The 206,677-nt window shown below is 37.4% G+C and overlaps 16 protein-coding genes, 2 long non-coding RNA genes and 3 pseudogenes across 29 annotated transcripts in view; 12 read left to right on the top strand and 9 right to left on the bottom strand.

Annotated features, from left to right (window-relative positions):
* The window catches only part of LOC126600070 (uncharacterized), a 22,086-nt gene extending 12,074 nt beyond the window's left edge, over positions 1-10,012 (top strand). Inside the window, exon 4 of the mRNA XM_050266591.1 lies at positions 9,553-10,012. Coding sequence (XP_050122548.1) covers positions 9,553-9,685 — 133 coding nt within the window. The 3' untranslated portion in view covers positions 9,686-10,012. The remainder of the gene's footprint in view (positions 1-9,552) is intronic.
* LOC126600072 (uncharacterized) lies at positions 2,685-3,959 on the top strand (annotated as a pseudogene).
* Positions 10,013-23,672: 13,660 nt separating the features above from the next.
* Positions 23,673-24,470, top strand: LOC126600074 (inactive protein RESTRICTED TEV MOVEMENT 2-like; annotated as a pseudogene).
* Positions 24,471-33,532: 9,062 nt separating this feature from the next.
* LOC126600076 (blue copper protein 1a-like) lies at positions 33,533-34,194 on the bottom strand. Its single transcript, XM_050266595.1, has 2 exons — positions 34,029-34,194; positions 33,533-33,849 (listed from the first exon to the last, which is right to left on the bottom strand). The coding sequence occupies exons 1-2, from the start codon at positions 34,192-34,194 to the stop codon at positions 33,533-33,535; spliced, it is 483 nt and encodes a 160-aa protein (XP_050122552.1).
* Positions 34,195-47,642: 13,448 nt separating this feature from the next.
* On the bottom strand, positions 47,643-52,644 carry LOC126600067 (5-methyltetrahydropteroyltriglutamate--homocysteine methyltransferase-like). Of its 2 annotated transcripts, none has more exons than XM_050266582.1 (11): positions 52,477-52,644; positions 51,110-51,463; positions 50,922-51,009; positions 50,385-50,512; positions 49,884-50,275; positions 49,639-49,802; positions 49,354-49,434; positions 49,099-49,265; positions 48,891-48,996; positions 48,361-48,813; positions 47,643-48,266 (listed from the first exon to the last, which is right to left on the bottom strand). In XM_050266582.1, the coding sequence occupies exons 2-11, from the start codon at positions 51,457-51,459 to the stop codon at positions 47,898-47,900; spliced, it is 2,298 nt and encodes a 765-aa protein (XP_050122539.1). In that variant the 5' UTR covers positions 51,460-51,463; positions 52,477-52,644; the 3' UTR covers positions 47,643-47,897. The 2 variants fall into 2 exon arrangements, with proteins under 2 accessions (XP_050122539.1, XP_050122540.1); XM_050266583.1 differs by lacking the exon at positions 52,477-52,644 and adding an exon at positions 52,256-52,415.
* A 20,094-nt stretch (positions 52,645-72,738) lies between these two features.
* Positions 72,739-74,459, bottom strand: LOC126600077 (protein VAPYRIN-like). Its single transcript, XM_050266596.1, has one exon. The coding sequence runs from the start codon at positions 74,457-74,459 to the stop codon at positions 72,834-72,836; it is 1,626 nt and encodes a 541-aa protein (XP_050122553.1). The 3' UTR covers positions 72,739-72,833.
* A 10,641-nt stretch (positions 74,460-85,100) lies between these two features.
* On the bottom strand, positions 85,101-95,544 carry LOC126600078 (uncharacterized). Of its 2 annotated transcripts, XR_007615344.1 has the most exons (3): positions 94,908-95,286; positions 93,578-94,727; positions 85,101-86,780 (listed from the first exon to the last, which is right to left on the bottom strand). It is a non-coding gene; the product is annotated as an uncharacterized LOC126600078 (long non-coding RNA). The 2 variants fall into 2 exon arrangements; XR_007615343.1 differs by lacking the exon at positions 85,101-86,780 and having other exon boundaries at positions 94,496-94,744; positions 94,908-95,544.
* Positions 95,545-100,414: 4,870 nt separating this feature from the next.
* On the bottom strand, positions 100,415-106,511 carry LOC126600081 (FH protein interacting protein FIP2-like). The gene is made up of 11 exons (XM_050266601.1): positions 106,344-106,511; positions 105,683-105,792; positions 105,094-105,228; positions 103,945-104,100; positions 103,438-103,521; positions 103,224-103,270; positions 103,061-103,134; positions 102,783-102,841; positions 102,531-102,590; positions 101,183-101,263; positions 100,415-100,599 (listed from the first exon to the last, which is right to left on the bottom strand). Exons 1-11 carry the CDS (start codon positions 106,387-106,389, stop codon positions 100,546-100,548), a joined length of 906 nt encoding a protein of 301 aa, XP_050122558.1. The 5' UTR covers positions 106,390-106,511; the 3' UTR covers positions 100,415-100,545.
* Positions 106,512-109,524: 3,013 nt separating this feature from the next.
* Positions 109,525-113,853, top strand: LOC126600079 (uncharacterized). Of its 2 annotated transcripts, none has more exons than XM_050266597.1 (10): positions 109,525-109,755; positions 110,165-110,429; positions 110,702-110,803; positions 110,995-111,164; positions 111,329-111,462; positions 111,570-111,747; positions 111,991-112,564; positions 112,718-112,830; positions 112,933-113,176; positions 113,366-113,853. In XM_050266597.1, exons 1-10 carry the CDS (start codon positions 109,529-109,531, stop codon positions 113,597-113,599), a joined length of 2,241 nt encoding a protein of 746 aa, XP_050122554.1. In that variant the 5' UTR covers positions 109,525-109,528; the 3' UTR covers positions 113,600-113,853. The 2 variants fall into 2 exon arrangements, with proteins under 2 accessions (XP_050122554.1, XP_050122555.1); XM_050266598.1 differs by having other exon boundaries at positions 113,355-113,512.
* Positions 113,854-118,740: 4,887 nt separating this feature from the next.
* LOC126600080 (protein XAP5 CIRCADIAN TIMEKEEPER) lies at positions 118,741-122,984 on the bottom strand. The gene is made up of 13 exons (XM_050266600.1): positions 122,849-122,984; positions 122,184-122,409; positions 121,895-121,960; positions 121,720-121,784; positions 121,495-121,607; positions 121,016-121,094; positions 120,830-120,906; positions 120,684-120,745; positions 120,444-120,575; positions 120,290-120,343; positions 120,086-120,151; positions 119,830-119,904; positions 118,741-119,123 (listed from the first exon to the last, which is right to left on the bottom strand). The coding sequence occupies exons 2-13, from the start codon at positions 122,352-122,354 to the stop codon at positions 119,073-119,075; spliced, it is 1,011 nt and encodes a 336-aa protein (XP_050122557.1). The 5' UTR covers positions 122,355-122,409; positions 122,849-122,984; the 3' UTR covers positions 118,741-119,072.
* Positions 122,985-131,066: 8,082 nt separating this feature from the next.
* On the bottom strand, positions 131,067-135,451 carry LOC126600082 (argininosuccinate lyase, chloroplastic-like). 4 transcript variants are annotated; one of them, XM_050266604.1, is made up of 8 exons: positions 135,245-135,375; positions 134,784-134,939; positions 134,263-134,587; positions 133,787-134,167; positions 133,360-133,508; positions 132,299-132,590; positions 131,857-132,021; positions 131,067-131,615 (listed from the first exon to the last, which is right to left on the bottom strand). In XM_050266604.1, the coding sequence occupies exons 3-8, from the start codon at positions 134,578-134,580 to the stop codon at positions 131,358-131,360; spliced, it is 1,563 nt and encodes a 520-aa protein (XP_050122561.1). In that variant the 5' UTR covers positions 134,581-134,587; positions 134,784-134,939; positions 135,245-135,375; the 3' UTR covers positions 131,067-131,357. The 4 variants fall into 4 exon arrangements, with proteins under 4 accessions (XP_050122561.1, XP_050122560.1, XP_050122562.1 ...); XM_050266603.1 differs by lacking the exon at positions 134,784-134,939 and having other exon boundaries at positions 135,245-135,451; XM_050266605.1 differs by lacking the exon at positions 134,784-134,939 and having other exon boundaries at positions 134,263-134,502; positions 135,245-135,405.
* An 891-nt stretch (positions 135,452-136,342) lies between these two features.
* Positions 136,343-143,420, top strand: LOC126600083 (protein RRP6-like 2). The gene is made up of 14 exons (XM_050266606.1): positions 136,343-137,143; positions 137,348-137,503; positions 138,078-138,236; positions 138,312-138,395; positions 138,596-138,675; positions 138,798-138,848; positions 139,277-139,385; positions 140,072-140,154; positions 140,754-140,799; positions 141,121-141,208; positions 141,317-141,486; positions 141,778-142,062; positions 142,158-142,259; positions 142,599-143,420. Exons 1-14 carry the CDS (start codon positions 136,448-136,450, stop codon positions 143,232-143,234), a joined length of 2,745 nt encoding a protein of 914 aa, XP_050122563.1. The 5' UTR covers positions 136,343-136,447; the 3' UTR covers positions 143,235-143,420.
* A 3,301-nt stretch (positions 143,421-146,721) lies between these two features.
* Positions 146,722-149,880, top strand: LOC126600084 (plant cysteine oxidase 2-like). Its single transcript, XM_050266607.1, has 5 exons — positions 146,722-147,227; positions 147,894-148,015; positions 148,200-148,356; positions 148,456-148,659; positions 149,209-149,880. The coding sequence occupies exons 1-5, from the start codon at positions 147,068-147,070 to the stop codon at positions 149,337-149,339; spliced, it is 774 nt and encodes a 257-aa protein (XP_050122564.1). The 5' UTR covers positions 146,722-147,067; the 3' UTR covers positions 149,340-149,880.
* A 3,465-nt stretch (positions 149,881-153,345) lies between these two features.
* LOC126600085 (probable inactive leucine-rich repeat receptor-like protein kinase At3g03770) lies at positions 153,346-158,034 on the top strand. 3 transcript variants are annotated; one of them, XM_050266610.1, is made up of 9 exons: positions 153,346-153,561; positions 153,903-154,016; positions 154,177-155,536; positions 155,696-155,829; positions 155,983-156,223; positions 156,329-156,534; positions 156,617-156,687; positions 156,883-156,994; positions 157,395-158,034. In XM_050266610.1, exons 3-9 carry the CDS (start codon positions 154,201-154,203, stop codon positions 157,665-157,667), a joined length of 2,373 nt encoding a protein of 790 aa, XP_050122567.1. In that variant the 5' UTR covers positions 153,346-153,561; positions 153,903-154,016; positions 154,177-154,200; the 3' UTR covers positions 157,668-158,034. The 3 variants fall into 3 exon arrangements, with proteins under 3 accessions (XP_050122567.1, XP_050122568.1, XP_050122566.1); XM_050266611.1 differs by having other exon boundaries at positions 154,187-155,536; XM_050266609.1 differs by having other exon boundaries at positions 153,903-155,536.
* Positions 158,035-159,108: 1,074 nt separating this feature from the next.
* Positions 159,109-161,121, top strand: LOC126600086 (LOB domain-containing protein 20-like). Its single transcript, XM_050266612.1, has 2 exons — positions 159,109-159,784; positions 160,665-161,121. The coding sequence occupies exons 1-2, from the start codon at positions 159,368-159,370 to the stop codon at positions 161,010-161,012; spliced, it is 765 nt and encodes a 254-aa protein (XP_050122569.1). The 5' UTR covers positions 159,109-159,367; the 3' UTR covers positions 161,013-161,121.
* A 1,130-nt stretch (positions 161,122-162,251) lies between these two features.
* LOC126600087 (probable zinc metalloprotease EGY1, chloroplastic) lies at positions 162,252-166,895 on the bottom strand. Of its 2 annotated transcripts, none has more exons than XM_050266615.1 (10): positions 166,377-166,895; positions 165,058-165,477; positions 164,795-164,935; positions 164,194-164,295; positions 163,565-163,776; positions 163,367-163,417; positions 163,220-163,289; positions 162,973-163,041; positions 162,744-162,794; positions 162,252-162,623 (listed from the first exon to the last, which is right to left on the bottom strand). In XM_050266615.1, exons 1-10 carry the CDS (start codon positions 166,752-166,754, stop codon positions 162,465-162,467), a joined length of 1,653 nt encoding a protein of 550 aa, XP_050122572.1. In that variant the 5' UTR covers positions 166,755-166,895; the 3' UTR covers positions 162,252-162,464. The 2 variants fall into 2 exon arrangements, with proteins under 2 accessions (XP_050122572.1, XP_050122571.1); XM_050266614.1 differs by having other exon boundaries at positions 165,058-165,522; positions 166,377-166,894.
* Positions 166,896-168,146: 1,251 nt separating this feature from the next.
* Positions 168,147-172,128, top strand: LOC126600088 (uncharacterized). The gene is made up of 10 exons (XM_050266616.1): positions 168,147-168,316; positions 168,932-169,154; positions 169,359-169,516; positions 169,609-169,754; positions 169,952-170,014; positions 170,115-170,207; positions 170,341-170,502; positions 170,683-170,774; positions 171,024-171,184; positions 171,442-172,128. The coding sequence occupies exons 1-10, from the start codon at positions 168,226-168,228 to the stop codon at positions 171,720-171,722; spliced, it is 1,470 nt and encodes a 489-aa protein (XP_050122573.1). The 5' UTR covers positions 168,147-168,225; the 3' UTR covers positions 171,723-172,128.
* Positions 172,129-174,892: 2,764 nt separating this feature from the next.
* Positions 174,893-182,250, top strand: LOC126600089 (uncharacterized). 3 transcript variants are annotated; one of them, XM_050266620.1, is made up of 4 exons: positions 174,893-175,382; positions 175,498-175,627; positions 181,542-181,648; positions 181,679-182,250. In XM_050266620.1, the coding sequence occupies exons 1-4, from the start codon at positions 174,954-174,956 to the stop codon at positions 181,805-181,807; spliced, it is 795 nt and encodes a 264-aa protein (XP_050122577.1). In that variant the 5' UTR covers positions 174,893-174,953; the 3' UTR covers positions 181,808-182,250. The 3 variants fall into 3 exon arrangements, with proteins under 3 accessions (XP_050122577.1, XP_050122575.1, XP_050122576.1); XM_050266618.1 differs by having other exon boundaries at positions 181,542-182,250; XM_050266619.1 differs by lacking the exons at positions 181,542-181,648; positions 181,679-182,250 and adding an exon at positions 176,544-177,188 and having other exon boundaries at positions 174,898-175,382.
* A 502-nt stretch (positions 182,251-182,752) lies between these two features.
* LOC126600090 (uncharacterized) lies at positions 182,753-185,276 on the top strand. The gene is made up of 5 exons (XR_007615345.1): positions 182,753-182,824; positions 182,906-183,086; positions 183,222-183,343; positions 184,104-184,162; positions 184,990-185,276. It is a non-coding gene; the product is annotated as an uncharacterized LOC126600090 (long non-coding RNA).
* Positions 185,277-194,033: 8,757 nt separating this feature from the next.
* LOC126600091 (BTB/POZ and MATH domain-containing protein 4-like) lies at positions 194,034-198,172 on the top strand. Its single transcript, XM_050266621.1, has 4 exons — positions 194,034-194,700; positions 195,191-195,536; positions 195,673-195,952; positions 197,494-198,172. The coding sequence occupies exons 1-4, from the start codon at positions 194,306-194,308 to the stop codon at positions 197,778-197,780; spliced, it is 1,308 nt and encodes a 435-aa protein (XP_050122578.1). The 5' UTR covers positions 194,034-194,305; the 3' UTR covers positions 197,781-198,172.
* Positions 198,173-201,386: 3,214 nt separating this feature from the next.
* On the bottom strand, positions 201,387-203,398 carry LOC126600339 (BAG family molecular chaperone regulator 5, mitochondrial-like; annotated as a pseudogene).
* Positions 203,399-206,677: the final 3,279 nt, after the last annotated feature.

A 206,677-nucleotide genomic window follows, 5' to 3' on the forward strand; every position in this document is an offset into this window, starting at 1 on the left:
CGACTATCTTTTCATCTATGTATTACTAAGGAGAGCAAGGGGTTTGTAGCGAGCATTTGAGAGCATATACCTTTGCAGCCAGAGTCCTGTATATACCAAAAAAGTCTTAAGGAGGAAGTTTAGAAACAGAGCCTGTATTTAACGAACATACATGCTTAGGATTGCAAATACGTACACATTGGAAATAATGAACGATCCAATCGTCAGCTCCCTTGAAGCTGAATACACTTTTATTGAACTCCAAAAAAGTTAGAAAGGCATCAGCTAGCTAAGATTCTGTGCATGCCTTGTTTTAAAGAAATGCGAAGACAGAAATTAAGCAAGATATAGAGGTTAAGATGTTAGACAAACTAAAGAACATTCTCAATTTTTGCAGATCGACCAAGCCTACAAGAAACCTGTAAATGATGAACACTTCAAGGAATAAGGAAAGGTCATGAAATTTTGGAAAACTACTCTGTACCATAAAATGCCCGCGCTATATATATTTTGTTAGAATAAGGTTGAGAATTTGACAGAAAAATGACTTTGAGGCACGTTAATATGTTTTCCTTAAAGTGATATTTGCCCCCACTCTAATCTGAGTTTGCTAATGGGTCTAAAGCAAATCACTTCCAGGATACAACAAAGTTTGAAATTTTAGTTTAGCAAAAACTGAAATTCCCTTAAAATTTTCTAAAAGGAAACTGTATGATTTTGATGGAGAGAAAGAAGATAAGAAAATATTGTTGGAAGAATTGTATATAGGAATATGCAGCCAACATGGACTATATATAGATTATATGGTGTCCGTTGAACTTAGTTCAAAGTGTACATAGAAAGGTCACTTCCTTTAACTAAAGTGTGTGAAGATCAAATAGATCTTTCCAGCACCCTTTCATTCCTACCGAATGGATGAAAGCCTGCTGCCTTTTCATATAAGTGTCTTTCACCAAAAAAGGCCTAACATTCTGATTGAATAATCCAAGGGACATATCCCTTGTTGTGCTACGGAACTGGTGCCGTGCTTCTTCAATCCAAGGGACACAACATGGCACTGCAGCCATGCTTCTTTAATTTTCAGACACGCCAATTCAAAGGCACGGCCTGCTGCTAAAAGGCATATCACTGCCAGCCTTTCTCCCTTTATCCCACTGTCAACACCATATATATATATATATAATATTCAATTCCAAGAGACATGGCATTGCAGCCAGTCTCTCACGCAACATCATATATATATATATATATATATATATATATATATATATATATATATATATATATATATATATATATATTAATGAAATATACCAACATATTTCCTTTGTAACATGTTTTCGTAATAATAAACTAGCAAAAAGCATACACTTCGTGTGTGTGAACAACCACCCACCTCCTCTCACGTTCTCTTCAAGCGTAACTGCTTCAGTTCATTCAAACTATCCAATAAAACATCATGATTTCACTTACCTATATGAAAAAATGATGATGGGAAAATTTCTCTTAATAAGTGCATATTTTTATCTTATGTAAATATTTCGATATAAAATTACTATTTTGCCCTCCTTATGTAAATATTGTGTATAAAAAATGAAGGCAAAATAGGAAAAAAAGGGAAAAAGTTCAAAAGATACAAAATTACTATTTTTCCCTCCTCATGTCAACATTGTGTATTCAAAAGTGAGGACAAAATTGAAAGAAAAGGGGGCAAAAAGTTGACAAACCATTTTCTCTTAATAGAATACTAGCCTCTTGCCACACGCATACGCGTGTGGCAATTGACATTTTTATATATCTTTTATTTAAATAATTAATTTACATATTTTTTTAAAAAATATTTAAAAAAAAAAGAAATGAATTAAAAACGTGAAACCACCCACTAATGTGGGAGGTTTTGTTTTGTTTTTTTTTGTTTTTCTATAATTTTAAATATTAAATTCATTCAAAATAAAAATATGGTTAAATACTTTAGCTTCTTTTGGTTCAATTGTAATTTATGAAATTTTTAAAGGACAATTTAGGGTATTTTGAATGTTTCACCATTTTAGGATGCTCACTTTATATATATATATAAGAATATTGATATTATAATTATATAGCTATTAATATATATTAAAAATTAGGTAACTTAATTGTTCAAAACAAAACGGAAGGATAAATTTCTTATCATAAATCAAGAGTAAGAGCATATAAAGGCAGCAATAATAAGATTGATATGGTAACCAACCAAAACTGAAAATAAAGCAAATTAAACCCATTTAACGGTTTGTACATATCCAATTTAATAATCGTAATATTGTGGGATAAAAATATTTTAATTTGCAAAACATATTTCCTACAATCCCCCACATATATTGCAAATTAAAAGCAAACCAAAGACAGACAAATACAAGAAACGGCTATATAGCTATTAACAACCATAATTTTTAGGAAGTAAAATGATTTGTAATTTGAAATACTTAAAAAATCTAACACAAAAAAGTTAGAAAGGCATCAGCTAGCTAAGATTCTGTGCATGCCTTGTTTTAAAGAAATGCAAAGACATAAATTAAGCAAGATATAAAGCTTAGGATGTTAGACAAAGTAAAGAACATTCTCAATTTTTGTAGATCGATCAAGCCTACAAGAAACTTGTAAATGATCAAGCTATATATTCTATATGCCCATGACAGATCCAAAAACCTAAAAAAGCAGATAGCTGACTGATTTTCACATGGATTCCAACGGTGAATATGAGACAGAAGTAGAGACCATGGCTCTTCGTCGGGCAAGATCTTCTATTGTAGAATCATCTGATTCTGAGCCCGAGGGGAGGCCCCAAGCTAGACCAGCTACAGCAACAAATCCTCCTCCCAAAGCACAATGCCTTTCTCAGGTACAAACATACTCGCAATCTTGTCTTTTCCTAATTTGGGTCAAGATTTTTCCATTAATTTGTCTTCTCTGCGTTTTAATAGGCCACTAGTGAGGGCTTAGGCACGTCTCCAATCCCTTGGCCTCAAAAGGTTGCAGCTGCTTAATCCTTTCCTCCTGTCCATGTTGAAGTTAACCCTGATGCCCATGCTGCTCCTGCTTTTGATGGCGTTGGCATGATGCCTTTTGATGGCATTGGCATGATGCCTCCTTTGGCTTCTCTTCCAGCCACGACTTATTTGCCTGAACTAGTTAGAGAGTTCAGGCAAATTATGACGAAGTTGAGATCCACAAGGCGCCCTTCTGAGCCTCAACATCTTCAAGATCAGCGCAGGATTTTCAAAGAATGGATGCAGAGGGACTTTTCTGCCTTCTTTAGCCTTAAGGCTCTTCAAGATGCTGAGATAGCTCTCACTAAATTATACCAAGCCCAACATATGACTAAGGTGCAATATGAGTCTTTTGTTTCCTTCTTTGAAAATCTAAAGGCTTTGAGGGATCAACATCTTAAGGCCGAGAGGCAAGCCAACAGGGTGAGGTGCTACAAGGAGAAGCACACTCGGACCTCCACTACTCTGCAGCAGCTGGTGGAGGAGGATTCGTCCATGGAGGATCGAATAATAGTGGTAGCTGTGAGATCCAGAAACTGGAGGAACAACTTTCTGCTCTGAAGGCTGAGCAGATGACTTTCTCAAGCAAGCTATACAAAAAGTTCGAGAAAGTGAAGAAAGTAAACCACAAAGTGGAGGAGTCTGAAGCCCAGCTAGCCAACAACAATATAGCTTTAGAAGAGTCGGGTCGCATTTTTACCATCAAGCAGACTTATCATTCTATGATAGTTGCCTTGGCTAAAGATGTAAACTTGTTAATTTAAGACTTATATGTTGATGAGTCAATATGTTACTATATATTTTAACCTAAGCATTAACTAGGGATTTAGCCCGCGCGTTGCAGCGAAATGTCAAACGAAATATAAGTATTGTATATAAGTCTTCAAATATAGGACTAAATGTGTTATAAAAATGGTGTATAAAAAGTGTTTACATAACGTTATTACAAATCAATAGTTGGACAGAATAACCTGATAAACTTTATTTTGATCAGGTAAGTGAAAATCTATCTAGCAACACAATCTGTCAAGAGATGTAAGTTCTCTATATACATACATATACATATATATATATATGTATATCAAATTGTCGTACTTCATAAAACTAAAAGGATGGGCAAGTTAGGGAACCTTGGCTGCCCTTTGCCATATCCGGTAGCTGCTTCAACACACTCGGACCTCCACTACTCTGCAATAACTGGTGGATGAAGGCTCGTTCATGGAGGATCGGTTAATAGTGGTAGCTGTCGAGATCCAAAAACTAGAGGAACAACTTTCTACTCTGAAGGCTGAGCAGATGACTCTCTCGAGCAAGCTATACAAGAAGCTCGAGAAAGTGAAGAAAGTAAACCATGAAGTGGAGGAATCTGAAGCCTAGCTAGCCAACAGCAATATGGCTTTAGAAGAGCCTGGTCGCATTTTTACCATTATGCAGACTTATCATTCTATGATAGCTGCCTTGGCTAAAGATGTAAACTTGTTAATTTAGGGCTCATGTACTAATGAGTCAATATGTTAACACATATTTTACTCTAATCTTAGTATTAACTAGGGATTTAGCCCGCGCGTTGCCGCGGAATGTCAAACGAAATAAAAGTATTGTATATAAGTCTTCAAATACAAGACTAAATGTGTTATAAAAAGTATTTACATAATGTTGTTACAAATCAATAATTGGACAGAATAACATGATAAACTTTATTTTGATCAGGTAAGTGAAAAACCATCTAGCAACACAATCTGTCAAAAGATGTAAGTTCTCTATATACATATATATTTATATTAAATTGTCATACTTCATAAAACTTAAAAATCGATAGCCCATTTCAAAATAAACATGAATAGACTGGCAAAATCGTAAATATTTCGAAATCTGGTCAAAGACAAAGTTACCTTTCTAACTTTTAATATTTACCCTCCAACACAGTCTCAGATTTGTTGGCAGTGGTGTAAATGAAGCAAAATCGAGTGGCAAAGATTTGAATGTAGCTAAGCTACAGTCAAATCCCTCCTCAACTTTTGAATAGATAATTTATTGGTTATTTTGTGTGAATTTTGATACTTTAAATTATATTTCTAATGTAGGACATTCGAATTTCTCTTGGGCATAAAGTAATTAAATGGATGAATTTTGGAGTGATTCAAATTGGAGGAGGTTCGTGAGTCTTTCAAGAGGTTTTTATCAAAGTTTCAGATTTTTCTACCAAGCCATTCGGCTATGGCAATGAAATAAAGGCCCAACACGTAGCTTTCCCAGATTGACGTTTTTGGACATTTTGAGTATTTTAGAGGTCGAGATGGCATATTTTGAGGAATACTCATTCTGAGGATTTGTAGGGGACATCTTCAGCTTTCAAAAGAGGCCTTTTGAGACCAAACCAGAGTTGATTTGGTTGGTTAAAAGTTTGATTTTATGAGAAGTTTGAATTTCAGTTCAAATAGGAAACCTTTTATTTGATGTTTTATTAATTTATGTTTCCTAGTTTTATTCTAAGACCTTTTAGGGTTTTATTTTGTTGTAGTATAAATAAGGATATTTAACCATTAGACAGAGGGGAGGAGACGCAGCCTTTGACAATTTAAGTTTATTTTCAAGGTATTTTCTTTCCATATTTTTAATAATATTTTGTTTTATGGTTGTTCATAGCTAGTTTCTTTTGCTAGGGTGAGGCTACGAGCCTTAGTAAGAATATGTGGTTTCTTATGCATGCATGTTTTGAATTATTAATCACCGTGATTAAACTATCTAAGTATCTTAGTGATTCGCGACTATTCGGATATTTACAAAAGTAATTTGATGCAATTTTGGTCAGAAAGTTCCCTGAAATTGATGCTGGCTTCTTGTGGTTAATAATTGTAATTTCACTTGAGATGAACACCACGTCTTAAGGGTTGCATAGTTTTCCAAAGGGTTTTCATAAAACTTAATGAGTCTTTCATGGTCATATTTGATAACGTCTGGACATGTTGCATGTTAGATATACGTTATATGTTGTCACATCTCGGCCCCGCCTCCGCCGTAGTACGATATTGTTCGCTTTGGGCCCCAACCACGCCCTCACGGTTTTGTTTCTAGGAACTCACATGAGAACTTCCCAGTGGGTCACCCATCCTAAGATTGCTCTCGTGCTATCTCGCTTAACTTCAGAGTTCCTATGGAATCCGAAGCCAGTAAGCTCCTAAAATGCCTCATGCTAAAGGAGGTGAGCATGTACATATAAGGCATGGGCGATGTGGGATCTAACATATGTTGGAGGTTCCAAGTAGGATATATATTAGGAAAACCTAACCTTCAAAATATGCATGGGTAGTTCATAAGTAATTGGAAGAATTCCATAGGATTGTTAAAGTGACAGCGGAACCTAGTATTTTTACAAATAGTATCCCTTTGAATTGACTTTATTTAAATTGATTTCTTAATTTTTTTTTTATTAAATTCATTTTTATTATTTTAAATTCTAAAATCAACATTTCCAAACTTTGTTTTAAATAATTAATTAAGAGTTGGTTTAAATACAAATTATTCATTCAATCCTTGTGGAAAACGACCTTACTTGAGTTGTTTATACTATAACTACATTTTTCTCTTGCAAGTATTTTTGTGTGATTTTTAACCTTCCTTTTGTAGGTAGTAAAAATTCTATCAAGAAATTGGCGCCATCGCCGGAGATTGTTTTAAATAATTTGTGTTTATCATATTCTTAGTTAATTATTTGTGTGTGTGTGTGTGTGTGTGTGTATCTGTTTATTTACTTGTTGATTTTATTTTTATCTTTGTTGGCTTGTTAATTTAGAGAGCAATTCAATGATGGAGCTACCACCAGGAGGGTTGCCGTTATGGGTTTCAAGCAGTAAAAGGTTTTTATGGATTTAAACCTATAGTTGAGCCCTTTGCTGTTTGAAGACCCATTATCTTTTGGAGTGCCCCGAAAGAGAATATTTTCCTGAGTTTGTCCAAAAGCATATCAATATGAGAATTGACTCAAAAAGGCATTGGAACAATTCCTATTCAAAGTTCTACACTTCAAGTTTGAAAAAACATCTTGAGCAATATTTTGGGCAACCTAATATGCCATAAGAGCTCTCGGTGGAGGACAAACTTTCAATATTGATGGAATCAACTGAGTTGTACATTGAAAGAACTAATCAAGGATTCAAGCTTTAAACTGTGAGAAAAGCTATGATGATCAAGAGGAAATTGGTGCAGAAACAAAAGAGCCACCTGCAAGCTATTCACGCCTAAGGGAGGAAACAACATATACTGATCCTGAAATTCTCCCAGAATCTACGGCAACCCAGGTTCATGTGCTGTCAGAATTTTTCCCACAAAGACTGTAGGAAAGCACTGGAATAGATGTGTTGAAGAGGGATGTTCACACAAATTCAAAATCTGGAAAATTAAATTGTCAGCTTTTGGACACACTCAAGAATTTGGATACAAGGCTGATGACTACTAATACAATTTTTGTTGCTGAATTGGACATTCCAGCAGTACAGCCCATCAAAATTTAAAGAATATCAAGGTCAATCCTACAAGAAGGCTAAGGCATACGAGAAGAAGAAGACGGAATGTGGCATCCAAATTCCTCATAGACAAATTCAACCAGTGCCCAAATTATGGGTATTAAATACAAGATTGAAGTCAATTCAACGGAGACCAAAACATCGCTGGAAGGAACCTTATTTCATTACAAAGATTCATTAGCATAGAATGGAGTATATTAAGGACTCAACCACATCATTTAAACACGCAGTCAATACACATCAAGTCACTAATTACCTAATTGACAATATGGGGAGTAATTTAACTATTTATAAGAACATGTGAGGTTTATTCTTTTTCTGATATGTGATTCATACTCACAATTGAGTGACGTGGAGTACGTGTGTCTGTTACGCCACACACGCAGGATAACCTGCTCTTATACCATGAAGAAAATTGATGTTCTATAAAAAACCAATTAGTAATGTGGGAAGTAGCATAACTACTTATAAACACATGCAAGATATGTTTCTTTCCTGATGTGAGATTCTCATTACTCTCAAGTCTCAACAGTAGGAACGGTATGAATAAAAAGACATTGAAACCACGAAGGGGGGGGGCATGATCGGGGCGAAATAGTGAAGCCTAAGACCATCTTTAACCCTTGGAGTAAAACTCAAATTTTAGGTTCTAAACTTACCCCAACTTGCTCCAACCCCGGCAAATATGAGTTTTAACCCAAAACTCTTTTATGGGGCAAATTTAGCCAAGAATTCCCCCGGATTAGTGGGGCTAGCCCACCATTATATGTGTATTTTTTTTAGTTTTATATTTATAAATTCATTGAATTCAACAGTTAAAATCTAATATGATCAAATCCAACGGTAAAAAAGGAAAGATATAACGGTCCAAATTTAAATCCAATGGCTAAACTAATTATTTTTTTTATGTGTGTTTCATATTCTTTCATAGTGTTTCACGAGTTTCATGGTATCGGTTTAGTGATTTTTCAATATTTATCGGAATCTAAATATTTTTAGGTTAAAATATTCATAAAATTTAATTAGTGTAGTCTACATATCTTTAAAAAAATTTACTTAAGAAAAAAATTATCCTAATTAAATTTAAAAAAAAACTATCCTAATTTAAATTATCTTTTCATCTATGTATTACTAAGGAGAACAATGGGCTTGTAGCTAGCGTTTGAGAGCATATATCTTTGCAGCCAGAGTCTTGTATATACCAAAAAAGTCTTAAAGGAAGAAGTTTAGAAACAAAGCCTGTATTTAACGGACATACATGCTTAGGATTGCAAATACGTAAACATTGAAAATGATGATTGATCAAATCGCCAACTCCCTTGAAGCTGAATACGCTTCTATTGAACTACAAAAAAGTTAGAAAGGCATTAGCTAGCTCAGTTTTAAAGGAATGCAAAAACAGAAATTAAGCAAGATATAAATGTTAGGATGTTGGACAAAGTAAAGAACATTCTCGATTTTTGTAGATCGACCAAGCCAACAAGAAACCTATACATGATATATTTATATGCCTATGACAGAGCCAAAAACCTAGAAAAGCAGCTAGCTAACTAATTTTCACATGGATACCAATGGTCAATATGAGACAGAAGCAGAGACCATGGCTCTTCGTTGGGCAAGATCTTCTCTTCGTCAGTCAAGATCTTCTGATTATGTTCCTGCTGAAATTGCCACTGTTGCTGCTGCTTCTTGTGGCGTTGGCATGATGCCTCCTCCTTTGGCTTCTCTTCCAACCGTCTATTTGCTTGAACTAGTTACAGAGTTCGGGCAAATTATGACAAAGATGAGATCCACAAGGCGCCATTCTGAGCTTCAACATCTTCAAGATCAGTGCAAGATCTTCAGAGAATGGATGCAAAGGAACTTTTCTGCCTTTTTTAGCCTTAAGGCTCTTCAAGATGTTGAGATAGCTCTCACTGAATTATACCAAGCCCAGCAGATGACAAAGGTGCAATATAAGTCCTTCATTTAAGGGCCTTGAGGGATCAACATCTTAAGGCCGAGAGGCAAGCTAACAGGGTGAGGTGCTACAAGGAGAAGCACACTCGGACCTCTACTACTCTGCAGCAGCTGGTGGAGGAGGATTCGTCCATGGAGGATCGAATAATAGTGATAGCTGTGAGATCCAGAAACTGGAGGAACAACTTTCTGCTCTGAATGCTGAGCATATGACTTTCTCGAGCAAGCTATACAAAAAGTTCGAGAAAGTGAAGAAAGTAAACCACGAAGTGGAGGAGTCTGAAGCCCAGCTAGCCAACAACAATATAGCTTTAGAAGAGCCGGGTCGCATTTTTACCATCAAGCAGACTTATCATTCTATGATAGTTGCCTTGGCTAAAGATGTAAACTTGTTAATTTAGGGCTTATATGTTGATGAGTCAATATGTTACTATATATTTTAACCTAAGCATTAACTAGGGATTTAGCCCGCGCGTTGCAGCGAAATGTCAAACGAAATATAAGTATTGTATATAAGTCTTCAAATACAGGACTAAATGTGTTATAAAAATGGTGTATAAAAAGTGTTTACATAACGTTATTACAAATCAATAGTTGGACAGAATTACCTGATAAACTTTATTTTGATTAGGTAAGTGAAAAACTATCTAGCAACACAATCTGTCAAGAGATGTAAGTTTTTTTTTTCTCTCTCTCTCTCTCTATATATATATATAAATATGTGTAGACATCGAAATTTCGGTAAATAAATGTTGACCGATAACTCAAAGTTTCAACACTCATGTATTACATAAATTTTACACGTAGCGTGTGTCTAAACAAAAAATCAAAATAAGTTGGAAAAGTCATCAAACAAGACACGTGTCAACACCTGGCAGAAACGACTTATTTCATCTGGAATATTATATTCAAAATTAGGCCTTGGAAATTTCTATAAATAGAAGGCTAATTCATTAATTTGAAGGGAAAGAACCAAAATCATTAGGCAAAATTCTTGAAGCTCTGAAGCTCTGAAACTCCGAAGCTCTCAAGCATCCAGGTTCCCGAAGAATCAAGAAAGCCTTCTTCGTTCTTCGTTCTTCGTTCATCATTTATCCAAGATCAAGCCCCGATGGCCCTTGGATCAACTATCATCCACCTTCAAGATCAAGCCCTGACGGCCCTTGAAGAAAGTGTTCTTCGTTCTTCGTTCAACAGTTCATCCAAAATCAAGCCTTGACGGCCATTGGATCAACGAAACATCCACAAATCAACACCTTACGGAGATCGAATCAGATGATCAAAATAGAGAGAGATTGTAACCCAAAATCATCAAAATACAAATATTTGTTTGTGCACGTCGTTCTTGTCTCTTTCGTTTCAGGAAATTTTCGTGTTCACAAATTGGCACGCCCGATGGGATCATCTCTACCTCTCATCTCTTTCTCCGTTCAAGGAATCCAAACACACCTCAAAGTCAATGGCATCAAGCAAGGGACAAGCCGTTCTCGCAACCACTGAGGGAAGAATCCTAAGCACTTCTGCCGCAAACGGACAATCCATTGACGCCACAACCGCTCCTCAACATGCCACTTCAAAGTTGGTGCCGCTAAAAGATCATGGGGAGCATCAAAGGTGTGAGTTTGTCATCAACCTGACCTCGTTGGGGGCACTGAAGCATGCTGCTGAGGCACACAAGATGACATCCCAAAACAGCCAACGACGTTCTTCGTCAGCATCTTGGATGTCTAAAGAAAAGTCACGTCTATTGGTTGCACAAGTCATGACCATCGGCGTTACCTCCATCGAAGAACAACTGGCTCAAATGAATGAAGCGATCGCAAGGCTAACACGGGTTGTTGAAGAAAAAGACTTGCAAATCGCTGCACTCGTCAGCCGATTGGAACCACAGGACGACAAGAACCCCGACCCAGAGAATGATCCACTAAAGAGAATAGATGATGAAGAAGAGGAGCCTCAGGTGGAGAAAAACGATGTGAAGCCAGAGCCAGACCAAGCAGCGGCACTCATGAGATCTCTTTCTATCCAGCAGATGCAGGAGATGATCACCAACACCATCAAGGCACAGTACGAAGGGAGCTCACATACCTCATTGTTCTACTCGAAGCCCTATTCCAAGAAGATTGATGCCCTAAGGATGCCAAGGGGTTATCAACCACCAAAGTTCATGCAGTTTGATGGAAAAGGAAACCCAAAGCAGCACGTTGCACATTTCGTCGAAACTTGCAACAACGCGGGGACGGAGGGAGACTACCTCGCCAAGCAGTTTGTGTGCTCGCTGAAAGGAAATGCCTTTGAGTGGTACACGGACCTAGAGCCTGAGTCCATCAACAGCTGGGAGCAATTAGAGCGGGAATTCCTCAACCGCTTCTACAGCACCCGCCGCACTGTGAGCATGCTAGAGCTAACGAGCACAAAGCAGTGGAGGGACGAGCCAATTATTGACTACATCAACAGATGGCGCACTCTAAGCCTCGACTGTAAAGACAGGCTATCGGAAACCTCTTCAATCGAGATGTGCATCCAAGGTATGCAATGGGGTTTGCAATACATCCTTCAAGGTATTAAACCACGGACCTTCGAGGAATTGGCCACCCGCACCCATGACATGGAGTTAAGTATCGCCCATCATGGGAAGAAGGAACCGATCGCCGACTACAAGAACGACAAAGTTCTTGAGGCAAAGGTGGAGAAGGCTGCGTGGAAATCCACCAAGGAAGTAATGACGGTCAACATAGCTCCCGTCAAAATCCCTACACGAGGCAAGGCGATTCAAGCCGAAGCTTTTCGTGATCAAGATATGCGTAGACGCACTTTGAAAGAGCTTGAGGAGAAGACTTATCCATTTCCCGACTCTGATGTGGTTGCCATGCTGGATGACCTGTTGGACAAGAAGGTGATCGGTTTGCCTGAGTGCAGACGGCCGGAAGAGATGAATCGTACCGACAGTCCAAGATACTGTAAATTCCACCGCTTCATCAGTCATCTGACAAAAAAGTGCTTCGTGCTGAAAGATCTCATCGTGAAGCTGGCTTAGAAAGGAATCATCGAGCTAGATCTTGACGATGTGGTGAAGTCAAACTATACCACCATCACTTCTGGCTCTTCCGACTCAAGGTTTTTACCTCAACCGCTGGGGGCATCCTCCAAGACAAGCAAAGTTGAAGGATGGACTCAAGTCACTCCTAAGAAATTGCATAAGAAGTGTATGTCTCCTCCACAAGTCCGCCAATCGGAAAGGGGGCAAAGCAGCTCTTGTCAACCTTCAAAACAACGTGAACGTGTTGAAGATGATGAAATTTCGACACATAGATCGTCCATCCCCATCACGATGCGCGATTTCTTTCCTGAAGACTTCTTCAATCACTCGGTCAAGACTCCTTGCTATGAAAATTGCAAGGAATGCCTCTCCAGGATCGTTTGACAAATTCACAAAGCTCCTTATCCGCACGAGCCTAAACTGTAGGGCACGAAGCTCCTCGCCTGCACGAGCCTAAACTGCATGGCACAACACTTCTTGTCCACAAGAGCATAAACTGTGTACGGCAAAATCATCATCAAAATCACTGTTAAATTCATCACTCATTTGAACTACGTGATGACTTGATCTCTTCTTTGGAAGGGTACGTAGGCAACTCGAACGTTCAACTTCGAGTACAGTCACGTCAAAATAAAAAATAAGGTTTTATTAAAAAAAAAAAGAGTTTGATTAAAGTTTCAGGTCAATTTTATTGCAAGGTTCTTTGTACAAAATTAAAATACAGTTTATTCGAAAAGAAAAAAAAAAGAATACATATGTTATTATGTATTTAGCCAAAATAAAAAAATAAAAAAATAAAAAATATATATATAATCAGAAGATGGAAGCTCTTCTTCGCACCCGCTCTTTCATTCTCTTCTAAATCTAGGCCCAGGCCCAGCAGGAAGACCTCAAGGCCCGTGACAAAACATCCACTAGATCCAAATGGAATATACCACTGGCCGCACAAGGGCCCATTCTGCTTCTATCGTCACCGTCTTCATCGAGCTCCCTCTATACTGGCAGCCGCTTCTTCTCCTAAAAATGGAGGTTTGTGGCAGAACAAAGTTAGCCTCACCTAGCCTACCTTGCAGCTTCCCGGTAGCAGGCTAAAGAGCGCGTGTAGTGCCCGAGATTTAGAGATTGGAGATGGAATTGCTAGGACTAGATAGTCATTCAAGCCAACAACACCAGCAACACCAGCAACAGCAGTTGTGGGATGAGATATCTCGTCTCTCCTCCTCACCGCCCTACAGCAGGCTTGGAGAATTGAAGCCAACTAACCTTGAGGATACTCTCGGATCCTTCGATCCTTCTTTGTTGTCTCGATTGCAGGCACACACTCAAAAGCCTTCGACACCGTGCCCACCACCAAATTACACCGCCCATGTCTCCACAACGCATAAGATCCAGGCCCATTTCTCTCTCAACTCCGCTGCAACCAAAACTAAGAGCTACAAATCGAGAGAGAGAGAGAGAAAGAAGAGGTGGCAGGCCAGTTTCAGAAGACTAGCATGTACATAGAGCACAACCCTGCAATAATCGAAAACGGTGACTTTCGCAAGAACGTGGACGACGATGGCCGTCCCAAAAGAACCGGGACATGGATAACTGCTACGGCACATATCATAACGGCTGTGATAGGGTCCGGGGTGTTGTCTCTGGCATGGGCAATAGCTCAGTTGGGATGGGTTGCAGGGCCTGCTGTTCTCATGGCCTTCTCTTTCATCACCTACTTCACCTCGATAATGCATCTGGATTGATTCCGAAATGTCTCTCCGGTGACGAAATCAGCGAACTTTAATCCGTAACTATCGAAACTTTTGATGATGCATGTGGGTTGTTTCCGAAATCTCTCTCCGGTGAAGAAATCGGCGAACTTTGATCCGAAACGACCGAAACTTTCAGCGGTGCATCTGGGGTCTTCTCCAATCCTTTCTCCGGCGACGAAGATAACGAGGACATCGACGGAGACCCTCCGTTTCGGTCCGATGCAGATGGGTATTCGTCGGCAGCTCTCTCCGGCGAAGATAGCGGAGTCAACAACGGAGACCGTACATTGACGTCCCCAAACGGTGTCGTATAACGCGTGGCTGAGGGCTCTGGCAGTTTGGGCTCTTCTGGTCTTCTGTTGGGACTCAAAGTCACCGGAGGCGAGAGACTGATAGAGTGTGATCGAGGCGGTGAACCCAATTCGGAAGACGAGCAAGAACACGACGTGGTTTCGCTGCTTCTTCGGTCAAATACGCCACCCGCTACCGCCGCCAACATTCTCCTGGACCCGGATCCGTTTTTGTTGGAGCTCTCGCGATCGCCCGAAGACCCTCTGGGGGAATAGAACTCTTCTTCCTCTTCCTTTTCCTCATCGTCTCGGACAGCCATGCATGGTTTCGACGCGGTCCAACTCAGTTGCTTAGCATTCAGCAATGGCATCCACGCTTCTATTTCCGTTCGTCATGCCCTCCAAGACATCTCTAAATCCACCGGTATTTGTGCCGCTCTCTGCTGCCTCACTCCACCAAACCCCGCCTGTTGCACATGGTGTGCACACCCGGAGTAAGTGGACCTCCACGACAGCCCGCTCCTCCTCTGGTCAACGAATAGCAACTCCAGCTCTGCCATACCATCGCCAGAACTCTTCTCTCCGACAACACTAGAGAACACCATCTAAGCATGCCTGCTACTGCTCCACCGCAGCTGCCACGTCACTCTCTCTCCCGTAGCACCATGAGCAGCTTCGCCTCATGGAAACTTCTCACAAGCTTGCCGTCGCCGGAAAAGCAGGCTGACTTCCCCCACGACCAAACAGCCACAACCTTACTGATGCATGCTCCATCTCCGTCGTCTTCGTTCTTCCTGCAAAATCCTCAAACCTGTCCTCCAAATTTATATAAAAAAATATATGGTGCGGATTGCACCAGCTGAAAAGACAAAAATATATATATATATAGGAAAAATTAGTATCCGGTCCCTAGTTTTTACTGTTCATTGACTAACACCTTATTAGTTCTCAAATTTTGATTCAAGTCCCTAGCATTAATGTGATAATGAATTTACATGTTTATTATATAATTTTTTTAATATAAAAATTAGTAATTAATTTAGGGTTTAATACTCACACCTCTATTAAACTTCTAATTAATTTTCAATTCAAACATTTCCAAAATAATAAAAAATTAAATTAAATTAAGTTTGTACCTATTAGTTTTTTTTTTATATATAAAAAGATTCTCAATTTTTTAATCTTAAATGTACCCATTCATATAATTTTTCAATTTTTTTAATCTTAAATGTACCCATTCTCAAATATATCAATTTGTTATATGTAAAATGTACCATTTTTTAATATAAAATCCATTCAAATTTTTTAATCCATGTTTAAACTTATATGGGTACATTCTTTTTCGTTGATTTGAGAATGTATCCATGTTTTGGTACAATAACTTTTTTTGTTAATTTTGGTTAATGTACCCATACATATATGTACACACACACAATATATAGAGAGAATAATTTATATTTTATTATTTTTAATCCCATAATTATGGGTTTTATTTAAAATCTCATTAATATAAACAATTACAAATTTCAATTTTTAATTTTTAATTAAAAAAATATAGTAACTTACATTATTACATTAATATCAGGAACCTCAATAAAAAACTAAAAACTAATAAGGTTTCAATCAAAGGATATTGATAGCTAGGGACCGCATCCAAAGTGTCTCATATATATATATATATATAAATAAAATGAGTGGGATGGTGCGGATTGCACCATATAAAAAAATAATAAATAAAAAATGGGTGTAAGCATCAAAAAAAAAAAAAAAAAAAGGAAAAAGCAAAGGTGGTGCCAGCACCATGAAAGAAAAAATATATATATATAAGAAAAAAATAATGAAAAGATATGGAATGGTGCATGCAAAAGAAAGTGGTGGTGGCTAGCACCGAAAGAAGAAAAGAAAATATAATAAAAAAAAAGGGGGTCATGATGGTGCGGTGTGTGCATATATATATATATATATATATATAATGTAATATGTATAAAAATTATATATATAATAATTGTATTGAGAGAAATAAAGTTCATTTTATTTATTTCTCTGGAAAAATTACATAAAATTGCATTTTACATACAAAAAAAAAAAAAAAATTTACAAATGTGCAAACAAACGGGAGGGAGTCTTCATTGCTCAGGTGGTGTCTCAGTACTCAGCGGAGCTCTAGGAAAAAGAGACGTCGGAGGTTGACTGTTTGAAGTCACACCATTCGGCGGAACTCCAGGAAGAAGAGGAGCCGGAGGTTGATCATGAGGAGCTTCATTACGCGGTACAGCCCCAGAAGACAAAGGCAAATGCTGCTGGAATAAACCCACAAACCGCTGATGATCAAGTAAAATCTGACCATCAGATTCCTGCATCTGGTCAATCTTCCTCTTCATGTTTGTCGCATAGCTATGTGCGAGCTTATGCAACTGTTTGTTCTCATGCTTGAGCCCTCTAATCTCCTGCTTGAGACTCATCACTTCAGCCGCCAATGATTCAACTTGGCGGGTTCGAGCAAATAGGCGTTGGCCCATATTAGACACAGAACCTGCACACTGAGGGCCAGAGAATCCTTAACAGCCAACTCATCAGACCGTTTGGAAAGTAGTCTGTTATCTTTGAGAGTGACAAGGTTCTGGGCCACCACCGCAGCGGTCATATCATTCTTCATCATTGAATCCCCGACGGTAAGAGGACGAGTAGAGGATATGAAGGATGAGCGCCATATGTTGTCTGGAGAACGCGGGACTGCCTCTTCACCAAGGTTCAAGTCAAGACGACGGTCGGAGGGGCCAGACATTTTCAAAAATGTTGAAAGAAAGAAGAGATCGGACAAATCAAGATCTTAGAAGTGCAAGAAGGGAGTTTTTTTTTTTTTACAAGCGAAAATTCAAGTGTGCTTTGAAACGAACTGCGTGCCTCTATAAAAAATCAGCACTCGAAGAGGCCAATTCAAAAATCGAAGAGGTGCTAGCTTTCTCAAAAGCTGGGCTTGCTCGGAAACCACGGGCGATCTTCCTTTCCAGACTTGTCAGCACCCATCACACGCAAACTCAGCTTTGCGGAAATTACGGGTAATTTGTCGAAGCGCCGATCCTAGATATCGAAGAGGCGCCAGTCTTTTTCAGCCGCGTCAACACCTTTCATATGCACACTCAACTTTGCGCAAATCACGGGCAATTTGTCGAAGATTTTTGGTGAAGGAGAAAACATGTGAAGTTTACTGTTCAATCATCCAACGGTTGCCGACAAGAGTGAAAGAACAGTACTGGTTATTAATCCATATAAATGTCCACCTTCACCCTTCATAGCAAGGCAGACATACAGAACCTTTCTTCATCTCCGAGAATGCCTTCCCAACGAAGCCTCTCGGGTCATTCAGTGTTCCTTATTCCTTGGGGTACCTCTGCAAGCCAATGACTCCAAAGCAAAAGTATCTCATATCACCAGGGTAGAAAGCAAGAGTATCTCATATCATGCGTTCTCCCTGTCCTTTCCTTTGTCATTGTTCCTACCTACAAAGACAAGGATAAAGAAAACAATATGCCGGAACTTCCACTCAAACTCGGGTAAGGAACCGACTGCTTGGAACCCTTCCCTGATTGCCTACCTAGCACTGCTCTCGAGTACTCGTCTCCCACTGCTGCTGTACTTCCAAAGAAGCTGCCACATCTGCCTGAAGAACAGATAAGGTAAGTGAAAATGATACCTTGCAGCACGTGGAGACAACGTGTAGAAGAAACAAGCAGAGAAGAATGCATCATGCACAGTCAACTCAGCAGAAGGAGTCTGAGATGAAGAACTCGAGAAGATGCCACATCTGCCTGAGGAACAGATAAAGGAAATGAAAATGATACCTTGAAGCATGTGGAGACAAGTGCAACAAAGCACGTGCTCATTCATCCGCTACTTCTTCAAAATCAAAAGTATCTCATATCATCAGGGTTGCAATCATTTTGAACGGTGAACTCGTTTTGACCCTCAAATTCTTGGGTCGACTTACTAGGCGTTGTGGGCTGCACGTGCCGATTCACCACCCTTGAATCAAATCCTTAAAGATCAAGTCACTAACTGGAAGAAGAGCCCATCAATCTTGAAGATCATACCGCTGACCAAACTGCTCAGGTGTGAATTAGAAAGATTGAACAAAGCAACAAGACGTCACCTTCACCTCGTGCCTGCTTGCCATATGTTCGAGTCAACCTTCAAGAATCACGCCGCAACGGCCCTTGAAGAAGCTTCCAGCCAAATTCAAAATCAAGCCTCGACGGCCCTGGAAGAAATCACAAGTCCGATTCAAGATCAAGTGTCTACCACTCTTGAATCAAAACCTAGTTCAAGAATAAGCTATGGAAAATCAACAATTGGAGGAATCTAGAAAATCCTCCAACCCAGTTCAAGATCAAAGCTGTGGAAAGTCAACAAAGCGCAAAAAAACAAATACGTGCTGATTCATCCACTACCAAAGCCAAAGATCATCTACCATATGAAGCTCTTTGTGGTCCAATTTCAACTTTCAAGATCAAGCCTCGACGGCCCTTGAAGAAATTTCCAGCCCAATTCAAGATCAAGCCTCGATGGCCCTTGGATCGACATCTACAGTAAGGGACTTCAAAAACGCATCTCCTACACGTGACAAGCACATGTATACGACGCGCCTTGAAGTGGGGGCATTTGTAGACATCGAAATTTCGGTAAATAAATGTTGACCGATAACTCAAAGTTTCAACGCTCATGTATTACATAAATTTTACACGTAGCGTGTGTCTAAACAAAAAATCGAAATAAGTTGGAAAAGTCATCAAACAAGACACGTGTCAACACCTGGCAGAAACGACTTATTTCATCTGGAATATTATATTCAAAATTAGGCCTTGGAAATTTCTATAAATAGAAGGCTAATTCATTCATTTGAAGGGAAAGAACCAAAATCATTAGGCAAAATTCTTGAAGCTCTGAAGCTCTGAAACTCCGAAGCTCTCAAGCATCCAGGTTCCCGAAGAATCAAGAAAGCCTTATTCGTTCTTCATTCTTCGTTCATCATTTATCCAAGATCAAGCCCCGACGGCCCTTGGATCAACTATCATCCACCTTCAAGATCAAGCCCCGACGGCCCTTGAAGAAAGTGTTATTCGTTCTTCGTTCATCGTTCTTCCAAGATCAAGCCCTAACGGCCTTTTGGATCAACAATCATCCACCAATTCAAGATCAAGCCTCGACGGCCCTTGAAGAAAGTGTTCTTCGTTCTTCATTCATCGTTCTTCCAAGATCAAGCCCCGACAGCCCTTGGATCAACAAGCCATCGTTCTTCAAGATCAAGCCCAAAAGCCCTTGAAGATCCGTTCATTACTGTTCTTCAAGATCAAGCCCAAAAGCCCTTGAAGATCCGCTCATCACCGTTATTCAAGATCAAGCCTCAACGGCCCTTGAAGAAACACTCATCCTCAAGATCAAGCCCCAACGGCTCCTTGAAGATTCGCTCAAATCCACCTTCAAAGATCAAGCCCACGCCCCTTGAAGAAACTTCCAACAGTTCATCCAAAATCAAGCCTCGACGGCCCTTGGATCAACGAAAGATCCACAAATCAACACCTTATGAAGATCGAATCAGAGGATCAAAATAGAGAGAGATTGTAACCCAAAATCATCAAAATACAAATATTTGTTTGTGCACGTCGTTCTTGTCTCTTTCGTTTCAGGAAATTTTCGTGTTCACTATATACATATATATATATATATATATATATATATATGTATATCAAATTGTCATACTTCATAAAACTAAAAGGATGGGCAGGTTAGGGAACCTTGGCTGCCCTTTGCCATATCCGGTAGCTGCTTCAGCCACCCCTACTGGAATTCATGGTTGAGTGCATTTCATTCAAAAATCCATCACTCTAAAAAACAAAAACAAAAACTCAATTCAAACCCAACTTATCCAACAACCCAAATATTATAATAATCTAATTAGACAATAAACAATTAGAGACGAAGCTCTATTACTATAAAGAAATCAGGGGTTGTCTGGTAAAAGCTAGTTGAAGCTTCATCAAATATATAGAGGATTATCAAACAATCAGAGACTAATCTCAATTACCAGAAAGAATTTGGGTCTTGTTTGGTAGAACTAATTGAAGCTTCTTCAAATATATAAAGGATGACCAAATAAGTAAAAAAAAGTGGTAATGTGTTGTTCTAATTGAATCACAATTCAAGTCTTACTCCAAGATGGATGGCGTGGCAAGTTTAATTCATGAAATTAGGAATATATAGAAGTCAAATAAAATTGGATAAACTAAAATTCTTGATAGATCAACTATGAGGGCTATATATAGTCATGTCAAAGTTTGGATTTATATGTAGAGCAGTGAGAACCAAAATTTATGAATTCAATAGTTAAAATCTAATATGATCAAATCCAACAGTTAAAAAAGAAAGATATAACAGTCCAAATTTAAATCCAACGGCTAAAGTAATTAATTTTTTTTATGTGTGTTTCATATTCTTTCATAGTGTTTCACGAGTTTCATGGTATCGGTTTAGTGATTTTTCAATATTTATCGGAATCTATATATTTTTAGGTTAAAATGTTCATAAAATATGAGGAACGTTAACGACAGTACTGTTCACTTTAACGAAAAACCATATTTTTGCACTAAAGAGTCAATTATGGTACTATTCACTTTACCCTTTATTTTATCTTTGTCGTTAAAACTCAAAGTTTTCAAGTCATTTTCATTAGTTTTCCGTAAAATTTAATTAGGATAGTCTACATATTTTTAAAAAAAAATTTAATTTAAGAAAAAAATTATCCTAATTTGATTCTTTAATAATATCGGGCTAAATTTTAACCTATAAGGGTTGGAGAAGAAAAATTGTTTCTGGGTTAAAACCTAATTTTTTTGGGTTAAAAATTTTAAGTTTTAACTCAAGGGTTGGAGATGGTATAAGTGTGAAAAACAAATAATGAAGATTAAAATATGTAGAAATAAGTTTTGTTAAGTCGTAAAACGATAAACTTAGCAAATAGAGGCCAAGAACCGCTCCACCAAAATGTGAAAGTAAATGGGTAGTAATTGAATTTCTCTTCTCTCTAAAAAGTCTCCCCTTTTCTATATCTCTAAAATTCTCTATGTGGAAGAATCCCAGCAACTTCACCGTCGGCCCTAGCCTTTGGCTTAGGTGCCGGAGGCATCCTCCCTTCCTTCTTTTCTTATTTTCCTCCTTCTCATTTTCCTTTTAAGTTTTCTTAGGTTCTCTTTCCTTTGCACTTTCCCTCTTTTCCTTCCCCACATCTCCTCCGTCCTCCCCTCCCCTGCTTCCCTCCTCCTCTTCCTTCATCTTTTCCATTTTTCTCCATTCCTTTTTCATTGTAGGTTCTCCCTTGAGTTTAGTCTCAGTTTTCCTTGAGCCGAGTCTCAACTATCCGGGCTTCTTGCCTCTTATTCGGCATTTTATCGCCTGCTTTTACTGCTTTCTATCTTTTATTTCCCTTCCTCTATCCTCCCCAGCTATGATACTTCATCCCCATCCTACCATGTGCTTGGATCGGTGGGCTCTTATCAAAAATTGGATATTAGATCTACTTCCCTCTCTCTCACTTCCCTTTCCCCAACCAGCATGCTGGATCTCCATTGAGGCCAAGTGTTGGGTATTTTATGTACCCCTTAGTCTCACCTTCTTCCCATATGTTACTTTGTTTGTATATATTTGCAGGGGTTCGTGAAGGGAACTTGGATCTGGTGTCTACTTTCTTAGTTCGGAGTTTGCCTTTCTTCGAGGATGTGACAGTGGCAACAATATGGTCATTGCTGCTAGAGATTAGTATTTTTTATTGTTTGTTTTATGCTGCCTTCGGGCCTAAGCTTGTGTGGGCCTCCCATTGTATCTTCGGTTGTTGCTCTCATTTTGTTTGGGCCTTTTACTTTTCATGTAGTTGTTTGCCCGGTCCTTTTTGGGCCATGTACTAGTTTTTATTGTAATGAAAGTTGTCTTCGTGATCAAAAAATTAAAAAAAAAAAAATGAAACCATGAACCAGATATGGATATTGACCAAAACAAAAAGAACCAATAAAGACTAATTGGTCGATGTTGTCGGGATAATAATGTGTTACCAACGAGAAAAGGTGAGTCAGTGGTAAAAAAAGTATATTTTACTAGTCTTTTTTGGTGAGATTCTCTTTTTGCTTTTGTATTGCCATATTATCATCGCGATTATGTAAGGTTTCCATACTATCATTTTAGATAAATTATTTTTTGTTAGTCTTGTTATATCTTATATTAGTTATTGGAGGGTTTGTTTTGTTATAGCTGGTACCATGGCCAGGTTAGGCTTTATGTCCTCCTTGATTGATTGTAATTCTTTTTTTTTTAAAATAAAGCTACCTCATTGTCATTTCTCATAATAGCAATGCTAGAGTTTGATTGACTTTAAGATTTTACCGGAAAAAAATGCATGAGTCACTATTGTGCTGTGCTATTACGTACTTTTTAGCTTTTACCACATATCTTTCATTAATAACATCATTTTTACGCCACCAAAAACAATCAAACAACTACTAGTCTTGGTAACTGTTGCTCATTTTCCTTGTAGTGGTATTTGCTCATTTGTTGTGAAATAAAAACTATATTTTTATCTTGTTCAAATAATTGTATGAGAATTTAGAACCAAGGGGAAGTTTAAAAATAGAATTAGCTATGTCTTTGGCTCCGCTATGCTATGCATCACTTGGTGGTGCTGACTCCATTTGTACCGACACTGAGAATTTATTGTAACAAACCGCGACTATCTTTTCATCTATGTATTACTAAGGAGAGCAAGGGGCTTGTAGCTAGCGTTTGCGAGCATATACCTTTGCAGCCAGAGTCCTGTAAATACCCAAAAAGTCTTAAGGAGGAAGTTTAGAAATAGAGCCTGTATTTAACGGACATACATGCTTAGGATTGCAAATACGTACACATTGGAAATGATGATCGATCCAATTGTCAGCTTCCTTGAAGCTGAATACACTTCTATTGACCTGCACAAAAGTTAGAAAGGCATCAGCTAGCTAAGATTCTGTGCATGCCTTGTTTTAAAGAAATGCAAAGACAGAAATTAAGCAAGACATATAGGTTAGGATGTTAGACAAACTAAAGAACATTCTAGATTTTTGTAGATCGACCAAGCGTACAAGAAACCTGTAAATGATCAAGCTATATATTTTATATGCCTAAGACAGAGCCAAAAACCTAGAAAAGCAGCTAGCTGACTGATTATCACATGGATTCCAACGGTGAAGTGGTTAACATTATTCGTTCTTACGAGGATTTTATGCCTTATTGCAAGTTCCTAAAAGAGGAACGATTCGACATTTACCAGATTCCTCTCCATGGTATTCTTCTTTTTCATGTTCTTTGTTTTGTGATTTTTTTTTACATATTTTTTTTTTTTTTTTTGTTGGTAGGTTTCAAGATGGAACAATTCAAGCTATTTGTGAACGACAACAAAGGAACAATAAAGATTGAAGGCCAACGTCCTAAGGGTGGAAGCAGATGGAGCCGCTTCCGCCAAAAATTCAAACTTCCTTGCAATGTTTATAACACTAAGGATATTCATGCAAGTTTTGGCAATGGTGTCCTTTACCATAAGACTGCCAAAAAGGGAACCATTGATGATTTCGAATTCCGACGACAAGTCTGATCTGTTTGTCTACAACGGTAAGCTTTTCAGGCTGAAAATCAGCAAAAGAGGAATCCTCGGATCAATTGCACTTGTTGCTGTGGGCGTGGCCGTTGGAGGTTATGTAATCCTAAAACACTTGCCATCTACGCATGCTGCTGAGAAGCATTAATTAAAAGTCAATTGTAATTTGAATTTGTTCTAGGGTTTGTTAAGATTGAACTTACTCATGTGTATACAAATGCGCTCATTCCTATTCTTCTCTTTTATTTGTGCCCATATTCAATTAACCTATGGGACTGCTAATGTTATGAGAAATTCTGGAGTCCGACAACCAGATCACGTGTCCGTGCAGATCCAGACACAAAAAACACAACTTACTCTAGTCTCTCTGATTTGTCATGCTACACTGACCCATTTTTGGTCTCTCCCCCTTTCACAATCCTCTAACCCAGTTTTCTTGCCCAAGAACCTCTCCAATGTGAGGTATAAAGCAGAATAAGTCGGCTATATGTTTTTATACTCATCATTGCTACTTTCCGTAAAAAATAATCACAATGCACTTGCAAGTAAATACAATTTCATTCTTATTCATGAAGGCTGAAAATTTTGAGGTATAATTAACAAATATGAATAAGTTGTTTGTACATGAATATTCAACGTTGTAAAAAGAATGAAGTTTTTTAGGACCATCTGTTTTGGGAAATTCTATACGGTAATTTTAAGAAACAGAGTATTGGTACTTTTTTTTTTTTTTTTTTGGTGAACTGGAAAATATCATTAACCAGCCGAAGCCAATAGAGAATAGAAAGCCAAGATGGCCAACAACAATAGACAAGCAGTAGAAAAAGGGACAGAAAACAAGACACATTACATCACCATGTTACCCTTACTTCTACCGAATCAAGTGCTAATGCGGAGGGCATGGGAGCCCATCTTTGTTAAGAACACGGACAAACGAAGATGGGGGTCTTCTGACCAATCACATGAGGAGAACATCCTCCCCTCCTTACTGATCTCACACGAAACAGAAAAAACTTGCCATGAACCCTGCTCGATACATCCGTTCAACCAAGTGATAATCTCCTTTGAATCCGATTCAACCACAATACGGGAGTATCCTCGCCGCCGCACCATGATGCAACCGTCCAGCACTCCTCGCGCCTCCGCCATAAGAACCGAAGGGGCTCTGATCCTCCTCCAAGCACCGAGAACCAGAGTCCCTAATGACAACCTCAATGTGGCAGTACCCATCAATCCGCTTTCAGCTGGCATCCACATTTACCTTAATGACTCCGGGTGGGGGAGGGTTCCATGCCCGAGCACCATCCCCCACAGAAGCCCGCTGAGCCCTGTTAAAGTACTATATTATAGTTGAACTTTATCGCATTATAGTTTAGCATTCAAATTAAATGGCACTGATACTTTTTTCTATTAAATACCGGATCATTTATTTTTTTCATTATATAATTGTGAAATGAGGAATATTTTGTTTTATTTCCTTACTATTATTCGCCTTGGAGCATTCAGGCTTTGAGAAATGTAAGTTGTTGTAGGTGTTAGCAGTGGGCCAGTGGCAATCTTTAGATGATGAATATGATTTAGGAGTGGATTATCCCATCTCTTTTTTTTCCTCTATCCCATCTCTTTTTTTTCCTCACCTTCCCTCCCAATGTGTAGATCAAAACAAATAACGCCAAGACGTATTTAACTAGCGCAGATGCAAAAATGTTATTAAATTTTAATCAATAATAAATTTGGATTGATGATAGAAGAGCAGACTCTCTCTGATTGAGCAATTGCATCAACATGCTAGCGTCTAATACAGAATTAAATTCTAGTCTATGTTGCACAAAATTAAATTTATAAGAACAACACATATGTTATACATATTCTTGTCTTTTGGTGTATTTATGCATATTGTATGTGTCGATCGATATGTGCACCAGGCTGCAATAGCAAGGAAGACTCCAACGACGGCCGCGGCGAAGACTTGGTATCCAGAAAAGATGATCCCGCAAACGGCGGAGGATGGAGGAGATGCGGGTGCGGTGTCCATAACAGTAATAACAAGCTTCTGTCCCAAATCACAGTGGTTGTCAGCTGCACAAATGTACCATTTGTTTCCAGGAGTCTTTAGCTCTATTCTGTCGCTTCCAGAGGTAAGTGGTGGTTGATCATTTGCCGTTGGTTTAACACATGCCTTGAACCCAGTTCCTTTCACCTTGAACACAAAGCCTGTATTTAAAGGACATAGATGCTTAGGATTGCAAATACGCACACAAAGCCTGTATTTAAAGGACATAGATGCTTAGGGTTCCAAGGGGTGTTCTACCATTCTTTTTGGGATTATATTGCTAAGGATGTTTATGATCTTGTCTTATTATTGTCTAACAGTGAAATTTGTCCTCGGCAGCTCAACGCGACCCATATTGTTCTCATCCCTAAAATCCCAAACCCGGAGTCTGTTTCCCATTTCAGACCTATTAGTTTATGTAATTTTTCCTATAAAGTCTTATCTAAGATTTTAACTAATAGACTGAAACCTTTACTGCCGAGCCTTATTTCTCTCATGCAGAATGCGTTCGTTGGGGGCCGACAGATCCAGGACAATATTGGGATTGCTCATGAATTATTCCACTTCCTAAAACTCAGGAAAACTAAGAGCAAGTTTGAACTTGGTATCAAGCTCGATATGCACAAAGCTTACGACCGGGTGGAGTGGGATTTTTTAGATGCAGTTATGAAGAAGATGGGGTTTCACCCCATATGGCGTCGGCTCATCATGGGATGTGTGAGCTCTGTCAACTTTGCTGTTATTCTCAATGGGCAACCCGGTAACAAATTTGCTCCTTCAAGAGGTTTAAGGCAAGGAGACCATCTCTCCCCTTATCTGTTTCTTTTGATTAGTGACGTTTTTTCCAAAATGATTTGTATTGCCATTCAGTCTAATCAACTACAGGGGGTTCGAATGTCTACCCACGGCCCGCCTATTTCCCACATTTTTTTTGCTGACGACACTTTGATCTTCTTGAAGGCAGATAAAGCTAATTGCAACAACGTGAGCAGATTATTGGCATCGTATTGCTCGGCTTCAGGTCAGGCGGTGAACCTTCAGAAATCGTGTGTGTACTTCAGTGTTAATACTCCTATGGATGTGGCGGCTGATCTTGGGTGTGATCTTGGCATTCCGGTGGTTTCTCACCCAGGTTCTTATCTCGGTCTTCTTGCCATTTGGGGCCGCTCCAAGTCCCGTGGTCTCGCTTATTTGAAAGGTCGTTTGTTGGGGAAAATTCAGGGGTGGAAACAGTGTACGCTTTCTCAGGCTGGCAAAGAAGTGATGATAAAGGCTGTTGCCCAAGCCATTCTGGCATACCCGATGAATTTATTTAAGTTCCCGGACTCTATTTGCAATGAGTTAGACTCTTTGATTTTTGGGTTCTTGTGGGGTCAGAAAAATGGGGAGAGGAAAATTCACTGGGTTTCCAAAAAAGAGATGGGTATTCCAAAATCTGCAGGGGGTTTGGGTTTTAGAAATTTCAAATCCTTTAATGATGCCCTTCTTGCTAAGCAGTGTTGGAGGTTGATTATGGAGCCAAATTCTTTATGGGCGTCTGTTCTTAAAGCCAGGTATTTCCCTAACTGTTCCTTTCTTGATGCTCAAAAGGGCAGTCGTGCTTCATGGGTTTGGTCCAGCTTACTGGTGGGCAGAGATTTACTGTTGAAGGGGGCCCACTGGCAAATCATGGATGGGCAGCGAGTGGGAGTATGGGTTGACAGGTGGCTTCCATCCATCCCGTTGGGTCATCCCACCCCTGGTGGTGAGGTGTTGGTTACCTTGAATACTCAGGTGAGGTCTTTCATTTGCCCTGATTCTTGCACCTGGGACCTTAATTCGCTCCAACCTTTTCTTCCGGCAGAGGATCTCAATGCCATTAGGGATACTTTTATTGGTGATTTGAGGAGTGAGGATCGGTTCATTTGGCCGGGGACCAAGAATGGGCAGTATTCGGTGAAGACCGGGTATCACTAGGTGCATGCCCGTTTCAACCACCCGATGGCTTTGCATTCCCGTGCTCCCATTGTTATCCCAAGCCGGGTTTGGAAGCTTATCTGGAAACTTAGAGTACCGGCAAAGATCAAACATTTTATGTGGAAATCCCTCCATGGTGCTCTCCCTACGATGTCTGAGTTGTTTAAAAAGTGGTCTATGCCTTATCCAAATTGCCCCATTTGTCATAATCAGGAAGAATCTATCGAGCACTTATTGTTATTTTGCCCTTGGGTGGAACCCGTTTGGTTTGGTGGTGCTCTCAATCTCCGGATTGCGAGGACCGAGGTTTCGAACTGGGTGGAGTGGTTCATTTCTGCTTCAAATGTCCTTGGCGGTCCAAATGATGACAGGTTGTCCCTCCTTTCGTTTGTTGCCTTCTCGTGCTGGCACATTTGGAAAGCCAGGTGCAATTTTGTGTATAATAACAGCCTTATCAATCCCTCTCAGGTGCTGTGGGCTATTTCCAACTCGGCTAGTGCTTTTTTCGAAGCTGTCCGTAGGAACCCGGACCTCCCTGTCCGTCGAACTGTGGCTACTCCGGAGGCCAGATGGGCCACTCCTCCTCTGCAGTACACGAAAATTAACGTTGACGCCAGCTGGTCAGCGTTAACGCGAGCTGGTTTCGTTGGCATTGTTCTGCAGGATGCTGAGGGTTCCTTCGTGGCTGCAATCAGACATTCTATCACGGCTCCTTGCGTGAATGTTGCTGAAGCAAAGGCCATTTCTATGGGTTGTCAATTTGGGTTAGCTCTGGGAATTCAAAAGGTAATCGTTGAGTCTGACTCCCAAGATTCTATTAGCTCTCTTTCGGTTTCTCTTAGGATGGGCAGTTGGGAAGCCTTTCCTTCTTTAGTGAAAGCTAAGAGGTTAGGAGAGTCTTTCCAGGACTGTCGCTGGTCTTGGATTCCAAGATCAGCCAATACGGCGGCGGACTCTCTGGCGTCGCATCGGTGTGTGGAGATGTGCGATGTTTCATGGGTCAATAGACCCCCATCTTCTCTGGTTTTTGTGCTCCATTGTGATGGTTTACCCTGTCCTCCGTAAGGTTTTTTGGGGCGCAGTGGAGGGGGCGACATGCTAGCTTGGCTATTATGTCTTCCTTGTAACTCCCTCTTCTGTTCGCTGTTTCTGTTTTCTTTCCTGTTTGCTTGCCTTGTTGTGGGCTTTCTCTGTATTTGCTGGCATCTTTGCCCGGGTAATGAATCCCTGCTTCCAAAAATATATATATATATATATATATATATATATTTTTTTTTTTTTCAACAAATCTTTGTTATATTAGCTTTCAGTGGGGATACTGTGTTGGATTTAGTGGCAAATGCCCTTCGGCTAGAAAGAAATAATAAAAAAGAAAAAAAGAAAAATACAAACATAATGATGTTTGTTGAAAAGATAAAAAGGGTAATTATGATGTTTTCAGAAGAAAAAGGAAGGCTGGTTTTGTTGTTGGCAGAGAATTCGGTTTTGGCTCCCACACTAGTTGCCTTTGGTGAAAATAGATGCCGAGGGAGAGTCGAGAGAGCAGCAGAAAAGAGAGAGCATTTTCTGATTGCAGTTGCAGAGAGCAAAAGGGGTGCCGCATCCCCCATTTGAAAAAGAGCTCCTCTCTTTAGTTAGTAATCATCCACCAAAGTAGTTGTTGTTGTAATAGTTTTAAGCTATATGTATAGAGTAGAAATTATTCATTATATTTCTTTTTCTATTTGTTTCTGTGATGTGTGAAAGCTATTGGGTTTATTAGGTTTTTGGATTGTGAGCTTGTCAATATTTTGTAAACTCTCATTTGGTTGATAGTGGATTATTGGGTGAGCTCCTTTTGCTCCGAGGACGTACTTCAGTTACATTGACTATTGAGGAACTTTATTAAAATCGTAGCTTCTTTTATATTTTGTTCTTGCATTCTGTTTGATATATTTTCTATGAGTTAGCTTGAGTTGCTTCCAATAGATTTGGTGCTATCCTAGCACAACATAGTGATGATGCCATTGAGGTATGCTTAGGGTATATTTATAATATAGTTTTTGTTGTAAAGTTCATCCAAAGCCCCGAATTAGAGACAAATTTGAAGACCGACTACGGTCGGCTTACCATACTATGTTAACATTAGAAGTATTTTTGGTCGGCTTATTATAATTTATGCTTCACATGTATCGTCTTAGTGAAGGAAACGAATGAGCTTGGAAAATGATGTTTTGGTTTATTCTTGACGTGATCAACTTCTAACAACGACCGTTGGATATTAGATCATGTTTTTCTCAGTTGCTTCTTCTTCCAACCCATAATACTTTCTTGGTTAGAGGCGCTGAATTTAATTGTGGTTGCTTCAAGTGATATGTAAATGTATGGTTCTCATGATTAAGGTTTGTGGTTGCTTTACGCGTGGTAAGAACTTAGCCTCAACATAGTCTTGTCGGCATGAACATGGCCGGAATGTCTTGCATGAATTTTAAGATGCTTACAATGCGGGACAAAAATGTCAAAAAGCATAAGCTTCTTATGACGAAAATATTAGAGAGACCACATTAGTGTACCATTTGATGTGGCAAATGATGGGTATATGTCATGTTAATTGGTGAGTTTATCTCATTAAATGTTAGTTGTACACATCATTTGTTATATTACATAGTAGACCAATGTATATAAATAAATGGTAAGACCGCTTCTAAATGTCTTATCATATTTTTTAGCCGAGGATGCAAAACATTTTGTGTAAACTCCAAAATTGCATTTTTCACAAAAATTGTGTGCCATTGCCTACAATTTTTAATTCGATATGTTTATGCTGGCAGATAACTAGCAAGATACATAATTATAGTTACTTTAGTGGTATTTAGTATTAAGTTGGTTGATGGTAGTCATCTGTTCGATTCACGTAAATGTGAGGACAACTTCTTTATTTTTAGAGAGGTTGATATTAAGTTCTCCATTTGTAGTTTTGTTATGGGAGAGTTGATGGCTTAGTCAACTAAAGTTAAATATTTTTGGGCTTTTTTTATGAGCACCCCACAAAATGTTAAATGCACCTCACATTAAAATTTAATATTAAATTACTTATTTACCCTACTATGCAATGACAATTTTGACCTTATTAGGTTTTAAAAAAATAAAATAAAAATCTCTAAATACACCCCAAATCACTTTTAGCGTATTATTTATCTTCTCAATTATCAAAACCCTCCCACCCTCCATTGTCGAACAAAACCCTAACCAATGAAACTACAAACATGTTGATTGAGCAAAATTGATTTTGACGAATGGAACACAAAATCGATGTTTCGGAAGCTTCACATGATGTAAGACTTCATATTTTTCTTTCTTTTAGGGATCACAAGGAAAAATTAATATGTTCAATTGGATCCAAGTACTATTTAGATGCACAGTAATACAAAGTAGTTCTTGGAGATATATAGATCGTATACTCCGAGGATACTTTAAGCGCTTTCTTTATGTATATTCTTATGAAAGTTATAAGATATAGGGAAAGATATATTCATATTTATATATGAAGAAGGAAAAAAGATGTTACTACATAAAGAATTTAAGCTCAGTTATGGGATGGAGGACGTGTTCTTGGTCTCGAATAATCTGAGTAAATCTCGGGATTAGTTTTTCCATGGTTCTTGTCGCGATTAATCTTGCACGGTAAAGGTCAAGAAACTAAAACAAGAGGCTTAGTAGCTGGTACAACACCTTATTTTTGCAGTTGTTCATCAGTTTCTTTGCTACTAGGGTTTTGTTGATTTTTTGGCTTTGTTTTTCTCTTATAAAAGATGTGGGGTGTATAGAAGATGTGGGGTGTATGTACAAAATATAAGGTGTATATTGAGAATGTAGGGTGTGGGGGTATTAGGGGAAAGTATGTGGGGTGTATTAAGATAATTTTTAAGTGAAAAAGCAAATGTGGGATGTATTAAGTATGTTGGGTTTATTCAACAATTTATGGGATGTTAATATAATAAGCTATATTTTTGTTCTTGATAGAGTAATTTTTTTATTGGAAGATTCTATGGTACTTTATTCAAATATAAAGAATTGGTATTATTTAAGACAGACTATGATGATTTAAAATTACATTTAAAGATTACATAATAATGATACAGCTTAAGTTAACGACAAAAAATGACGAGATTATTACTATATTAACGTTTATTATTATATGTATGACGTATTATTACTGTATAAACTTATAATATTACTAGAGAACATTATGCACTTACACCAGATCGTTATCGTGTTGCAATATGACGTTAACCCATAAAGTCTAAGGTATGGTTATACCGTAATTGTTCAAATATGCATTCCAAAAAATTACATAATTATCTTAAAGTTATATTTAATCATGCAAAATGACGTTGGTATTACTATACCAAGGTCGCCCTTTACGGTGTGCACATTAAGTTACATCGTGTAATCGTTTAAATTTACCAGATTATTTATTTTTTTATTATATAATTGTGAAATGAGGAATATTTTGTTTTATTTCCTTACTATTATTCCCAACAGGATCCTCTTCGGATCCTTTTGACGAGAATCATGGGATCTGTGAATCGTATTTGTTCATCGTACGTTGTGTGGTTAGTTTTTATCAGGTGTTGTTTGTGTTTAATTTTAAATAAAAATATTTAAAAATAATTTCTGATCATAAGATGTAATATGAATAGACACAATTTACAAATTTTAATATTCTCACAAATAGAATCCGATCAGGATCTGGATTCCTATTATTCGCCTTGAAGCATTTAGGCTTTGAGAAAAGTAAGTCGTAGGTGTTAGCAGTGGGCCAATGGCAATCTTGAGATGATGAATACGATTTATCCACGAAGTTCAGTACGTTCCCATGTGTAGACCAAAACAAATAACACCAATACGAATTTAGAGTAGGATTCTCTTCTCTTTCTTTTTCTCTCTCCTTTCTTTCTCTTTTATTTGAACGATCATCTACGTCAACATCTTATATTAATTTTTTATAGAAAGAGAATGTGTGAGGAAGGGATGGAAAAAAGGGACAAGAGAATCCTAGTCCTACGAATCTAACCAGATGCAAAAATGTTATTAAATTTTAATCAATAATAAATTTGGATTGATGACAGAAGAGCAGACTCTCTGTGATTGAGCAATTGCATAACATGCTAGCTTCTAATACAGAATTAAATTCTCTTATTGTACGTCGCACACAATTAAAATGATAAGAACAACACATGTGTTATACTTATTCATGTCTTTTGGTGTATTTATGCATATTGTATGTGTCGATCGATATATCATCAGGCTGCAATAGCAAGGAAGAGTCCGACGACGGCGGCGGCGAAGACTTGGTATCCAGAAATGATGATCCCGCGAACGGCGGAGGATGGAGGAGATGCAGGTGCGGTGTCCATAACAGTAATAACAAGCTTCTGTCCCGATTTACAGTGATCGGCAGCTGCACAAATGTACCATTTGTTTCCGGGAGTCTTTAGCTCTATTCTGTCGTTTCCAGATGTAAGTGGTGGTTGATCATTTCCTGTTGGTTTAACACATGCATTGAACCCAGTTCCGTTCACCTTGAACACATTGTGGGGTGGGTTCGTGTACTTGAACACTGCATGCACGTACAAATTTGCATGATACGTTGTTATAAATTAATCATTTGTTTATGTGTACGGTAACAATAATGTTCTTTTGCCAGACTTATATATGATTTGTCAGATTGAGAATCTCGCATATATATATATATATATATATATATATATATATATATATATTGTGTGTGTGTATTACCTAGTGCATCACCAACATGAAACATTTTGTCCTTGGCCCACGCTGAATAATCAACACCAGTGTTCCAGCCGCTATCACCTCCGACGACATAGTCCGTTGCCATGGCGATTGTAGGAAGAAGGACTACAACAAGGGTAACTAGGGTGACAAATTTGTTGGAAGCCATTGGAGCTAATTGATTTGATAATGCAGATATTAATCTTTGTATTAGCTCTTACTTGGGTGTACTAATCTGTATTCTGGTGTGAGAATGCATGTTGTCTGGTCTATTTATAAGATGTTGAATGGTTGAATATACATCGAAACCCTCGACTTAAAAGATAAAAATATGGAAGACCTCCTTTGGTCGGCTCACCAGACTATGTGCTAATAAAATAGGTTATGGCATGGTCGGCTTTATTATGCTTTTTCCCTACTAAGGTTAAGGGACGGAAGGAAAAGGCGGGGAAGATAATGCGTGTAGTTTGTTTCTGTCTGTGGTGCAATTTGGATTGGGTCAACTAAATTCGGATATGCTTAATTTGATTTTAAATTCGATTAGGCATTTTAGAATGAAATAAAAATCTATTGTAGTCTATTTTTATCTGACAGAGAGACTAGGGCCGGCGGCAGAGAGAGAGATGAGAGAGATGTGTGTTTGTAGAATTGTAGGGGAATGTATGTGTTGTTATCCCTCCTACATTGTGCCTTTATTTATAGTAGTAAAGGGAGAGAAGATATTCCTTCTCCTCCAAGTAATACAAGTTGTAATAGGAAAGGATAACTAGAATCAAATCTAATCTAGGATTTACACAATCACACTTATTCTAGGAATGTTTACAACACTCCCCCTTGAGTGTGCAAATACTTAAGGTAGATTCAGCATCATGCAGAAGTTGAGGAAGTCGACTCGTCGGCATTGATTCCAAGGAACAACGCTTATTCTCAATAAGGTAGGAACTTGCATAAGTAGTAAGTCTTACTAAAAAAAACCCTAAGGCTATGGCAAAAACCCGAGTAGGGACAAAATCCATGGTCTAAGGAAAAATGCGTGAGAAATGCAAAGTCAAAAGAAACGTCTACAGGACGTCATCAGGGATATGACCAGCCCAAGGTGGGTGCCTCGTTAAAACCTAGTTAGGTAGCAAAAACCCAGTGGGAAAAATGCTCCTAATCGTAGGGAAAAAGAGTACATTAAGATCAAGCAAGTATCCAGAAGATACTCCCCCTGAGTTTGACATAATTCCAAAGAGAAATAGCAAAGTTACAACTCAGAAAGTTTACGCATACCAATTTCATGAACAAGCTTCTGAAACGTCGCCTTCGATAGTGATTTGGTGAAGAGGTCGGCCAGATTGTCTTGTGATCGGATTTGCGTGACTTCAATCTTCTGATGCTCTTGTTGTTGATGTGTAAAGAAGAACTTCGGCGCAATATGCTTGGTGTTGTCTCCTTTGATGTAACCCTTCTGAGCTATTCGATGCAAGCTGCGTTGTCTTCAAAAATCGTCGTCGGGGCATTAACGACGGGATGAAGATCACAGGAGCTTCGAATATGGCCCATTACTGCTCACAACCAAAAGCATTCCCGAGTTGCTTCATGTAAGGCGAAAATTTCAGCATGGTTAGACGAAGTGGCAACTAAGGTCTGTTTAGTTGACCTCTAAGATATTGCGGTGCCTCCAACGATAAAGACATAACCCGTTTGAAAACGCGCCTTGTGCGGATCAGATAAGTATCCAGCGTCGACATAACCAACAAGGCGAGAATCAACCCGATGAGCATAGGGTGCGGCATCACTCGAGGATTTGTAGGGATAGAATAAGCCCAAATCCGTAGTACCCTTAAGGTAACGGAAGATGTCTTTCACGTCAGTCTAATGTCTGCGTGTTGGTGTATTGTTGTATCTTGCCAAAAGATTAACAGCGAAGGAGATGTCGGGTCTAGTGCATTGAGTTAAGTACAATAAAGCGCCTATCGCACTTAGATAAGGAACTTCAGGTTCCAGAATCTCTTCATTATCCTCATTCGGACGGAAGGGATCTCGCTTTGCATCTAGCGTACGAACGACCATAGGAGTACTCGAAGACTTCGCTTTATCCTCATTAAAACGGCGTAGCACCTTCTGGGTGTAGTTCGATTGATGTACTAAGATTCCATCCGAACAATGCTCTATCTCAAGACCAAGACAGTATCGAGTCTTACCTAGATCTTTCATCTCAAATTCTGACTTCAGGTGCGAAGCAGTTCTCGCGAGCTCTTCAGAAGTTTCGATGAGATTCATGTCATCGACATATACTGCAACAATCGCAAATCCGGAATGTGACTTCTTAATGAACACACAAGGGCATAGTTCGTTGTTCACATATCCCTGACTAATCAAATACTCACTCAGATGGTTATACCACATTCTTCCGGATTGTTTCAAACCGTATAGTGAACGCCTCAGCCGAATTGAGAGCGTGTTCCGGGGTTTGGAAATATTTGAACCAGTCAATGTAAGTCCTTCGGGAACTTTCATATAAATTTTCGTATCAAGATCCCCATAGAGATACGCGGTTACTACGTCCATCAGCTGCATATCCAGTTTTTCGGAAACTACCAAACTGATAAGGTATCAAAAAGTAATCACATCCATAACGGGGTGAGTAAGTTTCGTCATAGTCAATCCCGGGGCGTTGTGAGAAACCTTATGCTACAAGACGAGCTTTGTAACGCACAATTTCGTTCTTCTCATTACGCTTCCGAACGAAAACCCACTTGTAGCCAACGGGCTTCACATGTGGAGGAGTAGGAACTACAAGTCCAAACACCTTACGTTTCGCAAGTGAATCAAGTTTGACTTGGATTGCTTGTTTCCAGTTTAACCAATCAGCTCTACGTCGACATTCATCAACGGAACGCTGTTCAATGTCATCGCTCAACATGATCTCAGTAGCTACTGCAAATGCTAATGCATCGTCGACAATCATCTCATTTCTACGCCACACATCATCTAAGCTAGCATAATAGACCGAAATCTCACGATTCTCGGGAGGAGGATTCGTCTTTTCAATGACTCTTCCATAATCTAGAATTTCTTCATAAGTTGGGTAAAATGAGTAAGCGATAGTCGGATTCACGGTAGGCTCTTCAGGACCTTGTGCCGTGGTTTTCCTCTTCCGAGGGTGTGAATCCTTTGCACCAAGGGGTCTGCCACTCTTTTGTGTAGGGGCAGAGGATTGGCTAGCCGCTAATGTACGTGGATCACCAGAATTGGCGTCCCGGGCTTCCAGGAGGGTAGTCCGTCGTACATTTGGTACATCTATCTTTGCAGGCGTATTCGCAGCTGGAATATGTGATCTTGTCACGCGCGCTAGATCGGTGAAAGCATCTGGCATGCTCTGAGCTATGCTTTGGAGATCTAATATGCGCTGCACTTCAGCTTCAGACTGAGTGGTGAGGGGATCTAAATGAGACAAAGTGGGAGTCGTCCTTGATAATTCGCTTCGTTCATTAGGAACGTTGACGTTCTTATCTCCCCCTAACGACGGGAAGACTGTCTCATAGAAGTGACGATCCGCGAAACGAGCGGTAAACAGATCGCCTGTCAAAGGTTCTAAGTAACGAATAATCGAAGGAGAATCATATCCGACATAGATTCCCATCCTTCACTGAGGCCCCATTTTTGTACGTAAAGGCGGCGAGATCGGCACATAGACCGCACAACCAAAAACGCGCATATGCGATATGTCGGGTTCGCATCCGGTAACCAACTGAAGGGCACTAAATGGTTGTGTCGCAACAGGCCTCAGGCGGACCAACTTTGCTGCGTGCAATATTGCATGGCCCCAAGCAGCGATCGGGAGCTTGGTACGTATGACCAACGATCGAGCAATCATTTGTAAACGCTTAATGAAAGCCTCTGCCAGGCCTTTCTGGGTGTGAACATGGGGTACAAGATGTTCAACTTCAACCCCAACCGACATGCAATAGTTATCAAAAGTTTTAGATGTGAATTCTCCAGCATTATCCAATCGAATAGATTTGATCGGATAATCAGGGTGGTGAGCCCTGAGCTTGATAACCTGAGCCAACAGTTTGGAGAATGCAGCGTTCCTTGTGGACAACAAGCACACGTGTGACCAACGTGTAGAAGTGTCAACCAAAACCATAAAATATCGAAATGGTCCGCAGGGAGGTTGAATCGGTCCACAAATGTCCCCCTGAATCCGTTGTAGAAAAATTGAAGGATTCGAACGAATCTTGTCATAAGAAGGCTTAGTAATAAGCTTTCCCATAGAATATGTTTGACATGCAATTTCATGGATCGAACCTAAGCTTCGGGTTAGTGGATGCCCGTGTGAAGTTTTGAGGATACGGCGCATCGCTATTCGTCCAGGATGTCCCAAACGATCATGCCAAAGTGTAATTTCGTGCGCGGTCCCTGTGGTAGGGCCGGCCACATAGTGGCATTCTATGGGGCGTATGGTCGTAGTATACAGACCACTCGGGTTACGCTTCATCTTCTCTAGAATACGCTTCTGGCCATATTCTGAGGAAGTGACGCACATAAATTCAACTCCGTTTTCTACGTGGGTTTCAGCGTGGTAATGGTTATCTCTAATGTCCTTGAAACTTAGTAACGTTCTTCTGGAACGTGGAGAATAGAGTGCCTCAACAATGGTCAAGATTGTACCATTGGACAACATTATACGTGCCTTACCGTATCCTTCGATCAGGTTGGATGGGCCTGAGAGGGTTGTCAAAGGTGCATTCTTAGGTACGAAGTTAGTGAAATAGATGCGTTCACGCAAAACAGTATGCGTGGTTGCACTATCTGCCAGACAACTAACTTTCCCACTAGTCATACCTAGAATGAAAAATTAATTTGAATCGGTCACATGCATAAAAGTTTATAAAAACAAGTATCAATTCAAAATAATTTCATTTATTCAAAAAAACTTAATATCCAAAATAAATCACCAACTAATAATCCAAAACATAAAGGAAAATTGTTCAAAATCAACCAAAAAACAAGGTGGGGTTCGGCCACTAGGTGGAATTCGGCCCCAATTGTCTTATTTTAACTGAAAAATAAGTCTATGTCTAAGATTCTAATCTTCCATAGGAGTGGTATCCTCCTGAAAGTCAGAAACCTCCATCTTTGTAGTCTCCGGTTCGTCCACTTGCATGAAGTTTGATTCAAACTTCGTACGACGAGAATGATATTCATCTACAACCTTCTTGGGAGCACGGCAAATACGGGACCAATGGTCCTTTGAACCACAACGATAGCACATATCGTCATTCATTGTGGCACGTGCTTTGCCCTTATTATTGAAGTTCGGGGCCTTGGGAGCGAGGTTTGGGCGTTTTGGGGCTTTGTTTCCTCCCTTGGATGGGCCTTGGCTCTGTTGACCTTGGTGGGATGGCTTCTGGCCGCCCTTACCACGCTTCTTTTGGCGTTTTGGGTGCTGATGAGTGCTATAATGTGTTTCAGGCACAGCAGTAGCCCCAGTAGGTCGAGCTTGATGATTCTTCATCAACAGCTGGTTCTGCTTTTCAGCAAGAAGTAAAACAGAGATCAAATCCGAGAACTTAGTGAACTTCTGAGCTCTATATTGTTGCTGCAGGACAATATTAGAAGCAGAGAATGTCGAGTAGGTCTTCTCCAGGAGATCATTTTCAGTCAAAGTTTCATTGCAAAACTTGAGAAGTGATCGGATTCGACAAACTTCATAATTATATTCATTCACAGACTTAAAGTCTTGGAAGCACAAGTGCTGCCAGTCGTGTCTTGCTTCAGGCAAGAATATGTCCTTTTGGTGATCGAAACGATCAGCCAAAGCGACCCATAATGCACGTGGATCCTCCTCAGCAAGGTACTCAGTTTGCAGAGCGTCATGAATATGTCTTCGGATGAAGATCATAGCAGTGGCTTTTTCAGCTTTGCCAACAGGTTTATCTGTTGCTTCTTCAATAGCAGGACGCAAGTTCTTTGCAGTGAGGTGGAGCTTCACATCTTGAACCCACTTGAGGTAGTTCCTCCCAGAGACCTCCAAAGGTGTGAAGTCGAGTTTGTTCAAATTCGACATGTTCCTATCACAAAATAGATGGACAAGATGTGGTTAGTGTAATGGAGAAAAATCAATCCATTCACATAGGAGTAGAACATACAGGTTCTAATAGACATGTATTGGTTTAATTTCGCATGAAAAACTTCGGGTTTCATGGGTGATATGTTTAAGTGAAAACTTCAGGTTTTCAAACAATGCATGTTTATAAGAAACTTCGGGTTTCAAAGTAATTATGAACTTCAAGTTCATATATTCCTGCAGGCAAACACAAATAAATATGCCAACAAATATGCAACAAATATTGTATGCAAAAATATTGTATAATGATAATTGAATTAATTTATGTAGTCTTCGGGGCCTAAAAACATAGGCAAAGCCCACAGGTGGCTCATGGAGCTCACGGGGAGACATGGGCAAGGGGAATGGGCTGCTGTGTGCAGCACCAAAAAAAAATTTTCCTTATCGGGCTGGGCCGCGGCAAGCGAGCCTAGAAAACAAAAAAAATTTGTTTTTTTTTTCTTTCGGCACGGGCTGGGCCGTGACATCGCAGAGCAGCAGCAAGCCCAAAAGGGCGCTGATGCAGGCCGAGGGACAGGAGCCCACTGGGGCTCGGGTTTTTGGGATCAAACACCCTAGCGAGTGCTGGGTGTGTGTCGCCGGAGGAGAACACCGGACCTGGCGCTTCTGGCGTCGGTCGGGGTTTTGTGGAAGACTCGATTTGAGTCATGGTGACCATGGGGGTGAACGGAGATTTAAAAAATCTCGATATTCATTGTCAAAACCCTAGAAATTCGATTGTAATTTAAAAAAAAAATCGAATTTGCAGACAAAAAATTTGTCGGGGACGACTGCAGGTCGTCGGGGGTAACTGGGCATGGCTGCAGGCCATGTTGGTTGACGATTTCAAGGGTGGCGACGCCTGCTGGGCGTCGGGTCTGGGTGTTGGGCCTGGAGCCGTGGCTCCAGGATTGGTTCTCGGTTTGGGAAAAGCACAGGTTCGAAGAACCCTAATTCCCCAATCGCAAAAAAAAAAAAAAAATTAATGCAATTATATTATATGCATGTATAATTCTAATGAATCACATATTTACGTTGATGCATATGCAAATAATAGTTTCAATACATGTACATATGTAAGATTCAGTTCATGACAAATATCAAATTCACATAATTGTAGCAATTTTGGTGATGAAGCATACACAATTTATGTAGAATCTAAAATACGTTAAACGTAAAGTTGGGTCATGCATCATGGTGAATGTTCATGCTATCAGGGCTTGCAAAATATCGAGTTAAAAACCGTTGTTTGGAAAGAACCTGATTGCGTGATGATATGGATGAACTGGTTTGATGCAGAAAAAAAATCTCCAAAGTCAGATTCCTAAGCACAGCGGTAGGAGCGTGCTGATAACGTGTTGTAGTCTATTTTTATCTGACAGTGAGACTAGGGCCGGCGGCAGAGAGAGAGATGAGAGAGATGTGTGTTTGTAGAATTGTAGGGGAATGTATGTGTTGTTATCCCTCCTACATTGTGCATTTATTTATAGTAGTAAAGGGAGAGAAGATATTCCTTCTCCTCCAAGTAATACAAATTGTAATAGGAAAGGATAACTAGAATCAAATCTAATCTAGGATTTACACAATCACACTTATTCTAGGAATGTTTACAACAAAATCCGCTTAAATCCAACATGATCTCAACTTGATTATTTGTTGGATCGTGTTGATGGCTTGCCCGTCGCTGTCAACTTAAGCCTAACCAAATTTCTAGTCCTAATTCTCTCATGCACATATGACCCATCCTGCTTCATATTATATAACTAGGTAAGTTTTGGATACAGTAATTGCACAATGAATGATAATGTTGCATTTACGTTTTATTTTGTCAGAACTTTGATATTTTCTTTTAATTTTATTTCACCTTCGTATGGTTCATGTATTAGAAATGATCTATACACTATTTGTTTTAACTACTTTATGGATGATTATGCGTAAAATTGAATTTTAACTAGTATTGATGTTGCTTGATTCAAAATTTTAAAAAGTCTTGCAACATAAAATGTTACGAGATTGAACTCAATAAAGTTGAGCAAACTTGAACCCAACCCAAGTAAACTTGACCTCATATAAACCTATATCAACCTGAACTCAAGCCAAATCCGAATTGTGAATGTTATAGATTAGGGTTGGGTTGATATTTAAAAAAAAAAGAAGATAATACTGTATTTTCCCTTTGGGGGACAAACTCATTCTCCCACTTGCAAATAATATATCTTTGTCGTGGAAATCATAATCGGAACCATCCAAATTCTTAATTTTCTTTTGTAGGAGAAAATAATTTTGTCATCCAATTGTACCAAATAAATCAAGGATGTAGTTGCCAAGTAGCATATTGATCATGAATTGTCCACTTATTTGATACATTGGATAACTAAACACTTCTAATGATTTTTTGTAGAGATGAACTTCAAATGGAGATTTAGGAGTTGGACTGTTCCGAGACGGCAAAGATACGTAATTTGCAATGGGGGAATGAGCTCAACCTGAAAGGAGAAAATGCAAATGTTATGCTTTTTTTAACTTTTGATTCTTTTGTCACCTAGAACTACAACGTAGTGTTATTTCTTCACTTATTTTTAATCAACTCAGTAACAGGTCTCTTACAAAATCTTCTTTATAAAAGTTAAATTAAATGAGAATACCGTCTCATTCAACAACCCAATACAAGGTCGAATATATAGTATTCATCTTATGCATACTAGCCTTCATGCACACACTCACACGCGTGCAGAATGCATTTTTGGAATCACAGCGTACTACACGCGATTTACACGTTTAAAATGTATTTATATGCGTAAATTGAAAAAAGGTAAGTCAAATATTTGAAGTAAATGAATAATCTTAGATCATGCTAGAAGAAACCCTTCTTAAACCAATTAAAACAGCTGAATTCACGTAATAAAATCGGTCTCTATAGAATTTACATTAAGAATAGAGAAAATAATTGTTTGGGTTAAAACTTGAACTTTAGGCTCAAAAGGAAGTTGGCCCAAAAGAAGGACTATAAGGAAAGGGGCCCGAAGCCCAGCCAAAGCCCAGAAGGCAGAAAAGGGCTTTTTCCCGACTAGGTGCAGATCATTTGAACCACTTGTTCACCTACCTAGAGACCAAGTGGTGTAGACCAGCCAGCTAATCAGCCCAAAAGTACTTTACAGTGGCAGTACAAGTAAAAAGCTAATGAGTCATTGCCCTTCAAGCTGCATTCGGGCAAGGTTAAAGCTACAGAAGACCAAGCCAAACTGTCTATAAAAGAAGAAAGAGAAATCAGAGATGAGGACACTTAAACAAACAAACAAATACAAGCACAAACTCTGCTCAAGCCAGATTTGCTTTCAACGAATCTGTAGTCAGCCCAAGCCTTCATCCTTTTCGGGATCAACCCTCACCCAAAGCCTTTGTAAAAGCTCTGCTACCTTGTATAAATCCTGCTGTAGTATCGATTTCCTTCTTTAAACTCATCTCCATATCCCTCTTTCTAAAGCTCTCAAGCCCCTCTATAAATCACAAAGATAGGAAGTTGCAAGACTACCAGTCTTGCCCGACAAGGTGAAACCTTGCCCAACCCTCTTTGTTTTTGTCTTTTCATTCATAAGTCTAGTAATATGTTGTATACTTCCATTTGTATCCAAGTTAGTTCTAGCAAGTTGATGATTAAAAGACTCCTCAGTGCTTGAATCCGATTGGAATATGTAGTCACAACTTAAATCAGATCTAAGTTCTAAACCCTCGGGCATGTAAGATTGATCATTCAAAAGTCCTTGGTCTCAAGGCATAAAAAAGAACCTTATGTGGACTTAACCCATCCACGACGGTCTTTGATAACAAGAAGTCTGAAGTTACTTGGGGTGCAAGTAATCGACCTATTTCCTAGTTTTATTTCTGTTATATTATGATTATCATAGAACGTTTGAGTATAGAAGTAATTCTGATGGGAAGCCTCAAGGCCTACACCTAAGGCCCTACAAAGGCACCTATTTGGATTCATTCTGCTATTCGGGCTCGAGTAATTAGAAGTATAATAGTCATAACACTTCTACAATCAATGAAATAAACATTATATGTTCGAGTACTGGGTTAGTTATTGATAGGAAGCCTTAAGGCCTACACCCAAGGCCCCACAAATGCACCTTTCATAACTAAAACAGCCACTCAGGTATATATACAATTAAAACTCAACATCTGTTTTACATCTGTCATGTTAAAGATGGCAGTGGCACGCCTGAACACCTAAAAGTTAATCTTTTTTGTGAGCCTCAAGGCCTACACCTAAGGCCCTACAAAGGCACCTTTCAAAGTTAACCCTATCCTTCTCTTTCAGCCTTGCCCGACAAGATTTGCCTGACAAGCCCGCCAGTGAGCAGAAGCCCGACAGAAAGCATCAGCCGGCGCCAACCTCTTGGGGAGCTGTGTGCTCCTCGTCTAGGAAACGTTCCCAACGGAAATTCTAGCCACGAACAATAATATTTAATAAACAATTGATTGAATCACTTTATTGCTAGTTCATTGTGAGGCTAAGTCCACCCCTTCCCCCTTAGTGTAGATAATATTGTTTGTTAAAAAAAAATCATTTGACAACTAATTTAATCACATTATTATCCGTGTGTGAAATACTTTTTTATTAACCGGCATTATATGCCTTTTAAGATGTTTGAATGTGTTTAAAAATAGAGAAAATAATACTTAAAAAACAACTAATTGAATCACATTATTGCTAGCCCATTGCGAGGCCAAGTCCACATTCTCCCCCTTAGTGTAGATAATATCGTTTGTTAAAAATAAAAAAATAATAAAACAATCATTTGACAACTAATTTAATCACATTATTATCCGCATGTGGAAGACCTTTTTTATAACCGGCATTACACGCCTCCTAAGATGTTTTGAACGTGTTTAAAAATAGAGAAATTGAATCATATTATTGCTAGCCTATTGTGAGGTACTAATTAAAAATAAATAAATAAATAAATAATAAAAACAAAAAAACAAACAAACAAACCACAAAAAAAAATTATTAAAAATAATATTGTTAAAATGACGAAAATGCCCTTGCCCTATTTGATGCATTATTTTGGGATGCCTTTGAAGTTTTTTGTCATGGGGACATTTTTGTCCAATTATTTTTGTTGAAGCTTGGTGACACCAAAATCACTATTCACTTTTCTATTCTCACACTTCTAATGATTTTTTTGTGGAGATGATCTTCAAATGGAGATTTAGGAGTCGGACTATTCCGATACAGCAAAGATAAGTAATTTGCAATGGGAGAATGAGTTCAACCTGAAAGGGGAAAATGCAAGTATTATTCTTTTTTTAACTTTTGATTCTTTTGTCACCTAGAACTACAACTTAGTGTTATTTCTCCACTTATTTCTAATCAACTCGGTTACAAGTCTCTTACAAATTTTTCTTTATAAAAGTTAAATTAAATGAGAACATCGTCTCATTCAACAACCCAATACAAGGTCGAATATATAGTATTCATCTTATGCATATCTCATGACAATCAACTAATTTTTCTAAAGTGTCACTTCGTAAAATAGTCGAGAGATATTTTTATATAAGACAACCATCAAGTTAAGTTACAACCATTGTAATTCTCTATTTTATTATATGCTTCCCTAGGTCCCAAAACGGCCACCGCCACAGGGAGAAACAACCTGTGAAACAGTCCTAATCATAAAGTCTCACGCAGAGAACAAGAAGATCAATGCTTTTATTTGCAAATTCAAAGACAACGCCGGCTTTATTAATTATGTTTTGTTTTTTATTTTAAATTTTTGAGGTAATTATGTTTTGTTTTTGTTCCAAATGCATTTGTCTGGCGGCGCAGTGAGAAAATGTGTATTACTGATGGCATTTAGAAATTAGATGAGAGTTAACAAATTATTAACCTCTGCCAGGTTCATGGACATGAGCCATGCATGCCCGAAAACTTTTTAGCCCAAAACAAAGCCATAACAACAACCGATCACGACAACTATCTGTTGGAATTTATTAGTTTATTTAAGAAATTAATTCGAGAGTTGATTTTGTATTAGATTATTTTTGGTATTTACGTATTAGGGTGTTTTAGGTTTATGTCGCTATAAATATAGCTTATATTTTACTATGAGAATTAAGTCAATCACAATGTAGTCTTTACAAGTTATGTAGTTGTTTAGATAAATTTGTACTGATCTCTTCCGTTTAGTTAACTGAGTAATCTATTCGTTTTGTAATTCATTTGTTCACTCATTCTTTATGCGTACTTTGATTCTCAAGCCTATCGAGTCGAGCTACATGCCCGTAGGTTGTTATTCGCATTACGTGATTGGTTGTCCAAAGATCATGGCTAATTAATCATTCAAACCATATAACTACCACAAGTCAAACAGTTGATACAAATAAGCGCGCACAACGATCAGCAGATTTGGAAAAAGATGTTGTGCAGAGTTTTGTAACCAAGGTTTGTAACTAAGTGGAGCAAGATTTTATGAAGGATGCAAGAGATTTGAAGTCAGATTAAGCACAACAAAATAGGGTAAACCACATAAGTCGTGAGATGATATCAAAATTTATAAAGTTTTCATTTTTTAGTCTGCCCCATTCGAATTTGCGCGGTTTAGTCTAAATTGTGTTGACGACGAGTTCAATATCAAAATTTATGTGAGTAAATCTATTGTGTCGTTTAGTCAAATTATTCACAAAATCATGCCCATTCAGGGTAGTTATGCAATTTTAAATGATAATGAAGGCAAGTCTATTGTGTGGTTTGTTGAATTTTGAGTAAAAATTTAATTATCTCACATTGCTCAAATTGAAAAGATTTTTTGCAATTTATAACACTTCGTCAATTTCTCCAAGTAATTGTAAAAATGGACTATGGAGAGCAAAACAATGGGCTTGAACCTTCAGATTGGATTTTGGGATGATAATTATATATGTAATTAAAATATTATATATATATTTTTTACAGAGGCTATAGAGAATTTCATTAATTAAAACATACACATACAACCAACGTTACATCGAGATGCCAGATGGTTATTATACTCCAGTGACCAAATATTCTAATTTGGAGATAAATCCGAACAAATTCACAAATTTGGTGTGATGTTACATGTTTGGTCCTCTTACTAAATTGGACAGCTTCAGAAAAAAATTCATGTGGTGGAGACATTTTACCTTGCAACTATGTTACATAGTGATACTTCAAAAAGATGTCATGATATGTAAATACACTTATGGTTACCAATCACAAAAGAATTTTGCGAGTTGTAGATTGTTTTTAGTGGATTCTTCAACGTAATTTGAATTCCGAGTTCAATCCTTCCAACGCTTAAATAACACTTGTAATAAAAGAGAAAATTTAGTTGAGGTACCAATGTGATCAAATTACTTTGGTTTATTTCTAGAAAGTCTATATAATGCAGGTGGGAATACTATAATTTAATTTAGTAATATGTGACATTTTGCATTTATATTGTTTTGTTAAATAATATATACTAAATAAGTCTACCACAGAAAAGAAGTTCAAATTGGTAAATGACCATTTCTTCATTTATCATTGACTGAAAATAACAGGAGGCACTGCCTCAAAAATACAAAATATAAAAGAGGGAAAATAAAAACAAACAAAAAATAAAAGATAAAATGCCCTCAAGAGAACATTAAAAACCCTACTACATATTTCATCATCACACAGTTAATAATCCAATAAAAAAACCATGATTTTTCAACAATTTGAACGCAATAGAAAGTGTGGACTCAACCCTCCTTTCCTCTCAAATCATTCACTTGGCACTGGCGAGCTGGGTACGGAGGAGCTTGGCGGCAGCAACCATGTTGCTGAGGGCCGGCTTCACTTCTGTGTACTTGCGGGTCTTGAGCCCACAGTCGGGGTTCACCCACAAGATGTTGGTCTCCAGCACCGCAAGCATCTTGTTGATCCTGTCAGCAATCTCGTCGGTTGATGGTATTCTTGGAGAGTGGATGTCGTACACACCGGGGCCAATTCCAGCACCATACTTGACTCCCTCACGGAAAACTGACAGAAGCTTCTCATCAGAACGAGAGTTCTCAATGGTGATCACATCAGCGTCCATGTCGATGATTGAGTGGATGATGTCATTGAAGTTGGAGTAGCACATGTGAGTGTGAATCTGCGGGTTTGAAAATAAAACCAGTTAAGAAAATTGCACAAGTGAAAAGAAAAATAACATAATGAGTAGAGCAAATATTGAAGCGGAAACATACCTGGGTAGTGTCCTGTACACCACTGTTGGTGATCCTGAAGGAGTGCACAGCCCAATCCAAGTAGAAAGCATGTTCAGATTTCCTAAGAGGCAATCCCTCTCTCAAAGCAGCCTCATCGATCTGAATTACACTGATACCGGCCTTCTCAAGGTCCTCCACTTCATCCTTGATGGCCAAAGCAATCTGGTAGGTGGTCTCGAATCTGGGCTGGTCATTTCTGACGAAAGACCAGTTCAGGATGGTGACGGGGCCCGTAAGCATACCCTTCATTGGGCGGGCAGTCATGCTCTGAGCAGCAGATGACCAGAACACAGTCATAGGCTTGGGGCGGCTCACATCACCATAGATGATTGGTGGCTTCACACATCGAGATCCATATGATTGCACCCACCCATTGGCAGTAAAGGCAAAGCCAGACAATTGTTCTCCGAAGTACTCAACCATATCGTTCCTCTGCCATGAGAATAACCGATAATGAATTGATGGCACAAGTATAAAGGACAAATAAGTTCTTATATATGAAAGCTTACCTCAGGCTCTCCATGAACAAGGACATCAATATCAAGCTCTTCCTGAAGTTTAACAACCTTGTTAATTTCTTCCTTGATGGCCTTGACATATTCCTCCTCGGAAATCCTGTGAAAAGAACCATCAGCACGTTTACTCATGCATTATTAATAAAATTGTGATAATTTCACATTTTTTAAAAAACACAAAGGAACAATTAACTTCACTCACTTCTTGGCCTTGTACTCACGACGGACCCTCCTGAGTTCAATGGTCTGAGGGAACGATCCAATGGTGGTGGTTGGGAGAATTGGAAGGTTAAGCTTCTTCTGTTGAGCATCAAGTCTAGCACTAACATTGGTAGCACGACGGTGGTCAGAATCCTTCAAAGCAGCAGCCTGAAAAGAAAAGGAAAAGGTCAACTCAAAAGTACAAAACCATTTCAGCCACATGTCAATTTGAAAGGCACATGAATGGAGCACTCACAGCCTTCTGGACAGCCTCATTGGTCACCCTTGGGGAGGACTTCCTTGAAGCCAAGGCAGCGGCATTAGCAGAGAAAAATGCCTGATGACAAAAACCAAAAGGGTGAGTTCTTACTATGTTACAATACCAAACAACAAGAAAAAAGAAACTAATAGAAACTCCGAGAAACCAATGCTGAACTGAATAAGCTCAAACTCCAAAATGCTGCTTATGTTAAACTGCCGACTACTCCAACATTATGACTGACCCATAACAGAATAAAAAATAAAAAAACAAAGGTTTTACCTCATCCTTGTGACCAGCCAAGGCCTTGGCCAAAGCATTAACTTCAACAATTTTCTGGGCAGCAAAAGCCAACCATGACTTAATTTCCTGGTCGAGCTTGGTCTCATTGACAAGGTCAACAGCAGTGTGAAGAAGAGAGGTGGAGGTGGAGACAACAAGTTTATCTGCACGGACAAACAACTGATGATATACAAGTTTAAAAAAACAAAATTACTTCACAAAAATCTGCAGAAAAACCTGAATACCTTTTCCAACAATGCCTTCAAGGGTCAACAAAGTGCTTAGAGAGGCAGAAAGGTCATTAGCCCAGATGTTCCTTCCATCAACCAAACCGGCAAAGAGGTACTTTCCCTTGGGGAACTCGCTCTTAATCAAATCCAGGGTCTTGGTACCACGGACCAAATCAAAACCATATGCGTTGACACCCTTCAAGCTAGTGAGGATCTTGAATGCCGCAGCAGGAACATCAGCGAAGTAGGTCTCAATAAGAACATTCAAGCCAGAAAGAGTTGACTCCAGTTCAGAGTAGGCATCAGTGAATGCTTGCAACTTGTCAGATTCAAGATCCAAAACAAGTGTAGGCTCATCAAATTGAATCCATGAAGCTCCAGCTGCCTTAAGCTCAGATACAACTTCCCTGAAGAAACAATCACGGTTGGAACAATAATGTGAATACTTCAAATTAACAAAACCAAAAGGAAATATTGCATATGTATGATATATAAAATGAAACTAAAGTATCTTACTTGTAGACGGGAAGAATTTTGGGAAGAAGAGAGAGAAGAGAAAAGGTCTTCTCAACACCCTTTGCTGGCTTGGACAGCAACAAGTATGACACTGGGCCAACGAGGACTGGAACAGTATCCACTCCAAGCTGCATAAGAGTAATTGCTTGAATAAAGATCAGCAAGTAGGATAAGTTGCATCATTGCTAATCGGGTCCCCAAGTGAGAATTGCCCTTTCAGATATGCATGTGTGTGTTCCGTGTGATTATCCATTAAGTAGGATTTCCCTTTAGATATGTGTACATATAGATATAGTGAAGCAAAACCACCATGGTCAACAAGCTTTAGCTCAATTGGCACGGGGTGAAATTTATATTTTGCGTTTCAATTCTGACAAAACCAATACTACAGTAATATACAAACACGAGCATGTAAATTAGTTCAGTAAAATAATGTTACACCCAAGATGTTATGATGCTCCTTTTGCAGTAATAATTAACATTCAACTCAATCAATAATGCATAAAAATTAAATAGAGAATAAAAACAAATACATACCGCCTTAGCCTCCTTGTATTCCTCAACAGCCTTGTGAGAAGCATAAGAGAAGTTCACATCAGGGCCCAACTCAGGGACAATGAAATGGCTGTATTAGTACATACATAGTTAAAGTTAGTACAAGACTATAACAATTGATAATATTTGGAAACTTTTAATCCACAGAATGCTGAGAGGGGTCCACTTACTAGTTGGTATCAAACCACTTGGTCATTTCCATAGCAGGGACAGAGGCATTTCCTCTGGCCATGGAGAAGTATGTATCAAATCCTATCTCACCGCCATTCCACCCGTATCTTGGCGGGACAGCCCCGAGCAATGCGGTGGTGTCGAGCACCTGATCGTAGTATGAGAAGGTGTTGCTGGGAATGTGCTTGATCCCGGCATCAGTCATCTGCTTCCAGATGGAAGATCTGAGATCAGCAGACACCTTCTGCAAGTCCTCGGCACTGCTCTTCCCATCCCAGAAAGATTCAAGAGCAAATTTGAGCTCTCTCTTAGGGCCCATACGGGGATATCCAACAATGTGAGACGCCATTTCTCTGTTCGAACAGATCAAGATACAACAAAGTTTAGCTCACTTAATCAACAACTAGAACAACATAGTATGCATAAAAGCACCGAGATTTATCCACGATGACCAATAACAATATATTTCGACTTGAATTCAGGTGCCTTTGGACAAGTCAAACTCATAACTCATTGATCTAAAGTTGACTCATACAAATCATTCAACAAAGCACAATTAAGCAAAAATGAAACACAACACTGTTTAATTGAAGTATTTAAACCCCATAAAATTTGAAATCACAACAGATTCACAAAAGTGTAATTATTTAGGATTACGTAACTAAATCACATCAGAAATTACATAAAATTTGAGACAATAAAAGCTTAGAGAATAAATATCTTTATCAAATCCAATCATAGATCAGAGAAAGCACGACCTTAAACACAAAATTTTGGTACTTATAGACCTAATGTTTAAAGTAGGCAATTTCATCTTGAAATCGCAGTAAAGTATAATAATAGTTCAAAGAGAAATGCTCACACTTATAGATCTAATCCTAAAAGAATGGAATTTATTTTAGCCACAACTATATTTTTTTGTCCTTATCCTTTTAGAAAATCTTAACCACTCAAAAAACAGAGATCTACTGCAAAACCCAAAAACCCAATTACAGATCAACGAATTCAAAAACCGCAACACACTCAGATCTGCAACCAAAAATCCCAATGCCACCAATTTGTTCATTCATTCAAACCAAAAGGGTATCCAAAAAATCAACATTTTAAGCCAAACCCACCAGAGAATCACAGAAATGGACACTAACCAGTACAGATCTCAGCCTAAAACAAGAAGAAAAATATCAAATCTTTGAAAATATGGAAAGAAAGTGCGAAATGGGTCGGGAGACGAGGGTTCTAGATCACGTTGGCATGGCAAAACAATTGGAAATCTGGTGAGAGAAAGCAATACGGGACTCGCAGAGAGGGAGAGACACAGAGACAGAATAAGAGGAGGAGGGAGAAAACGAAAGAACGGTACTCCTACCTTTCGGAGGGATAGAGAGGGCTTGAATGGTTCTTTCTTTTGGGGTTCGCTTCTTCTTCCCTATCAGTAGTTGTTAGCGATGAAGAGAGCGGAGCGAGTTCGAATGCCTCACTCTCGCCGTATTTATAGCCAAAGGCCCAAAACCACTGCTAGATCTGGGTTCTCTTTTTTCTTTTTTAATTTCTGATTTTATTTTACAGAACTTTATTTAGTTATCACGCTAGCAAGTTGGCCCGTTTTAAGAGCAAAAAAAATTACTATTTACAAATATTGTTTTTTTGTTTTTTATACCTCATAAGTGTGTTTGGAAATAAAGCATACTATTAAAACTAACATAATAATTAAAAATAAAAGGCGAATAAATGTAGATGGTTGATATATATAGAATGAAATAATTTTCTTTTTTATCTTTTCTTTTTGTTTTTAACAATTATTAATCTTGTACATTTTATTTTCTTATTATTGAATTTGACGCTTTAGAACGTGCCGCTTCATTAGTCGCTAGGCTTTTTTTTTTGGAGTAGCAGTAGCCAGGCCCACGACAGTAGAAGTTGTCAACCCACTCACCATGATGTGCGTGTATTACATGCGCTAGACACAAAAAAAAGGAGAATGTGGCTAACGTCAACTTTACCCATAAGCGCAATGTCAGACTTAAACTGCTCAAGCATTTAGGCAGGCTTTGCATGGCCACCAATTGCTATCTTCAATTTGGCCCGTTGGAGATGTACTTTGAGGTTGAAGGGCAATTTCCAAGCCATTGTCCTTGCCCTTTCGCAACGGGTGGACGTGCTAATGCCAGTAACCTCCTCATTTGTATTTTCTCATTTTATATTTTTTGTTCTATTTTTAAATTTTTTTTAGTGATGCACAATGATTCTAACGTATATTCTTTAAGTTACTCATTAAACATAAATTGGGTAAAATTAAACTAAATTTCAAATTATTTAGTGATCCAACATTATTGAATAAGACAAACCATGTTTCTTACTTAAGTACTGAAATTTTGATTTTTTTAATCAAATGATTAAACAATTTATAATTTAATTGACTTTTTACAAAACTAGATTTTCATCAAATTACTTAAATATTAGAACATTGTAAGGTGAAAATATAAGGTAAAATGAGGAAATGAGGAAAAAATTGCTAATAATATTTTATTTATTTATTGATGGTAAGACAAATCTGTGGCGGTTTCTTTACTATTTTGGAGATGAAGAGCTTGTAATGGTAGGTGAATGCCTAGGGTGGGGCCCACCCGGGAGTGGGTGGAGACTGGAAATAGTTTTTATTAGATTTGAGACCGGAGGAGGATGAGTTAAAACTTATTTTGTGCGGGTTATCTTAACAGGCTCGGAACACGGAATAGAATATCATGCGTTCTTATACAATTGTAGAAACATTTGAAAGAAAAAAAAATGTACCGTCTGTTAGGCCTTTTGCTTTGAATGCACTCAAATTTTATGACCGTATTTAGGAGAGGATTCATGGCCGAAAATGAAAGGAAACTTGCTTTGTTTGTTTAATTACTGAAGATGGGTGAGATAATCCAAATTAAATCATACTCACCCATAAATGTATTATTTGATTGGTATAATTATCATTTGCAAGAAAAATAAGAGAAAGTTTTACAAAATTATTTCAAAATTATTTATTTAAATTTTTTGTTTTTTTCTTAATTTTCGACCGTTGGATTGAATGAATTAACAATACACGCGATTGTGAATATCAAGAGATAGAACAACATCTTTAAAAAATACAGGCGACCTAATTAATAACAAGAGACATACAATACAATAGAGATGGAAAATATTAAAACTCTTAACTATATACATAAGAAACAGAGAAACAGAGAGTTGGCAGGCTAGGAGTAAGCAAGAATAGGATATCGAGGAGAAATGTTTTTCGTATGTTTGGAACACGGTGCATACATCACATGTAATATAAAATTAGTTGAAATGTTTTTAAAAGTTTTTAACCACTATGCTTGGTGTACTTAACCGTAATTTCAGTACATTGAAAAATCTATCGATATCTTGATCACCTACTCAAATGATGACGACAAGTGTAAACCATCCATCCATGATTGGTGCTGTATTGAAAAATACAGTACGCTCATAATGCAAACAAACCTAGCTCTACCAGTTGAGTTAGCATTATCAGTTCATCACGCGCCACAAAAGCATTTGGTGGGAACATCCACAAATATTAGTTAAACTTTTTCCAAAATGTTTGGTGATTTTCTGTAAAATGAAAATTAATTATACGAGTAAGCGGTCTATTCAAAATTAATTTTTAATAAAGAAGATTGGACTCGTAATGCAGATAAGAAAACACATTGCAATCGTTAATTTGACTAAGTCCAGAAATACGTGATTTTCTCTAACTTGTAAAACTTTTATATAAAGAATGGAAATAATTGTAAAAAAAAAATATGGGAGAAAGTTGGTAAGTGCTTTTTTTTTTGGTGTTGAGTTGGTGACTGGTTTTTTTTTGGGTTTTTGGGGGGGGGGGTTGGTGGCGGGGAGAGCGACATTTTTGCACTATTGTTGGGAGATTAACGTTTCTCTAAATTTAATTATTTGTTTAATGTACTAAACATTGTGTGAATTACCAAATTTACCCCATGATTTGTATGCAAAGAGTGCCGCGGAGTAGGTGGGATGGGACCAGATTTTATACTTAAAACGCACTATAATATTAGTAAATTGTGAGCATGAGAGTGAGTGCCACATGATTTTGAATTTTCTAGGATTTCTTGTTAGGAACCAGATCCTCTCTGAGCATAGAGTGGGGATCCTCCTGACCGGACTATCTGGACTATTGAAATTTGATCAAACGACTATAAATAGGTAGTCCTCTAAAAGTTATAATTATTATAGCCGTTGGATCAAATTTTAATGGTCCAGATGGCCTGATCAGGAGGATCCCCACCCTATACTCAGGAGGGGATATGGTTCCTTCTTGTTAAGCTTTCCAAAATAATAACATCCGTTCTTAACATGTTAAATATGTATGGGTTTGGCTAAGGAGAAGACTCTTTTGTTTTCACAACCAAAAAAAAAAAAGGAGAATACTCTTTTAAAAGTATAATTCTATATAGACTCTCAACCAACTTTATGTTTTTAGCACAATGTTTAATAATAATGGCACATGAATTAACGTTAATTTATAAGGTGTCAAAAAGTTCATGAAGAGTTTCATTTTGAGAAAGTTTCCTTATCATTTCTCAATTTCTATTTTGTTAGCTCATTGATTGGGCAACTGGTGGTCATATTAGTGATCTTACGTAGTTTGTAACAACAATAACTATCGTCTTTAGTATTACCAATAAATGTGTTATAATCCAATCATAATCAAATACAATCTAAAAAAATTTAGGAAGTACAATTTTTTTGGTCCTTTTTTTCTCGTAAAAATGGATTAGGGTAAATTACATAGAAACCCCTCAGGTTTAAGGGTTTATTACAATCTCATACAACATCTTTAAAACATTTCACTTTCATACCTCACGTATTATTTTATTTCAAAATAACACCTCCGTTAGATTTTCCATCCAATGGTCTGTTAAATGCTGACGTGGCTGCCACATTTGTGTTGATGTGGCTGCCACGTGGCAAAAAATAATTTTTTTATGCATTAACAATATTATAATATTAACTCTATTTTAAAAAAAAAAAACACCAGAAAAACCTGAACCCAATCCCCTTCCTTCCCCCTCACCTATTTGTAAAAATCCCTTCCCCCAGAATAAGAAGAAACCAAACCCGTCCCCCGCCCTCATGACCCCCGCGGGCGACTGTTGCAGGTATTTGGGTTGTGGGTGGTGGGTTGTGGTTTTCAGGCAGTAGGTTGCAAATATTTGGGTTGCAGGGGTTTCTAAGAAAATTAGTGGAAAAAAAAACGGATAAATGATTTGTGTTGATGTGGCTGCCACGTGGCAAAAAATATTTTTTTTATGCATTAACAATATTATAATATTAACTCTATTTTAAAAAAAAAAAAACACCAGAAAAACCTGAACCCAATCCCCTTCCTTCCCCCTCACCTATTTGTAAAAATCCCTTCCCCCAGAATAAGAAGAAACCAAACCCGTCCCCCGCCCTCATGACCCCCGCGGGCGACTGTTGCAGGTATTTGGGTTGTGGGTGGTGGGTTGTGGTTTTCAGGCAGTAGGTTGCAAATATTTGGGTTGCAGGGGTTTCTAAGAAAATTAGTGGAAAAAAAAACGGATAAATGATTAAAGGTGGGGGCTTTGAGGTGGGAGAGGTGGAGGGGGATATGGGTTTTGGGGGAAGGATGACGCATGGAGGCAGAGGGTGGCGGGAGAAGAGGCGGGAGAGGGGTGGAATTCGAAGTTCAAACCCTAGAAAGGGAGAGGGAATGAGGGAATTGAAGAAAGGGTGACAGGGAGTGTGTTGGGGTTGGTGTGGAGGAAGAAGAAGAGTGGGAGAGATGGGTAAGGGGTGGGGACGGACGGACGTGAAGGAAGAGATGGGTAAGGGGATCTGGGTTCAGGTTTTCTGGTTTTTTTTTTTTTTTTTTTGGTTAAATAGGTTTAATATTATAATATTGTTAATGTATAAAAATTTATTTTTTTTGCCATGTGGTAGCCACATCAGCACAAATGTGGCAGCCACGTCAGCATTTAACAGACCATTGGATGAAAAATATAACGGAGGTGTTGTTTTGAAATAAAATAGTACGTGAGGTATGAAAGTGAAATGTTTTAAAGATGTTGTATGAGATTGTAGTAGACCTCAAACCTTAGGGGTTTTTATGTAATTTACTCAATGGATTAAGTTAAAGATATTAATTTCTTCACACAAGCAACTAATTACAATCTATTGTTTTTGCTTAGGCCACGAACATTTTAAATTTGCATCATGTTTTGGCTTTAATCTTGTATTGAAACTTAAATATGAACAAAATCGGTTACGCTTCTCAAGTTACCTTAAGAAAAATGATTGAATGTACTAAAAGCTCTATAGTTATAAGCAAATAGTGATGCTATTTTCATCAAACTATCTTATTTTTCGGCTTATTTCATAACTAAATTTAGATGACAACGCTAAATAACATGGTGAAAACACGAAACACCTTTATATATAAACATTGTAAGTTGTAAAAAAAAACTGGGCAAATTATAAGAAATCACTTTAACTCAATTTTTAACATCTTAATTCCTTTCATTTGAGCAGTTCTGATTAATCTAATTTTAACTTATTATGAGAAACGTCCGATAAAAAATCTAGACTTACTAGGAGAGGAAGTCGAACTTGAGTACGAAAAATTGAGTACACTGCTCTAGTCTGTAACTGCGTTTAGAAAGCCACGTCTCTAGTAAACTCTTTGAGTTTATTATGATATTTAAATAACATAGTCGCTCTAAGAAAATAAATATTACTTTTTTATCTGATATACTAATACTAGAATCATGCTTACAAAAGTTGATGTGGAATGACGCTAACGCCCGCTAGAGCAACAACATGAACCCTTCCAACTTTCTCACTCATCTCTCCACCTTATCTTTTTCCTCTCTCACATGTGCATTCCACGTGACGTGCGTATGAGATTTCCAGGTCAGAAACAACAAACATCTGGGATATAAGATTGTGAAAGTTTTTCAGTAGTTAGAGTCTTACTATTATCATTAGTTGAACCATGCCTTATAGGATCTCTCTGGAAGCTTTTGAGTTGTGTGAGGGCTAGTTATTGGTTCCTTTTGGCATTGTCTGAGACCAGACATCTGCCGAGCTGGGTACGTAGTAGTCTTACTGCATCAAGAAGAAAACGGACGCGCGTTCCTGCAAAACAAGAGTTGCGATTGCTGAGTACCTAGTACTGGCTAGTTTGGGATAATTTGTGTATGGTGAGACAGAAAGGTGCGGGTTCTACGCTTTTGAACATAGCTTTGTTAGCAAAATAAGAGTTGCGATTACTGCAATCCCAACTTCTTGACTAAAATTTTTAAAGCATAATGTTTTTCTAATTCCTCTCACTGTCTTCCTCCCTCTTTCAATTTAAAAAAAAAAAAAAAAAATTAAGGAGCATATACTGATATAGATAAATAAAATACACCCAGTAGTGCCCCTAGTGGGAGGCTAAATAAACAGCTGAAAAAGTGGGAGACTTTTGGTTATTATGCATCGAGATTTAGGTAAAAGAGAGATAAAAGAATATGCAGATACAGAATGCCAGAAAGGAGAAGTGATTATCATCTATAAATAAAGCTTTATATGGGGATTTGAGATCACATTTCTATATTAAATTGGGTTATAGAAATGTCGGTGACGGTGAGGAAATAAACGCAAAAGAAATTGAGCTGCTTTGAATCGAATGGCTTTATTAGATTCAGTCAGGACAGAACAAGAATAGCGTGCATGGCACGCACGCTGAGTGTCGGTAGCACTAGGAGTTCTGCCTCTCTCTCTCTCTCTCTCTCTCTCTCTATCAAAACACGCACATCCCATAAGATTTACGACTGCATGATTTAGAACTTTAATGCTATTGTCTGATAGTTTTGGAGTGAACCAAAATTAATGCCCACGCTCCTTCTATTTTGTCGGGGGCAAGTGAAGTACACGTTTTATCGTATGTCACAAAAAGGAGCGCAACTTGGGATATAGGTAGAGAAATGCTAAGAAGGCAAATGGAAACTCTCTATGTTCTCTTAGTCATCTTTTATATATATATATAATGTTTTATAATATTGATACAAAAATTATATTAAAAATATAAAATGATATCATTTCTCATCAAAATTTACCGCTACACTGAAGTTTCCAAATCAATAATATAAGAATAGTTATGTAAAAAGTACACATTTATATCATGATGTATCCGTGTCATACAACTGACAAGGTATTGAAGGAGATAACTTAGAGTACAGTAGGGCAGTGCCTGCAGTGTACTGCATGGCCTTTTCTTCGTCGGTCGTTGCCGATACTTGTGCGCAGTTTGCTTGCAGTTTGTTGTCGTTTTCCATTTAATTATTAACCTTTTCATTTGGATTCTCCTACATTCCCAATGCACAAAACGTACATTATCACTACTGCCGATCACTTAATAATAATATCAATCCGTCCAAATCAAAGTACATGCATTATACATAACACATAAAATAAGGTTTCGTATCCCAATTAAAACCTCAAAGGAGAGGCATTCTTTTGACAAAGATACATTTGATGAATAACGTCATTAAAAACTATATCTTATGGTGCAAGAAAGAATCTTTCTAGTTAACCGTTAAAGGCGATTCCAAGCTTCTCATTAACTACATGTGTTGTTCTACTTTTCGAAGAGTTCATAGTAAGAGTGCATTTTTGCTACCCACATTCTCTTTTGTGTGTATACTACCCAATTCTCTTCACCTGTCATCTATCCCACAAGCTTTATTCAATTATCGTTTATTACTTTTGTTAAGGAATTAAAAAATAAACTAAATATGAATTAGAAAAACAAAGGTACCCAACATCCTTAGGTTGTAAGCTTGGCTTTGACCTAGTTAAGTGAAATTAAGCTGACCACTCCTATTAACTTGAGATTATCATCAAGTCCAATGCAAATGTCAAGGCTGAGAGTGTTATTCGGATGGTAGGTTTTCAGCTCTTAGAATTTGAGATTATTTCCTCTCTTATTTCTCTCCCTTCTCATTACTTCTTTGTTGTGTAACGGGTGTGAGGATTGATGAATAAAATTAATGAGAACGACGATGTAATAAAAGAATATTCTCAGACTTTTCTAGCAGCTCTGAGACCTTAGAGATAGTTGTCACGTGTTATAATGGCGTCAATATCAATCTAAGAAGTCAACTATGACTGAAAAGATGATGGTAAATAGTGACGTGGAGTCTCTTGTTAATTTGTTTAGTTGTTGTTTTGGGGAATGGTGTGTTGGGTTTTGTTTTATTTGGTTTTTTATGCTAGCACTTATGCGCTCATGATCTTTGATGAGTTAAAGGCGTATCGGTTTGTCTTTTATTTGCGGTGAATCGAGATAATATCATTCAACAAAGTTCAAATAAACATAGTGTGTACAATGCCGTTTTGGAGGAGAAGGATTTATATGGCACCTCCATGTTAAGAAACAAAGACATATGTAAATTTTTGTTTTGTACAGTCTCATTTTTTTAATACAGATTGGCACATAACGATGTACATGTGCTATACAAGTTATTATCATTAAGAAGATAGGTAAGCAAAAGTCCCAGAGGTTTTGGTTTGGTTTGCATTTGCTTGTTCTTGCTTTTGGAATGAAAATGCTAGGATATGGTGGGCGGGCGTTTGTTTGGTCCCTTCTCCCTTTGGATTGAGGGTAGACGCTTGCACTCTATGACATGCAGAGAACTTTGGGAAGGACTAATTGTAGACATCGAAATTTCGGTAAATAAATGTTGACTGATAAATCAAAGTTTCAACGCTCATGTATTACATAAATTTTACACGTAGCGTGTGTCTAAACAAAAAATCGAAATAAGTTAGAAAAGTCATCAAACAGGACACGTGTCAACGCCCGGCAGAAATGATTTATTTCATCTGATTATTTAATCCCAAAAATCAAGTTTTGGAATTCTATAAATAGAAGCCAATTTCATTCATTTTAAGGAGGAACTAAAATCATTAGGCAAAATTCTTGAAGCTCTGAAGCTCTGAAACTCCGAAGCTCTCAAGCATCCAGGTTCCCGAAGAATCAAGAAAGCTCTTTTCGTTCTTCGTTCTTCGTTCATCGTTCATCCTAAGATCAAGCCCCAACGACCCTTTGGATCAACAATCATCCACCAATTCAAGATCAAGCCCTGACGGCCCTTGAAGAAAGCGTTCTTCGTTCTTCGTTCATCGTTCTTCCAAGATCAAGCCCCGACGACCTTTGAAGAAAGTGTTCTTCATTCTTCGTTCATTGTTCTTCCAAGATCAAGCCCCGATGGCCCTTGGATCAACAATCCACCAATTCAAGATCAAGCCCCAAAGGCCCTTGAAGAACATCCACCAATTCAAGATCAAGCCCCGACGGCCCTTGAAGAAAGTACCATCGTTCATCATCCGTTCATCTTAAGATCAAGCCCTAACGGCCCTTTGGATCAACAACGTCGACAAATCCACACATCCAACTGTTCTTCAAGATCAAGCCCAAAAGCCCTTGAAGATCCGTTCATCACCGTTCTTCAAGATCAAGCCCAAAAGCCCTTGAAGATCCGTTCATCACCGTTATTCAAGATCAAGCCTCAACGGCCTTTGAAGAAACACTCATCCTCAAGATCACGCCCCAACGGCTCCTTGAAGATTCGCTCAAATCCACCTTCAAAGATCAAGCCTACAGCCCTTGAAGAAACTTCCAACAATTCATCCAAAATCAAGCCTCGACGGCCCTTGGATCAACGAAACATCCACAAATCAACACCTTACGGAGATCGAATCAGATGATCAAAATTGAGAGAGATTGTAACCCAAAATCATCAAATACAAATATTTGTTTGTGCACGTTGTTCTTATCTCTTTCGTTTCAGGAATTTTTCGTGTTCACACTAATCTCGCATAATTACATTTTATCATCTTAAGTTTGAGTCCAATTGTTTTTTTTTATATTTTTTATATAAAAAAAAGACATTACAAGCAAAACATCTTTTTTTGGTGCTTATTGTTTAAATATTAAAAATAATGATACGTATAAAAAAATTTCTGTCTATTTTAAAATTTGTGCTTAGATTTCTCATAGTAATTATTCTAGATGCGCATAACGTCAGCTTATGGACCTGATGCACATAAAATACCTAAAATCACCAACCCACCTTTTAGTATAATTCAGGGTTGGTGATCTATGGGACTACAAAATGGAAAGCTAGAAAGGTGTCTTTTCATCTTCAACACCAACAACTGATTGCTCCCTTTTGGTTTTACTACTCAATTGTCCACTGCCCAAAAAGAATTCCAACATCCAAAACTCAACCCTTTCAAAACTTTCATTTTCTTTCTTTCTTGTATTTTAATTTTTGTATAAGCGATATTACTACTTTATGTTACAAAAACATGGAGAGATCGAGTTTGAATGTAAGATAAAATGAGTTAAAGAGGAAGATCTTAAGTCCTTTCTTAACATTAGCGGTACAAAATAACGCAATCATAGTCCATATTGTAAGGGAAATAAAGAAATAGCTAAGCTTTGAGATAGTTGTTACCACTTGACTGGAGGCTGCTTAAATTCGACTCATATGTGAATGCGATACTACATAGATATTTATGTTGGGTTTAATACACATGTAATTAACTGATTGTGGTGATACAATTTTGCTGAGTGTATTAGTCATAAACTATTCTTTAGGGAAAACCTAACAATATTTTTAAAATGTATGCATTGACGGAAAAAAGAAAGAAAGAAAGAAGTCAAACTACAACGTTTACTAGTTCATCTTACTGGGAAAATCCCTCTTTGATTTATGAAAATTTAGTACACCTTTTTTGAACTATAAGATGGCTTCCAAGCCAAGCAAGAATATAAGGTACTGTTTGGTACGCAGATGGGACGAAACGGGACAGAACGGGACGGAATGGAACATAACAGAGGTTCCATGCTACATTTGGTGTACGCTCAGGCAGGAATGGAATAAAGGATTAAATGACAATCGTACCCATCCATTCCGACGAGTTCGACCTTACTTGAGTCACTACCGACAAGTTCAACGTCATCCCTCACATCTTTTGCCTAATCCTCGCCATCACATCCCTAGAGTGACGGCGTTGGCTACGTCCTATGAGTGGGTAGTCTTGAGGTTTTCGCGACGGAGGGCAACGGTCTTGTCGTGGGACTAGCAGATAGTAGGGGGCAGCGGGAGGAATGTGGGGTTGATTTCGGATGGGTTTACTGTGATTGGGTTAGCCTGGGTTGTTGGGTTTGTGGTGGAGGAGGAGGAGGCTACAAGAGAAATGGAGGGTAGAAGAGAGGGAGGCTACGGGAGAGAAAGGGTAGATAGTGAAATTAATGAAAAAGATGAGGGGTATTGCTGTCCAAAAAGTTATAATTTTGTGTTCCATGGGCTGGAACAAGTCATTTCAGAGGGAGGGTGGCACACAAAATTGACTAAAATATATTCCACGGTACAACACGCCCTAGGCAAATTGGCACACCAAATGTGGGACGAGTGTGTCATGTCCCACTGCGTTTCGTCCATGTACCAAACGGTAGGATGCGCCTTTTTTCTTTGGTGATCTTCTCCTCATATTAGGTGGTTTTCAAACTGAAGATTTTTTACAGAGGTCTAAGCTTATCGTCTTATTTTTCTTCTCTTTTATTGTTTCTTAACTATGTACTTCTTGCCACTTAGTACTACCGTACGGTCTAGTGGTATTCCTTTTCACTTGTAAGTGAAACGTCTTAGGTTTGATTCTTACCAAAGGTAAATTTCAACCACATTATTGCTATCCCATTGTGAGGCTTCGCCCACTCCCCCACCCCCTTAGTGTAGATAATATCATTTGGTCAAAAAAACAAAAATCTATGTACTTTTGACATTGAAGTAACGTTGGGAATGAAATCCAGGATTCATGAGAAAAAAAGAAAGGAGGTGAAAATGGAAAGGGTTAGCAGTCGAAAATGTTAGGGGTATGATTGTCCCCTTAATTAGTTGTAATTTATATATATATATCAATAATATTCTCTCGTATCGTCGAAATTTCTCAAAAAAAAAAAAAGTAAGTGTGATAGTATTTTGTAATTGGTGTTGTTGTTAGCTTTAACACTCCTTCTTAATGCTTTACTACTTCACTCTCATAAGTCCTCTTAGGTAGATGAATTTGTCCTTTGTTAATGATTTTTCATAGCAACATGTTTTGATTTGCCATGACATACATGATTCTTGCTCATGGCAATAGCGGACTTGTTATCACAAAGAATAGGGGTTGCTAATTCTTGTTTCTCACCAAAGTCTTGCATAATTCTTCCCAGCCACACTGCTTGAGAAGTTGCAATTGAAGTCAAAGCACATACTCAGCCTCTGCAATTGATAGTGCAACTGATTTTTGCTTGTTAGACGCCCAAGAGAATACACCAGCCCTAGTGTGAAAGTATAACCAAATGTACTCTTCAAGTCAACCACACTACCTCCCCAATTACTGTCACAAAACACAAACAGTTTTGGCTCAACATTCCTTTCATACATAGTACCAAAGTCAAGTGTGTATCTTGTATGTATCATAAGATTCTCTTTGCAGCTTCGTAGTGAATGCGAGTAGACATGTGCATAAATCTAGACAACAAGCTTGCAGTATACATGATATCTTGGGTCTAGTTGTTGTCAAATACAACAAACTCCCTACAAGGCTTATATACATAGATTCATCTGCATCACCACTACCATCTTCTTTTTGAAACTTTTCATTCACAACTAGAGGTGTTGCAACAGGCTTACAACCAACCATTTTGAATTTCTATAAAAAAAAATTTTGCATATTTCTTTTTAGTAATAAAGATACCATCATCTGGTTAAATGATACCAATTCCCAAAAAATAATGCAACATGCCTAGATCACTCATCTCATATTTCATCATCATGACATTCTTGAAATTCAAGATCATTCTATCACTAGTTCCAGTATAAACCAAATTATCAACATATAAAGAAACGATAAAGATATCTGAAGTACCTTCGGTTTTGACGTAAATGGCAGGTTTATTCTCACTTCTTTGAAATCATCTTTCATTGAAATATGAGTCGATCTCTCCATACTATGCTCTTGGAGCTTGTTTCAAGCCATAAAATTCCTTCTTAAGCTTGTACACCTTGTGCACTTGTCCTTTACGAACAAATCCTTGAGGTTGGTCAACAAGCACCTTTTCTTTTACGACTCCATTTAGGAAAGCGGACTTGACATCGACTTGGTGTAGGAACCACCACTTCTGAGAAGCTACATAAATAAGACCTCTGATTGCCTCATGCCTAGATAACGATGCAAAGGTTTCTAGGAAGTCAGTCCCGAATTTCTAAGAATAACCTTTTGCTACCAATCTAGCTTTGTTCCTTTGAATGGAACCATCTTGATTGAGTTTAGTCTTATAAACCCACTTCACTCTAATAATGGAGTTGTTACAAGGTCTGTCCACCAACTCCTATGTCTTGTTTTTCACAATAACGTTAGTACTATGCTGTATTTTTGTAGGTTTAGTTTGGTAATTTGCATTTTGATCTAAATTCTAATTTGTTGTGGCATAGATGAATTGTAAGAGCACTTCCAGTGTACTAAAGCCCGTTGGGCAATAGGCAACTCAATCCCCTTGAATGAACAGTAACGGCCTATAGTGAACAGTAATTGTCTAAGTGCATCTTCACACCTTTAAATTGAATAGTCAGACAATTCGTATTAATTTTTTTTTTTATAAACTAATAAAAGATAACCTTATTTTTAATTTCGGATAATAATAAAAGATTGGTTGAAAGTATTTGAAAATATTGAAATGTAGTACAAAGTGGAAGAACATGGTTAGGTATAGAAAAAATATAACTTTTATATTTTTAATTGGTTTATTATAATTTTTTAATAATTTAAATTGTGGCTAAGGTCAACCTTGCATCACATAGGCAGGGCGCTAAGTCATACGATTATTACCTGATTTCTCCATCGGACTTGCCTTGAGCCCAATTACCCGAGTGGGCTGGAGTATTTTGAGAATGAGGGAGTGGATCAGGTTGTCAATCTCCAAGGCAATAAGCAACGTTGGAGTTGCTCTAATGCTGCTGCCCTACAGCCTTAGCAGTTGTCCTATGCACTGGGAGCAATACCCAAAAAGGAAATAATCAGAAAATATCTCTTCGTGCAAAAGCTTTCTCTGCTCTCTATTTCTTCTCTACAGCTGCTGCCTTAATTCATATCTCCATCTTTTTATTCTAGTTTTAATTAAGATGAAGATGGTTTGAATACCAACAGTTGCGATAAGTGAATATATGAATTCTAGGTTTTTCCTATTTTTGAGAATTTGTTTACGGTTTCAATTCCTATTGTAAATAGGATAGGGGCGGTGTAGGAGATAGACTTGACATGAGATTTCAAAGAACAAGAGAGCTATTCAGGTTTATCGAATTCCCACACAAGTCATAAGGGGAGTCAAAGGGTTTGATTCGGATGGTGTGAGAGACGTTAGGACCTAGGGTTCGATAGGAGGTAAGTGTAAGAGTATAAACAAACACAAAGATGAAGATCTAAGTAAGGACAACAAGCACCAAGAGCAGAATCCAAGTGAAAGCAATTCAAGGGTCTAGATGATGACAAGTGTCACAAGATCCAAAAGAAGTTACAAGGCTGTTAGGATATGGTGCTAAGGTTGTTAAATTGATAGAATTCATATCTTAGCTTATGGAGCAAGGAATGTAATAATATAAATACACATAGCTAAAGGTGTAATCGATAATGCAATATACAAGAAATACAAAAGAAAACTTCTCTGAAATCTCTCTATCTCTCTCTTTCTAAATCTCAGTTTCTTCGACTACCTTTATTGGAACTACTGCGTCAATCTTCACATGGTATCATCGCCGATCCGACTGGCACTTCCGCATCTGAATCAAAGCTTTCATTTCTTCTATCTACCCTCTAGTTTGCACACTGTTCTGTGGTAAAAAAAAATTGGCGTCGTCAGATTATTACAGAGCTTCAAGAACTTCGTCTTCTTCTTCTGCATATCAACTGTTTGTTAAAAGGTCTCAGTGAACTTCTTGTCTCACGAATCAACAATGGTTACTGCTGATCAGCTAAGGATTGTTCAGTCTCCAATCACCGGTCTTATTTCTACCATTTCTACGTCCGTTACAGTCAAGCTTGATGATTCTAACTACTTAACCTGGAGCTTTCAGATTAAACTTCTCTTTAAAAGTCATGGCATTCTGGGGTTTGTTGATGGATCACGAAAATGTCCTCCAAGATTTGATAAGGATGCTACAACTGAAGGGATTGAAACAGATGATTATCTTGTATGGAAGATGCATGATCGTGCTCTTATGCAATTAATCATTGCAACTTTGTCTACAACTGCAATGTCCTGTATAATTGGGAGTCACAGTTCTCATGAAATGTGGGTTAATCTTGCTGAGCGATTCTCGACAGTCACGAAAGCTACAATCTTTCAGATGAAAACTGAGCTCCAAAACATTAAAAAAGGGTCTGAATCTGTCTCTGTGTATTTGCAAAAGATCAAAGATGTGAGAGATCATCTTGCTGCTGCATGAGTCATTTTTTATGATGATGATATCATAATTCTTGCCCTGAAAGGTCTTCTTGCAGAATTTAACACATTCAAGTGTGTTATAAGAGGCATAGCAAATGGTATTTCCCTAAAAGATTTCAGGTCTCAATTGTTAGCCGAAGAGACTACAATTGGTCAATATTTTGAGTCTTCCCCATCCTTTAGTGCTGCAATAGTTGCTGGTACCAACACTGACAAAGGGAAAGCTTTAGTTCTTGATCAAGATTCCTCTTATTCTATTGAGTTTGGTTTTAGCTCTGGCATCAATGATCAACCATACAAGAACAATGGTGGTGGTTCACGTTCTACTGGTTATAATTCTGGTGGGCAATATTATACCAATGGGAGTCCATCCATCAATTTTGGAAGTAATTCTCAGAGTTCTTACCACTATGGCGGTTACAAGGGAAACAACTTCAGAGGCAAAGGAAGAGGAAAGTCATATCAGTCTGGTCCCCGATCTTATAATCATTCACCAAATCCAAGTCCTGGAATTCTTGGTGCTCCAAGACCATTTCAGTCTCATTGTCCAGATCATCCATCTAAAATACCAACTTGTCAAATATGCAACAAAAAAGGGCATGTTGCAGCTGATTGCTTTCAGCGACATAGTACACCGGTCTTCGCTTCTAATTCTCCAATTCAATGCCAAATTTGCTGGAAGTTTGGTCATTCAGCTATTCAATGCTATCATCGAGGAAATTTTGCTTATCAAAGAAGGCCACCAACCCCACATCTCTCTGCAATGCATGTTCAACATCAACCATCTGCCCCTGAAGAACAATTCTGTGTTGCAGACACAGGTGCAACATCTCACATGACCTCTGAGCTAGCTAACTTGGAGTTGGCAAGACCATACCACGACAATGACACGATTACCACTGCAAGTGGTGCAGGTTTACACATTTCTCACATAGGATCTTCCAAATTGCATACTTCCTCTCATAATCTTGTGTTGAAGAATGTTTTACATGTTCCAAAGATATCTCAGTATTTATTATCAATTTACCAACTTTGTAAGGATAATAGATGCAGATTCATATATGATGATGTTTCTTTTTGGGTTCAGGACAAATTCACAGGGAAAATCCTTCTCAAGGGGCTGTGTAGGGCTGGTTATTATCCTATACCTTTCCACATTACTCAGAAGCTGCCATTTGCATCATCTCAGTTACACAAATGCTTTCTTGCACAACCTGTTAGTATAAGTCTATGGCATCAAAAGCTAGGACACCCATATAATGCAATCACTTCTGCCATACTACATCAGCATCAAGTTTCTGCATCTTTAGACACTTGTAAAACAATTTGTACACCATGTCTAGAAGGGAAATTTACCAAGTTGCCCTTTTCTTTTCCCACCAATAAATCTGTACATCCCCTAGAAATCATACATAGTGATGTATGGGGCCCTACTCCTCTCTTATCATATGAAGGGTTTAGATACTATGTAACCTTCATAGACGAATGTACACGATTTACATGGATTTTTCCTTTGAAATATAAATCAGAAGTGTTTGCTATATTTGTCAAGTTTCATGCATTTGTGTGTAACCAATTTTCTGCCAAAGTAAAAATTTTACAAAGTGATGGTGGTGGAGAGTACATTAGCTCTCAATTTAAACATTTTCTCACCACCAATGGTATACTTCATCACAAATCATGCCCACACACTCCTGAATAGAACGGATTAGCTGAAAGAAAACATAGGCACATTGTAGAAACTGCCATTACTCTACTTCAAACTGCGAAGTTACCTACTCTCTTCTGGTTTCATGCTTATGCCACTGCAGTATATCTCATCAATCGCTTGCCCTGTGTCATTCTTAAAATGAAGTCTCCTTATCAACTGTTATATGGTCATCTTCCACACATTAGTCATTTAAAAAGTTTTGGATGTGCATGTTTTCCTCTCTTGAAACCATATAATACTTCCAAATTACAACAAAAACAGCTACTTGTGTGTTTCTGGGCTATGCAGGAGATTATAAAGGTTTTCTATGTTTAAATCTTGCTCAAAACAAAATGTACATATAAAGACATGTGCTTTTTGATGAATCCAACTTTCCTTATGACAAGTTTTCTGTTTTTGTCAATACCTCACTTTTGGTAGTCTCACCTCCATCATTGCATCCTTCTCCGTCATTACCATGCATTACATTGACTAAGCAAATCACATCATCACTTCATAATCATGCATCATCATCTCATAACACAGATTCAATACGTTCAAATGCATCTAGTACTCCAGATTCCTTGCCTGTATCTAGTGCCTTAGATTACTTGGCTGCATCTAGTGCCTCAGATTCCTTGGCTGCATCTAGTGCATCTGATTCCTTGGAAACACATGCATCTGTCCCACATTTGAATTCATATCAACCTTCAAGTGTTGACATACCAGTTACCACGCCTACACAGTCTCTCATCCCTGTGGATCCTGATTTCCAACCCGATCATCTTAATGTTGTTCTCTCAATACCAATGAATGTGCATCCTATGGTAACACGTTCCAAAAATGGTATTGTCAAACCGAAGGTTTTCTTAGCTAGCATTGGCTCTTAGTCACCTGTCTCCGAGCCAAAAACATTCAAGGCCGCTTCTAAAGTTGTAGAATGGCAAAGTGCAATGCAGGAAGAGATCGATGTACTTCATTCTCAACAAACATGGTCCCTAGTTCCTCTTCCAAGTGACAAGAACTTGGTTGGATGTAAATGGGTGTATCGAATAAAGAAGAATGCAAATGGCACTGTGGCACGATATAAAGCACGGCTTGTAGCAAAAGGGTACAGTCAAGAAAAGGGTGTCGACTACGGTGAAACATTCAGTCCGGTGGTTAAACCTACAACCATTCGCCTTATTCTTGCCTTGGCATCACAGTTCTACTGGCAACTCCGGCAACTTGATGTAAAAAATGCCTTCTTACATGACATTTTACAAGAAGAAGTGTACATGGAACAGTCTCCAGGATTTCTCAGCCCACAGTATCCATCTAATTATGTCTGTAAGCTTCACAAGTCCCTCTACGGGTTAAAACAGGCTCCAAGAGCGTGGAATGACAGATTTACAAGTTTTCTACCAGCCTTGGGATTCCAGTCTTCACATGCCGATCCATCGTTATTTGTTCAATCCTCTCAACAAGGCATTGTTGTCTTACTGCTTTATGTTGATGATGTTATTTTAACCGGGAGTTCTCCTCAGTTGATAGCTCAGGTCATCAAAGCTCTTACTACCGAATTTGAAATGAAGGATTTAGGTGATCTACATTACTTCTTGAGGCTGCAAATTAGTCACACTGCAGAAGGTTTATTTGTTTCCCAATCCAAATACATCAGTGAGTTAGTTGCCAAGGTGGATTTACAAGAGTGTAAACCTTGTGCTACTCCCTGTTTACCATATCATCGACTCTTAAAAGATGATGGCAAGCCGTATCACAATCCCGATCAATACAGAAGTGTCGTGGGAGCCCTTCAATATCTCACATTTACAAGGCCTGACATAGCCTTCTCCGTGAATCAAGCTTGCCAATTCATGCATAATCCTATGGAGTCTCATGTCATTGCAATCAAACAGATCATCCGATATCTCAAGGGCACACCAGATTATAGGATACATTTTAAACCTGGACCGCTATCTCTTTAATCCTATAATGATGCCGACTGGGCTGGGGATCCAAATGACAGACGATCCACCTCCGGCTTTATAGTTTTTCTTGGATCCAATCCTATTTCCTGGTCCTCAAAGAAGCAGCATACGGTCTCTCGGTCATCCACAGAAGCTGAGTATCGAGCTCTTGCTATCACAGCTGCTGAACTATCCTGGATTCGACAGTTGCTTTGTGATTTACATATTCCTCTCTCTCAAGCCCCAATGATTCACTGCGATAACATTTCAGCCATTGCCCTTTCAACAAATCCTGTGTTTCATGCAAAGTCCAAGCACATTGAGATTGACTATCATTTTGTTCGTGAAAAGGTGACAAGAGGAGATCTTCACGTTCAACATGTTTCTTCTGCTGATCAGTTCGTTGATATTTTCACAAAGGGTTTATCTGCACCCTTGTTTCAACATCACTGTGGCAATCTCATGCTCAGTTCACTCAAGCATGAGATTGAGGGGGGATGTAAGAGTATAAACAAACACAAAGATGAAGATATAAGTAAGGACAACAAGCACCAAGAGCAGAATCCAAGTGAAAGCAATTCAAGGGTCTAGATGAGGACAAGTGTCACAAGATCCAAAGGAAGTTACAAGGCTATTAGGGTATGGTGCTAAGGTTGTTAAATTGATAGAATTCATATCTTAGCTTATGGAGCAAGGAATGTAATAAGATAAATACACATAGCTAAAGGTGTAATCGATAATGCAATATACAAGAAATACAAAAGAAAACTTCTTTGAAATCTCTCTATCTCTCTCTCTCTAAATCTCAGTTTCTTCGACTACCTTCATTGGAACTACTGCTTCAATCTTCACAGTAAGGGGCTTGTAGCCATAGCAGTTCCTATTCTTTGCTAGTGAAATTTCTTGAGGCGATCACCAGAGTGACTGTAAGCACAATTGGCCGAGCCACTATAAGCTCTTGTGTGGTTATTTTGGCCTGTGTGGTGGTTGCATGTGCAGTTAATAGAATCCGTTGTTAAGATCTTATTGAAAAAAAATTTAGTAAAATATCTCTTCCTCCCAGAAAAGATTAATTATCCCTTCTACCCTAATCTGGCAAATGATGATTTGTTACTGCCGGCTTATAATATTGTGGATTCAAACAAACAATATATTGCAAAATTTCGGTCTTCTCATTGCTTTCGTGCATATTTTGTAGTACATTGGTTTGACTACATATATATACATATATATTTATGTTATGATCATCTTTTATCAAGTGACAAATATAAACCAACTACATCCACTTATTAGCGTACATATAAGGAATTACAATCAATTGTGACATAGATCAAGTTTGTTTTAATAACAAAATATACGTATTTAGGTGTTTTTAGAATGAATATATTACAAAAGAGTCTACAATTTCTTCCGCCTATAATTTCAGCCAAAGCAGCGTCATTGTGAGCTCTAAATGTGACAAAACCTAATTCAAAATACACATGCACCAATATCAGTTCCAGTTTTGCTAGCTAAAGAACAATCAATGGGATCGAATGGTCGAGGCTCCCACGAAGAGCTCTAGCGCGACTCGATTTCTTCTTCTTCATCCCTCCTTTGATGATCTCCTCCTCTAGTCCCTTAGATTTTTTTCCAAATGCAACTGAGGTCTGGGTCGAGATACGTGCCATATTACTATTGGCTTTTGTTGCACCTCCATGAATAAGTATCCTAGTAATCCCAGCGTAGTGCAAAGACTCAGCAATCTTCAGTGCGGTCACACCTTTGTTAGTTCGAGCTTCAGCATCAGCTCCTTTCTTTACCAACATCTCAATCACATCCGCATGTCCTGACTCCACTGCGCAGTGCAACGCGGTGTATCCATCCTCATCTTTAGCATCCACATCCACACCCTTTTCGAGCAGCGTTCGAACGACTTCAATGTTCCCTTTGAAACATGCCCTATGGAGAGCAGTCCACCCATGTTGGTCTCTTCCATTGATCGTCGCACCTGTCTCAAGCAGCCTTACAATTGTTCTCACCTCTCCCTTCCTCGCCGCGATGCACAAGCTATCACCAAGTCGAAGAGCGTCAAATAGTCTCGTGTGTCCATTCTCCAACGCAACATCATAGGCCGTTAGGCCGGCAAAGTTTCTGATATCTTTATTGGCACCCTTTTGCAGCAACAGCTTCACCATGTACTCGTCCCCCATGCTAGCTGCGATATGCAAAGGCGTGTCACCATCTCTACAATCACGAACTCCAGCTTTGGCCCCGCTCGCCAATAAGAGCCTTGCGCAGTCCCTTCTTCGCTCCTCCACCGCAAGGTGCAAAGCTGTGCTACCATCTTTAGTCAGCGCATCAACATTAGCCCCTTTGATTATAAGAAGCCTCAGAACCTCTACGTGGCCTCCTCCGGCCGCAAGGTGAATGGGGCCCCAAGTGGAGGACTCAGATCGTTCAGTGCTGACACGTCGGGCCATTAAAAGTTCGACTATCAAGGCTTCTCCTTTCGAGGCTGCAGCCTCGAGTGGGGTAGACCCTGATCGGCTTTGAGCCTCCACGTCAGGCTCAAATTCAAGAAGTAGCTGGACTAGGTCAGGCCGTCCTTGAGCAACAGCCAAGTGAAGCAAAGATTGGCCCTCAGAATCCACGGAATCGGCAGCTCTCCATGAAGTTTCACTCTTCTCAAGCACTTCTCGAATATCATCCATCAAACCATCGGACACAAGTTGTGCCAAAACAGGTGAACCAACAAACATAATCTTGACACCACTATCTATGAACACCTGTTTCTTCTTTGTGGTGAACCAGTCGTTAGGGACAGCATCGAATGTCGAAGAAGAGTCTTTGATCGCTGCTCCGGGCACAACCACGCTATGCAAAAGGAAGGAGTCATTGCAGTAAGGGAAGGAGTCGGGGAGACTGGACCCCGGTGGAAGGTGATAAACAATCTCTACGGTCAACTTCTCGAGAGGAGATATGATCCCGGACTGAGGCTTCACCGTGTAACGATTCTTGATCAGCGGTTGGAGCCTGAACGCTACCGGCATAGTGTACATAACGTTGCGTAAAGTGAGCTGGCCGTAACATTTCTGTCCCGGTTCGATCCTTATTGCAACAAAGTTTGATGGCTCCAAACTTATGAGCCTGTCCATCTTTCTTTGATTTTCACTTTGGCTTCAGATCAATGAGTTTTTAGGGTTCTTATGATGTATAGAAGAAATTAAAACACATGAAATACTGAAGGAGGAAGTGATATTCGAATTGAAAGTTTTGAGTTTGGTGGGTGTAGTTTAAAAGAAGGGAATGTGAAGGCCGGCTTTGATGAGAGAATGCCAAGTGGGGGTGTTAAAAACAATGCTGACTTGTTCTATTCGGCGTCTCAACTAGGGAGTATAACTCCTAAAATCACAGTTGTATGAACAATTTTTTTAATGAAACAATATATTCACATTAAAGAATCGAAGATTTTGGACTAAATCATCCAACAAGTAGTTATAGTAATTCGGTATCAAACTTGTCATCTATGAAAGTCGAGTTTAAAAGCTTTCACCTACAAGTATAGAGAAATATCATTATACTCTTCTTGTGAAAATGCCAAAAATTTAGTCACCTTAATTTTTGAGAGGTAATTTTACAATCTTATTCTCCTTCTACACACCCATATCAATTTCTAGTTAGTGAATTAAATAAATCAATAAATCAATAAATAGAAATGAGTAGGAATGTGTAAAAAGCTAAAAATGATGTGTAAAAACCATTTCTCAAACCTTTTTTTTTTTTGGAAGAGACAGAAAGTTAATTTCAAAGCTGCTTAACTAGGATGTCACTCTCTCAGTTTTGTATTATAATTTATATTATGCACAAGAAAACTTTTTTTAATTGTTGTTGTTGCTCTAATATCTAGGGAGAGAGGAGGCTTACGTCAAATGAATTAACACTATTGTTTAAAAAGTGGGATCAATGAAGAAGCCATCAAGATGCTCTCCATCCAATTGAAAATTCCTAAGAGTACAACAATAAACTGATTATAAAAATATAATTTTCTTAGTTTATTTCATTTAAAATTAAAACTAACAACCTATGTGAACGTATTCATTTAAAATTAAAACTAGCACGGATGTCATCCATCAGAAGATCCATGGAAGAAGACCCCAGGAATCGGCACATATGGTATGGCCAAATTGGTTGTGTCTTCTTCAATTGAGTTTTGTTGGTTTGAGGAGCCTCCGGATTGAATTGTGGAGGCCCTCGTTGTTGTTGATTGACTTATGATTATTCAATAAATGCTATTGTTTCTCTTAAAAAAAATTAAAAAAATTAAAACTAACAACCGTATGTTTTACTACAAGAATATATGATAACGGAGGTTTAGAGCTATCAAGTAGCAAATTAACTCATTGGGTTGTTAATAGGTACTCATTAACACCCATTTAGTTTGATTTTACCTTACATCATCATCACTACTACTAATGTCACCTTTATATTATGATGATATCAAACTAAACAGATTTTAACGGGTACCCATTAACAACCCAATGAGTTAATTTGCCACCTCTAAAGCTATATAACAGATGCTCAGAGCATAAGGGATAGAGGAAGACTTAGGAAGAGTTTGAAAGACCTTTAAGAAAAGACATAGAGTATTTAGAACTAATGGAGGACTTAGCTCAAAACCGAGCACAATGACGTTGAAAGATTTATACATCCCACATCATTTAGTGAGATACAACTTTATTGTTGTTGTTGTTGTTTCATAAGAATATATTATGGAGTAAATATGAAGAACTATGCGAACGTATAAGTTTAGTTTACAAGAATATTTCATCTTGTTCGTCATTTTTAATTAGTTTATCATAAGAATATATTATGGAGAAAATATAAAGAATTCCTTGTGTGCAGCGACTCAATCCTACTACCATTTACTTGCCGAATTAACTCTGAACCATACCATGTACAAGCAGGCACTAACAACCTTTTCAATGGATTTGTTTCAATATTTTTCAATGGATTTGTTTCAATATTTCTGTTGGCAAGACAGCCAACCACAACAATATATTGCCAAGTATTGACACGTGGCATCATTTGGTTTGTGGAATGGTAAGAACCCTACCCTACACCTCTATTGTCATTTGCTCTCTTTAAAGCAGAAGCCTTGTCTTTGGCTCTTCAAATTACATAACACGACCTTTTCTACGATTGCGATGTTGCAGCACACCAGCCAACTATAACTGTATTATTTACCAGAAATATGAAAACTGTAAACGGCTTATTGATTTGATGATCACTCTTGCTGTTGCAATCATACTTCAAGCATGAGTTGTTTTTCTTGTCAATTTTATCATTCGGTATATTATTTATAATCAACAGATATGGAAGATTGGGACTTACAACTTCTCCCAATATTGAAAAGTGAAATACCTTTTAATTTCATTTCCTAGCTAGTTTCTTTTAGCACGTTTAGTTTCATAAAAGAAAAATCTACTGTCAACATAAAAAGTTACTCAATGAGTGATTGAAATTTTGATTAAAAAAAACAATGAGTGATTGAAAAGAGATAGAGGATAGATAATTCAATAAATAATTATGTTTTACATTCTTATTCTCCTTTTACACACCCTTATCAATTTTTAGTCAGAAGATTGAATAAATAAATAAATAAAAGAACATAGGTGTGTTGAAGGCTAAAAATGATATGTGGATCTCATTTCTCTAAAAAAAAAAATTGGAAGAGCCAGAGAGTTAATTTCAAAGCTTTTTCTCTAAGATGTCACTCTCAGTTTTGTAATATAATTTATGTTATGCACAAGAAAACTTTTTTAATTGTTGTCGTTGCTCTAATGTCTAGAGAAAGAGGAGGGTTACGTCAAATGAATTAACATCATTGTTTAACAAAGTGGGATCAATGAAGAAGCCAACAAGATGCTCTCCATCCAATTGAAAATTCCAAGGAGTCTAAACTGATTATAGAAAGACAATTTTCTTAGTTTATTTCATTTAAAATTAAAACTAACAACCCTATATGTGAACGTATAAGTTTTATTACAAGAATATTTTCTTTCTTCTTTTTTATTTTAATAAAGTTTATCATAAGAATATATGATAATGAAGGCTTAGAACTATGTGACAGAAGCTCTAAGCATAAGGGGTAGAATAAGATTTAGGATTTGAATGAGACTTTAAGAAAAGATAGAGTATTTGGAGCAAACGAATGACTTAATGAATTTATTCAACGCCATAGTGTCGTTGTAGAATTTATACAACCGATCCCTTAATGAACTAAGACTTTGTTGTTGTTTTATCATAAGAACATTCTATGGAGTAAATATAAAGAACTCCTTGTGTGCAGCGATTCAATATCCTACTACCATTTACTTGCCGAATTAACTATGAACAATACAACAACAACAACAACAACAACAAAGCCTTTTCCCACTAAGTGGGGTCGGCTATATGAATCCTAGAACGCCATTGCGCTCGGTTTTGTGTCATGCCCTCCGTTAGATCCAAGTACTCTAAGTCTTTTCTTAGAGTCTCTTCCAAAGTTTTCCTAGGTCTTCCTCTACCCCTTCGGCCCTGAACCTCTGTCCCGTAGTCACATCTTCGAACCGGACCGTCAGTCGGCCTTCTTTGCACATGTCCAAATCACCAGAGCCGATTTTCTCTCATCTTTCCTACAATTTCGGCTACTCCTACTTTACCTCGGATATCCTCATTCCCAATCTTATCCTTTCTCGTGTGCCCACACATCCCACGAAGCATCCTCATCTCCGCTACACCCATTTTGTGTACGTGTTGATGCTTCACCACCCAACATTCTCTGCCATACAACATCGCTGGCCTTATTGCCGTCCTATAAAATTTTCCCTTGAGCTTCAGTGGCCTACGACGGTCACACAACACGCCGGATGCACTCTTTCCATCCAGCTCGTATTCTATGGTTGAGATCTCCATCTAATTCTCCGTTCTCTTGCAAGATAGATCCTAGGTAACGAAAACGGTCGCTTTTTGTGATCTTCGCTAGATTGCTCCGGTCATTAGTGTGGATAAGTATATAAATGGATAGAGATAGGAAAGCAAACACAAGATGTATGTGGTTCACCCAGATTGGCTACGCCCACGGAATAGAAGAGTTCTCATTAATTGTGAAGGGTTTACACAAGTACATAGGTTCAAGCTCTCCTTTAGTGAGTACGAGTGAATGATTTAGTACAAATGACATTAGGAAATATTGTGGGATAATGATCTCGTAATCACGAAACTTCTAAGTATCGGAGTGTGGTGTCGTCTTGACTTGCCTTATCTGTCTCATAGGTAGATGTGGCATCTTCTCTGGAAGTACTCTTCCTCCATCCAGGGGTGGTATCTTTAACTGGTGGAGATGCACAAGGTAATGTATCAATTTCACTTGAAGCTTACTTGTAGTTTCAGGCTTGGTCAAGCGCGATACAAACCATGTAGTAGGAGTCCCCCAAGTCGCCGAGCTAGGGGGTCTGCTGAAAGAGGTGACAGACAAGGTAAGCAATCAGAGCTCCGACTGATTGTTCACCTTCTCCCCATCTTGCAGCAGCATGAAGGATAAAGAGAAGAAAAATGAGAAGAGATGATATGAGATACTTTTGCTTTTGAAGAAGTAACTTTCCACAGGCTTATTCTTGAACTGAGCTGGAGGGTTTTCTGGTTTCCTCCAGAGTATAAGGCCGACTGAAGAATTTGAGGGTCAAAACAAGTCCATCAAATCTAGAGTACGTTCCACCCTGCTGATATGGGATACTTTTGCTTTTGACAGAGTAATGGATGTATCGGCACGTGTGCTGTTACGCTTGTCTCCACATGCTTCCTTGTATCCTTCGCACTTGCCCTATCTGTTCCTCAAGCAGATGCGGAATCTTCCCTGGAAACATAAGATGATGAAGATGAGTACTCGAGAGCAATGCCAGGTAAGTAATCAGGTAAGGGGTTCCAGGCAGTCAGTTCCTGGCTGGAAGCTTGATTCCAAGTACTGACTGATTGCTCTCTTTCTCCTTGTCTTGCAGGTAAAAACAAGGCCAAAAGAAAAAACAGGGAAAAAGCATGATATGGGATACTCTTGCTTTTAACCCTGATGATATGAGATATTCTTGCTCTAGTATAGCTTGTTTGCAGAGGTATTATCGGGGGGAAAGAAAGCTGAATATTTCGAAAGGCTTTGTTGGGAGTGCCCTCTCAGATATGATGAAGGGTTGAGCATTTTTGCAGGTCTGCCTGTCCGTTGGGGATGGAGGTCGACATATATAGGAGTCTCCCTAGCAACAAGTAGTAATGCTATTCCTTTACCCTGCTTGGTCATAGCACGGTAGTGGGAGCTGCCAGTTTCACATGTTTTAACTCTGTCAGAGCACTTTGAAAAAGTGGTCTGTGGTATCTGGCTCTCGAGATTCGGAGAACGATGCCTCTTCGATTTTTGAGAAAGCAATCATGCTGGGGGTCTGACTCTCGAGATTCGGAGAGCAGTGTCTCTTCGATTTTTGAGGAAGTAATCATGTTGGGAGTCTGGCTCTCGAGATTCGGAAGGCGGTGCCTCTTCGATTTTGGAGCAAGCAATCTTGTTGGGAGTGTTGTCTCGAATGTGAGTAAAGGTTGGACATGTTTGCTAGTCTACCTTGCCACGAAGCACAAAGGTTGACACACAGGGACTTTCCAATTATCCAGCAATGGTACTGTTCCTTTACCCTCTCTTCGATTTTGAGAAAGTAGTCATGTTGGGAGTCTGGCTCTCGAGATTCGGAAGACGGTGCCTCTTCGATTTTGGAGCAAGCAATCTTGTTGGGACTGTTTTCTCGAATGTGAGTAAAGGTTGGGCATGTTTGCTAGTCTACCTTGCCACGAAGCACAGAGGTTGACACACAGGGACTTTCCAATTATCCAGCAGTGGTACTGTTCCTTTACCCTTGTGGGTAATAATATGGTAGCTAGACCTTCAAAATTTATGTGTCTAAACTTTGTTAGTGCTGTTTCTTTGCTATTCTTTTACCTTTCTTGGTCAGAGCGATGTAGTGGGAGCTGCAAGCTTCACGTGCTCAACTTTGGCAGAGAACTTTGGCAAAGTGATCTGTGGTACCCATGAGTTATTGTTGCGTGTGGGAAGTGGGTGATTGAACAGTAAGATTCATGTGCTTTCTACTTCGCCAGAAGTCTTCGACAAAATGCCCATAATTTCTGCAAAGCTGAGTGTGCGTGTGACAGGTGCTGACAAGGCTAGAAAAGTAGGTGCCTCTTCGATTTCTGAGATCGGCCCTCGTGGTCTCTGAGCAGCCCAGCTTTTGAGAAAGCGAGCGCCTCTTCGATTGATTCGGAGAACGGTGCCTCACCGATTTTTGAGAAAGCAATCATGCTGGGGGTCTGGCTCTCGAGATTCGGGGAGCAGTGTCTCTTCGATTTTTGAGAAAGTAATCATGTTGGGAGAGTGGCTCTCGAGATTCGGAGGGTGGTGCCTCTTCGATTTTGGAGCAAGCAATCTTGTTGGGAGTGTTTTCTCGAATGTGAGTAAAGGTTGGGCATGTTTGCTAGTCTACCTTGCCACGAAGCACAGAGGTTGACACACAGGGAAGTGGGTGATTGAACAGTAAGATTCATGTGTTTTCTACTTCCCCAGAAGTCTTTGACAGAATGCCCATAATTTCCGCAAAGCTGAGTGTGCGTGTGACAGGTGCTGACAAGGCTGGAAAAGTAGGTGCCTCTTCGATTTCTGAGATCGGCCCTCGTGGTCTCTAGGGAGCCCAGCTTTTGAGAAAGCGAGCGCCTCTTCGATTTCTGAGATCGGCCTTCGTGGTCTTTGAGCAGCCCAACTTTTGAGAAAGCAAACGGCTCTTCGATTTCTGAGATCAACCCTCGTGATCTCTAAGCAGCCCAACTTTTGAGAAAGCAAACGCCTCTTCGATTTCTGAGCAGGCGCCTCTTTGATTTCTGAAGCTCCGTCGAGTGCAGATTTTTATAGAGGCTGGCATTAAGTTCCAAAGCACACTTGAATCTCCACCAGTAGAAGCTTCATTCTTGCACTTCTAATATCTTGATTTGTCCGACCTCTTCTCTCTTCAACACCTTTGAAAATGTCTGGCCCCTCCGACCGTCGTTTTGACTTGAACCTTGTTGAAGAGGCAGCCCCGCCTTCTCCAGACAACATATGGCGCCCATCCTTCGTCTCCCCAACTGGTCCTCTTACCGTTGGGGATTCCGTGATGAAGAATGATATGACCGCTGCGGTGGTGGCCAGGAACCTTCTCACTCCCAAAGATAACAGACTACTTTCCAAACGGTCTGATGAGTTAGCTGTTAAGGATTCGCTGGCTCTCAGTGTTCAGTGTGCAGGTTCTGTGTCTAATATGGCCCAACGCCTATTTGCTCGAACCCGCCAAGTTGAATCATTGGCGGCTGAAGTGATGAGTCTTAAACAGGAGATTAGAGGGCTCAAGCATGAGAATAAACAGTTGCACCGGCTCGCACATGACTATGCTACAAACATGAAGAGGAAGCTTGACCAGATGAAGGAAACTGATGGTCAGGTTTTACTTGATCATCAGAGATTTGTGGGTTTGTTCCAAAGGCATTTATTGCCTTCGTCTTCTGGGGCTGTACCGCGTAATGAAGCTCCAAATGATCAACCTCTGATGCCTCCTCCTCCTAGGGTTCTGTCCAGTACTGAGGCTCCAAATGATCCCCCTCCGGTGCCTTCTCTTTCTGGGGCTCTACCGACTGCTGAGACTTCTCCTAAGCAACCTTTGTGAAGGCTCCCTCTTGTGTGTTTATTTTGACTCATGTATATGTACATATTTGTAGCTTATCGGGGATATCAATAAATAAGCTTTCCTTCATTTCAACGTATTGTGTTAAATACACCAAAGCCTTCTTCGCTAAGTTCTTTGAATTTTCTTTTGTTGAAGCTTGTATGTTGAAGCTTTCTGAGTGGAGCATGTAGGTTGGGGTAGTGTTCCCTTAATTTCCCGAGTGAGGAAAACTTCTTGGTTGGAGACTTGGAAGATCCAAGTCACTGAGTGGGATCGGCTATATGAATCTTAGAACGCCATTGTGCTCGATCCTGTGTCATGTCCTTCGTTAGATCCAAGTACTCTAAGTCTTTTCTTAGAGTCTCTTCCAAAGTTTTCCTAGGTCTTCCTCTACCCCTTCGGCCCTGAACACTACCTACCTTTTCAATGGATTTTGTTGCAATATTTCTGCTGGCAATACAACTAACCATAACAACATATTGCTGAACTTTAACACGTGGCATCATTTGGTTTGTGAATGGTAAGAACCCTACCCTAAAATCTCTAATGTCATTTGCTCTATTTGAATCATCAGCCTTGTCTTTGGCTCTTCAAATTACATAACACGACCTTTTCTACGATTGCGATGTTGCAGCACACCAGCCAACTATTTGATGATTATTTACCAGAAAAAGAAAAAAAAAACGGTTCATTGATTTGATGATCACTCTTGCTGTTGCAATCATACTTCAAGCATGAGTTGTTTTTCTTGTCAATTTTAGCATCTGGCATATACTTATAATCGATAAAGATGGGATATTCGGACTTAAAACTTCTTCCAAAGTTAAAAAGTGAAATACCTTTTAATTTCATTTCCTAGCTAATTTCTTTTAGCACCTTTAGTTACAAGAGGTTTCCACTCCTTTGTATACACCCTCAATAAACCCAGAAAGCCTTGGGCTCACTTGGCTTTACTTTTCTGGCATTTAATGTGCCACTTATATAGACTAGCATGTTGATAACCTTTTTACCCATCAGTCAATATTCGACGGTGAAGTGATAGTTGCTCAGTTAGGATTGCACGACTTTTCAAATCAATGTGTGTTAAGTGAACTATTCAGCCCTGACTAGTCAACAATGTCATTCCCAAGCGGTGGGCCGACTACCTTTACGTCTCGTCCTAGACTTCTGCTTTTGATTGATGATTGACACGTGGCCTAATTGTTGTAAGCCTCTCTTAAAGCACTGTGCCATAAAGTTGTCAGTCTTCTCACCTGAACTTGATAGTCAAAAAGTACTTTATGTTGCTCAATCGGATCAAACTAGTGAGCGCTCAGCCATAGCGCTCTGAAATGCCTCATTTGAATTCCACAAGGCCTTGGACTTCATGTTCCTCTTTGGGCTTTGATCTTTCTTGAGCTTTTCTTGATTTTTCTCTGGACCTGTACTATTTTTAAGTGTTGAAAAGGATCCTGTGTTAATAACTAGTTCACCATTTTCCATTTTCACCTTGAAAGTCAGAGACTTATTCTTAAGAGATTTATGTGATGTCATGTGATCCATTTTCCACTATCAGTCAAGAGAGATTCATGTGATGTAATATGATTACTACACCCACTAGGTTTTTTTTTGTTTTTTCACAACTTCTACGGAATGGCAAACATAAAACATTGAGGCTTTCTCTTCTACATGTTTAGCATGGTGAACAAGTTGTTTCACCTTGCTATTGCAGTCTTTAGCTATATGACCAAACTTGTCACACCTATTAGGCTTGCCTTTGAACCAACGTGTCATAGTGAAACATCATAATATTTACAAGCTTCCTTTGAACTCTCCTTGTTCCCGTTATACTTCACCAATGTACCAGTTCTATCACCAGCCTTAAATCCACCTTTCTTCTCCTTATTCTTCCAAAAAAATTTGCCCTTAGAACTATTAGCTTGTGAGCTATCTGCTAAAAGCCTTTTCAGTAACCTCATTTCCTTCAACATGTCTCAATAATCTCTGCTCAGGGCCTTTTAGAGTAGCTACAATTTCAGTAGAATCAATTTCATCTAATTCTCTTCTTAGTTTCCTCAATCACAAACACTATATTGCCATAAGATGGAGTAAGACCAAGTTTTCAACTATTCTCTTATTTGACAATTCTTCACCATACATTTTCATTTGATTAATTAGATAAAACAATCTAGTCAAATAAGCATACAACATTTCATCATTCTCATACGAGCATATTCAAAGTCTCATCGAAGACCTTGTAATTTCACAGCTCGGATATGTGAATCACCTCTATATTCTTGCTTATCCAAGCTGTCTTTGCCGTCTCTTGATTTGCAACCCGAGGAAAGATCTCATCAGAGTCTGCTCTTTGAATAAATTCCAGAGCTTTAGCATCGCGAGCAGTAATATCTTCAGCCACAATTCGTTGCTTCTCAGTCAGCTCTTCATCTGAATCTGAGGGAAGCTCATAAACTTCTTCAATAAATTTTCACAGATTGTGAGACTTGAATAATATCTTCATCTTGATGCACCAGAAGTCATAGTTGACTCTAGTGAACAATGAAGCCGGTAGCTCAGCTCCAAATTTAGACATTGCACCGATCAATTCGACTGTGTTCTTTGTTGTAACTCAATAGAAGAAAACTGATACGTTTAATGAAAATGTGTCCTGCTCGTTTAATAATCATTGCAATTTACAGATTAGTGTTTAGTTTAAGAATAGCTATTTTTTTTAGCTTTCAAATAAATAAATAAAAAATTAAAGGTTTACATAGTTACTTGGTAATTGTCTTCATTTTTCATTTTATGTGGAATTTTAGAAATGAATTTTTTTATGGTTTCACTTTGGCAATTGGATCACAGAGTGAAGGGTATGTCACAAACAACTTGTAGCATTTCTCGGTGAATCTTTCGAAGTTTAACCTAATTTTGGATGAAGTTTATGTCTATAGGTCTCAAGGGCCCATTCTATGGTCCCCAAGGCATGATCTGTTATTGATTAGAAAAGCAACCTTTCAAGTTGCAGTTTTGTAAGGGCGTGTCAAACTTTAAAACTTTATAGCAAGCAATCGCATTCAAGTTTTCTTATTGCAACTTTAAAACTTTATACAACTGGAGGGAGTCAAATGAAAACCACGACAAACTTAAGAAGATGTAAATGTAACAGACACTAATTTTAAGATCAGCAAGAAAATATAAATAGACCTAAATATTAACAAATTGGTTAATATTTTGAAGATGGCAAAACAGGACATGGATCTCTAAGGCCAAACTGAATCCACACAAACTCTTGACTCTAACGGCAGATAATCATCCAACATTCCCATATTCTCATTGTATTTGCAGCTTCCATTTCTGATCAGCGGTTTTATGGTGGCAGTAAAAGAATTAGAAGCGGCGGAGGCGGCAGCACCGGCAGAATTAGAACAAGAAGAAGAAGGAGGAGGTGAACTTGTTGTCACCCAGAAGTTACTTGGATCTGTGTTGTTACTGCTGTGACGCCCTAGTACGGACAACAGAAGAACAAGAGAAGCCATTGAAAGTAGAACTAAACTGGTTGTGCTTGAATTGAAGTTGAAACGGTGGTGAATATGTATAGAGATGATTATACAGAGAGAGATTTGTTTGTGGCTATATATATATAGGGTTTAGGTTGTTGTCTCCGAAAGGAAAAGGAAAGGAAAGGAAGTGCAAAACAGTGGGAGAAGGTGAATTAAATTAACTGCAGTCCACTGGTTTAGGTTGCTTTCTCCGAAAGGAAAAGGAAAGGAAAAGCAAAACAGTGGGTAGGGTTGCTGATTTTTCACCTGGTGAGTTGATGGTTAACTTATACAGTTGGCTGCTGCATAGATGTATGATGTGCCCTTCCTCTATTTTCGATGTCTTTAATTTGTTGGTTTTGTTCAACTAGATTGACACCCATATATCTAACTTTTGCTGCTAGAGTTGTTGGATTCTGTATTTCTATGTGCGTTTATTTATTGTGGCGTACGTTTATTATTGTGAGAAATTGTCAACTACCTCGGTACCTTTATTTTATTTCATTTTTCTTTTGTTTTGTCTTAAATTGAATTTTTATTTTTATTTTTATTTTTAATATAAGCGTTATTGCGATACTAAATTACAAACTTAAGGAGAAAAAATTTGAATTCAAAAAGTAATGGGTTAAAGAACAAAACGTTAATCATCATAACAATCCACCACTTGTCACCTTTTTATTCTTTAAGTCGATTAGTACTTGTCATAAATTACATCTATGTTATCCTTGGTAGCCCATCGAAGTCCACATTTTCTGATTCTCTTTACCTGACTAAGGTAATCCATCGTGCCAAAACTAGGGCTATCAGGTTAGAATTCGAGACAGCCCAACATATTTCATAATTTCTTTCTCCATGTATATTTCTTTTTGAAATTGATTTTCTATGAAATTGGTGGTTAGATCTTTCCCTTCAAAATATTACCATCTCGGATTGAAACCTTCATTCCTTCCACGAGCAGATTAATACAAAAAAATAGCTTGTAATAATAAAAAAAATCTATTTTTCTTTTTTTATAATTACATTGTACTTATCTATACGTGAAGTATACTGCTCTAGCTAATTTGACTAAATCAGACATGGGAATTTAAAATAATCAATTCACTTGTTATTTGCTACAAGTAAAAATGTACATCTATATCTTATAAGCCAAAAGAAAAAATAAATATTCTGCATCTTTGTATGAACAAAAATGGACCTGTTGTAGACATAATTTACTGAACAATTATGGAGGCCAGAGAGAGAGGGGTGCAGCATAGATAGAGAGAAAGAGAGAGATGTGTAATTGTGGGTGTGTTATATTCCACCACATTGTGCCTTTATTTATAGTAGTAGGATAGGTAAAAACCTTTCCTTTTAGGATTACAACAATTAATAGGTAATCTACTTCTAATAGGAATATAAGATACATTCTCATATCTACTAGGATTTACACAATCACATTCCTATTCCAATAGGACTGCAACACTCCCCCTCAAGTGTGTAAATACTCAAGTAAATGGCGCATCAGGTCTTCATTGATAAAGCAAGTACAGTTGATGAAGTCGTCGGCACAATGAGTGAATGCAAGTCTCAGATCAATGGAAGAATGCATAAAAAGTAAAATTCACAAAACCTCGCTATGTGATAGGAGCATATTTATGCGACTGAGTTAGCTTGTTCTCATGCATTTATGTTGTTATTTCTTAGTTAATTATGTATTTTAAGCTATTTTCGTGTGTTTGTAGGTCCATAGGCCTTATAAAGTAATAAGATGTATTTTGGTGCATTTTGGAGCAGTTTTGGGCTTGGAATGGATAGCACATGCATGGAGCAAGGTGGATGGACGAAATTGAAGACTAAAGAGGCTTGTAATGTGTTAAAAAGAAAGAATAATTAATGACAAAGAGCTCAGCAACCAAAGAAGAAACATGGGTCAAGATTACCTTATTTTGATTTAATCTTTCCTAATCCTCAATGTTCCTAAGTTCCAACAACATTCCTTGTCTATTTCATTCACTCATTGCCTAGCACCACCCTTGTTCCCTTCATCATTCCAAATTTCTTGCATCAATCATCACTCCACCTTAACCCTTGACTCATTTCAACACCATTCCACCTCCCTTTCCTTTCTCTACCATGTGCACAATCATTCATGTTCCCTATTTGCATTCATTGTTGCAAGACCACTCCATTTTACCTCTCATGCTTTGCATCATTACTTCACTTTCACCTTTGAATCATTTCAACACCACTTCATTTTACCCATGCTTTGCATCATTACTTCACTTTCACCTTTGAATCATTTCAACACCAATCCATTTTACCCATGTTTTGCATCATTACTTCACTTTCACCTTTGAATCATTTCAACACCAATCCATTTTACCCATGTTTTGCATCATTACTTCACTTTCACCTTTGAATCATTTCAACACCACTCCATGTCCCCCTCCATTGTCTTGCACTTCCTCTATAAAAGGAAGTGTGTGTAACATAAATTTAGTTCATATATTTTTTAGATCATTCACTCCCATTTCAATACAACCTTCATCCAAACACATCCATTCATCTTCACATACATTCCTCCATACAAACAAACCTTCAAACACTCACCAACACCTTGTGCCGTAGCAAAGGAAGGAAAGGAAAGTGCTTGGACGTGCGTGCTGTCAACTTGGATCGTTGGAGCGTTTAGGTGTTTTCTTTCTTTTGTTTCCAATGTTAAATTCATTTTCTGATTTTGTTGCAATTATGAGTGGCTAAACTCCTATTTAGTTAGGGGGAAGTTTGAAGCCATGAACATGCTTGAGATATGAATTGATTTCTTCCAATTGTAATTTGATAAGTTGTGATTGCAATTCAATTATCTATTTTATTCATAATTGATTCTTGTATGTTTATTAAGGATGCATACTTAATTTTCATGCATAAATTAGATGCTATAATATAAATGAGTTTCACCTAATCGTTACAAGTTTATATTCATGAGTAGTGAAGGTTGTTTATCACAATCGCGTTAATTGAATTCTTGGCAATTGTATCATGCATTCATAGTTATAATTGTCTCGTCAACACTTATAATTTTCATTGAACGTAATGATCTTTGATTGTATCTCTATTATGCATTCATATAGGGGACTTTTAGAGAATGATTTGGGTTGTCGCATGCATTCATCCAATTCAATGAGTAAAGGAAAATCTGAGGGTTAATTTGTGCATCACGGTTAATCTGGGGTGTTGAGCATAATAGTTTATTGAAAAGCAATTGGAAATCGATTCATGTACAAGAGTGTCATGTGTGAAGAACGGACCTCTAACTAATCCATCCATCATTTTATTTCTCAAATTCATTTTAGAATCTGCCTAGTTTTATAACTTGCTTGTTTATTTCAAATTCATCCAAACCAAAATCCCCTTTTTACTTTCTTGTTTCAAGGTGTTAAATTTCTGTTTTGTTTGTGTTTTTTAGTGTTTTGATTCAAGCCAAAACACTAAATTCGTCCATAGTTGATTTAGAGTCCAAATCTGCCCAGTTTGTGTTTTTAGGCAGTTTTGAGTGTTTTTAAGTTGTTTTGAATCTTTAGAATCTGTTTTGAGTCCTTTGAGTATATTCAAACGTTTTTAACTTTGTTTTTATGTTTTTGAGTTAGTTTAGAGGTTTTAGCAAGCCCTCCTAATCCCCGGTTTAGAACGATCCCTACTTGCATTTATACTACAATTTGACAACAAGAGGGTTTAATTTGAGTGCTTAACTTTCATCGCATCACTATGGTAAAACCCAAGGTAGGGAAAAACCAATAGTCTAAGGAGAAACGTGAAAAGTTGCATTAAGTCAAAACTATACGTCTTTTGAACGCAAGTAGAATAGCTCACAAGGGTATGATCAGCCCCGGATGGGTGCCTCGTTAAAACCTAGTTAGGTAGCAAAAACCTAGTGGGAAAAATGCTCATAATCGTAGGAAAAAAGAGTACATTAAGATCAAGTGAGTATACTTCTGGATACTTCCCCTGAGTTTGACATAACTTCCAAATGAGAACTACAAGCATTGTATATGAATAGTTAGGCATATCAATTCCTCGGACAAGCTTCTAGAAGGTTGACTTCGGTAGTAACATCGTGTAAAGGTCGGCAAGGTTGTCTGGGATCGGCTTGCATGACTTCAATATCATGATGCTTTGCTAATGTAGATGTAGACGCAATATGTCTTGGTGTTAACTTTGTTGATGTATCATGGCTTGGTCGGGTTGATACATGTGGCACAATCTTCATGGATCGTCGTTGGGACTCAACGATGGATGAAAACATAGCAAGTACTTCGAATATGCTCAACAAGAACTCCTAACCATGCCTCACTTGTGGCGTAGTAAAGTGAGGTGAGTTTTGGAACGATTCGAAGATTTTGCAAATAAGGTCATATCGTGGACCTCCAAGATATTGCGACATCCCTAATGGTAAAGACATAACCATTTGGAGATTTTGCCTTGTGCAGGTTTGATAAGTAACATGCGTCAGCATAACAAACAAGGGAAGCATCATTTCAAGGATCAGAGGGGGTTGGATCCGCTTGGATGCGTTGGGATTTACCCATGTAGTACCTTCAGGGTATGTCTTTAATACCAATTCAGTGGTTGCGTGTAGGCGCGGTGCTGCATCTTTACCAAGATCAACAGCAAAGGAGATGTCCTATCTAAATACAATGAGCTAAGTACAACGACGCGCAAAGTTGAACTTAGATATGGAATTTCGGATTCCATAACCTCTTCAAGGGTCTCATTTGCTTATAACGTATGGACGATCAAATGTATACTCAAAGGTAACACATTCAAGGTGTAGTTCGACTGGTAGACCAAAATACCGTCAGAATAATGCTTCAACTTCAAGTCAAGGCATAAATGAGTTTTCCTAAGATCCTTCATCTCAAATTTCATCTTCAGGTGCAAGGCAGTTTTTTCAAGCTCTTCTGGAGTCTTAGTGAGATTCGTGTTAACGACATAAACTGTAACTCTAGCAATTTGGAATAAGACTTCATAGTTTAACACGAAATGGCATAATTCATATCCCTGACTGATCAAATAATCACTTAAACGGGTATACCACATTTGTCGAATTTTTTAATCCATAAGTGAACGCCTCAAAACAAGTTAAGAGGGTGTTCCGGGGTTTTGGAACTATTTGAACTAGTCCATGTAATTCTTCGGGAACTTACATGTAAATCTCCGTATCTATATCCCCATGGAGAAAACACTAACCACATTGCATAATGTTGCTATCAATCACAGAATGTTTGAGAGAAACCTTGCGCCGTAAGTCGTGCATCATATTGCACTATTTCATTCATCTCATAACGCTTCCTTTTCCACTTGTAACACAACAGTGTTATCTTGGGCAGTGTAGGAACGACAGGTCTAATACACACTTTAGTAAGGAATTTGACCTGGATTGTATTTCAGTTGTCTAATCAGTTCTACGTTGTCACTTACTCAACGGAACATGGTTTGATATCGTTGCTTTTCATTTATGTCGATAGCTACCATATAAGTGAAAACATCATCGATGATAATCTCATTTCAATTCCATTTAGCTCATCCAAACTAGTACACTGGACCAAGAACTTTAAGTCTTGGGAGAAATCCGGATTAATCTCATGAGATGGAAATGATTTGAGACAGCGATCGAGTTTAGATTCATTTTTGTGTCGTATCTTCCTCTTCCAGCCGAACTGGGTCCATACATTTTTCCCACATTTGCAGTAGTAATCAGATCCGAGAATTTGTGAAACTTCTGCTTTCTACATTGTTGTTCCAGGGGCAAGTTAGAAATAAGGAATGACGAGAAAAGTATTCTCCAGTCAAAATTCAATCGAATTTATAAACTTCAAAATTGCACTCATTCATGGATGGAATCATGGTGTGCTTCAGGCAATATCTTTCATGATTAAACGGTTCGTAGGAGCGAACCAAAGAGCCATGGAATCCTCGATCGGGAGGTATTTCCATTTGTAATGGTTTGAGCATAAGTCTTCGAATGAAGATCATGGCGGAGGCTTGTTCAGCTCTTCCATGTCATTGTTGGCTTCAATGGTTTTTCAGCTTCTTGATAGTCAAGTGGAGATTCACATCTTATACCCCACATAAAGTGGTTTTTATTAGAAAACGTCCAAATCAGGAAAATCGAACTTGTGACGGTTCGACAATCCACTGAATTTGGAGGGAACAAGATTGCGATTGGTGCTATGGGAATGAATCATCCATAAGCATCAAAGTTAGAACATTTGAGTTCTAAGACATGGTTTTCATGAAAAATGTTGGGTTTTCATGGGTGTATTGTTTTATGAAATCTTCGGGTTTCAAAGGCATTAAATTTGAAACTACAGGTTCAATTTATTTTATGAACGTTTAGTTCATAAAAGAGAGGTTCTTGCAAGAACACAGAATACAATATACAACCAAGTGTAGTGGATTTTGAGTTTCTTCGGGAACTCAAGTGTGAGTGCTTTGGGACTACGAAAGTAAGTCAACGGTTCAAAGTATAAAAATAAATTATTGAATCGTTAATGTCCAAAAGTGATCTTCAAGTCAATAATTTTGAATTCATTATCAGATTAATGGACTACAGGTCACTTTTAATTAATTCAATAGATTCAGACCAAACAGGGTCTATCATAAAAGCGAAATAATGACATTCGGGTCATATTAACTTTACATGGCTTTGGGCCAAATAATTAAGAAAATATAGCCTACATGAGGCTTAGCCGGAGGTACCCAACTTAGTTGGGTACGTGTTAAAAGGCAGAACGGGCCAAAAAAATTATTATGGCCGTGAAGATCATAGCAGCCTAGCAAAAAAAAATTGCTGGCTGCTGTCCAAGAAAAGAGGAGCCTGGTTGGGCTCGGATCATGGTTGCAAAGCAGCCCAGATGGCTGCAAGTGGCAGCGGGAAGTAGGCCACGGGAAGGGGGTTAGAGCCCAGCAGAATTACACTGCTGGCTTTAGACCGACGTGCGAGGGAGCCCAGCCTGCTGCAATCAGCAGAGCGGGCCGAGTTCATAGTTTTAGCCCAATCAGCCGCTGGCTGATGGGATGCGAGACGAGACCTGCTGGTCTGTCAGATGCAGAAGCCCAGCGTGTGGGTTTGTTGGGTGCGCCGCTCGGCTTGGCTTCAGGCCAGCTAGGCGCAGCTCAACGACTTTCACCTTCTTTTTTTTTTTTTTTTCCAGATTTGTACGGTTTTCAGAATCCATACAAAAAATCATGCTTGGTTCCCTTTTTTTGGGTTAGGGTTTGGAAAAAACCCAAAATTGCTTCTATTTTATTTTGATTCTTTGACTCATAAATTCCATATAGTATATATGTGTAATGCATATAACAAATATATATATATATATATATATTGACAAATATATGGAACATATACAATATATATATCGGAAGGTAAATATAAATGTAGGGGGTTCATGCATCATGGGAAATATTTTCATGTTTCACGGTCGTTTCAAATATCTTAATTTATTTTAAGCGTACCTAATTGGCAGAAAACAATAAAAGCCTTTGAATTTGTAGAAGATCTCTCAGAAAGCCGAAATTGCATCTCCAATGCGTTATATCTCGTTCAACAAAGAAAAATTAAATTGAATCAATAGCATGTAGATCAATTTAATAAAATAAGTTAATCATAAAAATAATGATTAAAACGTAATATTCCCCTGATTGAAGAATAAATTCTCTTTAGCGAAGCGTCAAGAGCGTGCTGATAAAGTGTTATAGGTATAATTTACTGAACAATTATGGAAGAGTGCGGCATAGATAGAGAGAAAGAGAGAAGTGTAATTGCGGATGTGTTCTATTCCACCACATTGTGACTTTATTTATAGTAGTAAGACAGGTAAAAACATCTCCCTTTAGGATTACAACAATTAATAGGTAATCAACTCCTAATATGAATATAAGATACATTCTCATATCTATTAAGATTTACACAATCACATTCCTATTCCAATATTACTGCAACAACACCTACGTTTGTCTTACGTACATATAAGCATGCTTTTTTGAAAACAATACAACTATTTTTTTTTAAATACATACGATATTAATTACACTAAGGGAATGAGAAATGAGCTATCACAATGTACTAACCATAATAATTTGTTTCAAATTTACCTTTAGCAAGAATTGAACCTAAGCATCTTATTTACAAGTGAAGACAAATATCATCAAATCGTAATACTAAATAATGAATACAATACAACTATTTAAACAAGCAAAACCAAACTATTTGTTCACCACTCTCTAACCATCGTTTTGATCGCTATTAATAACATGAAGTTAGGCTACATAAGTCGGTCATTTCTTAAAATATGAGAAATCACTTAGTATTATGATCTAATAGTATTCCTCTAATCGATCAGTAGTATTCCTCTAATCTAACATGAACACATCACAAGTCAGGATAAAAATTCGACAAGCTTATCTTCTTAAGAAAGATGAGAAATGAATGAGATCCATTAGAAATCTTTGTTTGGAGCTAGCAGACCGAGATATCCAGACCGTTTAAGAGAAAAAGAGATACATACGGTTCAAGTTTTCGTTTTTAAATTTATGTGAAGTGGACTAATGGGGTGAAATAATAGCTTAATAAGAGCTGTAGGATTGAAATTGAGTTATCTGGATCTCTCATGAGAAGTATGTGTTTATTGGCCACACCTCCACATCTATAGTTTTTTTTTATATATACAACTTGTATAGTTTTACTGGGGGTGTGAGCATCAATTAGTATCATGCTCGTAATTTTTGAAATTCGAATTTAAAATCTCCCTTACAAATGAATAATACGTATAAGCTAATAATACTAAATAACACTTAAATGTCTTGTTTAATTACAAAACACTACTATGATGGGCAATACAAATATATATTAAACAACTAAATCGATTAACACATAATACTGGGAATTCATCCACATTATTATTTCACATCACAAAGGCCTTCCAAGGTTTCACAGAAACATTTTACAACTTGCTGGTAACAAGCAAATAAACACGTTTTTTTGGGTTTTTGGTTGGGCTGTGAAAGAAGCCTTTTTCTTCTTGAATGTAAATATTGGCCGTTACGAAAAGGAAACAGGACTTGAGCATGCTCTCTTGAAGCCCCAAACATGAAACACCTACAAGGCAAATCAAACTTACATATATAATTACATAGAGATTAACAAATTAAATTAAACTTGACAAATAAATGAATTAATTAAACCTTTCCACTGATCACATTTAGATCAATATTAAATGACTAGTTTTTTGTTTCTTAATTAAATCGAACTAATCAAAATTCTTTTGTGAATAATTACCTGATTATTGGGCAGATGCATGCACATGCGAAGTAGCAAGGGCGGATCAATCGCTGTCGCTGCTGCTGCCGCTGCCGCTCCCATGGCCATCTTTCTTCTTATCCTTCTTCTTTTTCTTCTCGCCTTTGTCTTTGTGGTCGCCCTTGTCTTTCTTGTGGTGGTCGCCGTCCTTCTCCTTGTGGTGGTCGTCCTTCTTGTCCTTGTGGTGCTCGTCCTTCTTGTCCGTGTGGTGCTCGCCTTTCTTGTCCGTGTGCTCGCCGTCTTTTTTGTTTCCTCCAATGTGGAGGGCATCTCCAATCTTGCTAACGATTCCTGCCATTTTCACTCTCTCTAACTGCTGTGTGTAGTAGTGTTATGTTTTATGGGATATGAAACTGAAGATGTACCTATTTATAGGGAAAATGCGAAAATTTAATACCTTTCCTTTTCGTTATTTCTTTAAATAAGCAAACAACTGATCCTCGAGCTTATCCGTGGTCTGATTTGAAACTACAAAAATGCCCATTGGCCATACTAGTACTTTTCATGTGTATCTAGAACATATAATACACGGGCATGTAATGTTATTATTCAACTTAAAATATATCACGTGATTTATTTTATTAATATACCTTAAAAGTCTGATATATCAATCTTAGTGTTTGTCTATATTATAACACATAAAATAATATAAACACGTGACATGAATTTTTTAAACTTGAAAAATATCTCCGTTTCTATGAAACAACTTCATATTGGTACGTACTTAAAGTTGATTATATCAAACCTAGTGTTTACTTATATTATAATACGTAAAATGATATAAATACGTGACTTAAGATTCAAATATATTAAACTAATGTTCAATTATGTTATAACACGTAAAGTAATACAAACACGTGACATGTATTACAACACGTTATCTACAAAAATTTCTCGATTGCTACTTAATAGATCCATGCCATATCTCATTATCCATACTACGTCGACGTGTACGCGCGAAACAACGATGGGTAATTAAAATAAGAAAATATGATTTGCCTTTTGGAAATAAGAATAAGAATTTTGTCTAGGACTCCGCTCAATCCAAAAATAAAGTTAATTTGGTTAAATGGACCCAAAGTTTGCCTTTCAAAGTCTTTTGGTGGGGTTTGGCTTGAAAAACATGAGAGGTACAACTTCATCTCTACCTCTCTTCTTGCTAAGAACTCTTTGAGATCGATGCTGGGGTATAATGGTCTTTGGGCAAAAGTTTTCGACAGCAAGTATATCAAAGGTGATATGGGTCAGTTACTCAATAATTAAACTGCTTTAGACTATTCTTGCGATTGGAAATTTGTTCTTGAAGGGACTAAACTTTTGCATGAGGGTACTATGTGAATTGGAAATAGTAAAATGTAGTCTTTTTGCTTCATATGCTAGCTGCCAACTCTCCGACTTGTAGCTTATTATTGTTACGATGATGGTTGGGCAGCTCTTACTTCATATTGGTTTAAGCTTAATATTGATGGTTGTAAGAAAGTGAAATAATTATTATATTGGAGCAGGTGGTGTTTTAAGAGATCTTGATGGTAGATTTCTGAGTTTTGCGCCAATTTAGATACATGTGAGATTCTTATGGTTGAGCTATGATGACTTTATTTAAGCTTACAATGGGATGAAGATTAGGATGGATAAATTACTAGTAGAATCAGCTTATGCACTTGCATACAAGAATTTTGTGACGAATAGTTTAGTGAACTACAACCTTAATTTAGATTTAGGCAATTTTTAGTTTGATAATTCTCCTCTTCAGTTGATTTTGTTCATGAAAATTGATTTGGAATGTGTCGGTCTAAATTTATTGTTGAATAATTTAATCTAGACCATTAGATTTAGCATCGTTTTTCAAACATAAAGAAAAAAAGAAAAATAAAAGTGAAAAAAGATAATTTGTAAAAAGTCTCTTCCATGATGCATCTTTAGACTTTAGATATCCCACATCTGTCGGATGCATCAGTTTCTTTTTTTTTTTTTTTTTTTTTTTTTCTTGGCCGAAGACTCTGTCCTGAATCTGGAATTACGGATCGATCCTTGCTAGCGATGTCGACCGACGTAACATCAATACCTCCCACTCTTCCTCCTTGCGGTCAATGAAGGGTGTCGACTGCAGAGATTAATAGACTAGGAAAAAACCTTGAGTCGAGGTGACCGATAAATTCGTAATTATTTATGCAATTTAATTTTATTTGGTGTGAGAGCTATTATAGTAGATTATCATATAAACGTCCTTACCAAATGTTTTTATAATTAAAGACCCTAGGAGGTTCACATTCAATTTCTCTCCAATCACCTAAGAATCGTAGATCATAGAGCAGACGGATTCGAAAATACAGGCCATTTGAGAGAGAGATATATATTAAGGCGTGAGTTGTGTAATGAGTCAGTGTGATAAAATAATAAGGATCGCATAATTTAAATTGAATTGTCTAAATATTTGGATCATTGTGCTTCGGATGCATAAACCCGGAGATGGATATCATTCCATATGTGGAGGTAAATATAATAAAAAGTGTTTATGGAGAAAAGAAGATTGAAGAAATTAAGATATGGAGATGTACAAAAAGATAATATCTTCATCCCTTTTGGCAACACTTGGATAAGCAAGAATCTTGAATCATGGAGAAGGAGGAGTAGATTGAGGCAGACCCCCCGCTCTACGATGGCCGCAGAACACAAGTTCACGTGCTGCTGCTGACACCTGTTCTCATTAAAGCTTCAACGGCTCCTTACATAACGCCATATTCAATACAATAATGCATCACTAGTGTTAGTATAGTATCTCTCTCCTCATTTTCTCTTACTTCAATCATTACGGTTAAATCACGTCAAGATTTTATTAGCATTTGTCTACACATTTTATATGTATGAACACATTTTTTTAGAAAATGAGAATGAAAGAGGGAGAGAGAGAATGTGGGGGGGAGTGAGATGTTTTTGTTTTTGGTTTTTATTTTATTTTTAAATATTAGAAATATTTTAACAAGTTTTAATAAAAAACAGTAAAATTTAGACTTGTGAAATTATATTATTGTCTATTATTTTTTTAAAATAGAAAACTAAGTTGTCTTTTCATCATTTTTTTATTGACAAAGAGAATTTCATCAATTAATAGAGATATTAATTTTTTTATAAAAATAACAAAACAAAATATAAAGGGGTGTGATATCAATATACTATATTTTACTTCTCACACACCTTTTTAATTTTTGACCATCGGATTGAATAAATTGAAGAAAATCAACAGACATAAATTATCAAAAGTTGAGTGAGAAATAAAATGAAATGTGTGGATATCACATCCCAAAATAAAGTGTAAAAAGAGAGAAGGAAAGTGAATGAAAATAAGCGATGAGATAATCCTGCTCTATTTTTTTACATATACTTCGACAAAGTCATGTGAATCGAATCAAACTTCTCTATGTATCAGTGCTTGACACGTGTACGGTCGACAACTTGCCGACATATTTGGAAGCTTAACCATTTCTAAGAATCGATATCACAACATGCTACCGACCTTTTTTCAATTACATATTTTATTTTCAATCTTCTTCTCATCACCCTATGCTTTATTTTACCATAAATTCTATCACCTTTCTCATTTTAATACTTTTTTTTTCAACCTTCTCATCCTACAGCGTATACAATATTACAATGATATTGACGTCTATTTTCTAATTTAATCATTTAAAGATCGTATATGTAAAAATTAATTAAATTTAAAACTGTTTGGTCATTTTGCACCTAATCGGTTACTCATTTAATAAATAAACGGTAATCATGACCATGTAAATCAAACAGTTAAATTATTTTTGGTTGATTCTTTACAAAGTAAATCTAACTTAAAAAATTAGACAGTTTCGATTATCAAATATCATAAAATCATATAAAAGTGTGAGAAAGTAGAAGAAAAAAAATACAAATGAAAAGGTTGCTAGTTTCGTCTCCTATCAATATTATTTCAGTACAACAATCATTTTGGTCGAACATTATTTCAACATAGCAATCATTTTTTTTAGGAAAACTAATAAAAAAAAGTTTGAAAACTTTGAATTTAAACGATAAAAACAAAATAAATATTAAAGTAAATAGTATTATGATTGACTTTTTAGTGTAAAAATGTAGTTTTTCGTTAAAGTGAACAATTCCGTGGGATTTTCGTTAAAACTCCCTTTTTTTTAAAAAAAAAGAATCGGCCAATGACTTCGCCATAACAATCTATCATTTCGGAGATTGAGAAGACTCATTGAAGCATTTTTGTTACACATACTTCTTGAGTGCGTCATCGATTGCACTCTTGTGAGTATCTCTTTCATTATGTGCAATGAGAACCGAAAGACACTAACATGTGGTGAAACTGATCTTTCTTGCTTTATTTGTTACCGCGTGAATTGCATTTTGGGTCCGAGATTTATGCCAAACCGCATCATTTTCCTCCACACAAACTAAAGCCAACATCTTCTACTGACTTGTCTATTTCCCACTCGCCCCTTATGTGCGAAGTGAATGTGATGCACTGTGGTAAAAAAAAATATAAAAAAAATATAAAAAAATATAAAAAAATAAAAATGTTTAGGGCTCATGTGATGAAGTTTGTTGAGATTTAGAGTAAATTGTAGTTATGATTTTTAACTTTAACTCAATTGGAGCAATGGCCTATCAACTAAAAATTCATTATCATTGGTCCATCAACTCATCAAAACGTGCAGCTATGGTCCCTCAACTAAAAACTCATTATTATTGGTCCCTCAACTTTAATCAATTTGAGAAATGATCCTTTAACTTTAAGCCAATTGTAGCAATGGTCCTTCCAACATAACTTGTTTTGACAAAAATTTTGACGTAGTTGACGAAAATGACCATAATTACACACTTTGATGAGTTTAGGGACTAATTATATAAATGATTATTCAAACATAACTTATTTTGACAAAATTTTGACGAAATTGATGAAAATGACTATAGCTACACATTTTGATAAGTTGAGGGACCAATGGTAATAGATTTTTAATTGAATGATCATTGCTCCAATTTGATTAAAGTCTAGGGACCATTGTAACAATTTACTCTGAGATTTAGGCTCAAAATTGAAAAATTCTCTCCCACCGTTAGTTGTTTCCCACCGTTAGTTGTTAGCACATGAGTCTAACATGTGGGACTAAAAAAATAATGTTAGCCTCACATATAAGCTTCACGTGCTAACAATTAACAAATAGTTTCGTTTTAGCCTCATATGCGTGACTCACATGCTAATTAACAAAGAGTTGACGAAATTTTCAATTTTAGGCCTAAATTCTAATAGACTTCATCACAAGCGCTTAAATCCTAAATTTTTCACCACATGAGCTATTTTCCAACTACCCTATTTAATCCAATTAGGCCACACCCAAATAATGGCCTATCTGGACAACCTAATGGAGTCGGCCTATCCAAGATGAGCTCGGTCCACACATTTTCGTTAGACGGAGAAATTATTATACACAAACAAATTGGACAATACTTTGTAAAATTGGGGAAATGTTGGGAGACAGAAGACGAAGGATAAAATAAATACGTTATTATACACAAACAGAAATACAAACCCCCAGAGTATGTAAAAATACAACCATATCATTCAATTTCATCTGGTTGCTCCAAGCAAATTTGCACCATCAAGCTTTGCACCTTCCAAATGCTGTTCAAAACATAAAATTAGAGTTACATCCTCAACTCCATGCCAGCAGAAAGGGCCTATTCAGTTGACACACCTATCAACTATCATACCAAATTACCAACAGAAAGGGCATTCTCTGTGCTGCAATTTCTACACTGGAATGTTACGATAATGCACGTATACCGGACATCCGAACTTCAATTCAAGGGAGGGAAATAAATCCTAAACTCATTGTCCAGTTTTAGTAATTTAGGGGCCAACAGTACCCTTTTCGTTTTTTGCTTTTCCTTTTCAATTTTGTTTTCCTCCGGTTAGAGATAGATAGGAAATACATGAACGAATAGAGAGATGAAGAGGGACAGTGGGAGGGGTGAAGGAAAAATCAAGGAGAATGAATGACAGAAAAACTCCCTTTCTCCCATATACATATCCACTCATCACCCTTCTTTATATCTCCCTTTCTCCATATATATATATATCCTCTCTATCCCTAACAAAAAAATGGAAACTAAAAGCCAAAAACAAGAAAAATACCAAACCCGCCTTTATTCAATACATTTTTTGGTTCTAAAAACAATAATCAAAGTAGAAGTTAATTCATTACCGTATCTCGAAGATTCACTTGACGTAAATAAGCTCGTTGAAGGTTTGCATCCTTCAAATTGGTATTACTCAACTTGGCACCCTAGCATGCAAAGAGACAAACCAAACAAATAAATTAAGGAGAGGAAGATATGTTTATTTTCATTTAAGATTCATTTCCTTGAACAATAATGCATTATAAGATGAACTGCAAGATTATTTTCTGTAAAATTCAATTCGTTTTTATGCAAACATGGGGTGTTTCTCCGAAACAGCCTCTCATGCATGTCTGACTGAAGGCATTCCTAATCACATAATAAAACACAAGAAATAAGCAAACCAAATAGGTGTTACACTTGATCTCCCATAATTGAGACCTCCTAATTCTCAGATTGCAATGAAACTCATCCAAATTCCAACCATATAAGTTCCCTAAAAGAATGGGAGATATCACTTGCATAATTGTGGTAAGGTTTTTTACTAGTTTAAAATTATCAAACTTTTTTCTTATCGAGTTGAAATGGGTTACCCGTGGGTTCTAAACGTGTGATCCGATAACGACCCAAGTAGTTAACGTGTTGAGCCAAAACCCAATATGTTTGTGTCGTTTTGGGTTAGGTTAACAGGTCGTGTAAGAAATTGTCATGTCTACTTGCATTATTTTCTACTTTACTAAGTAACAGAAGATCTCACTAGATCGAAAGTGAAGATAATTCAACAGATATCTCACATTGTTTTTTTTTTTTAAATACCTTCCACCACTCACCTTCAATAACTACGTAGTGCAATCACCTTGTGTATTTTCTGACACACCTTCGATCTGATACCAAATCTAATATGATGGACTTGTTGGTCGTATTCTGTTCACTACTTAACACTAGATTTTCACTACCAGCATTTATTATGTTCATTTAAACATGGAAGACCTATTCACCACAAAGTGATCCAACCTTCACTGTTAGGGATCTTTCTAAAGTATCTCCCTTCCCTAAAGGTGAAACAAACCAAGAAATGAAAGAACCTACCTTTCATTATTATCTCAGACCAAACAAAGAAGTAGAAAAAGGCTCAATGTTTCGCTAAATTGGTAGAAAATGAAAACTATTTTCATGGTACTTTTTTTCCTAGATAAAAGAGAACGCAAGATATCTCCCTTCTATTGCAATGTATTAGCAAGGCCGTGAAGCTGTGTCCCAGAAAATTTAGAATTATAATAAAATATGTAATATGGCAATTCATACGCTTTTTCAGAAGTCAAAATGGATATTGAGTACTCAAATGAATTTATAGGAACTCTTATAATCTCTTAAGCATAATATTCATACTTCAGACTAAGTTTTTTATCTTTTGACACACAACCTCCACTTTACCTTCAAATTTGCTCCTTCCAGAATAGCTCCCTCTAAATTGGCATTTGTAAGATCAGCATTCTGAAAAATTAAGAGCAAGAAGATAATGCATCTCAATCCATAAGTACCAAATCCTGAGCCTTTCATTAATCGACATAATATGTGCATCTCAAACAAACAGTTACTATCTCATTAATGGATGTTCTAAAAAACCAAAAAGGGACAAACTACTCAGAAACAAGTGAACTATATTCCAATTGATAAATGCAGAACCTGTAGATGTGCAGAACGCAGGTCTGCCTGGCAGAAGCTAGAATCTATCAAGCATGCATCTGCAAGAGAGACAGAACACAATTAAATGGAAAATGAATATTCTTAACTCTTGGTAAACGAGAGACACAAGCTAAATCCACTTTAGAAAATGTTAAAATAAAATATTTGAAGTATACATGAACAGAAACATATGCCAAGGAATATAAGGCAACATGATGAAGGAACTAACAAATAAGATAGTAAAACATTATTAGAAAACAGAATGCAGAAAAGTTTGCCTTGTAGATTTGCACTCTTAAGATCAGCACCAGGCAACAAAGCTCCACGGAGATTTGCCCCAGTAAATTCACATCTTTCCTAGGCAAAATATAAATGCATTAATCAGGCAACCCATTAATAATGTAATATCATCACTAATTGTAAGTTTATTAGATTTCATACTCCCGCAAAGTTGCATTGTGAAAGATGGCACCCTCAGCATCGGCATCCTGTGACAAAATATAAAAGCCTCAATAGTCATGTGCTGATCTTATAAAAGAAACGAAAACCATATACGCCAATGAAAAATACAGTGAGACTTTCTAACAAAATAAAATATGTAGAAACAGCAGTTGTTCTTAACAGACCAGACATACCATGTATAAATAAAGCTTACCTTGAACTTAGCACACTGAAGATTTGCACGTGAAAAAAAGACGTTTTTCAAACATGCATAGCTGAAGTCAACCAATGACAAGTCCTGCAATTTCATGGATCAAGTAAGACGACAACGTCAGAGACACGGTATCAAATAGATGGATTATCAAGCATCTTTAACCATCCAAACATTATTTCATTTAAATTCATAGAAGGTTCAAATAATTCATCAATGCTTACTTTCATGTAAGCAACTGGTTTCAACATGCTAAGGAACTTTTGATTCTTAAATCTTAAAACAGATTGTAATAGATGTTGTTTAGCAAATTCAAAATAATTTTTGGTAAAATGGAAATGTATAGATCTCTTAGGGGCTTCATTATGTGCCTGTAATTCTGAAGCTAGGTGTTCTAAACAGAAATAGCTTCTTCTTGTTTGTTTTTTCAAATTTCTAGAAACCGAATTTTACAAGGCACATATCGAATTCTGATTTATTTTTTTCAGAACTGAGAACCCGAGAAATTACCAATTTGGAAAGGTCAAGGCCAGAAAGATTGACACCTCGAAACCGCACTCTGTCAGACTGTATACACTTGATGATATCAGTCCGTGTTAGTTCTGTATCTAACTCTTCATCCTCCCTCTTCGTATTTAGAACAGCATTTATTCCATCCATCAGCCCCTGATAATTGATTAAAAAATTCACAACATTGTTGATGAAAGATGACTGTCAAATGAAAAGAGGCAGTGCTCATCCCTAAATATGGCAGGATATGGGAGGAAGGAAAGCGGATAAAAAATGGAGATGTTTGACATGTAAATTCATTAGTATATTGATGCATGAATCTCAGGAACAGGTATAAACTCCACTACTTAAACAAAGTTAAGAGATATACGGAAAATGTTTCATCCAAGTTGAATAGTTGCAAAGCGAATACTGTGAATCTGAACCATTAACTACTTTGATCATTGCTTGAATATATGGTCCAGATTCACTGTAAGGAAATTAAGATTCCTATGTTGGAGATTGTCTCAACAAAAAAAAAAGAATATTACCCATATATTGCAAATGCACTTTCAATTGTAATTTTAACAATAATGACCTATCAGAAACCAACATTCATAACATTATGCACTTGAGCTCACTGCATAGAGTTAAATGTAAACAGGCCAAATGACCAGGATAAAAAGACAAGTTGGTAACCAATACATTGCTCCCATGAAACACACGTGATTCAAAACAAAAGGATTATCATTACAATTTACAAGCATGGAATAAGGCCCTTTAAAGAGATCCATGCATAAGAGGTCGCACTTAGTGCGATGGCAAGTGCCTTCGCCCATGAGCGGTAGGTCTCGGGTTCGAGACTTTGGAGCAGCCTCTCCATAAATGGGGGTAAGGCTAGCCGACATTCACCTCTCCCAGACCTTGCGTAAAGCGGGAGCCTTGTACACTGGGTACGACATTTTTTTAAAGAGATCCATGCATCTGCTTTTCTGCTGCCCTACTCTCTTTCAAGCCTAGTGTACAATTTTAGCACAACTAGGACATTTTTTAATCCATCGGTTAAATTCACTGAACAAAAATTCACTATCTGAGTAAACTACAGTGCAGCCCATTGATCACGATAATAAATAAGAGTAAATGAGTATAAAAACGTAAAACCACACTCACAAGAAGTTGATAGTATTCAGCCTCCCTAAGTAGTTCTGAATATATTGAATCCTTTAACGTGGGAACAACGCCATCCCTCAACCAATTAAGGATGTGCCGAAAATGTTTGCCATCCCTATCAAGAAACACATATCCCTACAAAAAAGCCCGCGAGCAGATCATCATTATACAAATTGAAAAGAATGTTTAATTCATAACTACATAACAATAAATACATTAAAAATTAGATTCATGTCCAACTATTTAGGATAACCCTTCATTGGATCCTATATGAATCATATTTTCAAACAAATCACACCATACTGTATTTTTCCTAATTACTCCCTTGTCATCTCCTTTCGTAGCACTACCCTCTGTTTTGATTAAGTCACTCTTCCTAACCAGCGCATTCACCGGCCTTCGCTGGAACACATCGAGGCCACAATAGATGGTTCTCTCTATGTCTCCACTCAGTGCCATTTCAGCCTTCTTATACATGATCATTCAAGTACATAAATAATTATCTAACATCTGGTCAGGTTGTGGTGGGGAAATCAATAGTCACAATGGAAAACTGTTTAAAATGTGTCTCAAGGGCAGAAGTTTATACCTTTTCGGCATCTTGACATAGACTATGGCGACCACTGAACATTGCAGCAAGCATCGAATCGGGCTCACGATGAGTCAAAGTATCAATAGTAGTACAAAATTTCTTTCCTCCTGGTAACAGACAAAGAATGTATCCAAATCATGTTGCTAATCCTCGAGCTCTATTAAACTACACCATAATAATAAGTTTCAAACAAAACCACTTCAAGAGCTAAATAAATTGGAGAAAAAAAAACTCCCCATTGATGCACTTGTCATGCTCTAATGATTCGTAGTTGTGAAATTTCTTTGGTGTCATTTTCTCATTACAAAGTAAGATGTGTTTTAATCCAAAGTACTGGGTTTGAAGTGGTTTTTCCCTAAAATGTAATATTATCAAGGCTTATAAGTTAACAGCCCAATTTTGAATTTTTGACAACTGCAATCAGTCACACATGCACAAACACACAGATTGCACAAATTGCCTCACCAAAACATTCAATTGGTTTTACTTATATTGCTTGCATTTTCTGAGCAAATGAAAATGTAGGGTTTCAAATTCCATTTGAGAGCGATCAAATCGATTCAACAACAAACTTTCTACTGTAAGAAACAGAAAATTGAAATTAAACTGGATTGGATTGGATTACAACAGAGAGAGAAGACAAAGGGAGGTGACTGACCGATGTTAAGGCGAATCAGAGAGGAGGAATCGGAGTCCTTCGTCATTGATTTGGGGGCTCCGATTTGGGAATCCGCAGGAGCATGTACTTCAAAGCTCGGAGCTTTGTGTTTACGTTTCGGTTTTCCGAATTTATGATATTCTAGGTTCGAGTTTTGCAACTCTTCTTTTACTTGCCAAGCGAGAAATAGAATAAAGATTTTTTTTTTCTTTTCTTCTCTTCTCAATTTTACTTATTTATTAAAATTAAAACAATTCCTAACAAAAATTAAGATTAAAACATAAAAATGGAAACTGTAGGTCTCATTCTCTATTGTGCTTTTTTTAAACAATTATGGCACGTTTACGTAGCTGTAATCGGAATCAATTTACGGAATTAGATTCCGATTACGGGATACACTTTTGTTTACGTAATTTTTGATAATCAAAATACATGTGGGGTCCACATGAATTAAGGAATCCAACTCCTAATTTTGAAGGAATTGGACTCCCTACATGAGGAAGGTATATCAATTCCTTGACACTTGAGGAATCTGGAATGGATTTCTTCTACCAATTATGCCCTCACTTGTTTCGTATTATCCCAACATTGCTCTTCATTTAACACTCATTATGCCATCTTTTAATAAATAAATAAAACCTATTTACATATTTTTATATAGATGAATTTAATTAAGAATTTAATTTAATTTATTAGTATGAAAATAATTTATTTATGTAAGGGCAATTTAGTAATCAACCTAGTTTTCATTTGGATTAAAGTGAATTAGTAAACAATTTATATGGATTCAACATCATTTCTACCATCTTTTAATAAATAAATAAAATCTATTTATATATTTTTATATAGATGAATTTTATTATATAAATTTAATTAAGAATTTAATTTAATTAATTAGTATGAAAATAATTTATTTATGTAAGGGCAATTTAGTAATCAATCTAGTTTTCATTCCGATTTAAGTGAATTAGTAAACAACTTATATGGATTCAACATCATTCCTACTCCGATTCCAGACAGTTTTAGTAAACAATTTTAACATGAATGTGATTCTGATTCCACCTCATTTCAATTCCTCTTGAATCCAATTCCTTCTCAATTAAATTCCTCTCAATTTGATTACGGATTAGTAAACACGCCATTAGTGGTACGAGAGAGAAAGTAAGGAAAATGGAAATAATTTCAACATGTTTTGTTTTTTTGTTAGCATTTTAAATTTTATTTATTTATTTAATTTGAAGACTTAAAATAATAATATTACGCATGAGAGAAAAGAATATGCATAATTCACTTCTTTATGAGAAATGGAGACATTCCAACTCTTGAGTTGGAGGTGTTTTTTTGTTAAGAGAAAATTGTAGCAGGTCTTCAACTTTAGCTTAATTGAAGTAATGGTTCTTTAACTAAAAATTCATGACCATCAGTCCTTTAACTCATCACGGTCATTTTCGTCATCTCTGTTAAAACTTCCATAAAAATAAGTCACGTGTCACGCAATGGAAATCTAAATGAGGAAGTTGTAGAAATGATTTATTAACTATAACTTAATTGAAGCAATGGTCTCTCAACTTTAACCCAATTATAGCAATGATTCTTCCAACATTCGTTTTGACTGGTTTTTTATTTAGTTACTTTATACGAAAATAACTATTCATTTTGGCCCACTCCACAATATATTAAACCGTTTAATTGGTAATCAGGTCCTTCTTTGAGGATATTCCTAATAAAACAAGCTCACTCAACTTGTTTATCGATATTATATTGTTTATTGAAAATAGTGTGTTTATTTTGGTCAATCTTAAATAACTAAAAACTTTTCGTCAAATTAAAGTTTTGTAGAAATGATTTTGAATGAAAACCTAAAGACGAACAACACCTATTATACATTATGAAGTAGACACAAATGAATATCTAGTACCATATTAACTTGTTAGAGCATATTCAAATGAGATGTCAAAATATCTAAATAAGGAATAATGATGATAAAAGATAGTAGCAATGTTTTTCAACTGAGAAGCCAAATATAATGTGGCATGACATGGAATGATATATCTTCCTCTTGTAGAAGCTTCAATTTTTTTTAGTTAGTAATTAGATGTTTTTGTTAATTTTTTATTGGATTAAAGCCTTGCCTTTTAATTTCTTTTCATTATACCTTTTAATTCATTTTCTTTCATTATTAATGCAAAGAAAATAAATATGAATTTTTATTTTATTTTAAAAATTTGACATATCGCATGGAGAAAAACTTTAAAGCTGTTAAATTTAAATTTTAAGCTTAAAATTTGACACCTCCAATGACCGATCCACAATGGGGTCAATGGGGTCGCACGACCCCTTGGAAGCCATGGAAACAACCTTAGAGACCCATTGGAGCTGCTGGTGCGACTCCTTGGAGCTGCTGGTGAGACCCCTTGGCTGCACACCAAGTGTTCGACTAAAGGTCTGAAAGAACCAAGGATGCTGTCAAGTTCAAGGTTCGGTGCTCCAAGTACCTTTACACACTTTGTGTGTTTGATTCCGAGAAAGCCGACAAGTTGAAGCAATCTCTTCCTCCAGGTTTGAACGTTCAGGACCTTTGAACAAGGATTTTAAACCCGAGTACAAAATTATGCGGCCAAAGAAGGGCAGGAAACTAGAGGAAGAAGACCAAGATGGCAGCATAATATTCTTATGCGTTTGCACCAAGGTTTGCTGAAGTCGAAGATGTCTCGATGGTAGATAGGATCTGACGACAGAAATCCAAACAATAGGCTTATTCATGTGAACTGATGATGGTCGTATAGCCACCAATACAGTTCATCAATGTACAATAAGAGGAGAATATTTGTTTGTAAACGTAACAGAGGGAGTCACCTAGTCGGTAAATATCTGAAACACGTCCTCGCCCATAGCTTCTTCCTCCAGGTATGAAATGACGATATGCATGCCGTTTCTGTTAAAAAAAAATTGCGCGCTGCACGCGCTATCCTTATTGACCCCCCAAACATTATTTCCTGGATCCGCCACTGGACACCTCCTTTAAAAATGATCTTAATAACTTAATTACCAACTAGCTAGCAATGGAGTTGAATAGGGCCAAGAGTGTGGTGGGTTTCTAATTCTGGATAATTGGGCCCAAGTACACCCGTCAGCCTCAGTGAAACGAGCAACGTGCAACAGGTGGGTGGAACAGCAACTGCTGCATGGCCAGCCAAACGTGGCAGCTCCATGCAGAAACACATCTCAGCCTCTGCCTCTCCATCTCCTTCCTCCTTCCTCCTTCCTCCTTCCTCCTTCCTCCTTCCTCCCTATTGAAAACCAAACAATCTGGTCTAATTTCTCCGCAGATCTGCAACAAAACAACAATGTCCACAATGAGATTGAAGCATTTGTCCTTCATTGCAAACGACGTCGTACAAAAATGCGCTTTGTAAGTCCGTTATATATAATATGCAATTCATGTATATAGAATCCATGTTGTTCAAATCCATGTCTACTATATATTGTTCTTCATATATGTTGTTCATATGAAGAACAATATATGGTAAATATATTTGTTGTTCTTCATATGCAATCTCCTGTGCACCTGCAAATATTGTTATTCATATTTGTTGTTCAAATCCACGTTTACTATATATCTTTATATATAGATGAGTGTCTTTTTAATACAAATCACTATTCTACTTTAAACTAATATAAACCACGCATGTCGAGGGCACAGGAGAGAGCACATCTGTTTTAGCCAAACCAATGGGGCTACGTCTACATCGTGTGTATCTGCATGCTTTGTGATTAAATCCTGTTATGTGGCTATATAATTAATATTATGTTACGTGCAGGAAACTGGAAACTCCGGTGGATAAATTGGTGGAGGAATATGAAACTACATGGAAGACGGATGAAACGGTGCCGGTTGGTGCTAATAACAACTGTAATAGTTATGGGAGGAAATTGGTAGAATTTTGCAGCGCCAAGGCTCTGCAGAGTAGTGACTTGTGCAAAACCATTGAGGAAAAGATTGCCAATGGATTTTTTAGCCGCTTCACTTTCGACATGATGCTCGCTTGGGAGATGCCTACCTCTGCCGACGAAGAATCTTTTGAGGTAATTAACTATGTTTGTAATTTGATTGTTTCTTTTGATACCAACGGTGATTTCGCTAAGCCACATGATCATGATGTTGAAGTGAAAAATTTGGTATTGAATTTCTCCACCATATTTACCCTATAATACATTCAAACATAGCTTTTTGGGTTTTTACTCATGCATCCCGGGTTCAAAACTCTCATTCTCCTAAGTTATTGTATTAGCTTCGATTCCCCTCATTCTCTTAATAATAATTTTTTTTTAAATGTCACGTTTTTGGGGTTTTGCAGGAGTGCGTAGCGAAGGAGAAAGAAGAGAAAAAATTACCTGGAAAATTTCGTTTGGAGCAAGATGACGTCCCTTTGTTCTATTCAGACCTCATGCCACTTCTTGTAAGCTATATCATTTCCTAAGATTTAATTTCGTTTTGTAATTTCGTTTACGTACGTAGAGAGATGGAAAGTTGGACTGAACTAAGTTATAGGTTAAAGTAATGGTCGTTGCTCGAACCCTAATCTTTTGTTCCTCGTTGCAGTCATAATTATGTTTTGTTTCTATTCATTCTTCACCTACTGTCTGGCAGGTTGATAACGAGAAAGATGTTGGAGAAGATGCATTTGTTTGGATGGGGTCGCTGGTTCCACTAGTTACAGATGTTGTCAATGGGAGATTTACCTTTGAAACTTTAACGGCGTCTACAGGAAACCGGCTCCATTTTCCATCCTACAACAAATATTTAAAGGAAATTGATAGGTGATGCATCTATAACCATATATTTCGTTTGTATGATACGTCGACGCATACTCAATAAGCAGCTAATATTGTTAGTGGCCCTCTTTAATACCTTAATTGAACCTTCCATTTGGAATAATAACATGTTACAACTTTTCCCTTTTTGTACTGTTTTGATTTTACAGATGTATAAAACATTTAGTAAAACATGCAAAACCGAAGGGTGTGGAGCTTGCAGACGACGAATTCATTTTACACGTCGAGGGAACTGCTAGCACACAGCGAGTAGTGCGCCACATTGGAGGAACAAGTTGGCCTGGTTTGTTTAGAAAAGAGAACATTGATCATCTCAATCTTATATGTAGTTTCTGTTCCCCATAATTAAGCAATCGATTTGATATGGCTAGCCATGCATCGGTATTTCAGGTAGGCTTACACTAACAAATTACGCACTCTATTTCGAGGCTTCTGGAGTATTAACGTATGAAGATGCTCTTAAAATAGACCTTACAAGGGATGTGGAGCAAACGGTGAAGCCAGCTTCAACAGGGCCATGGGGTGCTCCACTTTTTGACAAGGCTATAATTTACGAGTCTCCTGAATTGTAAGGACATATACTCTGCACTGCATTCATATTTTAGTCTAACCCAAAGCACCATATAGCTAATCGATCTATGTCTCGCTTGTGTAGAAACTAGTATTTGACACACTGAAATACCAAAATCTTCGCTAGGGTTTCTAGTCCTCCTGATGCCACATCAACCAAACAGAAACACAACCACACGAAGTTCGTTAGAATCTTGATATTGTTGTTATAGATTAATGATTTGTTTCACCAAATTTGTAGATCAGAGGGGATTATTCTGGAGTTCCCTGAGATAACAAGCTCTACAAGGCGGGACCATTGGCTTGCCCTCTCCAAGGAGATTATGTTGATGCATCGTTTCCTAGCAAAGTATGAGATAAACTGTCCGATACAAGCATGGGAGATGCATTCAAGGACAATCCTAGCAATAACAAGGCTCCATGCAGCAAGAGAAATGCTGAGAATATCACCCCCTCCACCAACAAGGTTCTTAATTTTTTCTTTGTTCGATGAGATACCGAAGGGAGATTATGTCCTGGAGGAGCTTGCGGAGAGTCTTAAGAAGGGAAATAGCGGGCATCCATGTAGTGCTAGTTCAATCCTAAGGAGCATGAACTTGTTAGAGTCAATGATCATCTCAAGTTTAGTTCAAGAGACAGAAGTAGGCAGCAGCGAAAGTGCAACCCCAACTCCAAGCGGTCAAGTCGAAGACAGTTCCTTACTAGAAACAGCAATTAATCAAGCAAGAGAGGAAGAAAAGGAAATTGCTATTGCCAAAGCTACCACAAAGGAACTTAAAGAGGAGGGAATCAGTGAAAGTGCTACTACCTTTTTGGCAAGTATCTAACCCCGTCTATATCACTCTAGAGCAACTTCCATCTATCCAACGGCGGAAATATCCTTGTTTATATTAAGCTTAATTTTCCTCCGCACATGTACCTTCGCAGACATCCTCACTACAATCATCTGACTTCGTTTTATTGTGTAGGAGCTACTAAGGCCCCTTAGGAATTCAGTGCCTTGGTTTGAAGAAGTACTCGCATGGGAAAGACCGTCAACCACTCTCACTGTGGTTTCTGTGGCTTTAATAGTCACCTATCAGTAAGTCTCGTTCTCTATCTAGCTGCAGTGCTACGTAAGCTTAATAAAATTCGAAGTTGGTGAATGAGACTTAGTTAAAAATAATTTCTTCCTGATATGCAGGGAGTGGGTTGGCAAAGCAATAGCTGCTTTCTTCATTTCGCTGGTTGCAAAGATGGTTAGAGCAAGACGGCAAAGACTTGATATAAAATGCAATGAGATAGTCGTGTGCACCGCCTCGGACCAGAGTACAATAGAAAGCATAGTGTCTGCTCAACATGGAATGCAAACTGTGCATGAGATGGTGCAGATAGCAAATGTTTCGATATTGAAGTTGTGGTCCATATATATTTCGAAGGCTCGCAAGGTATTTATTTATGCAGCCAAGCTATATGTTCATTTCTACAACTCACTATGTGCATAACTTTAGTAGCAACAGTCTGAAAATACTCTTAATTTCGAGGCTCAAATGTCGCAATGCTTATGTCCTGCCGACTTTTTTCATGCATGTAAGAGATTGATCAATCCAATTAACAAACTTAAAGTGTTGTTGCAGCATGCAAATGCGGCGATGGTGTTGTTGAGTGCCATCGCAATATTTTTGGCGGTGGTTCCGGTGAAGTTCATTATAATGGCAGCCATAGTTTGTTGCTTCTCTTCGACATTGGCATCAAGAATAGGTACGAGTAAGGGGGAGAACCAAAGCAACAGACGACTAAGAGAATGGTGGGATTCAATTCCAGTCATTCCTGTCCGTGTTGTCCAGACTCGAGAGTCCAAGACAGACTAAATAAGTCTGCTTCCGACTGCAACTGCCCGAAATAGTTTCCGTTGCGCTTCTGCATCCGGTTTGTCGTGGATTCCCCAATTTCCTTTCGACATTGCGGTATATGCATACAGAAGAAGGGTAGCTTGCATGTGTGGCCATGTGTAAATAAATATCATCATCAAGACCTATAGATTATAAATGAATGTTGTTATTGTCATACTTTCATTACAGCAAAACTGGTAATGTTAATAATAATTGAAGTATCGGTCTCTGAATTTTAGTCGAACTGTGAGTTTCGGTCTCTCAGCTCAATATTGGTCCTTGAATTTGTCATAACGTGGGGCAATGGATAACAGCGTCGTTACAACTTTCATCTAAATTAAGTGTTTAAAGCGGCAATAAGGGACAAAAGTTCTACTGAAGTTAATCTAAGTGACCATTGTGTCACGTTGTTACAAGTTCAGGGTCTAATACTCACGGATTTTCTCTTTGTTCTCATCGTTCCAATTTTTTGCCGACCATTCTGCTCTTTCTGGTCATCAAAGATGAACTACGGCAGTCAACAGGTCCACATTGTATGTGAAACCTTCGAGTTCGAACCAAACAGAATACCAAGTTTAGAGCAAGAGGATCTGTCATGTCATGTCAAAAGCAAAGTATTCTGCCTTCCATCAAGTTTAACGAGCTTTCCCTCTATTCTGATCTACATAATAAGAGTCGCTTGCCGTCCATCCCATATCGTTGCTTGTTACTCACTACTTCAGCACCATTTTCCTACATTCTCGCCTTCTCCAGGTCCGGAAGATCTGTAAACAATCCAAAACCGGGGGTTAAAGAACCGTGAGAAAGAGATGCAGATGCAACACTTTTAACATTTCCAACACTCTTCATATGACTCACTCTAATTCGTTCCACCACCGACTGAAACCAGTGTGCCACCACATTATCTTAGTAAAAGAAACTTTGCGGAACTCTTCGTAAGGACTCAGCAGCAAAAATCACCAAATGCACTTACTTCTGTAAGATTAACTGCGACTAACATCACCAACGGACAAGGAGGAAAAATACACTTACAGAGCATTCCATAGTGAGCGGACGAAATCACCAGATAGTCCTGCTTCTCTCCTTTCGATCACTCACTACTCGGACAAACAACAACAAGCGCATGAACGAGAAAAGGCAAGACATATGATTCTACTTGCCAAACTAGAGCCTTTACATGGGCTCATATATCTTAATATGTTTGATCAAAATTCCAGATAGTTCACAAGACACAAGCTATCAACTTTATGCCACCTTGGGCTCATTTTTTCACATTCCATCCTAAATAACCTTCCCTATCCAAAAATTCATTTCGGCGGTTCGCTATTCACCTCAAAATCACAAATTGGTTAGACAAAATCATAACCAGATGAACCCCATCAATCAAAACATGATAAAATTTCGAAAAATAAACCAATACCAAACAAAAAGCTAAAACAAAACAACCCAATTTACGAAAATCGAAACTTGACGAACAAAAACAAGTTACAAGTCTCACCTTCCTCGTCCTCGTCACACCATTTGTGTTCGGGTAAAAATTTCTCTGGAGAAGGCTCCTCGGACCTCAACACAGCTTCCCAAGGAATTGGCACTTTGGATGTGTAGTCGGGCTCTTGCTTGTTGATGTGCTACAAGAAGAGAACAAAGTTAGTTATGAAAGGTGCCTTTGTAGGGCCTTAGGTGTAGGCCTTGAGGCTCGCAACCAAAACTAACTAAGTGATAGGCGTGCCACTGCTATCTTAGTATAGCAGATGTAGAACAAGTGTGTTTTAAGTCGATTACTTGCACCCCAAGTTACTCAAACTTCTTGTTATGAAAGGATTGTCACATATGGGTTAAGTCTGCATTTTCTTTTTCTTGCCTTGTAAACAAGGACTTTTAATTCATGATCTTGTATGTTCGAATGGAGGAAGTCCAGAGTCCTTTAAGTCATTTGTTTGGTTCTATATTGCTCTTAATGAAAACATATCCATTAAGTTAACCAGATCCATATACAAATAGGACTCTCAAAATGACAACACAGGTGGAAATGACTTGAATACATATTGAAAGGTATACTACACAGTAGTTCTACTAATTCATAAAACAAACAAAGAGCTTCGGGCAAAATTTCACCTTATCTAGCAAGATTGAACTTCTTGCAATTACTTCTCTTTGAATTTACAGGGTTTATATGCTAAAGAGGGATGGATGGTAAACAAGTTTACACGAGGAAATCGATACTACAACACTAAGGGAGGTAGCAGATGTAACGACCCAAAATTTCTAATTCGGAAGCTAATTACTAAGATAGGCCCCAAATTCCTTTTCTTAGCAAATTTCACTAAAAGATTAATCTCAGGTATTTTATTATGGCTGCATCTAACCTTATCGTTAGACTGCCTACGTACCCTACTAAGGAATTAAGTCATTCGTAGTTCATAAATTCAATTTCTAACTCATTTCCAAAAATCATTCAAGTGACTAACAATCACTAACTAGGTTCAAACAAGTGAATCACACCAAAAGCATATCAAATATGGTTTCAGAATATCAAAATTTGCTTTAAAAGATGGTATCGGCTCACTGGCCACGCGCCGCCGTGCGTGGCGGTTTCCGACGAACAGAAACCCCAAATTCTGACTAACTCTCAAAATTACCAAATTTTATAGGGTTGTAGATTTCAATGAGAAAAACAACTTTCATACCTGGGCCAAAGTCCAATTCTACCGGGAAGTGGCCGGAAAATCGCAAGAAATGGCCAGGTGGCCGAAATCTTTCGAGCCTCGCCGCTCCTTCATCAAAGGTCCGATGACCGTGATTTTTGTCAAGTTTTACTCCTGCTAGGAAGGGCTACCAACACCAGGTGGTGCGCCACCATGATCGTTACCGGAAATGGAAGTAGCTACCCTAGGGTTTTGTCGGGCCCGAAAGGTTCTTATGCTCCATTCGTCACACATGATAACCCATAGGTGAAATTAAGGTAAGGGCTCGACTGGGTTTGAAGAGAGGAGTAATTTGATATCGGCCCCGTCATTAACGGTGGCCGGAGTTGAGAGATATGGCCGGGTCGAGTCATGGGTCATAGGGGATCCAGTTATCTCTCTCTTCCATTTTTCCCTCCTTTCTCATCTTTTCCCCCTTCATGATTGGGCCATCCGAACCCTCCTTTCTCTCTTTTCTCTACCTCCCTCTTCATCACAACCACACACGTGGCATTCCCATTTCTAAAGAAAATCTGGAGCCATTCAATTTAATGGCAAAATCATTATTTTGCCCTCAACTTCAATCATTATTAACTTCTTCGTTATAACTCCGTTTCACGAATGGTTTTCACCTATGCACTCGTAGGATCAAACTCTATCCAAATATGTTAAGAAACATGACAAATTATATGAGGATAAAATTACATTTAGCACCCCCAAGGCATTTTCGTCATTTCCACTTATCGATAAAAAATTCCACATAATCACATATTTTAAATTTTCCAGGGTATTACAGCAGAGCTTTTATACTAAACAAGAGATAGCTTTTTTAAGGAACTATCGCTAAAAATGACTGAATTTGAGTTGATTTCAGCTTTTGGATGCAAATCTAACTTGAGAGCAGAGTTTGTATATTTATTTGTTTGATTGGTTAAGTGTCTTTGTCCTCGTTGTCTTTTCTTCCTTTTATAGGCAGTTTGGCCCTACTGCTGTAGCTTTTGATCTTACCCGAAAGTATTTGGAGGGTAGCGAATCATCAACTTATTACTTGTAATGCCACTGGAAAGTGTTTTTTGGCTGATAGTAGGTTAGTCTCCATCACTTGTTATTTCAATTATAGAAACGTGGTATGTACCTTGGCTGAGAAAGTTTCAATTTGCTTCTGGACTTAGTGTTGGGCTTCGGGCAGATCTATTTTAATTGGCATCCTTGGGCTTTATTTTCTTCAAGCCCAACATTCAAATATTAACCTAAACAATTTGTTCCAATTAACATTATGACGTGTTTACAAAATCGGAACGGAATGGCAAGAAATGGAATTGCATTCTTTTCCAGGCATTCAAGCCGTTTACTAACATTTCCGAAATAAAAAACAAGAAGAGGTCCACTTAAAATTAGAAATTGGATCCCTAAATCTCCCGGAATCAGATCCCCTAGATGGAGGTGGTATTTGGATTCCAGGGAGAAAGCTCTTCTAGGAATCCAACTTTTATACCCAAACTACCCCCATATCTTCTACCTCCCCCTTCGTACTTGTGACTCTCTTTGCCCAGTCTACCGACTCCCTTGCACGTTCACTAGCTTAATCACAATTCTGGATGATTTTGTGCTAGGATGGGCTTCGAAGACTGAGTTGGTGGAATGGGTTGTCGTTAGCGAAGAACGGGTTTGAAACTCGTTTGGTGCCACATCTGCCAATTGAACAACACTCTTAACACTTGGAATTGAAGCTGCAGTGGTGGTGAATCCACTGCTACGGTGGTTGTGGGGTATATTCCAGTGGTTGTGTGGTTGGAGTGAGATGGAGGAAGATGGAAAAATAAGAGGGGGAAGCTGAAGATGGTTGGTTATGATGGCGGTGCAAACTTTACGAGAAAGAAGAAAGATGAAGAGTTACTGGGGGATTGCAAACGGAGCAAGGATATTTGATGGGTGGAATTTTTAATTAATTAGTATGAAATTAATTTATTTATGTAAGGTCAATTTAGTAATCTTAGTTTTAATTCCAATTAAGTGAATTAGTAAACAACTTATATGAACTCAACATCATTCCTATTCCGATTCCAGACAATTTTAGTAAACAATTTCAACAAGAATCCGATTCTGATTCCACCTCAATCCAATTCATTCTTAATCTAATTCCTCTCAATATGATTACGAACGCGCCCTTAATGTAGGGCGCCGGCTTCTCTTCCGTCTTCAGCAACCGCTTCCACCAACCTCTCTGCTCCTTCTGGATCGAGCAGAGAATGTTCCGGAACCCAGTTCGGGTTTTGCAGCGGTCGGGGGTTATTGGACCGTACGGTTCCAGAGTGAAGTGAAAGGGCTCGCCTTTGACCATTTTATTCTCCAATATTGCTGTAAGTAAAAAAATGACTAGTCGACTAATAACGTTTGCAAGCAGCTCGTACCTTTTTACCAAAAAAATCCTTAATCTTTCAGGAACGTTACCATTTCTAAAAGCATAAGCACAACGTCTGCCATCTTAAACATCTCCACAGAACCTCAAAGAAACTAAATAGCAAATGAACGAAGCTCCAAATGCTCGTAACAGATTTCGTTACAGTTCTGATTAAGGTGTATACAATCTGCTAACAACATTCTGTTAGTCTGATCTCTGTTTCGACCACTAAGTGAAAAGGAAAAAAAACAAGGAGCTGCAGTAACAGAACCTCAACCCTCTAACTAATAGTGCTGTGCAGCATACGAGGAACAACTCGCAACTGTATTCACTTCAGTCTCCCATGTCTGTGAATTGTGATAACGAATCAGTCCCCGTGGATTGTGTAACGCTCCCATTTCTTCGTTGGATCATATATCTGCCATAAGAAAATAGATAAAACGGGTGACTAAAAAGAACGCTGAAGATCATAAACAAGTACCCAATAGTAGGGTATCTCTGTAAACAGAAACATCAAGGAACTTAAAACAGGGAAACATCGATACTGGAACATTACGAGAGAAATGATGCAAACTTTGAAGGAAACATCACAAGAGGTTTATACACTTTTAAGGTGGATATATTGTCACTCAAAACCAAAAGTGAACATCCCATATTGCTATAAAAGAATAAAGAAGCACGAAGCCTCATCTGCAAGTCTATGTTTGATTTTGGCTACTCAAGTATATTAAACCCATCTTATATACTTGGATGAAGTAGCAAAAAGGGTAGGCAGTGATCCAAGAGATATTAGAGAATTAAACCCCGCTCCCATACTCAAATTTATTTACCGCCCATGCTGGTGGACACAATAATGTTAACCCACGTAAAAATAAAATTTATCAGCAACATTCAGATATTGGTTTCACTACATACACAGAAATCGCATACTCAAAAGCATTGTAGTTAATACTCGAGATAAACAAGTTGTAGAATGGCATGCAGTGTAACACACTATCAATCCTGTCTGCAGTGAAAAGGCGAAAGGGACACTTTATTGTCGACATCTATCAGACATACATACTATATATAGCACACATCTAAGAATACAGAGTGAGAGAGGGAGTCAGAGAGAAAGAGGGTACCTCCCATCTGGAAGCAGGGAAAATATGCTTGTTCTTCTCATACCAATGCCTCTCAACAACCTTCCCAGCATGAGACTGCCACAAAAATAAAAGCAGAGATATAAGAATACGAAGGGAGCCATGTCATTACCAGAAATAGATACCTGAAAAGTATAAGCAAGCATACTCAAGCCATGGTGATGCTTGTCTTTCATTTCTTTAGTATTGGAAACTTTCTACGTAATAGAGGATTACTAATAATGAAACGACAATTTACCTCATCCTTCTCTATTGTAGCATCAGCAATTGTTCGCACATCCTCATGCACATCAAAATGAAAAAGCTATACAAAATACAACAGAATATCGTAATGAGTTACTATCAATAAGCACATCCTACAATAATATTTCAGACAAACTTAACCTTAATACAATTTTTCCCAAATGACGGAAGAAGAACAAGAAGAAATATTGAACATTACCGGTCCACTTTTGCCCCTAGCCTTGTTTACAATTAGCTCATAGAAACTATGCTGCTGTACTTCCACAATCATGACACAAGTGATGGGAAATTAATTAGCAATTATTCAGTAAAGTTTCCACCAGGCAAATGCATTACTAACAGTTTTTTCTTACATGTGGAATGATAAGATCTTCTTTTACATATAGCAAATTCTCCACTGAGGTGGTTCGCACCTCTCGAAACTCAGGTGCAAGTTGCTGTTGAACAGCCTTAAGGAAATCTCCGATTTTATCACCCTTCTTTACCTGAACGGAAATAAACAGAATATGAAAAATAATGGAAAAGGCGATAGTTTCAATTTTAAAAGAGAAATCATGAAGGGAAAACAAATGCAAGTCAAGCATGTTACTTGCCTGTAGCACTCTCCTATGCCCAGTTCCATCCCAATAGCTGTAAGTAATTTGAAGTGACTCCCCTGAAAAAACACGGTAAAAGTTTCTTTCAAAACTTCTTACTGGAAAAGGAGAAAAATAGAGAAAAATTAGAAAAGCAAAATTACTTCTTATTTTATCCTGCTCAGTCTGCCACTGCTTCCGCAACCTTTCACGCTCAGCTTGTTCCTCTGCCTCCCGCTCACTGAAATAAATCCATAGCACCTCTTAAGTTCAAATGTTAGACCAAAAAAGAATCAAATAAGAGGGAGGGATATAAAAGTTTTTGAAAGAAACATAGAAAAATATTACACCTATCTGGCAGAAAGCTGGTCTCCACTGTAGGATCTTTCCCAAGTCTACCACACTGTAATCTTGTAGCCTCCGTGCTTTCTGTAGAAAAAGCATAAAATCAAAATGAGAGAACAAGAATCAGTATTAAGTTTCTAATGGGCATCCACAAAAACACTAGATAAGAATACCCTTAAGTGACCACTAAATCATCAAGTATCAAAATATACGCTCTCGTCAAAAATTAAAATGGACTTCTATACAAGAAAGTTGCAATATATATAAGTCTAGATCTACATCTAAAGTTCATCAGGGGAGAACGTGTCAAATAAAATGGTGAAAAGAAATGTCAAATCAATCTACAAAATTCCAAATCCAAACAATAAACTTCAGTGATGGTCGGTCATAAAAAAAATAAGAACAATATGCGTCCTATGAGCAACTTAAGGCACTGTATAACCAGAATAATTCTTATTAATTCTTTAAGGAGAGAAGTTCTTACTATTTTCTCCACCTTCCTCTTCAATTCCAACCTCAACTTCATCTGCAAAGGATAATCGAGAACTCCCCTTTATCTTCCTCTTCTTTCGCTTTTGTAATTGGAGTTCCTCCTCCCTGAATTATAAAAGGAAAAACAATATTAGACTGTTGCAGACATTGACAAATATAAACACTTTCAAATGTTTATAAGTCAAACAGCAACAGAGTCCTCAGTTACGAAACTCACTCTTGTTGTAGCTTCTGAAGTTTCTCCTTCTCTTCCTCCTCATATTTGTTCTTAATATTTTCTTTCTACAACATAAATTGACAGTACAAGCACCGCATTTTAACCATCTTATGCTTCCATTAGTATAAGTAAATTTAAAAAAAAAAAAACAATGCTACTGTTTTATTATATTCACCTTCTCCACATACTGCTCCCTTGTAACCAGACCAATGGTTTCTTTCTTAAATGCCGTCTCAAGAATCTGAAATATCAAACAATAAATCGTTAATAAATGATTAAAATTCTGTCTATACAAACTTGCTATCATTATCTATTTAATAAGGACAAAAAGAAAAAACTGAATGAATAATTGCACAATTTTCATGCTTATCATTCACTGGTAAAACAGAGATAACTGACACTGAAGTATATGAGCATGGGGAAACTTTAAAACCCTAGATATGAGTTCGATTTCAAAGACAAACCTCAGAAGTACTTGATCCGAACTGGAGGAGACCCGGCTGGCCATTATCGGAGGCCGACTTGCTTTTGAGCTCATGAATTTTCTGGCGCTCGGCTTCTCTTTGCTTCTCGAGTCTTCGAATCCTCACGGCATCTTGAGCCGTGCCCACATATCCGTCTCCCATACCCGACATCTTTTCCTCTCTCTGTATTCAAACCCCTACCCCTCCTGGTATCCCTTACTTTGAACTGATAAAATACATTAAGGTTAATAATCTGGGTTCTTGACAAAAACAACTCCTCAGCATAAAACTACTAGAAATCTGACCCGTATTATTAAAAAATTCCATAATTTATTTCAAATAATTAGGAATTTCAGCATAAAATTAACAGCTTTAGCACTCGTGGATTATAAATTTGAGAAATTCCATGCTCAGAACTTGAACACAACTTGTTGTGATTAGGAAAATGTATTAATTTAAATGTCAAGTAGAAGTTAGCCACTCAAAGCTCAAATATATGTTTGCCCTAAACAAGGAAGCAGGACTGACTGCAAATAATAAAACTCGCTCACGAACGCATTTGTCTCAAGAAATCCGCACTCTTAAACCTCAATTAGCAAAATTTAAGCCATAATTTAATCCTAAATTAACAGAAAACAATCAATGATTGAAAGATGGTGAAATACCTGGGTGTGTAGAAACGAATTGAGGAAGAAGAAGACGAGCCGAAAGAAGAATCCGAACGATAAAAAGGAGGGAAGAGAAAATTAGAGGGAGGTGAAGGTGGTTGCGAAGAGAAGTGGGGAGTCATTTTAAGTAGGTTACGTGGCGACACGTATCAATTTATTTATTTATTTCACTCAAATTAAAATACGCGACACGTATCAAGTTCGTTATTTATTTATTTATTTATATTATAATATAAATAGTAATACTATGTTATGGTATTTTTTATAGGAGAACTTAATATAAGATCAATTTTTTTGAGTCAATGGTAGGAATAGTCTAGTTTATTAAAATAAATTCAATTCTTTAAATTTAATTATTTACTTATCAATAATTATCTCTTCAATGATAAAATTTATTATAAAAATCAAATTTCTTCCTAATTATCTCTTTAATTACTTCTTTTTATTTATTTATTTTTGTTATTTCTTGTTCTTTCTCATGCTTTAAACACCATTTATAGATTTTATTTTTATTTTTTATAATCAAACCATATCACAGGTTAATTGTATTTATCTACTTATATAACATTTTTTTTTTATAATCAACTTGTCACAAATTAATGTGTCTTGCTTGTGGTATGTCATGATTTTTTTTCTACCTTCTAGTTAGGCTTCATATCTCATGTATACATATAATATACATTCATATATTTGTTACTTGAGTTAGGGTATAATGTTTCGCATATAGATTTATGTTAGTATATTAGTTTTTTTGTTATAAGATATTAATTAGATTTGTTGGAGTTGGAAAATGCATAATATTAGAAGATTTTAATTGATTTTTAATTTTTTAGAAAATATAAAATGAGTATAAAAGAAAGTAAAACATATAATTGGATAACTGGACTCACTCCTAAAAACATTATGGGCTCGTTTGGACGTACTTTTAAAATGACTGAAAGCGCTTTTAGAGAAAATGTTTTTGGATCTCAAAAGTACTTTAAATGCTTTCTACAAGAAGCATCAGTTATGTGATTCTTCCAGGAAGCACTTTAAGTGCTTTTCCAAGATTTACTAGCATTTTTACTAAGGATTGTTTCTAAAAATATTTTCACCAAAAACGCTTTGAGTTATTTTAAAATCATATCCAAACGAGCTCTGTATGTTTTTGGACCTGGATCTAAAAGCCTTTTTTTTATGGAGTAGGATTCTCTCCTCTCCTATTCTCATTCACTTTCCTCCTCTCCTCTCACACTTTGCTTTTTGTCTTATTGTCTTTATGAAAAAATCAATATAAGATGTTAACATGACTTAACTGTAAACATTCAATTATGAGGGGAGGGAAGGGGAGAGAGATTAGGAGATGAGAGAATCTTCCTTCTTTTTTATACATTAAACGGGGCACTACGACCTAGGCACTCTAACTGAACAGGTTCGGCAGAGTTTTACCAATCATATCCTATTCTAATTATTTTTTTAGAAAACTTCATTTTAATCCCTAAATAAGATTGCTTTTTCAATAATACCGTATGTAAGATTAAAAACTAAAAATAGTCCTCCATGTCAGATTATAGTATTCCATGTCACATTTAATCATTTTTTAATAAATTTATTGCATTTTTAGTTTCCCTATTTACCCTTATTATTCTTTAAAACCAATTAGAGAAACAAATATATAATTAATTTTTCAAGAATGCTTAATTAACTAGATCCATAATTAACATGTTTGTTATAACATAAATCTCCATGTGTTATTCCAATCAAGGAACCCAGAAAACTCAGAAACCATGATCAAACAAAAAAAACCAGAAAACTTACAAACCAAAAATCTTGTTGTATTCGGAAGAAAGGAGAAAAAAAGGGCTTTTAGATGCCAAATTGAAGGTGAATCCAGAGATAAATGAAAAAAAAATACAAATTGAGAAAATAGAATGTGAGATCACAACTTAATTGATCGTACCGAATTAATCGAACATACACTATATAGTACCTAACCGACAATACCGAATGGATAAGACCTAATTGATAGTACCTAAATGATTAAGGTACATTCATATAGGTACTATGATTTAGGTGCATTCATATAGGTACCATGATTTAGGTGCATTCATATAGGTACCATGGTTTATGTGCATTCATATAGGTACCATGGTTTATGTGCATTCATATAAGTATCATGGTTTAAGTGCATTTGACTTGGTACTATGATTTATGTGCATTTGACTAGGTTATATGATTTAAGCACATTAGGACATGGTTTAAGTGCATTCGATTATGTAAAATATATGATTTGGCTATTTATATTTCCTCTGTGCTTGTGATAATGAATCATTTGAATTAGGTATTTGTTAATTCTTGTTAGGTATCACTAATATTTTTTTGAATTATGTTTATCATTTTAGAAAGTCAAACAATAATCAATGCCAAAAAATATGGAGCAAATTAAAATCAAATATTTAATAGGGGCATTATAGGAACCCAAAAAACGCATTAAATATTTCAAAACAAGAAAATATAAATTTTAATATTTATGCTGACATGGAAATTTAGTCAAAGGACTATAATGAATATATAATCTAACATAAGGTTTTAATTGAATTTCAATCTTTATTAAGGATTAAAATGGAGAAACCCCCTTATTTTTTTTCTTTTTTCCTTTGAATTTTTTTCATGCGTACTTTATTCGAGTAACCATTGTTAGATTCAAATATCTTTAGATTTATATCGTTGATTTGTTTATATTTAATATTTGACTCATAATTTATCATGTTCTTCTTTACTGAAACTTATCTTGTATACAATACAACATCTATGTATATTGACCAAAGTATAATGACTATGTATTTTACATTAGATCTTAATTTAGTGATATTTTTCTTTCCAATGTGGAAAAGATATTCGAATTCTACTCCCTTAATGGTAAATTGAAGCAAAGAGCATGAAGGAGGTTATATATGTTATTTGGTTATTCGACACTATGACATTTGATGTAAACATTTCTATCCATATCTAATAAGATTAGTCCATCGTTTGACAAAAATAAAAAAAAATAAAAAAAAAATTCAAGGGCTTAATTTAGAAGTACTTTTAAATAATTAAAAACGCTTTTAGAAAAACAAGTTCATAATTTTGTTGTGTGTTCTCTATTTTGTAAACTGCATTTTCTTATGCCTTGCCAAATGCCATTTCAAAATGTAGAGTAGTGTCTTCAGACAAGGCTGTATCATGGTAATCATTATTATTTTTTGGCTGTTGGATTCATTAATCTTTTGGTTTATCGTTCATCAACAAAAAATTACAATACAAATGCCTTTCAATATTGATCTGACTTGTACCCTAACTTGTGTCGTTGCTTTAGAAACTTAGTTATGATTAACCTGAAGAACACAAATTTGACTTAGGACGAAGATTAGATGTACCCTCCGGGCGTATCTACTCGAAAATAGTCTTACATTTTCGAGGATGTCACGGTAAGGGCAACTCAAACAAATTACGCACTTTCTTGCATAACAAGGCGCCGTCATTGATGGGAGGTTAGGTCATCTCCAACCGAATAGTCCAGAGGGCCAGGGGCCCGAAAATAGCCCTAAAATCGTCTCCAACCAAGGGCTCGGGAATCTGGGAAGGCCCCACAGAATTTCAAAGGCTGGCTATTTTTTTTTTTTTATAGTTTTCCTATTGTCGTCGATTATAACCGACAGCATTAAAGAATAATTTTTTAATAATGTCGGTTATAACCGACAATAATAGGTATTCATAGGCAAATTTTTTTTATTTATTTACTATTAGTGTCGGTTATAACCGACACTAATAGTTTGAATTTTTTTTTAATATAACGGCTAGCTGACTCAGCTAGCCGTTGGGTTTTTTTCTTAATTTTTTTTAATTTTTATTTTTAATATGGTGAAGTTCTTTCAATTCTTCATTTCATTTGCAATATTTCCTTCAATTTTTCAATAATATCCTTCAATATTTTTTCAATAGTCAAGTTGAGGTGTTTTACCTTCCGTTAAGTTATTGAAGAGGGGTGAACGCCCAAGAACTGTAATGTCATTTTGGGATCCAGGGACTCCAAAGAAAGCATGTCAGATTCATGTGTCATATGAGGCAACCGTCTCTAACACAACAGTTGGCTTTCTCGACCTTCCGCTAAAGCCTCTTTGCCATCCGGTGGAACAATTTTTCCAATCCCAATGCATGCAATCTAATGACCCTATCATGCTCGGAAACCCACGGTCTTCAGCTTTACGAAGGAGCCGATTCAGATCTTCTTGATTTGGCTCGTGGATGTACTCGTCTTTGTAAAGCTGAACAATTGTGTCACAAAATTCTTGAAGAATATCAAGGCATGTAGACTTAGACATACCATGGGTTTCATCAATCGAATCAGCTGGGGAGCCATAGGCCGTCATTCGGAGTACAACAATAACCTTCTGATGAGGTGAGAAACTAGGGCGGCCTGCTCTGTCCCGCTTCTGTCGAAAGTAGGGATTGACCTGTTGGACATCACAAAGTAAACGCTCGAAGACATGACGCCTCATCCGGAAGCGACGTCTAAAATCCTTTTGTGTACACCGAGTTGGGGTCGAAGTAGTTGTTCATCAGATTGGCATGCATCATCGCTCTGTTTCGTGGTTTGTAAGAGCGACCAGCAATAGAGCCACCCCATTGAGGTTGTTCCTCACTTGGCTGACACACCATGGTCGCAGCTAGGCCTGGCAAACGGGTCGTGTCAGTCGTGTTCGTGTCGTTTTCGTGTAACACCTGTTATCTTAACGGGTCGTGTCGTGTCACACCCGTTATCTTAACGGGTCCTTAACAGGTCGTGTCACTTTACCCAACGGGTAAAGTGACCCGACCCGTTATGACCCGTTAAGAAAAATATATTTTTTTTCTTAAATTTGCACATACCACACATTGCCACATAAATATTACTTCAAAACATTAAAACACATTTGTTGTTTAAGTACTACATCTACACTCGAAAATAAGAGCCTAATAAAAAAATAATACATACACTACTAATTTATTACAAATTTTAAATGTGCAAGGATATGCAAAATGAAACAGTTTTTGTTTTCAAGGTTGTGAAATCTTTCTCAAAAGTTTAAACCTCAATTTACAAAATCCTCGATTTACATCGATCATCATGAAATTACATTGGAACTTTGGCTTGATCTATTGCCTTCAAGAGTTATGTTGATGATGTTTTCAGTAAGGTTTTCCACGTCATAACTATCTTCTACATAAACTAAGCATAGAAAAAACCAAACATTAAAAATCATTCAAATTATGAGAAGTTTACCAAAATAATTATGAAAAAAAATAAAACAATAGTACTATACCATACTTTTATTAAGTATAAACATAAGATTTTGTGGTATCCACTAGTGTAAATATTTTAAATTGAAGATCGAATTCAATCATTGTATTCATATAAGGTCAAGGAGTGTATTTGTAAAAAATCATCAAAATCGGAGTTAAATTAACCGTTAAATTGTGATTTTTCGTTTATAACCGTCGAAAAGTTTTGTCCCGTTACGTGCTCTCTGAATGTTTGTTTTTTGCAATTTTTGGCGTATGCGATCTCGAAATATATACAAACATGTTTGACGGTTGGATCATTGAAACTAGTTTCGTAGAATGAGTATCCCATCAAAACAATAGATTCACTAATACTTAAGAGTTTGTTCATACTTTTATTAAGTATAACATAAGATTTTGTGGTTTCCACTAGTGTAAATATTTTAAATTGAAGATCGAATTCAATCATTGTATTCATATAGGGTCAAGGAGTGTAGTTGTAAACAATCATCAAAATCGGAGTTAAAATGACCGTTAAATCGTGATTTTTCGTTTATAACCGTTGAAATGTTTTGTCCCGTTACTTGATCTCTGAATGTTTGTTTTTTGCAATTTTTGGTGTATGCGATCTTGAAGTATATATAAACATGTTTGACGGTTGGATCATTGAAACTAGTTTCGTAGAATGAGTATCCCATCAAAACAATAGATTCACTAATACTTAAGAGTTTATTCATACTTTTATTAAGTATAACATAAGATTTTGTGGTATCCACTAGTGTAAATATTTTAAATTGAAGATCGAATTCAATCATTGTATTCATATAGGGTCAAGGAGTGTAGTTGTAAACAATCATCAAAATCGGAGTTAAAATGACCGTTAAATCATGATTTTTCGTTTATAACCGTTGAAATGTTTTGTCCCGTTACTTGATCTCTGAATGTTTGTTTTTTGCAATTTTTGGCATATGCGATCTCGAAGTATATATAAACATGTTTGACGGTTGGATCATTGAAACTAGTTTCGTAGAATGAGTATCCCATCAAAACAATAGATTCACTAATACTTAATAGTTTATTCATACTTTTATTAAGTATAATATAAGATTTTGTGGTATCCACTAGTGTAAATATTTTAAATTGAAGATCGAATTCAATCATTGTATTCATATAAGGTCAAGGAGTGTAGCTGCAAAAAATCATCAAAATCAGAGTTAAAATGACCGTTAAATCGTGATTTTTCTTTTTATAACCGTCGAAAAGTTTTGTCCCGTTAATTGATCTCTGAATGTTTGTTTTTTGTAATTTTTGACGTATGCGATCTCGAAGTATATACAAACATGTTTGACGGTTGGATCTTTGAAACTAGTTTCGTAGAATGAGTATCCCATCAAAACAATAGATTCACTAATACTTAATAGTTTATTCATACTTTTATTAAGTATAACATAAGATTTTGTGGTATCCACTAGTGTAAATATTTTAAATTGAAGATCAAATTCATTACTTGTATTCATATAGGGTCAAGGAGTGTAGTTGTAAAAAATCATCAAAATCGGAGTTAAAATAACCGTTAAATCGTGATTTTTCGTTTATAACCGTCGAAAACTTTTGTCCCATTACTTGATCTTTGAATGTTTGTTTTTTGCAATGTTTGGCGTATGCGATCTCGAAGTATATACAAACATGTTTGACGGTTGGATCATTGAAACTAGTTTTGTAGAATGAGTATCCCATCAAAACAATAGATTCACTAATACTTAAGAGTTTATTCATACTTTTATTAAGTATAACATAAGATTTTGTGGTATCCACTAGTGTAAATATTTTAAATTGAAGATCGAATTCAATCATTGTATTCATATAGGGTCAAGGAGTGTGGTTGTAAAAAATCATCAAAATCGGAGTTAAAATGACCGTTAAATGGTGATTTTTTGTTTATAACCGTCAAAACGTTTTGTCCCGTTACTTGCTCTCTGAATGTTTGTTTTTTGCAATATTTGGCGTATGCGATCTCGAAGTATATACAAACATGTTTGACGGTTGGATCGTTGAAATTAGTTTCGTATAATTCGTATCCCATGAAGTTCAATGGTGTGTGTGTTTATATATATATATATATTTATTTATTAAGTAGATTTAAATCTATTTATTTTGTATGTATAATTATTATAGTTTTTAGGGGTATAAAATTTAATATATATATATATATATATATAATTATTATAGTTTTTAGGGGTATAAAATTGTTAAATTAATATATATATAATTATTATAGTATTTGTTTAGGGTTATAAATTATTAAATTAATATTCTGCTTATCGTGTATCGTGTTACCCACGTGTATACCCGAACAAACCCGTTATCTTAACAGGTGCTTATCGGGTTACCCGATAACGACCCGTTTCGTTATCGTGTCGACCCGAACACCTGTTAATTTCGTGTCGTGTCGTGTCGGGTTATCGGGTCGTGTCAGGAATTGCCAGGCCTAGTCGCAGCCATGGCTGCTGCTATATTTTGTTTGTTGCGCCTTACTTGAACTTCTTCATCAGACTCCTCATCTTCTCGTCTCATTTGCGCTCATTTTGCTTCTCTTTTGGAATTGGATGAGGACCCCTAGTTGGAATCTGAAGAGGATCCAAAGTTGGAATTCATTGCAAACTTGAATTGAAAGAGATTGAATTTAAATGGATTGAGTTCAAAGTTGTGTGAATTATATCCCAATATCCACCATATTTATAGCAAAAAAAATTCAAATCCAACGGCTAACTGACGTCACTTAGTCGTTGGATTTGAATTTAAGTTGTAGTTTTTAAATAATAAATTATGTTTGGCCCTATGAACATTTGGCCTTCGGTTGGAGACGATTTTTTGTGAAATGACTAAAACGAGCCCTTTGGCCAGCCATCGGTTGGAGATGGCCTTAAATGCCTTGTGTTTAACTCCCTGTACATTTTGTATCGCATTCTCAATAACTGTTCAAGTACTCAACCAAATTAGAGAAAATAATTGTGAATTGATCCAACCAGAACTTAATGGAACAACAATCTGATCCTTCAAATCTAACATACTTCCTGAGAGAAGTTCGCATCTTTCATACTCGCTAACTCCAAGTATTCAAGACTATTCGTTCCTCAGCGAAGCACTACTTCAAAGCGTCCAGTGAATGTGTTCCTTATCGATGTCAGCGATCCACGTTATCCATCTCTAGCACCATAGTTTGTCAGACCCCTCTGTTGATTTCAAGTTTTGTAACCCAATGATCAAGCTGACTGGCGACACATGCTGACCCTGTGGAGCCATACGAGGAGAATTTCTTAACTGAATTCTCTACTCCAAGAAACTCATATACATCCTTGTCAAACACTGGATCAATACTTTTGAGCTCATCGACACTCAAATCCTGCAGCTGGCAACTTTTGGAGACGCACACGGCAACTGCCCTCCCAACTATGTCATGAGAAGTTCTGAAAGGTATTCCCTTTATAAAACAAGAAAAGCAACTTCAGTAGCAATTATTGACAAATGTTATGAATTACATGTGATCGTAAAACACGCAAATAAAATGGGCCGTTGAGAACATTGATCCAAGAATTTGAATAGTTACAAAGGACAGCTTCAGCTTTAGAACAGCATATCCAATCAAGAATGATGATTTCAAGTCCAAGAAGTTCTAAGCTCGTCATAATTGGCAAAAATGAAAGTTAGTCAACAGAACTTGCCTTTTTCACAAGATAATCAGCAAGCGTTGTGGCATCAAGGTGACCAGCAGGTAAACTCTTTTGTATTCTCTCCCTGTTAAAGGTAATGTTCTGTGCAAACTCTGCAGATACTTCAAGCATCCCCAATATTGTCTTCACGCTGTCAAAGACAGGTTCCTTATCTTCCTGTCTCAAGGGGAAAAGAAAGAACCTTCCGCAATCATACTCAAAATATTGCAGGATTAGTAAAAAGACCAATGAATTTTATACACTGTAAGTGCAAGCGGAATAGATCCTTTTATGTAGCATTGTGTTCGTGTATAAGTAAAGTAATATGCATGCAATATCCAACTAAGACCTTGGCTGCAGGCCCAAGAACGTAAAGAGTGAACAGACCCAACTAGACCCTTGCCTTTCTGTGCTGATTGCATGTGAATTCAAAAAAGAAGAGAAAAGATTATACCTGCAAATCACGATTGTAAGCAAGGGGAAGTCCTTTGCACAATGTGAGAAGGGTAACCAGGTCTCCTACTACTCTAGCGGACTTTCCACGAACAAGTTCCATGGGATCTGGATTTTTCTTCTGAGGCATGATACTACTTCCTGTTGAAACCTTGTCACTTGGCGTGACAAATCCAAACTCCTCTGAAGCCCACAGTACCCACTCTTCACCAAGCCGGGAGAGATGAATGGCTGTGATGGCATTAGCAGAAAGAAACTCCATGACAAAATCTCGGTCTGACACTGCATCAATACTATATTAAGAAAAGAAACTAATTATTAATCGGTGAAAACCGAAAAAGAAGCATGTAATACACGACCAACCAGAAGACAAGATTTAGACCCAACAGATGGCACCACAAACCACTAACACTCATTAAACTGACCTCATTGGGCATACCTAATGTACTTGTATGGCATCACAGCAAAGGGGTGATGAATGTATGAGTTGAACAATTGCGTTTTCCAATAGTGGATAAAGATTACTAATCTTTGCCATTGTTAATGAGAGAAAAAAAGGAAAATAATCATCAACCCTAAGTTAAAGGAAAAGATAAGCCAAGCCAACCAAGGCAACATAAGCCACAAGCCGAGCAGCTTCGCAACATGTGCTACTTCTAGTTGAGCATCATTTCACATTGAGCACCGCCTCATATCGAGTATTCAGTTCTAGACGACATCTAGTTACTTCGGCCCACACATGGACTGAATTTCAAGTCTCCAGCCAAAAGACTCTCTTAACTGAAGACTTGAGGGACTACTGTTTGTACCATACTTAGGGCCTCCCAACTATAATCATGTATGTTGCAAAGTCTCACATGCATTGGAAGGAAAAACGGGAAAAGGGGACAACATGAGAATGCCATGAAGTAATTGACTAATGTGTTAACTATTGGCCAGTATATAACATCATTTGCAAAGTACCAATGAAACAGAAAGGCAACATAGCTCTATGCTGCCGCACACTAGCACAAGTCAACTTCGATCCCAACCAAAGAGTCAAAGTCAAACCAAGGGACGTACCTGTTCCTCATAGGAGCAGTAAAGTCTAAAGCATCAGAGGTCATAAACCGATCAATCGGAAGTCCAGTGCCGGCCAATGCACAAGCACCTAAGGGGCAGAAATTCAACCTCACTCTACAATCTAGTAAACGGCCAGCATCACGTTCAAGCTACATAACAAGAAAAAGTGCCAAAATTAGTCTCTTCCGAAGGCCGAGGATATACTACAGCAAAGAAAAGTACTCCATAAGCAACCAACATTTTCAATTTTAACATGGTAATAACAACTAATTGACAAATTCATACACAAACCAACTATCAAGCCACTATAAACACTACAAACAAGGTATGATTGCATAGCAACTACCACAATACAAGGGCCACAAACCATATAAATATATGTTAATAATTAAAGAATTGCATCGTGCAAAGCCATACAGATACAAACCTGCTCAACAAACGCCAAGAGCAAATGCTGAAGCAGAACAGGCTGAGCCCTTTGCAAATGCGTGTAACCAGGAACGATAACACCCTCGTTCTCCATTGCCAATTTGACGAGCGAAAATTGAAGATACTTAATCTTCACTCCAATTGCATCAATCGCGTCTCGGATCCACAATCGAAAATCTGTCAAAACCTGATCGTTTCGACTCCGAGCCGTGTGGAGCTTCTTAGCCGGTTCGCCGATCAAATCAGTCAGCGCTGCCTCAATGTTCATGTGCACATCTTCTCTGTCGGTCCTCCATTCAAACTTGCCACTCTCAATTAGCCTTTCTATCTCGCTCAGCCCCTTGTGGATGCTATCCCGGTCATTAACAGTAATCAATCCCTAAACATAATAAAAAATAAAGCTTCCCCTCAGACCAAACAGAACCTGGAAAAATAAAACTTAAAAAACCAAAAAAATGAGAAAAGAGGAATGACCTGTTTGGCTAGCATGGAAGCGTGAGCCTTGCTGCCCATGATATCATGCTTGTAAAGGGCTTTGTCGAAGGAGATGGACTCAGTAAATCGTTCGACAGCGTCAGTCACGCTCTCCTCGAAGCGGCCGCCCCAGAGCTTGGCCTCCTTGGACTTGGTTTCAGTGGATTGGGCCTGGGCAGCACATCGGACCTCCATCTTATGCATTGGTTGCAATGATGTCGTACGGAAGGGTCCAAGGTTCTTTGGGATGAAGTGGTCATGCGAGGGAGAGTAGAGTGAGAGTGAGGAGTTGAAAACAGCTAAGGACTCCATGTTCATGTACACTCTGTGGTGGTAGATGAAGAATGAATGTATGGGTGGTGACAAATTCGAACAAATATGGAGACCAACTTGTCCAGCCGTTATAAACAAAAGCCACCATACATAAAACATAAACAAAAAACAAAAAAATGCTAACAATCAGAAGTAATTTTTACAAATTTTCAGAAATGGAAAACGAAGAACGAAAAACAGAACCTAACCTAATGTATTCAATAGTGCAAAGGGTAAGAGAAGATGGTCATGGTCATCCCAAACACTGGAGATGAATCCTTTCCAAACAAGAACAAAAAATGGCAGTCGAAATTGAGCAGGGACGGATTCAGGTTCAAAAAACGGGTGGACTGAAATCCGCAAAGCTGCCGAGCTCAATTACAAACCCAATTCAGAAATTAGAAATTAGACATTTATGTGAAATCATCCAAAGCTTTCATCTTTACTATTAACTGACCCTTTTGAATCCCTAAAAGGTTAGGAATTATGCGAAATCAGAAACTGGGCAGTAATTAAAGTCCTCAAATCCCTAAAAAAACTATCAACTAAAAACCCATCAACATTGATTCCTATATCCAAAATCACTATATCAGAAATCAGAAACAATCATAAATGAGTTTACAAGAAAAAGGAAAAGAAGAAGACAAAGATAATGTGAAGAAGGACTTACAGTTGCCGGAGGAAGGACGGAAGGAGGGTGGAGTCAGATGCTGGCGGCGCAGACAAGAGGTACACTTCTAAAACTACTGATGGCTTGATTACGTATCCGTAATGTGGAATTGAATTCCGATTTAGGAATAAAAAAAAGCAGTGGGTTTACATAAATTTTGGAATTTAATTCCTTGGGTTGGTGGAATTGGATTCCCCAGATATAGGTGGTAATCCAATTCCTGATTGTTTGGGTAATCGGAATGATACTTTTGTTTCCGTTATACCCTCACTTACTTTTCCTATTTTCAAGATTATCCTTTATAAACCCATTAAAGTATATAAAATATTTGATTTGGGACAAGGACATTTTAGTAATCATACAGGTTTGTATTTCGATTCTGCTGAATTAGTAAACAGCTTTATGAAATTCTATTCCGATTCCAGAACATTTAAGTAAACCGCTTCGAATCCGATTTTGACTTCTTCTCATTTCAACTCATCCTCAATTCAATTCATCCTATTTTTATTACCGTTACGTAAACGCGCCATGAGTGTTCAAAAAATATATACTTGAAGGTCTTTCGAATACTTGTTGAATGTTTGGTAAGAGTTTCTTTTATATCTTACAAAGTGTTTTAGATAATGTACCTTAGTCATATCTCGACAAGTTAAGTAGATAACACTCGACAAATTTTTTCAATTTATCGCTATGTAGGATTCAACAAAATACCTCAATATATAAATTGAAAATCTTTTCATATTTTGCACCTTGTTTATATTTGAAAACTTTTACCAACAGCTACAAGTATTATAATTTTTAAAGGATCTTATATTTATAACCGTTATATCAAATTTTAATAGTCCGAATCATTTAATTTTTGAGCTCAATTCATTTGAGTCCGGAGACGATCCGGTTCCGAATTTTGCATAACACTGCCAACAGGCATATTTATTTGTCCTTGTCCGAGTAACGTACTTTCCATTTTTGTGTGACAAAAATCTCATGCATTAATTATGTGGGCAAAACTGAAAATTTACTCGCACATTCTTCATCATCACGTGCATCATGCACGAATATCACGTGACATCCGGCGTTAGGTTTAGGTTTAACAAACAACGGCCAATGAACGAAACATTGGTGATCACCTGGGAAGCAAAATTAACTGTAAATGAAGCCCTAGCAAAACCCTAACCGATAAAATCCCCCATTTGCACAACCGCCATGAGCCATGACGCCGTGACCGTGGACCAATCTCCGCCGCCGCAGACGAAGTCCGACGCCCTCCAAACCCTGACCAAAGGCCCTCTCTCCTCCTCGATTTCCAAGCTCTCCGGCTCCTCGCGATTCTTGCCTAACAGCAAGGACTTCTATTTCTACCGCAACTTCGACGAATTCAGAGTCCCGATCGAGCAAATCACCAAGGAATCGCAGACGATGCTCGGCTCGATTGGCTCGTCGGCGACTGTTTGGGGGAAACCGATGGCTTTCCCCGACGACTTGGACGACGCGTACGATTGGCTCGTTAATGTGAACGACGAGGCTCTGGAGAGGTTTGACTCGTCGGTGGACGAGTTCAAGATTGTGAGGAAGGAGGCGGAGGAGGCCAAGCGGCCGACGAGTGCGGCTATGGACACAGACGATGGGTTTCAATTGGTGTGTGGGAAGAAGAAGAAGGGGTCTACTGGATCGGCAGCGGCCAGTGGAAACGATGATTCAAGTCAGGTCTCCTCTGCGGTGAAGGTGGCTGCCAAGGACAAGAAAACTGCGGTCGCGACGAAGCCGAAAGTGCCATTTCATATACCGAGCATTCGGAGGCCTCAGGAGGAGTTTAACATTTTGGTTAATAATGCAAACCAGCCGTTTGAGCATGTTTGGTTGCAGAGAAGTGAGGACGGTCAACAGTTTCTTCATCCCCTAGTAAGTCATTACTTGATCATGTTTTGGGTTTTATGTATTGAATTCAGGGTGATTTTATGTTGGGTCTTGAAAATTATTTAATTTTTGATAATTTGTCTTACACTATTTTGGGATTGTGCTGTTAAACGACGAGTATGTATTTAGAGAAAAAAAGTATGCTTGAGTATGTATTTTTTCTAATTAGTGTGTTGTTAATGAATAAAGGAGAAGCTTTCTGTTCTGGATTTTGTTGACAACAACATTGGGGATGTTGAGTCTGTAAAACCGGCTTCATTAGAGTCCACGCCATTCAAGCTTGTGGAGGAGGTCAAAGATCTGAAAGAGCTCGCAGCTAAGCTCCGTGCTGTTAATGAATTTGCGGTAAAATTTGACTGCAATGATCCTTTTTTTTTTCCTTATGTGAAAGTTGATCTCCATTTCGCAGTCAACTCCATCATGGTTAAAGTTATTTGCTTCTGCAGAATTTTGTTGTACTTGCAGTCACTATGATTAGGCAGATTTGATGTTGCTGTCCTGTCATCCATTTTATTTAGTGTAGAATTCATGGTTGTATTCATAGGGACTTATAGCATTATAGAATATATTCCTAGACTCACAAACAGTTGCTTGTGATAAAATAGCACAACCTGAGCATGGTATTAATTGATGTCAAATTGGTGTTGTATAAACATTTGTGTGATGTTTGTTATGTGAGCATATATTTCCATCGGTTTTTTTTCTTCCAGTTATTCTGCTTCTTTTAACCTTTTCCATTTCATCCGCAACATTGCTACCTATGTGTACCCTATATTTGAGTTTTTCAAAAGGTTTATTCATTCATAGCTGCATGGAATTGCGAAGTTGGCATTTCATTGTTATGATTATTTCATTTTACTTAACTTTGCATTTTGGCATTCATTCCCCTGTATTTTAACTTCTATCTTTTGCTGTATAGGTCGATTTGGAACACAATCAATATCGATCTTTTCAAGGATTGACTTGCTTGATGCAAATTTCAACTCGAACCGAAGATTTTATAGTAGATACTCTGAAGCTTAGAATTCATGTTGGGCCATATCTTAGGGAAGTTTTCAAAGACCCTGCCAAGAGAAAGGTTTGTTTCATGCCCATTTGCATTTCTACCTTCGTAGCATATGATTTTTTCTGACAATATTTTACAATTCATCAGGTGATGCATGGAGCAGATCGTGATATCATGTGGCTTCAACGTGATTTTGGCATTTATATCTGCAATTTGTTTGATACTGGCCAGGTGATGTACTTTGATTCTTTGAAGCAACTGAACGAATGGATTTTCTTGTCTCGCAAAGGAATTTTTAGTATCTTTTCCTTTATCTGGAAAAGAGTACCATGATTTTTACTTTTGTTCTTACGATTTTAGCTTTTCTACTTGAAATATACTTCTTTATTATGTGTTGCTAACCAAAGACGACCAATTTATTTAATCCTCAGGCTTCGAGGGTGTTGAAATTGGAGAGAAATAGTTTGGAGTATCTTCTACAGAACTTATGTGGTGTTACTGCTAACAAAGAGTAAGCTGTTGCTATTACTCCGATTTCTTTAATCTTCTAAATGCTCCTAAATAACTTTCTCTCTTTACATTTGATAGATTCATGTGTTGCTTCTTTGATTTTAACTACTGTTTCTCCTGCAGATACCAGAATGCAGACTGGAGATTACGCCCTCTGCCTGAGGAGATGGTCAGGTAAAAATGTGAATTGTATATGTTTAAGTGAGCAACTCAGCTAGTATTAGTTCTGTTGATAATATTTCATAAGTCTCAAACTGTTCAATCCTAATTTTATAATCGACACAACGTGAAATTTCTTTCTTATTTGTATTAGAGTTATTTGACACTTGATTGTTTAGGATCATCTAGTGCGGCGGTTTCTAGTAATTCGAAAATTAGTTTTAGGATTAAGATTACGTCCAAATTGAAACTTGGAGTAAGCAATGCATTAAGGGCAGTCTTCATGCATCATAAATTTATTTTGCTTTCTTGTTCACATGATTATTTTCGCCTTTTGGGTGTTTATATTAATAGATATTTTAGATGTTGCATTCTCATGTCCATTCCTTTTAGAGTTTTTTTTTATTCCATGTTTATCTAAAGAAGTTTTCTTTTCTTGACAGATATGCCAGAGAAGATACACACTATTTGTTGCATATGTATGATTTAATGAGAACACAGTTATGTCTGCTGCCCAAGGAATCAGAAAACTCTGACACTCCTTTAGTGGAGGTGTAGTATGAATGATGATCACATGCTCTTCTTTGTTTTGAATATGTTCTTTTTGGCTCTCGCATTCTTTACAATTTTAACACTTTTATATATTGTTACCCTTTGTACAGAACTGCTAGTTTTGCCTATATGAGACTGTATTTTCATTATTGAATTTGCATATTTGGGTTGGCCCCTAGCCATGTTTCTTGGCGTTTAGAATATATAATACTAGTTTGGTACTGAGGTGAAAGTGGGTATCAAAAAAAGCTGAGCTTAAAAAGGTGTTTGGTAAACACTTAAAAACAGCTTATTTTCACAGTTTTGGGTGAAAAAAAGCTGAAAATGTGAAGCAGCAAAAATGAGCTTATTCTCACATCACAGCAGAAGCAGTTTTTTTTTCAAAGCACAACAATACCAAACCAGCCCAACTTTTATTTGTTTTTAAATTCCCAAGACGAATTTTGTAGCACTTCTGGAATATTTATTTCGATATTCTTTTGTTTATAGCATCTGCAGATGGATTACTGTTTGAGTTGGTGTTTTATTGTGTAGGTATCCTTCTAGTATTTTGTGATCTAAGTATTCTTTCATATAGAGTAATTATGTCTTGATGGTAAATTGGTTGATACATCTTAGGAAATTGTTCTTCCAATTATCTTGTCTTACATATTATAAGTTTTTTTTTAATTTTTTTTTCCTGACAGGTTTACAAACGCAGTTATGATATATGTATGCATCTGTATGAGAAAGAGCTTTTGACAGAAAATTCTTATCTCCACATATACGGGTATGCTTTTATTTTTTGTGGCCGGGCAAATGTTATCTATTTATTTATTTTCTTTTTCTTTTTCTATTTTTGGTATTTGGGTAATTTTTTCTGGTCTTGGCCATGACCCCTCTCCAATCCCCCCAATCCTCAATTTCCCTAGTGCATGCTTTTGTTTTGTTGACCAAAATTTCTTTCAAAGATTTTTAATATTATTACACGCAATTTTTAGGTTGTTCATATGCCTTGTACATTGTTAATGTTAGACTAGTTTTTCCCTCAGAGAGCGCACATCTTTTCTGAATTTCATTGTTTAAGCCCACCACAACTCTGTACCAAATATCCGTCATCAAAACAAGGGTTTACCTCCATTAAAGCTCCATTAGAAGTTTCATATAAGTTGGTAGGGATTGTGTAAAAATCTTGTGCCATCAATTAAATTGGTGAGATGACCTTGTTGGATTATACTATTAATTGAGGAAATATGAATATATGATGGGAGGGAGTCCAGTTCCTTTGTCCTTTCTATAACTATGTTCATGAATAGGAATTTTGTATGCATTACCTTTGTTTATATTTTATAATGACTTCAATTTATATTATTTACTATTTCGATGCAGGTTGCAAGGTGCGGGTTTCAATTCTCAGCAGCTTGCCATTGTTTCCGTAAGATGCCTCCATATTTTCTTTTATACATTGTTCAAATTTTAATGTTGGCTAATCTTCATTTGAATTGTAGTATATCTTATCTACTTTCCCAATATGATTCTCATTGTGCGTTACTTCTAAACTATGTTTAAATAATGAGTTTTTACGTAAGAGGACTAGTTAAATATTAAATTATTTGGCGCAACCATAAGTTGATAATCTGTTTCTTATCGAGTAATGTCATATGTACTTATGTTAGACGAGGAACTCAATTGATTAATGCTCAGTTTTAAAGGTTATACACCACTTATACTTTATTCATTTGTTAAATGGTTTCAGGGTCTTTGTGAGTGGAGGGATGTTGTTGCTCGTGCAGAGGATGAAAGTACTGGCTATATATTACCAAACAAAACTCTTCTTGAAATTGGTATTACTTGTACTCAATTCCTTGTTTTTCAAGATCATTATTAATTCTTTTCTCTTTTTACACAGTAGACATCCGACTTATTTACTTTTACTTTTTTGTCTGTAAAAGCTAAACAGATGCCTGTCACCACTAGCAAGTTAAAGCGATTGGTGAAATCAAAGCACCCGTACATTGAGCGTAATCTTGGTTCAGTTGTTAGTATCATTAGACATTCTATGCAAAATGCTGCTTTTTTTGAGCCTGCTGTCGAACATCTGAAGGTGGCACATGCAGGAATGGTAAGCCCTATGTTTAGTTGTTTGGTGATCATGAAGACTGGGCATTCATGTTTGCCTTTCCCTATTAGGCTTTCATTCAGGTTACCTACGGAATGTTATGAACAAAAATCTATCAATTTCATGTATCGGGTCGGGTGCCATTTAACTATGCTATCATGATAAAATCACTGTCCTTTTCACCCCTTTCATTTTCAAATTTATTAATTTTGACAGTAGTCCATTCTTCAGGTGTTTGGCGATGACTTTTTTTTTCTTCACTTTTATCTATAGTTAACAGTACACTTTTTGCAGGCATCTGAAGAGAATATATTGGTCAATGATGGATCTGAAGCCTTGTTACCGGATCAGTCTGTCAGCAATTCGACTAATGGTGATGTATCTGTAGTTTCACCCCCGTCTCAGCAGCATGGAATGGAGTATAAGGGGATTGCATTTGGTGCCTCTGAACTTGTAAGAAATGGACAAGGAAACTCTCCTGAAACTGGCAGTCCCATTTCAGTGAATCTTAGGCAGAACAGTGTTCTGGGGCAAAGCAGAGAAGGAAGCAGCAATGCCTGTTTATTAGATTCAGCGAAGGTTGACATCCATTTGCTTCTTTTGGATGTTTTATCTTGTTATATTTCTTGCTTGTAGAGCTCTAGTGTTAAAATAGTTGTCTATTTCTGTTGTAGGTTACTGGAGTGAGTGTTCAGGTGCAAAAGAAGCCCAGCCGTGCCTTTAGTTCACTGTTGGGGAGTGCAGTTCCAAAAAGGAAGTTCGATGTCGATATAAAGGTTAGTAAGAACACTGCTGTAAATTGTATGCCTGAAATGGAATAGGCCATCTTTGTCTTGTATTACTTGCAATCGCAGCTAGGCCTAAATCTTGCGCGTTACAAGTCGAGTCAAATAGAAATATTGCAACCACAAATGTCTTGTTATATAGATTGTTCACCTTCTACATCAAGCACTTAAGTGATCAGTAACGGTCCTTTTTTACGTTGTCAACTGAATCATATATTGGTGGTGGTTTTTTTTTTTTTTTTTTTTATATTTAAACAGCTAAATTTCCATGGAATCTTCTTTGGTAACTCGGTACATTATTAACTCTTGTGTTCTTAATTTTCTTTCTAGGGCAAGGAAGATAATAAGTTGGAACAAATTAGATCTTCAGTGAACTTCCCATTCCACTCATTTTCGGGCGGGAGTGAGAAATCCAAACCAACCTTGGAAGCACGAGATAAAAGTTCAGAAACTCCCCATTCTGAAGGTCCGCTTACTGCATCACCCTCTGGTTCTGGTTTAGGTGACATCATAACATTGGAAAATGATTCAGATGGAGGTGAACCGGTAGATGGTTCCTCAGAAACCAGAAATGAGCCGGAGGAGAATGATTCGGTACCATCTGCTTGGGGGAGGGATGGGGAAGACGAACCCGTGTCTCTCTCTGATTTGTCGTCGAGCTTCCAAAAATGTTTTCAGTCGCTTAACCAAAACAGGAAGACAAGAGAAGTGGAGAAGTCCCAGGAATCTGGTGGTTTGCAGGTGAAGCCTTTCGACTATGAGGCAGCAAAGAGTCAGGTTATATTCGGAGCTAAGCCGGTCAAAGAGGCTGGAGCTGCGGATGGTGTGAAGAGCTTAAACTCAGCGGGAAAGAAAAAATCTTTAGCTGCTCTAGTTTCAAACGACGATGGGTCAAAAGAACTAGGACAGGGTAGGCGACGCCAAGCTTTTCCAGCAACCGGAAATAGAAGTGCGACATTTCGATAAGTTTCCGGCATAGATTTGTTCTGTATTATTGTAGGAATGACAGAATTTTTCATGTAGTCGAAAGAAATGCAACAAAATTGAAAGTTAAGAAAGAGAAGTAATTGAAAGTTATGCAATTGATCGTAATTAAAAAATGTGAACCCCGTCAATTTTAAGTTAATGCCTATTTCTAAATTTCTAATCAAATTGTCAAATTATTCTAGTTAATGGATTTTGTTGCTTGAAATGAAAGCTAGAAAGTCCTATTGCATTTTTGGACCAGTCAAAGTTCCTCAATCTTTGGCGATATTTTCTTATGTCACTATTTTATCACACGGCAGCCTTTCAATCAAATTATATTTTATCAGGCGGCAGTCTTTCAATAAAGTCATTGCACTTTCTGAACAAATAAAAAGTATTTATTGGATCGTGACGCTCTTAAATTGAATATTAGAATGTGTATCCTCTAGTTGCTCTCTTAATGGATTTGTTGCTTGAGTACGTGAGAGAATGTGTATCCTAGTTAATGGATTTGTCAAATTATTCTAATTAATGGATCTGTTGCTTGAAAGCTAGACGCAACTGAATGTGTATCTCTTCTTTTTACGTGTAATGTGAGAGCGAGACAAAAGCTGATACATACTATTACATAAAAGACATTTTTATTATTATTTTTTCTGATAGATGATAGCGTTTAATGTATTAAATTGTTAGTGGTCAAAGAGAAAGGGAGATTGACATGAATCGCACCCACATTAGGATGCATTAGCATAATTACAACTTTCCACTGTGGTAAAATACCATATGCAAAGACATGTTTACTTAAATGCGAGAAGGAAAGAACATAGAAACATGCCTTATTCTTGATGTTTTAATATTTTATTACAATTTACAAGAAATCTGACAATTTTTCAAATATGTATGTTCGTAAACAAGAAATAGTTACGAAGTGAACTGATTCACATAATTGTTACCAAAATCCAACAACTTCTTAGAAGTGCGACATTTCGTTAAGTTTCCGGCATAGATTTGTTCTGTAATATTGTAGGAATGACATAATTTTTCAAGTAGTCCAAAGAAATGCAACAAAATTGAAAGTTAAGAAAGAGAAGTAAATTGAAAGTTATGCAATTGAGCGTAATTATAACATGTCAATTTCAAGTTAATACCTATTTCTAAATTTCTAATCAAATTGTCAAATTATTCTAGTTAATGGATTTTGCTACTTGAATTGAAAGCTAGAAAGCCCTATGGCACTTATTGCTTTTTGGACTAGCCAAATTTCCCCTATCTCCGGCGAGATTCTCTTATGTCACTATTTCATCATGCGGTAGTCTTTCAATAAATAATCATTATATTTGCGAACAAATGAAAAGTATTTATTGGAAGGTGACGCCATTAAAATTGAATATTAGAATGTGTATTCTCTAATTGCTTAATGGATTGGTCGCTCAAGTGTATGAGAGAATGTGTATCCTAGTTAATGGATTTGTCAAATTATTCTAGATAATGGATTTGTTGCTTGAAAGCTAGATGCAACTGAATGCGCATCCTCTTGCTGCTGTCTCTTCTTTTTGCCTGTAATGTGAGAGAGAGATAAAAGTCGGTACATACTCACTACATAAATGACATGTTTATTATTTTTTTTTCTTCTGACAGATGATAGCTTTTAACGTGTTAAATTGTTAGTGGTAAAAAAGAAAAGGATATTGATACGAATCAAACCCGCACTAAGATGCATTGGCATAATTACAACTTTTTAATGTGGTAAAATACCATCTGCAAAGACATGTTTACTTAAATGCGAGAAGGAAATAACCCAACATGATCCTCTCCGGATCATTTTGGTGAGGATCTTGGAGATCCGTAAATCGTGTTTGTTCATCATACATCGTGCAGTCAGTTTTTATCAGGTACTGTTTGTAGTTAATTTTAAATAAAAATATTTAAAATAATTTCTAATCGCACAATGTACGATGAACATATATTATTCACATATTTATGAAATTCTCACAAAAAGGATCTGGAAATAACAAGTTCTCTAAGAAACATGCCATGCTCTTGATGTTTTAATATTTTATTATAGATTTACAAGAAAACTAAAAAAAATTCAAATATATATGTTAGTAAATAAGAAATAGTTGTGAAGTGAACCAATTCACATAACTCTTATAAATAGGCAAAAGTGAGAGATAACTTTTGATAGATATAGAAGCAGAACGGGTACAATGTATAACACAAAGGATGTAGGTAAAGAGAGGAGGGGGATAGTGGTATTATTGTTTATCACTCTTGATCTGATGTGTTGTAATGAAGTTACAGACATGCTTTTATTTATAGGAATTTGATCCAACAACTTCTTATGAGCTTGTTTGGATGTGCTTTTAAAATAACTGAAAGCGTTTTTAGAGAAAATGTTTTTGGATTCCAAAAACACTTGAAGTGTTTTCTGCAAGAAGCACCAGTTATGTGCTTCTTCCATGAAGTACTTTAAGTGTTTTTCTAGGATTTACTTACATTTTAACTAAGGATTAGTTCTAAAAATATTTTCACCAAAAGTGTTTTCGGTCATTTTAAAAGTACATCAAAATGAGCTCTATATACAAGAAGAAAGTATTTCACCTCCCTCCAACATTTTCATCTCATCTATTTATATATTCTATATTCTATTAAGAGAAGAGGACTTGTCAACTTTTTGCCCTCTTTTCTTCTAATTTTGCCCTCACTTTTAAATACACAATATTGACATCAGGAAGGCAAAATAGTAATTATGTATCTTTTTCCCTTTTTCCCTTTTTTGTTATTTTGCCCTCACTTTTAATACACAATATTTACATAAGATTAAAAATATGCACTTATTAAGAGAAATTGTTTTACCATCATTTTTTCATACACGTAAGTAAAATCATGATGTTTTTTTTTTATAATTTGAATGAACTAAAACGGTTGCACTTGAAGAGAACGTAAAAGGAGGCGAACGATTGTTCATATATATAGAATAAGTTCTCTTCTGCTAGTACATTTGACTTTCACCAAAATCCTTTTTTGATTAGGTTGTTTTTTGCACAAATATATGTGTAGCATTCACAATACATTTCATAACTTAAATTTCTCTCTTGACAGTGGAGAATATTCGTATTTTAGAAGAAACACTGACACTTTCTGCCAAAAAGTGCTTTTACCTAGAAGCAACCCCCGAAGTTTTGTAAAGAGAATAAGCCGCAGTATGAATAATAATACAATAACCAAAAAAAAAAAAAGAATAATAATACGATAAAACAATTGATTCCAGAGAGAGTGACACGTGGTCGACGATTGTGGTGATGAGCAAGATATTTTCCCAGCCAAATTACCAAATAAACGGTCAAAGCCAACAGTATTCGCCATCGTCTATGGGCAATTTGGACATTTCACATCCCGGCGTGACCAGCTCAGCCCAAAGCCCCTAGTTTCAACCCAAATCTATGGGTACAAATGGCAGAACTGCAGAACCTTGTCTCTTAATTTTTCCTTGGTTTTTCCCACAATCTACCAACTTTTCTTCCTCTTCAGCACCACATCCATCCGTGCCGCCCCTGGTTTTGGTTTCTCTCTCCTCCTTTCTCTCTCTCTCTCTCTCGATGGCTCGATCCATTATATATGATCGTAGATGTCCCCCTCCCTCCCACTGTTACACGGTATCATCATCGCCCCACTTCTCTTTGGCATTTCATCAAACACCTTCGACCATTCTGAAATTAATCTTTGCTTTGCGGATCGGTTGCTTCTCTTGCTTCTTTGTTTCTCAATTTGGATATTGAATTCTGGGGTTTGAAGGAGAAATTCTGTGCTGCATCTGAAGTGAATATATCACTATGGAGACTGCGAGGGTGGTGGAGCAGGGAAGACATCAGATGCCGCCGTCGAAGGTTCCAACTCCGCTGAAACAGCTCTTTCGTGCGTGCAGACAAGTTTTCAAAGGCCCCGGAAACGTTCCTTTGCCTCACCATGTGCACAAGCTGTGTCGCATCCTCGGTACGTTTTTCGGATTTACCAAGTTTCGTACTTTACTTTTGATTAATTCAGTCACATGTCGTTGTCGTTTATGTTTGATTGATATTTTATCATAAGAATCTTGTACTAGGAGCGTTGAGAATATGGTCATATGTTTTTGTCTATTCGAATTCCTATCTGTGGCGTTACGATCTATGTATAATGTATGTGCGTGCATCTGTGCTTGGACAAAATTTCCTGTCCTTTTGTTTTAGGAAAAAGTCCAAATTTGCAAAGATAGGAAAGAATTTGATAACGTTGCTATATCTAGGAAATATAAACCTCGTTCCGTTTTAGGAAAAATTGCAAATTTGAGTTGCTTTCTAAATATGTAGTTGGTGGCGTGTCGGGGTAATGTGTCGGATTTAATATGTTGTAGCCTGCAATGGATAATGAATCTAGGTTCTCATGGCGTACAATTATCTATACGTGGACGTGCGTGTGTGTAATGCTGGGGAAAAGATTAAGGAGAGGGGCAGGCAAGCATTAGCACGGAATTTTTATGTATGAAAGTGATATGTGGTCCGGATAAATATTTGACCCATTTCATGCGTGAAGGAAACATTGTCCGAGTTGATTGCATTACTGCGTGTTTAATGTGGACATCCGCCATCTTCTTTACAAGCCGATTTTATTGTGTTGCTGTAGATAATATGAGACCAGAAGATGTTGGGCTAAGTAGGGATCTGCAGTTCTTCAAGCGTAAAGCTGTTGTGAAAGGGACTCCTAGGGTCACGTATACAACCATATACGAGTGCAACAAATTTTCGGTAAGTTTGTACTTCTTTCTACCCAGTTGGTCCAGTATTTACTTGGGTAGCTTTCTCCAGAACTGATTATTAGTTCCTCTTAGATGACCATATATTAGTAACATAAAAAAGCAAAGTTTCTTTTTTCAAAAACCATTTACTCGGTCGATTGTTGATTGGTTCTGCTGTTTATTTCCATGTGCAGTTGTGCTGCTTTTTTATTCCGGCAAATGGTGTTATCCCACTCCATAACCATCCAGATATGACTGTTTTCAGTAAGCTTCTATTAGGCGAGATGCATATTAAATCATACGATTGGGTTGATCCCGTAAATTCAGATGGCTCCACGCCAGCGCCTCAATGTGAGTCGATATCATTCTCCTGTAGAATTAAAACGAAAATAAAAACTGTCTGGGACTGTGTCTTAACCAGGATCTAATACTATTAGGATGATTTTGCAGTGAGACTGGCCGAGTTGAAGGCTAATGATGTCTTCACAGCCTCATGCAAAGCATCAGTACTTTATCCAACAGAAGGTGGCAACATCCATGCCTTCACAGCCAAAACACCATGTGCAGTGCTCGATGTGATGGGACCACCCTATTCTAAAGAAGATGGCCGGGATTGCACGTATTACAGAGACCATCCCTATGCTGCTTATTCAAGTAGGTGAACTTTTGCTTTTTTTACAAGTTGCCAAATATAGTTTATTTGCTTTGATCTGTTGTGAAAACAACCAAATTATGGCGTGATGCGTATGAATTTTTCTCGGACTTGCATTTATAAAAGCTACACACAATCAATGTGGGAGAATGTAGGAACCATCAGAGATGTGCATGATGCAATTGGTGAGCCATTTGGCGATACAAAAGAGAATGTTAATCTGCGAGATGAGGCCTCTTAAAAATTTAGAACATCGAACTCAAATTCAATTGGCTATAGGTAGAGCGAATGTTTTTATATTCTCAACACTCGCTTCTCCAGTATATGTCTAGTATATGTGTACAGGTCTGAAACTCTCCAGCTACATGTTGATGATTTAACCTGACCATTTTCTGCTTAGGCTGCTTAGGCACGGTCCTCGGTCATTCTATTTAACCATTGAAGAAACTTGAACTCCTGAAACTTGTTAAAATACTGAAACTTGTTACTGACATTTTGATGCACGTTTGAGTTTATAAGCTATATCTTATTTGCTTGCCAATTCGACGCAGATGGAGGAGCAGCAGAAACTGAAGAGAAACACGATAGTTACTGGTGGTTGGAAGAGATTGAAATGCCTGAGTACGCAAAAATGGATAGAATCGAGTACTTGGGTCCACAAGTTACCAAGAGGAGTTCGTAGCTCTCCCGATGTATGCCCTCCGAGTATTTATTCGTCTCCACGCTCCGATCTAGGCGGAAGTCTCTCATTTTCCTACCGTGTTTGAATTAAGATAAAAATGGTTGTAGAGCTTCATTTCATGAGAAGGGATCCTCTGCGGATCTCTTCCACCAAGGCCATCGGATCAAGGGATCCAGGATTTTGAAATTTCATCCAACGGCCAACCTGTTTTGACCCCTTAAAATCTATAATAATTTTTTGCCGTTGGATGAAATTTCAAAGGTGCATATCACTTGATTCGGTGGCCTTGGTGGAAGAGATCCGGAGATGATTTCTTCTCTCATTTCATTACTATGTTATATTGCTTATGTACCATAGTTTTACAGATTTTCAGAAAAAAAAAAAAAAAAAAGTTAGGTGGATTTGGTTACCTTTAAGTTCATGGTTTATGAATTTGACTACTTTGTGACGTAAGGCGGTTGTTGAGCTGTCTCATTGTTTCTTTCTCCTATTTTTAGTATTTGAAGAATCATGTTGCTCAAAGAGCTCATGTTTTTTATAAGGTAGTTGGCTCGTTACTTTTTGTTGTTTTTCAACTTTTGTCACGTAATTCTCTGAAATTCAAACTCGTGTCATGTCTCACTTTGCCTTCTACCGTTAAAGTCCGTCTAATAAAACTTGGTAAAACTGTTACGAATAGAACTCTTGTTGGTTAGATGCGTCATGAGCTCCTAAAAAGTTTTGTTAGAGTTTTATTTTCTTATTTGGATAAGAAAACTTTGAATAAAAATAAAAAGAAATAAATTGATTTTTGTTAATTTTCAATCACATCACACTTATACAATACCTATTTGAACAACAACGTAAGACTCGAGTTGAGTTCTAAGATGCTGTCTAATAAAATTTGTGTTTCAAGGAGTTAAATGAGATTCGAGTTTTTGAGTTTTAGCGTATAGAAATGTAATGAATTGTGGTGTTGAGAGAGAGTATCTTACGTCGTGGGAGGGGGGGGGAGGGGGATCTATGGCTTCAAGACAAATTAGGGGTGGGTTGGACCTTAATGTAGGGGTTGAAATAGGACCACAGGAGTCCTAGGTCAAGTGGAAAAGAGACCATGACGTTTGTGTAGGTGGGTCTCCTGGACCAGGGGGCCTACACCTTTAATAAAGCATGTCTAATCAGGCACCCAATCTATCCTCCTCGTTGTAATATAAAAATAACGCCCTCCATTTAAAATCTTGCAGTGTACAACGAATTGTCAATGGTTATGGGCTTGAACCTCTGAAATACATGGGAAATAATCAAGGCTCGCTATAGTACATGTATTTACTTAATATATTCGTCAACTAACGGTTAATTATACAATTAAAAAAGAGAATATCATATTTGACAATACCTAAAACTCAAACCGGACTCACTCTAAGCACAGGGACGCAAGAACCTGACAGATCCACGAAGCTACTATAACTATAGGACATACGAAGTAGGAAAAAAAAAGTAGAAAAGATGAAAAGGTGCGCCTGATCTGTCTAGGTAGCTTGGGATAGATGGTAAATATGCGATTCATTATTGTAACATTCCACATCGTCCAGGAAAGTGATTCTTAAATGTATATTCTCATCCCTACCTAGCACGAGGCCTTTTGGGAACTCATTGGCTTCGGGTTTCGTAGGAACTTCGAAGTTAAGCGAGAAGGAGGACAGAGCATTCCCAGGATGGGTGACCCACATGGAAGTTGCTCGTGAGTTTCCAAAAACAAAACCGTGAGGAAATGGTAAGCCCAAAGCGGACAATATCGTGCTACGGTGGTGGAACGGGCCCGGGATGTGACAAATTGGTATCAGAGCCAATCCCTGGCAGGAAGTGTGCCGACAAGGACGTCGGGCCCCCTAAGGGGGGTGGATTGTAACATCCCACATCGCCCAAGGGAGTGATCCTTAAATGTATATTCACATCCCTACCTAGCATGAGGCTTTTTGGGAGCTCACTGGCTTCGGATTCCGTAGGAACTCCGAAGTTAAGCGAGAAGGAGGCTAGAGCACTCCCAGAATGGGTGACCAATTGGGAAGTTGCTCGTGAGTTCCCAAAAACAAAACCGTGAGGGAATGGTAAGCCCAAAACGGACAATATCGTGCTACGGTGGTAGAACGGGCTCGGGATGTGGTGGACCTGAGCCGGGATGTGACAATAATATAGATGGTGAATGTATTTAGTAAATGTGTAAAAATAATAAAATGGGATATTACATATCTGATCATATCTAACCGTTAGATGATGAATGTATAAAATAAATGTACATACCGTAGTCAAGTCCTAGATTATGAAAGTGAAAGGAAAAAAAAAAAGATAAGGATAAAAAAAAGGTTTGTAGCTGAGTTACTTAAGAACATTCATTCTTACGAGATGTTAAATTCGATTTCATCATCTTTAATATTACTTGTTGAGTTAGATAACAACTTATATCCCTAACTCAAGATTCTTCCTCCCTCATTATCGATTAATTTGTATAAAGAAAAAAAAGGGTAAGAATATGTGTGATTGTGTGACGTTAAAAAGCTCTCAATTCCTTGTTATTTGATTCTTCCACTTTAAATAAGTGGGTCTTTAGAACCTAAAGTCTCCAATTGTGTCCCAACACACACAAAACATTGGAAAATGCTTTTCCTTATTGACCTCCATTGTCCTTATGATGTCACACAATTTCTTCAGCTACGAGAAGATGTTGCAACAAATGAAATAAAATCAAGACAAAATAATAAAAATTTAACATGAAATGAAGGGTTTGTAAGATATTAAAGTAAGGAACTTTTAACGAAAAGTTCCCGGTACGGTTCATTTTAACGAAAAATCATATTTTTACACTAAAAAGTTAATCCTGATACTATTCATTATACTATTTATTTTATCATTTTCGTTAAAACTCAAAATTTTCAAATATTTTTCAAAAATTTTCGTTTTAAAGTTAATCTTGTGACCGGCTCGTCTCAGAACACAAAGTTTGATCTTTAAATCAATCAAATCTTGTGTGCAGTTCATATTTATATTATATTGTCACTAATTAAAAACCTTGTGTAACAAGTTTTATTTGGGACAAATTACAAATGAGAGAGAGAGAGAGAGAGAGAGTTGACTGCTGCAGGAGGGAAAGTAGAAAAAGGTAGAGAGGGTGGGCCAGGGCTACACCAGCACGTGACAGGTGGATGGAAAGCCAAAGCTTACCCCACCACCACACCGAGAAAGCGAAAGCTTACACCCGGTCTGTTGCCTTTGTCTCTTTGCCCTGCACACCATTTTATTTTACTATTTCCCATTTTTTAAATAAATTATAATCTTCGAAATCAATCTGGAATTATGAGAATATTATCAGTAGATCGATTTCTGTCAAAGTTTCATAAAAACGGATCAGTAGTTTATCGACTCCGATTAATCACACGATGATGATTAAAAAGAAATTAAAATATCTTTATGAATTTTTCCTGTATCCCAGAAAACTCACAATAAGTGTAGAGATTTATCGTTAAAAGTTTCGATGGAGTTAAAAACAGAACAAAACAAGATAAATCGTATTTAATTTTGTCCATTTTTCCACGTGATTTTTTATATTTATGCTCTTAGACAATCTTCCCCACTCACAGACAGTTACAGTGAAATAAAGCTTCCATTCTCCTCTGAAAGAATATTTTTTTTTGCTTTTGCTTTCAAGTTGCAGTCCAACCATGGCTGCCCTTTGAGTTTAGCTTTCCAAAAAGCACAAGAATATATTCCAGAAGGGCAAAAATAAAAACACAGAGAAAAATAACTAGAATAATGCTATTCATATTATATTTTTATACCATCTTAGATGAGAAAGAAAGGCTTCTTCGTATACCACAATTATCATTTAATTAACTAATTTTTTTTAATTATTAGTTTATTAAATAATGAACTAAATTTAAAAATCTGATTAATTCAAAGGATATGATATGAAAATATAATACAAAAACATGGTATGAATATCATTACTCAAATAAATATAAAAAAAAAACGTCAGTTTCAAGTTGTCACTAGATTGTCTTCTTGTGTTATGCAAACTACAACCAGAAAGCAAACCAGAAGCTGACTTGTGGAGAAGAGAGAAGAGAAGAAGAAACTCCATCTCTTTCGTGTGTCAGTCACTAAGATTTTCAGGCACCTCTGAAACTGCCGACTGTTGGATTCACCGAGTGGTTCACAAAACTTTGGGGTTTACTGAAGCAATAGGCTGGTCAGTGTGTTTTTTTATTTATTTATCTTTTATATTTTGTTGGGTTTTGCTTAAATTTGTTTCTGTTTAATAATTATCTGAGTTGGTTTTTCTTTTGGTCGAAAATCTTGCTGTTTGTGTTGTAGTTTGAAAGTTTTCCTTTCTTTTGTTGGAGGGGATTTCTATGTTTTTATTGGAGCAGTTTTTGGTGAATATTTACTTTCTTTTGAAGTTGAAGTAACAATCATTTGTTTAGTAAAATTGTAACCAACGAAATCTTGACGTACCGGTGTGGTGTGGTTAGTAGTAGGCCAATGACTCGTCTTTCTGAACGTATCTATCTTGTTAATTTGTTTTCACAGGATTTGGAAAAGCAATAGCTTGTGGATTTGTATATCATCATTATTTTCCTGGATTTGTTTGGATCTCAAAGTCACATTGAGCTGTTTGTTCAATCTTGAATCCATTGAGCTAAGGTAACATTCTTTGATTCCTGCATAAACTTGTGTTCCGATGCGAAATCGATAAAACAGAATGTTCAGTTGGAATTTGATAAACGAAGACTTGAATTTCTTATATTTTGATCATATGTTTATATATGTTTTTTTATATATCATTGTATATGGTTTTGGGAAGCTGAATGCAGTAACTGGAACTGCTATGGCAAAACGCTCTCTCTGTTCTCTGCCTTTGGTTCTTGCTATCATTGTATTTTCAGTTCATGATTCCGAACAGCACCAATCCTCCGAAGCTCAGACCCTTTTGAGAATTACGCGACTCCTAAACCTTCCAACCGTCTTGAAAAGCTTGAATAACTACACAGATTTTTGCAACTTTGAAGTGAATTCTTCTTTTGCTGTCTCATGCTACGAAGGGAACATAACCCAGCTGCATATAATCGGCAAAAAACCTGCTCCTTTGTTGCCCCGAAACTTTTCAATTGATTCCTTTGTAACAACTCTGGTTAAGCTTCCGAGCTTGAAAGTCCTCACATTGGTCTCTCTTGGTTTATGGGGAAACTTGCCTGGTAAAATCGCGCGTTTATCATCACTTGAAATACTTAATGTGACTTCAAATTTCTTGTATGGCACCATCCCTCCAGAGCTTTCCTCTCTAACAAGCCTCCAGACGCTTATACTCGATGACAACATGTTTTCTGGACTGCTTCCAGAAGGGCTGGGTTCACTTCCGGTTTTATCTGTTTTGAGTTTGAAGAAGAACTTGTTCAATTCATCCTTGCCGAGTTCATTGAGTGAGTTGGAAAGTCTTAGACTTCTCGGGCTTTCTCATAACCACTTCTATGGGGAACTGCCTGATTTTAGTCGTTTGACGAACCTTCAAGTTCTTGAAGTGGGAGATAATGCTTTTGGACCTCAGTTTCCGAAACTTGGGAAAAAGTTGGTCACCCTTGTACTGAGAAAGAACAAATTTCGGTCTTCCATCCCTGCTGAATTGAGTTCCTATTATCAGCTACAATGTCTAGACGTTTCTTCCAACATGTTCGTGGGGCCATTTCCTCCATCGCTGCTATCTCTACCTTCGATTACTTACCTTAATTTTTCAGGAAATAAATTCACAGGAATGCTTTTCGAAAATTCATCTTGCAATGCTGAACTTAAAGTTGTGGATTTATCCTCGAATCTTTTGTCTGGAAGCTTGCCAAAATGTCTTGAGTCGGATTCTAAGAACAAGGTTTTCCTGTATGCAAGCAATTGTTTAGCTACTAGTAATCAAAATCAACATCCGCTTCCATTTTGCCACAATGAGGCGTTAGCTGTTGGAATAGTACCTGACCGAAGCAAGCGAAAGCAAGCCTCCAAAGCAGCCCTTGCCTTGGGTATAATTGGAGCGCTTTTTGGAGGTGTTCTACTTGTCGGTCTAATCTTCTTCGTATATAGAAGAATGAATACCAACAAGACAATGAAGAAATCACCAACAAGATCAATAACAGAGAATGCATCAAGTGGATATACCTCAAAGTTACTATCTGATGCAAGTAAGTTCTCATCTCTCAGTCGCTCACACACGCGCACACTCGCATACACACAAAAATAAATGATGAGAAAGGAAAAACATAAGTACTGGATGTTGATTGGTTAAATTTTCCAGTTTATTCAAAATGTCTGATAGTCTGATATTCTGCTTATGCCTAAAGGATATATATCTCAAACAATGAAGACGGGAGCGCTTGGCCTTCCAGGTTATCGAACCTTTTCACTCGAGGAACTTGAGGACGCTACACAAAACTTTGATACATCTACTTTCATGGGTGAAGGCTCACATGGACAGGTACATAACATAAACCTTTTAATTTCAAGTGGTATTGAGCTTTTGAATGCAGTTTTGTGTGATTAACTATGAATCACATCGTAGAATTAGAATTTCTTCCGATCTTAAATTAATAGTCGTTAGCTGGTGTTTTCGTTCCTTTTGTGGTTTCAGATGTACAGAGGCCAGTTGAAGGATGGTTCTTTTGTTGCCATCAGATGTTTGAAAATGAAGGGAAGTCACAGCACTGAGATTTTCATGCACCATATAGAGCTAATTATGAAACTACGGCATCGCCATTTGGTCAGCGCACTTGGACACTGCTTTGAGTGTTACTTGGATGATTCGAGCGTCAGCAGAATATTTCTTGTCTTCGAATATGTACCAAATGGCACACTTCGGAGCTGGATATCTGGTAACTCATCATGAAATCTTTTATTTAGTTTCTCCACCATGACCTTTTCTTTTGATTTCACGCATTTATCTGGAATTTTCCGTTCTGTTTTTTTCTCTTCGGAAGGGGGACATCCCAGACGATCACTTGCGTGGACACAACGCATAGCAGCTGCAATAGGCGTAGCAAAGGGCATTCAGTTTTTGCACACGGGTATCATGCCTGGTGTATTTTCAAATAATCTTAAAATAACAGACATTTTACTGGATCAGAATTTTGTTGCGAAAATTAGCAGTTACAACCTTCCTCTGTTAGAAGAAAATATGGAACAGGTAAAACATTATGTTGTAATTAATTCATTGGGGGATTGTCCATTCGATTTCTCGAGGCAAATCATTATGCACTGGTTTTCAGATATGCTCCTCCTCGCCGGGTGGTCATGGAGGCTCTTCGAGCGGATCTGTAACTTCCAGTACCGGTGCAAGGTCTGCAATGAAAATATTCAATCATTTTAAGCTACATGTATACTAAAACACTTAAATGCACCATTCATAGGAACTTTTTAATTTTAATTACTTTTGATCATAATCTTAGCACGCCTTTGTTCTTGTCGACACCTTGTCACCTCTCGCTACCTTCACAGTATTGCATTGTAAACATTGTGCTATGTTGGTTGACAGGAAGAAAGAAGACAATAGGACTGATGTTCATGACTTTGGAGTAATATTGCTGGAAATGATCAAGGGGAGACCGGTGAAGTCTGAGGTTCAAATTGAGGTTTTTGAAGATCAGGTAAAAGAAACTTGCTTTTCTTATATTTTCTTCAAAAGATCCATTTTAATTTTTCAGGAAACAAGATCTTTCAATATCTCCCATGCCGCCTGCAATACTCTCACAGCCCTTATGGTTTTTCGACCTTTCATGGAAGACTTAGTGTTGGCTAATTTGACAACTGAGCTTTCAAATTCTTAAACCAATCCCTTCAACCATAAAGCTTCCTTTCCTTCTTATTATGTAAATGCTTAGGTTTCCTCTAAATTCTGGCCATTACTCAGATCGAACTCTAAAAAACTTGCACTGATATCCTTATTACTTCCGAAAATAGTTCATCTTTTTTCCTTTGCCAGGAACGGTAATATACTAATATGGGAAATAAGTAGTTAACTTATAAATATTCGTTGATGATATGCAGCTACAAGTGGCCCTAACAGCTGATGATGAAGCTCGAAGAAGCGTAGTTGATCCACGGGTTAAGCAGACGTGCTTGGATCAGTCAGTGAAGACAATGATGGAAATTTGTGTTCGGTGTCTGCGCAAGGATCCAGCAGAAAGGCCTTCTATTGAGGATGTTCTGTGGAACTTGCAGTATGCTGAACAAGTTCAGGATGCATGGCAAGGAGGAGAATCCCAGAGCAGTGAGGGCTCTCCGGTTTCACCTTCACAACCTCCACGCCTCACCTTTTAGTTGTGAGTCACTGGAGTTTATTTTTATTTTTTATGCTTGAGAATTCATGCCACAGCTAGCTACACAAAGAGAATCAATGACTTCCGCCGAGAAAGATGTTGCATTACTCATATCCGGCATCATAGGTTACGGAAGACCTTAAAGGGATCAACTGATGGCGAACCATGCCTTGCCGGCTGGTGATCTATGTTCTGCAGCAGTTTAGAGATTTCTTGGTTTTTAAGTCACAACTGTAAATTAAGGAGTGTAAACATTCTTTACCTTTTGTTCGGATTTCTTGGTTTACAAGGGATCATATATGTTTTCAGCATACTACATATACTGAGCAAACGTTCTGTACCTTTTATCCCCATCCGTCCTTCTCTCATTCTCCTTCTAAGTCTGTAAATTTTCTCTTTATATATTTCTGTTTTTTTTTTTCAGTTGATGCCAAATATGTGTTTGTTTGTTTGCTACACACTCATTGTGGGTGGGTCGCCTTACTAATCCGAGTAGCTTAGGGCGTGCTTAAGGATCTCATATCACCATATGGTGGTGAACATATTTCAAATACCATGACTTACTTAACCAAGAATCCATTACCCATCAATCACCTTAATGCTTGATTAGTTACAAGCCTACATTACCAGACTAGGCCTTTATATAATTCTATTTTAGCATAAATTTAGATTGTGTTAAAGCTATATAAAAAAAAAGCACATAGAGAGAAATAAAATCTGTAACATTTTTTATTTAATATAGAATGTGTCATTTTTGAACATTTTGCTTTGACCATAAAAATTTAAGAACGACCAGTGTCACATATATTATCAATAGAACATAATGACATTATGTTTTCACCATATCAGACTTAATATTAGTGCATGTTTTCTTCATTAAAACATAAACATCTTGCTCAGTATTTCTCTATTAATTTTTTTATTAACCACAGGTAAAAGATTATGCATGACATGTGCACCCATGCACTTTGAGGTTTTCCGCATCCCACACGCTGCGGGCAATACAAATCTTGTGCCTGCCTGCCTGCCTTTCCATGATTGAAGACTACCTTCCACAAGTTCCATACAAGTGTCATTTAATAGGATAAATTAACAAAACCACTTTTCATAAAACTAATTAAGATTTTAATATGATAAATTAACCAACTACTTCTCATAAAACTTACTGAAATTTTCACGTCATTTGATGTGTTATAAATAAAAATAGATGATGTGATTGATATATTTCACGGACTATATTAATAAAAACTAATTTCACGTATTATACGTTAAATAAAATAGTAATGTCAAGTATTCCAAATATACCGAAAAATTACTCCCCTGGTCCTTGCACGCGGACCTCAGACACACCATGCAGCTACCACTCACATTTCACTCACTCAATATCCATCAACTTCACCAACCATAACGTCTCTCTCTCTCTCTCTCTCTCTCTCTCTCTCTCTCTCTCTCTCTCGGAAAGAAAAAAAAAAGCTTAGCACATCAGGTTGCCAACTATTTCACGAGACAAACGTGCACTGCTAGCTCCGGCAGTTTCCTTATAAGCACCAAACTCACCACCCTTCTCTTTTGCTCCCCCCCCCCCCCTTTTAGCTTATTAAATCTCTAATTAAATTACCCTTAATTTATACCTTCCTACACACCTATAGCCCAACTTGTTAATTAGCTAGTCCTTCCAATATTATTTCCAGTAATTACTTGATGGCTGATCAGCCAGTACAAGGAGATAATGGCACGTCTGAGGGCCGAAGGAAGGGCACTTCCAGCGGCGGGGGAGGAAAGCGTGCTTCTATGAAGGCGGCAGTCAGAACGACAACAATAACTAGTAATGCAGTAGGTTCAGGTAGTGGTGCAGCTCCATGTGGGGCGTGCAAGTTTTTGAGGAGGAAGTGCATAAGCGGGTGCATATTCGCACCCCATTTCGGTTCAGACCAAGGAGCTGCACGCTTTGCCGCGGTGCACAAGGTGTTTGGGGCGAGCAATGTGTCGAAGCTTTTGTTGCACATTCCCTTGAACCGCCGGCATGACGCTGTCGTTACCATCACCTACGAGGCTCAAGCTAGGCTCTCCGACCCCGTTTACGGTTGTGTCTCCACCATACTTGCTTTGCAACAACAGGTTTCATTAACTCGTATATTAACATGTTTATTCATCCATTATCTGTACGCGTACAAATTATCTCTCTCTAATCTGTTGCCTTCATGGAAATTATTGGCCTATTAATTCTTGTGAAGGAGGAGAGCTTTTTGCAAGTAAAGGAAAATCACTCTAATAATAATGGAGCACGTCAGTTTTCAAGATGTAACATTGAGAAAAGAAAGATATTGTTTTAAATAGCTAATACATGTATGTAATGGTCAAGAAAATACATAAAAGTCGTTTTGAAGGTCTTAATTGACAATTACTTTTATGCGGTGACAAGTTCTTAAGATGAGACTAAAAAACTTAAAACTTATTACAATACGGAGGTTATATATAACTATCTTTAACTAGCCGAAGTTGGGACCGAAATTTTTTTAAAACTAGTGAAGATTATTACTATATGGGGTATCACTTCACATAGGTGTTACAGTAGATGTTTTCTTAAACAATCATTTCTTTTGAAAACTAAGTTGCTTGGTGGATAGATTAACACAATATTTCTTTATTACGATTACGAACCTTTCCATAAGTTAATACTAATTAATTATTGCTTAACTATAAGCTTGTCACCTTTTGAACATCTTTTACTGACATCAAAAGTATTGCATATATTCAATAAAATGTATTTATTATTGCACTCGAGGTTTGTCATATGAATGACGTATCGATAAGAAAACAAGTTTACTTTAACGTTCATGAAGATGACGTGAGTTGTCATGACCGGAAGGCTTCAGTTAAGATGCAAATCACCAGTAAAACAGTCAAACCATACACACACATACACTCATTGAAACGTATACGTATGGCTAACTGATATGATATATAGTTTAACTGTTGTGACATGAATATCGTGCAGGTTGCATCTTTGCAAGGCGAGCTAGCAATGGTGCAAACTCAGCTGATAAACAGCAGGTTTGCAATTGCAAATGCTCTCCAAATCACCTCGCAGCAGCAGCAACAGCAACAGCCCGAGCAGCAGCAAATGAACATGGCACTAATGCTACAGCCTGCTTACTCCAACAACACCTCCGCCTCCACTAACCTTATCAACATGAGCAGCTTGACCTCGAACTTGGACATCGACGCGGCGCCATCTTCACAGAGCTTCATGGAGCCTCTTCAGCTTTCGAGGCCATCCCAAGATGATGAAGATGATGAGGAAGAGAGTCGAGTTCCCCTCTTGTTCGCCAATAATCGATATTAGTTTAGAATTTTCTCTGCCTTATTTTCCTTGTCTAAACTTTCTATATTTTTCATGCAAACTCTTCAAAGTTCGCTTGCTATCATCTATATCGATCGTTATAGTCAAACTATACTCTCTCATTTTTTTTCCCAGTTCGCTATATATGTCCTAGAGTAAGATTTTACACCTTTCATATCTAAAACGGATCACAGGGTTTTAATTTTCTCACGTCAAGTTTGCAAAACCATATCAATAAATGCTTGTCATCTATTTAACCGTTTTGATCCTCCGTTAAATTGATGGCCTTGCAAAGGTGGAATTAGTTTCTAGATTGCATAGAAGCCACAATTGGACCATTGTGACTGAACTCTGTGATTGTTTGTCGTTATGAGAGAAGCCAGCTCCAAAATGATCACTTTAGTACATGTGGTGTAAATGTTGCTTCTGCATCGACCAATAAATAGGTCAAAGTTATCAATTTAACGAAGGAACAAATGGTCGAGTAACCATAAAACATAAATGGATATGATTTCAAACATCAAGGTCAATGTGAGAAACTAAAAGTTTGAGATTTTTTATTTGTTTTTTTTTTTTTTAACAAAGAGATGCGTTCTTAAAACCATTTGAAATTTGGAGGGCCTGAAATATTGTGAGCCCTGAAATATTTGTGAGAGAATATAGCATACGAACACGTACCTGAAATTTAAAAGTGAAATGACTTTTGCACACATTTTTTCTCCTCATACACGTACCTGAAAATCATTTGCTTATCTTTTTTTTTTTTTTGAACAAACGATATTATCTACACTAAAGGGGAGGGGAATAGGCTTAGCCTATGGGCTAGCAATAATGTGGTTCAAATGCACCTTTGACGAGAATCGAACCTAAAATCTCTCAGTTACAAGTGAAGAGGAATACCACTGTAGTACTAATTGGCAATCATTTGCTTATCTTAGAATGCCTAAAAATAACTAACGATGCGGAAACATTAATCATATGGTAACGTGTCTTTTGGTTAGAATGGCTAAATATCAATGTTCGTTGTGTGAATTATTATTCCGATGATCAAGTCAATTAGCCGTTTAATTCAAAAAACGTATTAACAAGGATGGTTGTATCTGGCCCGTAGCTTACGCGAGTCTTGCAAAGGTACTCGCCCCTACGGGCCTGCAATGCGACTTCGCACCTGCCCGATTAGGCAGGCGTGCGTGCTCCCACACTCTTCGTTGTTTCCAGATTGCAAGAAACATGAAAACCACATTTTCCACTAACTAGATTGTAATATTTTCACTTTCACAGTTGTTCTGTATTCATATCTTTACAATACTAGCACATCAGAACTATCAAATAAGAAAAAGAGTGAAAAAAATGGAATTTTACCAGATCGAATGCGTATTGCATTCGCAAACTTTATGGCTATTGGATCACTATCGAAATGACTCGAACAAAAAATCCGCTCTCACGTATGATGCATCAAAATGTGCTTACAAGACCTATACCCAGCTCCTCGGCAAGCTCATCCCATACAGGAAGAAGTGTGAGTACAACAAGGAACACGGCCGCTGTAACAATTGTTTTCCTCCACGTTCCAACCTCTGTTACATCATTCAGACACGGTTTCTCGGGAGTCCTCTGAACATTTACATGATAAAAAAATGCCATGAGATGGAGGTTTTTTTTATCCTTTTCCGGTAGCAGAAAGAGGATTTTTGGAAGCATGAAACCACAATTTATAAATTCTTATTTGCAAACCTGGCATATGAGCACGTAGAGTCCCCATGGAAGTGACAGAGGTCCGCCAAGCTGAAAGGAAAAGGGAAAAAAAAAAAAAAAAAAGAATCAAACTTAACGAACCTCGGAAGTTGGAACAACTGTTATTACAGAGATGATATTGGAACACATGAAAAACCTAATGCAAGCAACTTAATGTTTGAAGCAAAACAATAGCACGTTATTTTTAAGTCGTAAAAGTTAGGCATACCACTCCCAATCCAAGCATGGTGTATGTCGTCAAGCCAAAGGCAACTAGCGCATTTTTTCCAAAAGCGCCCTACAATACCAGAGATATACCATATGCCACATTAGAATCCAGCTATCATCACTGCTGAATGTCTACCTTAGGCAACTTCAAAGGAAAAAACAACTAAAACAAATTAAATATAGATTTGACGAAATCATCATAAAAAGAAAACAGAGAGAGAAATTATGTGCACAATTTGCAAATTCACCTGCACAGCTCTTCCACCGTCAAGACAGCCCACTGGAAGCATATTAAAAGCTGTTGTTGTCAACCCACACCTGCAATGTTAAACTTGATTCATGAGTATGTTACGCATTGCAATGAAATTATTAAGCAACTAGTCCAGAAATAGTACCAGCCAGCAATCACAAGAGGATGAATTGGAACAGTCGCAGCATGCATTGATCTGCATGTTTAGGATGGTAACATGTCAATATGAATGTATGACGTGAAAGCTGAAACAAATCGAAATTCCTGCAATAGATGTCTCTTAGCTCACATACAAACAAGGTGGTCAGTTTAACAGTGGTACAGAGGCAAGGGAAGGACATACGCATAACCAAGAGTGGCTCTACTGATGAGTCCAAGAAGCAAAGAACCTTGAAACAGCGTGCTCGGAACCTGCACCAACTCTCCTGTGGCATTGGGATTAGATGAGAGCAGCAGCCCAACAGCAAACATTGACAATGACAACGCAGCACCAGCAAAAGGACCCGCCAGTGATATGTCGACTTTTGTGCTCCGATCAGGAAGAATGGATTTAAACTACAAAACCAGTGACCGATGAGAAGAAATTCTCTGAATCACAAAACAAGAAAGATAAGAGGGTCTAGGCGCACATATACCTAGTTCGAGCAAAGGTATCTAGGTCAAACTACTGCAGCAAATACAACATACCTATAGCTACAACCATCACATAAATATAAAAGTCCTAGCTTATTCAAACATACAATATGGGAGAAATTAAAAAGTCAGAATAGAATAAGCCACCACTGTCTTAAATAAAATGTGTAACTTCGTGTGTAGGATGGAGAGTGGCAGGGGGAAGAAATAGATTACAAAGATCAAATTTACATTATTCATTCAGGAATGATTCACTCCTCAGATCGTATACTAAACAATGTAGACAAGTCTCTTAAATGGACATGTTTCAAATTGCTATACTTGGATAATTAGAGGTACCTGAGTGATGGCGCCAAAGCTACCAAGAGTAATATTAGGAATGAAGAAAGGAATGCTAAGTTTTACTTTGTTTGGGAAAGCAGCCAAAAAATGCCCAACTTCCTGCATGCAATTGACTCCATCATAATCATATTCAAATAAGAACAAAAGTAAAATTCAAATAGAAGATCACAATTTACAGAATATGGACTAATTTGTCAAAACTCAAAAAAATCATTTGGAGAAGGTTAAAATTGACAGAATTTTTTTGAAAAAGAAATTGACATAATTTTCACACAATACATATGCTAGTCATCATATACTCACTTGAAACTGACAAAATTGAGCATCTAGTTCGTTTTATTCATAAGCATGCCCCTCACATATGAGCATGTTCATTTTATTTGCAAACATCAAATCACACATTATACATAACAATGTAAAGAAACATTATAATTAATCAGCTCTCTCTTGCATATGCATGGGGTTAAAAATTTCACTTGATGGAAACGAAAGAGCATAGTGCTGAAGCCAATATATATTGTATCCATGTATATAGCATGAAACAATACATTTTTAAGTTTGAACCAAAAAACAGGAAACAGCAATACATCTCACTCACATGAAACAGCAAAACCCCCAGAACACCATATGCTAAGGGCAAAGCGGAATCTACATACGGGGATAGCAACTCCATATCTGGTGGGTCAACGGCATTTGGGTCTGTGAAGTATTTCACCACCTCTGGCGGAAGTTTATTTATCTGTTGATAAAATGCGATATTAAGTAGTTAATCTAAAAATGAGAAAGAACTCAATTGTTGATAGACCCATTTATAACATCACGAAATATATTCATAAGTAGAAGTAAGTTGGTGTACGGTACCTGAGATGCAATTCCTAACTCCACAGATGATCCAATTGTTAGAAGGAATAACAAGAAAGCAATTACATATTGCCAAAGTGTGGTTGGCCCTGGTTCTGAGACCTCTTTCCGCAGCAAGCCAAAGCTAACACGTGGACCACCACGTGGATCTAGATCTTCTGCATTGGGTTCCTCCACCATAAAAAGGTTGTACTTGTTACCCGTGACCTCAGCCAGTAGACGTTGGAATTTGGCAAATACCTCTTCTCTCTTTCCCCTCAAATTCCCAAGGAAAAGAATGCCCTCACCGAGGTCTCCAAAAGGCTCCTCTTTGGTCACCCAAAAGGTAGAATAACCAAAAAGTGCTTTCTTAATCAGCTTTACATCAGCAGGATCAACCTTCTCGGGTCCAAGGAGTTCCATCAGTTTAAAAGAATCAACCTGGAAATTATTGTACGCAGGCCCAAGTGGTGATATAGTTGGCGGCTGAAGGACATATTGACACATCAAGCTATTAGAGACAGTGTTATTGTACTAAGTTAGATGTACACCGCTTAGCCGCTTAGAATTAATTCTATCAGTACATATGCAAATATCTGCATTGATAATCAGTTCCCTCACAATTACTATGAATAGAGCATACATAGAAGATTAGCCATAACGGTTATCTGTAACCTATATTCTTACATGAGCATTCAAGGTAAATATATATATATATATATAGTATGTGTCAGCATGTGTGTGCGTAATTCAAGGGCCATTCATTGTGTCTTTCACCAATTCATGCACTGCAGTCAGTCTTTGAAACTGAGCTCCCAACCGTTGGTGACATTCAATGGTTGAAGCTAACTAGATTCTGTCTATCTCAACTGTTGGAAGTCCAGATGAGGCTCCACCTCCACATATATATGTAGAAAACAAAACGGAAATTTCTCCAACAACAATTCTTAAAACAATCCAACAAAGACACTAACACAGAAAATGAACTCAAAGGCACCCTAGAGTGATGCAAAACTAAACCCACAATTGGGTTGCTACCATTTTTCGTTACGACTATTATCAATGCCATACCGTCATGAACTACGAATTCCACAAAATAAAAACCCGCTGACTAAACTGGAAAGTCAACAAATATAGAACCTTATACTCCTATTTTTGCAGAACCCAAAACCGAATTTTAATTCCTATAGCAATTTCTTCATTAAAAATTCAAACTTGATAACCAAACGCTATAAGGTAACAAAATTAAGAGAAGAACAAGCCAATGCGAATTCAACAACTAATGCAAAAACCCAAATGGATATAAGCAAGAACACATGTAACAAAGTTGAGCAATGTACCCTGGAAGAAACCGATGGAGGTTCAGAGTCATAGTCATTTGCGCGCGTTTTATCTTCGTCTACTTCCGTCGTTGTCACCGCCTTCGTCGCCGTCGTGGAGTCGGTTGACTTATTACCACTACTCCCGCTGCTGCTGCTGCTACTCTCTCCGTCACCGTCACCACTATCGCTAGAACTATAACATCTAAGCTTATCAAAATTCCTACGCGGAACCCAACAAATTCTCTGGGTATTTACACTCGCTCTGCCGCACAAGAAGCATGAAGAATTCTTCCTCCTGGGTTTCTTGGGCGATGGCAGTCTAGGAATTTGGCGGCGGGTTTTGAGGGTGAGGTTGAAATCGAGGGTGCTGAAAGTGCAGCCGGTGAGCGTTCCCATTCAGCTGAATTCACAGAGCTTGAATTTTAAGAGGGTGTGAAATTACAACACCATTTGGAATTTCGAAGGAGAGGAAGGGAAGAAGTCCTGCACTCTTTCACCTAGTTTTTTTTCGCTGTCGCTGAATATGTGAATATCCAATGACTTTTGCTAATATCCCCTTTTTTTTCAATTTTTTCGCATGTTTATTTTTTAAGAGTTGATTTTTAGTGAAAATATTTTTGAAAATAATTCTTAGTAAAAATGTTTGTAATTTATAGAAAAGTATTTAAAATGCTTTCTAGAATAAACACATAATTGATATTTTTGTAGAAATTACTTAAAGTGCTTTTGGAACCTAAAAATATTTTCTCTAAAAACGCTTTCAATCATTTTAAAAATACATCCAAACGAGCCATAAGTCACATTCTTTTAACGCTAAAACGAGTTTGTCTTCAGTAGTCCGTCGTTTTTTTTTTTTGTCAAAAGTAGTCTAGTGTAGTAGGTAATCCAACTTTTATTTCTTGTACTAATAAGTAGTTCGTACTATTGAATAAAACTTGTTAAAATAACTCTATAAAGAGGATGTTGTATGTCTTTATACAAGATTCCATGTAAACAAATCTTAGATTCGTAAATTCATTAGCACTAATATTTTCTTCTTGATAGATATATGCAGTATTTTGAGAAATGAGATAAATAAGACTTCATATGTCTTTTATAATAGTCAATTACGCTAATGAAGTTGAATCTCATTTTTAATGGTTAAATTAAGATTTTGAATCACCTTTGTTGATAATTTTGTTTAGGAATTGTCAATTATAGTGTTTGTGTTAAAGTCAAAACTTCAGATAACTTATTGCGTCTTGAGTTTAAATCGTTTTATATTTATAACTTAAAATAATTATTGTTTGCAATAAAAATATGTCGAAAAACATGTCCCGATTTTACAATTGTTGTATTTTCCGTATAAGACAATGCGTTGTGTCATCTATTTCAATCAAATTTAGGTATCGTTTGGTATGCAAACGGGACGGGACAGAATGAAGAGGGAGCAAAAATGCTCTCGGATGGAAACAAGGAGGAAGAAGAAGGAGACGGAGAGGTTATAGTTTTGTGTTCCACGGATATGGAACGAGTCGTTCCAGGAGATGAGGCGGAATGAAAATTCACCCAAAATTCGTCCCATTGAACAGCGCGTTTCACCCGTTTTAGGCTCACCAAACATGAGACGGACCTGTCTCACGTACCAAACGGTACATTAAGATACCAAATGTGAAGAATTATTGGGCTTATATAGACAAATTTAGTGTAAGAAAAGCCCAATGGTAACCAAGAATTTGGGCCAGACAAGATCCAAGCCCTTTTCTTCAAGGCCCAAACTTTGAAGCTTTTCCTCCCTCGTTAAGAAATCGTCTCTTCAGAATTTGGAAAAGCTCCTCTACTTTTTATATCGGAGATCAGAGAGAGAGAGTAATGAGTGTGCGAAGCGATGGGCTCTTCTCCCTCCTCCGCCACTCTCTTCCTCCTCTTCGCTTTCTGTCTCTCTCTTCCGACCCTCTCACCTGCCACCGACCTCAAAGGTATCTATCTCTCTAACGTCGCTCCCATTCGTTCCCTTCCTGCCTTCGATTTGTGTTCGGTGTTTATGGGCCCCTTGCCGCCTGTTTGGTTTCCGAGAAAATTTTAGGAAAATCAATGAAATTTTGATGTTTGATTATGTGGGTTGTTTACTTATTTCCATTTTAATAGAGAAAAAATTGAGCTTTGACTTGCTCTGCATTTATTTGCTGTTAAAATTATTACGTTTTAATCTCCACTTTTGTTGTTTCTTTAATTGTAAGGAAGATAGAGGGTTAGGGTTTTGTTATGCCTCTTTAGGGTTTATTTGGGTTGCTGTATTGCTCGAGTGAAATGTCAAGCTCTTAGCCGGTTAGGGTTTAAAAAATGTCGATTTTTCGGCCTTGAAAGTGGAAAGTTTCAATATTCTAGGTTAGCGTGATACCCTTTTGGGTTTGATCTGATAAAGTATATTGCACCTTACCGGTCGCTGTCGCTATGATTTTGAGTTTTTAATCTGCTATAGCTAAACAGTATGTCCATTGCATTTTTAGGGATTTGAAGAGTTCGAATTTCTCTTTTGTTTCGCTGGTTTGTTGTATATTTGAAACTAACCTTTAGCAATATTGAAATCACAGGTGTTGATATTGAAAACCCAGTACTAGAAGTCATCCCGGCACCTCTTTCCGAGCACTCAGATGTGCCTGGTTCTAAAGATGTTTTATTCTGTGAACGGGCACGAGTTTCTGGGGTATCAAGGTTAAAACTTGGGAGTTATGCAAGTTCACTTAAGATCACTTTGTCTACATCTCTTGGAATCCTAGAGAGCTTGCATAGCAAAATTCAAGTCTGTTTTCATAGGTTAGTGAAATGTCTCATCCTTACTGTACAAGCATTTTGTTTTTTAGGATAATTGTGTTTTATTTATTCTGATTGAGTTATGAGTGCACTGTATGCCTACCCCTCCCTCCATCTCTCTGTTGCTCTTTCCCTTACTCATTTCTCTAGTCGCGCACACACCTTTTTTTTGTGGATTGCTTTGTCTGACTATTGAATTTTGTGCAGGAATAATACGCTTGGATTATGTCTGTGCGAAGAGGATGATTGGAAAAATCTTCAGAAAGGGTTATGGAGCTCTGTCATGTCGCCTTACGATGAAAAATATGTCGATGTCAAGTTCATTGGCAAAATACCTGGCTCTGTCACCATAACTGTTGAAGAAGGTCTGTCAAAAATAAAATAATGTATGGCTGCCTATAATTGTTTATGCTACAATTTTCAGGCTTCAGTAATTATCTTAATTATGTCTATGCAGATTTTCAGAGATGGCGCCTTGTGTGTCTGGCTTTGGGATTCACATTTCTATTGTTGGCACCAATTGTCAGCAGTTGGGTACCTTTTTATTATAGCAGTTCAATGATTATAGGAGTATTTCTGGTCATTATAATCATTCTCTTCCAGGTACTTTTTTATGTGATTCCTATGTATTTTTGTTTTATTTGCATGCTCTTAGGTTTTCTTTGGGTAGTTAGAGTTTCAGATCTCCTCTAAAAAGAATTATAGTCACAGGGTTTTGTGATAATTATCTTTCACCTGCAGTTTTTAGCTTGCAACTTTGTAGATAATGTTTTGCATTATTGTTTTCTTTAATCTTTTAGGGAATGAAGCTGTTGCCAACTGGAAGGAAAAATGTCCTCTATCTTACCATATATGGATCAGTGGTAACACTTGGTGTCTTGAATTTTACTGTTGCTTCCGAGTTTGTTAACCTCATATAATTTATAGTACTAGTAAATCTTACAATTTATATGCCTTTGACAGCTTGGAGCAGGATCTTTCCTTGTTCATCAGTTTTCACTGATGGTAAATTCAATTCTTTTGAATTTTGGGCTAAGTGAGGAGATGCATAACCCAGTAAGTGTTGGTTCCCTTAATCTTACTTTCGCAAAATTCTCATAAATATCTAGGCAAATTATCTGTTTCTGATACTTTCTTTTTGGATCATTGTATTGTCTTGGCTTCTTACCTTGTCGTGTTTTTCTGCTAGGTCTCTATATTTTTACTAGTGGGAATTATCCTTGCGGGAGCTGCATTAGGGTACTGGATTGTGAGGAAGTTTGTTGTCTCAAATGATGGGACAGTAGATGTTGGTATAGCACAATTTGTCAAGTGGGCTATGCGTATCATTGGAACCACCTCCATCTTGCAGGTGTTCTCTTGCATTCCTATTGGTTGTTCTTGATATTCATGACTAAATTGATTATTCTAGTCTTTTGTTAAAGTTAGTTTTATAAATTGAATGTAATTGCCAAAATATTGTGTTATTGATTCTTTTCATTTTCTCATCTGTTATTAATATAAGCCTTTTCCACTCCTCATTATTTCTCAGAGCACACTTGATACTCCTTTAGCAATGGGTGCTTTGGTTTCTTACTGGATTATCTGCAAGTTCATTACTTCTCTGAAACGGCATCTCAAATCGTAAGTCATACATTCTTTACCTGCGTAATTTCTTGGCATTACTGAAGTGAAGGCATTTTAGCAGAAATATTTTTTTAACATTTTGGGCGGACCTATATTTTTCTTGAAATAAGTTTAGATTTCTGGCTAGGTTTGTATTTGGAAGGTAAAAATTAGTGGTCCAAGAAAGTTCGGTTAGATGAACGATGCTTCCCTGATCATTAATAAAGGGTTTTGTCACATTAAACATCTTAGTATTATTCCATGCAGTCATCAGTCGGGTGCTGGGAGTGGGAGTCTTTGGCTGCAGAAGGGAAAACAGGTCAAGGGTAGACAAAGTCGTCCAGAATTTCTTAGCAGGTCTAGCCCACAAGAAAAGAGTTGGAACAGCCGAAAGAGTCTATCTGCTTGGTCTGACTCTCCTGTTAAAGGTATTTTTATTGTATTTGCTGTTACGTTTATACATATTTTGACTGATTTGTTGTTTCAACTACTCAGTAGTTGTTTTTTTATATACTTCAACAAAGAGTTTGGTTGGTTATTTGTTGTGGTTATTCAGAAAAAACTGAGTTGATATACTATCTTTGTTGTTTCGCTGAGTGCTTCATAAAAGTCTTTCACATTTGTGAAAGGTTCTGAACCGCAGTTTGATGCTTTAATTTTTGTTATTTGTCTCTGTTTGTTGCAGGTGTCATGACCCCATCCTCCAGGGCACCTAATCAACAGGAGTACTATTCAACCTTCCACAAGGTGCAGAACCGAAAGAAGTTCACAAAAAAAGAGTGGGATGATTTCACACACGAATCAACCCGCCAAGCTCTAGCAGAATGGGCAGCATCTCCTGAAGTCCCTAATTGGCTCATCGAGCATGCTGACCGCATACAGCTCCTTCCAAGCGAGAGTTCAGATGAAACTGTGGGAAGCGCATCAGATTCTACAGATGAGAATGTCGTGGGTAGCACAGATTGATTAGGTTTTCTTAAGTGGCAGTGACTGGCACAGAGTATCCTATTGACTATGGCATCTGCTATTTGAAGTTGGCTTAGGTTGTGTTCTGTAACTGTTGATGTAGGTCACACTAACTTGAACTGCCTCCTTGAAGGAATACGTAGAGAGCTGTATAGAACACCGTAGGAACGACGTAGTTAATTTTTTTGCACCAGTAAACGTTATAGTGAGCGACGTTTTTTCTAAAACTAGTTAACCATGTCATCGGCAGAGCTTGTTGCGTATTTGCTTGAGTCCCACAACGTTGAATTGATGTGTGTTTTCACCCCTTTTTAAGTTTTAGCAGCCAACACATATTTAAGTAAGAAACGGGATCTTGTGAATTATTATTTATATCTTGTTTATTTTATTTTATTTTTTATCAGAATTTATATCTTGTTTATTGGGAATATTTATATTTTGTTCAATAATTTTTTTAATTCAATCAGTTTCAGTTAAATTTGGACATTTCGCTCTACTTTATTTCAGTTGGGTGGTTAAAAAGCAACATATGATTGTAGTAAAGGTGGGAATGCTTCGTTGAATGTGTGGGCACACGAGAAATGACATAATAAAAAATGAAAATATTTGAGGTAAAGTAGGAGTGGCTACAATTGAAATTAAGATGAGAGAAAATTAACCAAGGTGTTTTGGACAGTGAATTGAAGACTTACACTATGTTTGGATGAGGAAAATAAACTTGGATTTAGATAAAAGGTAGAATTTATAAATTGACAAGTAACAATTCTTTTTTTTGGATTCATAAATATAGAAATTTAGAATTTCCGCTTGAAAAAAAAAAAACTTGGAATTTGAGAACTCAATTCCCAAGTTTAGGAGGGTGTAGTTAATTTGGATTTCATAGGATTTTAATGGACTATTTTAAGTGACAAATTCCAAAGGATTTTAATGGACTTTATAATTCTGTATAGATTTTGGAAGATTTGTATAGATTTAGAGCTTGTTTGGATGTGATTTTGAAATGATTGAAAGCGTTTTTGGTGAAAATGTTTTTAGAACCAATCATTAGTAAAGATGCAAGTAAATTTTAGAAAAGCACTTAAAGTGCTTCCTAGAAGAAGCACATAACTGGTGCTTCTTGCAGAAAGCACTTTAAATGCTTTTGAAACCCAAAAATATTTTCTCTAAAAGCGCTTTCAGTCATTTTAAAAACATATTCAAATGAGCCCTTATATTTATAGATTTCTATGGATTTGTATGAATTTTTTCATGGATTTCTTAGGATTTTTATTTGACTTCTAGTATATAAAATGAATTTCTTTCTCAGTACACAATCTAAAACATTTATGATATCAAAATACAAACCAATACAATATATACAATATATTTTTACTTTTCTCACTTGAATTATAATATTTTTTATGAAATTTTTAACAAACCAAAACATAGATCATTGATGGTTTCAGGTGACATCTAGATCAAGCTAAATTCCAACTAATCGAACCCAACCCAAGCATACAAAATTATCTTTGCCCCAGTAGCTAACAACTCCAAGTACAAGACAAAAATACTATTGAATCCTAAAAAAGCTCATCTTTTTGTTGTTGTAGCTTCCAAAACTGAAAAACTCGCAACCCAATTCACCATTTTTCACTTCAGCACCCAAGTTACTCAAAACCCCAACATCCCATACTCCAATCCCTCCAACCCCTCCATTTTCCCACATTTTCCGACATTTTCTAGGCTACCAAATAGAGTTAAAACACACAACTAAACGAATAGCGACAAAAAAAGGTAGAGAAGTAATATACACATAGCAGAATAGGGAATGGAGATTTTGTGGGGGTTGAATTTGTGGTGAGATTTTGGATTTGGTGGATATATTTTTAAGAAATAAAGGAACTTTGTATGCCGTATTCTTTTCTTGAGAGATGGTTCGTCATCTTCTTTTTTTGAGAGACGATTCGTCTTTTTCTCCAGAGAGAAGAAAATAAATCCTAGGGGTGGAGGTTGGATTATTTAAGGTGTTTGGTATTTATATCACCAACTCTCAAATCCATCAAAATCCCTAGTTCATTAAAATCCTAGCAAAGCTTTGATATTTTCATTACACTTAGGGGGTGTAGTCAAACTAAGATTTTAAAGGATTTTAAAAGATTTTAAAAGTAATAGATTTGATAGGATTTAAGATGATTAAAGACTCTTACAAAATTCATATGGATTTTAAAGAATTTGAATGGATTGTGGTGGATTGTGGGGGAATGATTTGAAATCATAGGGGGTGAGCTTGGATTCTTTTTAGTTTTGGTTATATATAGTTTTTGCTTTCAAATCCCACAAAATCCACAACTTTTTAAAATCCTATAAAATCTTAATTTTTTGAATACACTTAGATTTGGATGGATTATAAAATCTTTTAAAATCTTTTAATTGACTACACCAGGATTTTAAAGTCTTTTAAAATCCTCTCAAATCCAAGTTTGACTACACCCCCTTTAGATTCTCGTGGATTTTTTAAAATCCTAATTACGACCCATGGATTTTGATATATTCTTTAAAATCCTAATTTGACCACACCATGATTTCAAAATCTTTTAAAATCCTCTTTTAAAATCTAATTGACTACACCTAGATTTTAAAGTCCATTAAAATATTATCAAGTCCTATCAAATCATAATTTGACTACACCCCCTTAATTTCTATGTAAATAAGTGTCATTCCTAATTTCTATGATTGAGAGTTTAAAAATAACAAATTACGTATTCAATTCAATTGTTCTTTTAGGTTAACCAAACAAGAAAATTCACAAATTTTAGAAAATAAAATCCCGTCATTCTAAAATTCCTTAATAATCTTAAATTTCTTCATCCAAACATAGTGTTATAGATGTTCCGATTATAAAATACAACTTTAAGTCGTATAGTCAGGCAAAAGAAGTAGATGAAGATTTGGAAAGAGATATAAAAAAAAAATATGGAGTTTAACGAAAGATTTGCATAAACTTGAACGCAGTGGTGTTTTAAGATTTATAGAATTGACCCTAGTGTAAGGTTATTGTAGTTGCTGCATATTTTTATTTTGGGAGTATTAATAAAGCACTCTTTTATCATTTTAATTAAAATTCAAAGTTTTCAAATTATTTTTCATTAATTTTCTTTTTATTTTTTGGTCTCTACAGAATTCGCTCGTGGACTCAACGGGAAAACCCTCCTAAACCCCAACATTTCATTTTGCCACTCCCAACACTCCAAAATGTTCCTCCAGAGGCAGCGCGCCTCCGTACTCACCCAAGCCCTCCAAATCCAACTCCGCCGATACACCCAATCGTCCGCCGCCGTCCTCCTCCAACAGGACCCCGAACTCGAATCCACCACCTCCTTCCCGATACCTGACCCGAAGTACGCCGAGACCATCTTCGCAGTCCCACGCACCACTTCCGGCAAAAGCATCTCCGCCAAAGAGCGCAAGGCCGGCCGCGTCCCCAGTATCATCTTCGAGCAGGAGGACGGCCAGCACGGCGGCAACAAGCGCCTCGTTTCTGTACGGACCAACCAGATCCGCAAGCTCGTCGGTCATCTCGGCCGCTCTTTCTTCCTCTCCAGACTCTTTGACCTTGAGGTTCGCTCCGACTTCGATTCCGAGAACGACGTCGTTGAGAGGGTCCGTGTTTTGCCTCGCTCGGTATGTAGTCTCACACTCTGCAGTCTCTAACAACTTCAACAAATTTGATCCAATTTAAATAAACTTAATTTAATTTGCTGCCATGGTTTATCAAATGTGGTGTTTTTTTGGTTAGATTCATCTGCACTCTGCGACGGACGCACCGCTTAATGTGACCTTCATAAGGGCTCCTTCCCATGCTTTGTTGAAAGTCGATATTCCCCTTGTGTTTCGAGGAGATGATGTCTCTCCTGGATTGAAGAAAAGTAAAAGAAACCACCTTTTTCTATCTGTCGTATGGGATTTCATTTGTTTCATTTCGTTGTTGCGAATTTCCGGTTGCAATTTCTGTTTCTATCTTCTTGTTGTGTATGCCATGCTTTGATCCAACATTGCCTCCATTCTGTTGTGCATATAACAAACTGTTGTAGTTAGCAAAGTAGGATACTTGGTCTCATTCGGATTATATCCCACTGTTCCTTTCTCATAATTCCATTTTTGTGTTACTGGGTTTTCATGTACATTATAGACGTATATAGAAAAGAAGAATGCAGGGGCTTGTTTTGATCACAACATAGCATGCAGGTATCATCAGATTTTAGATTTAGTTCAGTTTTATTACGAGCCTTATGTGGTTATGGAACCTTCTGAAATATTAAATGCTTCGAGAATTTATGTGTGAAGTCATTGTTTCTTTCAAAGATTATGAAAGGATTGGAATTTTTTGTCTCAAAGTTGTAATTCCTGACATCGGTGTTTGAGCATACAAATCTTCTGTTGTGGAGCATGTTATTGGTCAAATCCATAACTAAATTAGGTTGAAAAGTTCCGGAAAGTGTTTGGGATTATACAAGGATTTTGTCAAACTAAAAAAGCTTCGCTTTTATGGAAACAGTTTTCACCATATTCCATTTCCGAGAGTTGAGTTGCATCTAAGTTTTTGAAGGTTGTTCTTCGTATTGATTTTGGTAGATTGCTTTCTGTGTTATAGCATTTTCGAATCATGGATATGAAGGTTAAGTTCAAAATAGTTTGCGGGTCAGGTAAACTAGAGATTTAATTATAGAGGGAAGGATCTTAATTTATGGCTTTTGTTGTACTCAGAATCTAGTTTGCTATTTTGGTTACTCTTGATCAGTTTTCATTCTTAAGTTAAACCGTGACATTTTTACAATTTGGCAGATGGTTGTCTAAACACAATCAAGAGGACCGTAAAGTTCCTTTGTCCGGCTGATGTGATTCCTCCATATATTGATGTGGATCTGAGTGAGTTGGATGTTAACCAAAAGATAGTAATGGGAGATCTCAAAGTTCATCCAGATCTCAAGCTTCTGCAGTCAAAGAATGAGCCTGTTTGTAAGATCGCGGGAGCAAGGGTTTCTGAACAAAAGAAGTCTAAAGACAAAGACTCTAAATAATTTATGTGCTTGGAGACTTTGGTTGCCCCTTATTAAGAAAACAGGCTTCCGCCATTATATATCCCTTCTCAGCTGACCGCATATCTTTTGATCTTGTAATGGCTGTGGAAGACAAGTTGATGGAATGCAACTGTGAGTTTTCATCCTCTTTTTCGTAATTGTTTGTGGGTATATTTCACGTTTGGTCTTTTGGTGGGGGAAAATGTGGTTTGCGGGCGAAGCATGCCATTAGAGAGAGAGAGAGGCAGAACTGGTTCTGCTTCGTGATTCTTGTGAATCTGAGCCAGAATTCTATGATAATAAGAATGGTAGTTTCTGAATGCGTGTCAATATATGGGCACTTGGATTTTGTAAGTGTTCTAAATAGGCACTTTGACAGATTTAAGATGTCGATTCGGTTCTGTGTTTCTTTTTCGATCTCTCATCTGAAGTTCGTTGTAGTTCAACGGTTTTGGGCAGAAGAACTAGCAACAAATGTTTTGGTCAAATTTTGTTTTGGGAAAACTTAGCAACAAACTCGAACAGGGTCAAGGTGGTCGGAAGGCAAATTAAAGTGACTCGCAAAAACACAATAACAAGATAGTCACCGATGCAATCATCTAAAAGAAATAAGTTGGGTGTTCATCAGTTCAAAACCTACAAGTCTCTTTGGTGTCGATGAGTGGCACATAGGTCGGTCTTTTCCGATAAAACGTCGCATAATGTGTGGTAATATGCAAATTTGGAACAACATCGATGTTGATTGGTAGTGGATTGTTGGTCCGTTTGTCTACATTCTATGGTTCTCATTTTTGTAACGAAATTCACTATTTGTCCTTATTAAACACACTTTTATAAGTTTGGATCATAGTTTGAAATATCGATAATATTGACGAAATATCGAAGATATTTCGGTTTTTTCGAATCACAGATATTTCAGAACATATCCATGTCCATATCGTACAAATATCAACAATAATATCGGAAAATATCGATGTCGATAATTTCGCTCACACTTCAGCAATATTTTGTCAAAATATCGGTGTAATATCGCTAAAATATGGGATTTGAACCCCTCCCATTTTACTCATCCAACACCGTAACCACCATTTATCACTTATGTTTTAGTGATAATATGCTAAAAAAACCATATATATATTAAGGGTTATTTTAGGAATAATAATGGATGGGAAAATAACATTTTAATTTTTTTTAACTTTTTATAGTGGGTGTAAATATAATGTTGGTGAGAAAATAAGACAATAGAATGTGTTTAGCAGCTCTCTTATTTTTTAAGTCACATTCTTTTAACACTAGCCTTCATGCACGGGCGACTTATACATTTTAAATGTATTTATATGCGTAAATTGACAAAGGTAAAGTCAAACATTTGAAATAAATGAATAATTTTAGATCATGCTAGAAGAAACCCCTCATAAACCAATTAAAGCAAGGTCTCTATAGAATTTACATTAAGAATAGAGAAAATAATATTTAATAAAAAATTGATTGAATCATATTATTGCTAACACATTGTGAGGCTAAGCCCACCCCCTCCCCCTTAATGTAGATAATATTGTTTGTTAAAAAAAACAATGATTTGACAATTAATTTAATCACATTATTAAATACATTTTTTATAATCGGCATTACATGTCTCTTAAGATGTTTTGAACGTGTTTAAAATTAGAGAAATTGAATCACATTATTGCTAACCTATTATGAGGTACTAATTATTTAAAAAAAAAAAACTGTACCAAAAAATTAACTATTAAAATGATAAAAATGTCCCTGCTTTATTTGATGCATTATTTTGGAATGCCTTTGGAGTTTTTTATCTTGGGGGGCATTTTTGTTGAAGCTTGGTAACACCAAAAGTACTGTTCACCTTCTGTGTTTTATTTATACAAGAAGATTGAAAAGAGTTTGTCTTCAGTAGTCTGTTGTTTTTTTTTTTTTTTTTTTTTTTAATCTTGTTGCAAGTAGTTCGGTGTATTAGGTAATCCTACCTTTTATTTCTTGTACTAATTAGCATGCACTATTGAATAAAACTTGTTAAAAAAAATTTTATAAAGAGAACGTTGTATGTCTTTATACAAGACTCCATGTGAACATATCTTAGATTCATAAATTCATTAGCAATAATATTTTCTTCTCAATAGATATATGCAGTCTTTTGAGAAATAAGATAAAGAAGACTTCGTATGTCTTTTATCATAGTCAATTACGCTAATGAAGTTGAATCTCATTTTTAATGGTTAAATTAAGATTTTGAATCACCTTTGTTGATAATTTTGTTTAGGAATTGTCTATTGTAGCGTTTGTGTAAAAGTCAAAACTTCAGTTAACTTATTGCATCTCGAGTTTAAATCGTTTCCTATTTATAACTTAAAATAATTATTGTTTGCAATAAAAATATGACGAAAAACATGTCACAATTTTACAATTGTTGTCTCTTCCTTTACGTATAAGATAATGCGTTGCGTCATCTATTTCAATCAGATTTAAGATACCAAACAAGAAGAGTTATTGAGCTTTTGTAGACAAATTTAGTATAATAAAAGCCCAATGGTAACCATGAATTTGAGCCAGATAAGATCCAAGCCCTTTTCTTCAAGGCCCAAACTTTGAAGCTTTTCCTCCCTCGTTAAGAAATTGTCTCTTCAGAATTTGGAAAAGCTCCTCTACTTTTTATATCGGAGATCAGAGAGAGAGTAATGAGTGTGCGAAGCAATGGGCTCTTCTCCCTCCTCTGCCACTCTGCTCCTCCTCTTCGCTTTCTGTCTCTCTCTTCCGACCGTTACACCTGCCACCGACCTCAAGGGTATCTATCTCTCTATCGTTGCTCCCATTCATTCCCTTCCTGCCTTCAATTCGTGTTCAGTGTTTATGGGCCTATTGGGGAAATTTGGAAAAATAACCAAATTTCGAGTCCCAAATAGAATTCTAACCACCATTTTAAATTTTTAATAATTATAACCAAAAGTTGATATGAAAATACTAATACATTTTTAAAATAGAGTTTTCTAAAAAAAAACCAAAAAACAAAAGGCTCGGCTGTCTTTTACCGCTATCTCTGTCATTTCTAAACGATAATCCAAAATCACATAAACCCAACCCACGCACAGCCAGCCATGGTGTGTAGCACAATCCCTCTTTCTTCCTCCTCTTCCTCTTTTATACTCTCACACACAACCTTCGTTTAGTTCTGAACCCCTAAATTTTTTTCAACCTCCTCCACATGAAGACGACTTTCATTCTCAGTCTTGGTCAGCTTCCTCCTCTGCTCTCCAATTTCTGATTTTCAACTATGACGATGTAATTCTTGAGTTTGAGCACTTGCACCACCAAGCTTACAATGAGGCCTTCACCCACTTTAGTGTCTGCTACCCTTCCTCAACATCTCAGCCCCTCAATTGGGACCTCCACTTCTAAGCTCAGCTCCAAAACCAAATCGTTGGTGAAAAGCCCAAAATGCAAAGGTCCCTTCTCTTTTTCTCTTATTTTCTCCAAAGGTTGAACTTTGGATTTTGTTTTCTTCTATGATTGAATTGGGGTATTGGGTTTTTTTAAGGAACTTCAAGGAGCACGGGTGGCTTTGAACTTATTCAATTCTACTGCTCGAATCTTCTGATCTTAATTGAATCTTGCTTTGTTTAATTTCCATGGATGACATTTTTTTTTTGAGAAATTTTATTTGAAGAGTGTATTAGTACTTTCATATCAACTTTTAGTTATAATTATCATAAATTTAAAAAAGTGGCTAGAATTCTATTTAAGGTCCAAAATTTGGTTAGTTTTCCAAATTTCCCGGCGTATTGCCGACTGTTTGGTTTCCGAGAAAATTTTAGGAAAATCAATGAAGTTTTGATGTTTGATCATGTGGGTTGTTTACTTATTTCCATTTTAATAGAGAAAAACTTGAGCTTTGACTTGCTCTGCATTTATTCGCTGTGAAAATTATTACGTTTTAATCTCCACTTTTGTTGTTTCTTTACTTGTAAGGAAGATAGAGGGTTAGGGTTTCGTTATGCCTGTTTAGGGTTTATTTGGGTTGCTGTATTGCTTGAGCGAAGTGTCAAGCTCTTAGCCGGTTAGGGTTTAAAAAATGTCGATTTTTCGGCCTTGAAAGTGAAAGGTTTCAATATTCTAGGTCAGCGTGATGCCCTTTGGGGTTGGATCTGATAAAGTATATTGCACCTTACCGGTCGCTGTCGCTATGATTTTGAGTTTTTAATCTGCTATAGCTAAACAGTATGTCCATTGCATTTTTAGGGATTTGAAGAGTTCGAATTTCTCTTTCGTTTCGCTGGTTTGTTGTATATTTGAAACTAACCTTTAGCAATATTGAAATCACAGGTGTTGATATTGAAAACCCAGTACTAGAAGATGTTTTTTTTTTTGTGAACGGGCACGAGTTTCTGGGGTATCAAGGTTAAAACTTGGGAGTTATGCAAGTTCACTTAAGATCACTTGGTCTACATCTCTTGTAATCCCAGAGAGTTTGCATAGCAAAATTCAAGTCTGTTTTCATAGGTGAGTGAAATGTGTCATCTTTACTGTACAAGCATTTTGTTTTTTAGGATAATTGTGTTTTATTTATTCTGATTGAGTTATGAGTGCACTGTATGCCTACCCCTCCCTCCCTCCCTCTCTCTGTTGCTCTTTCCCTTACTCATTTATTCTGATTGAGTTATGAGTGAAATGTGTCATCTTTACTGTACAAGCTTTTTGATCAGTTTGCATTCTTAAGTTAAACTGTGACATTTTTACAATTTGGCAGATGGTTGTCTAAACACAATCAAGAGGACCGTAAAGTTCCTTTGTCCTGCTGATGTGATTCCTCCATATATTGATGTGGATCTGAGTGAGTTGGATGTTAACCAAAAGATAGTAATGGGAGATCTCAAAGTTCATCCAATAGTAATGGGAGATCTCAAAGTTCATCCAGATATCAAGCTTCTGCAGTCGAAGGATGAGCCTGTTTGTAAGATCACGGGAGCAAGGGTTTCTGAACAAAAGAAGTGTAAAGACAAAGACTCTACATAATTGCTGTGGTTGGAGATTCTGGTTGCCCCTTATTAAGAAAACAGGTTTCCGCCATTATATATCCCTTCTCAGCTGACCGCATATATTTTGATCTTGTAATGGCCGTGGAAGACAAGTTGATGGAATGCAACTGTGAGTTTTCATCTTCTGTTTTGCAATTGTTTGTGGGTATATTTCACTTTCGGTGGGGGAAAATGTGATTTGGCGGTGAAGGATGCCATTAGAGAGAGGAAGAAACTGGTTCTGCTTTGTATTTCTTGTGAATCCGAGCCAGACTTCTATGGTAATAAGGATGGTAGTTTCTGAATGTGTTGTCATTATATTTAGGCACTTCGATTCGATTGCTTAATTTCTGTGTTTTTATTTTTTCGAACCCTCATCTGAAGTTGTTTGTAGTTCAACAGTTTTGGGCAAAAAAACTAGCAACAGATGTTTTGGGCTAATTCTGTTTTGGAAAATACAAAAATAATAATTACTCTCTAAGGACAGAAAGGGGATTAGCTAATAGCTTCCCCCAATCCACTCTAATGTGAGTCGAGAAGAATCACATAAGCATTTCAGCTTCTCCTTAGCCATCATTGTGTGATTCGTAATGTATAAAACAACACCTAAATATAAATTATAATATATTTATCATCGGCGAGACTCCTTTCCCTCCCATGTGAGAAATTTTTGTGTGCGGAAACACAACTTTGAAACACCAAGTGTCATAATTAATCAGTTGAATTTTTTTTTTAAGTTTTCCAACCAATTGTATTATTACACTTTGGTATACCAGGTTCTATTCCATCACATTGAAAAATCTGTACATCTTGAGACCACATAACTAAGGGCAAAAAAAAAAAAACAAATAATTAACGGTTTCCATTGATTTTATGTCAATTAGGCTATTTAATTGTATTAGATTTAAAAGTTAATGATACCATACAATTGCAGAGGCAGACGATGTCACAGCCCGTCCCGGGATTTTTATATCTGGGACGTGAATTGACGTAATTACCCTTGGCGGGCATTAAGGTACGTGTGTGTGTGACATTATTTGAATTAATTTTGTAAGTTTTGGGATTAAACTTTTGGAATTTGAATTTTTGTGGTTAGGGATTTGGATGGATGGTGAGGATTGTGTTGGGCCACACAATCACACACACACGCACTCCCTGTCTTCTCTCCCTCTCGTAGCACTCTCTGTCTCTCTCCCTCGACCTCACACACACCCACACCCAATGTGTACGGCACACACCCAAACCCTCCAAAAACTCGACGGATCGAGGCAACCAAGGTATGCATCTTCATCCTTTCGACGTTCTGAGTTCATTGGTACTAGTTTTAGGAAGTGAAACCCTCGAAATCACGGGAAACCCGAACCTCCATTTTTGAGTTACTGTTCATGCACACGTAAAATGTCGTGTTTCAGGGAATTCTAAGCTTGTAGTGAGCTTAGTGAAGTCCTAAGGAGGCTCGGAGTACTTCGTTTGAAGGATTTGGACGTCGGGATCACGTGGTTCCATTTTGGCCGAATTTCTTGGAAATTTTCCGGTGAGATTTCTTGATTTTTAGAGCCTTAAACTAGTCTATCGTGATTCTACATGTTTGGGGCTTCAATTTGATATAAAATACGAAGAAAATGGGTGAAAAACGAAGGAGAACAAGAGGTTTTAAAATTGGCCGGAAAACGGTCGCCGGAAAAACCAGTCCGGCGACCCAAGGAAGAAGAAGGGCGCGTGGGGGGCGCGTAGGCCCGTGCCACGTGCGGCGCGTGGGGGCGCGTGGCACATCAAAAAAATAATCTAAAAATATGTCGACGTTTGTGACGTCGAGTAGATCACTGTGGTATATTCATATACCCAAATTGAGCACCGTATGAGAAAGTTATTACGATTATTGGTTAGGTGCTTTAAATAACGTTTTATAGTTTTCGCATTTAGGTGAAAATGTGAATTGACGATCCGACCGTTGGATCGTCACCAAACTCTGATACGTTGTAATACGTAATATTTGAGGATTATTGGAACTTACGGATTGGGAATCCGAGTTACGGATCTTCCGGAATTGGAGTTGTAAGTTCATAAAATAAAATGTTAACCGTCACTTAGTTTTGAAAATTGACGGAGATCCGACCGTTGGATGGTAATGAAATTTCAGGATGTTGTCCTAGAGATATATTGTGGACCTTTGGAAGTTATGGATTTAAAATCTGAGTTGCAGATCTTTCGGATCGAACTGCGTAGTGATGTGTTTTATATAAGTTATATTCTATCGATATGATTTCTGAGGTTGGATTTGATTATTGTTCTAGGCGGCGATCGTCATGACGCCTTGATGTGTTGTGCTAGGGAGTTGTAGGGCGAACTCCAGGTGAGTGGGCAGTTTTGTTTTCGTATTACCTATATACTATTGAGTTTTCCCAGAAATTGAATTTAAAGGAAAAGTATGATTTGAAATGCCATGCATAGAAGTATATGAAAAGCATGAATTGATGTATGATGCATATATATATGTGAATTGGTGCTGTGGACGCACAGGTAAGTATCAGGTGAGTTTTATATTATTCGTGTGCATTGTTGATGTGTATATTGTGGATAGCTCATAACCTGCAATCATGGTGTTAGTGCTTATATTATTCACCACACCGCACGCTCGTCTTGGATCCAAGTAGGTGGATGTCGTACAGACCAAGTGAGGGTTCCGACATGCTAGTCGTATAGATTACTAGATGTGATTCCGACTAGTGGGTGACCTTAGATTATGTGCACAGATGATTGATGAGATAAGCACTAGAGCGTATTATTACACCATCCATGTCGTACAGACTACTTCAGGTAGTTCCGACTTATCTGCAATGTAGTGCCGTACAGGTCATCGAGGTGACTCCGGTTGGATTGGATGTTGAGCTATGGAATTAACCGTACAGGACCAACTGCAGGGTCTCCGGTTAATTCAACTTTTCACCTGTTACATTGATGCATCATTTATTTTGTTTTCGAAATTAAATCATGGCATACTTTCGGGTTTTAAAGAAAAATTGATGATTCGAGATTTATGAAAAGTATTATGTTATTATACTATTTTCTGGGAAAAGTATACAGGTTTTACAGTGAGGGGTTAGAATTATTTTTGGCGAAATGTTTTTGAAAAGCTTGGTTTTACTGACCCACTCAATTTTGTTTTTTTCGCCCCTCCAGGTTCTTGATAACAGAGTTTTGGTGGCCACGAGGAATCCAACGGTATTCTGACAGAATTCACAAAAGTAGGACTCACCCTCGAGGGTTTCCATTTTAATAATTGTATTTTAAAAGCTTCCGAACTGTGTGAATGGTTACGTCACTCTCATGTGACGGCCAGCATGCCCTCCTTCGGGACGGGGTGTGTCAGTTGGTATCAGAGCCTAGGTTTCAATCTTGGACATCTTTAGAATTTCCTAGTGTCTTCTGTTAGAACTTTACCGCCTCGTAGCGAGCCACGTAGTTGGGATGAGTTTAGTTTCCCGGATATAGTAGCTTAAGGGGGGAAACTATTGCTATTATAATCCAGTCTATTATCTAAGAAACCCTTTGAGACTGGTTATAAGTTGAATTTGAATCACTTTATGGAAATGATGAACCTGAGGGAGCAGAGTGTTGGCTTACTCACTTGGAAAAGACGTTTTGGGTTATGCAAGTCAAAAGAATCTTCCTTCTGACAGGTGGGTCGAGACGACTACCTGGTTATGGGTTATGAATTTGTATTCTGGTGGAAACAGGAGTATTATTCGTTGTCACCGGAGGAAATAGCTGATTGAGAATTATTTAAGGAATTGTTAAAGAAAAGATTTATTCCTCCGGTATATTATGATGGTAGTAAGCAAGAGTTTGCAAAGGTGAAACAAGGAAGATGACGACAAATGAGTATTATAGAAAGTTTTTAGACTTGCCTCGTTTCCATTTGGATATTGTTGCTAAGTTGGTTGAAGTGTTATGTTGTTTTAGGCTGGATAATAAGAATCATCATATCAAGGACATCGAAAGACTCAGAGCTTCAAAAGAAGTGAAGTTAGAACTAATTCTTCCAGCTTAGGTTTAATGCCACTGGTCAGAGGCGAAGTGATAGATTTACTGGTGATCCCAGATCTTAAAGACAAGGTGACTCGAGTAAGGAAAATGTACCTTTGTGCCATAGATACAATATTAGACACTTTGGAAAATGTGGGGATCAGTGAATGTGTTCATGTGGACGGATGGGACATAGAGTTATGAATAGTCCCTAGAATCAGTTATTACCCAGCAGTCTTCCCTGACCCCACAATATCGATCCAGCAGGTTTATGGACTTAATAGTTTGGTCAGATGGGCCGTGAGTACAGGGATATTTGATGAGTTATAAGTCCAGCCGTACAGGCCACAAGAGGTGGATCCGGCGAACATATTATTTGGAAAATTGAGGAGTAAGCCGTACAGGTCATTCTAGCTGACTCCGGCTGATATATTTCTTATTATGGACGATGTTGCCAAAGAGAGTAATGTTGGAGCACGATCGAGGCGTATTTATGTATTTCTAATGAAGAACAAGATGATAATATTACACCTTCAGGGTGTCCAGTGATGGTGGAAGAAGTAGTTATGCCAGTGAATCTTATCGTATTAGACATTGTGGATTTCGATGTGATTTTAAGCACAGATTGGTTAGGTTATAATCTTGCCAATATGGATTATCAGAGGTTACTTTTATGGGTATGCAAAGTGGATTGAGTTAGGCCGTTATTTATGCTGTGAAAGCAAAGAGATTGTTATCAAAAAGCTGCCAAGGATACTTAACTCATAGGGTGCTAAATGATGTTGCTTCTAATGGTATGAGAGATGTAAGGCGGTTAGACATTTTCTTGATGTTTTCCCTGAGGAATTACCTGGATTGCCGTTAGGCGGAGATATGGAGTTCATTATTAATTTGTCTCCAGGCACAAATTTTATGTTAAAGATTGGTTCATGATGAGTTAAGGGAATTGAAAATTCGGTTACAGGAATTGGTTGACAAAGGTATCATTTAAAGTACATCACGTTGGGGGGAGCACCAGTTTATTAGTGAGGAAGAAAATGGACATTAAGGCTATGTTTTAATTATAAGTAATTGAATCGGGTAATGATCAAGAACCGTTATCCATTGTTGCGTATTGATGATTTATTGATCAACTTAGAGGTCTGCGTATTTCCTAAGATTGACTTAAGGTCTGGTTGTTACCGATTGAAGAGTTAATGATAACATTTCTACGATTGTGTTCAGGACTCGTTACGGTCATTATGAGTTTTCGTGATGCTATTCGAATTGACGGATTCTCCTGCTGTTTTATAAATTGATGGATGAAGTTTTCCAAGAATATCTTGACAGGTTCGTTATTGTTTTCATTGACGATACTCTGGGATACTCTAAGCCGAGAGCAGAGCATGTTAGATATTTAAGTTGATGTTACAAAGATTGAAGGAACGTTGATTGTATGCTAAGTTTAGCAAATGTCAATGTTGTATGAATCAACAACAATTATAAAATGCGTTATATATGCTTAAGGTATTCAAGCGAAATTTTAAAAGGTAGCAGCGATTGAGAATTTGGAACAACCGCGAACCGTGGCTGAAGTTTGGAATTTTCTTGGCTTAGCAGGGTGTTATAGATGGTTTGTTGAAGGTTTTAATGATGCTTCTTTGAGTGGTGTTGGATGTGTTAAAGTGGAAGTGTTAAGGTAATTGTCTATGCTCCGCGACAAATGGAAACCTCATGAGATAAATTACTCTACTCGTGATTTGGAATTAACAACTATCATCTTTGCTGGGAAGATTGGGAGACATTATCTTTATGAAGAAAAGTGTTAAGATTTCTACGAATCATGAGAGTCTCCAATATCTGTTTACTCAGATGAATCTAATCTTAGGCAACGAAGATGGATTGGGTTGCTTAGTGATTATGATTGCACGACCAGGGTGATCTTGAAATTTTTGCGACCAAAGCACTTGGTAGGAAAGCTTCAGTAAGAATTGATGCTTTGTATACTTGTTATGTTTTCCTTCTTGCGGATTTGAGACCTACTGGGATGAAGCTTAAGGTAAAAGTTAAGAAGAAGTTTTATTGGCTAATTTTCAAGTTAGGCTGATTTTAGTTGATTGTCTACTTGACGTCTAGAAAAGTGAGGAAGGAAATTTTGGATGAAGCGCATTGTTCAACTTATGCGATGCACCCGGGAGGAACTAAAATGTATCATACCATTCGACCATTTTATTATTGGCCTGGTATGAAAAGAGAAATTGCTGAGTATGTGAGTAGATGTATTATTTGCCAGCAAGTGAAGGCAGAAAGAAAGAAACCTTTTGGTCGGATGCGGCCACTTCCCGTTCCTCAGTGGAAATGGGAAAATATCACTATGGATTCTGTGTATAAGCTTCCACGTACACAGAATGGATTTGATAGCGTTTGGGTGGTTGTAGATTGGCTTACCAAGCCAGCACACTCCATTTCAGTGGGAGAAAAGTATCATTTGAATAAATTGGCTAAGTTGTTCATCACAAAGATTGTGAGGTATCATGGAGTTCCAGTAAATATTATCTCTGATCGAGACTCGAGATTTACTTTTAAATTCTGGGTGGCTTTTCAGGAAGCTCTGGGTACACAATTACTGTATAGCATAGCTTATCATCCTCAAACTGATGGGTAATCAGAGAGGACCATTCAGACGTTGGAAGATATGTTGAGATCTTCAGTATTACAATTTAGTGATTCCTGGCATGATCGTCTGAACTTGATGGAGTTTGCTTATAATAACAGTTTTCACTCGAGCATTGGTATGTCACCATTTGAGGCATTTTATGGTAGGGCGTGTCGAACGCTATTATGTTGGTCTGAGGTTGGTGAAAGGGTATTAGAAGGCCCAGAGATTGTAGATGAGACAACTCAAAATGTTCAGGTAATTAAGTCAAACCTGAAAGCAGCCCAGGATCGACAGAAGAGTTTAGCGGATCGGCATACTACTGATTGAGTATATAATGTGGGTGATTGGGTGTTTTTGAAATTGTCACCTTGGAGAGGTGTGGTACGATTTGGGAAAAGAGGAACGCTAAGTTCGAGATACATTGGACCTTATGTGATCATCGGAAGAGTTGGTGAAGTTGCCTATCGGTTGGAGCTGCCTCTGGAGTTATCTAAGGTCCATAATGTGTTTCACGTCTCTATGCTTCGACATTATATTTCTGATCCTTCTTATGTGATCCCTCCTCAACCGCTAGAGATTAATCCGGACTTGACTTATGATGAGGAACCAATCACGATTTTGGATTGGAAAGATAAGGTTCTAAGGAACAAAACGGTTAGTTTGGTGAAGGTGTTGTGGAAGAACCATTCTGTTGAGGAAGCTACCTGGGAGACGGAAGATCGGATGAGAGAGATATACCCAAGGTTATTTTATGGGCATTAAGTGCGTTATTTGGTTCTGGGAATTTCGGGGACGAAATTCTATAAGGAGGGGAGATTGTCACAGCCCGTCCCGGGATTTTTATATCTGGGACGTGAATTGACGTAATTACCCTTGGCGGGCATTAAGGTACGTGTGTGTGTGACATTATTTGAATTAATTTTGTAAGTTTTGGGATTAAACTTTTGGAATTTGAATTTTTGTGGTTAGGGATTTGGATGGATGGTGAGGATTGTGTTGGGCCACACAATCACACACACACGCACTCCCTGTCTTCTCTCCCTCTCGTAGCACTCTCTGTCTCTCTCCCTCGACCTCACACACACCCACACCCAATGTGTACGGCACACACCCAAACCCTCCAAAAACTCGACAGATCGAGGCAACCAAGGTATGCATCTTCATCCTTTCGACGTTCTGAGTTCATTGGTACTAGTTTTAGGAAGTGAAACCCTCGAAATCACGGGAAACCCGAACCTCCATTTTTGAGTTACTGTTCATGCACACGTAAAATGTCGTGTTTCAGGGAATTCTAAGCTTGTAGTGAGCTTAGTGAAGTCCTAAGGAGGCTCGGAGTACTTCGTTTGAAGGATTTGGACGTCGGGATCACGTGGTTCCATTTTGGCCGAATTTCTTGGAAATTTTCCGGTGAGATTTCTTGATTTTTAGAGCCTTAAACTAGTCTATCGTGATTCTACATGTTTGGGGCTTCAATTTGATATAAAATACGAAGAAAATGGGTGAAAAACGAAGGAGAACAAGAGGTTTTAAAATTGGCCGGAAAACGGTCGCCGGAAAAACCAGTCCGGCGACCCAAGGAAGAAGAAGGGCGCGTGGGGGGCGCGTAGGCCCGTGCCACGTGCGGCGCGTGGGGGCGCGTGGCACATCAAAAAAATAATCTAAAAATATGTCGACGTTTGTGACGTCGAGTAGATCACTGTGGTATATTCATATACCCAAATTGAGCACCGTATGAGAAAGTTATTACGATTATTGGTTAGGTGCTTTAAATAACGTTTTATAGTTTTCGCATTTAGGTGAAAATGTGAATTGACGATCCGACCGTTGGATCGTCACCAAACTCTGATACGTTGTAATACGTAATATTTGAGGATTATTGGAACTTACGGATTGGGAATCCGAGTTACGGATCTTCCGGAATTGGAGTTGTAAGTTCATAAAATAAAATGTTAACCGTCACTTAGTTTTGAAAATTGACGGAGATCCGACCGTTGGATGGTAATGAAATTTCAGGATGTTGTCCTAGAGATATATTGTGGACCTTTGGAAGTTATGGATTTAAAATCTGAGTTGCAGATCTTTCGGATCGAACTGCGTAGTGATGTGTTTTATATAAGTTATATTCTATCGATATGATTTCTGAGGTTGGATTTGATTATTGTTCTAGGCGGCGATCGTCATGACGCCTTGATGTGTTGTGCTAGGGAGTTGTAGGGCGAACTCCAGGTGAGTGGGCAGTTTTGTTTTCGTATTACCTATATACTATTGAGTTTTCCCAGAAATTGAATTTAAAGGAAAAGTATGATTTGAAATGCCATGCATAGAAGTATATGAAAAGCATGAATTGATGTATGATGCATATATATATGTGAATTGGTGCTGTGGACGCACAGGTAAGTATCAGGTGAGTTTTATATTATTCGTGTGCATTGTTGATGTGTATATTGTGGATAGCTCATAACCTGCAATCATGGTGTTAGTGCTTATATTATTCACCACACCGCACGCTCGTCTTGGATCCAAGTAGGTGGATGTCGTACAGACCAAGTGAGGGTTCCGACATGCTAGTCGTATAGATTACTAGATGTGATTCCGACTAGTGGGTGACCTTAGATTATGTGCACAGATGATTGATGAGATAAGCACTAGAGCGTATTATTACACCATCCATGTCGTACAGACTACTTCAGGTAGTTCCGACTTATCTGCAATGTAGTGCCGTACAGGTCATCGAGGTGACTCCGGTTGGATTGGATGTTGAGCTATGGAATTAACCGTACAGGACCAACTGCAGGGTCTCCGGTTAATTCAACTTTTCACCTGTTACATTGATGCATCATTTATTTTGTTTTCGAAATTAAATCATGGCATACTTTCGGGTTTTAAAGAAAAATTGATGATTCGAGATTTATGAAAAGTATTATGTTATTATACTATTTTCTGGGAAAAGTATACAGGTTTTACAGTGAGGGGTTAGAATTATTTTTGGCGAAATGTTTTTGAAAAGCTTGGTTTTACTGACCCACTCAATTTTGTTTTTTTCGCCCCTCCAGGTTCTTGATAACAGAGTTTTGGTGGCCACGAGGAATCCAACGGTATTCTGACAGAATTCACAAAAGTAGGACTCACCCTCGAGGGTTTCCATTTTAATAATTGTATTTTAAAAGCTTCCGAACTGTGTGAATGGTTACGTCACTCTCATGTGACGGCCAGCATGCCCTCCTTCGGGACGGGGTGTGTCAGACGAAGTTACATTAATTACCAAATTTAATTTCTTGTTCTCACATTATGAAATTGATTACAATACTTACACGTTGAGATAACAGTTTTATTAAATGGGAACTTTAATGAAAAGGAGTTGGACTAAGTTTATTTTAATAAAAAATCATGCTATAACTTTATTTAATTAAAAAGATGAAAACCCCTTAAATTTTAATAAAAAGAACAAAAGAACTTAAATTTTAATGAAAATGACATAATTTTAATATTAAATTTTTTTTTTTTAAATCTGACGCATGGACCCATGCAAATCCTCACACAAACTGTGTATGAAACTTTTTACACTGTTTATGAAAACTTACGACACTTTTTATGAAACTTACTACACTGTTTATGAAACTTAACAGTACTACACTGTTTATAAAACTTAGTGATACTACATTCTTCTCTCTCCTCTTCTTGAATATTCTTGGCACATTCTCACCTTCCAAACACTTTTTCTTCTACTAATTTTCTTCGATACTTATTAAAATACAAATATTTAAAAATCATTTTTATTAGTTTTTTTATAAAAATATACACATATTTTTATCATTTTATCGCCAAGTCTTTGCGGCTGTTGTGTTGTTGGTTTATTAATTATTTGATACATGGTCGCCATCGATTTCTTTTATGTGAAAATTTCTATGACACTCGCAAGCTGTGCATTTTAGGGATCTCGGAGTGTCCTCATCTCCGCCCGGCATGAACTCACCGCATCCATCGAGCACGTGGCCATCGTTGTTGGCGGCGTGGTTTTTCAAACACTCCCTATACCTAACTCTTGATGCTGCTGCACTTGGCGACAGTTGCGGTTGAGCTGTTGGTGCTTTGAAATTTGATCCGCTAGCAATTGTTGTTGCAGCACTTGGGGTGACAATAACTGGGGTTAGGGTTGGGTCAATATCTCTTCTTGATCTGTCTAGGGTTTTATGAGGTGGGGGGGGGGGATGGTGAAGCTGTCTGATGGGAGTTTTGGGGGGTTTTTGGTTGGGGGTGAGGGACGCGCGACTTGGATTTTTTTATGTTTATTTTTTATTTTTTATTTTTTGTTCTTATCATTAAATAAAGTTAGTAAATGGTTTTTGATTAAAATGTAAATATTTGAAGCAATTTTAATTAGTTTTCCTTTTATTAAATTATAGAGTAAACTGTCGGTTTACCCCCTGAACTTTCATCTCACTTTCGATTTCCCCCCTGAACTTTTCTATTGGAAAATTAAGGACTCAAACTAATTTTTTTAGCCAATTTGCCCCCTACCGTTAGTTTTTCATATATTCCATCCATATTTCCGTTAAGTGAGACCATGTGCATAACATGTAAGGATAGTTAAGTCATTTCAATTTAAAAATGATTAAAAACTGAAAATAAATAATAATAATAATTTTCCCTATATTTTTTCCCGCTAATTCCTATCCTCAATTTTAATTTTCCCTCTTATTCCTATGCATGAGAAATAACATATTGTGTTATTGTCTTCATAAGTAGCTAAGTTAATCTTTTTTTTGAAGCATGTACTACCATTTTTATTTTCTCTAACAAATTAATAATTTAACAAATGCTCATGGTGTTATTGTCTCCAAAGCAGTGCATTAATATAAGAAACATGTCCATAAAAAAGACTAGGGTTTCTTATATTAATGCACTGCTTTGGAGACAATAGCACCATTAGCATTTGTCAAATTATTAATTTGTTAGACAAAATAAAAATGGTAGACAATAACACCATATATCATTTCTCATGCATAGGAATGAGAGGGAAAAATAAAATCGAGGATAGGAATTAGCGGGAAAAAATAGAGGGAAAGTGTTGCTTTTTTTATTATTTTCAGTTTTTTAATCATTTTTAAGAGTTAAATAACTTAACTACCTTCACATGTTGTGCACATGATCTCACTTAACGGAAATATGGATGGAATATATGAAAAACTAACGGTAGGGGGCAAATTGGCTAAAAAAAATTAGTTTGAGTCCTTAATTTTCCAATGGAAAAGTTCAGGGGGGAAATCGAAAGTGAGGTGAAAGTTCAGGGGGTAAACCGACAATTTACTCTATGGTTTAGTGGTATTCATCTTCATTTGGAAGTGAGAGGTCTTAGGTTCGAATCTCATGAATGACGAATTCGATACCAAATTAGACTACTTATTGTGTAACTTAACCGAACTCTACCTCTCTTTAATGTAAAAATATTGATGTACTTAATAGGGTTACTACAAATAAGTCCAAATCTCAATAAGGTGTTGGTGTGGGTGGTGATTAGAAAAAGAAGTTTACACCTTATTAAAAAAGAAGGAAAGAAAAGTAATTAAAAAGAAAAAAGAAAAAGAAAAAAAACTTTGAGAAGCATACCAAATCTGCTTCTTCCCCAAGCCAAAACACAATCCCAATTTCCCAGGGAAAATCCATCAATACAGCCAAAACCACACACCAATAGAACAAAAATCTCAGAAATCGCAAGAAATCTCAGAAAAAATCAATCGATTTCTCCAGTCCAAAGCTTTTGACCTGCTTTTGTTACTGCTTGAATTCTGAAATTGTAAAATTGGGAATCTGCAATCCCCAATTCGGAAACAGATGATATCCGGCAGGCAGAAGAGCAGCCGGTCTCTGGCGTCGCCGTCGAGCTCGCGCTTCGTGACGGAAACCGTTAACGGGTCCCACAACTTCGTCATCAAAGGGTATTCCTTGGCCAAAGGAATTGGGGTCGGAAAGCACATTGCCAGTGAGAATTTCACCGTCGGGGGGTTTCAATGGGCCATCTATTTTTACCCTGATGGTAAAAACCCTGAGGATAACTCCGCTTACGTCTCCGTCTTCATAGCCCTCGCCTCCGAGGGCACCGACGTCCGAGCTCTCTTCGAATTGACACTCGTTGATCAGGGTCCTAATGGCAAGCACAAGGTCCATAGCCACTTCGATCGCTCGCTCGAAAGTGGGCCTTACACCCTCAAGTATAGGGGCAGCATGTGGTGGGTAATTTCACTTTGCTAGTTTGTTGTTCTGGGTTCATTTCAATCTTTGATAATTCTCGCTAGTTCGATGCTTTACTTGATTAGAAAGAGTTTATGTATGTTGTAAATGAATGGGTTTTCACAATTTTTTGCTAATTCTATGCTTTACTCAATTGGAAATGAGTTTACGTATGTTGTTAATGAATGGTTTTTTTTCGTCAGTTCTTTTGCTAATTCGATGCTTTACTTAATTGAAAATGAGTTTATGCATGTTGTGATTGAATGATTTTTCGCGGTTTTTTGATAAGACTGGCGGTTTGTTAGAATGGGAATAGGGTTTTGAATAGCTACTTTGGTACTGGTGGGCATGGGAGGATTGACATTTGTAATGAATTGTGTCTTTGTCTTAGAAATGGATAGGATTTGCCTACTAACAGAGTTGATAATGCTATTTGAACTCCGTTATGTTATGCATTTTAAAATAAACTTATTTGCAATTGGATATTAGGGGCTACAAACGATTTTTCAGACGGACACTGCTCGAATCATCTAGTTTCCTCAAGGATGATTGCTTGAAAATTAATTGCACTGTCGGTGTTGTGGTTTCTGCAATAGATAGTTCGAGATTGCACTCCATACATGTCCCCGATTCTGATATTGGAGATCATTTTGGTATGCTTTTGGAGAATGAGGAAGGTTCAGATGTTACTTTCAATGTATGTGGGGAAAGGTTTCACGCCCACAAGTTAGTACTGGCAGCTAGATCTCCTTTATTTGAAAAAGAATTTTTCGATGGAATGGAAGAAGAGAATCATGATGTAGTTGTTACAGATACGGATCCCAAGGTCTTTAAGGTAATGCTTCTCAATTATTTCTTTTCCTTGTCCAATTATACTTTTGTAAGAGCGAGTTGTATTTGTTGTAGTATGTCAGTTAGAAATAATATAATGTACCACATTATCCTAAGTAGTTTTTGTGCTTTCTGAACAGGCGTTGTTACACTTCATATACACAGATAACCTTATTGAAGATGAAGAGTTGCAAGATGCAAGTTCACTGTGCATGTCATCTCTATCTGATCGATTAGCTGCCAAGTTGCTAGCTGCATCAGACAAATATGGGTTACCTCGACTCAGACTGATGTGTGAATCTGTTCTCTGCAAGATTATGTCTGTTAATTCTGTTGCCATTATTCTGGCCCTGGCTGACCGTTATCGTGCTATGGATCTAAAGTCTGTTTGCCTAAAGTTTGCTGCTGAAAACCTAGTTGGTATGTCCTCCCTGTTTAATTTTCTGTTTTCATGGTTCTTCCTTAATGCAAGTCGTGTGTGTGTGTGTCCTTTTGGTATACTGTATACTGTTATTAGAAACAAACAGGGAGTGCAGTGGCTGGGATTCCAGTATAGTCACTCTTATCCACTTATGTAAATTCTCTCTTTTATATAAAATTCTTTCATTTCTTCTCAAAAATAAAAAATAAAGGATCCAGTATGAGCCCATAGAAAAACGTTTCTCTAGGGGTTAACTTGTTTTCTTCTTGCTGCCAATCTGTGGTGGGTAATGGCGAAAGGGTCAGGTTTTGGGAAGAGGGGTAGGTGCTGGAATTGCCTTATGCCTTTCTTTTCCTAGACTATACAGTCTATCACAGTATCTCAATTTTCCATAGCTAGGGCGTATGTTATTCCTTCTCGGTTTCTTTTGAGTTTGGATTTTGGGTTTTGTAGAACTATGAATGAATTGGAAGTTGAGGAGCTCATGTCCTTTCTGTCTTGGTTAGAGAGAGTTGTGCTGGTTTCATGAAGGATGGATAGGGGGAGGTAGCCATCAGGGGTCTTTTCTTGTAAATTTTGCTTGAGACATTTGACAGACAACCCTTCTCTTTCTCCGTTTATCCCCTTAAATGAAATTTGGAGGACGAAAGTAGCTCCAAAGGTTTGGTTGTTAGCATGGGTTGGTTATTGCTAATGGGAGGGTTAACACTTGCAACATGGATCAGAGGAGAAGACCTCTGTCCCTTTTACAGTTCTCTAGTTTCCTTGTTCTTGGGGACATCTTGTCTATTTTTCTGTACTTTTCTCTCTTTGTGATAAATTTTCTTTTTTCCTGTAAAAAAAAGGATATGTTTCAATTGGCATCACCATCCTCAATCTGTCCCTGTGAAAAAATACACGAAAGCAGCTGCTTGACCCAATCAAATAGTGCATAAGTAACATAGGTGGTACTTATCTTCCAACTTCACGCAGACCCTTTTACCATAGCAAATGGACAGATTGAGGATGCTAGGAGCAGGGAAGTTATCTGATTCTGATTCAGTTCCAAGCTTTCTGAATTTTCTAGCAGCTTCAAGTGTTTCATGTCTGGTATAACTTGTAGGTCCTAGTTAAGTTTATGTAGCTCACCAAAACTAATTGAGGTTTAGCATGAGCAATCAAACAACATGCAAGTGGGACCGGCCGTATAACAGTGAGTCTGACATACATATTGTGGGAGTGTATTACATACAACCAATAATGATATGCCTTTGTTTGTGATATCTGCAGTACGATGGTGCGTTCACTTTAAAATTTCTTTGTCATTTTATTTTTGGAAACTTCTTTGTCATTTTATTTAGTTATGCAAATATAAAAATGTTAAGCTTAGATTACAGGTGAGTTATGATCTTATGATCAAAATTCAGGGATCTTGAAGATATTGAAAACCTGGGAATCGAGAATGGTGCCTGTCGTTCCTATTGCACTTTACATGCCAGTCTCCTAAGTCTTTGTGCTTACTTATCAATTCTACATTTTCTGATTAACCTGTTTGATGCAGCCGTCATGGAATCGGATGGTTTTGAGTATCTCAAGGAAAACTGCCCACTGCTGCAGTCGGAGCTGCTGAAGACAGTTGCGGGATGTGACGAGGAACTTAGCGGAGGGGAAAAGACTCGGAGCGTGTGGGGCCAGTTTTCTGACGGAGGGGATACAAATGACCGGAGTGTAAGGCAACGAACCTGGGAAAATGGAGGTGAGAGAAGTCAAAGCATTTGGGTCCCGCTTTCGGATGGGGGTGATGCAAGAGGTAGGAGTAGAAGTAGGAGTCCCAGGCAAGATGATTGACATGGAGGATGTGTTTATCGGTTTGAATGTGAGTAGATGGAAGGAAAAATGACTAGGAAAACTGTGTGATAAAAGAATGTATGAAAAGCATGGCTGTTGTTTTTTTTTTTCTGTAACGTTATATGTTTGTTGAATTAGAGAGTAATTTTTGAGTTTGTAAGGCCGCAAACATTAACGCATTTGGTGCGACCGGTGATGCGTTAAAGTGACCGAGAAAACGGATATTTTATAGTGCATTTTGTGCGAGGGGTGATGGGGCCGGTGCATGTACAAATATTGTGGTTCCTAGTGTATTTTTCTCACCACTCATAATCCTGGTGTGTAACATTTTTCGTATCATTCAAGGCTTGACGCTGGAGGATTTCATGTCCAAATATGAAAATTCACTGAAACAGGATCTTTTTTGTTTGTTACAAATGCTACTCTCTTTCTTTCCATAGATGAGTGAGAATGTCAGTACAATTTGAGTGGTATTTATCCAACAGGATTCCGGATCCTTTTGGTGAGGAATTGGGAATTCGTAAATTGTATTCGTTTATCATACATCGTGCTGTCAGTTTTGTCAGAGATTGTTTGTGTTTAATTTTAAATAAAATATTTTAAAAACTTATTTAAAATGATTTCGGACCGCGTAATGTTTGTGTTTAGTTTTAAATAAAATATTTAAAATAATTTCTGACTACACGATGTACGATGAACGGACACGATTTACGGATTTTTAAGATCCTCACAATGAGGATTCGAATCCGGATCTGGATTCCGTATTGTGTTAGTTTTCGTCAAGTACTATTTATATTTAATTTTAAATAAAAAAAATTTATAATGATTTTTTACCGCATGATGTACGATAAACAGATGTAATTGGAGGATTCCGAGATTCTCACAAAGAGGATCCGGAGAGGATCACATACAATGTACGTGTTAAGCTACTTTGGTTCTTTTAATTGAACAACCTATAAACAAATAAATTCAACGATTATTAAGCTTTGATGGAAAAAATAAATGCGTCCCACGCCCGAGTTTAGGCTCATAGTCTTCTTATTTCCCCCTTTTTAAGAGGGAAAATGCTCTAACAATACCACGTGGAAATTTTAACCTGCGTGACATTTGATCACATGATTTTTTTAAAGTCTTAATAATTGAGTTAAAGTTTTGTCACAAAATCTGAGGTAGGGACGTAGGGTCGATGCTGTTATTATTAATTCTCCTAATGTAACTCGTTTATTTGGGGGGTAAGTACATTTCTTTTGAAATTCTTGGTCGTAAGATTGTGAAAGATTTGAATTTTAGGTATTCTCAAATAATACTTGGCTACTTAAAAAATAAATAAAAATTCTTACTCAAAATTGTTCTTTACAGAGTGATTTATAATAAGAAAACGATTCTAATCATAAGCATAAAACTCTATAATTTTAACACAAAAAATTTTAAGTAGGAATTTCTAATTATCCTTGAATAACCAAACATGGTTACTCACAACATACAAACAATTGTCCTCTTCCAGTCGTTGTCCATTTTTTACCGAAAGTGTACGACCGTGTGTTGCTGCTGTGCTGCTGAGCCTGCTGTGATTTCTGTTTATTTAATATTCTTACTTTACTTGGAAGAATGTATCCATCACTATCAACCACCATCCCCAGGATTTTTCACCCAACAACCCAGTGGCAATGCCATGATTGTCATCTCCTTCATAAACTCCCTTATCTCCAAATTGTTCAAAACCCCACAATTTATTTCCTTCTTCTTTCAATGATAGAGAACATAAAAGGAAAGTGTTTTTGGCTGATGGTGTGCTGATATGGAAAGTGCTGGTGGGAGCAAGTGCTTTTGGGAGTTTAGAAGTTTAATTCAGAGGAAGCAAGTTGATTCAGTTCGTGTGGGGAGGAGGGAGGGGCATCATCAATTGGCTAGGATATTATCTGTCACTGACCTCATTGCCATTGCTAATTATTCCATTAACTCTTTGAAAGTAATTTGTTCCTCAAGTCACTATTTAATGGGGTTGTTACTTGTTAGCATCATAGTTTCCCTTTCTTTCTTTTTTGTGTTCTTGTTTTTCAAAAGTACAATGGGTTTGGTCCACTTGGTTTTATTGCAATTGCTTGGAAGATTTTGCTCTTATGATCTTCCTCATTGTGTTAAATTAACCGTGTGATGAGTGCAACAATCGATTCGAGGTCCTGCTAGGTACATTGTTTGTTTCGTTTTCTTACGAGCATAGAGATGATTCTTTTAAAACTTCCTTTCAATCAGGAGTTGGAGCAACCATAGGTGCTGGAGTATATGTTCTTGTCGGCACAGTTGCTAGAGAGTATGCAGGACCTGCACTTACCATTACATTCTTCATTGCTGGGAAAGCTGCTGCACTCTCAGCATTTTGTTATGCAGAGCTTGCATGTCGTTGCCCGTCTGCTGGGAGTGCCTATCACTATTCATACATATGCGTTGGAGAAGGGTAATGTAAAATCTTTTTAATCATTTCAATGTACTGTATTAATGATAGTCTTTACCCTAGCTATCGACCAACAGATAGCACGGGTAAAGAACAGTGCTAAGTTTGAGAGCATGGTTAAGCTTCTCAGGTATATTGCTAATTGCTTCTTAAGATGTGGGTGGGGTTATATGTTATTGTGATTGATCCTTGAATATATTCAAAACCATGAAAATCTTTTTTTTTATTAATGTTTATGACACCTTCAGTTAGTGACTCACATCATTTGGTTTCTTTAGTGTTGCTTGGTTGGTAGGTTGGGCTCTGATTCTGGAATATACAGTTGGTGGTGCCGCCGTAGCTCGTGGCATAACCCCGAATCTGGCACAGTGTATATATCTCGTCTTCTCTTGCCATTGTCATATGCAATTGTGCTTATATTGAAATATATTGCTGAGAAATATGTACACGATAAAGAGGGAACTTCTACAGTGTGGACACGCGAAAATACAAAGGTCATTCCCACTACCAGGAAGGGCCTTCTATTTTTGTGTGTTTTGGTTTGCAGACATGTCTGCAATTTTGCGGTTATATATGAATTACTATTTTAAATGCATTGAAAAAATTATGCACTTTCGCGATTATTGACCAGTCTTGCTTTTCGCTTTGCATTACTTGTGAAACAAGGCTTCTTTGTGGCATTGTATGGCACTTAACCTTGAAATGCCTAAAATACTTAAGTTATTAACTTATTATACAGGCATCCGCTGCCCAAACTTTCCTTATTCTGTGTATTCAGTTGTTCTTTTGTTGGAAACGATATCATCCTCAGCCTTGCAAGGTCTAGAAGACTTCCCCAGATTCTTTCAGTTCCGAAAACATTTTTAACTTGAAAAGATATGTTTTGGAACAATTGGAAGAGAAGTTAAATTTTGCATGAGTTTCAATATGTGTAAATTGACTTACATATTAATAACCTTATGATATCTTTCCATAGATGAGTGAGAGTGCTAGTACAAATTTGAAAAATAATCTACTATAAAACAAGGGAGGGCAATGGTATATTCACTCAGCAGAGAAGTTTGTATCTATGCACCATATGCAATTGAGGCGCATGATATTTCAGTCTATTTGACGGATTCTTTAATTTACCCTTGATTGTAAACGAAACCTAACTATGACGACCTGATTGAAGAAAATTCAAATTACAGAAAACTAATTTAAAAAGCATCCAAACTATGTCATTTTTGCTTAGAGTTAGGATGGTCTCGGTTCCACTAGCCACTAGGGCCACATCCCATGTAAAATGAAGAGTTACCATTTGAATTGACTAAGGTTCTATCCTAGACAATTGTTATATGATGTTCCTCTTTTTGACTAATCATAATCACACAGAAAACCGAAATGAACAAAAAAGGCGGAAGATTGCTGCCTGGGCCATAGTCTTTCTCTGTATAAGGTTTTTTATCTTTGCATTTGTGGCTTCAACTTAGAGGGGGCGTTGAGGGGATGCGAAAGGTGTAGTTGCACATGGTCCTAAATTTGAAGGGCCCCCAAAATTTTTGTCATCTAATATTTATATGTAATAATATTATATATTTAAATTTGTTTTTGTTATGAAATAAGATTCTATATTCAAAAATTGATTTTGTTAGCATTTTAAAATCTCATCTTAAGTGTAATTTTTTTCCTTTCTAAATATAAAAATTTAGAGTACAATAAGATAGTTTGAGTGTCAATAATACACCATAAAAGATGGTATTTTTTCAATATTATCATATAATAATGTTACATATTCAAGTGAAACTTTAAAGTTAGAGTTTTTGAAGTTTGTTTTCTTGTTTGGTTGTTTAAGATTGAACTGCTTTTGATTATTTAGTGAACGTTATGTTTGTAACTTTTTTCACTTATTATTAATGACATTTTTAAACTTGCAATCAGTAAGTGCTAAACTTTGTTTTGATTTAAGTAATGGTTTTCTAGCGTCAATATATTGTCCTACATTTTTTAAGACGATCTTAAGGAGGGGCGTTTTTATAAATTTCTCACACGGCCCCAAAATCTCAGAGACAACCCTGCTTCAGCTAAAGGCGTTTCCAGGTTTGTCATGTTTCTGGGCAGTCTAAGCCTTAAGTATATTCCGTTAGGAACATATGTAGTTTTGTCTTTGTAAATCATTTGTGGAAAGAGAGGAGATCAGAGATTCAGACATCTAACAATTCCATCGGATTTTAGTTTATGGGTAAATTACATAGTAGTCCATCAGGTTTGAAGTCTATTACAACCTCATACAACAACTTTAAAACATTTCACTTTCATACCTCCAGTACCATTTTATTTCAAAATAACATATTCGTTAGATTTTCCATCCATTAGTCTGTTAAATGCTGACGTGGCTACCACATTTGTGCTGATGTGGCTGCCACGTGGCAAAAAAAAAATTTTTTAATTTTTTTTTTAAAAAACCTAAATCTTCTAAATATTAAAATTAAAAAATTAAAAAAAAAAAAAAACCCCATATACTGAGCTCAAAACCTCTCCATCTCTTCCCCTCATTTGTCCCTGCACGCCTCCTCCTTCATCTCCGCAAGGACGTCGTCCCAGTTCCTCCCAAACCCATCGTCTCTGCCACCCCAGAAGCCATCCACGTCTTCCGATACGATTGCGTCCACGATCCGACGGCTCACCTTTCTCCTCGCTTCCCTCACCGTGGGGTCCGAGTCTAGCTTTAGCAGCAGCCGCATCAGGGACTCGTTCATCCTCAGCTTCTCGCGCTCGCTTATCCTGACGGAATCAACAGTTTCTTGCCGTTAGATCAGGCGCTGGAACTCGTCGGCCTCAGAGTGGACGGCTGCGATTGTTTTGAAGTGGGTGCGGATGAGGTGGGCCCGGTAGGCCGATTGAATTTTGATGGTTGCGGTGGATTGCGGTAAGTGAAGGGTGATGGGAATTGGGGCGTTCGAGGACTGGATGGGAATTTCGGTGGTGGCGGGAGGGGTCTGCAACTGTGAGAAGGTTTCATCATCTTTGGCTAACCCCTGGTGAATTTGAGTGAGTGAAAAAGGGTGGGGGGTGTGTAGAGAAGGAAATAGGGTGGGTGCGGAGGGAGGGAGGGGTGGGGGTGTTCTGGGTTTTTGGTTTTGGGGTGGTGGACGCGGGTGGGGTGGGGTGGGGGAGGGGTTATCATTTCTGGATTGCAGGGAAGAAGATGAAGATGGGGGATATGGGTTTGGGGGTTGCGGGGAGAATAGAGGATTTTGGGAGTTGCAGAAGGGTGGGGGGAAGGAAGGGAGACAAAGGAAGGGTTTTTCTAGTTTTTTTTTAAATTTTTTTAAATTTTAATATTTAGAAGATTTAGGTTTTTTTTTAAAAAAATTAAAAAATTATTTTTTTTGTCACGTGGCAGCCACATCAGCACAAATGTGGCAGCCACGTCAGCATTTAACAGACTAATGGATGGAAAATCTAACGGAGGTGTTATTTTGAAATAAAATGGTACTGGATGTATGAAAGTGAAATGTTTTAAAGTTGTTGTATGAGGTTGTAATAGACCACAAACCTGAGGGGCTACTATGTAATTTACCCTTAGTTTAATGTTCCCAACTTGTTGATTGTGCCAGTATTCTTCGCTTCACAGTGTGCGGAGTGTCTGGCGTTCTCCTGCTGTGTTGTTTAATTGTGCTGACCTGTATTGATCAAGATGATACAAGGCACAGCTTTGGACACACCGGAGGTACAATTAAAATCTATCGATAAATATTGTTGAGATTGATAGGCATTAGTCAGTGTTGATGGGTCCATCCAAAAGTGCTGATGCTCTCGAACTCTCTTCTCTATGTTTTCTGCTTGTGTTTAGAGCGGACTTCATCCTCGAAAGTTTAAGAAAATCAGTTTTCGACTTCACAACCTTTTGTTTCTCTCTGCAGGTTTCAGCTGTCCATTTGTTCCATTTTTGCCTGCTGCTTGCATTCTCATAAATACCTACTTGCTGATTGATCTCGGGTGAGCTCTCCCTTCCCCTCGTAACACACATGCAAATAAGCAAATTCGTATCCAAATAATTACATGTTTCATACTCGCAAAGCTGCGACATGGATCGGCATCTCTGTATGGTTTGCCATAGGAGCATTGGTATACTTGTTTTACAGCCGGAGCCATAGTTCACTTTATAACTCAGTTTATGTATCCTCAGCTTATGCTAATGGGATCTATCGCTCCTCGTCATACCACACGGCATAGTCTGTGCCGGGGCAAGAGCCACACTCGCCCCGGTGCAGGCCACAAATGTGTTTCTATCATGTAAATGTTTATGTTGTAACTTTTGAACAGAATGTTCATCTCATTGTAAATAAACCCAAATTGTTGCTTGTATTTCAGTTCTTTGCAATACCAAGTAGGCCTTGAAAGAAGGGGGATATTCAGAGAAGAGCAAGCTCTGTTTTCTTTACTTTAACCATATAGGACCATGGCGAGCATATGATCTTTGTCGTCGCGTTTGGTGCCTACGATTGAATTAGACTAGACATCTATGTTGGAGAAAGAAACGAAGACCAACTTTTAATTTTGACCAAGTTAAGGAATTAGATGGAATAGTTATAAGGTGTTGACATCCTGTTGAGCGGTTTGGAAGCGATAAGTTTTTTCTTGACACCTACTACCTTAAATTTGGAAAAAATTTGAAAGTTGGCTTTCATTTCTTCAACTTACTTCAATAGTTACAGCCTTATATGTTTTAACTACATTGAAATATTTGAGAATCGAAGAGAAAATGGAGAATAAAGACTAACTGAGAAAGATGACCTATAGAGAATTTAAAGAGAGAAATATGAGATTTGTATATTGACTTGAAAGAACGATGATTACACACTCCGTTTTTATAATAGAAAGCCTAACAACTCTAACCAAATACTAACATATTTGCTAACTGTATTGATGACTTGTAAAACTATTTAACTAGTTATCTAATTAATGATGTGAAACCCTTAATAATAGGCGAACTATCGGTCTAATCCAATACTAGGAACTAAAGATGGCACATCTCTTTCCCAAGTATGAAACCCTCATCCTAACTCGTTATCATATATAGGGGTATTCCGTCCTCACAATCCGAGAAATAAATATACAACAAACACTCAGATGTGTAACCGAATAACCGACTCCAACTAATGGTCAACAAAATATTATTTGGAAGTTTGCCAAAATTATGCATTTTTTAGTAATCGTCAAATATGTTGTCATTGTGTTCTCAATCTTTGATCGTTATGCTGTACTGATATTTTAATAAGTATTCCATGCTATTAATTTAATAAAAATTTGATTTCCAATTGTTTTAACCATATTCCAACATTATTTGACTCTTGGAAGACGTGTGTTCAAGGAACCAAGTGAAAAAAAACAAGAAGCAAGTTGTGCCAAGTTTTTGTTTAATTCAATATTAAATCATTCATCGCCATATGAATTATTTGGGTTGGCATTTTGCCAATAAACGTGCCGATGTCACTTTCGTAAAAAGAGACGATCGCGATTTCCCATTTGTCCATTTCTTATGGGTACTATTCAGTCCCACGCGCATCGATTACTCATGGGTATCTCTAACTTATTTATTATGGTAAATTAATAAAAATAATTTAAAAATTTTGAATTTTAACGATAATGATAAAATAAAGAGTAAAGTGAATAGTATTATGATTGATTTTTTAGTGTAAAAATATGATTTTTCGTTAGAGTAAATAATACTGAAAACTTTTCGTTAAAGTTATCTATTTATTAAGATAAACCAAGGGCTTAACATGAGACAATAGTTGAATTTTTTTATATTTTATTTTTTTATTTTATCGTATGAGCTGATAGTAAGGAGATTATATTAAAAATTTAATAACCAAAGCTTTAGGGCTGATTTGATATTACTGTGCTTTGAAAAAAAACTGCTCATGCTGTGCTGTGAGAATAAACAGTTGTGAAATAAAGTAGGAGAGTGTTTGGTAAACTTTTTTGTAAAAGTGCTTTTGAAAAAGAAAAAAAGCAGTATTATAGTGTGTAGTAAACTTTTATGTAAAACAAATGTGAAAAAGCCGGTTTTTCAAAGCTGAGTTTTGCAGCTTCCTGTTTTTGGCTTTTTTTCACCTAAAACTGTGAAAAAAAACTGAAGCTGAATGTTTACCAAACACAAAAAAGCTGACAGCTTTTTTTTATACCAGTTTTTTTTCAGAATCACTACAGTACCAAATCAAGGCTTAGTAGTTTACTATGCTTAGATTCGTTTTTCTTTCATCAATGCATTAAATAAAAATAAGAGGATCATCTTCTGATTCACTTTGTGTTTAATTTTAAATAAAAAAAATAACGATGAATGATTAAGATGTGAGAATCTCTGAGGTTCCCACAAAATGAATCGAAAAGGGATCTAATTTCCAAATAAAAAAGATGAATCCAAATAAAGATTCGGTTCAAATTAGCTTGTTATTTA

This window comes from Malus sylvestris, chromosome 14 (assembly GCF_916048215.2).
Source record: "Malus sylvestris chromosome 14, drMalSylv7.2, whole genome shotgun sequence".
In the NCBI taxonomy this organism is placed as follows: domain Eukaryota; kingdom Viridiplantae; phylum Streptophyta; class Magnoliopsida; order Rosales; family Rosaceae; genus Malus; species Malus sylvestris.

Coding starts and splice junctions, on each gene's coding strand:
- LOC126600087 (XM_050266614.1), bottom strand. CDS start 166,754: ATGGGAACGCTCACCGGCTGCACTTTCAGCACCCTCGATTTCAACCTC. Junction 163,418..163,564: donor AGAGCCACTCTTGGTTATGC/GTATGTCCTTCC, acceptor CTAAACATGCAG/ATCAATGCATGCTGCGACTG. Junction 162,795..162,972: donor CCATGCTTGGATTGGGAGTG/GTATGCCTAACT, acceptor TTTTCCTTTCAG/CTTGGCGGACCTCTGTCACT.
- LOC126600082 (XM_050266602.1), bottom strand. CDS start 134,694: ATGTTTTATGTATGGTGGCTTTTGTTTATAACGGCTGGACAAGTTGGT. Junction 134,168..134,262: donor CTTCCATGCTAGCCAAACAG/GTCATTCCTCTT, acceptor TATTATGTTTAG/GGATTGATTACTGTTAATGA. Junction 131,616..131,856: donor CTGATTATCTTGTGAAAAAG/GCAAGTTCTGTT, acceptor TGTTTTATAAAG/GGAATACCTTTCAGAACTTC.
- LOC126600081 (XM_050266601.1), bottom strand. CDS start 106,389: ATGACGAAGGACTCCGATTCCTCCTCTCTGATTCGCCTTAACATCG. Junction 104,101..105,093: donor CTGAATACTATCAACTTCTT/GTGAGTGTGGTT, acceptor ATCAATTATCAG/GGGCTGATGGATGGAATAAA. Junction 101,264..102,530: donor TGGAAGGAGCAAATTTGAAG/GTAAAGTGGAGG, acceptor TTTGCATGCTAG/GGTGCCAAGTTGAGTAATAC.
- LOC126600084 (XM_050266607.1), top strand. CDS start 147,068: ATGGAGACTGCGAGGGTGGTGGAGCAGGGAAGACATCAGATGCCGCCG. Junction 148,357..148,455: donor CTCCACGCCAGCGCCTCAAT/GTGAGTCGATAT, acceptor ATGATTTTGCAG/TGAGACTGGCCGAGTTGAAG. Junction 148,660..149,208: donor TCCCTATGCTGCTTATTCAA/GTAGGTGAACTT, acceptor AATTCGACGCAG/ATGGAGGAGCAGCAGAAACT.
- LOC126600086 (XM_050266612.1), top strand. CDS start 159,368: ATGGCTGATCAGCCAGTACAAGGAGATAATGGCACGTCTGAGGGCCGA. Junction 159,785..160,664: donor TACTTGCTTTGCAACAACAG/GTTTCATTAACT, acceptor AATATCGTGCAG/GTTGCATCTTTGCAAGGCGA.
- LOC126600079 (XM_050266597.1), top strand. CDS start 109,529: ATGGCCAGCCAAACGTGGCAGCTCCATGCAGAAACACATCTCAGCCTC. Junction 112,565..112,717: donor AAAGTGCTACTACCTTTTTG/GCAAGTATCTAA, acceptor TTTATTGTGTAG/GAGCTACTAAGGCCCCTTAG. Junction 112,831..112,932: donor GCTTTAATAGTCACCTATCA/GTAAGTCTCGTT, acceptor CCTGATATGCAG/GGAGTGGGTTGGCAAAGCAA.
- LOC126600067 (XM_050266582.1), bottom strand. CDS start 51,459: ATGGCGTCTCACATTGTTGGATATCCCCGTATGGGCCCTAAGAGAGAG. Junction 50,513..50,921: donor AATACAAGGAGGCTAAGGCG/GTATGTATTTGT, acceptor ACTCTTATGCAG/CTTGGAGTGGATACTGTTCC. Junction 49,435..49,638: donor TGGCTGGTCACAAGGATGAG/GTAAAACCTTTG, acceptor TTTTGTCATCAG/GCATTTTTCTCTGCTAATGC.
- LOC126600085 (XM_050266609.1), top strand. CDS start 154,075: ATGTTCAGTTGGAATTTGATAAACGAAGACTTGAATTTCTTATATTTT. Junction 155,830..155,982: donor GTGAAGGCTCACATGGACAG/GTACATAACATA, acceptor TTGTGGTTTCAG/ATGTACAGAGGCCAGTTGAA. Junction 156,535..156,616: donor TAGAAGAAAATATGGAACAG/GTAAAACATTAT, acceptor ACTGGTTTTCAG/ATATGCTCCTCCTCGCCGGG.
- LOC126600083 (XM_050266606.1), top strand. CDS start 136,448: ATGAGCCATGACGCCGTGACCGTGGACCAATCTCCGCCGCCGCAGACG. Junction 139,386..140,071: donor CTGACACTCCTTTAGTGGAG/GTGTAGTATGAA, acceptor TTTTCCTGACAG/GTTTACAAACGCAGTTATGA. Junction 141,487..141,777: donor AGGTGGCACATGCAGGAATG/GTAAGCCCTATG, acceptor CACTTTTTGCAG/GCATCTGAAGAGAATATATT.
- LOC126600089 (XM_050266618.1), top strand. CDS start 174,954: ATGTTCCTCCAGAGGCAGCGCGCCTCCGTACTCACCCAAGCCCTCCAA. Junction 175,383..175,497: donor TCCGTGTTTTGCCTCGCTCG/GTATGTAGTCTC, acceptor TTTTTTGGTTAG/ATTCATCTGCACTCTGCGAC. Junction 175,628..181,541: donor CTCTCCTGGATTGAAGAAAA/GTAAAAGAAACC, acceptor ACAATTTGGCAG/ATGGTTGTCTAAACACAATC.
- LOC126600091 (XM_050266621.1), top strand. CDS start 194,306: ATGATATCCGGCAGGCAGAAGAGCAGCCGGTCTCTGGCGTCGCCGTCG. Junction 195,537..195,672: donor CGGATCCCAAGGTCTTTAAG/GTAATGCTTCTC, acceptor CTTTCTGAACAG/GCGTTGTTACACTTCATATA. Junction 195,953..197,493: donor TGCTGCTGAAAACCTAGTTG/GTATGTCCTCCC, acceptor TGTTTGATGCAG/CCGTCATGGAATCGGATGGT.
- LOC126600077 (XM_050266596.1), bottom strand. CDS start 74,459: ATGGACAGGCTCATAAGTTTGGAGCCATCAAACTTTGTTGCAATAAGG.
- LOC126600088 (XM_050266616.1), top strand. CDS start 168,226: ATGGGCTCTTCTCCCTCCTCCGCCACTCTCTTCCTCCTCTTCGCTTTC. Junction 170,208..170,340: donor GTGAGGAGATGCATAACCCA/GTAAGTGTTGGT, acceptor TTTTTCTGCTAG/GTCTCTATATTTTTACTAGT. Junction 170,775..171,023: donor CTGAAACGGCATCTCAAATC/GTAAGTCATACA, acceptor TATTCCATGCAG/TCATCAGTCGGGTGCTGGGA.
- LOC126600080 (XM_050266600.1), bottom strand. CDS start 122,354: ATGTCGGGTATGGGAGACGGATATGTGGGCACGGCTCAAGATGCCGTG. Junction 120,344..120,443: donor AAGATCTTATCATTCCACAT/GTAAGAAAAAAC, acceptor GTGGAAGTACAG/CAGCATAGTTTCTATGAGCT. Junction 119,124..119,829: donor TCCCTGCTTCCAGATGGGAG/GTACCCTCTTTC, acceptor TTCTTATGGCAG/ATATATGATCCAACGAAGAA.
- LOC126600076 (XM_050266595.1), bottom strand. CDS start 34,194: ATGGCTTCCAACAAATTTGTCACCCTAGTTACCCTTGTTGTAGTCCTT. Junction 33,850..34,028: donor TCATGTTGGTGATGCACTAG/GTAATACACACA, acceptor ACGTGCATGCAG/TGTTCAAGTACACGAACCCA.